Below are 288,358 nucleotides of genomic sequence, written 5' to 3'. Positions count from 1 at the left end.
CCCTGCAGAGTCCTGATATCTGTCCTCAGGTGTCCTCATGCTGCTTCCTCTGGTTACAAGGATCGGCCTGGCGCGCTGCCCTGCTAGGCTCCCAGCCTCTGCTCCCCTTGACTCTGCATCTGGACTTGCCCTTTCCACCACTGGTATCCAACTCCAACAGAAGTGGGGGCCACCAACACAGACATCGGCGTGCCCGTGGGCCACATATTAACTTCGTTCTAGAGAGCAGTATTATTGCTGTCACTGTATGTTTACTGATTTTGTCAAATATTTCCCAATTACATTTTAAATTGTTTCTGGGAGGCATATTTGACACCCATGATCTACACACGATCTGCCTGAATGATTTTTCCTAAATCAGAAAGTCTGACCACACCGCCCCACTGCTCCATAAATTCCAGCGGCTATAGATCCTTTCTATGTTTGTGTGTGGACATGTTGTTTACTTCATTAGAATGTAACCTCCCTGAGGGTAGGCATTTTTCTGTTTACATCTCCAACCCTTAGTGCAATGCCCAGTGGTATGTGGTTGGCCTTTAATAAAAGCTTGCTGATTGATGGATTGAATCACAGGATTCTAGCGCTGGAAAGAACCTTACCGATTACATCATCAGATATCACCATTTTTCAGGTGTCGCCAGGATTATGTTCAAATTTGTCTTAACTCATTCTGTCATATGTCTGGCACTCTCTTCTACCCATGTGTAATTAATAATAATGATAATCACAATAGTGAACCTACTACGAGCTAAGCACTTTACAACCTCATGATAACCCTGGGAATTAGGTGTTAATTATCCCCATTTTACAGATGAGGAAACAGAGGCAAACAGAGGGTCGCACAGCTGCTAAGTATCTGGGGATGGATTTGAACTTGGATCTTTCTGTTTCCAGGCCTAGCACTCCATCCACTATGCATCCTAGGGCCCCTAGGCACTGAGGGGCTTGTGCTTTGAGAGGGCAAAGGGTTGCCTCATTGGCCATTGTGTAGGAAGAGCAGAAGACCAAGGGGACGTTTAAAAGAGACTGTTCCCTCCCTCATGATTCACAGGATCACAGAATGTGAGAGTTGGGAGGGACCCATACGGCAAGCAATCCCCCAGTAACATATTTGACAAATTGTCATCGTCTCTGCTTTAAGACCTCCAGTGAAAGAGAACCCATCACCTCTAGAAGCAGCCTATTCCAGGGCTTCCGTAGCTCGGATTATTAGGAAGGTTTTCTTGACATCAAGCCCAAATCTTGCTCTTTTCCATTCTGTGGTTTTTTTTAAACTTTAAAACTAATTATAATCTTAGCAAGCACCAGTGAACAGGAGCATTTCCATGTACAAAGAAGAGCAGAAAGATATTTGTGCATGAAATGACAAATCTCCATTATAGGCAATTTGTACCCATTTTTCTTTTAAATTCAGTAGATTGATCTCACAGTTCTCTTGCTTGCCCGTGTTTCCTCCTGAACCTCTCATCTATGCATTTTAATGATTCAATGATGCTCTCTTAAAAATATAAACTCATATTAGTATAAAATAAATAGTATTATGTATTATTTTATTATAAATATTATTTAAATATATTATATAAATATATATTTTATCACCTCTTCCGAAGTTCCCTTTTTAAAAGTTTTATCAACATGTTTTGTTTTTACATTAAAAATCTTAACAAACTTACAAACTTCTCATTGAGAAGTCTCTTATAACAAGATAAAACAATTGAACATAACTAACAATACAGTTACCTCTTCTGAAAGTGCACGCGACATCCCACATCTGTAGCACCCCCTTAACCTTTCTCTCTCTCTTTTAATGAATAGAAATATATCTTCTTTCTCTCTTATCCTGCCCTCCAGAAAGAGAGAGAGAGAGAGAGAGAGAGAGAGAGAGAGAGAGAGAGAGAGAGAGAGGGAGGGAGAGGGAGGGAGAGAGGGAGAGGGAGAGGGAGAGGGAAAGGGAGAGGGAGATGGAGGGAGGGAGGGAGGGGGAGAGACATGGGGAGAGAGACACAGAGAGACAGAGAGAGAGAGACAGAGAGACAGACAGAGAGACAGAGAGAGAGAGAGAAGAAAACAAATTTCTGGTAACAGATATACGGTCAAGAAAAACAAATTCCCTCATTGGCTGTATATAAAAACATGTTTCTCAGCCTAAATTCATCACCTTTCTGTCATGGATAGTATGTTTTGTCCTTGTTCTCTGAAACCATAAATGTCATTGTATTGATCATAGTTTTTAGAGCTTTCAAAGTGGTTTTTATAACATTTTTGTTATTATATAAATTGTCCTCCTGATTCTGCTCATTTCATTCTTCATCAGTTTATAAAAGCACTCAAAATGATCCATTTTTTATAATATACTGATGTTAGAAATTGTTCTCCTGGTTCTGCTCGTTTCACCCTGCCCTGGCTCATATGAGTCTTTCCATGTCTTCTTGAAATCTTTCTCTCCATTTCTTATAGCACAATAGTAATCTATCACATTCATATACCATAACATATTCAACCATTTATCATTTGATAGGAATCCCTTTAGTTTCCAGGAGTTTTTTTGGTACCACAAAAGAGTTACTAAAAACATTTTTGTACATATAGGACTTTTCCCTTTTTAAAAATATCCTTTGGGTGTAGAACTAGCAAATTAGAGCTGGGTTAAATGGCATGCATTGTTTAGTCACTTTTTCTGTATAATTCCAAATTTGTTTCCATAATGGTTGCACCCATTTATAGGTCCACCATCATTTTACTTCTTTCCTACAGCCCTTCCATCTTTTACCATTTTCCTTTTTTTTTTTGCCATCTTTGCTACTCTGATGCATGTAAGGTGGAATCTCATTGCTCTACTCTGCATTTCTCTAATTAGAAGTGATTTGGAACTTTTTTTGGGGGGGCAGGGCTGCATGTCTATAAATAGTCTGGTTTTCTTCCTTAAGAACTGCCTGTTCATATACTTAGACCATTTATCGATTGGGAAATGGTTCTTTTTCTTACATATTTGAATCAGTTCCTTATATATCTTGGGAATGAGACCTTTTTCAGGGAAACTTTGTTGCCAAGATTCTCTGCCCCCCCCCCCCCAATTAATTGTTTCTCTTTTAATCTTAGCCATTCTGGATTTGTTTGTACAAATGCTTTTTAGTTTTATGTAATCAAAATTATCCACTTTATCTTATGTGATTCTCTATAGAGTCTGTATAGATCCTCTCTATACCTTTTTTGGTCATGAACTTTTCTCTTAATCCATACATCAGATAGGCAATCCCCTCTTCTTTATCTACCACTCCCCTTGCCATGTTTCTCTAATTTGTTTTTTATGTGACCTTTTATATCTAGGGTCACAGATCCATTTGGAACTTATCTTGGCATAAGGTACAAAGTTTTCAACTAAATATAATTTCTTCCATACTGCTATCTAATTTTCTGAGCAGTTTTTTTTTCAAGTAGTGAATAAATCCTTCTCCCAGTAGCTGGGATTGTTGTTTATTGGATACTAGGGTATTATATATGTATATGCAGGTATACGTAGATATATAATCACACACATACTGACATACACATATATGTATATATTATAAATATATGTACATATAGTGAATCCATATCTTACATTTAATCAGTTCCACTAATCAATCTCTATTTTTTTTAAACCAGTACCAGATTTGTTTTAAGAATTACTGCTTTGTAGTATAGTTTGAGATCTGGCACTGCCAGGTTCCCTTCATTTCAACTTCTTTTCATTATTTCCCTGGAGATTCTTGCCCTTTTCTTTTTGTCTCCATAAAAGTTTATTATTTTTTTCTAGTTCTATAAAGTAATACTTTGGTAGTTGACTGATGTAAATTAATTATTTTGACAAGTCCTACCCATGAGCAATTACCACCCTCCCCCAATTATTTAGGCCTGGCTTTATTTCTTTAAGAATTAGTCTGTGGTTATATTTCTATTCTTTTTTCAAAAACACCTTTAAAAACTTTTTAATATGTTATACATCCCTTTGTTGCCAATTATTTTATAAAATTTGGCATTGAGTAAACAAGATATTGAATATAGTTTACATCTTCCTCATGAAACCACACTTTTGTCACATTAGATATTAAGCATACCTTTGATGAACTGTATGTTTTTCCAAGTCTAACTTTGGGGAGAGCCCATAGATTTTTTTTAAAATAAATTTTTATTGATTATCTTTTGTTTTTATATTACTTAAATTTCCCCTTATATCCTTCCTGATTCCCACTCCCAGAGAGCTATCCTTTAGAATAAAGATTTTTTCTTTTAAAAAAGAAGAGAAAAATTCAGCAAGACTATTTCTATACTTCTTGTATGTACCTTGGTAGATAAACTTTCAAATATTTTATATTTTCTGTAGAAATTTTTTTTAAATGCAATTTATTTATTTAACATATTTGGTTTTCAGCATTGATTTTCACAACATTTTGAATTACAAATTTTCTCCCCATTTCTACCCTCCCCCCCACTCCAAGATGGCTTATATTCTGGTTGCCCTGTTCCCCAGTCAGCCCTCCCCTCTATCACCCCCCTCCCCTCTGATCCCCTTTTCCCTTCCTTTCTTGTAGGGCAAGATAAATTTCTATGCCCCATTGCCTGTGTATCTTATTTTTTAGTTGCATACAAAAACTTTTTTTGTTTTTGAACATCTGATTTTAAAACTTTGAGTTCCAAATTCTCTTCCCTCTTCCCTTCCCACCCACCCTCCCTAAGAAGTTGAGCAATTCAACCTAGGCCACACATGTATTATTATGTATAACCCTTCCACAATACTCATGTTGTGAAAGGCTAACTACATTTTGCTCCTTCCCAACCCATCCTCCCGCTTTATTGAATTTTCTCCCTTGACCCTGTCCCCTTTCCAAAGTGTTTGTTTTGATTACCTCCACCCCCATCTGCCCTCCCCTCCATCATCCCCCCGCCTTTTATTTTATTTTTTTATCTTCCTCCCTCTTCTTTCCTGTGGGGTAAGATACCCAACTGAGTATGTATGGTATTCCCCCTCAGGCCAAATCTGATGAGAGCAAGGTTCACTCATTCCCCCCTCACCTGCCCTCTCCCCTCCTCCCATAGAACTGCTTCCTCTTGCCACCTTTATGCGAGATAATCCACCCCATTCTATCTCTCCCTATCTCCCTCTCTCAGTATGTTACTCTCTCATCCCTTAATTTCATTTTATTTCTTTTAGATATCTTCCCTTCATCTTCAACTCACCCTGTGTCTGCTCTCTCTCTTTTACATATATATATATATAAACACACATATATATACACATACATACATATACACATAGATATATACATACATACACATTCACTTATATATATACATAAACATATATATACATATATATATATATGGATATTCCCTTCAACTACCCTAATACTGAGGTCTCATGAATCATACTCATCATCTTTCCATGTAGGAATGTAAACAAAACAGTTCAACTTTAGTAAGTCCCTTGCAATTTCCGTTTCTTGATTACCTTTTCATGCTTCTCTTGATTCTTGTGTTTGAAAGTCAAATTTTCTATTCAGTTCTGGTCTTTTCACTGAGGAAGCTTGAAAGTCCTCTATTTTATTGAAACTCCATATTTTGCCTTGGATCTGTAGAAATTTAAATGAAATTTTTCTTTCTAATTCTCTCTGCTGGGTTTTATTGGTATTATATAAAAATGTTGATGATTTGTTTAGATTTATTTTGCATCCTGTAAGTTTACTGAAGTTATTAATTGTCTAAACTCAATAGATAAGTTTAAAATTCCAACTTATCAAAAAGTATCCAAGCAAACTATCCAATTAATTGTATTACTTTTGCCAATAGAGTTCTCCTAGGTCGATTAATGAAGTGAATAGCTAAATTAATACACAGTGCAATTTAATTTTTTTCCCTCTGAAATTGAAGATTAGGTGCAGACTGTGAGATTTGATGTCATGTTTTTCAGCTACAACTCTGCTGTTGGCAGATTAAATCAAATCAAGAGTATGAAGCCACCTAAGTAATTAAACCAAATTATCTGTTTCAGAGGAAAAAATGGGAGTATGGCTGAGTGTTCTTATCAATTATGGGAGAGGAGAATGAAAGTAACATTTTCGCCTAATAGATTACTGAAATGGGCAAACACACCAATGATTTCTCTAATATTTGAGTCACAGGCCAATGGAGAGTACCTGAATCATTTTTTTGATAATAACTTATGACCCTTTATTTACAAATACCCCAAAGAAGAAGACTTTGAAATTTTAGAAGAGTAGATTTGATTTACAGCAAATCAATTTTAAATGGGTTTAAATCCATATCGTGATTGGAATCTCTAGTCAAAAATTCTGTGGGCCACATGGGCTCCCAGAGGACTCTTCTTGACATTGGCTGTGATACATGTTTTTCACAACTCAGAGGTCGACATGGCTTTCCTATTTAGAAGGTACGGACTGTACATTTTTCTGCAGTAAATTATTTTGATTTTTTTAGTTTAATTTTACAAGTATACCAGAAAACCGAATAACTTTTTTTTTCAAACCTAGCCCAGTAAATTGAGGCTGGCAAAGTCATCAGGAGATGAATCATCTCCAATTCTACCAGTTAATCGTGAACGGAGATGGGCTGTACTTGCTGCACTCTTTTGGAAGGACAAACACCACCCCACACAGCAAACGTGAAAATTATTGTATTTATCTAAATCAACAAGCCTTATGTATTCTCCATGTTTTATTCAAAGGCAAACGTGTAATTCTTTTAACAATGAGAGCACGCGTATTTTGACACTTTAACTTATTTTTTGCTATAAATGCTTGTTTTTCTAACCAAAAATAAAACAAAAACTAAATAGATGATTTCAGAACAACCAACAAGAGACATTCACTTGGGTGTTTCAATTTGTGCTGAATATGAGTGTGGTGAAGTAGAAAGAGCACTAGTTCTGAAGTCAGAGGACCGGAGTTCACATGTGACCTCTGAAGCTTGCCACCTGTGTGACCTTGGCCAAGTCACTTAACTTCTTGCTGGCTAGGGTGGCCTCATCAGATTTTCTAGGTCTCTTTTTCCATCTCAGGAGCTCCAGTTTCAGGGTTCTAGATGGAAACAGTCTGATAGCAATGTCTTAAACGTTGACTATTTATCACGAGTCACATTCTTTATTTGTACAATAGCCGTTCCCTGGATGTTTTGTGTAATCTTCTTCATGACATGGTTGGGGGAGGGAGACCCTGACTTCTAGCCGGCTGGGCCAGGGGCATACATGCTCCAGCTATTCCTAACAATAATAAGAACTTACATGTACAAAGGTTGGCAAAGTGTTAGGGCATGCACATGAGCCTCACAACAACCCTGCAAGGGAAGTGCAACAGGTGCTATTATTTCCATTTTACAAATTGGGAAACTGAGTCACATAGCTAGTAAATTTCAGAGGTGGAGAATTGAACCTCCATCCCCACCCCACAACACGTGCAGCTTCTCAAGCTGGAAAGACTTTGAGTATAGATCTTGTGTCCATCATCTAAGGACCAATCTAGCTGAGTTGGGAGAGACCTCATCACCAGATTGACCATAGTATGTGGAATAGTATTTTTTTGCTGATAATAAGTGGCTGCGATGCGGTCTATACATTGCTAATGCTCCAAGCTTTCCTTTAGCCTCTCATCTCATCCTTTGTATCAGGCTTAGGAGCACCTAGGTGGTTCAGTGGATAGAGTACTGGGCTGGGAATCAAGAAGATTTAACTTCGTAAGTTCAAATCCAGCCTCAGACATTTACTATCTGTGTGACCCTGGGCAAGTCACCTTACCTTGTTTGCCTCAGTTTCCTCATCTGTAAAATGAGCTGAAGAAAGAAATGACAAACCACTCCAGTATCTCTGCCAAGAAAACCCCCAATGGGGTCATGAAGAGTCAGACACAACTGAACATATTGGACTTTTCTATCTTATGTCTCTGTCCACTCAGCCCCCTGAGCCTCGTACCTCTTAGACTATAAACTCCTTCAGTTCAGAGATGGTATTATTTTTCATCTTTGTGCTCTCAATGCCTCTTGCGGTACCTGACCCAGAATAGGTACCTTAATAAACTTCTGTTGAATTCATCCTATGAGGACAAAAATAGAGTTGTAGGAAACGTGATGGGTGTTAGTTTGGGAACAGGAACACTTGGTTGGTTCCATTTTGATTTGGGATGGAGCCAAGCTGTTGTGTTGACTTCAGGACTTGTTGGTTAAAGCCTCCTAGGGCTCCTTTGGAGGAGGTTGGTGCTGCTAGGAAAGCGTCTGGACCATACTGGCCTCTGAGAGTTTGTAGGGAGAAGACAGTGGCAGCAAGCAGGCAGGGCCCTGGCTCCTGGGGGAAGAGCTTCGAAGGAAAGGAAGGCAAGGCAAGCCTGTTCAGAATCATTGTCCCAAACACCCTGTCCTGAGGGGCAAGCAGAAGACTGCTGGGATATGGCCACAGCTTTGGAGGGGGCTCTTTTTCTTTCCTTCTGCTGCCAATTAAGTTCAAAAACAAGGAAACGCCAGCTTCAGTTTCCTCATTTTCCACTGGAATGTGTTTTGGTGTAAAGATGTTTCAAGGATGCTACTAATTAATATTCCTTCCCTGTGCCAAAAAATAAAAACAAGTAAGCTTAAGTCCTCTAACTGGATCTGATCTGAGGGATAACATTGAAGCACGGGCAGAGGGTCAGAGCAAGCAGAGTCTTATAAAGAATCTCTTACCAATTTGATTCAATTCTGAAAACATGTATTAAGTGGCTAGTGTGTGCTAGGTATGGAGCTTCGTAGTGGGGATGTAAAGATCAAAAAAGCAAAACAGCATCTGCTCTCAGGGAGCTTATGTTCTGCTGGGGAAATATGAGTAAGTCAGTACAAGGTAATTTGTATGACCTTATATTTTATTGTATTTATATACAAAATGCAAAGTTAAACCTAAGAGGAAGAGATCGCTAATACCTGGAGGGTTTCAGGAAAGGCCTCACAAGGAGGTAGGACCGAAAGCAGGCTTTGAAGCAAGCTGGACATTCTCTCAGAGATGAGGAGGGAGGACGTTTCACATACGAGGGACAGTTTGTGGGGAGACAACTGTGGGAGACGGAATGTTTTGTAAGGGGAGTAGTTAGTAGACGGACCCTAATCATGTGGATCCAGGAGCTGCTCTTTCCCAGGCCCAGAACACCCTGAGTGCCCCTGGCTTGGGATGGCCTCCCTGGCACCACTGGGAAGTGTACCCAGGAAACATTACAAGTATACCTGCCCTGCTCCGCCATCTTCAGCTACCTGTTGGTCAGCAGTCTAGAGTCTTGTGAAGGCACTAGGTATACAGCTGATCCAGTTACCATCTCTATCCCAGACAACTGGCTATGCTGGTCAAGGGAAGAAGATGGATAAATTTAGTTGCTCTTTCCCTGTTCCCACTCCTTACTTCCCTTTCCTCTCCCCCGTCCTCCCCAACCCTCAGTCAGTTGACCTGTTAACTTATTGGTCACAGTCATTTGCCTTTCTTGTTTTCTAATACTCAAGTTATTTCCATTTAGACTGAATTAAACCAGTGGAAGAATGTTTTTTCCATACCAGCTGAAGGATATTCAAATATTCTGATGGATCGTTGCTATCATCCCACTATTAATATAGATCAGATTCTATCCGTGTCTGGTCATTCTGTGCAACACTTGTCCATGTCCTCCCATGATTTCTTTTACGGGGATCCTCCCCAAATCTTGGTAGCCTTCCTTGATCTCTCTTGACTTGGCAAAGATACCAATGGAGAACAGAGGTTGTCTATCAGTTATGGCTTGGTCTTATCTAACCAATCCATTTTTCTTTTCTCATAACATTTCACTGATGATGTCTTTACACCCCTTCTCCTATGTAGTTCCTTATTCATTATGGATTTCTGGTCTGCTCATGCTCACTGTGGACCTTACCATTGCCCTTTGGGCAATGCTCAATTTAAGTTCTGAGAAAGGAGTGGTCCACGACTCACAGCCTTACAACAAGACGGAAGAAGCTGTTGTTTATTCCATCAGTGGCCTCCTAGGAACACTGGTTCACTCTTTTGACTTCCTTTAGAACTCATCAGCAAACTCATCTTTCTTGAACAGTTCACCCTCAGCCTTGAACTCTGTTACAATCACCACTGTGGAGAGAGAATTGATGGGTATCCAGGGTACATATGTTTTCTTTCTCAGCTGAGGATTAATGCTGATACTGAGTTTTGAGAACATTAGCAACAAAAGTGGGGTGAAAACCGTGATGATGGCTGTCAGTGACCTAATTATAAGACATTAAAGCCCATGAATATATTTTCTCAAAGTCTGCTACTGTCCCTATTTCATGACATTTTTACTTCAGCATATAAAATTATTGTAATATAGTGTTTTGGTGGAGTTAAAAATAAATAAGATAATTTAGATCTTAAAAACCATTTATCCACCTTGCTCAAATCTGGAGATGTTAAATTAATACTTAAGTGAAAATTTTCTAAATTATTCATAGAACAGAGAAAATGAAGTAACTGAATATATACAGTGAAAATAGAGTAAGAGTCCTAAGTCTTTCTATAATTAATTTAAGTTGAAATTAACCTCAAAGACATTTGCTTTCCTTTTCTAGAATGATCAAATAACTGAAGTGCCTTCATGTGATAGGCTGGAGGGGCAGCTAGGTGGTGCAGTGGATAGAGTTCCAGGCCTGGAGTCAGGAAGACTCATCTTCTTGAGTTCAAATCTGTCCTCAGACATTTACTAGCTGTGTGACCCTGGTCAAGTCACTTAACCCTGTTTGTCTCAATTTCCTCATTTGTAAAATGAGTTAGAGAAGGAGATGGCAAACCACTCCAGTATCTTTGCCAAGAAAACCCCAAATGGGGTCACAACTGAAGAGTCAGATGCAGCTGAAAAATGACTGAACAACCACAATAAATAGTATATAATATCCTTGAGGGCAGGGACTATCTCGTTTTGTTTTTATATGTCTGGCATGGTACCTTGCACACATTAGGTGCTAATAAATGCATTTTAAATTGATTTGAATTTCTCTTGGATTGTGGTAATGAAGAAGATAAAAGAGAGCATGGAACAATGGATGGAAGACCAACCTTGGAGTCAGGAAGATCTAGGTTTTAGTTCTATCCCTGATACATATTGTTTTTTCAATGGTGGACAAACCATTTAACATTAAGATAACTCGGCAACTTTTCTGATGCTATAAATTATATAGTAGTTGCTTACTTATGCATGTGGAGAGACTTTTCATACTAGGAGTTCCCTATATCAATGAAATCACAATTCTAGACCAAAAAGGAAAAAAAAAAGAGTGGAGAAAAAGAAAATGTACAAATTTAAATCGCAGCTGAAATTCTGTATGTTGCCATGATATTTCAGGCCATATGTGCAGATTCTAAAAATATCCGCCAGCATACTAAAAGAGGGAAAAAAACTATTCTGCCACAAAGAAATTGAATTTAGCAATTTACTTTCCAAGTAAAACATTAGTTGCTTACCATTAATTCTGAGTTGTTGAGCTTTGGTTGGCTTTTTCAAACGCTCTCATTTTCCCAAATGAAAGTTTGATCATTGGAAAAGTTACAGGAACAGGAATAGTGGCCAGACCGACACATTTCCAATTTGCAATGAGGTTACCATACTTGGGAGCATTGTTCAGTCCGTCATCTGCAGGCACTTTTCTTCTTCTTGGAGAATTACTCCCCCTTACTTCTTTCTCTATGTCATATCATGCAGCTTACCGTAATGGTACAGTGTAAGATGAATGTCCCTTACTTTCAATTATCTGGCTAGGTTGGAAAATGGAGTATACTGGCTGGTCAAATAGATACTAAACCCAACAGTAGAGATATGTGGTTTGTCAATTTTTAAAATGTTAGGCCACAACAAGATACACTTAGCTTTGAAACAATATCAAACAAATAGAATTGTTCTTCAATCATGTAGGAAGGAGGTATTCCTTTTACATGTGGGAGAATGGCCTTTTATCATATACTTTTGTCAAATTCTTATAGACTTTAAATGTCAGATTTTTATCAGAAATATTTATTGAAAAAGATTTTTTTCCTCATCTACGTCTTTCCTTTTTTAACAGATGCATTCTTTTTCATTTTGCAAAAGTCTTTAAAAATCTATTTTCCACTGTATCCACAGTTGTAGAAAATATAACATTCCATTATCCTCTATTTTTGATGATTTAAAACAATATTTCAATCATGAACCCATTTGAAACTGATTATGATATATGATGTGGGTCTACTCCCATTTTTTGGTCAGATACCTGTTCCAATAATTTTCATTCCGATTATGCTATACTATTTTTAAAAAATAACTTTTTTTCCCTGGTGTTTAGTGATCATGGGTTTATCAGGCACTGTTCTACTGCATGCATTTGGTTCTTGGGATCTATTTTTCTTTTTTAAATCCAACACAAGACAATTTTTAATAATCAATATTGTATAGTGTCAACTGAAATCTACCACGGCAAGGTCTCCTTCTGCCTTCCCCCCTGCCCCTGTAGTTTTCCTTATTCTCTATAAGAATTTTTATTATTTTATCTGATTCCTTTTTTTTTTGAGAATGGGTCTCCCTATATCTTTTAGGTTGGAAGTGTGATGATTGCAGTCCAGATTCCTATACTGATTGGTACAGAGGCTTTCACCTAGCTCCATTTTTCTGACTTGGGCTGGTTCACGTAACGGCTTATTTCCCCATACATCCCTAGGCAACCTGGTGGCCTTCTTCTCCCAGATCTGGGCACTCAATTCATTATGGTTCTACTGCAGCTCAGAACTCCCAAATTCAAGTTATCTACCATCCTCAGGCTCTTCCAGTAGCAAGTATTAGAGGCCTGGGTCACAATGCCTGGCTTGTTTCATTAAAGCCTTAAATTAGTTTAGGTTATATTATCAACTTTTCTATATTAGTTCCATTTAACTTGTGTACATTAAATGTCTCTTCAATTATCTAGTTTCTCTTGTATTTTTGTAAAATAATTTATTCTCTATTTTTGTTTATAGAAGGTCCTTTGTATTTATTGACAGGTCAGTTCTGCCAAATTTAATACTTTTCACATTATTTCAAATCTCTTTCAAATTTTGGGGGGATTTTGGTCAGTAATATGTAGAAATTCTGAAGATTTATGAGTTTATCCTTTTATTGCACTTTTTAAAAAACTAAATTTATGTCTTTTTCCTACCTGAGTTCATTGGATTTTCTAAATAAACTGCCACAATCTCAAGTATATGTAGTTTGACCTCTTCTTGACCAATCTTACTTTGTTCCATCAATTTCTTTTGCTTGCCTGTGTCCATAATTTAAAAAATTAAAATAATAATGATGGAAGTGGATGTCCTTTCTTTCTCTTTCTTCTCAAAGGGAAAGTTTCTAGTATTTCTCCATTAAATATAACACTGGATTAAAAAAAAGATAAATTACTTTTATCACCTTGAGGAAGATCTTTCTATTCCCATGTGCTTAAACATAAATAGGTGTTACATTTTATTTAATTTTCTGTAATTTAATACAATTATATGATTTCAAGTTTGTTAGTTTTCATGTGATTTATTATGTTAATCAATTTCCTAATATCAAACCATCTTTGTATTATTGGTATAAAACTAACTCGGTAAAAATGAGTATTTAAATATAATACATAGCCTAATTCCCATATTTTATTTAATATATGGGCTTCATTATCCATTAAGGATGGAAGCAGGGATGGAAGTATTACATCTATGATGTAATGGATTAAGTACTGGATTTAGAATCAGGAAGACTTACCCAGGTAAATTAGATTTTATATGTGTGTGTCTTTTTCTACATATTTGCATATGTGCACACATATACACACAAAGTAATATGTATGTATATGCATACGTTCATATACATACATATTTTGCAAACTTTAAAGGACTTTATAAATATAATTTTAAATTATTTGTTGTATTCCTTGTCCTTTTTTGGTTGGAAAGTATGACTGTTTATCTCAGAAATAATTGGATAAGATGTCATATCTCTTTCTATTTAACTCCTCCCCTCCAACATTTTTATGGTATAAAAATTATTTATTTTTTAAATGTTCGATAAATTTCACTTGAAAATCCATATGGGTCCTTTTTACTTTTCCTTATGTGGCAGCTTATTCATTTTATAATTTCTTTTCCTGATAATTGATTTATGTAGGTTGCCTATTTTTCTTTTGTCAGTTTGAATATTTTACATTTTAGAACTATAATCCATTTCTTTTATATTCTCGGTGCTGTATTAGGGGAAAGGACAGTCTGTAAGACTGATGATTTATTTTATTTCTTATCCATTTGTTGTGAATTTCCCTTTCTTATTTTGATTTTGAAAATTTGGTTTTCCACTCTTTTCTTCCTAATGAAATTTTAAAATTATATACCCATTTTAAAATATATTTAAATGTATTTCTGTATTTAAAACATATTTAAAATATGTTTCTTTTATTTACCAATTCACATAAGGGTTTTCTGCTTCTAATTTTGTTAGTTTGTCATTTAATTCTTATAATGTCTTATTTTGGTTTATTAATTTGTAAAATTTCTAATTTCTTATCAGAAGCCTCAACTCACAATCTTCTCTTTTACTCTTTTCTTAACATAAGCATTCAAGGACATTAATTTGTGTCTGCTACTTGTTTCAGCTATGTCTCATTAATTCTGATATGTTGTATCAATGTCATTACCTTTAACATAATTTTTTATTGTTTCTGTCATTTCATCTTTAACTGAATCACATAGGTAATTTTTAATCTTCATTAGACCTATAGCTGTAGGTTGTATTCCCCTTTTTTTAATATTATGGTCTATAAAAATGTTATTTAAAATTTCTATCTTTCTGAATGTGTTTACCAATTCTATACCCTACAGCATGTTACATTTTTGCAAAAATTCCAAGTGTGTATGAATGAAAAGTCAATTCCCTACTCACTCTGTGTAATGGCTCTCATATACCTATCACATCTATTTTTCTTCCAGTGTCTTATTTACATCTATGTGCTCCTTCTCATTTTTCTTCGTTTTATTTGCCACATTCCATTAGTTGGGGGTGTGAAAGTCTGCTGCTATTATTATTTTTCTGTCTAAATCTCTCTGTGAGTGAGTTAATTTTTCGTTTAAAAGTGTGTTTGTTTCCCCAACAATAGCATATCTATTTTAATGTGATATTATTCTTCATTAATACCTTTTGTCATGATATTATTCCCACACTTTTCTCTTTTAACACTTTCTAATTTCAATTCAACCTTGTCCAAAATCATGTCTCCACCTTTTGCTTTTCAGTAGTCTGACAAAGTGTATAGTATCTTATACTGCCTTCTCATTTTAGATCTATATGTGTCTTGCTTTTCTCTTTTAGCAATTTTTAATTTCAATTCAACCTTGTCCAATATCACATCTCTACCTTCTACTTTTTAGGAATCAGAGAAAGTAAATACTATCTTATACTACCTTCTCATTTTAGATCTATATGTGTCTTGCTTTTCTCTTTTAACACTTTATAATTTCAATTTAACTTTGTCCAATATCATGACTCTCTGCTCTTTAGGAGTCAGACAAAGTAAATACTATCTTACACTACCTTTGCATTTTAGATCTATATGTGTCTCTCTGTCTTAAGTGTATTTCCTGTAGGCAACGTATTCTTGCTTTGTGGTCTTTTTATGAAAGGGAAGAAAAAACTAGGATGATACCTCAAGGGCACAGCAGGGTCAAGTGAATGTTTTTAAGGATGGGCCTGACCTGGGCATGCTTGCAGATAATAGGGAGAGCTCATAGATGGGGGGAAATGGAGGAGGAGGAAGAGACAGACAGACAGGCATAGGGACAGAGAAAAAGAGCCAGAAACAAACAGAGACAGACAGACAGAGAGACAGAGAAAGAGGCAGAGACAGACAGACGAAGAGAGACGAACAGACAGACAAATGAACAGAGACTGAGAGACACAGCGAGATGATGTTCAGTGTAGAAAGTTACTGGAAAAAATGGAAGATAATGTGATTAATGGCACGGAGATGGCTATGTCCTTGTCCGTGGCAAGGAGAAAGATGATTTCTTACTTAGGGATAGGGGTAAAAGATGAGAAAAGAGGGAAGATGTAGAGGGGTTTAAGGTGTAGATTACAGGAGATGAGGGAGCTTGTAATAATGACAGATAAATTTATGCGCGGCACTGTGCGAAGCACTTTACAATTTGATCATCACAACAACCCCAGAAGGGATGTGTTATCATTATCCCCATTTTACACGTAAGGAAACTGAGGCAAACAGAGCTTTAAGTGACACTCATACAGGCAATAAGTCCTCAGATATGTCCTTAGGGCAGATCTGGACTCAGGTCTTCCTGACTCCAGGCCCAGTGCTCTACTGGCTGCACCACCTAGCTGCCCTGTGATGGAGGCTTTGGTTTTCTCAGTGAAGCAGGATGTAAGGATTTCTGTTGAAGCAGGGGCAGAGGGAATGAATTGGAGCTTTGGGAAGAGAAGATTTAGAACAGCCCCTGAGGGGAGTAGGAGAGAAAGTCAGTCGAGGAAGGATGACAGTTTTGACAAGAAGCAGCGAGGGCCCAGTTAGTATTGTATGATGTAGACCCATCAGACTGAAGCGCAATCAGACAGCACGGCCCACAAGATAGACTTGGTAGAATGTAAGTTTCTCCAGGGCAAGGACTTTTATCAGTATGTCTTTATCCCAGAGTGCAGTGCAGGGCCTGGCACATTGTTGTCGTTCAGGCATTTCAGTCGTGTCCTACTCTTTGTGACCCCGTTTGGGGTTTTCTGGGCAAAGATGCTGAAGCAGTTTGCCATTTCCTTCTCCAGCTCATTTTACAGATGAGGAAACTGAGGCAAACAGGATTGAGTGACTTGCCCAGGGTCACACAGCTAGGAAATGTCCGAGGCTGTATTTGAACCCTGGTTGCTCTGTCCGCTGTGCTACCCAGCTGCCCTGCTACATTGTAGGCTTTAAAAAGTGCTTTTTTTTTTTTTATTGAGTGAGTAAATGAGTGAATAACACTAATTTTTAGTATTCTCAGTCAGCTATTCAGTAATTCAGAAGTACAGATAGAGGAGGCTGGTGGTGGAGGTGATCCAAGGGAACTGAAAGGCCGCCAAGAGGGGAGGCACAAGGCAGAAAGGAGTCAAAAGCAGAAGACGATCTATGGCTGAATGAGTTAACTATGGCGGGTCCCCAAAGCTTCAAACTGCACTGAGACTTTTGGGGCGCCCTGTAGGGTCAACACTGCAAAGGGAGCAGAGACGAAGACTTGGGAGGGTCCGAAGGCCATCCGATGTCCAGTCCACAAGAACTCATGAAGCATTTGCTGTACGCCAGGCACTATGCTAACCTCTGAAAATGCAGAGGGAGGCAAAGACGTGGGACCTCCCTTAAGGATCTCATACCAACAATTATGTGACCACTATGAATAGGAGGCCCAGGAGAAGTGAAGGGAGGGAGAGATGGAAGAACAGGGGGATTTCAAAGCTCAAAATCGTGGTGGTGTCAAAGTTATGGAGTGATGATGAGATCCAAGGTCTGGCCATCCCTATGGGAGACTGAGGTAAGCTGAAGGGGATTCCTGGTCATGGGAATCCAGGAGGTCAACTAGGGCGTCACCTCCTATAAGAGTATGAGGAGGCCAGGGAACATAGGTGATTATCAACATAAATATTGGGCAGCTAGGTAGCACACTGGTCCTGGAGTCAGGGAGACTCATCGTCCGGAGTTCAAATCTGACCTCAGACTCTAGCTGTGTGACCCTGGGTAAGTCACTAGATCTCTGTGTGACTGTATCTCCTTTCCTAACTCATACATGGGTTGCAGTCTGCATTGGGGGAAGGAATTCTAACACGGGGAGTCCCTCATGCTGATGCATCGACTCCTGCTTGTAAATAGTAGCCTTGTTTTAGTTTGATGACATTAAACATTTTCTTCATAGAAAGTAATGAATATTCATTGCTTCTTTCACAAGATGGTAGATCTAGAACTTAAAGGGCCTTGGTGGTCATCTAGTCCAGCCTTCTCATTTTACTCTTGAGGAAACTGAGGCCCAGAGACGTCTACTTAATTTCCTGAGGTCAGAACAGTAGTAAGTTGCAGAGGCAGGTTTTGAACCTAGGTCCTGTGGCTCTGCTCCACACACAGCAAGCTCTTTTACTTGGTTGCAGAGGGAGTTTTAAAACCCATTTGAAGTCTCTCTTCAGAGTTATTTCTAACATGTACATTCCTCTGGGTGTGCAAATGGATCAGCCAGAGTATACAGCTCGAAAGTGTGAAACAAAACAAGACTCATAACTCAACCAAACAAGGCGGAGGCTAGGCCAAAACAGACTCTTCTCCACACTTGGAACTGAAGCCACATCTTTTTAAAAAATGTATTATTTCTGAACTTGGGCATGAGTCAGAAGTGAAGAATGACTAATACTGTTAGCAGTTCAGGCTTCACCAGTGTATCCCTGCAAAAGGGGCACCATCTCGCTCTTCCGAGCAGCAGGGTCTCTGGCCTGCCATGTTTGTGGATCCCCAGCTGAAGTCCCCAGAGAAAATCAGAAAGATGGCCGGGACAGGGGCTGTAGCTGTGATTGTGGGCCCGTGCAAGAAAGTGACAGAGAAACAGTCTAACGCCACTGGAGGGAGGTGCCGTTGTTGTCAGAGGAAATAGTCTTTGGACCCTGGGGATCACGATAGCCTTGTAACATGCCCATGAAGGCAACTTTGGGGTTGGGTTTTATCAATGCCTTTTGTTGTTTTGTGAATTCTCATCTTTTTCTGATATATGCCTGCACCTAAGTAGCTCAAACCAACTGATATAACATGTATGTGATGTGTGTGTATGTGTGAGTGTGTCTGTGTGTGTCAGTGTATGTGAGTCTGTATTTGTGTGTTTGAAAGCATGCGTAGGTGTTGTGAAGAGTGTGTGTATAAGTCTATGTGAATATGTGTGTGTACAGATGAGTGAAAGGATATGTTTGGTGCATGTGTCAGTGTGTGTGGTATGTGAATGTGTTTGGTGTGTGTCAGTGTGTCTATGTGCAAATGAGAGTATGTGTATATTTAGGAGTGAGTGTGCATGTATGTGTGTGTATGTGTGTGTATGTTTGAATGTGCGTGTGTGTGTTCTGAGAGAGTTTATAAGAATACGTGTATGTGAGAGTGTATGTATAGATGAGTGAGTGTGAATGTGTCTATCTATGTGTGTGAGTGTATGTGAATGTATGTGATGTGACAGTATGTATGAGAATGTGTGTGTATGTATATGAAAGTGTGTACGTATGAGTGTGCATGCGTGTTTGTGTGTAAAAGTACATGCATATGCTTGTGTGTGCATATATGTGTAGATGTATGTGTATGTATGTGAGAGTGCATGTTTGTAGAAGCTAAAAAGGCACCCCAGTCTCAGGTGGCAATTACAGAAGTATGATTTCATGTTAAGGGAAGAACTCCTCTCATTGCCATCGCCAGGGCTGTGCGGGTAACACTGTGTGCGCTTCTCCACTCTGAGATGTATGTGGACAAACCAGCGTGCAGGCGCCAAAGAGGGTGGCTGAGCTGCCGAGGGCCCAGGAAATCCTATCCGATCCACATTTACCAAGCTCCTACGTGTTGGGCCCTGCGTGAGGCCCTGGAGACACAATGAATAAAAAGACCGTTTCTGCTCTCAAGGAGCTCACGATCTGATGGGGGTGGGGAGGACAGCCCACAAGAGGAGGCAGGAAGGGGTTGGGGGGGGGACACCTGGGGGCTTCTTGTTCCCTGGGGTTGAAACCAGGCGGGCGCAGATGCGGAGGGGAGGCGCTGGGAAACGGTCAATGTCCTGTGTAAAGGAAGGCATCAGGAGGAGGTTGGGTGTTTGGACGAGGAGCAGTGGAAAGACCTGACGGTGTTTGACCGGGGCAAGAGAGGGTGTAAGGACAAATATGTGTTTGGTGTGCACGGTGTGTGGTGTGCGTTTGTGTGTGTGTTGTTTCTCCCACTGGAATGTGAGCTCCTTGAGAACAGAGCTTGTCTTAATAGTCAGCAGTCTTAGCTAGTGTGCACATCGTGATTTAAGGTTTGCAAAGGGCTTTGCAAATACTAACTTATTTTTATCCACAAAACCACCCTGGGAGGTGGGGGGCTATTATCACTCGCATTTTACAGATGATGAAACCAAGGTAGACGGAGGTTAAGTGACTCACCCAGGGTCACACAGCTAGTATGTGTCTGAGGCTGGCTTTGAGCTCAGGACTTCCCAGTGCACCACCTCACTGCCTAACCTTTTTTCTTTTCTATCTGTATCCCCAGTGTTTAGCATAGTACTTTGTACACAGTGAGTGCTTAATAAATGCTTCCTTCATTCATTCCTTCAGAGTATAGGCCTAGGGCTGGTTAGTGCAAGTGCCACGGTGGCAGATTCCAGATTAATAAAAGGAAAAGCCTCTGAAAATAACTAAAAATGTCTGATAGAATAAGCAGCCGTACAAAGTAATAATTACTGATATTTATTTACTGCTTTTAAAGGTTACATACATCGTCATATTTGATTCTTATACTAACTGGGTGTTGTTGCAAGTGCTATTATTCTCCCTCTTTTACAGATAATGTAACTGAGGGTCAGAGTGTATGACTGACTTTTCCAGGTAACATCGCTAGAAAATGTCTGATAGGATTCGAACCCAGATCTTTGTGACTTCAAGTCCGGGGTCCTAACCACTATGTTACACCGCATGGAAGTATGGGAGATATTTAAGCAGGGGTTTGGGTGACTATCTTTTGGAGGTGTTAGGGAGGGGGACACTGTGGAGTTAGACCAGAAAACCTCTCTACATGTTCAATTTCATTCAATATGATTCAACAAGCATTTATCAAATGCCTTCTGTATGCCACCACTGGGCTTGGCACAGGGGATACAAAATAAAAACCCTGCCCTCAAGGAGCTTATATTCTACCATTAGTCACCTGGTAGACAAAGTCTCAGGAACCAAGTGAAGTAGGGCCAGCAGAGAATGGGAAAATCCACCTGAGATCGTGGGAACTGTGCGTGCAGACTGTCACGGTGGGACCAGCATGGGGGGATTGCTGCTGGGGATTGACCACCTTCCACACCGCCTCTGGGGTCCATGCATAGAGGCAACCTGATATGGTGGAAGAGTAGTGGGAACAGCCTTGGACTGGGGGGATAGGAAGAGGCACTGATTCAAATCCTGCCTCCCATACGTGCAATTGTGAGCCTGAACGAATCATTTAACTGCACTGAGCCTCGGGTATCTCATCTATAAAAGAGAGAAAGAGAGAGAGACAGAGAGAAAGAGAATGAGAGAGAGAGAGAGACAGAGAGAGAGAGAGAGAGAGAGAGAGAGAGAGAGAGAGAGAGAGAGAGAGAGAGAGAGACAGAGATACAGAGATATTTACTAGCTGTGTGACCCTGGGCAAGTCACCTAACTCTGTTTGTCTCAGTTTCCTCATCTGTAAAATGAGCTGGAGAAGGAAATGGCAAATCCCTCCAATATCTCTGCCAAGAAAATCCCAAATGGGGTCACAGAGAGTTGGACAAGACTGAGCAACCACAACAACAAATGGCATCTTCCCTACAAGGTCAGTGTGTGACTCAAATGATATAATCTATGTAAAATACCATATAAATGTCAGGGAGCCACTTTACTCTGTAAAATACAGGGCAGTGACTAGTTGGAAAACTTTTCCTGTTGACAGGAAGGTCTGATAGATAGTGTTTTCCTCAAGTTCATCCCAGGAGGCATTTCCATTTTATCGGTGTTTGATGTGCGTCCAATTTCCCTCAATGTAACGATCGGTCCTCACCCACCACCCTCCTCTATCTCCCCAAATCCCATTACGTCCTTCAACATCCTGGGTTGGCTGATGCAGGCTCATCTAGACTCAGAAGAAGAAAACACTGACCTTGGAGGTAGGAGATGATTTCTTTCTGGTGTACTGCACTTTCATCTTGATTTATCTCCTTTTGATTTCCTATATTCACACATTTTCTTACCTCTCTGCTCTCCACATTAAAATCCCAGGCTTCAAGAACTGAGAATCATTTCCCTAGCAAACCGATTATTTTTCTTGTTTGTCTCATCCTATTGACAATCTTCATATTTTTTAAAAGAAGCCATCGAATGTTGCATAATTTAAAGGTGGGAAAGAGAACGTTTGGGGCCATGGATATTGCTGCCAACCTGTAGCTAAAGTAGGAGATCTAAGGTCATTTGAAGGACTGCCTGCCACTAGCTCCCAATGATATTCTTGAATGATATTTTAAAAGGGCATCAGAATGACCTGGAGCAAGGCTGCCAATCATATTCTGGAGATCCAGCCTGGTTTATGTCTTGAAGTCTTGGTCCTTGGTGTCCTTGGTCAGCATCCTAGAGATCTGTGGGGTTTTGGGGTTTGTTTGGTTTTTGTTGTTGTTTTTGCCCTCAGAGATACCTTGAGACCCAAGGAGGGAGGGAGGCAACCTGGGAGATGCGGAATGGGGCCAAGACAGTGTGGTGGGGTTGGGGCTTGGGGATCACTTACCCATTGGTCAATACTGCCTTTAAAAGGTGCCCTATAGGATGATGACCTTATAGATGCATCCCTTATATTCCCTGCATGATAATACACAGTGCCTATGGAAGCAAGATATGTTCCTCCGGTACTCAGGAGTCAGAACATGCCTTTTAATTTGTATTCTGGAATATTGGACCATTAGAATACAAAACTAGCCATTATGAAGAGCTGCATTCACATCCCGTTTGGCCAGGGAATTATGTCCATTCCTGTTTCAAGGCAACGTTAGAACCATGGGCTAAGCCTGGACCTCACCTCTATTTATAACTGCAAAATGATCTCTTAACAAAAGCATTTCCCGCTAGCAGCATTTATTTCAATAGATGGCATCTATTTTTAAAGGTACCAGCAGCTGATTAAAGGTGCTAAGATTCTGTTCCTCGGGTCTTCCCTTCTCTGTCTTCCTCCTGCTTTGTGGGGATAGGCCTCCTTTCATAGCGCTGAAAGGACCCCATCCAACTTGGAGACTTGGAATTCTCTTGCTATTTTTCTTTAAAATTCTATTATCTTTAGTGTTATCTTAAATTACTTAGCTTTTCCATGCTTCAGGTTACTTTGCCTTGATTTCAAACTCACCCAAATAAGCATTTCAGACTCAAAAAGTTGCTTTTGAATTCTTATAGAATATAAACTCTTTGAGGTCAGGGGCTGTTGTGTGTATCTATGGGAATTTGAATTTGTTTTCTTTTTTGGTCTCTGTATCCCCAATACTTTGCACATCGTAGGACGTTAATAAATGCTTCTTGAATTGCATTGAATCCAAACATCAGGCTCAAGAAGACTTTAATTAATTTATCAAACATTTATTAAAGGCCAGCTGTATGCAGAGCATACTTCTTTCACCTCTGCTGGGTCATTTAAAATTAAGTTCCTCACCTCAAGGAAGGAAATACGAATTTATTAAGTACCTGCTGTGTGCCAGTTACTTCAACAACTCTTATCTCATTTTGTCCTCACAACAACCCCAGGAGATAGATTCTGTTATTCTTATCAGAAGTTAAGTGACTTACCCAGGGTTACACAGCTAGTAAGTGTCTGAAGCTGGATTTGAACTGAAGTCTTTCTGACTCTAGTCCTTCTGCTCTATCTACCGTTCCACTTGGCTATATCTGCTTACAATCTATTACGGGACATAAGCCCATATGAATAACTAATAAAAAATAAAATGCAATTGCATGAGATATTCCTTTTACTTACCGATCATTACCAACTGAGAAGATTTAAGAAACTTAATGTCATGAATATAAATATAAAATAATATGAATCATGAAAATCCAAATGATAGAATTAAGAAAAAATTAATTACTTTGACCACCCATTGTGAGAAATAGTCATCAGATCTCTATGTTGTGAATTCTCAAGGAGACTACTTGTCTCCTCTCAGAGACCGGTTTCCTTCCTGCCAACCTGAAAGGTTCAGGTTTGGCCCAAAGTCATCCTGGGGTATCTGTGGTCTGGAAAATTTCCAACGAGGCTAAGTCGTTCTCAGGATTAATTTAGCACTTTGGATCCGCTCTAGAGAAGATCTGATTTGCTATGAGACCCTGGGGTTCATTGAAACAGACGCATTCCCAGACCCAATCTTTGAGTTATTCTTTGCTATTAGATTAAATTAAGATAGAACATTTATTAATTGCATGCTATGTGTCAGGCACTCTGCTAAGTACTGGGATAAAAATATAAGCAAAAAGAAAGCTTTTATTCTCAGGGAGCTTAAATCTAGTGGGGGAAGAAAACACATAAAGTGGAAAAGTAGTCTGGGGAAGTGAGGGCTCAGATGGCTTACAAGTCAGCATGGTTAGCTGGGGTACTTCCTCAAATGGAGGTTTCAGGGAGGAGCTCACCTATCAGAGGAGGAGGCCACAGAAATAAAGATATTTTCAACATGAAAAAGCCACTGCGGGAGAGGTGGAAAAATAGCCCAGGGAGTTGGGGCTGAGCCTCGTTAGAAGTGAGCCTGGGTGTAACCATTCCAAGATTTGGTGGGCAACAGGACAGAGCGGTGAGTCAGGACCTATGTTCTGCTGGACTATGGAGGGACTTGTAGGTCCCAGAAGAAAGGAAGACAAAGGGTTCAAGTCCAGGAAGACAGAGACAGGTACCTTAGAGAACACAGGATCGTATCTTGGAGGCTGTCAAATTCTGCCTCATTCTTACGGATGAAGAAACTGAGGCTGTGAGTCTATGATATGCCCAGGATCATGTAGCTAATAAGTGTTTGAAGCAAGATTTGAGCTCACATCTTTCTGAGTCTAATTTTAGCATTCTAACCATTTTGCTACCTGAGTCAGGGACTCCCACAAAAAATTTAGCAACCAAGAGTCAGGAACTAGGCGAGGGATCCAGTTTATAAAGGGTGGGACTGATACTGCTTCAGTAAACTTCTGAACCAGGATTTCCTGAGACAGGGTATTGTTGTTTGTCCTTTGTTTTCAAAAAGGACCGAGGACATCACAGGTGAGGTCTTGACTTGTGCCTGAATTGGGTTTAAGTGAGGCAGAGTTGTATAAAATGGATTTAAGACCAATCTGGAAAGAAATAGTCATATTTGTCTAGAGTAGGAAATTGAAGGGCAGATAACTTTGGAATCAAATTGACTCATCAGAGGGTCATGGGGACCATGGATGACTCAGGACTGCTCCGGGCCAGAGTGGGACCCCTAGATCTTCCTTGGGGTGAGGCCAGAACCTGCCTCACAGCTATGGATTAGGAGATAAATTGAAGGGAAAGTGGACTTTCTAACTTATGTTGATGGGAAGTATCAAATTGACTCTTCCCTGGATCTTCTAATTCTTTCTGCTCCATCTCTCTACTGATTCTCTGAGAAAGTTAATGGCCCCACCACACCCAGCCATAAAAGGTGATCAGAGTTCTTCTGGATATTGACTGAGGTGTGTCAGGCTCTAAGGTGTAGGCTTTCCTCTTGATGAGTCCACAAACAGGTTGAAGGTTTAAGATTGTCATTTTCTTCTGTTGGATGCATCCGTGCTGACATTTGTTCTTTTATCTGTTTCCCTGTTTTTGAATAAAGGTTGATATCAGTGGGTCAGGTTGGAGCTATTTTAATTGCATACCATATCATTTCATTTTTAGTATTGTGTTTATTTTATATTTGTAACAAGTCAATGGAAATGCTGTAGAACAGAGATTTCTAAATTGGTCTGGATTCTAAACAGATATTCAGACTTTTAATCCAAGGTAGATTAGAGTTAGCACTGTTTCTAGAACAGTGGAACTCTCAATTCCTAGTCTTATCTCTGAGTAGGGGTTTCCATCTTATTCCCTCTGAATCCAGGCTGTGTTTCACTTCCTCTCGTATCTACCCCTTGACCTTTTGGCTCCTGTCCCGAACCCAACCCCTTGAGGAAGATTCTGCTTTCTAACTCAAGATTCTTCCCTTGGGTCTTCAGACCATCCTACTTTGGCAGGAATCCTTCAGCATTCCTGGAAGCTTCTATTGCTTCAGGCCCTTAGAGATGCTTAATTTACTTGTTCCTTATTGTTTACCAGCCAGTTGTTAAAGCTGGTTCTACCCTTCTAAATATGGGCTTTCCCCACTCTAATCAACCATCTCAGTTGCACAGGGCATCTTCATATTTCTGAATGGCATTTGCTTCCTTACCTAGCCCAAAACAGATGTCCCTTCCTTTTCCTGTTTCCAAACCCATACTCTTTTGGGGTGTGGGTGTGGGTGGCACTAAGTTCTCATTTCCAGTTTGAGGAATGCTTCCGGCCCCCAATTTCATGACTAAGCAGAGGCAATTGGCATACTCTGAGCTTGGTCAATGATCAAGTTCCCTCACTCAGGATACCAATTCTGCCCACACCACCAAGTTCTTTTTATTGACTGGTCATTACTGTTCCCAGGGGAAAGGATAGAACTTTTCCCAAATTCAAGAGCATTGTCTGATCGTAGATTTAAAGTTGGAAGGGACGTTAGAGGCATTGTAGTCCATGCCTTTCATTTTACAGATGGGGAAGAGAGGTTCATGGATCTAGAGATAGATGGGGCTTCAAAGAACTTCCTTCTAAACCAACTCTCATATTACAGATGAGGAAATTAAGGCGTCAGAAGTTAAGAAACTTATTATAGGCTCACCTTCCTGGAGCTGGAAGGAACCTCAGAAACCATCTGTCCAACCCTCTCATTTTATAGATGGTGGAACTGGAGTGCACGGCAATTAGGTAACTTAGCAGAAGTCACACAAGTAGGATTTGATTCACGATCCTTTGACTCCAGATGAACTCAGTTCTCCTCCTAGGTGGATTTCCTCACAGTCCTCCCCAACCATGCAACCTTCTCTGTGTCTTGTAGCAACCCCCATGGATCACCTGCCTCTCTTCTTGCCTTCCCAGGATCACTGTGTGATTGCGTTCTCCCTCCTGAGGTGGAGGAAGAACGAGGTTAATTGCCCAGTTAGATCTGGGTGACTGACCATATCAAATGAAACGGCATATGTCAAATGCTTTACAAACCTAAAAATGCTAGAAAAACAACTAGTCATTATTATATCTGTTATCCTGATGGCTTTCTGAAAGTACTTCTTTAAAGTACAATGTCAACATGGATTTATTTAGACATCTGCCTGTTTTTTTAAGTATAAAATTGACATTTCTATTGCTCATTAAAAGGTCAGACTTTGTCACAACGCAGCTGCCCTGGCTTCTCTCCTCCTATCTTCCTCTTCCCCCTCTAGCCCTCCTCCCCAAGTGAGCCCCCATAGGGCTCACTTGTTCCATAAAGCCTATCATTGATCTCCTTCCACCAAGGGCACCCCCTGGAAGAAAGGAAGTCAGATCATAGACCTCTGGAGAGGAATAACATCCTGTGGTTTCCCTGGTGCATTCTGCCCCTTCCTGTGTAGAATTAGTTTCTGAAAGCATCTGTCAGGCTTCCCTGTCTCCCATGGGACTTGGGACCTTTAATTAAATGATTAGCTTAAAATCAGAGACAGAGAGATGAATCCTCCCTTATCACCAGTTTTAAATGAGGAAGTTAGTGCTTGAACAATTTGGAGGCTTGCTGGAAAGCATGAAATTAAAAAGGGACGTATTTTATGTAGAACATTTTGATGCTTTTACTTGACTGTGAGGGTTTTACATCAGGCAAGCAGAATAAACATTTCAAGGACATATTGTATGTGGCTGGCTTAGTGCTTGGCACCTACAGAGCTTCTTGTGAAGGAGGAGGACAACTCTCAAAGGGATTGGTAAATTCATACTGGCACCCTGTTCCCATTTCCTAGGGGATGGGGCTGACTGAGGGAAAGGGAAGTCTGATATGATAACTCAATCAAAAGCACAGTCAGGAAGGCAGTAGAGGATCACTGAGTCTGGGAAAATTAATATCTAATCATAGATGATAGACCATAGACCATGAAAGGAGTACTGGCTAGTCATGAATTAGGATTTGTTTGTAACTATTGTATTTTTGGGGGGGTATTATTGGATTATTTTTTGGGAGGTAGCTAGGTGGTACAATGGACAGAGTGCTGGGCCTGCATTTATGAGGACCTGAGTTCAAATCCAGCCTCAGATACCTATTAGCTGTGTGACCTTGGGCAAGTCGTTTAACCCAGTTTGCCTCAGTTTCCTCATCTGTCAAATGAGCTGGAGGAGGAAATGGAAAACCATTACAGTATCTTTGCCAGGAAAACCCCAAATGGGGTCATGAAGAGTCAGACACAACTGAAAAATGACTGAACACATATTATTTACCCTTTTTATAAATTATTATTGTTGTCAACAGGACTAATCAAGTCCATGGAGTTCCATAGATAATTTTTGAATGACTGAATGGCCAGCAATGATTGTTTACATAGACCAGGATATTACATTTAAGTAAATTTACATTTTTCAGTCTTCACACTGTGTGGTCTTTTTCACACATATCTTGAAATTTTTCAGTGCACAGAAAGGACTAGCCTCACATTTAAAGTTAAATAAAGCAAACAAATAAAGCATTTAAACGATCTCTTTTGAGCACAAGGACATTTTCAAATCTGTTGCTGACAGCCTTTCAGAATTAACCCCAAACTTTGCCAGTATTGAAAGGACATAGAGTTAAGGTAGAAAGCAACATTTTCTCTAGATTTTCATTTAACTGTTGGAATTGAGAACCACACATGTGTGATGAACCTCCAAAACTCACATCCTGAATAGTCCTTTTTTGCTTGGGGCAGCAGCCGTGGATGACGTAGCCAGGGATTCCAAATAGATTTGAGGTTTGCACATTTATACGTGCCCAATTTCCATGCATAAATCTTAATTCTATTGATAATCATTTTGCCTGAACAAATTGAGTGGATTTCTACTGTGCCATATCATTCTTTTGAAAAAAAAAATTTTGTTTAAGAACCAAAGTTTTTTAGTAGTGAATATTTTATCTTTTTGTCGTTCAGTCATTTCCTTGTGTCTGACTCTTCATGACCCCATTTGGGGTTTTCTTAAAAGAGCTACTGGAGTGGTTTGCCATTTCCTTCTCCAGCTCATTTTACAGATGAGGAAACTGAGGCAAACAGGGTTAAGTGACTTGCCCAGGGTCACACAGCTAGTAAGTGTCTAAGGCTGGATTTGAACTCAGGAAGATGAATCTATCTGACTCTAGGACCCTCACTCTATCCACTGAGCCACCTATCTGCCCCTTGTAGTGCTTACTGGCAAATAGATGGTCAAATTTCACAGGCTGACAGGATCAAAGATTTTGAGCTGGAAGGGTCCTCGGAGGCCATCTAGTCCATACCTCCCCCACCCCCATTTTACAGATAAAGAAACTGAGGCCCAGAGAGGTTATGCCACTTGTAAAAGGTCACATTGGTAGTAGAAGGCAGAGATGGAACTAAACTCAGGTCCTCTGCCTTCAAGTCCAGCACTCACTTCAATTAGAAGCTGATATAAAAATATTTAGCTAATTATTAAAAGCCTGAATTCCTGCCCTCTCTGCCCGTTATATTTTTAGCATTTAGAGTGGTGGAAAGATGAAGAGTGTCATGTAGCTCATGCTCGGACTGCGGACTGATTGACATTCTCGCATTTACTCAGTGAGTCACCATCAGCCTCCTTGAAGAACATAAATGGGCCACAGTCAGACCAGTCTTGTGCCACTGTTTACTAAAGCCAAATCCTTAATAAGCCAAAACAGATGATATTTGTGATATGGAAGGGACCGTAGCCAAAGGGCCAAGTAGTCAAAGCATTGTCATATTTTAAAACTCAGATGACTCTGAGGTTAACGCATGATTATATTATAAGCCACTGGCTCACAGTAGTGTGTTCACAGCACAATATATACGATTAGTGGAATAGCCTTCCAGTGATACAGAAAATTTCTGGGAATAGTACAGTCAGATTTAATGCCAAAACAGAATAGAAACCTAGTTCTGGGAAGTGACCAGCTAGTGTTTGTGAAACCATTACTAGACAACTTCTTCCACCCTCCATGATATATGGGGTCTTTCTAGAACCATGACCTGTCATTTCACCATCATGGTGAAATGGGGGTTGCCACAACCAAAAGCTCCATCCCTCGGTGGATAATTTGGTGATGACTCTCTAAACTTAGTTTAGCCTGCTCCTAAGATGCCAGGCATATAGTCTGCACCTGGGCCTATCTATGAAGCCTTTCTGGCTCAGAGATTGTGTTCTGCAGACAGACATGGGCTAGGATGGCCCATGGTCATCTCCAGGCCACCATGAGGCACCGGAGGAGAATTTTAGTGAAGACAGGTCTCTAGCCTGACAATTCCAGACCTGTAATTTCACTGGTGTGGGTGGAACTTCCAGTGTGGATGTTCCCTCCACCAGTGTAGGAGCAACTCATCTGTGATCCAGAGTCATAGGATCCTGAGAGGTCAAGTGATGAGTCTAGGGTCACATAGCAAGTATGTGTCAGAAGTAGAACTTGAACCCAGATCTTTTTGACTCCAAAGCTGGCCCTTTATCCCCTATGCCATGGTGCCTAATGTAGATGCAGATACAGATTTACAAACAGCTAGAGACGGAGCTTTAGACACAATAGCAATGAAGAGACAATTAGCTTTTATTTCATCTTTAGTTTCCACTAAAGAAGTTAAAGTTAAGTTTATTTTGATTTAGTTTTAGTTATTTAACTTCTCAGCCAAAGCTGCATGTCTGCATGTCTGCATAGCAGCCCAAGTGATTTTCTTAAAGCATAGGTCTGACCTTGTCACCCTCTCCTCCAACTCAATGTCTGCCTCGTACTGCTAGAATATCATATCATGTCATATCATATCATATCATATTCAGATAGAACATAATAAAATATAATATTCAAAGCTCTTTCCAGCCTGAGCCCTTCCTGCCTTTCCAGGCTTCTTACACATTTCTCTCCTTCACACACTCTATGCATCACCGACACTGGAACCCTTGTTCTTCCTCATATACAGGGCTTCATTTCCTCTCTCCATGCTTTTTCACTGACTGTTCCCCAAGCCGGGAATACTCTCCCTCCTCACTGCCACCTCTGGAAATCCCTGGCTTCCTCCAGGACTGTGCTCCTGCCTTCAACTCTTAGGTCATCTTCCAAGTTTACCTTGGAGCGTATGGAGTCTTTCCAGATCTATGACCTGTCATTTCACCATCATGGTGAACCTACACTGGTGGAGGGAACCTCCACACTGGAATGTACTTCCATGTGTACTTTGTACATATCTTGCATGTATGTATATGTACCGATATAACACATGTACACATACACAGCATATGTGTATACACACGTGTTATAAAGCATTGTTATGCAAACTAATATTTATATACATGTGTAATACATCACACATGCACATGTATAATACTCATGTAAACATACACATGTACAAGCATATGTGTGTGTGTGTCATCTCCTCCATGAGAATGTAAACTCCTTGAGGGCAGGGACTATTTTTCCTTGTTCTTTGTATTCCCCAAAGCTTAACACAGTGACTGACAAATGGTAAATTCTTTAAAAAGTTTGTTGATTGATTTTGCGATGTTTCCACAGACAGCTATATTATCACTTTTATTAATTTTTATGTAAAGATTGGTTGTCTGATCAGAGCATGGTGTGTTGGAAAGAACATTGGATCAAGAGACAGGAGACTCCATTTCTAGCTCCAATCCTGTGATTAACTCAGTATGCAAAGTGGAGCAAGTCACTTCTCCAGGGGATTTAGTTGCCTCATCTACAAAGTAATCAGATTGGGCAGGGTCTCTGAACTCCCATGTTCCATCTTTTTTAAACCTCTATCTTAATAATCTTTTAGCTTTCTATTTTCTTGGTTTTCTACTTAAAGTATTGGGTGAAGCTATTTACTGAGTTATGAGGACTTATTTCTGGTCTTAATGATAAACTTAGCAACATATCTATGCCTACTTGTGTTAATGTAGCCCAGCCTTTGATGATGTATTACTCACATTAAAAAAAAAAGTCATGCTAAAGGAAAATGATGAGTACCAGGTACTGAAGAAGCATGATCACTAGGGGAAAAATAGAAAGGAAAAACAAACCCTGCAGCATCCTTCTCAATTGGTTTTGCCAATTAGATATGAAACATTGAATTTACCTTGATTTTTGTTGTTGTTGTTACAGTCTTTTTTAATTGGGTGAGGATGGATGTCATTTCACTATAATGGATTTTTTTTTGCCCTGAGAAGTAGAAATTGCAGATTTTCCCTTTGGAATATTTATCAAAAAATATGATAGAAAATAAAACATCAACAATTCTCCTTTACCTCTGCATTAGTGGATTAGAAGTAAAAAAAAAAAAACTCAATAAAAACTTTCATGAAAGGCTTAAAATCTCATTGCAATCTTCTTTACCAGTTCCTTTAACTTCATAAAACTGGCATTTCAAGTCAAACAGAATTATATTAAAATCGGATTTTGCTCCATGATAATTGAAAGCAAAAATTGCCTTTGAGTTCCACCAGGGCTCTAAATAAAACTAAAATCTGGGCATGGTTCCTACCTAATATATGCAAATTCTAAATAGAGAGTTGATAAAGATGAGAGGGGGGACTGGACCATTCTCAAAGGTGGGAGGTGGAGGGAAATCCAAAGAAAATTGATGTTTCATTGATTTGGGGGAAGCACGCAGCCATCCTCTTTCTTCTGAAGAAAGGCACATTCAATTCCAGAACTCAGAGCCACTCAGAGAGGCAAAAGGCATGACCTAGGTCAGATAAAATATACTTTGCAAACCTAAAATTCAAGTAATAAGTGCACACTAATATGCTTTTTAAAATTTGCATGCTGGTCAAAGAGTTCTTCTACATTTCTCTAAACTAAGAATAGTTGATATGAATCAGTATTGATGGAAAATGGGGAAAACCCCAAATTCTTACAACTAATCAAAAATGTAAGATTGCTAATAAGTTTTTCAAAATACCATTAGAAAATATTTTCTACAATTTGGAATTATGTAAATAAAGTGGCTAACATGCCTATACCCTTTGGCCCGGAGATTCCACTGTTAGATATTTACCCCAAGGAAGCCATTGATAAAAAGGCTCCATATACACCAAAATATTTATAGCAACAGTGTTTGTGGTAGCAAAGGACTAGAATCCACGTCAATACCCACCTATTGAGGAATGACTGAACAAATTGTGGTACATGAAGGTAATGGAATATTACTGTGCTTTAAGAAATGATAAAAATGATGTATAGAGAGAAACAAGAAAAGATGTACATGAACTGATACAGAGTGAAGTAGGCAGAAACCCAGCATACTTAAGACCAAGAAAACAACTTATACATTGGCTACCATAATGTAAATGGAAAACCACCCAACAATTGAAAACAAATGTGGCAAAATCACAGTGAACACGCATAACCCAAAGAAGAGGTATGAGAAGACGTCTCCCTCTTTTCCTTTGCAGAGTTACTGGGGGGGGGGGGCAATGGTTGCAGAAAACTGTGTGTAATGTCAGGACTTTTTCAGTGTATTGATCAGTTTTACTGAATTTTGTCTTCTCTTCTTTCTCTTTTTCTTTTTAAAAATAATTCTTTGTTCTAAGGGATGGCTCTCTGGGAGAGTGAAGAGGGGAAGGATACAGGGGGGAATGTAGATAATGTAAAAACAAAAGATAACAATAAAAATCTATTAGTTAAAATACGTCTTCCAAGAAATAAAACTAGTTAATATGGTTTGTTTTCTCTATTTCCAGAACCATGTGTGCACGTGCGTGTGTGTGTGTGTGTGCATACCCGCTAGATGCTGCTTACCATAGTCTACACTCTCATTCTCTAGTTATATAATTGGACTTTTGCTAGGGGACGCTGGTAGGTACTCAGTGTAGAATTGTTCAATTGAGTTGAACTGAGTCATAGCTCAATTAAGGGATTATTTTTGATGAACAATAGCGCTGTGTAATAATGAAAGACTGAATAGGAATTTGAGGAGAGCTTCATCTAAACAAAGCAGCTACAGACCCATAGAATTTTAGTACCAGAAACTTAGAATCACAGAGATAGTAAGATGTTTGAAGTGGAAGGTATCCAGCAGCAGGTCAATAAATGTATTGGAAAGGTGGAAAGAACACACTGGATTGGGAGTTGGAAGACCTAGGTTTGGAGCCTTGATTGACCAATCAAGTATTTGTTAAGGGAAGGGAATAAGAATTTATTAAGCACCTAATATTTGCCAGGTGGGGCAGCTGGGTGGCCCAGTGGATAAAGTGCAAGGCCTGGGTTCAGGAAGACCTAAGTTCAAATCTGGCCTTGGACACTTAGTACCTGTGTGACCCTGGGCAAGTCAATTCCTCATCTGTAAAATGAGCTGGAGAAGGAAATGACCAACCACCCCAGTGTCTTTGCTAAGAAAACCCCGAATGAGGTCATGAAGAGTTGTGTGCCAGGCACCTTGCTAATTGCTTTACAATTGTTATTTCATTTCATATTAGGAACCTACCAGGTCCCAGGCACTGGATCTGCCACTCTCTACCTTAGATAAGTCTCTCATTCCCCTTGAGCCTTGGTTTACCGATCTTTAAAATGAACTCGTTAGACTATATGTCCCCTGGGGGTACAAAGACAGAAACAAATGAATCCCTATTTTTGAGCATCTTACATTCTTCTGGATCTTTAAGACACCCAGTCCAGCCTCTTCATTTTACAGCCATGGAAATGAGGCCTAGAGAGAGGACCGATCTACCGTTAAGTTCAGTATACACGGATCAAACCTCAGCGTCCTCCCGGGTTGGTGCCCCCCTTGCTTTGGCACATCTCCGTCCCCAGGCAATAATCATAGTCATTTACATTTTCCATTTATAAAAGGAAATATTTATGATGCTGTCCATGCTTATAGCAAGGTCAAATAAACATGTTCCAGGGAAAATTTCAAAGAATCTTTGAAGGACACTGAAATCAGTCTCCAGGGTTGAAAGAGATAAATTTGGCTTAAAACCATCAAGAGTAGAGAAAGGTCACACCAGCTTCCTTTAGAGATGATAATGTGTCCCTGGCTCAAAAGAAACCAGGGCTGGCCAAGTAAAAATCAGTTGGTGGGCCAAACTAGTAATAACACCATATTTCCCCTCTTTTCTGCTCCCTTTATAACTTGGTTTTGCTGGGAATATATGTTGAGACAGAGAACTTTGGGTTTTGTTGTTGTATAGTTGTTTTCAGCTATGTCCCACTCTTCATAACCTCATTTGGGGTTTTCTTGTCAAAGATGCTGGAGTGGCCTAGGGCTATATCCCAAAGAGATCGCACAAGTGGGAAAGGGACCTGTATGTACAAAAATATTTATAGCAGCTCTTTTTGTGGTAGCAAAGAATTGGAAATCAAGGGGATGCCAATCAATTGGGGAATGGCTAAACAAGTTGTGGTATACGAAGGTAATGGAATACTATTGTGCTATAAGAAATGGGGAAGATACAGACTTCATAATAACCTGGAAAGACCAACATGATATGATGCTGAGCGAGGGGAGCAGAAACAGGAGGACATTGTACACAACCACAGACATATTGGTTCTCTGATGACTAACTTTGATAGACTTGGCTCTCCTCAGCAATACAAGGCTCAAAGACAGCTCCAAAGGACTCACGATGGAAAAAGTTAGCTACATCCAGGGAAAGAACTGTGGAGTATGAATGCAGATTGAGGCAAACTATTCACTCTCTTTTTTTCTCTTCTTGTTTGGTTTTGTTTCTTCTTTCTCGTGATTCCTTCCATTTGTCATAATTCTTCTTTGCAACTTGACTATTGTGTAAATAAGTATAATGCGAAGGTTTATATAGAATCTATATCAGACTGCTTACTGTCTTGAGTTGTGGAGGGAGGGGAGGGAAGGGAAGAAAATTTGAAACTCAAGAACATGTAGAACTAAGTGTTGTAAACTAAAAATAAAAAATCTAATAAAAAAGATACTGGAGTGGTTTGCTATTTCCTTCTCCAGCTCATTTTGCAGGTGAGGAAACTGAGGTAAGCAGGGTTAAATGACTTGCCGAGGGTCACACAGATAGTAAGTGTCAGAGGCTGGGTTTGAACTCAGAAAGAGGAGTCTTCCTGACTTCAGGCTGGGTGCATCTGTAACTTTGGTGATTCTGGTCAGATTCTAGCATTACAGATGCTAGAGGATGGGCCACATTCATTTGTTGAAATATAATTGAACCTTATGGGTTGGGGAATCTCAACAGAAATTTTGGCATTTGTCATGACCAGATATGACCTTTTTGGAAAGCAACAGAAGCCCCAGGTTCCTCATCTGTAAGATGATGGGGCTCCTATCCATCCACTGAGTTATGGAATCACAGAATCTCAGGCATTGGAACCAACCTCAAAGGTCTTGGAGAACCTCATCCATCCTACTTGAGGCAACTAGGTGACATGGGATGGATGCTGGACCTGGAGTCAGGAAGACCTGAGTTTGAATCTTGCCTCAGATATTGAGTAGTTGTGTGACCCTGGGCAAGTCACTCAACTTCTATGTGCCTCAGTTTCCTCACTTGTAAAATGAGGGAGTGCAGCCTGATGACCTCTGAAGTCCCTTCTAGATCCAAATTTATGCTCATACGTAAGTGGGGATTACCTCTACATCGCCCCCCCCCCCAGTATCAACATCCAGCCTTGGATCAAAACCCAGCTCTTAATGGTCAATGAGAGCCAATTATTAAGATTTCCTCGGGAGCACTTACACCTCACAAATGGCCACCAGTCAGGGCTTGGTTGTTTGTTGTGCTGATTGTCTAGAGTTAAGAAAGTGGTGGGGAAAATGTTAATAGTGCAGATTAAGCAGAAAAGTTTTTCATACCTGGAAGGTTTTCCTAAAATAAGTAAATTAATAACCATCTGTGTCTCCACACCTTCTCCCCACTGAGTCTGGTTCTGCCTTCTGCAGCCAAGTAGAACCAAGTCCAGTCCCTTATCTACCCGGCCGTCACTTCACACCCACGTTCCTCTTCACCTCTGAGCTTTCTCTTCTCTAGTGTAAGCAGCCTCGGCTCCTTCTGCTGATTCCCCTTCTGGCATGATCTGAAGGTGTGTCAGTTTCCCAGTCACCCACCTCTGGACCCAAATTATCACCCAATGCATCCTTCAAGATCCAAATGAAAACCCTTGCCTCCTCCCTTATCTGCCAATCGGTAAATTGCCTTCCTTCTTTGTGACTCGAATAGCGCTTTAATTTCTCCCATTCTTGTATGCTGACTCAGCATCCTATGGAGGGTAGACAGTTGACTGTGAAGCCGGGAAGATCTGGGTTCAAATCCTTCCTTTGATATTCACTGACCCCATGGCTCTAGGCAAGTTCTAGGTGCTATTTAAGACTCTCAACTTTAGAGTCTAAAACAATGAAATCACAAGCCTGATTCTATCCTTATACATGCATCATCTTCTGCTTTGTATTGTCTCCCTGCTGTGTATATGTCCTTTCTTTCCCAATAGTATGGATTCATCTTTGTCTGAGCTTCGGTCTAATAAGTGGTCTTCAACTTGTGGGGGGAGGGACTGTGAAAAGAGAGTGAGAACCTAAAGATGAAGGTATAAGCAGTGTTTAGAATAGGTCAGCTGAGCTTGGAAGGAGCTTGGGAGGAAAAGAGACCATCCAGTCCAAAGAATTAGGCACAGTTGGACAACAAGCATCGAGTCAGGTGCAGAAGGCTTCTGAGAGAAAGTCAAGCACAAAAAAGGACAGAATAATAGGGAAAAGGACCCAAGAAGGCAGGGGACAAAACATAGAAACAATGAATGGGGGAAGTGTGATATAGTCAGGCAGGGAAAATGGGGGAAAGCGTGGTAGATTTAGAATAAGAGGACCCGGGTGTAAAATTGTGGTTCTATTGTTGTGTGAAGCGTGTGTGTGTGTGTGTGTGTGTGTGTGTGTGTGTGTGTGTGTATGTGTGTGTGTGTTTGTTGCCCATGTAGGTCATGTATAGCCACATGGGTTATCTAAATGGGGCTCTCAGGGAGGTATTTATAGATACTTCTATAGTCTCCTCTGTCCACCTTTCTCCAAGAGAGACTTTGATGCCTGCCAGGAGGGGAGTGAGAGATTGGGGCCATGAGCTGGCCATTCTGCTCTCCTTAGAGAAGGGGCACCAGGAAAGAATGCTATCTTAAGTTTTGCTAATGTAGGGAAAATAATGTTGTTTCATGCCATGCTCCTGGTCACTATCCCTTTGATGGGGAAGGCATGTTTACACCCAAATGTCAGCTGCACAAGCATCATCACACAGAGTGAAAAGTCAATCTATTTATCCAAATTGATATCAGTTTTGTCATACAGATCACAATATAGCAGAATGAGCTCTTACACTGGGAGGGAGATGCCTCAGCTCGAACATAAGTGAGGACCTGCTGTCACCTAAGAGGAAAGTTCCCACAATCTGAATTGGGATATGATCAAAGCCCTGGATCCTCTACCTGTCAGCTTCTTTCTGGAGTCTTTCTTTCCTTCCAGGGACCTCTCTCTAAAGAGAGCCAGGAACCACACATGTCCTTTCTCAGAGCTGAACCCTATTAGGTTTTATTGGGCTCCTCTCCTAAGCCCTGCATGAAGTAATCATTCTTCATCAGTGAGGAGAGTCAAACGGGTATGAGCCCTGGGTTACACATGTTTGTTGAGAAGCATAGCTTCTTCAGACTTTGGTTCCCTCCTTTGGTAAAATGAAGTGCATTTTCACAGTCTGTCTTCCATGCCTGGAATGGCATATTCCCTCTGAGTCTCTGCCTCCTGGCCTCCTTCAGTTTTCAGTTTCTACATAAAGCCTTTTCCAGTCCACCTTAATGTTAGTTCCTTCTATCCAAGATTATTTCCAGTTTATCCTGTTTATATTTGTTTGTACATAGCTGTGCATCTTTTCTCCCCCATTAGACTTACAGCTTCATGAGAGGAAGGACTCTTTTTATCCCCAGTGCTTAACATAGTACTTGGTACATAGTAGGAACTTAATAAATGCTTGTTGACTGTCTAACTGAAGGGGATGAATTTGTTCATGGCTTTAAGAGTAAGAAGGGACTTTAGAAGGAATTTAGAAGGTTACTACTAAGTGACACATTTGGACTCCAAATTCAGTGTTCATTGTACTTGGTCGTGTCATGCCACAATGATCCCCAAAGTCCCTTTCAGCTCTGAATCATGTGATTCTGCATGAAACTAGGCATTGTTGGATATAAGACAACCAGGCAAGAGGAGAGGTTGTTTCTGGCCTCTTTCTGTCAAGATTTCCCAAAGCCCTGAGTAGGACTTGCCATGTAATGACAATTAATAAACATTTATTGAATTATTGAATGAACTTGAATGCAACGTGCAGCTCTGAAATTATTCCATGATGCTATGCAACGTAAATAGACAGTGGGTGTAGCCAATGCCAATGTCATGGGTCAGATAAGCTTTCTGATGGCCTAATGATTTTTGGAAGGCCCTTAAAAGCTTGAATGGCTACATTATTAATAATTAGCATCACTAGTGCACTTTCATTCATGAAAGTTTTATGTAATAATTTGCCCTACAATACCTGTAGGAGATTGGTCACCATTTGTAATCCCATGATAACAATGAGGAATCTGAAGCCCCCAAGTTGTTGAAGGATTTGTTCTGGGTAAAGTAGTAACATATCAGAGCTGGAATTCATGCTCATGGCTAATGCATTCCTAGTCTGGTACTTAGCTTACTAGAAATAAGCCTCCCAATGAGACATGGAATAGGATTTTTCCTACACACACATACACACAATGACAGTAGCAGGTGACTCGGGAGGTAGAAGGCTGATTCTGGAGTCATGAGGACCTGAGTTAAAATGCAGCTTAAGAAATTTACTAGCTTCGTGATCTTGAACAACTCCCCTCAGTTTCTTTGTCTGTCAAATGAGCTGGAGAAGGAAATGGCAAACCACTCCGCTATCTTTGCCAAGAAAACCCCAAATGGGATAACGAAATGTTAGATAAGACTGAACAACGACAACAAAACAACAATACAAAAGAAAGCTGAAAGGGGTGGGGGCAGTACCCCACTTCCTCCTGCCTGAAGGGTCAAGGTGGAGCAGTGCAGTGAGGTGAGAAATGAAATGTCTGAGATTAGCTCCCTCTTTCAGTGGAGCATAGTGCCATGGCTCAGGCATTGAGTAAATGCTTGCCGATTGATTGATTTACACACAGTGTAAATTATTAACAATTAAATATGTGTGAATATACTAATCATAAGAAAAGGGCATTCCTAGCTTTACAGTAGTAAGAATTAAGCTGACTGTTTAAAAGGAAAAACAAAACCTCATGGGATCATTTTTAATAGCTAGTGTGAATAAATACTGCATCACAAATTTAGAACAGGATTCTTAATGTGGGGTCTTAATGCGGCAGGGGAACCTGTTTTTAAAAATATTTTGATAGCCGTATTCACCATAATTGGTCTTCTTTGTGACCCAATGTGTTCAATGACATTATTCTGAAAAGGCGGATTCATAGTCTTTGCCAGATTCCCCAAGGCTCTATGACCCTTAAATCAGGGTTTAGAGTTTGGGTGCACCTGAAAGTTTCTCCCATACCCTCATTTTATATATAAAGAAGTGGGGGGGGGGCGGGAGGTGGGGAGCAGAGATAAGTGATTTGCCTCCTGATCACAGGGTCCATTAAATATCAGAGGAGAGACTTGAACTCCAGTCTTCTAATTCCCAATCACTGCTGTTTCTACCATCCTATACTGCCTCTTAGACAGTTGTTTTTTTATTTAAAGAAATAAGAAGGGGTGTGAATCCCTTGGAGTGAATCCCTTAGAAAGCATTTATATAGGCTGTAAGGGTCAATTAAAGAAAGTTGATGGTGAAACTCTCTAGTTAAAAATGTACCCATCCTAAGAACTGGAAGTGAAGAAAGATGATTAGCAAAATCCTTTAAATACACTAATTGTAAAATATTCTGCTCCCTTGGAGGCTTTAATTGCCCCTTCTGGGGCTTAATAAGTGGTTTTTTGACAGACTGACAAATTGAGCCAAATTAGCATCATCGAAGAAGTGACTGTTCTAGGTAAAGGGCAACTTTAAGAGTTTTGAAATACAGAACCTCCCCAGAGGGGGAAAACATCCTGGCATCTTTGACTCACTGGGAAAAGGAAGCTAATTTAGAATGTAAGGAGAATGGGCCAATTTTGGGGAGCTGCTGGAATTCAGAAGACTTGGAGTACATGTCGATAAAGGCATTCAATTTCAAGACAGGAAATGTTAAGGAATTAAGAAATCCAGTGAGAAATTCATGCATATGGAAGAAAGCTTGAGAGTCCCAAAACACACAGTAGCAAACAATTCCTCTCAAATCAAAGTCCTCTTTACGTTCTAATAGGACTTCTTAAAGAATTAAAAAAAAAAAAATCTGTGATTGATTACACTCCTAGAACCAGGAGGCCTGAATGGTCATTCATTCTAATCTTTTGCCTTTAGGCAGGGATTGTCCATGGCTTCTTGGTAGATAATTATCTATTCTATTCCTCAGGACTTCTAGGAAAGGAAATTCCACAATCTCCCTTGATAATACAGACAACCCAGTATGTCTTTACTACAGTAGTCAAGATGGCTTTTCCTCCCTTACAGCTAACCGAAATCCTCCTTATTGTAATTTGTAAGTTTTCTCCTTCTTTCTTTAGTGGCCTTAGAGATTAGATGGTCACCTTACTGCAGCTATGTCTTTACACCATCAAGGTCTCTGGTCTCCTCTCTTTTTGGATTAATAGCATAAGCATCATTTGCCCTGAAAACAGGAAAAAGCAGACTTTTGCTTCTACTTCTGCCTACAGTGTCTGTTGGCCTTTTCTTTAGCAATCCAAATTTGTTACTTCTTTTTTAAATTAAATTTTATTTTTAATTAAGTTTATTTTTTTAAATGGATATCTACCTACTACCCATTTCCTTCTCACCCAAGAGAGCAAGAAAAACAAAACCCTTGTTATATGTGTGTAAAGTCAAGTAAAACAAATTCCTGCAGTGTCCATGGTCCAAAATAAAATTATGCCTCAATTTGCACTGAGGCCATTACCTTTCTATCTGCCTGTTTCATAATGAGTCCTCTGGAATCATGGGTTATAATTGGAATAGCAGAATTCCTAAGCCTCTCAAAGTTGATTATTATTATATACATTGTTCTCCTGGTTCTCCTCACATTATTCTGCATCAGTTCACACAAGTCTTCCCAGGTTTCTCTGAAATCATCTCTTCCATCATTTCTTATAACACAGTAGCATTCTATCACGTTCATGTAGCATAACTTATTGAGCCATTCCCCAATTACTGAGCACCCTGTTCACTTTCCCAATCTCTGCCACCACAACCAGAGCTGCTAGAAATATTTTTGTACAGAGATGCAAAGTCAGCCTGAATGACTGACTCCATGTTTAAAAGCCTGTTTAAAACTTTGGTATGGGCACAGTTAGTCTACAAGACTAGCAGCCAGAAATTCCCTCGCACATGTATACTTAGACGTGAGGGAAAAAGTTGAAAAAGCAAAAAACCCATTTCTCTCCTGAAACATGTACCAATCAGCATACTTTTGCCCTTATGTGGAAGTTGTTTATTCTTGTCTATAAATGGAGTGATCAAGGCAGGCTGCATCCAACTACTTGCTGTCTTGGTGTGCTAATAAAATACTTTTATCTTTCTTTTCTTCAGTTTACCTCATTGACCAGGGCAAGGCCCAAACCAAATTTTTTTCTAAACACATATGTGTCCTTTACTTCTTTCTTTAACCTCTCTGGCATATAGACCTAGTAGTGGTATTGCTGATCAGAGGGTAGGCACAGTTGAATTGCTTTGGGGGATGGTTCCAAATTGTTTTCCAGAATGACCAGACCAGTTCCTGGTTCCCCCAACAAATTCATTGCATCTTTTAGGACCCAACTCAAGATTTATCTTGTTCCAGGAACTTAACTCATGCTGAATACTCTCTTCTAGGGTTGGTCCTGAGTCAATCTGAGAAACGGGCAGAATTTGTTTCAGTGCCCCCCCCCTTCCCCACTTGCTGCATGCCAGACTCATATTCCCAACTAAATTATGAGGTGGAATTTGACATCTCATTTTTTCTTGCATGTCCCATGGGAATAATATATAGCACTATATCTAGAGTATGAACTCAAGAAATGCTGGTTAAGTAAATTAAATTCATCAATTAATGTCTGAAAGGAGAAAAGAGAACCATACCTTACATTTGCCTAGTGACTTCATGTTGACAAGGGTTGTCATTTACACTATTATCTTATTAGATCCATGCCACAGAATAAACAGAATGAGGAAATCAGAACAAAGAGGACTTTTCACTGTGCAGACTTTCCAATTCTATATAAATGTCTCATTATTATTATTGTTAAAAATTCATTGGAGAAAGAAGTGGAGAAGACACTTTTGAGAAAACACTAATAACTCAATAGATGCATCAGAAGATAAAAATTACGAAATGGCAGGCACCTTTAAAAAATCTGTTCTTGGTGAACAGATGGAAGACAAGAGACCTGCAGAAATGGGAAATTCTGAAGACACTGGGTTTGGACAAAACTTACTTTGGAAACTGACAGAAAATCTAGGTGTTGCACATGAGGACCCTGTGAGGAGGGAAACAGTCCCCTGCTCTTTCTCTTATAAAAGGTGAGAAATGGAGGCCTTCCTTTGTGGTTGCCCCATGTTAAGGAAATGAATTAACACAGAGATAATGTTACACATTTGTCTTTACAAAGCACAAGAAGCCGGTGTTCTGTTTGTTTTGTTTTCATAAAAGGTAAATGTAACCTTGATGTCAGAGAAGACTTAAACATGAGACTAGTCGGCATTATGATGAAATAGTGGGAGAGACATGGGAAAGAAGAAGGAAGAATCTAGAAGTAACTAGCAACCACAGCAAACATCTGTGGTAGCATACTGATATAATTAGCAACTAGGTGGCTCCATAGTGCATAGATCGCTGGGCTGGGACAGGAAGACTCATCTTTGTGAGTTCAAATCCTGCCTCAAATGCTTAGTAGCTGTGTGACCCTGGGCAAGAAACTTCACCTTGTTTGCCTCAGTTTCTTCATCTATAAAATGAACTAGAGAAGAAAATGGCAAACCACCCCAGTATCATTGCCAAGAAAATTCCATATGGGGTCACAAAGAGTCAGATACAACTGAAAATGACTGAACAACAATACTGGTTTATAAAGAGGAAATCATATAACATTAGTATAATATCCTCTCCATCTGCTTTATCCTTCCCCTTTGTTACTTCATACCAATTTGTTGACTCGTTCTTTAAAATTAAGTTCAAATGTCCCCAGCTCTTCCAGGAAGCCTTTTTTTTTTTGTCTCCTTAACGTCATAAATGAACTTTCCCTTCTCTGTCCCTCCCTTAAGCCCTTCCCAGGATCGCACACAGCTTTTTGTTTCCACCCACCTTATGTATGTAATTATGCAATGACAAGTTCACTGGTGACTTTGGAGAGGTCAGCTTGAGGCAGCCAATATGGTGAAGTGGAGCCAGTTCTTTAGTTGGGAAGACCTGAGTTCCAATCCAGCTTTAGGAACTTCCTAACTCTGTGACCCTAGACAAATTACTTAACCTCTCTGCCTCAGTTTCCTCAATTGGGAATTGGGAATAATGATAATCCCGACCTCCCAGGATTGTTGTGAAGATTAAATGAGATAATGCTTAGCTCAGTGCCTGGCACACAGTTGTGGTTGCTCATTCTTTTCAGTCGTGTCTGACTCTATGACTGCATTTGGGGTTTTCTTGGCAAAGAGTCCTTGGCAGAGAGTGGTTTGCTGTTTCCTTCTCCAGGTCATGTTACAGATGAGAAAACTGAGGTAAACAGGGTGAAGTGACTTGCCCAGGGTCACACAGCTAGTGAGTGTCTGAGGCCAGATTTGAACTCAGAATGAGGAGTCTTCCTTATTGTAAGCTCAGTGCTCTATCCACTGTGCCACCTAGCTGCCCCCTGGCACACAGTAGGTGCCATAGAAACACTAGTTTTGTTATTGTTATCATCATCATCGTTTCATTATATCAGTTTCAGTAGAGTGGTAAGAATTACAAAGAGAGTTTAAGGGACCAGAGTATCATAGATCTAGAGCTGAAAGGTCCCCCAGGGTTGAAGAGTGAAGTGGGGGGTATATGGAGGTACAAGTGTGTGTAACTTTCTAGAACTTTAGCCACCAAGGAAAGAAGAGAGAAAGAATGGTTAACAGTGCTACCTAACTCAACATGGTGGTCCAGAAGCTGAAAAGAAGAAGTTGATATACCTCCCAAAGAACCTCATTTGTAATATATGGGTAAATATTAAGAGGTAAATAGAATAGGCAGCATGATGCAGTAAGATAGATCCCTGGATCTGGACTCTGAAAGAACTGGGTTCAAATCCCACCATTTACTAGCTAGGTGATGCTAGGCAAGTCATATATGTCTGGTCCTTTTTCTCATCTATAAAAATGAAAGATCTGGATTGGATGACCTTTAAGGTCGAGTCCAGCTATGATCCAGTTACGTATCATGGAGGAACCTCTCAGTCTCTGGTACACACTGCTGCCAAAGTAATTTTCCCCAAGTACACAGGTCTGATCACCTGACTCCCCTACTTAGCCTATTCAAGTGACTCCCTATTACCTCTAGGACCAACTACAAATTCATTTGTTTTGCTTGTAAAGCCCTACCCACCCTGCCCTCAACCTATCTTTCCGGCTTCCCTGGACATTTCTCCTCTTCCTTCACTCCATGATTCAGTCAAACTGATCTTCTCTCTGTTCCTCCCACAGGACATTCTATCCCCCATCCCTGTGACTTTGCATTGGCCATTCCCCAAGACTGTGATGCACTCCCTCCTTACCTCTGCTTCCTAGCAGCCCTATTTTCCTTTAAGAAGCAGCTCGGGTACCATCTTCTTCATGAAACCTTTCCTGGGCTCCTTAACTGCTAGTGCCCTTCTCAGACTACTTTGTATTGAACTATTTTGTACATTTGTATTTATTTACTTTATTTTTATTCTCTCTCTTTATTTATATAAGTTCTTACTTGTTGTCTCCTCCAATAGAATGTAAGCTCCTTACGTGCAGGGATTGTTTCATTCTTTGTACTTGTATCCACAAGGTCTAGCACAGCATCTGGCACATAGTAGGTGCTTAATAAATACTGTTGATTGATTGTTGGCTTTGTCATGCCTGGAGAAAGAATTAAAAATTTTAAAAAGACCTTCACCTAAAAGTGTTCTTTTACCTGACCTTCTGTAATGCTTAAATCAATCTTGGCCTTCCATGATACTCAAATAGATCTATAATCTTGTTAATTTGGATGTTTCCTCTTTAGCCATTCTTGGTCATATCCTCCTATGAGTTCACCACAGGGCAACCACCCAATGTTCTGGGAACCTTCTTCAATTTCCCTTGACGTTTTGTGGATACCAATGAAGCACACAATCTCTCCTTACGCCATCCTTAGACTCTGGCCCCATAATCAAGCCATGTTCTTTTTTGTTCATCCATTTTTTGAATAATATTCTTCACTCCAGTTCTTCTCTGGAGTTCCTTCCGTGTTACGTATTACAGCCTGCTCATCACACCCACCACTTGCCTCTCCTTTGCTCTCATTTTTAATTCTTCATGTACTATAGAACTCTATGACTTGCCGCCAGACAGGCTAGATTGGCTTTGGGAAATTACAAGGCTCCTTTAATAACTCCAAACTTTTCCCTGAAGTAAGACCCATCTTTCCAATGCCAATATTCTACTCTAATACAATACGAAACTGAAAACCACTGGCATATCTGTCTGCTGCCTAGGAAGGAAGCCAATGTCTAAATATTTTCCCAGCTGCTGGTGCCATTCCCTCTGAGATTACCTCCCACAACCTCAGTATGTATCTTGCATATATCTTCTTATTTACATGCTGTCTCCTGCTCTGAGATTCCCTCCCACCTCCCCTGTCTATATCTTGTATGTACAGAGCTATTGACATATTGTCTCCCCATTAGACTGTGAGCTCCTTGAGGGGAGGATATGTTTTTGCCTTTTTTTGTATCCCTAGAGTTTAGCACAGTGCCTCATAAATGCTTGTTGACTGATTGCTGAGGTTGATGGAATAATCGGAACAAACCATAGGAACCTCAAAGATGAAAAATCAACCGTAGATCCAGTGTGTAGCCAGGGAAGACTAGTGAGTTGATATAACTGGTCCCTATTCTGAAACCATCTGATCATCTGTTTTTTCACTCTAGCTAATCTTCCAAAAATGAAAAATAAAGCCCATTACAGCAACCCAACTCAAAGGCTTAAAGACAGAAATATGCCTTTAAGACAAATGAGAAATACGCAAAATAAGAATATAGCTGGAAAAATGAATATTATTATAACATACCAGAGGGGGGAAAATCTAAGACCCGAATGCTCAGTGAGTCAAAAAGACTGGGAAAGCCATAATGTTGGAACAGGCAGATACAGCCCTGGTAATGAATATGCAGAGTTGCAAGTGTCAGTAAACAGAGAACATGTTATTTTAGGGAGACGTGGAGAACGTCTGATTAAGGATCAGGGAGTGGAGATCGTCTTTTCACACGGCATCAATGATACTGTGCTTAGGTGCAGCATCTCATTAAATTCCCACCAAGAGAGAGGGTTTGGAGAATGATGTTTGAAATGATGGAGGACTTCAATTATGAGCAAAGGATAATTGGTCAGTTGATGACAATTTCTTAAGCACCTATCATGTGCCTGGCACTGTGCTATGGGCTGGGGATTAGAACAGAGGCAATAGACAGTTTAATCGGGGAACAGAATGCAAATAACTATATACAAACAGGCTATGTAGGGCTTTACAAGCAAAACAAATGAATTTGTAGTTGGAATAAGGAAAGGAAACCGTAGATTGTGTGGATAAACAGGAGTGAGACTCTACCAATATTTTAGAGATATTGTCCAAGAAATAAGAAAAAGGAATTATTCATCCCAATGTAACCAATAGAAGATATGAGTGAAATAAATAAACTTCATTAGGTGCCAGGAATATAGGGGATAAAGTGATAGGATTGGAGATAGAAAGTCTGAGATCCCCTGAGTGACTATGGGAAAGTAATTTAACTGGACCTCAGTTTCTTCATCTGTAAAATGAGTGTAACCATGCTTGGGGAATTTACCTTGAAGAATTGTTGTGAGGCTGAAAATTAGATCACGGGATCATAAGATCATAGATTTATCCCTGGAAAGGACCTTGGAGATCATCTAATTCAGCCCTATTTTACAGATGTGGAAACTGAGGTCCACAGGTACTAAGTGGCTGAATGTCAAGTTAAGTGGCAGAACCAGGATGTTAAGCCAGGTCCTCTAATGCCAAATCCAGTGTACATTGCATTGCGCCATGCTGTATGGGAAATGTATTGCAACAGCACACATGTCAATGAACATTTTTATTATTGTTGTGAATAATAATATAGTATCTCACTTCTCTTGCTGCCCTGAAAATTTCTCTGAACATTATTTTTAGATGTTCTGTTACAAGATAATCCTAGGCTTGGCAGAATAATGACTAGTATTTTGTGAATTTCTCCCCAAATTTAACTTCTATACAATTTTAAATGCCAAGAAAACACATTTTAGCAAGATATTTCTATAGTCAGTTACATTAAAACTTATTCAATAAAAGCATTTAATGAAGCAGAATAGGAAAGAATCACAGAAGAATCTGGGAGAAAAAAGTGCAGTAAAGAGGAAGAAATAATTACATATGTTGTCCTTTGCGATTAAGAATGTGAACTTAGATATTGAGACATCAATTGGGGGTGGTTCCCACGCCGAGTGTCTAGCTTTAGACGTGGAGGAATGAACATGCAGCTTCCTGGCCCCACATTCAGAGAAAGAGTATCTACAGTCTTTGCTGTTCATTTGATGAAAAAACATGCTTAAAACATCAGCAGGATTCTGACCAGGGAGATGTAGGAGACAAGCACTTATGGGGAATAATCAAAGGAATCTGGCACAGCCCTCTGGCTTCTGGCATCATTAGTTACAGGTCTGCCAAGATGCTTTGGGAAACATTTTAATTTAAATGCCAACTTTATTTCAACGAAGTCTCCCTTGATCTGTTCAGGGTAGATAGTAAGATAGATATTCATTTTTAGTGGAGAAATAGATGAGTGGAGTGTTGATCTTATGAAAAAAAAACCCCAAAGGGTTAAAATCTGTTCTTTTCTTTTCTTTTCTTTTCTTTTCTTTTCTTTTCTTGTCTTTTCACATTAGGAAACTTGTAGAAATAAAACAAAGCAGAATGTGATTCAACAAATGACACCACTAGCATTTGCCATTAGTTCTTTTACTAACGTGAGAGACTGAGTTCATTCTGAAGGGTGAGGCACACTTACACATTACTCTAAGACAAAGTCCACTTGGAAAGTTTATGACTGGCTTTTTATGTAGTCGGCCCAGAAATAGCAAAGGACAACTCAAAGGACCCTAAATCTCCTCCTGTCCCCTTTCTATCCACCTTGGCATCATCTGACTACATATGAATGAAGAAAGTATAGAAGAGAAGGCAGTAAAGAATCACAGAATTGGAGCAATGGGAGAGACCTCAGTAGCTATATAGTCCAACTTAAACACAACATACTCAAAAAGGGTCCATTCAGCTTGTGCTTAAAGTCATCCAAGTGGAGGGAAGTACTGCCTTTCCAAGGACCATTTCACTTTTGGATAAATCTATTTGTTGGGAAGCTTTTCCTGACATCAAGTCAAAATGTTCCTCTTTGTGACTTCAACCCATTCCATTGCTTCTGATTCTGCCTTATGGGGTTAAATAGAATGAATTTATTATCTCCTCCACCAGGTTAGCCTTTCAGATACTTGAAAACAGTCATTGTGTTCTTCATCACCTCCACATCACCTCTCCAGCCCTCTTTTCAAGTTCAGTTCCTCCAACTTATCTCATAGGATATGGACTCAAGACTCTCCTCCATCTTGGTTTCCCTCCTCTGAATGCTCCTCAGTCCTTCTGGTGTTCAGACCTGAACTCAGCACTCCGGGAGAGATCTGAGGAAGGCAGAGTATGGTGAGGCAGTCCTCTAGACATGAGTTCCTTGAGAGCTTGGACTGGTTTTTTGCCTTTGCATTTCTGGCCATTAGTAGCATAAATGCTCATTGACTTCACTTGACTTGACTCAACTACCTCTCTGTTCCTAGAAGCTGTGCCTCTCTCAGTGCAGTCTGAGATAAAATGAGCTTCCCTGGTTGATGACTCACACTAATGACTCCTATTGAACTTGCAACCCACTAAAACCCTCAGATCTTTTTCAGGACATGTAGTGTCCACTAGGCCTCCTCCATCTTATACTTGTGAATTTGTACCCACTGAAACCATACATTGTGTAGATAAAGAGGAATAAATGAATAAAGATGACTGAATGTCATCTTTAGCCCAATACTCTGAATTGTCAAGATTTTTTTTTTGCTCCCTGACTCTGTCTTTCATTGTATTTGGCTATCCATCCTAGCTGTGCCATCTGTAAATTTGTTGAGGATACTATCTATATCTTTATCCAAGTCATTAATAAAAATATCCGACCTCTCAAAGCACAGATCCCAGAAGTGCTCCACTCCTGACATATTGGCTTTAAACCATGACAAACTACTCTCAGTCTGACCATCCAACCAGTTCTGAATCCTTTGGATTATATTATCATATGACCCATTTTTCTCCATCTTCTCTACGAGAATAAAATGAGAAAAAATGAAAAAAAGCCCTTTGCAGGGAAAAAAACCCAACACCTCAGAATTAAGATATGAATTGAGTAGTTCTTTCTTCTTTTTGTTGTCAGGTATCATTTTCCCCTAGACCCGCCATTCCTGTCCAAGGTTCTATCTCTTCTTTGATCTTCTTCTTTCCCTAAGTATAGCTTTTGAAAAAAAAAACCTTTTTTTGTTGTCCTTAGTTTCCCTCACTAAGCATAGGTCAGTCATCGCCTGAGTTTTAGCATTCCTGACAGTATTCTTACAGGACGGTACCTTTCCCTTACATTCATCCTTGAAAATCTGTGTTGGTGGTGAGTTCCCTGTGCATCCGCATTGGTCACTTTAGTTACAACAGATCCCATCATAGGACTTGTTTCCCTTTATTTCTTCTGTTTTTCACTCTCCCATCCCTCCTGGGCTGCCTTTCCCTGAGGCATTTTGCTCCATGGGATCTTTCCTGTCTTCCTCCTGAACCTTTTGAAGTTTGCTTTACTGAAACCTAGGATGCTTGTCAGACTATGCCTAGATTACTTCTCTGTCACAAACATTAGCATGGAGTTGGCGTCACTGCCTTCCCAGGATTCCCATCATTTCCACCCCAGCAGCCAGTTCCTTCCTGTTGGTGAAGATTAGATCCAGAAAAAAACCAAATGTTTCCCTCGTTGGCTCCTCTGCCTTGGAAGGATGAAATGATCACTAAGGCAAGTCAAAAAGTTTTTAGATATTCTGCTTTTGGCAGAGAGAATGAGTTCCAAAAGATGTCTGAATAATAATAATAATAATAGCGCTTCCAAGGTGCTATTTACAATGGGTTAGGCACCGTGCTAAGTAGGTACTGTTATTATCCGCATTTTATGGATCAGGAAACTGACCCCAAACCAAGCTTAAGTCACCTGCCCAGAGTCGTCTAGCTAATGAGGCCAGCCCAGCACTCTATCCGCTGTGCCACCTTGCTACCTCACAATTGAAGCCTCCCATCTTTGCTCTACCATACCTCTGTGACAGGCTTATGATGGTTCACAACTCCTCCCCTATTTCCTCTTTCTGTCCAGGTGGTTTGTGACACTCCAATGGCAAAATCATTTGTTTCTCTCGCTTTTGACCTTTACTGAAATATTTTACATCATGCTTCTCCTTCCTCTGGTTCCCAGATGTCCCATGAATATACCTTCATGAGCCTGAGTCAGTGATAGCCAGGAGATGGTTTCACCAGGTTAACTCCCATGAACACTGAAACAAGGGGGGTGGGGGGCAGTTGGAAGAGAAGGATGAAAATAAACAGAACCACACAGATATGCTAAATTATAATCTGCCAAAGTTTTTTTTTTTTAAACATCGGAGTTGATAACAATCATTCCCAGGGCAAGAAGCTTTACACAGTGATGTAAGGACAGGGACAGGAACTGAGATTTCACTGATATAGGGAATTCCAGGTGGGGAAAATTCCTCCACTTAGGCAGGTGAGTGTCTTCTCTTCAATTTACAATCTTAGAGACTTAACTTAGAGCATGAATGCGTTGAATGATTTGGCCAGCATCCCAAAGCCAACATGCCAGAGGCCAGGCTTGAACCCAATTTTTTCAGGCTAGATCTTTATCTTCTTGCTTTGAGCTGCCTCTTGGGGGTTCTGTGGATCCTGCTCTGTCTGATGCTTCAGAGGCATGAGATGCACAGGAGGAAATACCTTTACTTATGTGCTTGTTTTCACCTAATTGCAAAGGTTCTAAATCTTGTGTCATAGTCCCTAGGGTAGTCTGGTGAAGCCTTTGGACCCCTCCCCAGAGTATCTTTAAGTGCATAAATAAAATACATAAGATTAAAAGGAAACTAATTCTATTGAACTAGTTCTCAGAATATTGCAAGTTCCAAGTTTATGGACCCCTGGTTAAGAAGCTCTGTGCATGGAACACCAAGGACGTTTTAACCGTCCACGTCTTGTTCTCCACTTTGCTAGGACAGTCTGCATTCAGCAGGAGGAATGATTAGCTTCTGTCCTGTGACTGTACCTGCATCCTGACAAACCTGATCTCAGAGGGTACTACTAGATTACAACGCTGATAGATCAATTCACAATTTTCACCAGTGAGAAAGTTTCCTTTTCTTTAATCCTGTTCTCTTAGGTATCAATTATTGGCCATAAGTGAACATGGCCCGGATGGGACCCAAAGGGCTTGGGGGTGGGGAGAGAAGCCACCTAAAGGACTTGGTTAACTGAGGAGGGGGCTAAGGATGAGAAGCTGCTCAAAGGCTCCCCCCTCCCCAAAATGACCAATTCACTTCTATGATGGGGAGGAGGGTGTCATAGGGAAGAGGAAGAAGATAGAAGCGGGAGTTTATTTGGGTGGGGGCTCTCAGTAGGGCAGTGGAGGGGGCGTGTGCGCTCCCCACACCTCTGCTCCATCCAACGTGCCTCCGGGATCTCGGGCTCCTCCGGGGACATTCTCCTAGCAACCAGCCCCGCTGGCTCCTCGAAAAGGTTCCGGGGGACCCGCGGCCCCAGGAGGGCGGGGCGGGAGGGGACGCCGGGGTGTGGGTCTCAGGGAGGGGGAGGGACGTGGGGAGGGAGGTCTGCGGGCGCAGTCGTTGCGCCACCCGGGCTGTTTGATTGGCAGCTGCAGCTGAGGGGGACGGGGGCGGGGAAGGGGAGGAGGGAGGAAGGAAGGGAGGGAGGGCCCGAGGCTGGGGGCAGGGAGCCCGAGGGCTGGGCGGACAGACGGCCGGCGGGCGGGCGCAGAGCGTCCCGGCTCAGGCAGGCGGGCGGGTGGGCTCGGGCCGCGGCGGCCGCTGCTGCTGCTCCTGGGCTGGGGCTGCCGCCGCCGCCTCTGCCGCCGGAGGGGCTGCCTCCTCCGCCCTGTGCGCCCGCCCCGGAGGGAGCCCGAGGAAGGAGGAGCAGCGGGGGGAAGCAGCAGCCGCGGGGGCCACCGCAGCCAGATGAACCGGGCTCTGTGCATCCGGCTTCGGGAGAGCAGCAGCAGCAGCCACGGCGGCGGCGGCCAGGAGGAAGAGGAGGGACGCTGGAGACCCCGACCGCCGGCGGGGACAGAGGGGGCGGCCCCTAGGTGGGTGCTGGCCGGGGAAGGGGCGGGGAGACGTCGGGGTCCGTGACTGCTGGGGGGAGCGCGAGCAGAGGGGCTGGGGGATGGAGGGAGGGCGGGGCCGGGGGCACGAGTGATTGATGGAGGGAGGGAGGGAGGAAGGGGAAAGGTGGATGTGTGGAGCCTGGGGATGGATGGAGGGAGGGAGGGAGAGGAGCAAGGGGGCAGGCCGGCTGCCAGGGGGTGGATGAATGGGAAGGGGTGCATAGGGACAGGCTGGAGGCAGGGGGATGGAGTGATTGGAACGAGAGTACGAGGGCAGGCGGGTGCAGGAGGAGGGAGGACCAAGCGGAGCAGATGGGGAGTGGGCTAGGAGCCAGGCAGGAGTGAGCAGGGTACTGAAGGCCCGGCGTAATTTGACGGGATAGCGGCTGGGACCCAGGGCAGCCAAGGGGGCCGGCTAGCGGCGAGTGGTGTGGAGTGGTACCCCCGTGGGCGAGATGCAGGGAGTTAACTATCGCGGCCCCGGACGCTGGGCTTTTGTGCTGAGTTTGGGTATGGGAATGTTTGGGAAGGCTGGAAGGGAAGGAACCCCCCCACGTCTTGGCTTTTGGGGCCCCTGGGCTCACCGGAGGAGGTGTTGACAATGGCGGAGCTGGGGGAGGGATGAGGAGCCACGGGACAAGAGGCACGCTGCTGCTGTCTGTCTGTCTGTCTGCCTGCCTGCCTGCCTGCCTGCCTGCCTGCCTGCCCCTGGGTTGGGACTGCGTAGTGGCTGCAGGGGGCAGCGAAGAGTCTATAGAGAGGCGTCTAGGAGAGCTCCAAGGGAGTGAGGACTGGCTGCGAGAGCAGGGCTGGGGAGCGGAGGGCAGCAGGGCTGGCACCCCCAGCCCCGACGCCCCCAGCCGAAATTCCCCCGGCGGCTCAGGGCCCCAACCTCGACCTTGTCCCTGTGCTTTCCGCTGGCTGTCTCAATGACACGGACACGACCGAAGCCTGGCGCCCTACAAATGTCACTGCGGTGAGCAAAGTCGCCGCCAGCCAGTCCCCGGGCGAGTCCTTCCCAGGCAGGGCAGTCCCTCCTCTGCTCCCCCTCTTCCAGCCCACCTCGGGACCGGGGGGAGACCCTGGATCCGGGGCTGGGAGATGGGAGGGGTGTGGGAAGGTCAAGGGATAGCCTCTTCTCTTCCAGCCCCAGCCGCCTCTCAAGGATGTGCTCCTTGTAAGTTTGTTTGTTTACCCTGAGCCTTGCGGTTGATGGGGAGACACCAGCCCCAGCAGCAGCCGCTGGGGTGTCTTTCTGCAGAAATGCCTGCCACAGGCTTGGGAGAGGGGGGCAGAGCATCTGAGGCGTGTGTGTGTGTGTGTGTGTGTGCGCGAGCTATTCTCTTGTGAGTGAAGGAGGAAGAAAGGAGGCGGCAGGGATTCCTTAGCCCCCCTTCTCCTCTCCTTCGTGGGGGTGGGGATGGGAGTGGAAAGTGTAGCATTTGGGATGGTGTTATTTTTGGAGCTGCAGCATGGAGAGGTGGTCAGCTTTTGATGTGTTGCCTGCGTGTCTCTGAGTGTGTGTAGGGACTGTTTTCTTCTCCCAGGTGCTGAAAGCCTGAGATTTGCTGCGAACAGCGATGAAGACATTTTCATTTCTTTTTCTTTTTTTCAGCCTCCAGGTCTGTAACTCCGCAGGAGGCAGACCCGAAAACACACACATTTTAAATCTAAATTGAATAGAAAAGCGGAAGAAGCAGTTGAAGCAGCAGTCAGAGGAGGAGGAGGGGCTGAGGCCACAGCAGCAGCAGCAGCAGCAGCAGCGGCAGCGGCAGAGGCAGCAGCAGCAGCGGCGGCAGCAGCCCCTCAGCAGCAGGAGGAGTGAGAGAAAAGGGCCTCCCTGTCCTGGGCTGCCGCTGCCAGAGGGGAACTGATGGCAGATTTTGACCGGGGGGCCGCTGGCAGCGGTGGGGGCCTGCCTACCTCCCCAGGACCTGTCCTTGGAAAGGTGGCCTTTAAAGCAGGAGATGGAGAAGGAGGAGGAGGAGGTGGTGGTGGAGGTGGTGACAGTGGCGTCAGCTCGGGGAGAGCACGCTATGACAGCAGCAGTGGGGTTTCCAACGGAGACTGCACCCTGGGGGTATTAGGGGAGGACCCCAGGATTGGGAAGCCCATCAGCCCTTCTCGAGGAAACCATCCTATCTTGGGGACCCCAGCAGTGGGGCGGGAGAACAAGCCGGGAGGCATTCCCCGAAGAAGTAGCATCATCAAGGTAAGTAGCACCATGACACTGACCTCAGCCTACCATAGAAAGGGGACATGGGGCCTCTTGGGTTTTCTCTTTTCTCAGAAAGGGACAGAGAGGAAAACTACCCTTGGTGGGTTGATGAAGGTAGCAAGCAGGACAGTGGCTTTTGGCCAGCCAAAGAACAGACTGGAGAATGAATGCTTTGATTGGATGAGGGTCCCTTAGTGCAGGGAGAGCCCAGAGGAAGGTGATGGGGAGTGTTTCCGTGGCCAGAGAGGCAACTGAGTCGACACTTTGTGAAGGCTGACTCTGGCTCAGCCAGGACCAGGGGGACCAGCCTTGGGGGCAGGTAGTGGCTCCAGTCACCCATGTTATCAGGAGTCATGGCCATACCTGCCAGTATATTACTTTCCCATGTGCTGCCTGAGATGCTAGTCTGGGCCAGGTGACAGAGACCCAGAAGGTTTTCCATTGCATTTTCAAGGCATGGGGATTATGTGAAGGCATGCCCCTGGAACCATTCTGGGTAGGGAGGAATGGGGAGAGAGGTTAGGGATCATTTGTTGTATTTACTAGTTGCTTCTAGGAAATGGATACATAGCCTGGGATAAGGTCTCTAATCGCTAAATCGAAGGAAGAGAAGAGTGGGTTTTCTGAATAGAACTCCTCATACGACTGTAAATTTCCTTTTCCTTAAATCCAAAAGACTACAGTTAGACATTTTTTCCCTAACCTGTCTAGATAGATTTGAGGCCTTCAGTTCTTTTCTCGGTTTTCTTTTTGCCTTTAATGTGGATTTTTGTAAAGGGAAGAGAGAAGCAAAGCAACACTGTTGTTTTGGTTGAGGAAGGTAGAGGGCAGAGATGTATTTTTTGCTTTTAAAAAAGTACTATTAACAGCTCTTCACTTTGTTATGGTTTCAGTTTAATTTTCCATTTTGGTCTGCAATGTAAAAATAAATGTTTCTAATGTTACAAAGCAAGGAAGGGTGGAAAAACCCAGTCGATGGACTGTGATGAGGGCAAGAGCTTTCCACAGTTGTATTGAAAAGATGAGGATTTCGATTTCTGGAAATCAAGGGGAATACAAGGACAGCCAGCAGTGAAATACAGTTAATAAGCATTGCACCCACCCTTCCAGGCACTGAAATGATGCTTATTGTTAGCTGCTGATAAAATGAGAGGGGTGGGAGGTCTGCTCGGGATTGGGGGTGGAAGTGGCCGGGAGAAAACAAACAACCCAACTCAGAGGGAGCTGAATTGAACCAAGTGTGAGATTCTCTATTTAGTTGGGCCTGCAAAACATCTTCCAAGTATTTCTGACCCAGTTATGGACTTCTACAAGGATCCAGGGAAACTGACCACAGTAGCAACTGTATATAACAGGCAGTTGTGAAACTGATTTTCGCTGTGTCATCTGTTTGAACTGTGTCTGGGCGAAGGGTAGAGAGGAGACCTTAGGCATTAACTATCTGAAGCATATACTTTGGAGTTGGAGGGAGACACCAAACTCTATTTTCAGTGGTTTGAAGAGCTTTACTCTGGCATTTTTACTCTTGGATGTTTCCATGGAAGTTGATTGGAGTGAAAGCTATTGCTTTCCTTCATGCATACAAATCAATAACATTGATTGAGTAATTTGAGTTACTTTTATTGGTTGTCAGATATTTGTGGTTGGGTTTTTTTTTGTCTGTGGTATTAGTGAAATTTGACTCGGAAATACAAACAAGTTGCTAGCCTACTTAATTGTTCGATTTTCCTTTGCACATTGTTTTGGGGTGCTGTCTGATATTGTTTGCAGGTGAGATTTTTTAAAAATTAAAAATTTGTGTCCTTTGGAACCTGCCCGTTACTGTAGGGTAGAATTCGTGCTATCCCAATTGGATTTTGGAACTGCATTTAATTTAATATCAGTGAATGGTACTTTTGCATTTATGGGAGATGATGAAAAGAATTCTCATATGATTTGGATTTGTGAAATGGGGACCCTGTCAGAGAAGGATGGTTTAATTTCCAAATAAGCACCCATTTTGGGACAAGGGCTCCGTTATATCTCTTAATCGTATTATTCTAAAAGTAATTTTGTAATTCATGCCTTTTACTTGTCGAATTGTGATCTAATTATCCTGCAATTCTTTTCCTTTTTCTTTTTGATGAAATTAGGTTAACTACCCCCCCAACACATACACACATACACACACACACATCCACATCCACACACATCCATACATCATGGATGTTGTTGCCTTGATGTATAACTCCTTAATACTGTTCTAGGAGGATAAATTTCACTTCTTTGAATTTATTAGACTCTAATGCCTTGTGTTTGTTATTATGATTTTTCTCCTCTATGTGATTGGATTGACCCTTTTTAGTTCATCATCCTTAGATCTCTATTCTTATATGTCAGTGGGGAAGGAGTCATTAAATATTATTAGAGCTTGGACAAACCAGGGCTCTGGCCTGGGTCTTTTCTTCAGTCTCTCCATTCTCTTGGTGATCTCAATAGTTCTAAGGGTTCAGTTGTTATCTCTATGCAGGTAATTGCCAGATCTAGTCTTAATCTCTCCTTAGCTCCAGCCCCAGATCACAAACTCCTTGATGGACATTTCTTAACTGCAACATGTCCCAAACAGGTCTCATCACCTCCCCCCCCAGCCCTTACCCTTCCCAAATCCCCCATTCCTATAAATGGCCCCACTACCCTTCCAGCATTGTGACCTTCTAGCCATCCTGACTCATCCTCCTCCCTCCTCCCCTATACCCTTATTAACAAATCTTGATTGTAATTCCATTATCATCTCAAGATACCCCCCCTTCCCTCCACTCACATTATAGCCACCCTCATCCAGTGCCTCATCGTCTCTTGTCTAGACTAATGCAATGGTTCTTTTGCCTCCAGTCTCTTCCCTTTCCAACCCATCCAATTACACACTTACCAAATTGATCATTATAAAACATAGGTCTGATGATGTCACTTCCCAACTCAGGAAGCTCCAGCGGCTTCCAGTTACCTCTAGGATAACATATAACCCCTGTGGCATTTAAAACCTGCCTTTTCAGGCTTAATGCACATCAGTCTCCTTCATGTACGCCATGTTTCAGTCAAAATGGCTTTACCTGACTCTGTTCTTGACATTCTGGCCTTTATCTATAGCTCACTCCCCATGCTCCATCTTCTTCTCTGCCATCTGCAATCACTCCTACCATCCTTCAAGATTCGACTCGAGTCACATCCTATTGGAGGCCTCACCTGATCCCCTGACTTGCTAGTCGCCTCCCTTCTCCTAGAAAGTATTCTGTATCTTCTTCATGTAGATTTTATTTCCTTCTCTTGGTTCATATTGCTTCCCCTTTGGTGGCATGTAAGCTCCTTGAGGGTAAGGACTGTTTCAGTTTTTTGTCTTTGCCTCTCTGGCACCTAGTACAGTGTCTAGTGGCAGGTAAGCATTTAACAAAAATGCTTGTTGAATGAATGAGTAAATAAGCCACTGGGCCTTGCCAAGGAGTTAATAACAAAGTAGCTGCCTATGGTTGAAAGGACTTACTTGCTGATTTCTTTGGTATGGTAGTCAAGATTGGGCTTGCAGGATTAGCATTTTAGGAAGTTACTTTCCTAAGAAAGAAATCTGGAAACACTTCATGGAAATGGAATGAAAAGTTAACATTTTTGAAATAAGATAGGCTTAAGTGAAAGTTCATCAAGAAAATATCCTAATACATCCCAATACAAAAGAAAGAAGCCGTCATCATATAGAAGCAGAGATGTAAAACTGGAAGAGATCCTTGAGATCATCTAATCTGACTCCTCATTTTACAGAAAAGGAAATTGAGGCCCAATTTGTCCAAGGTCACACAGGTGGAAGTTGACAAGTAAGAATGCAGGACTTGGGAAGGGGGTAGGGAGAACAAGCATTTATTTAGTTCCTAATATGTACCAGGCACTGTACCAAATAAACATTGTACAAATAGTATCTCATTGCATCCTCAGAATAATCCCGAGAGGTAGATGCCTTTCTTTTGCCCATTTTACAGTCCTGGAAATGGAGGCAAACAGAGGTTAAGTGACTTGCCCAGGGTCACACAGATAAGAAGTCTTTAAGGCAGGATTTGAACTTAGGTCCTCCTGACTCCAGGACCAGAACTTTCTCCACTTGGGAGTGCATTGGGGAGCAGAAGATGACTCAATAAGAAAAAGAAGTCAGCGTGGGCTTTTTTTGAAATCATGCTAATCATCCTTGCCTATCCTCAAAGCTTCCATTTTCTTGACTTCCTTGAAATATTAGAGAACTTTCTGAGAATTGGGGAGATGGGGTTGGAGAATGTGATAGGAAGAGTCCGTACTCAAGTAAAACACAGACTACAAGTTAAAAGAATTCATTTAAATCCAATTCAAACACATACTAAGTGTGTATACTTTTAGGCAGGATGTAGGACTTTGGTGCAAACATACAAAAACCAAACAGTGCTGGGACAGTCCCTCCCTTTAAGGAGTTTACTGATATACTGATATATGTAAGCAGATATAAGACAGTTGGAGGAGGGTAGGGCCTTCATGGAGAAATTACCCCCTGTGCAGACTTAGAAAAAGCTAAAGATTCTGGGAGGCAGCAGTGAGGTCCATTCTGGATATGAGGCACTGCCTGTAGGAAGACAGGAAGTAAGATATAGAATGTTCACTTCATCTGATGGCCAGTTGGTCAGTTGTGCTGTGAATGTAGTATGCGTGAATGGGGAGTAACATAAAATAGGACTGGAACCAAATTGGAAATTGACTTTGTATTTATTTCTTTGCATGTTGGCTTCACCATTGAATTGTAAGCTCCTTGAAGCCAGGGCAGTCTTTTCCCTCTTATTGCAACCCTAGGACTTAGGACAGTGCTTGACACATAGTAGGCGCTTAATAAATGTTTCTTGATTGATTGCTTGGTAGAAGACAGGGGAGATATCGTTAAGCAGCAAAAACATTTGACAAATGGTGATGATACTACAGATTGAACAGGAATACATTTGTCTTTAAAAATTGCTTCTCTGGAAGTAAATCCAGCTCTGTAGACAGCAAGGGGGAGGAGATTGTAGCACGGCTAGGTTATTTCCAGCAAAGAAACAAGCAGGTCTAGACCCATATAAGTGGCATCTTTCACTCACTCAGACACTTGCTATGGCTTTTTGTGTGAAGAATATATTATTAGGTGGAAGTGGGAGGGATACAGAATTTAGATAAGACAATGTGCCTGTCCTCGTGGAACTTACGGTCTGGTTTTTTAAAATCCAAGATATCAGCAGGTGAGCATGACCTTCCACCTTTGATCTTTCCATAACTGCAGAGAGCTAATCGCTGGTAATATCTGCCTTTTTCTTCAGTCCTTGGAAATTGTTTGAGGCCTCCACAGCATATTCAGATTTTAAATCACTGCCTTTTGCCTGGAGTTTTAGCAGCGCTGTTAGTGTGCCAGTTTCTGGAATCTATTAGGTGAAAACATTACTCTCCCCTTTCCCACAATTCACTTGATCAAAACACTCAGATGTGCTCCCATTTTTATTTTGAAGCAGATAATTTGGCTTAATTTTTCAGATGGTTTCTCATTCTTGATTCAGTTCTGTCTTTAAACATTTTAAAGAATTTAATGTTAAATGTGAAGTTAAATTCTATGGTATACATTTAGCCTCCAATTTCAGAAAAAGTTATATTTCAGTATATATTACATTAGTTATTCATTTCATAGAATCAGGAGATTTTTGCTAATAGAAGGAGTATAATTACTTGGATACTTTGCCTGGCAACTTTTTAAATAATAGGAATTTCATACCTGTGGATTAAATTCTTTGGGCTTCCAAAAGTGAATTGTATTTTGCATTATTTTTTTTAATATTGGCAAAAAAAATTGGCTTTACTCACTCTGGTCTTGCTTTTTCCGTTTACATCTTGGAGAAATTAAATGTTCCCTGCTAGGTATTCCAGCACATAGTAGGTACTATATAAATGCTTCTTTCTTTCCCCTTCTGCCATAGCTATAGCTTGAGTTCTCTCTCTAGCTAGAAATCTTGCTAGAAAGCTACAAATACAGACAGAGAGCTGGAAATTAGGTAGTGTTACTGTTTCTGGCAGCCAGTGGGTCCACTGGCAGAGGAATTCTAAAATTGGCATAACCAGCCAACTTTACAGGAATTGGCCACTGATGGTCAGTCAGGCTTCATGGTATATAGTTAGAGGCAGCTGGTACACAGGAATTCACATCGACTAAGGAGCCAGATGAACCTGGGTTCTGATCTCGGTCCTGCCACATACTACCTGGGTGATCTTGAGTCTTTTGGGGCCTTGGTTTCCTCATTTGTAAAATGAGATTATTAGACAGGATGACACCTCAAAAGCCCCCTTCAGCTCAAGAACCTCTGATTCTAAATTTAGGGACTGTTTAAGGAGGGAAGCAAGACTCTGCTTGAGGCTTTGAATGTGTTATTTTCCTTATCCGTACACCAACCTGTATGGCCACGGTGGGATCGTGGGCCCAGAAAGAGCTCAGGTGCATCTGAGCTAACTGGCAGCTTCCAATTTTAACAAATTCTTTTTCCCCCTTTAGATAAATTTATTTAATTTTAGTTTTCAATATTCACTTACATAAGCCTTTGAGTTTTAAATTTTCTCTGCCTCCCTTCTTTCTCCCCTCCCCAAGAGGGTGTGCAATCTGATTAAGGCCCTACATATACATCCTTATTAAAATATTTTCACATTAATCATTTAAGAAATTATTCTTGCCCTGGGCCACACAGCTCGTAAGTGCCAGAGGCCAGATTTGAACTCATGAAGATGAGTCTCCCTGACTTCAGACCCAGTGCTCTATCCATTGAGCCACCTGGCTGCAGATGGATTTTTTTTTATTGATCTAAAACTAGAAGAGGCCATCTAGTTCAATCCTCTCATTTTACAGTTGAAGAAACTGAAGGACAGAGAGATTAAATGACTGTCCCAAGTCATCCAGGTGGAATTTATACTGACATTCTCTGATTTCAGATCCAGTTGTCTTGTGGCCATAGCACGTTGCCTTTCATTTAGCCTGTGAAAATAGCCAGTCTGAATATTGTAGTTCAGAAAATATTACTGGGCAATCACTCATCTTCCCTTTACCTTTTGCTATGCAGTTTAGATCAGGCCAGAGGATCGTTGGAAAGACCAAGGAGAAAAGACCTGGTTTTTGTCCGTTGAAAGAATTTTGGTCAGAATTTGGCATTCGTCTCTCAAAAGAGTGTTGGAGGATGTTCATCTTAATACTGAAAAATTCCTTCTCACCTTTGCTTTTCCAAGCCCTTCCTTCCTTCAGCACTTCACCCTCCAGATAGGTGAATGTTTTGTTTGTCTCAATATTCATCGAGTCCACGACAACCAGTGACTTCCGGTTCTTTGCAGTTGGATATTGCTGCTCTCAGACATTGGAACGATTTTCTTAGAATATGCCCTCTTTGAATTTGTGAGCTTACTTTCTTATTTCAAAATACACTGCAGATGGTCTTAAGTAGCCCCTATTCTTTTTTTATACTTGAGTTACCCACAGCACTCACTGTAGCAAAATAAAGCAATATTACTAGCTGCAGATAGAGTTATTATAAAGCAGTAAGGGCTTTGTGAGTCTTCTCTTCTGTTTTGCTTTTGTGAATTTTAAGTTCGACCAATAGCTTCCCCCCACTAGCACTGTTTTGAAGAATTGTCAATACATTCAGCTAATAGATTTTGGGGTCAGTTTAATTGGGCTATTTTTTCTTCAATTGATTCAATTCAACAACAAGCATCGATTAAACCCCTATGTACAGTGTGTAGTGCTAGGAATACAGTGGGGGAAAAGCAGCCCCTGCCCTCAAGGAGCTTATGTTCTTTTGAACTTTTGAGCAGGGTTGAGGAATCTGAAGAAATTTAGGCTTTTCCTGATTTTTAAAAATCCTGTATTTGTGCAGAAACCTTTCATCTCTCTGGCCTCCACCTTGGCATGACTTTGGCACTGAGCTTGGCTTATGGTAGGCACTTAATAAAAGCTTCTTGATTGATTGATACTTAATCCTGTGGAATGACTTACTTCCTGCTGTAGCTATTCTAAAATTCTTAACCTTTGAAATATTCAGCATGTATTCTGGAGGGATTTCCCAAAGCACTTTTAGACGTATTATGGTGCTTTTGAATCTGTTACTTCCATCGATGAATCAATCCACAAGCATTTATTAAATAATTGTTAGGCTCTGGTGATATAAAGACGGAACTTAAACAGGCCTTGCCTTGCTCTCAAGTAGAGTGTGTGTGTGTGTGACATGTATGTGTGTGACATGTGTGTATGTATGTTTATGTATACGTACATGGCGAAACACTCCAATATCTCTGCCAAGAAAACCCCAAATGGGGTCATGAAGAGCTGGACATGACTGAAAAACAACAAAATATGTACACACACACTACTTGAGAGTATACCATGTATACACGAACATTTAAATATATACCATATATTTACACAATCTAACATATTCATATATGTACATGCACATACTTGTCAACATACAAACATGTATATATGCATACGTGTGGATTGGAGAAGAAAAAAGGCAAAGCACTCCATTATCTCTGCCAAGAAAACCCCAAATGGGGTCACAAAGAGTTGGACACAACTGAAAAATGCCTAAACAACAATAAAATGTGTATACATTCACTACTTGAAAGTGTACCATGTGCACACACATATTTACGTATATTCCATATATTTCAGCACTGCACGTATAACATATTCACATATGTACATATATACATGTTTGTAAATACACAGACAGGCACGTATGTATATGCATACATATTGATGGAGGGGGAAATGGCAAAGCAGTTTAATATCTCTGCCAAACAAAAACCCCCAAATGGGGTCACAAAGAGGTGGACATGACTGAAAAATGATGGCGCAGCAACGAAATATGTGTATACACACATGTTTACATATATACCATATAGTCACACAATATACACACACATATAACATTCATATACGCATGCTTGTACATACACAAACATATATGTGTGTATTTATGTATCTGCCTGTATGTATGTATGGCCTGCTTTTACTACCGAATAGTAATAATGTCCAATTGATCTCTAGTCCCTAGGGTTTTAGTCTTCAGAATAAAATCACAGAAGGCTATGACCAGGCTGTGCTCCCTTCACCCCAGCGATCCTCGTCGCTGTCCGTTCTTCTCACCCTGGAGATGCTTCCATCCTCTGGCTATCTTTTCCAATCAGTGAGTTCCTTCCCCAGACCACCATTTCATGAAATACTGGGATCATGATCACCTCCCATCTAGCTGGACCCCTTCTTCTCTGGACTTCTCCACCTTTTTGCCTCCTCTCCTTCCTCCTTCCCAGCTCCCTTTTGTGCGTCGCCTTCCCCATTAGAATGTAGCTCTTTGAGGGTAGCAACCTTTTTTTTTTAACTTCTTTTTGTATCCCTAACACTTAGCACAGTGACTGGTTTCTAATATCACTTAAAGATGTTCCCTGTCTTTCTCTCTCTTCTCCCCTCCTCCTCCATTTCATTTAGAATTTATTTCAGGAGCCCAGAGATCTTCTGAAGCATTGTTTTGATGGCTAAATTGGAGGCAGTGCTGGATGACCTTCTTTCAAAGTCTGACTTTGCTATTTGCAACCTGTGTGACAGGTGACAAACCTCTCTTTCCCCTTAGTTTCCCCATCTGCAAAAAGTAGAGATTAGAATAAATGGTCTCTCTCAATTCTAAAGCTTATGTGATAGAAAGGTTGGACTGTTTTCCAGTTTTTGAACCCAGTTTTTGTTTGGCCCAGCCTTCAATTGCTGTGGGTCACTGTTGGTTCTGGTTAACGGTGGGTGGTTATGTGACTGGCTGACCGACCTTAGGGAATTCTGTGTTACAAAGAAGAAAAGTTTCTTTCATCTGCAGTATTTTGGAAACAATCAAGAGGAAATAAATAAACTTTTTATTTTGGGTCAAAGCCAGAATCTTGTCTAGTTCCAATAACATTTGGATGGGAATGTTGGTTCGGTTTCTAAAAAGCTCTGGAAAGTGTTAACTGGCCATAACTATGCTCTTCCTTTGTACTATTGAAATGAGATCTCGGACCAGTGAGGCCACGTAGGACAATGGTTTGGTGGATTTTTAAATCAAGGTACAGGAGTATTACTCAATGTTTAAACTTTCTTCTGATCCTGTGGATTGTCCGAAAGGTTGCTGAATTTGGAGACAGAACACCTGAGTTCAGATCCTATCCCTGACACTCATTTAACTTTTCTGAGCCACAGTTTCTTCATCCATAAAGTGAGACAGTTGGATTCTCTGATCTCTAAGGTGCCGCTAGTCTCTAAATCTGTGATCCTCTGAACCGTGGTTTCTCCTGATCTTGAAATAGAAGACTAATTTTAACTTTGGAATTTTTACTTAGGATAGCCTTGTAGGTCATTCAATTGAAATTCATTTAGCCTATTGGCCTGTTACTCTTCTTAACCTGGGGTGTGTGGGCTGTGGAAAGATTTAAGAGGGATCTATAGACCTGAATGGGAAAACAGTTTAATGTTTTCATTTTCAATAACATTTGGTTTCTTTTGCAATCCTATGTATTTTATTTTATGAATTGAGAAGCATTATTTTGAGAAGGGTTCTGAAGGCTTCCCCTAGACTGCCAAAGAGGATCCATTGATACCCAAACAATTCAGAAACCCCTGGTCCAGTTTCTATATTAAGCCTTAGAGTTCCACCCCATCGCCCTCCCCCACCCCTGGCCACTGACCAGGTGCTGTTTTCACCTTTAGAAAAGAAACAATTTTCTTTTCTCTGTATAAAATACATTCATCATTAACCTGTGTGTGTGTGTGTGTGTGTGTGTGTGTGTGTGTGTGTGTGTGTGTTTGTATTGGGAGACAGGGGCAAAGGAGCTAAGTAAGAAATTGAACCACTAATGACTTTTTGAGTATCAGGAAAACTGTTGGCTTAAAACCTGTGACCTTCTCTCAATTTTTTCCCCCTAGTCTCGTCTTTTAGCCCATATCTGGTGGCAGCCATGGAGGCTGCTTATTTATACCATTGAACAACTCCCAATGGAGACTATACCCAGATTTCTCTTTGGGGCATATGTACATATGGCGATTTGGAAATGACAGCTAGATATTAGCATCATCACAGAAGTCTAGCAGCTTTGTTTAAAAAGGATTAATAATGGAATCGTAGGACTTCAGAGCTGGGAGAGATCGCATAAAACCCTTTTACAGTTAGGGAGGCACAAAACCATTCTGATCAGTACATTTAGCTGTGAGCCACGGCTGAGCACGTTTATTTGCATATTAGCACAACAGAATAGAAAAAATGTTATGTAATACTGCAGCATGGAGGTATTAATAGACAAAAAGCGAGGTCTTTTAGATATCTATTTTTGACAGTTTATTTTTGAGTGTAAGCACTCTGCATGTGTAGACATTGTATGCTAATGTGTACATACAGGATGAATTCTAAGGCCCCTACCTCTCCAGTGTCAGGATTCAGCAAGCAGAATCTGTGTAGCGGTGGCAGGCTAAGAACAGATGGAATTGTGGTTGGCTAACAGTTATCCTCACCTAGATTAGAAGGAGGTGCCTGCTTTCCAGACTGAGTGTGTCCAGGAAGGGGCTAGTTGTGTTTTTTAGGAAGATCATTGGTGATTCTGTTACTCTTGACCAATTTGTGGAACCACAGAGGGGTAGGGGACCTCTTCTTTCTGTTTGTACTTCAGGCTGTCTCAGAGCTGCCAGTACTATGGGAGTGCCTTACACTCTACTCCCCTTCCCCCTCCCTCTTCCAAATCACCCTTTTCCCAAGCCCTGATGCCCACTTCTGGAGCTGGGCAGATACCTTTTTGAAAGTGCCACTAAGGGTTAGTGTGGATCCTTTAAGTCAGTTGCTTTGTGAATTCTTAACTCCAATTACCGAGCCAACAGAATCCTCCAAATGTTTTGACATTGCATGTTTTGATATAATCCTGGACTTCTGAGAACAGAGCTTGTTGACTTTCAGAACTTTTGAAATTCAACTTTGGAAGATCATAACTCTCAAAACTATATTCAATTAAACAAATATTTATCGAGTGCGGGGGCATGCAGTTTATGGATGTTTCTAGAGTGATTTTCTCCACACACCCCCCCACCAAACCAGAAAGGTCCTCAATGTTTGCTTGCATCCATTTCTCCTTGGGGCCCTCTTTCCAACAAAAGCTCATCCTGAAATATTTCCGAAGCACCTGCTGTGGCCTGAGCATAGCCCCACATTAACTCTATTTGAGGACAAACAGTCCTGGCCAACATTGGTCCTAAAGACCTCCCCAGTGAGGGCTAAGCATGGAAAATACTGCACCCAGCTTTAGGGGCCCCTAGGCTTTTATCTTGTTCAATCTAAATATTCTCTTAAATAATAGAAGAAAACGGAAAGGGGAGAACCCCGAATCTAACATTGAGGGCGACTTTAGGAGCTGCTTGAAGGGAAAGTCTTCTGTTGGCAGCCACTAGTAGAAACTTCCCTTCCCCCACCCACAACCTCCCTTCCTAACTCCACAGTTGTCATGCCATGCCTCTTTAAGTGCTGAAGAGCCAGTAAGTCCCGCACACGGCAGGTGGGAGGCACAGGTGTTGGTGGGTCAGACTGGGTTAACCCTTTGTATAGCACACTCTCTTTTCTCTGTTTTTGAACTATGGGCCTCCTGAAGGGGCAGGAACTATCTTTGAAATGATGCAGACATCCTCCAGGCAGACAGATTTTATCTGTGAAAATGATGATTTTTGCTCTGTCTGGTGATTTTTTTCCTCTAGTGCTTCAAAGTCCAGGCAGAGACTTTCTGAAGGGATCGCACGGAGGCTGAGGATGCGGCACTCCTCTTCAGTCTTACTGGGTTCACTTGGTCATTGATGCTCTTTGACCGCTATCTCTTGACCCCAGCTAGGTGGCGCTGCAGTGGATAGTGTGCTTCTGTAGACAGGAAGACCTGAGTTCAAATTCAGTCTCAGACGCTTACTAAGCTGGGTGACCCTGGGCAAGTTCCTTCACCCTGTTTGCCTCAGTTTCCTCATCTGTAAAATAAGCTGGAGAAGGAAATGACAATGACTTTGCCAAGAAAACACCAAATGGGGTCATGAAGAGTCAGACATGACTGAAAAATGAATTAACAGCACCACTAAGTGGAGGGAAGGTATTTAATGCATAATTTTGTTCTATACACTTCCCGTGAATGTTGTAGAATAATCTTTCTAGGAGAAATGCTACCATCTTGTAGGAAGAGCTCAAATGATTAAGGCTAGGACCCAGTCTTCTTTTCCTATTCATTCCCACAGGTTAACTGACTAGACAGTTTTCAAACGTTGCTCACACTAGTGGTTGGAGAGAACTTTCATATATCTTGACCACAGGCACTGTTTTCATTTTGTGTTTTTGTTTGGGCAGTGCCTAGCCCATTGCCTGACACATAATAGTCACTTAATAAATACCTGTTGGTTGACTAATCAGACTGTTGGAGAATGGATTTAGAACTGGAAGGGAACCTAGAGGTCATCTAGTCCAATCCTTGAGAAAACTCAGGCATGGGGGGCGGGGAGTGACTTGCCCAAGGTCACCTGGTCAGAAAAAGCAGAGATTGAATTAGAATCCTGATCTTCTGGACTTTTTAATTGTATCTCACTGTCCCTCAGCATCTTACATTATCTTTTCATCTTGTCCTCTGATGGTGCAAAAATAGTCAAAGAAATGAAACCATCTTTCTTTATTAATGGTGTGTTATTGTGGTTGTTGTTGCTTTGCCAGAAGACTATCTACAAGGCTAGTTTAAATTGGGGGCAAAAGGGAATTATTTTATCAGTGTTACTTTCGCGGTGAAAATGCTTCCTCACTTTTTCCAGTGTTGAGTTGATAAAATTGTGTTGCCTTAGAATGAATACCTTGGTGCACCTGTGTTTCCTGAGTGTTCTGGCCCATCAATATTTTCCTTTTGCCACACAAACCTTTGTGATTGAGAGCAATGAATTTAGAGTCCAGCCCAGTCCACCAAACACTTAACAATCCCTTTCTATGTTCCAGACACTGTGCTTGGTGCTAGGGAGACAGAGGAAAAAAAAGGAGAAAAGAAACCCTCCGCTCGAGGAGCTGAGATAGCCTAAGGTGTCTTCATTTTTTGACTGCAAAATAGCTTCTTATTACTTGCTCTTTCTTTTTCCCAGACTTCCTTGTTTTACTTGGAGAGTGTCATGCTTGCTATATGTTTTCCTAGATCATTACCTTCCTTCTCTCACACCTCTTTCCTGTGAGAAACTTTGTCTTCTCACTCATTTTGGTTTGGAATTGAGGAGAAGGAGGAAGCTTGTATAAAAGTGTCTCCAGAAAGAGGGAAGTTAATATCTTTGTCTTGGGGACTAAAAGAGAAGTTGCAAGTGCTGGTCCCAAAGCCACCCTATTTTTTTTATTGGGAACTGTTTACCACATGTCTTTCAAAGGCCATTTTGTTTTCTTGCAGAAAATGCTTGAAAATCCTCTTGGGAAGAAAAGAGTTTGTGGCTCTCAGGAATCCTTAATATTTAGTTAGGAAGCTAATTCAGAAAGATCAGCTTTCCTCTAGGACTGGCCATTGCACTCTTAAGGAATTCCAGTGCTAGCGAAGAACACATGAAATCTTGAAAAAAAATCTTTTGAATTAGATGTTTAAACAAAAGGTTATGTAGCTATAGTGGTTGGTGTTTATATAGGTTTGCATGAGTTCAAATCTGGCCTCAGATACTTACTAGCTGTGTGACCCTGGGCAAGTCACTTAGCTCTGTTTGCCTCAATTTCCCCATCTGTAAAATGAGCTGGAGAAGGAAATGGCAAACCACTCCAGTATCTTTGCCAAGAAAGCTTCAAATGAGGTCGCAAAGAGTTGAAAATGACTGAAAAACAAACAACAACACCATCTATCATTTTATGGTCACAACAGCCCCCCTATTTACAGATGGGGAAACTGAGGCTAAGAGAGGTTAAATGACTTGCCCGAGCTCATTGTTTTCCTGACTTGAAGTCCAGCAATCAAGCTGCTTCTAAACTTACCCTGACCCAAACCTGGCTGACAGCATCAAAAGCATTCTCCTCCTTTCCCCCCGGAACTTTTTGGGAAACAGGGCCCAAAGACAAAGTAAGGAGAAGGTGGAATACTTCTAGACTAAAGGGAGTCTGAAGGCAAGGAGTTTAATCCTTCTTTACCCCAGTTTGTGTCTCCTGCTCTTTTCACAAGCAGCAGCTGGTCACACTGTCTGAGCACTATGGGGATGCCTAATGTGGTTTCGCTAGAGTTGATATGTACATTTAAATACTTGGTCCCAAGAAAAATTTTGCAACCCAGATTCATTCTGGGCCAGTATTCACAGAAATATCTTGGAGACTGGAAGGAACTTGACATTTTATAGATGAGGAGCCTAAGACTCAGATAAGTGAAGGTGCCTGCCTAAGGTCACAGAGGTACTTAGTAGAAGACTTGGAAATTCTAACTCAGCTCCTGTGACTCTTAAGTTCAGCAACCTTCCCAATATACAACATTACCTCTATTGCCTTACTGTGCATGCTGGGTCCTCCTCTTTTGGGTGAGCATTTCAGGGATTGGTTTCAGGGAATAATTATATAACATATAGACTTTGGGAGTTCTTATCTCAAGGTTGTCCAGAGATGGCTACTATTTCCTCTCTCAGGGTTCTAGGGTTACCTTGAGGGGTTGGGAGTATGTTTCTAATACTGTATAGCTCATGAGCCCCCACCAGTGTGCCCCTATGATAATCAGATATCATTTTGGTTCTTAAGTTGGCTAAAAACATGACCTATTTTGAATTGTTGATGTTTTTTTTTCTTTTCTTGTCTGATAATTCTATTTATGTTTTCTACATGTCTCTCTCTACTTTATTTGACTACCTTGCTTGGTGTTTTAATTTTGGTATTTGGCTTACTTTAATTTCACTTGGTTTTGTTGACCTCTGTATATAGACCCTTTCCCCAACCCCAGCTACATTCCTCCACAGTTTATAATTTTAAATGTGTTACTGGAGATGCTATATAGACTTGATTGCTTTGGGTGAGGATACCAGGAGAAAGGAACCACTGATATCTTGATCTTATACTTCAGAATAAACACTTTTGTTAGGAAGTGGCAATGACAATAGCTCTGAAGAAAGTAACCTTTTCGTTTTTCCTTGCTAAAGTCAGAATTCAAGTCAGCCTGACAATCCTGCTAGGGCAGCAGCAAGCGTAATTTGAACACACTGTTTTTCTGTATGTTCACTGTTGTCATTTGGGCCTGAGATGATGGCAGGAATGCACAAAATGAAAAGCTCATCTTCATCCTGTCTTATCTACTTGTTGAGAGAGGGAGGGGGTAGAAGGAGGGAGAGGGAAGGAGGAGAGAGAGGGAGGGGGGGGGAGAGAGAGAGAGAGAGAGAGAGAGAGAGAGAGAGAGACAGAGACAGAGAGAGACAGAGAGACAGAGAGAGAGAGAGAGAGAGACAGAGAGGGAGAGAGAGGGAGAGAGAGAGAGAGAGAGAGAGCGCTAGAAACAGAAGAACTGAACTGGTTTCATGTCCATTCTTTCTTTCTCCTTAGGAAGTCATTTAACTACTTTATGTGTCCAGTCCCCACCAGTAAGATGGAAATAGCACCACACGGCTGTGTACCTATTTCATTAGGTTAGCGTGAGTCTTCTTCATAAGGTTAGGCAAGAGCTTTGAAATTCCTGAAGCAATACATTATGAAAATAGAGTAGTTGTAATAACATTGCTTAAGAAAAGAGCGCAGAAAAATCGAGTCTGCTTAGTAGGAAGGCTTTCTCATTTTCAGAGGAAACACAGCACTAGAGAAGAATATGTATTTTTAGTTAAGGAAGCATATTGCTTCCAGCTCTTCATCCCCCTGCCTCCAATTTCTAAATCAAATTTGAAAAGAGGGGGAGTGACTTTGCAAAAAGGAATCTGAGCATATTGGGGGGTAGGGGGTGGGGAGGCGATATTTCACCATGACGTGCTGTGTGCATAAAGAGCTGACCTTGGACTGGAGTTCAAATTCAGCTTCTGACCCTGGCTGTAGGATCCTGGGCAAGTCAGCCAGGGTCTCAGTGTCTCAAGGCAACTCTCTAAGATTATACATTTTTAAGTTAAGAGAATCAGCTTTTCAGGTAGCTTGGTTACTACGCATTCTTCATTCATTTCCACCCTCAGCAGGCCTCCTTTCTATACTCTCATCAACTTCCTTAAAATGATGATGGAAAAACCCAGCAGGCTTTCTTTTCTGCACCTTTGGGAGCAGGCGAGCTTGTTGGAAGCTAGAGAGGCCAAGACAGAAAAAGGTTTTTTTTTTTCCTGTGGTGTCAAAAGGAGGCATTGTCGAAGGAATTGGGTCTCTCTGCCTGGGCTGTGTCTCGTCTCTCATTCCTAGTGTAATTCAAGGGAGACGTTCTGGTGCTGTCCTTCATACTTCGATAAGGCAAGGCATTTGTGTGTCCTTGGAATTTTCAATTTATATTTAGACACGACAAAATTAATTACAAAGTCCTCTGACCTATTTGTAGCTTCCAAGAAGGGAGAAAGTGCCTCGTGTCTCCATGCAAGAAGCCACCTGTTACTTTCAAGTGCAGATCTGTTACAGGGAGTGGGTTGCTCCCAGGTAAATAGAGACCCTTTGAAATATGTGGGTGTTGCTGAGCCAGCTGTGTCAATGCCGATCTTTTCACATGGTCACATTACAGCTGTTGGAGCACAATGCTAATGAGGCCAAGGTCATAGGTTTGTTCCGTTTTTGTGCTCATTAATTCTGTGAAGAAAATAAATAAAAAGCTTGGCCAAAGGGGCATCCGTAACTTTGGGCAGCCTTTTCACACATGGTTGATGTTGATTGAGAGCAGATCAAAGGGATCTGTTATGTGATCCTATATGAAAAACAACATTTTTTTGAGGGAGAAGGCAGGGCAATTGGGGTTAAGCGACTTGCCCAAGGTCACACAGCTAGTAAGTGTATCAAGTGTCTGAGGCCGGATTTGAACTCAGGTCCTCCTGACTCCAGGGCCGGTGCTCTACTCACTGAGCCACCTTGCTGCCCCAACATTTCTTTTAAGGGCAAGATTTAATTTATTGGATTTTTTAGAAGAATGGCCACATGCCATTAACAGCAGGAGAAGTTAGAGAAATGGGCTTTCAAATGAGATCTTGATATTTACTAATTGTTTGACCGTGGCAAAGCCACCTAGATTCTCTGAGCCTCAGTTTCCTTATCTGTAAAATGGGAATGGTAACAGCTCTTACCGTACATGGTCGCTATGAGAGTCAAATGAGACAGACATGTGATCCATCTTGCAAATCTTAAAGTCGGGGTTTTTACCCTGGGATGCAGGGATTCAGGGAATCTGTGAACTTGGATGAGAAAAAAATCACATCTTTCTTTTCATTAACCATTGGTTTTCTTTGTACTCCATATATTTTATTCCATGCACTTCAAACATTGTTTTGAGGAGAGGTCTATAGGCTTTCCCAGACTTGACCACAGAGATGCATGACACATGAAAGGTTAAAAACTTACTGCAGAGTGCTGGGTGGCAAATTTCATTATTTTTGTTGTTATTCTTATGTCGTTTTAGCCACAGATTTCATTTTGTGTGGTGTATAGCAGTATTATGAAAAAAAAAGGGAATCATTTTCATGAAGAAGCTTGGTTCACCCAACCTTATGGCAATTTTGTGAGATTTTATGCTAACTAGATAAATGAAGTAACACAAACTTTACGTAAAAGTAAAAACAGCAGATTCTGTTACACTAATAACATATATTATGTATTTAAAACAGAAAGCACGGAATAGTAGATCACGTCAATAGCGTGGAGTTAGGAAGACCTGATTTCAAACCCTGGTTCTGATACTTACTAGCTGTGTGACCCTGGGCAAATCACTTAGCCCCTTTCTGCTCCAGCAGCTCTAAATTACCTCTCTGCTAAATCACAGGTTGCAACAGGCTGGGGGGAGTATTCACACACGGGCTGAGTTCCCCCAGCCATTATTGTTTCTTCTCCACCCCGTAAGTAATTATCTTGTGTATGTTTCATTTATATACATATATGTACTTATTATCATTCCTGATAGAGTGCGAAGTTCTGGAGGGCAGGTCTATCTTATTTCTGGCCTTGCATCTCCAGAGCCTGGAACAATCAGTCTCCTTGATTGATTCGATAGCCAAGAGATTACTGTGCTAACAAATGCACAGATCTTTTAAACATTGCAGATATATTATCTAAAGATGTAGTTGTAAAACATCGTAGGATCTTCAGTTGCATTATTTTGTGCAAACTAATGTTCTGTTCTATTACCATCCAGATTTTAAAAAATATGATTTCTGTAATCTTTTCTGCTAGATGTGTTTGGTCCAGTAGTATTGAAGATCCTCACCTCTTTCTTGCTTTCCAGAGAAACACATTTTCATTTATTTGTTTTTTGAAAGTGTTAGCAGTTCACATGCAAAGCACTCTTAAAATGAGGCAAATATTTTATTTATACAGCTGCGAATATGGACTGATTAGACATTCCTTAACAGTTTTATTGATGTACTATGCCTCTTTCCCCCCTTTTTGTTCTGAAATGGTCAAGAGATCGAGTGAGGTAAGAATCTTAATGCTGACTGACTACCACCCTCAGCCATCTGCATTTCTCTTTTGGGTTTCTTCGAACCATTTGGGAAAGCTCAGTGATTCACCGAGAGTTACAGAGCAAACAGTGGCAAAGCTAATTAGTCTCTGGCTCCAATATTTGTCCCTTGTTCTAGTGCTTCCTCACTGCTCAAGAGGAAGAGGCTATTTTAAATAAGGTTCCATCTGTGTTTGCGATATATGGGGATCAGAAGGATGGGCACTGCCAGGGAGTCTGCAAGTATTTCAGAGGAGATGTTTACATGTAAGATTTTTGGGGGAGGCAGTGGTCAGAAGCAAAAGACTGGTGAAGACAGACAGGGTAAAAGGAGGGAGAGGGAGGGAGGGGGAGAGAGAGAGAAAGAGAGAGAGAGAGAGAGAGAGAGAGAGAGAGAGAGAGAGAGAGAGAGAGAGAGAAGAAAAGAAAGAAGAGAGAAAAAAGGAAGGAAGAAAGAAAATAGAAAAACAAAACAACAATAACAAAAAAAAGAAAAATGAGAAGTAGGATTCTAGGATATTGTTTTGAGGCTGGAAGGAACAGTCTTTTAGCCCATCCTGCCCCCGCCCCAACCTCCAGCTTCATAGGTGAAGAAATTAAGACCTGGGCCTGTTAAGTGATTTGTCCACAGTCACACTATTTGAACCCAGGTCCTCTGATTCCAAATCCAACCTTCTTTTCATTATCATTCTGGGGAAATTATGTTTGTGGACATATATGATGGCTATTAGTAGTAGCACGTCCAGATAAATATGATTTTTATCATCTCTTTGATAGCGTATAGGTGGCTTTCAGAGAAAAAACTAATCTGATTGTGAATTTAAATTTTGTAGAGATAAAAATTGTGGCATTAATTGGTTAATGACATATATTATTTCTAGTTGGGAAATATGAAATATTTTTGAACTTATTTTCATAATTTTACTCAAAATTGAGGGATTTTTGATGACCTATTTCCTTATAATAACCCATGATTATTAAAGGCCTCTTAAAGCAACAGTTTCAATATATACATCTACAATAGTGCAACACTGTATTGAGAAATCCTTTCCCTGAAGTGATACAAACTGAGTGAAGGAAACATGTTCAGCCTTTCTTCTAGTCTGCCATTTGTTTACTTAACGAACCTTGTTTCAAAGAATGTGTTATTGATCAAGAATGTTCCCTCTTTGGGTTCTGAGCTTCCCAGGGATCCATAAATTTAAATCAATTCCTAAGGATGCCCAGTGATATTTTGTAACTGGGCATGTTTTAGATCAACCAGCAAAAGCTTGCTTAAAAAAGGAAACTGTTTATTTACTCTCTGCCCCACCCAATCCAAAATACAGCCATGTGGTTGCAGGCTTGGAGAAAGCCGCTGTGTATTTGGAGGGTGTATTTTTCCAATGTGCATTGAGAAGGGAAGGGTTCATCCACACACCCTGTGAATCCTCAGTCCTTTCTTTGGAAGATCGGATGAATGATTTTTGGCAAGGTCATTGTCTGAGATGGGGTTGCTCCTGTTGGTGGATACCCGATCTGTCATTCTTCATACGTGTAATCCAAAGTCCCTTTTACTTAGTGAATTGGCAGCTCTGTCCTAGAGAAGACAGTTTTTTTTTTTGATTGCATTTTTGCTGGTGTCCTGAGAGCCCACAGTTAAAATTTGCTGGATATCCTATAAATCAAAGCTGGTAGCTTGAGGGGTGTTAACTAATGCCAACGTTTTGAGTTTAGTTCCTGGTATGGGTAAGTTAGCTTCTCACCTAGAAAAATCTCCTTTTCATGGCCTGAGTGTATCTTTACTGTCAACACAAATACAAATCACAATTTTGCCCTATTAGCCATTGTGATTCCAGGAGGAAGGACTGGTTTAGAGGGAAAAAAAAACAAACCACCAACCACTAACTTAAGTTTCTATTGATGGTGTGTTACTGGTGTCATTACTGTATACAAAGGGCAGCAGATTTTGTCATGTGACTTTTTGAGAGCCTCAATACTACATAGTTTCCTGTAAAAAAAATTAGTTGCTGTATTAACCTCGTAGCCGGATGTTAAAGGGTTTTCGGTACCATATATTAAAAATACAACTTCCTGTAATAGCTGCCATGGTACAATACAAATGATAGCAAAAACATTAATAGCTAGCGTTTATATAAGCATGTTAAGGTTTACAAAGTGCTTTATATGTGACCTCTTTTAATCTTCACAGCAACTCTGTGAGGGGGATGCTAGTGCTATTATTACCTCCCTTTCACAGATAAGAAAACTGAGGTTGAGAGGTTAAGTGACTTATTCAGTATGAGGCAGTATTTGAATTCAGGTCTTTCTGACATCAAGTCCAACAATCTATCTAAAATACCACTTAGCTGCCTCTCCAAAGTTCTGAACAATTAGCTTCTCTGCTCAGAAACCTCAGTGGCTCCCTGTTGCCTTCAGGACAAACTACAAATTCCCTAATCTTAGCATGTCTTATGGCATAGTCTTATAGCAAGTCATAGCATGAGAATACTCCATTCACTGAAACTATATTCTAACCAGGTTAGTCTGCTCCCTCTTTTCCATGTTCATCTCACCATCTCTCACCTTCATTTAGATTGTCCTTCATGCCTGGAGTACATTTCCTCCTCATCTCCACCTGTTGAAGTCCTTCTCTTCCTTCAAGGTCCAGCTCAGATCTCATCCTGCACACCTGCCCACCAGTATCCATCCAAGTGGACTTCCCTCTCTATACTGATTGCCTTAGTGTGCTTTGTTGAGACCCGTCCTTTGCCCTTATCACATTCTTCCTTGGATTTTTGTCTTTGTACCCCCAGCACTTAGTGCATAGCGGGCATTAATAAATGTATGTTGATTTGTATTTTAGCCAGTCTGTAAAATTATCCTGCAGCTAGGACACCATTAGAAAGGTCATGACTTTCATTTGAGTAGCTGGGTACTTGTATTCTCAGAGTTCAGTTTAAGCTGCTTGTTTTAACTGTCTTCTCATTTCTAGAGCCTCAATGAATGATATATGCTCTATACTGCCATCTCACACTGTTAGCTTTCCTCCTCTCCTAGATGCAGCCCTTCTTTCCTTTGGGAGGGTTATTAGGGCTGTTTCAGACAGGAACACTTTAAGGTGCCAAGTAAAGATGACAAAGCACTAATTTTATAGTTAGTAGGGTTTCTCCGGAGCAGAGACCAATCTTTTAAATACTAGTGATGTTCTATGATAGAGAGTCAAGAAGAGCTACAGTTTCCAAGGAATTGAAAATGAAGAGAGAGTGAGAGAGAGAGAGAGAGAGAGAGAGAGGTGCAATGGTAGGTGTGGTCAGGCCATAACTCATGGCAAACAAGGAATGATGAAGAAGCAGCGTCTTAAATGAAAGGATGTTTCCAGAGATATATGACTGAGAGAATAGCCAGGAAGAGCTAGGGATGAGCCCTCATACTCCAATGGTCCTCTTCCTATGTCCAAAGGACTCAAGGAAGGCTCCCAAGCATATTGAGTGGAGCTACTATGGCAAAGTGATGGGAAGACATGATCAGTCACAAAGAATGGACATGCATGGATGGTGTGTAGTCAGTCTCATTGGAGGGAAAATCCATATTGATGAGATCAGAATTCTTTGGAAGCATTGGTCATTTATCAGATAGAAGCACAGGTTTGACAGTGTACTGGAATTTATAAAGGTTAAATTTATGCCAGATGCTCAACAAATCTGTTCTTTTGTGGGGAAGAGGAACTTAGAGTCACTCTCTCATTGGTGTAGGGTTCTAACTCCTCTACCAGTGAGTATCAACAACTGCTCTGCTACTTGGAGTCTTAGAGGATTCTCTAGGGACCAAAAGGTTAAGTGACTAGGCCAGGATCACACTGCTAATATGCATCAGAAGGAGGACTTCAAGCCAGATCTCCGGACTCCAACATCAGCCTATTTTTAATTTATCTTAGTTTTCAATTAAATGTTTTATTAGAAACTTAGCATTAAAGGTCAATAGAAATAACTATACTAGATGCACGACTATTTAAATTAAATCAGTTCATTTCAGTGCATAAAGTTACATGACATCTTCTTAATTTTAAAAATCGAGGTATGAGCTTTTAAAACATTTGGGAAATACTTGACAGCCAGGTGGTACAGCCAATGGAGTGCTGGGCCTAGAGTGAGGACAACTCAAGTTCAAATCTGGTGGCAAACATTTATTAGCAGTGTGTCCCTGGGCTGGTCACTTAACCTCCTTCTGCTTCAATTTCCTCATCTGTAAGATGGTGATAAATGATAGCACCTACCTCCAGAAGTTGTTGTGGGGATTACATGAGATAATATTTGTAAAGCACTTTGTAAGACTTTAAGTGATAGATAAACGCTAGCTGTTATTTATTATTATTACTAAGTGTAGAATTCTTTGTTGTGCTTGTGCTTTAGAAATTGCTTGTCTGTTGAAATGGATGTGACGATGATTGCAAGTATTTGATCTTTTTCTGGTCCATGAATGAGATGCTCGATTCCATTGAAATAGACAACTGAGAATATTCTAAAGAAATTAACAAATTTTAACATGTGTATGTAGTTGTGTATACATCCGTCCATATATATCCTAATACATTTAGTTAGAAGAATGCCGTACCATGTGGGTAGCATCATGCCATGTACCATCCAAGTTGTCTAAATATTGGGAACACATGATATTTCAGCTTCTTTGCCTTCATCCTTTCATGACAGCAGCAACAATTGCTAAAGATGCCATCCCAGGGCGCAGACCACATGCTCCCAGCCAAGTCCCAGTGGTAGTGGAGAAGAGCCTGCTGTTTTGCACCTGCCACACTTGGGGAAGAGTCGAAACATTTTGCACACGCCAAGGCGATTGTTGGTTTTGTGTGTGTACGTATGTGTTTTCCTTTACAAAATTGCTTTCCGTGCTGATAATCTAAACACACCCTCAATGTTGTATTTTTAGTATATCCTCTTAAGATAAATTTTTGCTGCTTCTTTTTTTTTTGATAGAAGAGAATTCCTTTGTGCAGTCATGATTCTGTTCCCAGTTGTGTGCCGGCAGCTCTTTCATGTGCTGTCTCTGATGAGCATCAGTGGCACTGGGGAAAAGATGGCAGCCTGTTGTATGGCCCTTTCCCCTCCCATATTAATTCTCTCCTTGGGCAAAATGTAATGTGATATGCCAGAAAATGGAGTGCAGAAGAGAAATGGGAGCGTTTAAGTAGACCGAAGATCTTGTACAATTGGAAATCACCTAGGTATTAGCTAAAGGAAATGGTTTTCAAAAATTCACAAACTCCCTTGTTTCTCTAGAGATAGCTTTTACTTTTTTTAGAAAAAAAAGTTTTACTAAATCTTTTGCATTACATGGTTGACTCCTGGACCCTCAGGCTTCTCATCTATTTTTAATGAAGCCTTCTCTAATGCTTCCCAAAGCTTGGAGAATCATCTTGAGTGTATTTACTTTTTTGGTGTTTCTTGGGATATTGCTTTCGATTCTTTTAGTCTTAATCTGCCTGTTGACACAATGGGATTGTAGAGATGGGAAGCCCCTTCTAGATCATATGCTTCAGCTCTCTCATTTTACAGACGTGTGAACTGAGGCCTTAGAGAGGAAAGGTGACTGGGCCAAGGTCACACAAAGAATAAATAGCAGAGATGGGCTTTGACCACACGTCTCCAGGTTCAGCATTTTTTTCAACTAAATGATACTGCCTCTCTTTCTCTGTGCTGTACCATTGCTCCAAACCAATATATAAATGTAATAGTATATTATTGTGTGATCCCTAGCAAAGGATCATAGGATTTAGAACTGGGAGAGACCTTAGAGAGCATCTACCCAGGGGTGTCCTGGAGCCAATGTTTTTGTCCTCGTATCCCCAATGCTTAGCACATAGTGTGTCTAGCGCATAATAGGTGCTTCAGAAATACTTGTTGAGTAAATCCATTGGTCTTTCTGTTACATCATGCCACTTCTCTCCATTTGGATGAATTTGGCTAATGTAGATAATGATATGCCCATTTTTAGATGGTCTAAACTTTCTCCTTCTACTCACGTCCCCTCCACTGCTGTCTTCTTCACTGCTTATTATACGTCCATCTGAGAGTAGGCAGTGAGACTCAAGCTTGTCAGTTACGCTAACTATTCAAGAACAACTGGGACTAACTGATGGGACTGACTAACTGCCACCAGCTCATATCTCTCATTGCCCTAAGGGATACGGAAGGGAGAGAAATCTCACTCTCCCCTCTCTCCTGCCCCAGGACCCCCTTGCTGGAAGTCCAAAGAGACCTGGCCCAATCCTAAGCCTTCTGCTCGGGGAGAAGGGTGGAACCTTTCTATGGTTCTTATGATCTCCTCAGGGAGGAAGCTTCCTCCCAACTCTATGGCCAGTCATCTCTGATGGAACCCCACTCGAAGTGAGGGACCAAGAGACCGATCTAGGTTGTTTCCAGGTTGTTTATGTCCTTTAGCAAGGAGCTGGGGTGCATGGCCCCACATACAGAGGCCAAAACACTGGCCCAGCCCCATGGGAAGTATTCTTATCTATTCTTACTATATTTAAAATGATGTTTCTCTCCTTTCTGAGCACTTATGTTACCCCTATTATCTCTGTCCTCTTGTCATAGGCAAGAACTGGTTATATTTAATCCAATTCAGTGAACATTTATTATTAAGGGTCTGCTATATGACTTACACTTTATTAGGGAGAGCAGGTGCCTGGGTGAAACAAGGCACAATTTCTATCTCCAAGGATTTTCTAAACTAACAAGAGTGGGTGTGGGGCAGAGAGGGATAAGACAAAATACGTAATGACTATAAGAGAGGATGTAATAAAAGTATATTAGAGATGTTCCAACAGAGGAAGATGAAAGATTCATAAAGCGAAAGATCCCTTAAACCTGATGGAGAGATGAATGATGTCTTCATGTATCATAGGATTGTAACTCTAGAGCTCAGTGGTACCTCAGAAGCCATGGAGCTCAACCCTCTCGTTTTACAGATGAGGGCACTGAGGCCCAGGGAGGTAGAGAGACTTGTACAATGTAAATGGCACAAGAGGTGGTGCCTGAGCTTAGGGGAAGTGTCTCCTCCCTCCATTTGGTCTGTTGAAATCCTTTCCTTCCTTTAATACCTAGCTTAAATGCCACCTACTCCATGGCACCACTGTTGAAGGCATGGGCAATATCATGAGCAAAGATGGGACAGATTGGAAAAGGAGTGGAGTATACAGGAAGACTTTAAAGATAAGCTTAACTTGGTTGAACAAACATTGACTAAGTGGGTCCTATGTGCAAGGTACTGTATTAAATGCTGGAGATATAAAGATAAAAACAACATAGCCAGCACTTAAATGGTCAAAGGCCTTCTTAAGAAGGAATAATTTACAAAAGAATTGCAAACAGCTAACAACTACATGAGAGGATGCTCCAAATCGCTAACAATAAGGAATGTAAACCACAACAATTCTAAAATTTTACCCTACACCCAGCGAATTGGCAAAGATGACAAAATATGGGAATAATCAATGCCAGAGAGGTTGTGGAAAGGCAGGCACACTAGCAATGGTAGAGTTCTGAATTAATCCAGTCATTCTGCATGTCAGTTTAGAATGATATGGCGAGTGACTATTAGTCATTTACCCCAAGGAGGACAGTGATAAAGAAGGAAAGCTCCATATTCACCAGAATCTTTATAGTGGCAGGGGTGTGTGTGTGTGTGTGTGTGTGTGTGTGTGTGTGTGTGTGTGTTAGGAAAGAATAGAAACAAAGCAGATGCCCGTGGATCATGGAATGACCAAACATATTATGGCACTTGAATGTAATGGAATATTGTGGAACTGTAAGAAGTGATCCACATGATGAGTATGGAGAAGCATGAATGGATGCAAAGTGATGCAAGCAGAACCAGGAAAACAATATAGACACTGTCTACAATGTAAATGGAAGAAAAAAAATCAACAAAGTAGTTGAAAATTTCAATTCTTTCTGTATACTCCACTCCTTCACACATATTTTCAGCCAAATCAGACTGTTCCTCAATCATGTCTTGCCTTTTCCAGTCTGTCCTACCTTTGCTCATGATATTGCCCATGCCTTCAACGGTGGTGTCATGGAGTAGGTGGCATTTAAACTAAGCATTGAAGGAAGGGGAGGATTTCAATAGACCAAATGGTGGGAGGAGACATATTTTGCCAGGCAATGGAGGGAAGATATAGTGGATGGGCACCATTTAAAACCAGCTCAGAAACGTGTTCTTGTCAGTAAAGGTTTCTTGTCAAGATGTCTTGGATTGCGCTTTCACAAAGGAAAGGCAAATGAATGTTGATGAAACTGAAATGTTTAGTCATGGTATTGTGTGTGGTATAAGGGGATTTCTGTTTGTGATCTGTCTGTATTAAAAATACAGTTGCAAAATAAAGTTGAACAGAGAAAAAAAGAAAAAAAGAGAGTATCTATGATAATGGAGATGGTAGTCCTGCTCCGTCCTCAGTCAGTCAATAAGCATTTATTAAGTGCCTAGTATGTGCCAGACACTGTGCTAAGTGCTGTTCTGTGCTGGTCAGGCCACATCTGAAATGCTGGGTACAGTTATGGGCCCTGCATCTTAGGAAGGGTATTGATATGCTGAGTACTTATCAGAGGAGCTCAGCTGGAATAGTCAAGAGTCCGGGGGGTCATGCAATATGAGCGTCTATTGGGCAAACTAATCAACAAGCACTCCCTAAGGACCTACTATGTATCAGGCACCACGGACACAAGTACAAAGAATGGAGCAGTCTCTACTTGGCAGTAAGCTTACAATCTAATGGGGGAGGACAATCAGAAAGTGATGTTGATCCAGGAGAAGACATAAGGTGGAGGTGAACGTCTTCAGTCATTTGAAGAGCAGTCATGTGCAAAGGTGGTTAAGCATGTCCTGCTTGATGTGAAGAGAACCACATCAGGACCCACAGCTCACAGGCTGTAGAGTCATCGTTAGGCTTAACATAGGGAAACGATCTATCGATCAGAGCTGTCCAGAATTGGGATTGGATACCCCAGTGGCTTTCTCCTTAGTTGAGTTCTTCAAGCAGAGACCAGATGATCACTCTTTGGTGATAGGTAGAGAGGATTCTTGGTCAGGTGTGTCCTCAGGGGTCCCTTTCAGCTCTTGAGATTTTGTGATTTTGCAATCCATACAAAGTATACTAGGAAAATTTGAGGAAACAAAGAATACTTTGAACTGGGGGGCATGGGGCAGAAGAGGGGGGGGAAGACTCAAATTCTACTATTTGAGTTAGGTAATTCAGCAAATAAGAACATTAAGATTCCCCACTTTTCCTCAGCATCCATACTTATTTCTTTCAGAATTTATGGAGTACCTTATCTTTTATGTTGCTATACCATGATTGTTATGATTTCTCATTTAATATTAAAGAGAGTTAATATTAAATTAGCCTAATTGAATATTAACATAACACAACCTAGAGAAAAGGGAGGCAGATACAGGTCTGCAGAGGTCCTTTTAAATAATCTTATTTTATTGCTTTGCTTCTTGGTAGTTTAAAGCACAGCCACACAGATGAGTGTTTTACCTTTCCTTCTTTCTTTTTTTTTCTTTTTCTTTAATAGCTCTTCAAGGAAGGGGAGGCCAGAACATCCTTCCCATAACAGTGCTTAACAACTTAGGAGCATCATTTAAGTTATTTATAGGAACTGGGCGCCGAGATAAAATTAGTTCATGCAGTCTTAACTTGAATGGGGAAAAAGAAACCAGCAGGATCTGGGATAGTGGTTGCGAATTCTCCCTGACCGAATTACAGGTTGAATGAAGAAGCTCTTTATGAGAGTGGAGATAGTATGAGGAGAATTTACCTTATAGGTATAGGTCATTGGCGTGGTAGCTTTGACACCATCATAGACTATATTGCATTTCTGGAGGTGGGAATGGCTTAAGTGAATATTGTCCTCATTTAATGATCTTTCTAAAAGAACCACATGAGATGCTGCTGAGTTGTTTTGCAGATGTATTTAGGTTTTGCCCCTAAATTCTCTGGCAATAAAATTTCCATTAGGAAACTTGAATTTGTAAATAAGTTATATGGGTTAATCAGTTACAAACAATGAATAATCTCTTTTTTCTTTTCTTTTATGTAGTTATAGTCTAAGCCTTGACATTTATGAACTGGCAAACTAGAGGATAAAAAATTGACCAGAATGGATGAAAAAGAGCCCTCCCCCCAAAGGTGTTTTTATTCTTCGTATTATGTTTAGGAAATAATGAATATTCTCACTTTATGGCCCTTGTAGCCACTGGCCTCTCAGAGCAATTGACTGCTGTTAATTTTTGTGGTTTTACTCAGAATAACCCTTGTGGGCTGTCTTAGTTCGTTTAGTTGTTTTGTCACCCAAGGGAGCCAAGACTTCTGGGGGTGGTGCAAGGTTAGGGAGCAAAGCCCAAAATAGAATTGTGGATGCCTGACTGCTGAACCAGGTGCTCTCTTCACTGAATTATTCAGTCATCTGCTTCATTTACATTTGAAATATGCATATATGTATATATTTACACATACACTATTGAATTATGTTTACTATGAAGCAAACCGTGGTTAATTCGGGGTTATCTGTGACAACGGGATAGGACTAATGTTGTGATTAATTAGGAGATCTGATCACCAAGAAGTCTTTAGAATTTGATTGGGGGATGGGTTCATTCAGGCCACTTGAAATGATCAGTACTGTATATGACTAACCCTAGGGCAGCTTTCTGCTGACAACTAGCCTATACTGAGGCTACTTCCTCCTTTTTCCTAGTTGATGAGGGCTGAGGGAATGAGAATAAGCGCGGAGATTAGTCTAAGCAGATACTCATTCTGAAAGTAAACCTGCTCTCCCCAAGAGGCCTTGCCCTTCAGAGTTAACTATGGTGAGGCCTTTTGTACCGTAGGTGCTGAGGGATTAACTAGCCAGCTGTGTTCTCCCTGGCCCCAGTGAGTCCTTCACTCTCTCCCTGTTCCCACTGACAGCAGTCTAATGAGGTTTTTCATTACTTTACACCTGAACAATGAGCCAGTCTTTCTGCCCTCAGGGCTCAGAGTCATCTTGGTACAACACTCATCCATAATCTCCTCCTTTCCCTGCCTCACCTCTCCTGGACTCCCAATACCTTCAGTGGCTCTCCTTTTATTTTCACTGTTCTTTAACCTATAGGTATACTTTTATCCCATAGCTGGTTAGATGGAAAAATAAATGATATGATATTATTATAATTAGATCAGCTAGATAATCTCTGTAGGAAGAACTAAACGAATGGAAAATGCCTTTAATCAGACTTTGAAATGCGGTTGGATGACCTGTCCAATGAGTCAGACCACCAGCACTATATGAATATACATACACACACGTTTTCAAAGTTTTGTTTTTACATTACAAACACTTCTAGATCACCACCCCTCTGTGAGAGAACTCTCTTGTAATAAAGTAAAATCATAAAGTGACCTTATCCGAAAGTGCATGTGACATGCCACAGCTGTAGCTCCCCCCAAAAATTTTTGAAATGAACAGATTCTTGGTTTCTGTCCCTCTCATTCCCCAACCCTTAAAAAAAAAGAAAGAAAATTCCTTGTAACAAATAAATATAGTCAAGCAAAACAAATTCCCTCCTTGGCTGTGTACAAAAACATATGTCTCATTCTGCCCTAAATCCATCACCTCTGTGACAGGAGGTGACTAGTGTGTTTATCAGTACATAGGCATCACTTACAGGCACTGTCTGTGATCTGTGAGGTGGGCTCATCATTGAATGGGAGATTGTTATTTGTTGTTCCTCCTTTGTTCTTGAAGAGGACCAATGACATTATGAGGATGGTGTCATGACTTGCAAGTGAATTGGATTTAAGTGAAGCAGGGCTGTGCAAAATCATCAGCCTCATTCTTTCCTCCAGAGTCCAGTGGCAAGACAGGTCAAGATGACTGGCCATGGCCCTGGATACAGTGGGAGACCTCGGCCTTTTTAAGCTAACGTCTTTCCTAGGTCCCAGTTTGTCTGAGGCAACCCCTATTCGGTAACTAAAGGCTAGATAAGAATTGAGGCAAAAGATGGCCTGGTTCGCCTTCACAAAAGAATAAGTCTGGGAGTGCACTGAATAAAGGGAGCAAGCTAGATTGCATTGGAGAAATTGACCAGTGCTTTTAGAGATTCTAAGTTGGTCTCCAGTGCAAAGACCATCTTTTTGACACAAATATTGTTCTGAGAATGCTGTATTATTGTCAGTCTTGTAATATTCCTTATTCCAATCTTGGAATAAGGAAACAAAATTGCAGATGGCCCCAAGGTCATTACAGACACATACATGGTGGATTCAGGAAGACTGAAACCTATGACCTATCTGTGCCCAAGAAATCATGCAAGAGATCACTGAGGAAAGAGGTGATTGGGAAAGGTGAGCCAGTTACGTGGCAAAGCTGAGGGGTAATTAGTGACTAGCCTGCATACTTCAGTGATAACCACAAAATGAAAAAAAAAGAGGGCCAGAGTAGAGGAAGGCCTCCATTGCTTTGGATGAGTTCGCTGTAAAGGAAATATGTGAAAACATGGACATAGTCACACAGGATGGATGAGAAGCCAGGGATGAGTGGCGATCTGCCCTGATGGAGGGAATACCCCCTTTGACATTGATGAGAAAAGATCCATTGACATTTAATAATTAGGGTTAAATAATAATTAAGTATTGACGTATAATAATGAGAACTGGTAATTCTTTCAGATTCAGTGCTCATTTGTAGTCCTAGCAGGATGTTAACAAGCAGCGATGGCTTCTCAGTCATTCAAATATTTCTTATGTTTATACTTGAATATATTCCTTTGGGGGAAGGAAACATTCTAAGTGAAGTCTGCTAAGAAACTCCAGTTTGGTTTCTTACCTTCTCTGCACTAAGTGAAGCAGGAATGTCAAACGGGATCATCTTAATGAGAAGTCTTGTGCTATTACATAAATAGTGGTTATGAGCTCCATTATTTCTCTCCTGTGGTCCCACTCCTCTCCAGTCTCATAGCAATTGGCCTAATTCAGGATGTCTTTACCTCTGTCCTGGATTATTGCATTGTCTTTGATTTGGTCTCCTTGCCTCAAGCCTCTCCCATCTCCTAATTGTCTTTTACAGAGCTGACAAAGCATAGGTCTGACCAAGTCAAATCCCTGCCCCCACCACCCTCAATAAATTGCATACCTCATTGCCTCTAAGGAGCATATAGAAACTCTTCAGTTTGATGTTTAAATCTCTTCCTGACCTTGCTCTTTTCTCCCTTTCCAGTCATTCCCCTCTTCACATGACCCGTCGATATTGGCCCATTCATATTGGCCAATTTACTGTTTTCCACTCGATCCCCTTGTCTTTGTGCTGACTCTTCCCCCTTTTGGAAATGCTTTCACTCTCTACCTTTGCCTCTTAGAATCTCTGGTTTCCTTTAAGACTCAGTTTCAACCACTTCCTACTGTATCAGGCATTCTTAACCTTTTTGGGTGGTTATGGATGCCTTTGGCAGTCTTGCAAAGCTTACGGACCCTTTCTCAAAATACTATTTTTCAATGTGGCAAATAAAATACATAGGATTACAAAGGAAACCAATTACATTTGAATGTAGTTATTAGAATTTTTAAAGAAAATAAAATTCATGGACCCTAGCTTAAGCACCCCCCAAACTTTTTGAGTCCCCACAACTGTCAGTGTACCCCACTTCCAAAACTACCTTACATTTTTATACACTTATGTGTGGACATGTGTTCTCCCCTTTAGAATGTAAGCTTCTTGAGGGCAGTTTCTGGTTCAGTTTTGTCTTTCGTCCTCAGTGCTTGGCATGGTTCTCAAACACATAGCTTAATAAATGATTGTTGATTGATAGATTATGAAATGGTAAATTGGTGTTTTCCACCATATTCCACTGCTGTTCTCTCCCAGTCTTTGGTGCTATTAGAGCTCAATGGAATTGTGGATCCTGACTTCCAGCTAATTCCATTTTTATGATCCTTCTCTAGCAAGTGGCACCCGTAAGACTTTGCAGTCACAACTGGTTTCTTTGTCACGGCAGCATCTTGGAAAAATCTTTATGTTTAAACATCCAGTTGAGTAGCATGTTATGCCAGCCTACTAATTCTTTCAGTGGACGGATTGGTAGTTTTTATATTCTGCGTCCAGGAAGGAATCCCCATTTGGAAACTTTTCCTCCACTATGGTCCTATCAGCTTTATCATTGGTAAATCTACTGATTGCCTAGTGTAAGTGGAATGGTGGTTCAGTTGTAGCTTAATTAGTAGTTCCTTTTAATTCAATTACATTTGTTAATCACCTTCTTGTGCAAAGCGTTGGGATTACCAAGACAAAATGAAATAGCTCTTGTTCTTAAGGGGCTTTCTTTCTACTGAGGCAGTGGAGGTGGAAAGATGTAATTTGTAACCAAATAACAATAAACAAGATAAAGCATCTGGGTAACCTAGTGGATAGAATGCTAAACATGTAGCTGGGAGGACCCGAGCTGCATTCTGACCTTAGCCATTTATTCGTTGTGTGGCCCTGGACTTGAGTACTTAACTACTTTCTGCTTCAGTTTTCTCATCAATTAAAAGGAAGCAATAGCAATACTTACCTCTCCGGGCTGACAGGAGGATAAAATGAGATGATATTTGTAAAGTCCTTTAAAACATAATCGTTAAGGAGCTGTATACATGTTAGCTAGCTGTGCTGAGGAGAGCAGGGAAATCTTTCAGTAGCATAGATTTAGAACTTATCACATATCATGGGACCTTAGGCCACCCCTTCATTTTACAGATGGCCCAAAGGGTTACAGTGAATTTCTACTAAGTGACAGAGCCAGCATTCGAACCAAGATTCTTGCACTCCCAATCAAATAGTCATTTTACCCTACGGCACTCAACTGTACTTTGAAGAAATCCAGGAATTTTAAGAGGGTAGGTTGAGGAAAGGAATTTGTTTCAGGAATAGGAGCAGCCTATGCAAAAGCATGAGGTGGAATGTTGAGTTGGGGGACCAGTTTAGCTGGAACTAGAGTATTTAAAGAAGAATAACAGAAGAACTGATTCAACCATTCTGAAGAGCAATTTGGAACTATGCCCAAAGGCTATAAAACTTTGCATACCCTTTGATCTGGCGACACCACTACTAGGTGTGTATCCCAAAGAGATCATAAAAAAAGGGAAAAGGACTCACACATACAAAAATATTTATAGCAGCTCTTTTTGTGGTGGCTAACAATTGGAAATTGAGGGGATGCCCATCAATTGGGGAATGGATAAACAAGTTGTGGTATATGAATGTAATGGAATACTATTATTCTATAAGACATGATGAGCAGGCAGATTTCAGAAAAACCTGGAAAGACTTACATGAACTGATGCTGAATGAAATGAGCAGAACCAGGAGAACAGCAACATTGTGAGATGACCAACTATGATTGACTTATCCCTTCTCATCAGTACAATGATCCAAGACAATTCCAATATATTCATGGATGGAAAATGCTAACCACATCCAGAGAAAGAACTATAGAATCTGAGTGCAGATGGAAGCATACTATTTTCGCCTTTTTTTTGGTTTTTTCTTTCTTGTGGTTTTTCCTTTTTGTTCTGATTCTTCTTTCACAATATGACTAATGTGGAAATGTGTTTAACATGATTGTACATGTATAACCTGTATCAAATTGCTTGCTGTCTTGGGGAGGGAGAAGAATTTGGAACTCAAAATCTTACAAAAATGAATGTTGAAAACTATCTTTACATGTAATTGGAAAAAAATACTATTAAGAAAAAAAGGATAACATAAAATATGCCCAGAAAGGTAAACTACGATCAGATTACAGTTAGTGGCACCAGAAGATCATTGCTGATTCTTCCTAAGGTCAATATAGAAAAAACATCTACCTTGTAATAGTTGAGTACTTTCTGTGCTTCAAGGAATTAGTGTGCACCTTTCTTTTGGTTTTGGTGAACAATACTGTTCAAGAGTTTGGGGAGAAAGAAGGTGGATTTTGTTTTTCAAGAGATATGATCTACTAGCTGCTTGGGAGGTCACACATAATTAAGATACCATGAAAGAATTGATTCTCTTCCTATGTTGCCATGAAAAAGGTAATGGTCTACAAAATTCAGAAAGTTTTTTAGTATTTAAAACTCAAGTAGGATGGATTTAGAAGCTTCTGAATGTGTAGTTAGAAGAAAAATTTCCCCTACATTTTTGCATTTCATAAAAAGACACTTAAAATTTTATAAAGAAGGCATATTTTAGGTGACTAAAATTTGAAACTTGATAAAGATGTTCATATCAAAATGCCGCATCCAAAGGATTTTCCCTGTGAACAGTTCTTCTTTCTTTTCCTTGGATGGTGACACTTGCTCCCTTGACATCTGGTACCTTTCTCAGCATTGGTACAACTCATTGCCAAAGTAGGTTTGAGTCTGGTGGTTGTGGCAGAATAATATTTCCCAGAATTCATTTATTCATTCATGATCTGTTCCATTTTCTTGTTGTGAGGCTATTCTTTGGGAGTATATGAAGATTTGTTAGGGAAGTTATGTTAGGCACGGGAGTGGTAGGAGGGAGTGGAGAAGACAGAGAGGAAATCCATGGGAAGGATAGCTGTGAAGATGCTAGCATCATCACCTTACAAAGCCTCGAAAGATGTTGTGAGAATAGCATAGCAGAACCTCAATGTGAATTACCCAAAAGACAGCTTTGGGGATCATTCTGTAAGAGTAGTATAATGGGTTCTCTTACACATCTGCTAATTAATTTGGATCAGCCATAACAGAGGAAAGGAAAAAGGGATTAAAAAATGATCATTCATGCCTACCAGTGACTGTCTAGAGACTGTGTTATAGGCACTTTGTTTCTACCTTTCCAGAAAAATCATAAAAGGAAAAGCATTTAGCAATGAAGAGTGAGAATGAGGGAAAAATCACATATTCATTCAGCCTAGAAATTATATTGGGTGATATGTCTGAAATGCCAGATTTTTTTATAGTGGTCAAATAGTGCTTTTCAAATATCATCTTTCATAAATTAATGTGCCATTGATTTCACCAGAGTGGGTAACATCCCCCACCCCCCAACAATGCCAATAAGCATGAACCAAGGCATGCTTTCCCACCTAAAGAATTCTTGTCCATATCTTTATGGGAGTCCTTCTTGGAGGATTCCCCCCCACCAATGCCCTGGAGGCCTCCTTCTGGATCTTTCCCTATTTAGGTTGTAGCAGTGCATCATTCAGACTCACCATCTGTTACCCCATCACTCTTATTCCATGATGAACTCATGTCTTCAGTGATATCTCTGAAGCTGCTTCACGTGTACAAGTCCTAGTTGGGAATGTGCTGGACCTTGCTTCTCCCCATGGTCCATGAGCAGGATCCTTCCAAGGCAGTGGGCTTGGGCCTTCTCCATTTTGTCACTGCCGCCCTGTGGGTGGGTGTGTTTCCCTCTCTGCTTTTCAACCTTGTGGCTTTTTATTCCTTTTATTTCTATGGAGGTTTTTTTTGGTCTGTCATTAGAAAATTACTTCTTATTGATTGATACTGTCTGTTGGCTATTTCTGTTAAATGTTCGAACTCTGGGAACATTTGGCCCCTTTCCTTAGTTTGTCTTCTTCACCTTTAGTGCTTGACTTGAGGTGGGGCAAATATGGAATTAGAATATTTTTTCCCAGCACCCTGACCATGTCTACCTACCCATTTATCACCCTCTAGCTTTGAAGAAAAGGTTGAATAAGTAGGAAAAGAGGAGAAAAGAGAGGAGGGATACTGCACTTGATTTGCCACTGAAAGGATTGATTACCAAGGACTACTTCCCAGGACCTTATGTACTATTTTATGGACAACTAAAATGGCCCTCGAATATTTCCATGATTCTTAATTACATAAATAGAAGCATATTCTTTTGAGGGTTTGTTACTGTGGAAATCATTTTTCATTGTGTCCTAGAATCATTGCATTCTTTAGAGTTGGGAGGGACCTTTGAGAGCTTTGAGTCCAGCCTGATTGTGTTAGTACAGAGGGTTGTGCCCAAGGCCACGCAGTTGGTGAATATCAGAGGCAGAATTTGAACCCAGGTCCTGACACCAGAGTCCGTATTATCTATCATACTGTATCACACGTTGTCAGCACATTAAAATCTTTATGAGAATGACTACATGCATACATTGAGGAGATCCTTGATGAAAATTTGAAAAGTGAAACCAGGCATGCTTTTACTGTTTCCAATGTAGAAACTCCTTCTACCAAGATAAATTAGTATGGAAGATAAAATGAGTTAGAGAAGGAAATGGCAAACCACTCCAGTATATTTGCCAAGAAAACCCCAAATGGGGTAATGGAGTGCCAAACATGACTGAAACAGATCAAAGACAACAATCATAGGAGGATAGGCTGAGAAAGCAGATTCATCTTCCAGGGTTCCTGGCCTCTGTTACTTACCAATTGTGTGAAGTTGGCCACAACCAGCTGTGGGAACCTGGCCAAGTTATTTAACTCTGTTTGCCTCAGTTTCCTCATCTGTAAAATGAGCTAGAGAAGGAAATGGCAAGCCACTCCAGTATTCTTGCCAAGAAAATTCCAAACGGGGTCGTGAAGAGTCAGACATGACTGAAATGACTGAATAACAACAACACGGAAGACATAAACGTTTAATACTTAAAATTAGTCCATAGTGATTTTTGTAGCAAATTAGTTGTTTTTCACTTGAGCGAAAAGGATTTTTAGTGGGAGTGGGGTTGAAGAGGGGATTGCGAAGGGACCAGTGAACTCCTGGTATGGAAACTCCCTTCATGAGCCCTGAGTTGCCTGTGACTCTGAGAATAACCAGCCTTTGTTCACATAGCATAAGGCCCCATCAGAAGCAGGATTTACTCTTGTTCTTCCTGTCCCCGTGGCTGGCTTTCCAATCCTCAGAAGTGCATTGCCTCTTACGGAGCAAGCATGTATGCAATATCCTAATATCTTGAATGTAAGTAAACATGGTATGAAGTTTGTAGAAATGGATTTCTGTGGCTAACTAATATTATGCTGGTCATTCTAAAGAAATTTTCTCCTGGGGTATGCAGAGAAGTGTGTCCCAACCTTTTGTGCAGTGTTGAAATAGGCTAATGAGAAAGCTGGCCTGCTGGGTTGAGATGTGGCCAGATGGGAAGGTTGCCACTGAGTGAACTGTTTTTGATGGAAAAAATTTGTTCTTGAGCTTGGCATTTGAGTCCGTAGCTGCCAAAGGCACCCAGGAATAACCAGTACTCAAAATTCATTAGCAAAACTGGGAACAAAATTAATACTGCCCATGAAAAGGGTCACTGCCATGGTGATATTTACTGAATGCAGCTCACATGATCAGACTGGCTTTCTAGCTTGGTTAGTGAGAAAATCTCAAATTGTCACAAAGACTTTTGCATTATTTTCACATTGGGCAATGATTAGTTACAGGAATTTGAACTCCAAGCACGGGGAAGATGAGATTTTGATAGATGTAGTACTTAATGTATGCATGGCGCTGTGTCAGACAATTCAGCAACATTTATTAAGTACTTAATGTATGCACGGCGCTGTGTCAGACAATTCAGCAACATTTATTAAGTACTTAATGTATGCACGGCGCTGTGTCAGACACTGGACACCCAAACATTAAAACCAAACAGGCCCAGACTTCTAGGAGCTTACATTCTGCTGGGAAGGATTCAACGGATGTTACAAGTCAGTAAATTCAAGGTAATTTGGGGAGAAACCGAGCACTAAAAATGAAGATAAGTAGAGAAAGTTTCATGGAGGAAGTAATACCCAAGCTGTGTCTTGAAGGAAACCAAGATTTCCTCAGAGAGGAGGCTCAGGAGTGAGTCCATTCCAGTCATGGGCAAAGGCATGGAGTTGGGAAAGGCAGCTTTAAGTTCAGGGAAAAGCAAGTAGTCTAATGAGTTTATACAGTATATGTGGAGGAGAGTAATTTACTACAGAGTTGGGGAAATGGATGGAAGTCAAGTTGAAGGACTCAGATGTTGAGGAGTTTGAACTTTTGCTGAAGATCGTTGAAGTTCAGACACACATTGGGGGAGGGGGAAGGGATAAGCATTTGTGTAGCACCTACTGTGTGCTAAGGCACACAGTAGGTGCTACACACTTTACAAATATTGTCTCATTGAAGCATTTGACACGCCTTAGAACGATTCGTGAGGCTGTTGTATGTGGAGCATAGATTGGACCAAAGCTAGAGACTGGAAGGCGAGAGAGCCATTGGAGACTATTAGCCCTGTCCCTTAATAAGTGATTGTTGCATTAAATTGGACCAGATCGAATACTCTCAATAGTGGTAGTTAATAGGAACTGTTTCAATAATTGTGTTTTTCTCTCGTTGGTGTCTCTCCCCATCTCTGTGGGCTTTCTTCTTCTCTTTGTGTCCAGAAGACTGGAAGGTGTTTGCAAAGAGCCTCCCTGGGCATCGAGGGGATGTGTTCATTCAGTCTCCCTCCCATCTCCCACTCCTGCCCTCTCTCCCATTCATGATCTGAATGCTTTGAGTCCCTTTAAGGGACTGGTATCTTTTCCTCTGAGAAATAGCTGGGAAATTGTTTACCAGTGAATGAGATAATTGTCCTCTCTGTGCTGTGAATGATCTTCCCTTTCCCTTAGGGGTCAAGCTGCCTAAACTCTCTGGGCATCTGCTTCCTTATCAATAAAATGAAGGTTCATTTTAAAGGCTCTTCCCAGCTCTGAAATATTTCTATGACTTTGGGAGCCTAGCACTTATGGCTTTAAGACCTCTTTCTATGCTCAGTGCTAGAGATGTAGCGTACTGTAATGATTCATGACCTTACAGGTAGTGGAAGGAAAACTGTCTTTTGCCTTTATTTGTATCTCTAGTGCTTGGAACAGTGCCAAGCACATAGTTGGTGCTCAGTCTTTATTGACTGACTGGCTTGGGTTCAAATCTTCCCTTATATACTTTATTGCTACATGATGGTATGCAAGTCTTTTAATGACAATTTCCTTGATTGTAAAATTAGAATGTAAATAGCCCCTGCCTCACAGAGTTGTTTGGAAGACCAAATGAAATAACATCCTTAATCCCTCATAGCTATTCTATGTGTATCATGTGGCACTGTGTAGGGGTCTTCATCTCGTGAGTGGCAGGAGGGTAAGAACATTTGTCACCATTCTAGGTCTCAAGAGTATTTCTAATACTCATTTTATGTCCCCATCTGGCAGCCTGGCTCTGCACTAAATAATGGGAAAGAATTAGTCTCATTCCATGGCTGCAGGGTAATAGATGCCCACGAACATGGCAGAATCTTAGTTTTAGGCTATCTCTGCTGGATGCCAAAACATTAAATCACTTGGCCAAGGTTTTGTATGTTTTAGAATCAGAAACCTTGGAGTTTGCAAATATTTGAAAGTTTAGCTTCAGTTTATGAAGAAAGAACATTCTTGTAGAAGCCTGGATTTCATTTTTTCATACAGGTGTTTAGGGATCAAGTAGTCACAATTTTTGTTTATGTTTGGGAGTTTTTCTAAAAAGTTTTATTGGTGCTCTTTAAAAATGTGTGTGTAGGGGGCAGCCAGGTGGCGCAAGGAGTAGAGCACCGGCCCTGGAGTCAGGAGGACCTGAGTTCAAATGCGGCCTCAGACACTTGATGCATGTACTAGCTGTGTGACCTTGGGCAAGTCAGTTAACCCCAATTGCCCTGCCCCCAAAAAATGTGTGTGTGTGTGTGTGTGTGTGTGTGTGTGTGTGTATGTGTGTGTTCCCAGTGACTCCACTTCTTACTATAGAACCCTTCCTTGTGATAAAGAAATGCCATCAAACAAAACAAACCAACCTATTGACCAGGTCTGATGATGGGTTATTCCATACCTAGAGTCCATCAGCTCTTCTGAGGAAAGGAGAGGGGCAGGAGTCAGGAAAACCTGACTTCAGATCTGGCCTCTGACACTTCCTAGCTTTGTGACCCTGGGAAAGTCACTTAATTCTGTTTGCCTCCGTTTTCTTACCTGTGAAATTGGAATAATAACAGCAGCTGCCTCTTAGGGTTGTTGCGAGGATCATGTGCAATGATACTTGTAGGGTGCGTAGCGTAGTGCCTAGCACATAGTAGGTGTTATGTAAGTGTTAGTGATGATGATGGTGTCTTTCTATGTGCTGGGTTGAAGGGAAAAAGCCAAACTAATAATATAAATGACTTGTGCCAGTCACTTGACTCACTTTCCTCCCATGTAGCAGTTGGTCCAGATCATCTCTGAGAGCTCATCCAGCTTGATGATGCCATAGTACATGCTCCCCTTTGCCCACAAGAACAGACAGCTGTGGAGCAGCAGAAGGTTAATATTTAGTGCAGTAGTTCAAGGGCCACTTGGTTGGGTGTAGAGAGTTCTCACCTGTTATAGACCATGTGATGGAGACTGCATTTATAGACTCAAAGAAACCAAGACTGAAACATAAAGAAGGTGTTTCAGAAATAGTCTGAAGAAGCTTTTGAAAGAGGCCAGTGACCAGAGTGTAGAATGTTCAAGATTCAAATCCTGTCATCTTTTAGATGAATTATTTCAACTCTGATCTTTTCTCCTCAAATTTTCTTTGGCTGTTTGATAATAACAACTCACATTTGTTCTGCCCTTTGAGTTTTGCAGAGTGGTTCGCTCACATTAGCTCATTTGGCACCTGCAGCAGCCCTATAGGACAAGTGCTGCAGATGGTCCTTACCCCCTCCGTATAGGTGAGGAAATGGAGGCTCAGAGAGGTTAGGGATTTGTCTGAGGTCACACAGCCCAGAAGTGTTGGAGGCCAGATTTGAACCAGTTCTTGATATGTCCAGGTCCAGCACTCTGCCCACCATACCAGGGATCTGAAGGAGCCTCCTCGCCTGGCTGCATCCATCAGTTTTCAGTAGGAGCATTTGTACTCTCAGAAATGGCCAAATGCTACAGATTAGGGCTTGACTTATTGCTCTGTTGATTGTCCTAGACTTAAGAAAGTGATGGAGAAAATGTTAATAATGAAGATTTCACTTAAAAACCAGGACATTTTCCCCAGAAGGTCTCTTGTTAAATATTTACCAGCATACCACTGGCGACATCATTTGAAAGGAAAGGGGGGTGGGAAACTAAATTAACTCATTTGAAACAATTTTCCAAAGAAGAAAATAATTGAGTGGCAGGGGTAGCAGGCTAGCTTAGATTCTGAGGGTTTTAACTTTGAAAGATATTAGACATCTTATCAATGCAATGATAAACAACAGTTCCAGAGTACTCACTGCCCACCTCCTGGCAGGGAGAAAATGGGCTTAAGATGCAGAATGAGGCAGGTATTTTTGTTGTGGCCAGCAGGGGTATTAGCTTCATTTGCCTATGCAGGTTTACTACAACCACGCCCCCCCCTTCTTCTCCCTCTCCCCCTTCACTCCCTCCCTGTCTCTTTCTTTCTTCCTATCTCTCTTTTTTCCTTTCTCAATGTGAAATTATATGTAGAAGATATATTGGATTCCATGCTATCTTGGGGAGGGAGGGTGGGGGGGGGAAGAAAATCTGGAACTCAAAATTATGTGGAACTGAGTGTTGTAAACTAAAAATAAAAAAATCTTAATTATAAAAAAAATTATGTTCATGGACCCCAGGTTAAGAACTCATACTATAGATTGTGGATATTGAGGCCCTTTCCAGATAGCTCTAAATTTATCATTCTGTGATTTAGTATCTATGGTTAATAAATGAATAGAAAACGGTATTTCCTATAGTTATCTTGGTATCAAATGTGAAAGAACCTTAAATCATGTTGCATCTGCTAGAGTTAGGAATGCCATTATTTTTAGTAATGACTGGAGAATGAGAATCATGGTTCCTTGAAGAGGATCTTCGTTACTGAACCGTAGAGTAAATGTTATGGGCTCAACTACTTGTGGTAGTTGATTGCCAGGGATTCTGCATTGGAGAGCCTGGTATTTGGAAGGAAGTAACCTCTTGTGGGAATGGACTTTGAGGGAGCATTTTCTGGAAGCTGTGAGGTCATAGCAGATAGATCTGTCAGCATACAAACGTAATGACCCTGTCATACACCATCCATAAAGAAACCATTTAAGACACAATCAACGGTATTGATGCCTCGTAGTCAGCCCCATTTATTTCAGACTGACTGCTCTGAATCTGAGGTGCTTGATAGTTAATAAGAATTCTGGGATGCTTAAGAAGTTCGCATGCTTTTGAGAAGATTAAAAATTATTTTTCCCAGAGTGGTTTATTAACATGCTGTCTGCAGCAGACACTGTTTATTGTCAAGTGGGAGAACCTATCACGGGGTAGACCATCCATGTGACCCCAGTTGTTCCCTTGGCTTTGTTTACTCCATTCCTCATGCATTGAATAGGAAACAAGGGAGCTCTCCACCAGGAGAATGGAAGTCAGAAATAAGGGTTCTTAGAGGAAATCTGGTAGAATAGGAAGACTCGGTGTCAGAAGAGATCCTGTCTCTGGCAGTTGCTCAGCCATCCACAGTCTCCTTAACTTCCCTGGATCTCATTTTTCTCATCTATTAAATGACCGTAATAATGCCGGTAGTATTTCTCTCCGGAGAGGTAGCCCAAAGTTGTAGCTTGAGAGCCGGTCTTGGAGCCTGGAAGACGTGCTTCTGACCCACCTGTGTGACCTTGGGTAGCTCTCTGAAGATTCCACACAGATTATTTGCTGATCTCTATCAGTAGAGGAAGCTTTCTTACTGGGAGCGCCCTCCTCCAATGAGATCACAGATCAGGACCAAAGAAGCCCATTACCCTCATAAGGATTAGTGTAAAGGTTACATAAGGTGATATGTAAACTGTTGTATCAATGCCAAAGATTATTATTTTAATTCTTTGTAACTGAGTGAATAATTTGTTGTCTTCAGTTCCCCAGTTTCATTGGTAACAAAAGATGTTAATAATCTCTGCCTTTCACACAGAAAGTATCATGTGAAATAATAAAAAAATATTTCTAGAATATTTTGAATTCCTAAGAGAGAAAATTTCCAAATACGTTGAAATACTGCTTTAAGATTTACAAACAGTTTCCTCATTGCAGCCCTCTGAGCTAGATAGGGCGAGGGTTATTATGTCTACTTTGTCAGCAGATCAGAGGTTCAGCATTAGAAGTGACCGTAGAGGCTATTTAGGACAAGCCTTTTCCTTTACAGAAGAGGAAGCTGGGACCCAGAGATATTAGGTGACTTGCCCGGGGTCACGTAGCCAGTATGTGTCCAGGTCTGGATTTGAACCCAGGTTTTCATGATTCCTCTCCCCCCTGCTTGCTGCCACTCCATATATTAAACATAAGGTATTATGTAAATAATGTAGACCAGAGATGTCAAACGTGTTGCCCACAGATCACAGTACTGCTAAGTGCAGGTTAAATTATCAAAATAAATAAAAATAGAATAAAACACAGACAGTATTAACGTATGGTTTTCTAAGGGATTTCCATAAGGGGCCAGCAGAGATCCTTATATACATTTAGAAGCCCCTGTTTCTATCTGAGCTTGACACTCCTGGTGTAGAGTGCTGTTTATCCAGACTCCAGAAGGCTGTTTGGTGCAGTAGAAAAAATGCTGGGTTTAGGGTCAGGTGACCCCGTTTCATACTTGGGTTCTTCTACTTCCTGTGTGACCTTAGGTCAATTACTTGACGTTGTTGGATCTTAGGTTCCTCCTTAGTGAAAAGAGGGGGCTGAGCTAGATACTAGCTCTTAAATCTATGGTCCTATGAAATAGAAGGCTCAATTAAAAAAAAGAGGTCCATCTAATGGATAGCTTAGAGAGGGCTCATCCCTGACTGACTTCGTCAGAAGGGGTTTCCCAGAGAAGAGCCAGTTCAAACCAACTCTGACAGTTGAATTTTCAGTGTGAGCATTTACACTTTGGAAATTGGCAAGTTCTACAAACCCAGGCTAGATTTATTATTGTATTGATTGTCCAGCATTAAGAAAATAATGTAGAAAATGTCAGTAATGGCAGATTAAACTTAAAAGTGAGTCACATATACATTTTTCCCTCCAGAGAGCCAGGTGTTAAGCATGTATGAGTACATAGCTGATCTTGACCTTGGTTTTGAAACCTGGATAGATGGGGATGGGACGTAGCTCCATGTCAAGAAAGCAGCATAAAGACATAGAGATGATTGGGAGAGGGACACCATGAGGAGATGGTGGTGTCTGTGGGGCCTGGATGTGTGGAGTTTTGTCTCAGATTTAGCCATGACTTCCGTATTAAAGAAGACTTAATTCCTTAATTATTCTGAGTAAACACATAGGTTTGGGGGCTTTTAAAAAATTATTGAGACTTTTGATTTCATCATCTTGCTAGAAGCTTAGTAACAATCCCATGAGAACTGTGATGAAAATTTCATAAGTCATAAGACTAGTTAAAGCTAGAGGCAAGCTACAAGATCAAAGACCAGTTTGATTCTAGTATGACTCCCTTATTTTTGCAGATGAGGAAGTGGGAGCCCAGAGAGCCAAGATGATGCCCAAGGTGAGAGAGCTGGGATTCATGCCCAGTGCATCAGCCTTCAAATCCTGGGCTCATCCCATGACCCCGATCCATGCTTCTGTAAAAATCATTTCTGAACTGAATTTTGTTAATCTCATTTCTCTTTTCCTTCCTCCCTTCTGATTTATAGAATTTGGTGTCTTACAAAGCGTCAGTAAATTTGTTTCTTGAGCTTGCCAAGAATGTCACTCAAATAACTACTTCAAGGATGAAGACCACAGAAAAGGTGCTCAATTATTTTGTCCATCTTCGAATATTAACAATTTTTTTCTATAGTTTGTGTATCTGGAAGTTACTCTAAGCAGCTTTGTCCTATCTTCCCACATTTTCTGCTGTCAGACCCAGGGCTCCGAAGATGGTAGGTCCTCAGCAAAGGCTCATCAGCTGATTTTGTCAATTATCCAGAAATGGACCCTTATGGAATGAAATCATCTCTGGAGGAAGGACATCGTTTGAATAATTGCAATGTCAAATGGAGCTTGTTTATTTTAAAAGCACGTTCATCTGAACAGCACGCTACCTAAAGGAGGGCTTTCATAATCATGGCATTCTGGATGGAGTGCTGAACATGGAGTCAGAATGAATCAGGTTTGATTCATGGCTCAGGCACTTCCTTGCTTTTTAACCCTGGGAAAGCCACTTAAATTCCCCCAGCCTCAGTTTACTTATCTGTAAAAGGGTAAAGTTTCTGTTGCACTTTCCTTACAATGTAGTCATAAACATCGAATGAGAAATTAGAGGTGAAGTGTTTTAAAGTTCTCTGTGTGTGTGTGTGGGGGGGGGAGTTGGAGAGAAAGGAGAGAGAGAGAGAGGAGAGAGAGAGAGACAGACAGGCAGACTTATTACTATTTCAGTTGCCATTGGTATCAGGGGAAGGAAGGATTGCACGTGTTGCTCCCGTTTATCAGAAATAGAGAAATCACTGTCTTGCTTCTATCTTTGGTAAACCCAGAATGAATGAATGAATGAATGAATGAATGAATGAATGAATGTGCATTTATTAAGTGCTTACTATGTACAAAACACAAGAAATACAAATAGAAAAGCAGATATGGTCTCTGCTCTCAAAGAGTTTCCATTCTTATAGGAGGAAATGACCCACTCTTTTTGGCAATTGGGCAGCAGTTGGTGGTGGTGGTGGTGGTGGGCATATTGGGCCCTTTGCCATGAAAATTGCTTCTCCCGAAGATGGCTGCATGGGCCAAGCTGTTATCTCTAAGAAAGAATAAGCTAAATATAACCTACTGGGGGTGAGGCAACTTAGTTTCTGCAAGGCAAGGGTTCTCAACCTGGAGTCCCTGAACTTGTTTTCAAAAATATTTTGATAACCAAATTTCAGGATAATTGGTTTCCTTTGTAACCCTATTTATTCTGAGGCAGCTAGGTAGCGCAGTAGATAAAGCCTGGACTTGGTGTAAGGAAGACCTGAGTTCAGATCCATCTTAAGACAGTTACTAGCTGTGTGACCCTGGGCAAGTCACTTAACCTCTGCCTGGCTCACTTTCCCCCTCTCTAAGATGGGGAATGATAATAGCACTTACCTCCAAGGATTGTTGAGTGAAAAACGAGATAATATTTATAAAGCATTTTGCAAACCTCAGAGAACTTTATAAATGTTTACTCTTTCTCTAGCTTCTTCTCCTCTTCCTCCTCCTCCTCTGAAAATGAGGAAAAGAAAAAAAAAATAGGCCAGTTCTCTAGCTCCTCTGAATCCCCAGAACACCTATATTCAGATGTAAATGGAAAACAATTATAAAGCCGTAGAAAAGTGGTTTTTATATTATCTGCCACTTTGTGTTATCCACCCACTACTTCTTTCTATTAGTGAGAATAATTGAGTTGACTATAATAGGCCAAATGAGAAAGAAGAACTGTTGAAGTGATGTGCATGGTTAGTGTCATGAAAGACTGACAGAAAGAAGCTCCTCCAAGAAATCTCTTCTTTGAGGGGAGCGGGGATGGGGACAAGAAGTGAAGGTGCTTTGGTTTCAGCCATTTTGGAGAGATACAAATATTTTTTAATGTGGGAAAAGATTCTAAACTTTTCACACTAGTGCTCTGGAAAGGATGTGATGCAATGAAATCTATTTTAAACTCATGCTAGGGTGAGAGGTAGGAGGAGGATTTACATTTTTTTTAACAGTTATGAACTTTTTCAATTAGTTGTTGCAGAGAGAAAATTGTTATTGCCAGAAAGCTTTAGCACCACAGTTTGAATTATGTTAAATTTATTCCAGCAGAATTTTAGTATTCAGAATCAAAGTTGGAGATTCAGAGTTTGTAATAGAAATGCCAACTAGAAGCCTATTTTAAGCATCACTGACTCTTGAGAGCATGTCTGAAGTTTCATAAAGTTCTAATAATGGAAACTTCAAAGAATTGGGACCTTCTTGTGCTTTTCATACTGAATGGAACTTTTCTGGATGTTGAGTCAGGGCCCTTCATATGGATGGCTCTCCTTGTCCCAAGAAATCCCTGCTAGGGTTCCACAGTGCTACCAAATATGCCTCTGCTAGAGTTTTCTTCCGTTTGGGGTGGGGGTGGGGTTTAGCCTAATGCATTTTTATTGGAATGTTTCAAACAGAAGCATAGAAATGGACCAAAATTGCTGGTGGGGAGAAGATAAAAGGTATTATAGAATTTTCTTTCTTTTCTTTTCTCTTTTTTTCTTTCTCTCTCTTTCCCTTTCTTTTTCTTTTTCTTCCTTTCTTCATTCCTTTCTTTCTTTCTCTTCCTTTCTTTTTTTCTTTCTTCCTTCCTTCCTTCCTTCCTTCCTTCCTTCCTTCCTTCCTCTTTCTTTCTTTCTTTCTTTCTTTCTTTCTTTCTTTTTTCTTTCTTTCTTTCTTTCTTTCTTTCTTTCTTTCGTTCTTCCTTCCTTCCTTCCTTCCTTCCTTCCTTCCTTCCTTCCTTCCTTCCTTTCTTTCTTTCTTTCTTTCTTTCTTTCTTTCCTTCCTTCCTTCCTTCCTTCCTATGTATCTATCTATCTCTGTATCTATCCTAACCAATTATCCTTTTATAATCTATTCATCTCTCTGTGTGTGTCTCTCCCTCTCTCTCTCTTCCATTAACCATCTGTCTGTCCTATTGATCTATATTTCTATCTAATCATTCTTTATCTCCCTTCATCTAGATAACATTCTTTGTAAGATCTACCTTAAACCTCTATATAACCTATTCTTTAGAAATCTATAGGTCTCAAATATACATGTGTATTTATATATATATGTATTTATCAATCTCTATGAACTATACATATATAATACTTTCCACATTAAAATTTATTTTATATATGACTTTTGAGTGTGAGAGAGAAATAATCTTCCTCAAATAGGGATCAATCTCACTATAAGAATGAAGAAAAGGGGGGGCTTTTGGCCAATATGCTTCCATAAATACCCCCAATATATGGATTTAGGGGTAAGGGTTCAGACCTGGGATTTGTAAAGCTAGGGAATTCAAATACCGAATGCAGATCAGCAATTGTTCTGTAAATCTGAATTTTAGCGAGTTACTTGGCACACTAAGAGATTAAGCATCTTGTCCACAGTCACCCAGACGGTACAGTCAGAGAGAGGGAAGACTTGAACCCAGGGGCTTCTTGACATGCAATCTGCCATGCCCTTTGCTATTCCTTAGGATGGATGTATGTTTCTAAAAAAACTAGGTAAAAAGCTAAATTCCATCTGCTGGACCTTCTTCACTACTAGCCTCCATCATTTAATTGGGAACAAAGTTTCTCCGATGTTTTATGTCTTGTTCCTCCCAAGTCATAGAACTCTGAGAGCATATAAAGGTTCCGAATGATGCGCCTTGACAGAAAAGAGCCCTTTTAGCATCTCCTTTATGTGACACAGAATATTCTTGTGCTTCATTTGGAAACAAATAGGAGAGCAGTTTCCCCATGATCTTCTTCTTGGTCTGGAGAAGAGTCCAGTTGCTTCAGGGGCTCAGCTTTCTAAAAATTTGTCTGGGTCTTAAATGAATAAAGAGCTTATTGTATAACTAATGGCCCCTTCCCCGACTTCAGAATGGAGGAAGAGTCATTTACCTGTGGTATTTATAGAGAAGACCTATTTTGCTCTAATTACTTTGGACTTTCAAACACGGTTTACCAGTTCAGTTGCTTCCAAAATGTTTTCTCCTTACAAGTAAAAATGATATGCAATCACAGGAAAATTTACTGGGTCAGTGGATGGAATATTCTGGTCTCTTTTTGTGGCAAACTTAGAGCTTACCAAAGACCACAGTTCTTTGGAAGGTGACCTTTTAATTGCTTCCAGCTGGACCTGTCAGGACCAAACTGACTTGAAATTTAAGCCAACTACAAAGTGCTGTTGGGTTAGAGAATATCCAGAATCGCAAGATTGAATTCTAAGCGAAAAGTTCAGAATTTGAATGGGTCAAACTTGGGACATAACACGTAAGCCCGTGATACATCATATCCAGAAGGGTCACTTGTTGATTTTTTTTTTTGGTGGAACATAGGGATAAAATGATGACAAACTATGGATTTTTTTTTGCCCAGCTGGGCCAGGGCTTTTGCCCGTTCTCTGGCAACTGAAAAGTTTAGTTTAAGAATTGAGATTATGGCTTTGACCCATTTGAATGGCACAGAAGTGCTGTTAATTGTTGGTCAATAATTGGAAATAAACTATAATATAGTCTGAAATAAACAAAGATGGACAACACTGGGATGAGCTTAATACCAGGGTCAGAGGCTTCGTGGTATAGGATGTTTGAGCTGGAAGAGACTTTGGAAGTCTTTTAAACCCTCATCTTATGGATTTAATTCAAGCTTTGCTTAAAGGACAACTAGAAGGTAAAACTTTATTTGAAATGTGGTGTAACCTGTGTGTAATTCAAAATTCATTCTATAAGTATTAAATGATTCCACTGTGTTAGGTGCTAGGAAGACAGAGACAAAAGCCATCCTGACCTCAAAGAGTAAAATCTACATGTATTTTTAGAAATACAGAATACAAAGTAATTTCAATGAGTGAGGACCCTGGCAATTGGAAGTATCAGGTAAGGACTCATGTAGAAGATGAACGTTGAGCTTAGCTTTGTAGGAAGCTAGAGAATGCTAAGACATTGAGGTGTGGAAAGAAGTGTGTCTCGGGAATGGAGGACAACATCTGGGGAATGGCATGGAGATGGCAGTTGGACAGGGGGTCATATGACAGCGAGATGCCTTGTTGACATGTATATTTCTCTTTGCAAACTGACATTACATTTCAATTACTTGTATCTTTTTATTGAATTTAAAAGTGACGTACTTTTGCACATTTTGCTAATTTCCTCCATTGCAACTGGGTAATTTACTTTTGAGGTGATTATGGATAGTAAGCTGTTAGTAGCCAGGGACTAGGTTTCATTTTTATATTTTTGGCCTCTTTCAGGAATACAGTAGTAGCAAGTGCTTCGTAAATATTTGTTGAATTGTTTCAACAGGATATGAAGCGGATAGGGATATAGGGATATCAGGCTATGGGTCAAAGGTCTTGAGTTCAAATGTCACCTTTGACACAACTGTGTGACCTTGGGCAAGTCACTCAGGCCTCAGTTTCCTCATCTGTACAATGAGGGCATTGGACCAGGCGACTTCTGAGATCCCTTCAGGATCTAAATCGACCATCCTATAAAACCCCATGAAGAATAATCTACTGATTCGTACCTTCTGTATACTATATGTTTCAGAAATGGTGGTGTGGGGTAGGTGGCTGTCTATGGATGCTGGGGACACATTGTTGACCCCAGTTTTGTCCTGAGGCAGCTAGGTGGCACAGTAGATGGAGTGCTGAGCCCAGACTTATGTTCAAATGCGGCCTTAGTCACTTACCAACTGTGTGACCCTAGGAAAGCATCTTCACCTCTGTCTGACTCAGTTTCCTCGACTGTAAAATGACGACCTCACATAGCTGTTGTGAGGATCAAATGAACCGTCTGTAAAAGTGCTTAGCACAGTGTCTGGCACATAGTAGGTGCTTACTAAGCACTTCTCTCCCCTACCCTCCTCTACCTTCTCCTTCCCCATCTGGCTGCAGTTATCACTATGTCCTTTGCTTTTGAATGTTCTTCCCATGCTCAGTAGGAAGAAAATGTCTTATTAGTGATAATAAATGGAAATGCCAATTCTGATTGGCTAGTTTGAAATATAAAACCAATCCGACATTGTCTATAGCTTCTGGTAGTTTAAGGAATAAACCCTCATTCCTCCCTGGGGTCCCTGCCAATAAGATAATAAATCTACGCAGTGTGATAATTTGGTTACCTTTCCACAGTGCGCAAAACTGGTTAAGCTGAGTAGAAAGCCATTGAATAGAAAGCAGTCTTCCCTATGTAGGAAATTGGGATAACCGTGCTTCTGATGGCATTTTCATTGGCTATGTCCAATTCCTGGGATACTCTCCCTACATTTCCCCCTACTTCAAGTCTCAGCTAAAATCCCACCTTCTGCGAGAAGCTTTTTATTATGCCCCTTAACACCTTCCCTCTGTTCATTCTCTCTAGTTTAGGCTGTATCTATCTTATTCACACATAGCTAGATGGCTCAGTGGATAGAATGCTGGGGGCCTAGAGTCAGGAAGATTTGGGTTCAAATTTGACCTCAGACTCTTACTATCTATGTGACCCAGGGCAAGTCACTTAACCCTGTTTGCCTTAATCTACTGGAGAAGGAGATGGCAAACCATTTAGAGGAGGAAGTGTCTTTGTCAAGAACATCCCATGAACGGTACACTCCATGGGGTCACAAAGAGTCAGACATGATTCAACACCACCACCACCACCACCACCACCAAAATTGCATGTTGTATTTCCTCCCCCCCCCCCCCGCCATTAGACTGTGAACTTTTAAGAGCAGGGACAATTTTTTTGTCTTTCTTTTTTCCCTAGTACTTAGCGCGGTGCCTGGCACATAGTTGGCATTTAAGCAATGTTTGTGGACTGACTAACATACTATGTACAACATTTTGAGCTCCTGGAAGACGTTCAATCCAATAAACATTTTAAAAAAAATTTATTTTTTAAAATTCTGCTTAAAAATTTTTAACATTCATTTTTAAAAATCCCGAGTTCCACATTCTTTCTCCCCCACCCTCCCTTCCCCATTCCTTGAGAAAACAAGCAATTTGACATGGGTATACATGTAAAACATATTTCCATATTAGTCATCCAACAAGCATTTATTAAGCACCCATGGTATGCCTGGCACTGTGTCAGGTGTTGGCGATGCAAAGATCAAAATGAAAATTGTCATGCCCTCCAGGAACTTTTGTTCTACCTGGGAGTGTGCGTGTGTTTGTGTGTGTGTGTGTGTGTGTGTGTGTGAGTGACTATGGTTGAACACGTGATAGAATGGTGTCACTGTAGTTTATTATGTATGGAAATTATTATTATTGTCGTTATCATTACTTTGATGGAGAAGAACACATAAATTAGGATTGTTGGGGGGCAGTGAAGTTGTCTATAATTTTGCCTTTAACATTTATGAGACTGAGGAGGGCTTTTAAAATTCTTTCTCATTTTCCTGAAACAAATGGCATTTGGACACTGAGATGTTTTTTCAGCCACCGTGGAAAGCTAACCAGAATGATAATCCCCTCTAGCAATGCTTTACAAGGGACTCTTAGAGGAGGAAGGTTTAGAACATGTTTGCAAAAGATCGGATTGCACAACCAGGGTGTCAACAGCCATATTTCCTTTATCGCTTACCTCCATTTTTATGGCAAGTGAGTGACTAAACCCAGCGAATTGTTGTTTTGAGTAACTGTTACCCAATTACATGCTGCTGCTCATGAAATCAAAACAAAGCCCGGCTCACAAAATATTAACATTTAGGAAAAAAGAAGCCCAAATTGGGAATGTATGAGAAGCAGAAGTAATGAAATCTCTGTGGAGGCAGGCTTAGTTAATCCCAAGCTATGACCGCTTATTTGGTTAAAAAAGGTGCCAGTCAAGGTCTCCTTCTATTGCCCTTTGTGGCTTTCTGTTGCCCCAAAAGATAAAATAGAAGGCATTTAAGGCTGCCCTGCCCCACCCCACCCTGTCTTTCCTGCCTTATCTTACCCTGTTCCTTTTACATACTTTAGCCAGACTGGTCTGTTCTCTGATATTGATTCGGCCCCTGCCCATTATGAAGGCAGTTTCCCAAGTTGGTATTATACCGTTGGCTCATCTCAGCTTAAAAATGGTTCTCTTCCTTTAGGGCAGGGGTTCTTAGCTTTTTGTGTGGCTTGGACCCCATTTAACAGTCTGAGGAGCCGTCCAATCCAATCTCCTCATTTTACAAGTGCAGAAAGCAGGGTAGAGAGAGGTCATAGCATCATAAAGCTAGACAAGAAAGGGATCTCAGAGGTCATTTTACAGATGAAGAAGCTGAAGCTCAGAGAGGGGCTATCACTTGGGATTCAAACTTGGGTCCTCTGACTGCATATTTACGACCCTCATGCTGCTGCTTCTCAGTACCCCCTCCATAGTTAACTGTTCAGTGCTGCCATTTAGTCTTAAAAAACAGATATTTGCTTGAATAAGTATATGGTTTTGATTATTTCTCCTTTGAGTGGCAGGGAAGTAAAGCAATCTCCTGGGCCCCAACTTTTATTTCCCTCTTTTTTAAAGACAGAAGAGTTTTCATGAGGCCACAGAAGAACACCCAGATACGAAGGACTGCTCCTATGGCATCCATAGTTGTGGCCTAGCGAAAACAATAAGATTGTCTTTGCTGTGTTGGGGCAGAGCCAGTATTGGTAACAGCTGTGTTGGAAAGCCTCCTAATCCGTTCCAAAATTGTTATTTCTTCAATCTGTAGATCTGTAGCCAGACGACCTATGAAATCAGCCCTTTGCTGATCCTGTGTGGTTGAACTGACCTGCTGTAAGTAAAAGCCAGAGGGTCTTTAGTGACTGAGGCTCTGACCAAAAGTCAGCCTGTTCTTTGGTGTACAACTATGTTTGACCGGCGGGTTCTTTTCTAAGAAATATAACTTGGAATAATAAAAGGGTGATCCTTCCATGCTATATCTTCCCACCCTGCCCTGCTTCCATCCACCCCCATCACCCCAAAAGGGGCATCTTCTCCATACTGAGTAGACACAGATTTTAGAACATCAGGTAGAATGATAAAAGGATCATAGCTTTAGAGCTGAACGCCGCCTGAAACCAACCCTAGCATTCACAGAAGAGAAAACTCCTCCCTAGACACGAGCAGTAAGTGCTAGTGCTGGGATTCGAACCCAGGTCCACCAGCTCTCCCATGTACACAAAGAAAGTGGTTGCCATGTGGTACTTATAACACAGCTAGATCCCAGCTAGGGTGAACAACGAATCCTGAAGTGGTAGAATGGACTTGAATTCACACTATTTAACATTGTAATTCTGTCAAATACGATGATTGGTTCCAGCCCAATGGAAATTAGCAGTGAAAATTCACACTGATTGGGACCTGCCTATATTTCCTTGGAACTGGCAAAATTTCTCCAACTTCATTCCTACTTTTTTTTTAACCCCTTTCACCATTTTCATATAAAACACTTTAGTGCATAGAATTTTTGCTTCTGCAAAAATAACTCAGTCATTGGATAAACTTTCTGAATCAGCACATAGAGTAACTTGGGTTTTTTTCCCCCATACTCAGTTTGGGCATTTGTTCCTGTAATGTATTATGGAGCCAGTGATAGTAGAGGAAAGGAGGTCTCATGGAAGATATTTGTCTGTATGATAAAGAAGCTGACCTGTTAAAATCACTGAGACAGCGACTGGAAGACCTGACTAAGAAGATGTCAAATACAAGGGAATTTCATCATAGTGTGTTCTGGGGGACTGGCTTTCCAATATTGTGATGGTTCTAAGGTAGTGGCATTGTTTTTCAGGCATAGGTTTGGGGATGATATTTCTTCTAATAGTCGTACACAAGTAAGAGGCGTGCATGGACTTCAACCTGTACCTTTAGAGGGTATGCATACATTGTTGAGATCATAGCTCTATTGAAGTATCTGAGAAATTCTCAGATTTGAGTATTGCTTTGAACCGGTGGCCCAGTGGATAGAGCGCCAGGCCTGAAGTCAGGAAGATTCATCTTCCTGAGTTCAAATCTGGCCTCAGACATAGCTGGTGTGACCCTGGGCAAGTCACTTAACCCTGCGTGCCTCAGTTTCCTTATCTGTAAAATGACCTGGAGAAGGAAATGGCAAACTACTCCAGTATCTTTGCCAGGAAAACCCCAGTTGGGGTCATGGAGAGTCAGACTGACTGTATGACGACAATTGCATAGCTTCCTGAGATAATTGGTCTGGTAATGTAGAAAGACACAGGACTCAGAGCCACAAGACTTCAGACCATTTATTTACCTTTAGTAAGTCACTGAATCTCACTTTCTTCACCTGTCACAGGGCATAATCCTTACACAGCTTACTTCACAGAGTGGTGGAAGGAAAGCAAATTTTAAAACTTTAGGTGCTACATGCATGTGAGTTATTATTACAAATTGTTTCCTTATGATTCAATACGATTTCTTTCTTACTCCTCCCCCCACCCCCACCCCTACCCCTCCGCCCTGCCCCAGACATTTACTGGGGAAAAAACACAAGCAGTTAGCAATCACAGTTAGTATTTCAAGTTTACAAGCTTTGGTTTGGAACTAAATATTTCAACATTTGAATTTTTATTCCCTGTTAGGACAGATTGGTTGTCTTCATGGTCATTATTCTTTTCCTTCAGAATTTTCTCTGATCCATTGAAATTCTGCTTCTTTCTTCATAGAATCCTAGATTTAGAGCTTGAGGAAATTAAGGCCCAGCAATGAAAATTACTAATCCAAGGTCACACAAGGAGGCAGTCTCAGAAATAGGCTTCAGACCCAGGTCCTCTCATTCCAAACCCAGTATGCTTTCCTCAAAGTGGCTCATTCACCAGCACTGGGATTTAGATAGTTGAGCCATGATTGATGGCAGGCTGCAGGAATTTCTGTCATCGTAACATACTACCAGGTTGTGGAGCTGTAAATTGTAGGGGAAAGCCAACGGTGTCAATGGATAATGGTGTTAATGGTGGTGTTAATGATCATTCCAGGTGTGTGTAGAGCGTGAACCCATGTTCATGTTTTCCCAAGGTGTGCCAACATACCAGGCCTAACTTCTCTGCCCACCTGTGATGGCCATTGAGTGATGGCCATCAGATATAGCTGGGGGCTGTCAGAAGTAAGATGAGTCCGTTATCTTTCCGGGTAAATGTGTTTGTGTCAAGTCACAGGTAAAGGCGAAGTCTGTTATACCTCCAGCATAAGAGATTTTTTTTTTCCATAGGGAAGCAGACATCATAAGCAGTGGTTCTAGAATCATAGGCTCTGGGTTCAAATCGTATCTATGATACTTATTTCACATGCCCCCTTGGGCAAGTCACTTTAAATATTCTGAGCCTCAGTTCCCTCATTGATAAATCAATGATTGGGACCTGCCTATATTTCCTTGGAATTGGCAAAATTTCTCCACCTTCATTCCTACTTTTTTTTTAACCCCTTTCACCCTTTTCATATAAAACATTTTAGTGCAGTAAATCGGGGATTAAATTCTGTGGACTCTGGGGTCTCTTCTGGCTCTGAGTCTGTGATCCCAGTATCTTTTCCAGCTTAGGAAAGCCACAACGACAGCTTGGCATGGAGGAAAAGAAGGGGACAGGTTTGGAATCAGGACTCGGGTTTGACTCTTGGCTCTGGTGCTTTTTACCTGTATGGCCTTGGGCCAGTCACTGGCTTCTTCCAGGCCTCACTTTCCTTATCTCCAAACGAAGGGCTTCAATTTCCTTATCTCTAAAAATGAGGGGGTTGGACGTGATGGTCTCCGAGGTCCCTCCTGGCTCTAGTTCTGTGAACTTATGATATATCATATATACCCGATTGTATTTTATGTTACACAATATTATGTTACACTGCACTGTTTTGCTGTTCAGTCACTTCAGTCATTGACTCTTCGTGATCCCCATTTGGGGTTTTCTTGGCAAAGATACTAGAGTGATTTGCCATTTTCTTCTCCAGTTCATTTGATGGATGAGGAAACTGAGGCAAACAGGCTTAAGTGACTTGCCCAGGGTCACACAGCTAGTAAGCGTCTGAGGCTGGATTTGAACTCAGGAAGAGGAGTCTTTCTGACTCAAGTCCTGGCGCTCTCAGCACTATGGCGCCCCCTAGCTGTCCTATACTGTACCATGTTATTATATTAATTATATCATCTCTATAGCCCCATATTATACTGTGCTGTACTGTATTATATGATATATTATGTGTTGTTATGTCCTAATATAATATATTATACTCTGCTGTACTTTCCATGTAATATTGTGTTATGTTATACGGTACTATACTGTACCACACTGTATTATGTTCTGTTATGTGGTGTTATGTTGTCCCATGTTGTCCTATGTTATATCTACCCCTTCTCGAAGGCAAATTCTTATAATGACACTAGGAATTAGAATACAATTGACCTCTGACCTCTCAGATGCCGATGGGCACGACAGACGTTTCCTAAACATGCCAAAGTGGTTTAGACTTCTGAGCGCTGGCCCCTGCTGGCGCGGGCACAGGGTGTGACTCCTCCTCCTGCTGTCCAGAGATTCCTCAGATTCATCCAGAGTCTTGGGTTTTCTAGCGGTGGGGATTTGACCACGTGCCAGCCTCGAGGATGTTCATGGGAGCCGGTGCCCCTGGACCGTGAGTGAATCATGGATTCCCAAGACTTGTTGCTTTGAGTGGAGGAGTCCAATGTCGGGGCTCGGGGGTTTCTGAGGCATCTGGAGTGCCAAGTGTACTCCTCTGATAAATATTGTGGTTTATTGACTTCACTTGTTTGCCGGTAAATTGTTGCTAGTTTCCAAAGCCATGTAGGATACACCCAACGTTTACTTTTTCCTGTGAATTTATGGGAAATCTGACTGCTTTAAAATACGATGGCTTTGTGGCTAAAACGTATGCATGCACACACAGATTACGCCCTAAGGAGCTCTGGGTATTGTTTTTATAGGTTTTGTAACGTGACTCAAGTTGGATACTTAGTGTGATAAGTCCATTTGTGTCTGTCAGGAGGAGGCTGGTGGAGAGTGAAGGCGGCTTGTTCTTGTATCCACAGAACCCTGAATCTAGTAGGTGCCTCATAATAATTACAATAATAGTCACCATTTAAATGGCATTTTAAGGTTGGCAAAATGCCAGCCTGTTATCCCAGGGGATCCTCATCACAACCTTGGGAGGGAGGTGCTATTAAAACCGAGGCTGAAAGAGTTTAAGTCACATGGCTAGTTAGTATCTAAGGTAGGATTCAAATCCAGCACTGTACCCATGGCTGGATCAATACCTGTTGGTTTGGGTTGGATTGTAGTTTAAAGCCATAGCTGCCAGTCACGGATTAGGTCTACCTCCATTAAGAAAGAAATACTCCGAGGGGTTCTTACGTATCAGAGGTCAGTGCAAAAAAATTGTTTACATAGTCACCTTCTCTCCTTTCAAACAGAACACAGTTTTAAGAGTCTCTTAGATCTTTTGGGTACTGGTAATTTTGTTCTAGCCTTTCACTTAATGCCAAAGAACAGTTTAGCCTAAAGAGTAGGATTCTTTATGGGCTTCTCTAACATTCATTGATCTATTCAATTTATTTGGAGACTTGGACTTGGGTTTCACAGTTCCTGGCACATAGTAGGTGCTTAATAAGTGCTTGGTGATTGACTTAGTGACTTGTGATTTCATCAATGTGACACCTTAGGAAAGGAGCCTTCCCTGACCTCCCCCACCTTGGTGAAGACCTCTTCTTTTTTAACCTGTTGCTTTGTCTGACACCTCTATGGAACACTTAGTTTGGAAAATTGTGTATTATAAATTGTTACCTTTTTTTTTGGCTTGAGACCCGTGATTTCATTGGTTCAGATAAGTGGTGTTAAACTCATCTAAACCATACATAAAGAAGTCTGCATTTGCATCTGCTTAGTGGCTTAGAAAATGCCATATCGACATTATCTATTACATTTTTTATTTATTTTGCTAAATATTTCCCAGTTAGATTTTAATCTGGTTTAGGCTGCTTTGTGTTTGAAAGCTCCAGCATAGGAAATTCCCTGCATCGATAATTGTTCTTCAATTAATAGTCTCAGAGCAGGGATTCTTAACCTGAGATCTGTGAACTTTAAAAAAAAAAGGATAATTATTTCACATAATTGATTTTCTTTGTAATCATATATTTTATTTTGTGCATTTGAAAATATTTTGAGAAGGCATCCATCCATCCATAGGTTCTACTAGAATGATAGAAAGGATACACACACAAAAGGCTCCTTTGTTTAGAGTAGCCTTGTGCACTGAGGGGTTAAATATCTTGCCTGGGGTCACATACTGACATATGTCTGAGACAGGATTTGAACCTAGTTCTTCCTGACTGCCCATTAACCTCTTCCTGGACTGCAAACTTCCGGAAGGCAAGGACTGTATCTTCTCTGTTCTTTATCCCTCTCTGGGAGCCTACAAGAGTACTCTGCAAGCAGTAGGTGTTTAATAAATGTCTGTTAAACGACAACAGATGAGAAGCTGAAGGTTGTATCAGAGCTAGATATCCTGAGACAGTTCCCAGTCTGTTCTAAGCCAAGGGTGGGAACCTAATGGCCTTCCTGGAGAGACTCGGATGGGGGGCCTGCGGTGCTTCCCTGGAGGTTTCTCGTTCCTAAAATATCCTTGGCTTTCTAGGGTACGGAAGGTTTGTCAGCTCTGGCCTTCAGCAGAGGGCTGACCTGTTCAGAAGCAACACCCGCCTGCTGTGGGATGTCTGAACATCAGTGTCGACAAATACTCCCTGACATGCCAGTTAGGACATTTGAGGTCTAGGTTTGATCAGACCTTAGGGACCCGGTAGATTAGACTCAGAGAGGGAAGGGCTGGGTGTGCTCAGCTTTTTGCAGCCTTGTGTGGCCTTGGACACGTCATCTCTGGGCCTCAGTTTCTCTGTAATGCATCTTTGGGCCTCAGTTTCCTCATCTGTCAAATGTAGGAATTGGACTAGACTCCTCTAAGGTCCTTTCCATCTCTAAATCTATGACTCTAGGACCCTGAAAAGGGTACAATGGAGCTGTATTTAGCAAATGTGGAACCTTGGGTAGGTCCCCAAGGGAGGGTGAGGTGTGAGTGGAGGAGGGGCAGTTGGCCTCTAGGTGTGGGATGGCTACCTGACTGAGGAAGTACCTCCCCTGATGTCAGTCTGAAGTAAAGCCCTGGCAACTCTACCTTGGTTCTGGCTCTGGGCTAAAACACCTCATTTTAAAAATCCTGGATTTCCTTAGAACCCAGAGTGTAGAGCAAGATCGGGACAAACAACAAAGCCCATCCATCCACAGCTTTGTTACACTTCCTTTTTCTTTAGGGGAATCATTTTGGGGAACAGGTTTAGTTATACATTTCTAGATATGGGCTTGGGTTGAAGTGGGGAGGTCAGTGTAGAATATGATGTTGCAAATGAGATCTGACCTGTCTTGTACCCACTTTTACGGTTTTGTTCAGTTGGGTCTGACTCCCTGCAACCCCACTTAAGGCTTTCTTGGCAAAGATACTGCAGTGGTTTGCCATTTCCTTCTCCAATTCATTTTACATAAGGAAATGGAGGCAAATAGTGACTTGCCCAGGATCACCCAGCTAGTGTCTGAGGTCAGATTTGAACTCAGGAAGAGGAGTCTTCCTGCCTCCAGGCCTGGCACCCAATCCATTGCATAACCCATTTTTTTGTAGCTGATGTTAAATGCAACTGTCTGGATAATACGGCTCTGTTAATTCATTGCTAATGTGTTTCTACTAATTACTTGGCTAAAGTGAATTGTAAATCACCTGCCAAAGGCATTGTTATACTTACATACCATTGGCAGCTAACCATGTTTGGAGCTGTTTAAAATAAAGTTTTGCTACTGTTTTTGTAGCTTTCTGATAATCAGATTAAAATGAATTACAAGGTGTAGTAGGTACAGATTCTGGAAGGCAGATACAAAACTGCTCTCAAAGCAGGAGGACCTGAGTTCTAGTTTCATATCTGAGCCATTCTGGGGATGTGACCTTGGGAAAATCAATTAATTTCTTAGGGCTCTAGGCATCGCTCTCCATGTTGCAGAGAAGGTGCCAAACCTGCATGGATTGTAGGAGTTTCCTCATCAATGAAATCCCAAGTTCAGTACCTAGCCTATCTTCTACAAAAGGCAATAAATAAACCCTTAATTAACTACAATATAAAGGAAAATGAAATAATTATCAGAGAGGCAACATGGCACACTGGGCAGGGGCCGGCTTTAGAGTCAGGACAACTTCGGGTTAGGGTCTGCCTTTGATCCACACATTTTGGCTCTGTGCCCATGAGGCAAGACACCCAATCCCTGGCATCTCTCTGAGACCATAAAGGACAAACCAGTAACTGAACTGCATGAAGGGAGGGAGTTTTCACACTGGGAGCTACCTAAACTGATGACATCACAGCACTCCCTCCCTTCCCCCAACAAATTAGACATTGGAATTCTAGTGCAGCTAGCTCTCAAGTATGTTTACTAGTAGAGAGAAGAGAGACATTGCTGATTTTAAAAATAGGGGGTAAAAGTTTCTAACCTGTGTTCTCACTCTTACCCTTTGCCCAGCCCTCCCAGTTCAGCTACACCCTTGGTATCCTAGCACCTGACTATGAAAGTCCACATCTTGAAGACAGCAATGAAGTTATAATTTAAAAAAAAAGAAAAGAAAAGAGAAACAGAAAGAGAAACCTAACAATTATTTTTTTCGCAGTACATTTGTACTGGTCCCGGTCTCCAAACAGCAGCAACAACAAAAAATTCTACTCTCTATACCAAGACATTTTCATGGATAAAAATGTCAAGGTTGATGAATAGAAAACACATGGAAAGTACACATGGATCCATCAGCTTGGTGTGGGGAAAAGAGGACTGACTTTGGAGTTTGGGTTCTGGGTTTCTCTGCCTATGTGAACTTGGGCAAGTCACAACCTCCCTGGGCTTCAGCTGTCTCATCTGGAAAACAAAGGGGTTGAAACTGATGGCCTCTGAGAGGCGTTATGGCTCTAGATCTCTGATCTTAATCAGCTCTAGATCTTAATCACTTATTCAGTAGGTGCTAGGTGCTGGGCATAGAGTGACAAAGAATGAACCAATCTCTACCCTCAAAGAATTTAATTTCTTTTTAGTTAGTCAGTAAGGGAAAGGGGCAAAGGAACAGACATTTATACACAGCCTAGTGGGTTCTGGCTATGTGCTTTCAATATTACCTCATGGCACCTTCACAACCAGCCCGAGGGGTAGATGGTATTATTATTTCCATTTTCCAGATGAAGAAGTTGAGGTTAAGACTTGCCCAGGTTCACACAGCTAAGTGTCTGAGATTTGATCTCAGGTCTTCCTGATTCTAGGACCAGCCAGTGTATCACCTAGCTGCCTCTGTGTCAATATACATTTATTATGCACCTACTGTATGCCAGTTGCTGTGCTAAGCCCTGGGGATATAAAGAAAGACAAAGAACAGCCTTTGTTCTCAAGGAGCTAATAGTCCAATAAGGGAGATAATATGAAAAAAAAATAGGTACTGGATAAATTAGAGATAATTTTAAGAGGTTTCATCCATTGAGTGATGGAAAAAAGAGAGGGAGATAAGAAGCCTGGCCTCCCCTTTGGTAGGACCTTGGATAAGTCTTTCAGCACCTGGTAGCCAGGCTCCTTGATGAAAAGGCTCCTTTTGTCTCAGCTTGGCTGTATGAGTTCCTTAGCCCTGAGTAATGGGCGCCATTGTGTGATGAATTTCTACCATCATTTCTCACTTCCAGGTTCGTGCCTCTTCCTGGGCTGATGTCATCCGGCAGGGTGTGCTGCAACCAGATTAGAACCAAAGAATCCAGAGACACAATGCAGGCCTATAGATGGGGTTTATCTGAGGAAGGATATGGCTTCTGTTTTTAGCTGCTTCACCAAGTGGCTTCATCAAACCTGTAAACAAATGGAGAGGATCCTTGGGTCATTTGACCTTGTTTTCTGTTTAAATATAGACATTCCTGGGAGTACTAGGTATCCATTCTTTACATTCTGGCCTGCCTGGAGCAAGCCAAGGGGTTAGGAGGCCTGGCTTGTCTATGCACTGCCAGTAGCATTCACAGCTCACACTCTAGAGAGGAGACCTGGCAAGGAGCATGGGGAGTCACACGCGTCTTCTTGACATGTTTTCTTTCTGGGAAGAGTTTAACAGCTGTTGCAATTTGGAGAGGCTCCAAATAAGTGTTTAGTCTTGCAACCATTTCCAGTTTCCATTAATTTCAGAACAAGGAGAAGGCTTCAGCTTGTGGACTTTGGTCCTCAAAGGTTCATTCAGATAACAGCTTATTTTAACCAAAGTCTGTTACCAACAACTCAGCTGATTAGAATATGGTGCTAATGAGGCCAAGGCCAGGCTGTTTGATCTCCTGCAGCTGGGTCCTCCTGGACACACAATGTAGTTCTAGAGGAAGGCACCCAGTGTGAGCAAGAGAGAAGGCAAGTTGATTCCCACTACGAGAAAAAGAAAAAGAGCTCTAAACTCTTGCCCCAGGTGAGCTGACATTGAAGTGTGGGTCTTCTGAAATGTGAAAAACTTGTGTACCTTGATCCAATGGACTGGATGCACAAGTTTTGCATGTCATCCCCTGGGGCTGTCTTTGAAAAAACTCAGATTTTCCTGATTGCATGCCGGTGCCCTCTCTACCACACCGCACTGCTTCGACATAAGTCCTCTGCCATCCAGGGCTCTTTCTCTGATAGCGCATTGGTTGTCACTATCCAAAGTTCAAGATAAAATTTGAATCAATGAGCACGTTAGTAGGTGCTTAATAACCTTTTGTTGATTCCAATTCATGAACTACCCAGGTAGAAATGCCCTGTGGGCACCTGGTGATTTGGGGTCTGAGACTCAGGAGTGAGGTCAGGGCAGGATGTAGAAATGTTCGAAGTCATCTGCTGAGAGGAGATCATCGTAGTGAAATACAAAGGGACATTGGAGAGGGAAGGGAGAAAGAGGCTGGCCTAGACTTTGTAGAACATTAGAAAAAATTATTAAGAAATAAATGTAGTGTTGATATTTGTTTATTTAGTATAACAGATTTGTGAGCACTATAACAAATACAATTTTTACAAATTAAAAAAAACGGAATACTTCTTTACTGCTGGAAGGGGAAGGGAAAATTAGATAGTGGGAGGTCTGAATTCTTGGGATGGAATTTCACCAACATATGCAAAGTTCTTTTGGTTTTCAAAGAGCTCAGGTCTAAGAGCTCAGGTGCCACCTGAGCACCAAGGCTTGTCCCTCTGGAGCAATGTAATCCTCCTTTTGAACATCGAAGAGATAATTTGTTAAAAAAGAAGTGGATAGATTCTTCCCAGTCCAATGCAATAGACAAACTGTCCTGGCAGTTATCTCGGAAGGAGATCTTGTCCTTTAAAGATACCAGGCTGTGTGAGGTAGTTTTCATACGGCCAGCAGAGGAAAGAAAGGAAAGGGTGGGGATCTTTTTCTTCTTGTCAGGCCAAGAAACAAGCTCCCAAGGAAGAAAAAGGCATCCTTCCCTCCATTTAGTTTACTGAAGTTTATTCTCAGAACTGAATTCAGAGTGTTTGTGGATTGGAATGTGGGATGGCCCCCCAGTCTCACCCCAATAACTAGCCCTGGTTTGCATCTCTTTCCTAAAGAATGCTTGTGCATCTTGGGTTTCTCAATGAGAAGAAAAGTCTCAAATATCTTGACTATCCAGATTCTTACACTTCCACCCCTCCCCCAACCCTTTCTACCACTGGATCTCTTGTTTCTTTGGTTCTAGTTGGTGCCATGCTCTCTTTTCTGTTCTCACAGTTCCCTCCCTTTCTTTCCTCACCCCTCCCTCTCTGTCATTTTCGCATCCTCCTTTGCCACCCTTTTCCAAGAAACAAATGTTAAAAGGCTGTAAAAAATGGAAAGAACCATTTTCTGTTTCCGCTAGAAGATAAACCCATTGAAGGCAGGTATCTTGGCATTTAGTATGATGAAGTGGTACCTAAAAACAGCTTAAGGAATCTGGTCAGTAAGATGCTGCTCTCTGTCAGGCAGGCTGGCCACAGTGTTTCTATAATCCGATCTCTCATGGCCCTTTGCCTTCCAAAAGCTCAGAGCCTGTGCCACATTTTTAAAACCCTGCCCCTAGGCTCTAGCTGAAAAACACCCCCCAAATCTTTGTCACCTGCCATCTGCAATAGCCAGTTGTTTGCTGGGCAACCACACTTTTGCCACTCAGTCTCCGATTCATCTAAGCATCCTGGGGTCCACAGGGCTGGGCAGGGAGCTGCCTGACTTAATAATCTCTTCTTCCTTCCTCTTAGAGGCAGAGCAGAGCTCACATACTCTCTCTTGTTTCCTTTTGCCTTGTACTATTCATAACAAAGTTGTTTCTACCATAGGCCATTGATTTATTGCACACATCCTTTCTCTCTTTCTCTGCCTTTCTTCCACTTTTAAATCAAAAATTCAACCCTGACCAACATAAAAGCAGGTTCCCTGTCAAATAGAAAGAAAGCCTTCAGTTTAAAAGTTAAATTAGACCTACTAACAGACCCATGCCACTGGTGAAGGCATGACTGCCCTGGACTTGGTCAGGAAGACCTGGCTTTTGAGCTGCCTACTTACTGGCTGTGTGATTCTGAACAAGGCATTGAGCCTTTTTAGGCCTCAGTTTCCTTTCCTGTAAAATGAGAAGATTTGACTCAATTCTATGCCTGAGCTCCCTTTCAAATCTAAATCAGTGATCCTGCGAGAGCCTGCTCTGTACAAGATATGTTAGCACTGCGGGGTGTTGCTTCCCAACTGTTTTGAGTCTGAGGACCCCTTGCCCAGGTTGGAATTCTTTTAGCTTCCATCGTTTGAGAAAATATATTATTTTTTAAAAAAAAACTACCACGAATATAATGAACACTTTGACAACTTAGTGACCACATTTACAATGAATACCTTTACATGGTTGTGTATTTTATCAATTGTGACAGCATATACATAATCACACATGCCAACTGATCTGTCCCTCCATTAACACAATGTGGATCATAGACAATCCATGCCTTCCTATCCCAGCCTGTGCAGCTCTTGTCCATGCTTCCCCTAAGTTTGCCAAAGGGCATCTCTTGGTGGAGAACCCGGCTGTCCATCATTTATAGCAGGGATTTTTCAGACAGAATAAAAACATTCATTAAGTGCCTCCTGGATGCCAAGCCCTGGAGGCAAAAGAGAGTCCCTGCCTTCAAGGAGTTTAGAATCAAATGGATGCCTTTGGCAGTCAGTCTAGGGAAGCTATGGGTCCCCACTCAAATAAAATGTGGGAGATTACTAAGGAAACCAATTATACTGAAATTTAATTATTGAAATATTAAAAAAAGAAAGAAGCCAAGTTTATGGCCCCCAGTTAAGAACCTCTTATAATATCTCTTTTTCAATCATACCTTTTTGGATAATGTCATACTCAAATTCTCTGTACTTCCTTCTGTGCGTGCTATATTTTGCAATCAGTTTGCCTCTACTGTCCTCTCAATGGTACATATCTGTAGTCCTTTTGGAGGCAGTAGTATCCTATGCTGCCTGTATAACAGCCAACACAAATTCAGCATGTGATACAGCTGCCATAAAACACAGAATAAAATGCTAGTATTAAAAAATTGGAGCTTTCTTTCAGGGAGATTTTAGGGGTCATTAAAGCAATCTTATGTAGGCATTTGGGTCAGACTTGTCATTTCATTGCATCTGGGAGTTTCAGGAGTGGAAACTCCCTTTACCAATCTATATGTGCAATGGTTCTGGGGCCAGAATTGCCTGGGGTAATGAGAGGTTAAGTGTAGGGGTCGGTAAAGTCAGTGCTCTATCCATTAAGCCTCACTCCACTTGTATCCATATGCCCCATATTGATGCATGTTATTTGTTCAGTGTAAAAAAGACATGAATTATTATTTATTCTTTTAATTCTCTATTAATATTCTCTAATTCTCTATTAATTCTCAATTATTAGTGAATTTTCAGACACTTTCTGATAGCTCTGGACGTCACTCTTAGGAATCCTCAGCCTTCCAGTTGGGAAACATTCCTGGAAGAGATCCAAAGAAGGATATGACCCTGGGCTAGTCCCTTCTGTCTGCCTTGGTTTCCTCTTCTCTAAAATGTGGGTAATGATAGCACCCTACTTTCGAGGGTTGTTGTCAGCACCAAATGAGATAATGATTAAAAAGCACCTAGCGCAATGCCTGGCACGTAGTAGGCTCTTTATAAATGTTAGCTATTATTATTATGAATCTCAGCCCAGAGAGGGGGCAAATACATAGAAAAAGTAAACAAAATAAGGTGTATCTGGAGCAATCATTTATCAGAGGCATCCTGGGTCTGTGTTAATAGACCTGGGGGAGGATACAAAGATGGATTGGACCGGAATCCCAGCCTCAGGGAGCATACTTGAGGTCAGGCCAACAATAGAAGGGCTGTCAGTCCCAAGGTGCTGTATTATTAATTACTAAAGGAAGGATGTAGGTAGAGGCCTAATTTAGAGAAGGAAGAGGGGCTGGCGTGGTCTAGGAGGGTTTTATGGAAGAGGCGGAGTTTTGGTCTGATTTTTGACAGATGGAAGGCCTCCGTGGGCAGAGAGAAAATAGAAGTGATATGTCAGTGCACTTTCACGTTGCTCTTTATAGTTTGCAAAACACTTGACACACGTTGTCTGTCTCATTTAATACTCACAACACCCCTGTTAAGGGAGGTACTGGTTTTAACCCCCATTGCTCAGATGAAGATACTGAGGCTGGGAGGCAGCTTCTGTGGTTAGTAGGTGTATGAGGCAGGATTTGAACTCAGGTCTTGATGATTCTGAATCCTGTGTTCTAACCACTAGAGCTACCTCTGTACCTCAGAAGTGCATTCCAGGGTTTGTGGGTGTGGAGGGGAGCAAGGGCATGTAGGGAAACAGCTTCAAAAGCCTTTGATGGTGTCCAGAACTCCTCTTGAGAACCTCCTCACAGTAGCCACGGACTTCTCTCTCCCCCTCCTATTTAGACTTCTATTTCCTAAAAATAAACAGCAAACAATTCCTTATTCAATATTTGTAATTTTCCTATTTTGCATAATTACTGGTATCGCAGCTGCATTGTTTCCCACCATCCTTCATTGTACATATACATTTTTCAGCTATATTAAGGGTTCGGTAGGCTTTTGTGGGCTAACTAGGGAAGTGAGAATATTGTTTAGTTGGGAAAAAAGATTCGGAGTCCAACTGACTGTAAACATTTTGGACCACAACCCAGTCTGGCGCACAGCAAGGAGTGCTCTTTGGGAGCCAGGGAACCTGAGTTCACATATTCTTGCTGTCCCTTACCAGGTGTATGGCCTTGGGTGAGTCACTTTACCTCCTCAGGGCCTCTGTTTCCTCATCTGTACAATGAGAGGATTGGCTGACAACTTCTAAGCTTCCTTCCAGCTCCAGGTCTACATTCCTAGGATCCCTTTAGAGACTGCCTTCTTGGACTCTGCCTCTAAAGAAGCTTCTGCTTGCCCAGGGTCATTGTGTCTCTCATGTTCATATTTCAGTAACTCGTGGTAGGATTCCAGTCTGGCACCAACACCCACCACTCAAAAGACCTCGATTCCATATCTGTTCTATATAGCCAACCAAAAAATTCACTGTGGTCAAATATCTGGTGAGTTTTAAGAAAATCAAGAGGCCAACTGTCATGTCATGAGCTATTTTAGGTCATATTTTTTGGACATGTGCTTTGCATTTTAGAGTAAATGATATTTTTAATTGGCTGATGGTTCTCTGTAGTAAGCATGTTTTTTTTTTAAAGATCTTTGTAGTGTTTTTTATCTGACTAAAACCCCAGATTTTGTTTCTATCAGTGCAGTAAAAAAAAAAAAAAAAAACAAACAATATGAGTACAAAAAAGAGAGAAAATGTCTCTGTATTCATTTGGTTTCCATTATATTTTAAATGGAGAGGCACAATTTCTCAAGGAGCACATAATTATGATTATTCACTTTTCCCCCTAAAACTTTAGATTTACAAAGTAATTTCCTCAAAGCAAATCTGTAAGATGGGGAATATAAGAAATGTACTATTTCCCCCCTGCTCTCCCTCTAAAATAATAATGAAAGGCATAGTAGCCTTTGACTTTGGAGTTGGGAAGACTTGGGTTAGTGTCCCCCGTCTGACACTATGTGACCCTGGGCAAGTCCCTCTCAATGCTCCAGTTGGTTCTCTAAAACTGAAGGGAGTTTCCACCCTGGGAATCCATTGCCAAATCAGACTTCCCCACCAAAAGAAACAAACAAACAAAATCCCCACAGCAATGACCAGTGTAAGGAAGAGTTGATCATGAGATCATGGTCATGAAAGGCAATGGATAAACATTGGAAGGAGTGATGAATTTGGAGTCAGAGGACTTGGGTTCAAATCCCACTTCTGACATTTACCATTCTTGTGATTTTGAGTGAGTTGCTTAATTGCCTGGATCTTCCATTTCTTTCACCTATAAACTGAAAGATTTGGACAAGTGCGACCCCTTCTTTCTTTAACTCTGTCATGCTGTTGTGGATTACTTTGACTACATCTTTCAACTGTGTGCACTTTGTTCTGAAGACAATTGATAGATCTTCATGGGGTTCCAATGACCGGGGCTGCCCCCCACAAGTGCTCCAGAGAACATACTGTAGAAACTTAATATGATTAGTTTGGGCATTTTCTTTAGCATTTGATAGGACTGAAAATTCACCCACGAATGGAGTCTTGTCTTGTTTTCTCTTTGGAATGCACCAGACAGGATCACTGTAATCATTCATTACCTTTTGGTTGTAGTTGTCATGAGGGGCTTCCCAGGTACCATGGACAGAGGGAAGACCTTGGAGTCGCAGGACATAATAAAGCAAAGAAAGTTCCATAATAATAGCTAGCATCTATACAGGGCTTTAAGGTTCGTCAGATACTTTGCAAATAGTTCATTTTGTCCTTGTGAACGATCCTAAGAATTAAGTGCTAATTTTATCCTCATTCTACAGGTGAGGAAACTGAGGCAGTCATCCTGCTTACAGCAGCTGTACAAGTTAGGGGGCCTTACTCTCCTCAGTTCACAGATAATAATAATAATTATAATTATATTAATATTGTATTATACATATGTACACGTATGTGTGTATGTACACATACACACATTTCTAGGAGAACATTGGGAGCTCTGTTTCCTTCACGGGCAGGGGAAGGTATTCTAGATTAGGGGAACAAAATGGCCTAAAACCTAGAGGCGTGCCCAGTCCATGTCGATATGTGCCAAGCAAGCACTCTGCTTAAGGGCTGGTGATAGGGAGACAGAAGTGAAATTGTGCCTGCCCTCAAGAATCTTACATTCTCTTGGGGAACATAGCATGTTCTTCTAGATAAATACAAATGGAAGACAAAGTCACTTTGGAGGGAAAGGCTCTGGGTGGGGAGGGGAGGCTGTAGAGAGGGACAATGGCCAAGAAAGGTAGGGAGTACTTGGTTTGAGTCTTGAGGTTAACTGGAGATTTCAGAAAGCAAAGGTGTCAAGAGAGCCCTCCAGGCTTAGGAGAAAGAGGGCTCCAGGGTGCGGAGATGGAAGTTGGAGGCAGTTGTTCATTTTCCTTCTGTGAGAAAGAGCCTTTAGGTCAGTATGGTTCAACTGTAGAAAGGGTGGAGCAGCATCCTCTGGGTGTGTGTGTGTGTGGGGCGCGCGCGTGCGCATATGTGCATGTGTGTGCAAGTACACTGGAAAACTAGGAAGGGGCCGGGGTGTGAAGAATTTTAAATGTCACATGGAGGAGTTTGTATATTTGATCCTAGAGGTTATAGGGACATGGTGGAATTGATCAATTAAGGGGGAGGCATGATCAGATCACTTTAGGAAAATCACTTCAGCAGCTCTGTGGAGCTTGGATTGGAGTGGGGAGAGGCAGAGAGCCCATGGAGGAGGCTCATTGGAAGAATCCAGGTGAGAGTGTTGAGGACCTGAACTGGGGCCATAGCTGTTTGAGTGAAGAGATGAAGGGCACATTTTGGAGATAGAAATGGCAAGATTTGGTAGGAAATTGGATATGTGGGATGAGTGAGAGTGAGAAGTTGAGGATGATGTCAAAGTTACAAATCTGGGTGACAAGAGAGATGGTGGTACCCTCAATACTAATGAGGAAGGTTGGAAGAGAGGAATATTTGGGCAAAAAGATACTAAGTTATATTTTCAGCATGCTGAGTTTGAGATGCCTGTAGGACATCCAGTTTGAAGTGTCTGGTGGGCAGTTCAAGATACTGGACTAGAGCTGAAGAAAGTAAGGTTGGCTATATAGATCTAGGACCCATCTGCAAGGAGGTGATAACTGTACCTATGGGAGCTGATGAGGTCACTAAGGGAAAGAATATTGAGAGAAAAGAGAAGAGGGCCCAAGAAAGAGACCTGGGTATACCCACAGGTAGAGGGCATTACATGAATGATGGAGCAACACAGACTGAGAAGGAGTAATCTGACAGGGAAGAAGAAAACCAACAGAGCACAGTGCCACAAAAACCCAAGGAGAGAGTGCTCAGTAGGGCCAAATGATAGATTTGTCAAGAAAAGGAGACTGATCTAAAATCCCAGAAGACTCATTAATTAAGAGATCATTGGTGACTTTGGAGAGAGTAGCAGTACCCACTCCTGGGTCTGGTGCTGATAAAGCAAAACTTCTTCACCTTTTTCATGGATGGAGCCTATGGACTCCTCAGAAATTTTTTTCCTAGGTTAATAAAACAATATACATAGGATTACAAAGGAAACCAATTACAATGAAATATTTTTAAATCCTTGTGGTAGAAAATTTCATGGATCCTATGTTATAAAGCCAAATACTAGGAGGGAGTAGGTTGCACTTCACCCTCATTCCATTTCTTCTGGTATAAAGGCAGGATGACCCCTTGTCAGAAATGCTGCAGACAGAATTCCTATTCAGGCATCTGTTGGCTGTGATGGTCTCTGAGGTACTCAGAGATCATCTGGTCCAACCCCCTTAATTTAGAGATGAGGAGTCTGAGGTGGAGAGGAGGGTAGAGACTTATCTCAAGGTCACATAGATAGTAAATTAACAAACAACTCTGTGGTTCAAGCCCAGGGTTTCCCATTCCATATCCAGTCTTAATCCCTTAGGTCATTTTTCTAGTCCTTTCATTACCAAAACCATTGAATTGAAAGGAATTGAATGTAATAAAACTGAATCAATCAAACAAAATCGTCATCTTGCTCTCCCCATCGCTAAATCTTTGAACAGCTGGGACAAACAGCAGTTTGCCTTGTTTTTTCATTCCCTTCTGTTGGGGATCAGACCCAACCTGTCCAGAAAGGACTGTGCTGAAATAAAACACCAGAAACAGAAAAAGTCCTAGGAAAATTCTTCTTATTTATAAGCTGTTGTATAAAAAAAAGGGGGTCTGAGTCAGCTATGTGGCACAGTGGGTAGAAGGTTGGACCTAGAATAAGGAAGACCAGTTTAAATTCTTCACGAAGCCCTTCCTAGCTGTGTGACCCTGATCAAGTCACTTAGGTTCTCTTTTCCTCGGTTTCTTTATCTGTAAAGTGGAGCTAATAGTAGCACCCACCTCCCAGGGCTGTTGTGAAGATCAAATGAGAAAACACATAATCGCGTGAAATAGTAAGTGCTTTACAGAAAAGCCCCAAATAAATGATAGCTATTATTATTAGCTATTGGAGTTAAAGCACCAGAGACAGAGAATAATAATGGATTTACCCGGTGCGGGGATGGGAATATTCTCTCCTTCAAAAAAGTTCATTGAATTCTACACGCAAAGGAATGGAAGGTTGAGGCTTTGTAGCCACGTGTCAGAATTTGCCCATGGAATGAGCATACCATAGATGGCTGTAGATGCCTAACGTTTGTCTCAAGAACTCAGGCCATGGCCTGAAATCTTGGCTGCTCAGGTGGAAAGGAGGATTTTGCTTTGACCACAAAGAACCTTTTTTTTTTTCTTGAGCAGTGAAAGTTGAAATTTGAACAAATGAGGTCCGAGTTGGGGAGCATGTGAGCTAGGGCAACTCAACGAGCCACTGGCCTAAACAAAACTTCAGCCGCTGATTTCAAAGGCAGAGGCACATTCCTAGTCTGTAAGTCCTGCCAAAGTCTGACCACAGAGGAGGTGGGTGGGTGGACAAGATGCTACTTGTTACAATGAATAAAAAAGAGTTGATTCTTGGGCAATTCTAACTGACTTTCTTTGTCTGCCATCCCTCTTCCAATAAATCTCAAGAGCAAGGCGCAGACAGGGAAAGTATGTAAGATCACAGCAAGAGACACCAGGGAGATCCAAGTAGCCTTAGGAGACCTGCCTGCCGACTTTGTTTCATTTATTTTACATAAGGAAAGGACAGATATTCAGATTTGAGAAAAAAATCGGAACCGGGTCCAGAGCTAATGTCCAGCTTAGGAACCTCGGGACTGTTAGTGTATAGGAAAAGCCATTCTTGTCCACAGGCATTCTCCCTTTGTTTGAAAATGGAGAAATCATTAAGGGCTCTCCGGTTCCACAGTGAAAATGAAAGCCACCTGGGCTGTTGAGAGTCCCAAATTCCAAAGGGCATGGACTGCATTGGGAAGGATGCTCATAAGCTAGAGAATGTCAAGAAGAAGGGAGGGCAGTCAGAATGGTGGACAGCTTGGAGAGCATACCATATGAGGGTCAATTGAAGGAGCTGGGGAGGCACAGAGTGGAGAACAGAAGACTAATCAAATAGCCACCTTAAAATATTTGAAGAGCACTCACGTGAAAGAATAAATCAACTTGTTTTACTTGGATCGTTTTTGCCTTTACTTGTATTCCCTTCCCTACCCCCTATTACCCCCACTTATTGGCTGGCTGACTAATTTGGGCCTAGAAGGCAAAAGGAGCAATGGGGGAAACTGCAAAGAGGCAAATTTTGTCTTCGTGTAAGTATACCAAAGCCACTGGACTGATTAAGAAGAGATTTAGGTGGAGCAGATTAAAAATAAAACGAAACAGATTCTATTCATAATCTTAGTGTTAGAGGCTGGCAAAGATTATAGACCTATTTGTAAAGCTGTGATGTATTATAATGGATCAAGCAGACTGATTCAATAAGTTTTTGTTAGGGTGTTACAGTAGATACAGTACCTGGCCTGGAGTCAGGAAGAACTGAGTTCAAATTTGGCCTCAGATACTTACTAGTGGAGTGACCCTGGGCAAGTCACTTAATTCTCTTTGCCTCAGTTCTCTCATTTATAAAATGAGCTGGAGAAGGAATGGCAAAACACTCCAGTATCTCTGCCAAGAAAAACCCAAATAGGGTCAGGAAGAGTGGGACCTGGCTGAGCAAGAACAGCTAATATTTGCAAGCTCTTGTACCAGGTGCTGGGGATAAAAAGACAAAAGCAATCCTGCCCTCAAAGAGCTTACAGTTTTACTAGAAGATACAACTTGTGAACAGATGAAGTGCAAGATAATTTGAGGAGGGGGTGAGCACTAACAACTGGGATGGGAGGAGGGGTGGTGTTTCCCATAGGAAAGTAGAGCCTGAGCTTGGCATTGGAGGGAATCCAAGAGGGGGAAGTGAAGAGAGAGGGCATCTGGGGTTTGGGTGGCAGCCTTTGCCAAGGTATAGAGATAGGAGGTAGAGTGTTCCTGTAAGAGCAAAGTGGCCAGATTGGCTGGACCAGAATGGGCATGAAGGGAAGAAGTGTGAAATAAATATTGAAGGGTAGGATGGAACCTAATTATGAAGCCAATCATTCAACAAGCATTTATTAAGTGCCTACTATGTATCAGGCTCTGTATTTAATGCCAGGGATACAAAGAAAGGCAAAAACCCATTCCTGCCCTCCAGGAGTTCACAGTCTGTGGAGGGAAACAGCATCAAACAACTAGATATGAACAAGATAGATACAGGATAAACTGGAGCTAATTAACAGAGAGAATGCTAACACTAACATTGAGGGGGATTGAGAAAGGTATCAGGGTTTCAGTGGAGAGGTGAAGGGAGCTGGGAAAACGAAGAGGCAGAGATGAAGTTCTAAATACCAGTCTGACTTGGACAAAGACCCTAGTGCATTCCTATAAAGATCACGTCCAAGTAGAAGTCAAGGTCATCTGCCAGAAGTGGAAGTTAGGCAAAGGAGGAGGAGGTGGAGGTTGGTCACTTGAGAATAGAGAGGTCTGTTGTGGTCGGCGTGAGTTATTTCCTAGGGAGTCAATCACAAAAGACTAAAAGAATTGTTTGGCAGGGATGAGAGTGCTCTTGAAGCTGGACAGCACAAATTTGAAGGGTGCCAGGTCTTCACCATTCTGATCTCCCTCGGCAGTCAACTCAGCCTGGGCGTTAGAACCAGGAGAGCTGAGTTGGAGCCATCCAACGTTTGAGGCCAGCGTGGTGGGCAGGCAGGGGACAAGGAGCCCGGGGGAGGGAGTGTGGTAGGGACAACATTGACTGTGTAGGCTAGGTCAGCTGGAGGTCTTGTAGGGTGTGATAGTTGGGTGTGGTCTATATAGAATTAATCTAATTTAGGAGTAGAAATGGAGGGAGAGATAATTTGCAGAAGGTGTGGCTATTTACTTTAGGCTTGGACTAGGCAGTTAAACTCAGAGATAGCTCTACAGATAAAACCTTTGCTGGTGCAAGTATTTGAGAACTTGTGAGTTACATTTTATTTATGTGCCAACCACAAGACATAACAAATATTATGCTTGTGGAGCTCCCTTTTTTTCTGATCCCTTTCAAGGTTTCTTTTTTGTTGTCCTTTCAGGTCCTTAGTGTTAATTATTCCGGCTTTCTTGTTTTTCAGCAAACTGATGATAGATAATTAGTGAAAAGAATTGAAAAGGTACAGGCGGCACTGTATCCCTATTACCCTGCTCCCTGTCTATATTAAGGATAAAATTGGATTTCATAGAAACATAAATGTAATGAAGATTAAATGTAGGGGCAAGGGAGGATGATTATGATCACTTTTATTTTAAAAGCAGAATTTAAAAAGTTAATGCAATCAAGGAATTGATTTAAGCCAATTTTAGGCTACCATGTTGCTATAGGAGGAATCTTCAGAGCCACATGATCCAACTCCTTCATTTTACAGATGAGAAAAGTGAGGTCCCAAGAGTTTGTGACCTGCGCAAGGTCACAGATGTAGTAAGTGGCAGATTCAAACACACATCTTCCTACACCAAATCAAATGCTTTGGTCAAACATTCGGCCGCCTTCTACACTGTTATGTTACTGCCAAAATGGCAGCATTACAACTTTGAATTTTCTCTTGATTCTTGAAGAAAGTCAGAACAACAGATATAGCTCTATACTTTAATAGCTGCATACTTTTGCTATACATTATCGATCTAAGTACACATGGGGTCCCAAAAGTCTTAGTGCAGTTTTAAACTATCAAAGCTTACTTTATTATTATTTATTATAGCTTATTTATTAAAGCTTATCTTTTAATAGTTTAAAACTACACTGAGACTTTTGCAACACCATGTAAAGTAGGGATATATATGCTGGCATGTGTTTAACAACTGGCTCTCAGGAAAAAAATAATGTATGCAAAATACACTTTTAAGTTTAACCTGCATTATTAATATTTTCTCCATCACTTTTTTAAGTCCAGACAATCAACCAAAGAATAAATCAAGTCCTGATTTATAGTGTTTGCTGATTCCAGAGGTGTAAATGCTCACACTAAAAATTTAATACTCAGCTCATATGAGCTGATTTCGGCTCACCCCTGTTACATTATAGATCTATCTGTGTGTATAATTGAGTCATTGTATCTGATAAACCTTTGAGATTAAAAAATTGTGCATGTTACCTGAATGCTAAAAAAAATAAATAAATAAATAAATAAATGAAAATAAAAAGCAATATCTGGTTTTGAAAGAGAATAAAACACGGTAGCTATAGCAACAGCTCACATTAACGTAGTGTTTTATAGTCAACGAAAGGTTTCCCTTGCAATGGCTCTATGAGGAAGACTAATAGTCCAAGTGCTATGGTTCCCGTTTTGTAGATGTAAAAGAAGGTGTTCAAAGAAGTGACTCATAGACAGTCACTAAGAAGTGTCAATGATCTTCCGACCTTTTGGTACCATATTCAGGGCTCTTTCTATTATATTTCAAAAAGAGAAAAAGGAAAAAAAAACAAAAGTAAATTTTTACGCATGCATATTTGAAAGATCTAAGTAATTTTGTCATTGTACCTGGTCAATTTCAATTTCATCCTTTGCAGTGTATTGGAGGGTTAATTACATAATTGGGGTTCAGTCATTCAGTCATGTCCCACTTTTTGTGACCCTGTGGACAATAAGGGTTTTCTTGGCAAAGAACCACTGGAATGGTTTGCCATTTCCTCCTCTAGTGGATTAAGGCAAACAGAGGTTAACAAAGGGTCACCCAGCTAGCAAGTGTCTGACACTGGATTTGAACTCAGGTCTTCCTGACTTAAAGCCCAGAGCTCTGTCCAGTGAGCCACCTAGCTGCCTCCAATTACACACTAGTCTGTTATATTTCAAACAGGCCTATTAGAAGTCATCACATGCAAGTCATTGGTTTCTAGTAAACTGAATATTGTCCTGAAGGACTTCGCAATATATAATAGCTATTTAAATGAAAACATTATTGGGTCTGGTAAAAATTTAAATAAACAAAAAGAAATAGGATTTTTAAAAAATACTGGGTCTTTTTTAGTGGTTGTCTAACAGCATGGAAGCTTTGACTTGCTATGTTTCTTGGACCTGGGGTGGTTTGCCACTGTTTAGGCAGCCTGTTGGCACTCTCTACTTCCAAAGGCTCGCCATATTGGTGCCAGAATGAGTGTGGATACCTGAGTGGCCCGAGCTCTACCACAGCTCAGAATTCCTGAGTTCAAAGTGATCCACAACCCCACCCTCTCTCAGTAGTAGGGACTATAAGGATGAACCACTATACACAATGAAATAGGAGAATTAAGTCAATTCTTGATGATTGGGGCTCATTATTCAGTTTCTGGATCATTTAGCTCTTTGCTTTTAGAAAGCAGTTGGAGGTAATGATGATAGCTCCCATCTCAATAGCAATTCAAGGTTTTAAAAGTACCTTCTTCATAGTAACCCCTTGGGGGAGAAGTAGTAGAAGTATTATTATCCTGATTTTACAGATGAAGAAACTGAGGCAGGGAGCTGTTAAGTGACTCGCTCAGGGTCACACAGCTACTAAATGTCTGAGGCCACACTTGAACTCAAGTCTTCTTGACCACAGATCCAGCATTGTAACCCATTGTGCCACTTAGCTGGCCTATAACTAACTACTAGTAGTAACTGTACTTACCATATTATCTGAGAGTAGTAGTAGCTGCCCTCTGGGAACCCAGCCTGCCAGTTTGAACAGAAGTTGGGAAATGCCACTTCTCTCTCTCTCTCTCTCCCTCCGTCCCTCTCTCCCTCTCTCCCTTCCTTTCTCTCTCTCTTTCTCTCTTTCTTCCTTCCTTTCTCTTTTTCTCTCTTTCTTTCTCTCTCTCTCTTTCTTTTTTCTCTTTCTCTCCTTTCTTTCTTTCTTTCTCTCTTTCTTTCTTTCTTTCTTTCTTTCTTTCTTTCTTTCTTTCTTTCTTTCTTTCTTTCTTTCTTTCTTTCTTTTGTTTGCCTACCTGCCTCTTCTTCTTCCTCCTTCTCCTCCAAATGAGTGTAAATAGCAGTCGTTTTCTGTTCTGGCCAAAAAGCCTAAGAGTCCCCCCCTCCCAGACTGATGTATTCGGGATGGTAAATTGGGTCATCTTTTGTCTCAATTCTTACCTTAGTTGTTGAATGGCATGACCTTAGACAAACTGAGACCTGGGAAAGACCTTAGTTTAGAAAGGCCAGGGTCACCCACTGCATCCTGGGCCATTGCCAGTCATCTTGACTTTTGTCTTGTCCCTGGACTCATATGGCTGCAGGAGAGAGTGAGGCCTATGACTCTGCCCACCTGTGCCCAGCTCAAATCCAATTCACAGGCAGGTCAAGCTATCGCGTCATTGGTCCTCTCTGAGAATGAACAACAACAACAAACTAGCAGTGGTAATAGTAGTGCCTTAAAAAGTTTTGATGAGAAGCAGATTTCAAATCTTTAGTTACAATGAAGTTCGTAGATTGTTTGTTACTTCTGTTTCCTACATCTTCGTTTTCCATTATCATAACTAATCTAGAATTGTGAGAAACCAGTCTGTGCCTAGCTTACTCTGTGCTAAGTACTCTGCTATGTGTCGGTGATACAAAGAAAGATGGTTCTTTCCCTCTAGAATGTAAGCAAACCAGGTGCATACAAGCTAAATAAAGTATAAATGGGAGGTCCACAGTGCTTTGTGAGACCATAGAAATGTAGCATGTTATGGTTCTGATTTTCCCCTTTCTATTAGTAACCTCCTATGAGTTCTTATTTAGTGAAGGGGTTGTGAGGCTCTTGGTAAGTACCCACTATTTTGAAGGTATTGTGTTTGGGAGAGGAGGGAGTAACAAATGTGATGAAAAAAGGAGGCAGGAAATCCAAAGGAGAAGCAGCCATTTTAACTGAATTTCCTCTGGACTCCACTGAATTTGGATCACCCTTCAAATGTTATTTTGAGAACTTCATTTCTCCACTGAAAGGGGACATAAATATGCTAATGTTTGCTAAATATTGGCAGCCTTGGTTTTTTTGATTTGTGTTCTTGGGACCATAATGGTGTAACAATCTTCTTATAAACTCATTATTCGACCCAGTTGAGAGACATTAGAAGGCATGTTTGCCAAGGCACACTGTGTCCATGCAACAAAACCAGTACCGTGGCAGTCATATCAGATTTTGAGGCCTTATTAGAAAATTACTCTGTGTGTTGGGAAATATCACTGGCTCCCCCTAAGAAACCCCAAATCTCAAAATATTTTGCTCTTTGCCAAAGCATAGGAAAAAAATACAGAATTCATTCTTTCTCTTGGATGGCCCTTTTGGCTTTTTAATAAAATACACAAATGTTTGCAAAGGTAAAAAATAGTGATGGGAAAGAGAAATTCAAGACTTCTTCGGGTTGTCTTTGGAGGTAAGGCTCTTTGTTTCGTAGCATGATTCGCTTGGGTGTTTTGTCTGCTGCACAGGTTTCCTTCTGGGTCTCAGTAGGTAAGAAAGGGCTTTTGAAGCAAATCCATCATCAGGTTGGAATATGCCAAGCACATAGCATAGGGCCTGACCCATAGCAAGTGCTTCTTAAATATTCGTTGATCCATTAATTGAATACTTAAGGAGGCAGGCTAGCCCAGAGGACAGAATACAGTATTGATCTGGAGTCAAAGGACCTGGTTCCAAACTCTGGCTCTGCCTCTGCTTGTGAATGTGACTTTGGACAAATCCTTCCACCTCTTTGAAAGTTTCCTCACTTGTCTAGTCTGTCCATCAACAAGCATTTATTAAGTGTTCACTATGTGCCAGGCACATTGATAAGTGCTGAGAATACCAAGAAAGGCAACAAGCAAACAGACCAACCCCAAAACAACCAATCCCTGTCTTCAAGGAATATAGGAATATATATATATATATATATATATATATATATATATATATATATATATATATATATATATATATTTATGTTCTAATGGGGGCTACAACAATTAAGCACATACAAGCTAGCTGTTGTTTTGGCCTTTGTTTTCAAAGGCCACCAATGACATCATGAATGTGCACAGCTGTCAGCCTCACTCACTCTTCCAGAGTCATTGAAGTCCATTGGTGAGACAAAGTCAGGATGAGTGGCAATGGCCTGGGACCCAGCTATACTGTCAGTGGAAGGCAATCTCAGAGGAAAGGGCACTACTAGGGGGTACACCTGGGAAAGGCTTCTGGCAGAAAGTGGGATTTGAACTGAGTCTTGAAAGGGGGAGGTGGGAATGAAGAGGTAGAAGTGAGAAGGGAAAGCATTCCAGGCATGGTGGAGAGCCAGTGCAAAGTCACTGAGAGGGGAAGGAAGGGGAAGACCAAGTAGGCCAGTGTAAAATGTAAGAAGACTAGAAGAGTAGAGGGGACCAGGTTGTAAAGAGTTTTCATCGCCAAACATGAGTCTTTAGATAATTGGGAGCACCTTTGTTTATAGAGTAGGGGGCGATGTAAGCAGACCTGTGCTTTGGGAAAATCACTTTAGCAGTTGAGTGGAAGATCGATTAGAGTAGAGAGACCCTTGAGGCAGAGAGAAAAAGCAGAAGGTCTTTGCAATAATCTAGGCAAGAGGTGGTGAGGGATAAGATCCAGGGTAGTGGATGTGAGTGGAGAGGAGAGAGATGTTGTAAAGTGAAGAGATTGGACTGGGTGAACCATGCAGTTCCTACCAGCTCAAGCCTATGATCTGAGGAATACTTCAAGGTCTTTAATTTCACTGATGTGGGTGCCACCCCCTACCCCCAGAGATGCAGTTTGTAAACACCCTTTCCCCTCACACCTTAGTAGAGGGGCTTTGAGAGTTGAAAAATCCATCACCTTGTAGTCAGCTTGGTGATGGGTCTCTAAGAATGTAGCCCAGATGGTCAACAGAGAGACTTTTCTAGACACTCACCATCGCATTGTATCCATTCTGTATCTATCTGTATGTATACATTGCCTCCTCCATTAGAATGTAAGCTTATTGAGGACAGGGGTGGGTGGTGGGGGGGTGGTGGTGGTGGTGGTAGTGATTATTTTTGTCTTTGTATCTCCAGCTCCTATATCGACATATACTAACCCCTAAGCTGACCTTCTATTGACAATATACTATACTGTCTCTCTATGATTTAATAATAGCTAATAATAAGAGTTAATATTACTTACTGTGTGCCGGGCACCCTGTTAACCACTTTACTATTATCATCTCATTTGATTCTCAACAACCCTAGGAGGTAGGTGCTATTATTATCCCCATGAGGAAACTGAGGCAAAGAGAGGTTAAGTGACTTTCCGAGGTCACACAGCTAGTGCCTGCAGACATATTTGAACACAGGTTTTCCTGACTCCAAGGCCAGCCCTCTATCTGCTGCCCTAGCATTTAAGTGACTTTCCCAAGGTCACACAGCTACTAAATATCTGCGGCTGGATTTGGACTCTGCTGCATGGCCCTGGCTTTCCAAAGAACATCCCAAGTGAGCTGGCGACTGAAGTCTTAAAGCCCGTTCCAGACCTCCTCACCATTAGAAGTGGCTCATTTTACCATAACTCAGTGTCACAGGGAGCATTATTAGGAGCTGAAAAATAAAGTGGGAGCCCTCCAGTAACCTTGGCTGCCTTACTTCATTATTATTTCTCTAGCATAGAAGCTTTCATCCACACGAATGTTTTAAGGACACACATTTTATATCTCATCACCCACAGCTCAGGGTAATGCTGCCAGAGACTGCAGGAGAAAATTAAACAGAGTATTGATTCCCAGCCTTAAGCTGGCCTGTTTTCTAAGAAGAAGTGAAGATACTGTCCGTTAATTCAGCTACAAGGAAGAGTTTGTCTCCGCAAACCAATCAGTCTGCTTTCTTCTGTAGACAATGAAAACTATGTAACCTGATGCATTTCCCTTCTTGCTTTTGCTGCCAAGAAACAGAGTCAAATTTGGTGTCCAGCTGTAATAACCAGCTCCTCCAAGGTGCTGGCGAACAGTCTATGATATTTGATGGCAGAGACTTCTTCAAATACTTTTGAGAGTGGGCAGGATATAGACTCTAAACAAATGAATAAATAACACAATAATTACATATTTATGAAGTGTTTTTAGGGTTGTCAGAAGCAGCCTAGAATAATGGTGAGAGGACCGGGCTTGGAAGGGGCAAGATCTCAGTTCAAATCCCACCACTGAGATTTAGAAGCTCTGAAACTCTGAGCGAATCACTGAATGTTTCTGAGCCTCTGACAACTTCCTGTCTACTAAGTTATAAAAGGGTTGGATCATCCAGGATGAAGGGGATTCTCTGGACTGGTGAAATCACATAAAGTTTACGAACTGTTTTCCTCATAGCAAAATGATGTGGTAGGTAGTGTATTATCGTCCTCATTTTAAAAGCGAGGATGACTGAAGCTCAGAAAAGGTGAAGTCCCCATGTTCAGAGAGGGACAAAACCATACAGGAACCTCCCGGCCAGCTGTAGCCCTCTGCACCTTTGTCTCCAATTAACAGTCAGCTTCCTCAAACAGTTCTGACAAATTCCGTGTACACTTTGACATTTCTGCAGGAAATTCTCAAAGTGATTTTAAACTTTCTGTGTCTGATGAGGAAGCCTGCCCCATATGTCATCTAACTGGTAGATGTGGACCACATGGTGGAAAGCTAAAGTATAGAAGATGATGTGGCTGTGAAGACGGAGAGAACCATCCGTGGTGAAGCTGTTTCATTTTCTCCCTTCTTTGGAACTAGTAAAGGAAGTCGTGCAGCGAGAGAATGAAGTAATATCTAGGGTGAAGAACGAATTTCTCTTGCTGTTAAAATAAAAAACGAGAGGGGGACATTACTGCCAATGATGAGCATTGAATGGATTTCTAGAATGGAAAGGCCTAGCCTTCGTGTGTGAGAATTTTTCTTCCTGAGCCTCCTTGCTAGCTGGTGATCTTGTCCATGGCCTTGAGAATTTGCAGATCTTGCTGTTCAATCCTTTTCCTTTTTCATGACTCCTGGGCTTTGGGGGTGATGGTAGAGCAGGAGGGCATGTTACTTCTCATATACGAGGTTAGCAGAGCTGAATAACTCTAACACAGCAAGGTTTTTTGGTGGTTTTTTTTTTTTTGTCTTTTCATAGGTCTGGTGAAGTGGTGACTCATGAGGTCTGTGCTTTCCTAGGAGCTTCATACAAGCAGCATTTGGGGGGAATTAGAAAAGCATATCTTATCCCATTACCACATCACAGGAAGGTGGCCAGAAGTGAAGTTATAAACACATGGTTTTGAGTTTTAGGAAGCTATTAGCCAGTTGGGGTGGAGAAGGAAGTATATGGGCAGAGGACTTTCTCCCTTATTCAGCCTCGATTCAATTAACTTCCAACTCTAGAGAGAAAATTTGATGTGAGATATCAATACCTTCTTCCTAGACCTACTTTATAGCACCATTGGAGAGCTTGGAAGGAACTGATCATGCCACCCTACTTTATTTAATGATTATTTGAACTACATTTTCCATTGACAACTAGAAATATGGAAAAGGATCTGCTGTCATCAATTCAATTAGATTCTTCTCTGTTCAGTGAAAAGAAGAAATTGATTATATGCTGCATGGTCTCAGCTCACGAGACACCATGATCTCTGAAGAATCAAAATTGTCATTGACCAGGAAGGGCAATGGAAATGAATCAATAGATAAGCGTTTTTTAAGGCTTACTGTTTCAGGCATCGTGGAGTACCAAGGAAAGAGTCAAACAGTCCTTATATTTTAATATTCCATTAGAGGAGACAACCTGTATGTAAATAGGTATAGACAAGACAGTTATAGAGTAGATACAAGGTAAACCTTAGAATGCACTTAGTGGACTGCCAGCCTGGAACATGTTACCAACATTGACTGACGTTCAAGAGGTGCTTTAAATTAGTGCGGTCAAATTCAGATAAAAAGCGATCCTTGTTGACTGCATGTTGACTTAGAAAACCACAAATTAGCATTGTCTCTATTGTATTATATTTTTATTTATTTTATTAAACATTTCCCTATTCCATTTTAATGTGGTACCGGTGCTAGAGTTTGACACCTCTGCTTTAAATGATATCATGTGATAAATGTGTGATTAGAAAAGTCAGGAGATATAGCAAGAAGGAAGTCTAGCTCCTTCCTGTTCTGCTTAAATGTGCTTTGGTGCCGATGAAGGGTCAAGAGACTGAGTCAATATACCTTTAAGTACATTGGATGGATCCTTTACAATGGACTTTTCTTCATGGACATGAAACCTGGGGGTGAGAAAGTGTAGATGGGTGTCGAAGGTGTAGATTTGCCTCTGTGGAGCCAGTACCCATACTGATGCTTCTCATGGAGCCGTTGACTTCCTGAAATACCACTTGACGCTTTCATTGCCTTTTATGAGCAAAGTTTCTAATGTAACAGTTTAATTACTCAATGTAGGTCAGCGACATACCACATTTCTCTGGAAATTGTGAAGGCACTCAGCTGTAATATGAAAGTTATTTATTTTCAGCCATTTAGGTAAATTATTATTTACAATCAGGGCACAAAATGGGATAATTCTATGGTTTCCTGCCGAAGCCTAGTTATTATGCCTCTTACTTCTTGAAAGCGTTTAGAGAATTTCTACTTCAAAAACTTCTGAAAAGGCTAAAGCCCTGAATAATAAGACCCCACTGATAGCATTTCTTCTGAAAAACAAGAATCAACACCTATCTTACTTGACAAATAATCAAAGAAGAAAAACCCCAGAAGGACTATTTATTATGTGCAGGGAAATAACTCGCCATTAGCCTTTCTCTGTGGTACAGCGTCTCTGCTTAGCTGTTTATTTGGTACTGTAAGCTTGTAACTCACTTTGAAAAAAAATTAAATGTATTATTAGGATTGTAATATCAAACATCAATACAAACAACAAAACATGGTAACTGGTTACTAATTTAATTTAGTTAACTAACTTAAATTAGTTAATTGCAATGCTTAAAGTGGCAAGACCATGTTAGCTCCCTCTCTGGAATAGCCATGTCAATGCTATATCATAGGTCCATTGATATGTTAGTGGATATATCCCATTCTTAAAGTACCAGTCAGGATTCTTTGCCCATTAATTCTCATCTACTTACCCTCATACGATCATAGTTTGCGTGTATTTCATTCCCCTGATTGGACTTTTTTTTGCGGGGGGGAGGTAGGGGGCTTGACATTTTTTTAATAAAAGTCTTTCCAGATTTCTTTGTATTCTTCACATTTGTCAGTCTTAATTGTATTATAACATTTATTCTACAGGGTGTTCCTAAAGTCTGGACACATAGGCAAAAATGCATATTTTCAACGAATGAAATGAATGAAATTTTTATTTGATTGGAATATTAACAAATAACATCTTCAATATGATTTCCATCATTTGTGATGAAAAGGTTGATACGCTTTGCAAGATTCACGTGAACTTGATGCAATAACTCCACGTTGCTATGAATTGCCTATGGGTCCAGACTTTAGGAACGCCCTGTATTACACCAACGTGCTACAATTTACTCACCCATTCACCTTTGGTTGGACATTTCAGTTGCTTGCTTCCCCCTGCCCCCAATTTGAAAAACATTGCTGTAAAAGCTTTTGAACAGATGGCTTTTTTTAGGTGGGGATTGTTTTTGCTAATGCTTTGGGATATAGGCTTGTGACTTCTTCTGGAGAACTAAATTTTGAGAGTATGGGTTCCATTAAATAATTAACAATTTGCCTAAATCTTCTATTCTGATCCCACAGAATAAAATACTGTTTAGGGAAGAACACTTTCATTTATTGTTCTTTGGGCAGGTGGCAGGGAGTGAATTCTGCTGTCCGAATTGAAACTAATGGAAGACTTTCCTCCAAAAGTTTATACTATTTGATTTCAAATCCCTAGAGGTCAGAAACCCAGCTAAATGACATTTAAATAAAGACAATGAGAGACCCTGACACTGAATGACACTAAGAAGGAGATTGGTTGTAGAGAGGTGTTTTCATGGAGAAGAAAAGACCAAAACCCAATTTTAAAGGTTGATAGGTAAGAATCTCTGGATTATTTCAAGCAATGAGTGATTCTGGATCCCTCAGAGACAAAGAGTTCTTTAAAAGAAACTTAGATTAGAATCTTTAGTGGCCTTTTTTAAAATAAAGAACAAAATAGAGGGAGAGTCAGGCATTCTTAATACTTATAGTGGAGGGTTTCATCATTTGTAAAGAAACCTTCTCCTTCCACTCTCCCCTGCCCTTGAAATCTTTGAAATAGCCCTCTTCAGTAAAGACAGTTCTGTAACTTGAACTCTGTGTGTTTCTAGCTGTTTGGTGTTAAGGTAGAAACAGAAAACTTTGCTAAATACTTGCGGACTACTCAGAAGTACCTGCATGAGTCAGTTCAGTTCAGCCATTTTTTCAGTCATGTCTGACTTTTCATGACCCTATTTGGGGTTTTCTTGGCAAAGATACTAGAGTGGTTCGTCATTTCCTTCTCCAGCTCATTTTGCAGCTGAGGAATTGCAGCAAACAGAATTAAGTGACTTGCCCAGGGTCACACACTAAGTGTCTGAGGCCAGATTTGAACTTCAGGAAGATGAGTCTTCCTGACTCCAGGCCCAGCACTCTATCTACTGCGCCACCTTAGCTGCTCATGTATCATGAATACTTTCTTCAAGAGAAAGATACAGAAGCTCTGGACTGCTAAGTACCAGGCAGCGTTACAAAAAATGAAAACCGACTCTGTTTTTAAAAGGTCAGAAAGGAGGGACTGATTACAGGCAAAGCAGTTATTTCAAATTCAGCTCCCTGCATGCAGTGTGTCTGATCACTGGATAGCTGGAGAAAGCATGAAATAGACAGCAAATTACAATAATGCATAAAGATGAGAAGAGGAAGGCACAGAGTATGATTATAGGTGCCCCATTCTGAACTGTTTAAACAAATTGTCAATGGAAAAAGGCAGATAAGGTGAAAAGTCAAGCTAATGCTTCTATTTCTGTTTTGTAGAGAAGATCAATTAATGCAAACATTACCACAAGGAGGAGGCCAGAACCCCCTTCACCACCCTTAGCCAGCAAACCATCTTCTTGCCAAGTGCAGAGCTATGACAACTGGAAGTAGAACTGAATTAGTGTATGAGTTCATCCATTGAACTCATATGAGTATGGATACCTTGAGAACAGGGACTGGTTTTTTGTTGTTGTCGTTTTTTGCCTCTCTTTGTATCGTCATAACTTAGCCTAGTGCCAGGAACATAGTAAGCTTAATAAATGCATGTTGGTTGACTGAATAGGCAAAGAATTGGAAATCAAAGGGATGCCCATCAATTGGGAAATGGCTAAACAAATTATGGTATATGAATGTAACAGAATACTATTGTGCTGTAAGAAATGAGGAGCAGATGGACTTCATTATAACCTGGAAAGACTTAGATGAACTGATGCTGAGTAAGGGGAACAGAACCAGGAGATCATTATACACAATTACAGATCCATGGTATCTGTAAGGACTAACTTTGATAGATTTGGCTCCTCTCATCAATGAAAGGTTCAAAGACAGCTCCAAAAGACTCATGATGGAAAAAGCTAAGCACATCCAGAGAAAGAATTATGGAGTCTGAATGCAGATTGAGGCAAACTATTCACTCTCTCTTTTTTTTCCTTCTTTTTTGGTTTTGTTTCTTCTTTCTCATGATTCATTCCATTAGTTATAATTCTTCTTTACAACTGGACTATTGTGTAAATAAGTTTAATGTGAAGGTATATGTAGAACCTACATTGGATTACATGCCATATTGGGAGTGGGAGGGAGAAAAAATTTGGAACCCAACAACTTGTGGAACTGAGTGTTATAAACTAAAAATAAAAAATTCATAATTAAAAAAAACTAGTGTAATGACAGGAGTGGGACTTACTCGAGTCTTCTTGGCTTTGAGAAGCCTCTCTGTCCATTATACCTCACTGTCTTTATCTATAACATTCAAAGAAAAAATAAGGGTGCAGAGACCTTGGCATGAGATTTAATGAAACCAGATATCCTGAGAGCATTTGTAGTTAAAACCAGAAGGAGGATGACACAAAGATTCAGTGTAACAGATCTGCCCACATTTTCTTAGTGACCTGTTCTCATTGGCCACAGTGATGGAACTGCCACTTTTATGATTATTGTCCTGTGGATAGGCTCCCTGAGGGACGGGAAGGGGAAGAGGAAGGGTCTAGAGCTGTGATTTCATGAGTAGAGGTTACTATGAAAATACATGGAAATGGTACAAAAGAAGATAGGATTGAACAGAGCAGCAAATAGACTTAACCAAGTTCTTATAGTAGACATCCATGCAAGAGACAGATCATGGATCAGTTCGCAAATTATCTCAAAAGAGGCATGTTTCCAAAAGAATGAAGAAGATGATAGATAATGTTAGGGTGGAAAAAAGCAACTGAGAAGGCATTAGCAATCACCGAATCACATGCTCGCTTTGTCTTTTCTTGGAAATCATGAGAGTTCTCTATGCATACGTCAGATTTTCACAGAGATATATTTCTATGAAAATACGGAAAGTAGCAGGTAGGCTTTCAGAAAGAATTTTCTACAATGGACCATATTTTTGTGGTCACACAACTAAGTTGTGAGTTGTAGAGAAGATAAGACTTCCTGGTGTTTATTGCTGGTGTTTATTGATTTCAACATAGCATTTAATGTGGGAGAACAAAATGACGGCCTTGAAGGGTACTTAGACAAGATGTCTCTTGTGCCTACATCAAAGTTATATGGACCATCACAGCATGCTGATCTACAAAGATAACTTGGTTTGGAAAATTGACATCGAAAGCATTAAACTGGAGAGTGTATCATGGCCAGCGTCATGGAAGGTGACTTACAGCGAAGCTGAGCAGATTGGACTTGAACGTGGCTTGACCGGGTCCACTACCTATCCATGCTGTCTCAGCAGATCCTTATTCCACTTCCTGAGACAGCTTTTCAAAGCCTCCTCTGAAGCCAGTTCTGTTCTGACTACGCCATTTCCTACTTTATAGACAAGACTTGTAGCTCCCTGGGGCAGGGTTTGTTTTGCTCATGACTTTGCACTCCCAGGCAGTTATCAAGTGATTATTGAATTGCGTTGGGTGATAAGTCTATTCCTTAGTTTCCCTTTGCTGTATCCTGAGCCATCCTCGATTGATTTACAAGCATATATTAGGCACCAGTCCCAGGAATGGTGCTTTATTAAGCACCGGGTCTCAGCCCTCAAGTAGCTTACTTTATGTTGACGTAAATGGTGCGCATACATACAAGTAAAAGTCAAAGGACAAATTTGGGGGTGGGGGGGACCAGATCCATGATTTCTTTGATGTAGTGAAGTCCCAGTGAAGAAAATACCTTCTACCAATGCAGATTGCCATTCTTCTCTGTGACTTGTAGTCTTAGGAACTCACCTGGGGTACTGGGATCTTTACTGATTTGCCCAGGGTCATGCAGCCAGTATGTCCAAAGTAGGGCTCAAAGCCGGGTCTTTCTAATTCTATCTGCCATGTGAGGGCTACTGCAAGGAACAAATATAAAACAGATAAGTACCAAGTAATTTTGGGGAGTGCACTAGCAACGGGGATCCGAGAAAGCCTCGTGGAGAGGGGTCCCTTGAGCGGAACTACTCCTTCCCTTTGGTCTTTTCTCTAAAAAAAGGCCATTGTTAGTGACATTGGAAAGTGATTTCGATAGAGTGGTGGGCATGGAGAAGTTGAACAAGTCTTGGGGTATAGAAGATGGGAAATGGGGGAGTTGAAAATGGAAGGTATAGCACTTACAATACTATTTCCTGCTTTAAAAAAATCAAAACAATACTTGAGTGGTTCCCCACAGCCTCCCAAATCTAGGTCAGGCCACTCCAGACCCCAGTCTGATTCCCATCTACTTTTCTAGCCTGATCTCCCAATATTCCACCAGAGATGTCCTATGCTCCATCCAAATTGGATCCCCCAAGACCAATTAAATTATTCTGCCTCCAAGTCTTCACTATGGGGCTTCTACTTGTTGACAATCATGCTTCAAAGCATGGTTCAGATGCTGCGTTCACCATGAAGCTGATTTTGGTCTGTCCGTCTGGGATATCTTCCTCCCTTGAGCTCCCGTACTCTCTGTGTAGAACTCTACTCCTTTTCTGGCTTGGACTCTGGACAGCTGTAAAAATGTCACATCTCTGCTGTGGGCTGGAATGCTCCTCAGAGTGGAGGGCTGGAAGGCTTCATGATATGATGGGCAGAGCACTGGACTAGAGGGGGCCAGGTGGTAGGAATGCCTGTCTTGACTCTGCCAATGACTCCTTGATCTTCTTGGGCTCATTCGTGGCCCTAGGGCTTTTCCATGATAATTCACTCACAAAGTAATTCCCTCCGTTGAAAGAGAGAAGTGTAGTAGTGATAGTGGTGGTGGCATTGTGCTAAATGCTGAGGATTGGGAAAAATAAAAAAAAAGCAAAAACAATTCCTGCTTGGAAAGAACTTCCTTTCTAATGGGAGAGACAACGCATGCCTCAACTGAAACCTTCCAGATTTATACAGAATAGGTGGAAAATAACGTATCTATCATTTCCCTACAGAAGGTAGGGTTTGAGCAGAATCTTGAAAGAAACCCGGGAAGCCAGCAGAAAGTGATGGGGAGGGAGACAATTCCAGTTGTGAGGGAAATCTAGGAAAGGTAGGAGATCAGAGCTTGCATGCCCCTTGAGGGCTGAGAGACTGTTTTGTTTTTCTTCTTTTTTATCCTCAGATACTAATACAGAGTCTGCCACACAGTAGGCCTATAATCAGTGTTTATTGAAATAATGACACCCAACCACATTGCTCACTCTCTGGACTGCCAACCCATAATAGACGTAAGGAAAAGGCAGGGCAGGGTCTTTTAATAGAACCTTGGTTGGTTGGTTGCTGTTCTTTGTTCTCAAAGAGGGCCAAACGACCTCACTATGCTGGAGTCAAGGGACAGTGTCTTCAATTGTGACTGATCAGACCAATACAAGCTTGGAAAGCTCTACCACAGGTCGGGCACGAATAGTCCACATGAACATCTGGAGTCTAAATTTGCACATCTCACTTTTTTTAGGATGACCATAAAATTATCTCAGATTGCCATCATAGATGATTATAAGAGATTGTCAGATGCTGTCAGTCTGTCTTTCTATCCATCCATCCATCTATCTACCTGCCTACCTACCTACCTATCTTTTTCTCTACACACACACACACACACACACACACACACACACAAAACACATGCCCTCTTATGCATTTCATCATGTAAGTAGCTATAGAGAATGCTGAGATACAAAAAGATAGAAACCTGGAAAAGAATTAAAATTCAATTTTGTTACCAGGTAATTTATGAAGATGACAAGTGACTACTTTCCCCCCCTTCACATTACTGAAATGATGGGCTGCAGGTTTTAGAAATGAAATAAATTCAAGTCACATTTAACTTTCATCGGGCAAAATGCAAATCAGCTTGCTCAGTCAGGTAAATCACTTTAAAATAATTTGTTGTGCCCTCAAGGGTACAGCACTATCCAATTTGCTCAACTCCAGAACTGCAGAGCAAAATGAAAGGACTAGGCATCTGGGTGACTTATTAATGCCAATTATGAATGTCAAATCATCTTTGATATCAGACTCCAACCTTGACCAAAGAGAAGTTTAAATGTGTGAAGCTACGTTAGCACTGAGATCATAGGATGACAGATTTCTGGCAGTGAAGAACCTCGGGAGTCATGTAGTTGAACCCTCTGATTTTGTAGATAAGAAAATTGAGGCCTAAGGAAGTTAAGTGATTTGTCCAAAGTCACACAGATTGTAACCAGCAAAACTGGGATTTGAACCCAGGTCTTCTGAGGCCACACCTGCAAGCCTTCTTTCCATTATGGTCTCTGTGCTAGGGGATCCCAGAGCTAAGCATAGGGTGCCCCAGGAGGCACCCCAGACCTTCTAGCTCCTGGAGGCACAAGATCTAATCCCTATTCCCTCATGTACCCTTGGCATAATGCAATCCTTTAGCATGGGACCCTTGCCTGGAAGGGAAATCTCAGAAAAGGAATAGTTTTAGTTACTGTAGTGAGTGTTGTAAGGAAAGAACTTTGTAAACTGTAAAATGCTATGGAAATGTGAGTCGTTACTACTACTAGCTATGTGACCACAGCAAATTACTTAACTTCTCAGTTAGCCTCAGTTTCCTCATATTGCCTACCCCAAAGGGTTCTTCTGAGCCTCAAATTAAATAGTGGGCACAAAATACTTTGTAAGCTTTGAAAGTTTATAAGATTGCTTGTATTCATTCTGATTACATGGGACCAGTTTAAGAAAGGCAGCTTTCAGTGGTTGAATGGTATTAAATAGGAAACAGTCCAACCTCCTAACACATAATCTGATTTCCTTTATCTGGCTAATTTCCTTCAGGCTACAAGTGCATGGCTCTCCTTAGTAATATTTACAGCTGTATGACCGTGTTGATAAAAGTGGCTCCCAAATTCTTGATTTTTTTTCCATCAATGAAATATCTACATCTACATATGAACATATTTATGAACATATACATATATGTATACATACATATCTTTGCTAATATTAAGCTGTTTGTTTTTTGGAGGGGGGACGGCAGGGCAGTTGGGGTTAAGTGACTTGCCCTGAGGTCATATTTGAACTCATGTCCTCCTGCCTCCAGGGGAGGTGCTCTAATCACTGTGCCACCTAGCTACCCCTAAGCTTTTTTATTGTATAGGTCACTGAAATTTGTAATACATTTAACCTGAATAAAAAGAATGGCTTCTAAATCTCTAACCATAGGAAATTAAAACAACTCAGAGGTTTTACCTTATACTCTTTAAATTGGGAAAGATGATAAAAGATGGGAATAGTCAGTATTGGAGAGGCTGTGGGAAAACAGGCACACTAATCCACTGTTAGAAGAAGCCATGAATTGATCCAACAGTTAGGGAAAATAATTTAAAATAATAGGAGCGGAGTTACAAAACTATTTATTGCCATTGATCCAGCAATCCCACAATAGAGTTTATACCTTAAGGATGTCAGTGACAGAAAGGTCCCACACACACACAAATATTCATCGTACCATTATTTGTAGTAGGCAAACATTGAGCCATAAGGAAAAATGATTATGAAAAATTCAGAGAAACATGGGAAGACTTGTAAGATGATGCAAAATGAAGAATGAAGAACCAGGAGAAAAATAGAACAATATGTATACTGTAGCCAGTGTTGTCCCCAGATGATTGAGGTTAAAAAACATTTCCTTCTTTTCTGTTAAGACATCATGAACTGTAAGAGCAAAAGTTATATTGCTGAATTGTAGTCACTATATTAGATGGTTATGGGGGAGTTGTTTACTGGATAGCATCCATTTTTTTCTTAAATGGAATCCTTTATCCTCCCATGTTGAGGATCATCCACAACGTAATTACCAACCAACAAGTACTCTGCTGAAGCAGTGTAAAGGGTATCATCAGAAAGATGGATGGTGAGAGCAAACAATGGTCTGGTCATGAGCGAGAAGAAGGATGAGTAATGGCTGCCATGTGCTTTGTTGATGGCCACTCAATGTCAAGCAACTTAGAGGAAAAGCTCTAGCGTGCTGAGGGGGCCCTTCCACAGAGGATTTACAAAAGGACAAGGACATAGAAAGGAGTTGTGTAGGATAAATCGCAATCTGTGTATAGATAAAGATAACAGATCCATTGAAGCTTCCTTTATCTTCTTAACCAGTGAGATACAAGTAGTTGTCATGATTTTCCTGTTTTCTTTTTTCTACAATCGACTTCTGCTTCCCCCCGCCTTGTCTTTTTGAATTTTTTTATAAATATATTTATTTTTCGTTTTCAACATTCACTTCCATTAAGTTTCATTGAGTTTTTTTTTAAAGGGGAGGGATAGTGGTAGGGGAACCTGAAAAAGGAGTAATTTTCTTTTTTTTTCTTACATTGAATTTTTTCTCAGTTACATGCAAACAAAAGCTTTTAACATTTAAAAAAAAATTTGAGTTCCATATTCTTTCCCTCCCTCCCTCCCTTCCCCCCTTCTTGAGGAGGCAAGCAATTCAAAATAGATTATACACGTACAATCATGTAAAACATTTCCATATTAGACATGTTGCAAAAGAAAATGCAGGCAAAAAATGAGAATAATGAACTCTAAAAAGTATACTTCAATCTGCATTCAGACTAAGGGAGTAATTTTCTTCTGAATTCAGTTTCATATCAGTTTTTAAAAAGATTTCTTGCTGAAGACTGAGAACATATCATTGAAGTGTGAGCTGCCCAGATGAGTGGCCCTCAACAGCTGTTTGTATTAATACAGTTCATGGATTTTGTAGATTACAACAGTGACACTGATGTACATTTTGGTGCTACCCTAATCTCTCATTCCCTGAAATTTTTACCTTGGTTCTCTGAATTAATGCTATAATCCATTCCCTTCCCTCTGGCCCTGCTGCCCCATTTATATCCCTGTACGCAGCACCTCCCTGGAACTACCCTCCTGATATTCATCATCACTGATCTCAATTTATGTTAGAAAAACCTCCTTTATTTGAAAAGACATCATATTTCATTTAATACAGATGCTAATTTTAAAAACCTGAAAGGAATTCCCCTGGAAGTTGTGTATGTTTTTCCCATGTATCTAGGCCATGTGTCACTCATGTTTACTAGGAGTTCCAGAACAGACCATTTGGATCATTTCACTTTCTGCTCCCTTACGTAACTGCAGCAGCTGAGGCAAGTGAGTCTTGACTTCCAATATAATGGAATCCCTTTGTCCCCAGACCCCACACCCCGCCAGGAATCTGAGAGCCTAGCAGGATATTGAGGATGGTAACAGTGACACCTAGTTTGGCCTATTACATTAGAAATGTTTTTGGCAAAGAGTTTACAAATTGTTTTCCTCACAAAAGTCCTATGAGGTAGAGAGTGCCTGTATTATTATTAATAATTATTATTATTATTGGTATTATTACAAATTGGGGGTAGATCTGCAATGGTAGATGGAGCCTTCTCATCCCGAATTCTTCAGACTGATGAAATTACAGGTTTGGTCCAATAAAATATGCCGAGAAGAACCAACTAAATGTCACAGTAGACAGAATGAAGGGCCTGGAGTCAGAAAGAGCCGAGTTCGAATCCAACCCCACACATTTACTAGCTTGTGTGACCCTGGCCAAGTCACTTAACCAATGTTTACTCCACTGTCTCAACTGCAAGGCGAACGTAATAATAGCACCTCACCTACTTCCCCGGGTTGTTGTGAGAATCAAATGAGATGATCTTTGTAAAACATTAAATAGCTATATAAATAGCAAACGTTAAATGCTATATACATAATTTCATTCAAGTCTTTCTCTGAGAGTGCTCAGCTGTTAATAATAGTACAACATAATATGACATAAGAGAGCATTATATGATATAACATAACATGATATAACCACACAGGAAAATTGTCCCTCAGAGAAGTGAATAAATGGAGTGAATGAATGAATGAAACTAAACGTATATATTAATCTCTTACTATGTGCCAAGCACTGTGCTAGGAAAAGGTCTCTCCTAGCTGCAAGGCTGGCTCTCTTTTCATTATTGATTCATTGGTTAGTCAGTCAATAATCATTTATTAAGTGTTATTGTATGTCAGGCTCTGCCCCCCACCAAAAAAAGCATTTATTAAGTCCCTACTGTGTTCCAGATATTGTGCTAGCACTAGGGATTCCAAGAAAAGAAAAATAATGATTTTTGCTCTCAAGGATCTTGCCTTTTTCCAAAGATCTGTGTTATGTCCTAGTTAATGGTGGAAACCATTTTCTTGAGCCATCGTTCCTACTCCCTACTGTCTCTTCTAGGAGCTTGCTCTTTCCCCTGCCATCTTCATCCTCATTTTTTTTCTCCTTTGCTGTTTTCCTCTTCCTGTCCTCTCCCATTGGCTTCCATTGCACTGGGCTCTTGCGCTCTCTCTCTCTCTCCCTCCCTCCTCTCTCTCTCTCTCTCTCTCTCTCTCTCTCTGTCTCTCTCTCCCCTTCCCTCCCTCTCCCTCTCCCTCCCTTTCCCTCTCCCCCTCCCTTTCTCCCTTTCCATTTCTCTCTCCATCTCTCTCTCTCTCTATTTCTCTCTCTCTCCATCTCTCTCTTTCCCTCTCTCTTTCTTTCTCTCTCTCTCCATCTCTCTATTGCTCTCTCTCCATCTCTCTTTCTTTCTCTCTCCTCTCTCTCCATCTCTGTCTCTCTCCATCTCTCTCACTCTCTCTCTCTTTCTCCATCTCTCTCTTTCTCTTACTCATTCACTCTCTTCCTTCCTTCTTCCTCTCCCTTCCTTCTTTACCCCTCTCCCTTTCTCCTCCTTGCTTCCTGTCTGATCACTCTTTCCACCATCCTTCACTGCTTCACCTTCATCCTTCCCACCACCCAGACTGGGTGTTCCACAAGGTTCCCTCTCTGTCTTTCCCTTCCTCTTTTCTTTCCATGCTCTCCTTTGGAGATCTTATTCCCTCCTGTGGCTTCATTTATCATTTCTGGGCAGATGACACAGATCTCTAGAAAGTGACAGCAAATACCATACTTGCATTTTGTTTATTAGCAGGAAATCACTTGTTTGAAGTACTTTTTCCCCGTAAATCTCCACAGGCTGCTTGTTAATTTTCAATATTTTGTTCTTTCCCTTGGGCTGTGTCTACAGGACATCAGGCATCCAAATGAAAGCTGAAAAAATACAGTCACTCATCCAGATGTTTCTGCACATTTGGGTATTTGTCATTTTGTAGACAAAGCATCTGCATAATCACCTGAATTTTTAATTTTTCATCTGATAGAGTAGTAGAAGACCCAAAAGGGAAGACTCAGCTCCATCCTTGTCCAAAGGTGGTTTCCAGCTCTGTAAAATGAGGATTATATTTGCTTCTAGTGTTTAGCAAACCACTTGGCACATAGTAGGCACTTAGTAAATGTTTCTTGATCAATCGTTTGGAGCACCCACACTATTGAAGTTAGCTCCATTGGTGTCGTGTAGAAATGGATTAACTATTTGGCATGGTGGAGGGGCACTTGATAGAGCAGTGGAATGGGCAGCTCAGTGGCACAGTGGATAGAGTGCAGGGCCTGGAGTCAGGCAGGAAGACCTGAGTTCAAGTCTGCCCTCAGACACTTACTAGCTATGTGACCCTGGGCAAATCACTTTACCCTCTTTGCCTCAGTTTCCTCATCTGTCCAATGAGCTGGAGAAGAAAATGGCGAACTGTTCCACTATCTTTGTCAAAAAAAAAACCAAAAAACTCCAAATGGGGTCATGAAGAGTCAGACATGACTAAAAACAGCTGAACGACAACAAAATTCTTTGTATCTGCTTCAATCCTCTTGTCCTCTCAAGCCCACAGGAATGTCTTTTGGAATGAATCTCAGTTTTCCTCCTTTTGTCACTCAAGATACCGCAGAGAAATACTTAAGACAAAAGGCAGAAAAGCTTAGGTAAGACATATGGGGTGTCCCAAAAGTCCATTAATAACTTACAGACTATTTAAGCTATTAAAGCTTAATGCTGCACCAAGGCTTTTGGAAATTCTATATAGGTATATAAAAATGGAAATTTTAAAATTTTTGAATTATGCTGAAAAGCCACGTATAAATGTATATTTGTATGTAGACATACACAAATACAAATATATGTATTTATCCATCCGGAAGAAACACACATACACACACACATATATACACATACACACATATTTCCATTAAGGAAACATCTGACTGAAAAGTTAACAATTCATATCCTGATCTCATCTCTTGATTCATATAAGTAAGTATTTACTCTTCTACCCATTCTTTCCAAATCTCCATCTTCCTATTTGAGGGTTAAATTAAGTTTATTTTATATTTTAATTTTAAGAGACTTTCAGCCTGTGGCCTACTCCACTGTCTTAAATCAGTCAGGTCCCTGTCCAAGCTGTACTTAATGGCTGTATTTTGGGCCCTCCTGGCTTAGAGTGAATGTCAATGGGAACTGTTTCTCTTTGGAATACCCTTTGGACCACCTTTGGAAGACTCTGAGGGTCTTCCCCTCCCAGCTTGATTTTTTTTTTCTTTTTTCTAATTAAAGGGGCCATCCCTTGACTCACGTCTTAAAGAGGCCTATTCATTGAATGGGCTTTCCGTCACTCTAAGTGAGTACATGAAAAGGCCTTAGCCTAAAAAGGCCAGGGTCTCCCAATGCATCCTGGGTCATCTCCAGTCATCCTGATGAATATCTGGTCACTGGACCCAGATGGCTCTGGACGAAAAAGTGAGGCTGGTGACCTTGCACAGCACTCCCTCACGCAAATCAAAGTCAACTGCAAGTCATGTCATCATCTCCCTGATGTCATGGTCCTCTTCGAGAACGAAGGACAAACACACAAATCAGTCAGTTGGGATGTAAACAGGGAGGGGGGGTGGACAGCTCCTCTGGGCCTGGCAGTGATGTCTAGCATATCAAGCAAAGACTAGAAGGTTGCATCACTCATCTTCAAGGCTGGCGACCCTCTGACAGAGAGGACTGGCTTCGTTAACATTTCCGTATTCCTGTTTGGATAACCTCCAAGGGTCAACAGCTTGTAAAGCTCTTAGCCCTCCGAATATCTGTTGTCTTGCTTAATCCAGAGCTTTTCTGTGTAGCAGTTTCTTTTTTTTTTTAAAGCACAGCCAAATTTTTTCCTTTCGAAGTTTCATATGGTAAGCCATGTCTGTCAGGTGTTTGTTCATATCCTTGAATTGCATAGTTCGGTTTCTAAAGGATGGTTATCAGTTTTAACATAAATGCTGCTCTTCCCAGAGAAGAGAATGTACATTTCTGTGTTGGCATTATCATTTCTGGGAAGTCTCTGGGATTTTTGCTTCCCAGTTTCATTGAAAAGAATTCATACTTTTATACGGAGAATTGGATAAGATTGTGATACAGCCATTCAGAGTAATTGAATTGTTGAAAGTTAAAATTTGTGCAAATTCTATTTTTCTGATGTTCTTCTCAAGTCCCATGTGGCATGCTGTTCTTTATTAATCTTAGAAAAGATTCCTAGAATCAAGGTATCTTTTGGCTTATGACTCTAGTTTTGATCAATTACACGGTAGGCAAAGAAAGTTGACCTCAGATTCGGGCATATCTGGGTTCAAGTCTTACTTCTCTCATACTATGGGACCGCTGACAAGTCACTTAAATACCCTAGGCCACTCTGGGGCTATAAAGTCACAGAAAAGGTGCTGACCTGCTTTGGTGGGGGTGCGGTGAATCACAGGATTGGTAAAAGTTGAAAGGAAATATAATATGCTGGCATCTTGTTGAGATGCGGGCAGTCAGAAAAAATCAACAAGAGCCGTAAGAACCCTGCCATACTGGTTTCTGCTGTCAATATATGGCAGCTGCAGCTCACACGGCTCTTAGGACGGTGCCTTGCGCACAGTAGGTACTTAATAAATGCTTAGTGACTGACACATCACTATTTGGGGATGCAATTTGACCTCTCTGAAGGTGCAATATAATGAGGTTACATGCTATGACCCTGAGGTGGAACATGGCAAGGGGTTGTTGATCTTCTGCCAATGAGACTGCCCAAGATAGTTGACATTTGCTGGGCCTGGTATGCGTAGAGAGTTGACACTGTGCATAGCTGTTATACTAAACTTCTGAAATGTTCCACTTTCCTCTTTTGACTTCCATTTGCCATTTTTGTGCTTTGTTTGGCCTTTCCCTTATGTTTACCCTCAGCTCAAAGCCTGAATGAGAGGAATGAGTGGGAAAAACAGAAACGTGTATTGTCATGTAGATTTCCCCCTGTGTTGTTGGAAGGGCGTATCACGGGAGTGCTAGGGACCATGGGTACCCACTTTTGGTTGGTTCTTTACTAACCAAGTCCAGATCGACCTGGTGTGTGTTATTCTTATCCTCGTTTTACAGATGGAGAAGCTGGAGTGAAAGGGGATCATAGGGCTCGATGTTTCTGCCTATATTTTGGGAATATCCGCCTCTGCAGAGCATCAGTTCCTTCTTTCTGTCCTAGTAGTAAATTCTTCTTGGTTTCAGTGTTGATATTAGCTCATGTCTCATGTTAGATGGAATTGGCTTACCAGAGATGCCATTCCTAGCCCTCCACAATCTGTTGCTCCAGCCTTGGCCATGTCACACGGCACCCTGGGCCTAAACAAGGACTTCTTATTCTCTTAGTTCAGTTATCTCGCGTCACCCTCAACCCATTGGCCACCGTTCAGAGATGCTTGTTTTGCCCACCCCACCACCCCACCTTCCATTTAGAAATGGCTCTTATCTCTGTGGGCTCTAAAGCTACTTCCATCTCATCCCGTTGGCTTCAGACCTTGGCACCTTCCTCATCATACCGTCTTGAAGGTCTTCATACTCTGGTCCCATTAGAAGCTATTCATCTCCATACCTCACCTCTTGCTCACTTCCAGAGAATCCCCAGAACCACCTTGTGAAGCCAGTAATATAAACCATCCCTCTGGGCCAATTCAGCCTTGATGGACTAGTCAGTTATCTCTTTCACCCGTTTCATGTGGATCTTGGGCCATTAATCTTAAAATTTTGGGTCCTGTTCTTATGAAACCTCAACTTAGTGCTGCTCCCCACACACTGATTTGCTCTCTTCTGACTTTGTGCTCCCAGATGGACCAAGCCCTAGCTCCCTGCTATGGAGTGAGCCAAAGTGACCCATGAAGGGTCAGTTGAGATAGGCTGTCCTTCTCTAGTCTTGGCGAGGCATCCAACCACTTCTGCCTCCTGGTATCATGGGGTACCATGTCGCCAGTTTTCCTTGGGACATTCCCATATAGGGGCTGGGGTAGGTATTATAATAATTGCAAAAACAAAAACTATATGGACATGTGTAATAAACTAACTCGCTTGGCTCCTCTTAATAATTGGGTCAAACCATGCCCTGTAGTACTTCTGTCTATTTCTGTGTGGGTATACTTCATTTCTCCCTTTTAGCTGAGCAACTATAATCTGTAAGTGGCCTGTGGTTTACAAATGTGGTCTGTATGAGTGAAAGTCAAGCAGCTTGATACCCATCCGTGCACACAAGTGTTTTGGGGTGTGTGTGTGTGATGCTAATGTAATCACCACTATACTTCACCCTAGAGTGTCTCTGCTGCCCAGCCCTTCACCTGGAGCTATGAGAGGAATCCACTTGTTGCCTGAGTGGATGGTTTGACTTCTGGGAGAGGTGCATGCCCTCCTCCTCTCCTTGCCCCTGAGGCTCCCCTTTGTCTGGTGTCCGGCCTCGATTTTTAACGGCTCTGCCCATCTCTGCAGCTCTTCCTCTTTGTCACAGAGAGCCCAGCTGACCGCCGGTTCTCTTTCCTGGAGTGCACAACACCCCCGTCCCCAACGTAAACACCCTGACACACCCTTTGGGCACTTCCCTGATGGCAGTCCTGCTTGGGGGCTACCACAGCTTCCTCCTTCTCTACTTGTTTATGCTGTCTTCGTGCTCTCAGAAGAAGGCATTGGACTTAGTGGGTGTGGTGGAAAGAACATTGGATGTAGAAATTCAAGTCCCTGCTTACTGCTTACTACCTACATGACTTTGAGAAAGTCACTTAAACCCTCATCTTAAATCCTTAAATCCCCATCTGTAAAATGAGGAGCTTGGATAAGATGATTTCTAATGTCCGTTCCCTGGTGTCTAAAGCCATAACCACTGGCAGTACCAAAAGTGATGCCGTGTCAGCACAGACCTGAGCACGTCACTCCTCTACTCAGGAACCTCCTGTGGCTCCCCGTTACCTCCAGGATCAAACATAAAATCTTCTGTTTGCCTTTTAAAGCCCTGAACAACCTGGCCCTTTTCAGTGTTTACTTCACTCCTCTCTAGGAACTCCATGGTTCAACAGGATCTGTCCATTTACTGCTTCTCCACCATGATGTTCAGTCTGTATCCTTGGTCCTCCTGCCTGGAATGTTCTCTGTCTTTGCTGTCACCTCTTGGCAACCCTGGCTTCTTTCAGGACTCGGCTCAAATCTCACTTTCTTCAAGAGACCTTCCTAGTTACACGCAGTGTGGCTTCATTCTGGGTTTACCTCCCACTTCCTGCATGTTATACATCCATAGGTATTTACATGTCGTCTTCCCACTTACACGCAATGTGGCTTCATTCTGCGTTTACCTCCCACTTCCTGCATGTCATACATTCATAGATATTTAATGTTGTCTTCCCAGTTAGAATTTGAGTTCCCTCAAAAATTTGAATAAAAGAAGAGGGGGAAATTGTAAGAAATGGGAGGAGGAGTTTTGTTTCCACAGAACTAAAGGTGTGCTTCCCTGCCCTCCCCCATCCCAGCTTTAGCAGAGACCAGGCCTCAAGGTCAGTCAGGTGAGAGGTCAGAGGCTTGTACGCATGTGCATACTTTTTGAGAAGGCAGTCTGGGGAATTAGAGAGGCCAAACCCACTTGAACCTGTTCAAGCTTATCTAGGGTCTGGTCTTGGTCAAGAATCCAGGCCTACTGATTTGCATCATTTGCATATGTTAAAGAGGGAAAGTAGGGGAAGTAAAAGAATATAGTTTAATCCTAAACTAAGACAAGGAAAATCTAATTAACTTCACTTTTGCTTCTGTATCCTTATTATCCTATTTATATAAACTATATAACCTAGGAAAACTATGTAAAAAACAAAGATTGTAAACTAACCGTGACTTTAGCAGGAGTGGAGGGAATGGTTACCCCTGCTCCTGCAGCTGTATCAGTGTGAGTGTTCCTGCGAGCACTACACCTGCTCTCCCGGGGAGCGTAATAAAATGCCTTCCTCTGCCCAAAAAAAAAAAAAAAAAAAAAAGAATTTGAGTTCCCTGAGGGGCAGGGACTGTGTTTTTGCTTTTCTTTGTATTCCCGGCACTTAGCACAGTGCTCAGTATACAGTAAGTGCTTAATAAATATGTACCAATTGATTGATAATCCTATGATCATGGATCACACTGGTTTATGAAAGATTCTAGAAGATAATGAACTGACTGGCTGGAATATTGTGCCAATTGGGCCAAATTTAATAAGATGAAATCTAATAATAAATGTAAATTTGGTTAAAAAATCAGCTTGACAAGTACAAGGTGGGAGTGGGGGTGGGGAGAGACCTGGCCAGATAGTGGCTCCTCTGAAACAGATCTGGGCCATCAGTGCACTCTGACTGTTAATCTTAGGCTCTATTTAAGAGAGAGAGGGCTAGTGACCCAGACTGGGGAGTCCTGTTGTGTTGTTTTCTGTCCTGATTAGCCAACATCTGGAGCAGCAGTCCTGGGTGGGTGCCATATTTTGGGAACGCCATTGATAAGATGGAGAGTGTTCAAGAGGAGAGCCACTGAAAATGGTGACAGTCCTCAAACTGGGACATGATAGCTGAAGGGTCATCCTAGGGAAGAAGAAAGGAAAGGACTAGGAGTCATGGGTGGATATTATAGGAGGCTAGGTTTAAACTGAATAATAATGAGGGAGGAATGGTCTGTCTCTAGAGGCAGTGGTGAGTCCCCCTTTCCTTGGGGTCCAGGTGACTACCTGTCAGGTATGTTGTCAAGGGAATCCTTGTTCAGGTTTGGGTTTAGAGCATACAGGGTGTTCTAAAAGCTAATAATGCTTAAAACTGGAACAAGACTTCTGGGATGAGTTGGCTTGTGAGCTTCTGTGAGTGGTGACTGGATGGGCCACCGTTGATGTGGACCCGAAGGAAAGCCCCCTTTGTCATTCACATCAGACATGGTAAAATCTAGCTCTGAGCAGGAGTGTGTTGAGGGGCAGCTGGTTGTCAGAATGATTGGTTCAGATGAAGATGGCTCTTAACTACCACGAACTGAACGTGATGCAATATGGCCAAACATGCCATTTTGAAATAACATTGGACCTTCATTTGAAAAATCTTGGTAATTACCTTATGAGTAATGGTGGTGGCATCATCCTGATGAGGATTCTTTTTTCCCAGATCTATAATTTCATCAGGATAGAGAACTCCCAATGAGGAAACTCCTTCTGCCAATGCCAATCGCTGATTGTTTTGCAACTTATAGCCACATGCTTGGGGACATGCGGAGATTGTCAGAGGAAGACCATGAACTTGGGGGCCCTTGACTCCAAGGCCAATCCCCTCTCCACAGCAGTTCCTGGTGCCTCTGACAAGGATTAACAGAAACCATTTTGTGCCTTAAATTGGATGGTTTCGGTCCAGTGTTCTTTTTATTTTTCCTAATGGCTTCTTAAGTTTCCCTAAGCATCCCAGCTCCATGTGCTTTGTACTGTTGAAAAAGCATGCCAGCCTCAAAAAAGACATATTTAGAATTAATTATGTGGCTTTTGCTGTATTTGGCGCTTTGTCTCACTTCTGTTAATTAACTATTTCACTATGAGCAAGTCATGTAACTTCTCTGAGCCTCAGTTCCCCTATCTGTACTTCACATCTGTGCAGCTTAACATGTTACATATCCATCATTCAATAGGCATTTATTAAGCACCTATTATACACAGGTATTTTGCTAGGCACTGGGCATAAAAAAACAAAAATAGAAACAGTCTGCGCCTTTCAGAAACTTCCATTGCCATTTACCCAGGTGGCCAAGTGGTACAGTGAATAGAATGGCAGGCCTGGAGTCAGGAAGACTCATCCTTGTGAGTTTAAAATCTGGCCTCAGACACTTACTAGCTGTATGACCCTGGGCAAGTTACTTCACCCTGTTTGCCTCAGTTTCCTCATCTGTCAAATGAGCTGGAAAAGGAAATGGCAAAATACTCCAGTATCTGTGCCAAGAAAACCCCAAATGAGGTCATAAAGAGTAGGCCATGACTGAAACATCCGAACCACCACCACCACCACCACCACCATTTACATAAATAAGTATAAACAGAATATCTAATGGTAGCGGGCATTTATATAGTGCTTTAAGATTCACAAAGTGCTCTGCACATGTTACCTTATTTTACTCTCACAACTGCTCTGAGGAAAGTGGTATTATCCCCATTTTACAGTTAAGAAAACAAAGGCTGAGTGACTTGCCCAGGGTCACTTAGCCATCGGAATTTGAACTCAGGTCTTCCCGACTCCAAATCCCATGCTCCACCCCCTGTGCCACCTAGCTGCCTTATTATTTAACCTCTCTAAGACCCAGTTTCCTCATTCAAAATTGGGATAATAGTAGCTATAGCACCTTATAAGACTCAAATAAGGTACACCAACCAGATGGGCCTTAAAACGATATATATAAAATTGACTATTATTGGTCTCCCTGAGCATCATTAAAGTGAAGGGCTTGGGCTAAGTCATCTTCTCCCTCTGTGGATCCGTGATGTTTTTAGTACAATGAGCGGTGGAAACAGCGGCTTCAGTCACGTGATATTTAAAAAGTGCTAATGATGAGATTTGCCAATTTCAAAGGCGGCTTTTCATTTTCATTTGATTGGAAGATGCTTGTGGTTTTGAGAAGCTTAGGATGGTTATGAAATGTGGGAGAACTGGGCATCCTGAAGGCTCGATTGGCCTGGCTCGGACTCTAGAGTAATTTCTAGAGTCTCCTGGAGTCCTGCCACGGAGAAGTAGATGGTGTTATTGATTTCTCAACATAATTGTAGCTTTTAATTAAGAAAAAAAGTGGGGTTTCTTGTTTAGCATGACAGGTACCGGTGACCGTGTTCAAAGTTAGCTAAACGGAGAGACTGGGAGCTCAAGTTTTGAACAAGATTATAAATGCCTCAACAACACGAGTTAACCTTGATATGACACTTGGTGGTCACAAAGCACTTGCAGATGTTGCATCATCAATCTTTACAGCGACCCCGTGGAGGAGGTGCCAGCATTGGCCACATTTTGCAGATCAGTAAACTGAGATCCTAAGCAATGGCATCCTACTTCTTATCAAGAAACAGAGCTGGGGCTCCAACCCAAATTATGGGATCATAGATCCAGAGATGGAAGAGACCTAGAAGGTCAGCCAGTCTAAGGCCCTCATCTTCCGTATGAACATAGTGAGGCTCAGAATACTTCAGTGACTTGTTCAAGGTCACACAGTTAGCAAGCATCAGAGGTGGGATTTGAACTCAGGTCTTCTGATTCCAGGTCCAGTGATCTTCCCACTGTATTCATCTTTTGAGTTTTCTCTCAAGGCCACCTAAATGGTTGCTGAATTGAATTAGATTGAACTCAGTTGTCCAATTCAGGAGAAAAAAAGGATTTGTTAGAAAATGTGAGTTTTTGTTGTTGTCACTTGGTGGCTTACTAAGTCACTTGAATTTTAGTCCTAATTGAATTATCCTTACCTCTTAAAGTTCGAATATTTATATAGATTTCCAGTGCCCCCCGCTCTTGAGTTTTCTTAGGATTTCATTTCCCTTTCATCAGCTCATCTTCTGACACTGACTCCAAATCGAGAAAAGTTCAGGAGTGAAATAGAATGGCCGTCTATCAGTTTCATGGTATCAGTCAAGCCCCTGCACATTCTTTCTTCAGAAGCTCAGACAGGAAGCTGTGCCCCATCATTTTGGTCACTCCCCATGGATGCTTCCTGAGTCCAGTGATTGCTGATTCATTCATTCCTTCAGCCAACTCTGAACACCTACAATGTACAAGGCTCCCTCCATGAGACTATAAATTCCTTGGAGGCAAGGGATGGTTTAAGATCTCCTTTGGCTTTGTACCGTGCCTGATACATAGTGAACTTAGTGTTGATGGACTGCTTGGTAGGTATTAAGAGGTAATAAAGGAAAAAAGATCATTCCTGCCCAATGAAGGAACACCTTTCCCTCTTTTCAACTCTTAGAGTACTTTGCCCCTTTACACTTAACTTATATGTGTCTCTGATTTCTTCCTTTATAGATGGTAAACTCCTTGAGGGCAGGGTCTGCTTCATTCTTCTCTCTGTATTCCCAGAGCAGAAGCACAGTGCCTGTTATCTAGCATTTGTTGATCGATTTATTATCTTAAGACAGACTGGTGTAGTGATTTCAAATCAGGAGACTCGGTCTGATGACCAGTTTTGTGACCCTGGGCGAATTTCACCTCTCTGTAAAATGAGATGGAGGAGAATCCATGAACCCCGAGGACCCTTCTAATTCTAGATATTCTGATCATATGATCCCTCTAAGACTATAAGCTCTAGGAGGGTAGGCATTGTGTCTCCTTTATTTTTACGTTCCCATTAGTACCTAAATACTCAATAAGTGTTTGATGAATTAAGTGAATGAATGAAACAATGAGTCTCATAGGGAAGATAAGTCATAATCTCTCAAGTACTCAAGATCCTGAGTCTGCATCAAGCCCCTGATACAGGATTTCATAGAACCTTCAGAATAATATATCTGATTCAGTATAACAAATACTTACTAATTGCCTACTGATTGCAAGGACCTTTGCTAGGTGCTGGGGACACACAGGCGAAAACAAAGCTCTCCCTCCTTCTGGGAGCTTCTGTCTCTTGGCAGGACACAACATGACCTCAGATAACTACAATGCAGCTACACTTCTTTTCTTAGATGTCTTATAACTGTGCTTTCATCCAAGAACATGTCCCTATAGCTGAGGAATTGAAATGACAAGTGAGATAGGCCAGCTCAGGTCCATGGTCCCAGAATATAGTGGAAGACCTACTAGCTTAAGGGAAGGTGGAGGGCCAATTTTTTTCTGTTTTTGCCCTTGTGGGTTGTGGTGACAGTCTAAGGATTGATGACTATTTATCTGGAAACTGGGGCAACTGTTTGGGAGAGATTAAAAATGTCGAAAAGAAAATAAGAAAGCATTTTATGACTAAGAGAGAAAAGGAAATTGGAATAATCTCATGACTTAATGTGGATGTAAATGACCTGGCAATGCCTCACTATTTGCAGTAGGGGTTCTCCAAATATTTTAGGAGAGGCCATGAAGAGCCTCAGTGGATGATGGTTATGGAGCTGGAAGGGACCTCAGAGGCCATCTAGCTCAACCCCCTCATTTTACAAATGAAAATGAAACCTGTGGAGGTTAAAAGTTTGTGATTACATGGGGTTTTCTTGATAAAGATACTGGAGCAGCTTACCATTTCCTTCTCCAGTGGACACCTCCCCCCCCCATTTTACAGATGAGGAACTGAGGCAAAAAGGTTTGAGTAGTTTCCCTAGGGTCACACTGCTAATAAGGTCCAATTTGAACTCAGATCTTCCTGATTGCAAACCAAGTGTTCTATGCACTGTACCGCCTAAGTGCTAGGGCTTTAATTACTCCTTTGTTAAAGGAGAGGATTTCTGACATCCCTTCCATTTATAAGTCTGTGGTCCTATGATCCATGTGACTTCTGGAGGTTCCGTGAGTCTGTTCATTTCATACCTTTTCTAGTCTTAAGAAAATAAATTGAACAATGGACTAGAATCTATTTAAAAATTTCAGATATTTATATACATTGCTAATTGCCTGTGTGTTGAAGGACAGGATTAGAATTCAAAAGGCATAAGGCAAATTGAAGGAATGACCTGAGTTAATTGGAATGAGTGACTTGAATTTGTTGACAATAATTATTGTAGTAGTATGTACATTAATGAACTTCATTTATCTTCATAGCTCTGTCCTTTTCCCCCTCCCCCATGCCTAGCATGGTGCCATCCTTAATAAATGTTTCTTGAATATTGTTTAATTAATACGAAATTGGAGAGGGTTAGCTGGTAAGAATTACCAGATGACCTTCAGATCCATTTAAATCCTAATTTTCTAGGATTACTTGAGGTTAAGGCAGTGTGACAGGATAGAATGAGTGAGTGTGAGGATGGGGTGGGGGTGGGAGCCAGTTAAATGCCAGTTAAATATTCAGAGGAGAAATGGTAAATATAAAGAATGAGCTAGCCTAAGAGCTTTGACAGGAATTGTATTCTTTCTTGTGAAATCCCAGATAACTGAGTGGTTATGAAAGAAATTTAACTGAATAAATAGGACAGAATCCTAGAACATGAGCCCCATGCCCAATTTTCCCATCTGTCTCAACTGGGGCCACCTGGGTATTAGAGGCAGACTAGGCTGTCCAAAAACTCCCTCGCTCACTCACCCCCACTTCCTGCAGTCAGCCTCTCCATTATCATAGCATACCCTGAACCACTGGATAATTCCAGATAAGCACCCAGGTTCCAGCTGAAGAGCCTTGCATATAACTTAAGAAATATGTGCTGAACTGAAGTGGATTAAAACATGTCTTTTTTCATGAAGCTGGCCCTGTGTTTAACACCCACCTTCCTCCGAACTCTCCTAGCAATATGTTTCTATGCAATTCATTTGGCAGCAAATGTCCTGGATAGTGACATCTCTTCTGTAGCTGCCATGAGCCGTTATTTAAACCTCTCATTTAATAGTCCAGTTATCTCGACAGTGAATGAGCTTAATATCCAGTACTAGGGATCTGAGAATTCTACCATATGCTACCCCGACCAGACCACCCCTGACTGAAGCACTGTGTTCGGTTCTGGCCTCTATGTTTTAGGAGGATATAGATAACCTGGAGACCATCCAGGGTGGTGAACGACCTTGACATTGTGCCACAGGAATATCTGTGGTAGGAACTGAATATGGTTAGCCCAGGGAAGGGAAAACAAAGACCAAAAAGGCATCGATACAACTTTAAACCATTTACTAACCAGAGTTGGGGTGAGCATGACATATTCAGAAGACAGTGATGCATCTGACCTGACAAGACTAGAAGGTGCATTTGGAGGAAGAGTAGAAAGTTAGGGTGGAGAGTGGGTTGGAAACACCTTACTTTAAAGTGTTTGGACCTGATGGGATTTAAAGCGACAGATTACCGGAAATCATTGGAGGTTCCTGAGCAAGGGGTAATGGTAAAGGACCATTTGGATTCAGAAGGTTTGAGTCTCAGCCCTCTCACTTACTGGCCTTGGGTCATTTCATATGCCTTCTCTGCCATTTGCTGGCATTGGGACCTTAAGAAAACCCCTAGTCCTCAGTTTCCTTATTTGTAAAATGGGAATAATCATGTCTGCCTGTTTCTTCACCGAGTGGCTATGAAGATCAGATGAAATCATGTATGCGAGAATGCTTTGTAAATGGTAAAATAGAAAATAAATGTAAAGTATTACACTGCCGTGAACACAGTAGTCAGTTTGAGGAGGACTAATTGGGATGTCTCCATAGGATATGTTGAAAGGAAGAAGAGACTGGAGGCAGAGAGGCCAGGTCTGAGACAGGGGCTGTAATTAAGGTAACTAACTGCCTGGAAGGGAATGGCCCAGCTGGGAATGGTCTGATGTCCCCAGCTGCCCCTATTCCTACTGCATGAGCCTGTCTCCTAGGGTGGTGACAGTTATAATGGAGCAGAATCTATGAGTTATTTCAAAGGAAGAAATGAGAAAGTCTGCTGAAAGGATTGAATATCAGTAATGAAAGGAATGGAAACATCAAAGATATCTCTAAGGTCAGGAGTTCTTCATCTGGGCATGCATGAACTTGAGGTTTTTTTTTATTTTGATAACTGTATTTAATTATAATGATGATCAACTGTGAAAGACTTAGCTACTCTGATCAATACAGTGATCCAAGACAATTCCAAAGGATCCATGATGAAAATGCCATTGACCTCCAGAGAAAGGGAACCGATGAACTGAGCGCGGATCAAAGCATCCTCTTTTCACTTTCTTTATTTTTCTTGTTTTTTTTTTTTTGGTGGGGGGGGGGCAGGGAGCGTATTTTCTTTTGCGACATGGCTAATATGGAAATATATTTTGCATGACTTTTAAAAAAACTGTATTTGGATATCACTGGTATCCTCTGTAATGCTGTTTTTTATTTTGCATATTTAAAAGCATTCTTTTACTGATACTGAGTGAACCGAGCAGAACCAGAACATTGTACACAGTGACAGCAACATTGTGCCATGACTGACCTTGATAGACTTGGCTCTTCTCAGCAATGCAATTCCAAAAGGCTTATGATGGAAAATGCTGTCCACATCCAGAGAAATAACTATGGAGTCTGAATGCAGATTGAAGCAGGCTATGTTCTCTTTTTTTGTTCTCTCTTTCTCATGGTTTTCCCCTTTTGTTCTGATTCTTCTTTCAAAACATGACTAATGTGGAAATAAAAAAAAATAAAAGTGTTCTTTTAAGAAACAGTCTATAGGCTTCCTCAGAGTGTCAGAGGGTTCCAAGACACACACACAAAAAAGATTAAGAATTCCTACTTTAATGCTTCTGAGCTGGTTAAATTTTAAGAACACTAGGATTACTTATGGAAATGGGATCATTACTAAAAATAAAAAAAAACTTAATAAAAAAAGAAAGAAAAAGGAAAAAAAAATTCCAGCCATTCTGGAGAGCAATTTGGAACTATGCCCAAAGGGCTATAAAAATGTGCATACCCTTTGACCCAGCAATACCACTTCTAGGGCTGTAGTCCAAAGAGATCACGCAAGTGGGAAAAGGAACCATATGTACAAAAATATTTATAGCAGTTCTTTTTGTGGTGGCAAAGAATTGGAAATCAAGGGGATGCCCATCAATTGGGGAATGACTGAACAAGTTGTGGTATATGAATGTAATGGAATACTATTGTGCTATAAGAAATGGGGAAGATACGGACTTCATAATAACCTGAAAAGACCTATGTAATATAATGCCAAGTGAGGGGAGCAGAACCAGGAGAACATTATACACAACCACAGATATATTGATTCTGTGATGACTAACTTTGATAGACTTGGCTCCTCTCAGCAATACAAGGTTCAAAGACAAGTCCAAAGGACTCATGATGGAAAGAGCTATGCACATCCAGAGAAAGAACTACAGAGTCTGAATGCAGTTTGAAGCAGACTATTTGCTCTCTCTTTTTTGGTTTTGTTTCTTCTTTCTCATGATTCATTCTATTAGTCATAATTCTTCTTTACAACTTGACTGTTGTGTAAATAAGTTTAATGCGAAGCTATACATAGAAGATATATCAGATTCCATGCCGTATTGGGCAGGGGGGTGGGGGGGAAGGTGAGAGGGGAAGAAGGGGAAGAGAAAATGGAATTCAAAAACATGCAAAACTGAGTGTTGTAAACTAAAAGTAAAAAATCTTAATAAAAAAAAGAAAAAAAGCGATGGGGTCATTGATCTCTCTTAAAACTCTGAATCCTTTGCTGGGTAGGCAATATATGTATAGCATGGAAGGTAGTACCTTAATACAACTATTACTAGGGAGAGAGTTCTTAACCAAAGGAAAGGGGTAATCATAAAAGACAAAACAGACAATTTTATTAACTAAAAATTTAAAAAATCTTTTTAATGAAGTTAATCAATGTAACTAGAATGGGAAGAGAAGCTGTTGACTCTGGGGGGTGGGGAGGGGAAACCTTTATAGCAAAAATCTCTATGAGATTTTCCATCAAAGCTTTATGAAGAATTGGTACAAATATGGAAGAACAAGAGCCAATTTCCAATAGATAAGTTGGCTAAAAAATATGAACATGCAGTTTTTAAAAAAAGGAAATTCAAACTAAAACAATATATCCTCCAAATCACCAGTAAGAGAAATGCAAATTAAAAATCTCTGAGGTTTCACCTTCTATCCAACAGTTTACCAAAGATGACAAAAAGAGGAAAAGCCATTCTGGAAAAGAACACAGACTTATACTAGAAAAATCACTGAACTGCTCATACCTTTTGATCTAGTATTACAACCCAAGGAAGTCCAAGAAGAAGAAAAAAGTCTCATATAAACAAAAATACTGATAGTGGGACCTTTTTTGTGGTGGTACTAGGTACCCAATGGCTGAAAAATTGTGACGTATGAATGTAATGGAATATTATTGTGCCATAACAAACAACGAACATAAGGAATTCAGAGAAATCCTAGGCTTCTTGGGACTTATTCTGAGGGAACCAGGAGACACTATACAGTAACCACATTGCACTGAAGCCAAAGCATGCACTCCCCTCAGAGAAGGAATGAAGAGGGCTATGTGGCTGGACATGCCCCATATGTTGGCTCGTTAGATTTTGTTGTTCAGTCATTTCAGTCATGTTTGACTCTTTGTGACCCTATTTGGGGTTTTCTTGGCAGAGACACTGTAGTGATTTGCCATTTCCTTCTCCAGCTTGTTTTACAGATGAGCAAACTGAGGCAAACAGAGTTAAGTGACATGCCGAGGGTCACACAGTTAATAAGTGTCTGAGGCTGGATTTAAACTCAGGACGATGAGTCAGACTATGCACTCTATCCACTGTGCCACATTGCTGCCCCTTTGTTAGGTTTAGCTATATGTTATTAGAGTTATCCCTTCCGTATCATGACTTTCCCCATTATAGTTTTGATATATTGTGGGTCGGTGAAAGAAATTACTGTAAATGGGAATTTTGGGGGAGCTTTGCAGAAGCTGCAGATGATGCATGAAAGCCAGCAGATGACACAGAAAAAGTTTAGAAACTCAGAAATGCAGAAAATATGCCTATGACCAGATATTTAACCCAAATTTTACAATAAAGTACTGTAAATACCCCATAAAAGAAAAAGAAAAAATTCATACTTCTTCTCTGATATGAAGGGAAGGCTAAAAAGTTTTGCACAAATTTTTTAGATCCCTTTGCAGATCAAGGAGGTGCCGCACCTCTAACCTTTGTGATGTGGAAGGGATAACTGGATAAGGAAGAGTTCTTTTGTACATAGAGGAAGAGAAGGAGGGAGGGTCTGTGGGAAGCAATGGTGATGTTAAGGAGAAAAAAGGGGTTAATAAAGCATTTATTTGAAATGAAAAAAATATTAAGTGTAACATAAACAGAATTTGGAACAGGCTAAAAAAATACCTGCTAATAGTGAGGTAGTAGTGTGTTCCAGGTTGAGAAAGTTAAAAAAAGAAATGCATCTTTTTTTTTCTTTACATAAGTAACAGATTAAAAACAGACACACCCTAGAAAAACTACTTGAGATGTTCAGAGGTAGACATGTCACCACCTGTGTGACCATGGGCAAGTCCCTTTGTCTATCTCTGCCACAGTGTGGCCATTTTTTTAGTGCAGGGGTCGGACTGGGTGATTTCCAAAGTCCCTCCAAACTCTATATCCTATGATAACCTCTTCATTGGGTTGTCATCTACCTACTATGGAGATATGGACCTCGTTGCTATCAGCGATTACAGTTGAGTCGAGAAAATGAAACTAACCTACACAAAACAATTAGAGAACAGTGCTGCCTTGCATGTAATATTATGTGGTTCAGGGTGAGATCAGTGAGAGCCAGAGTAGTCAACGAAGGCTGCGTAGAGAAGGTGGGACCTAAAAGGAGATTCTCTGGAGGGTAACATTTCTCACATTTCCTGAGTGTAACACAAAACCCAACTTTCCCCCCCCCCCCCCACCTCTGACTCATTGAGTTAAAAAAAGCAGAAGGGAAGTACCTTAATTTTTTTCAGGAGTAAATAACAATAACCAGCTCCCCCACGTCCCCCTCCCAAAGAGATGGCATGCTAAACTGTTAATAGGACATTTCCTTTCAAAAGGAAAATTTAAACAATATTATGTAAATAAATGATTCATTGAGCTAATCACCTGTGGGGGACGAAGGGGGAGGGAGAAGGATGGGACAGCTTTGCTGTAGGATGGCTGACCACTCATTCCTTCATCTCCTTCCAGCCAGAAACCAAGGCATATGTCTTCCCCCCTTCCATCTGTCAAGGTACTTGGTGGCTGCCTCCTACCTATTTAAAAACCCTCAGAACCCTCTTCTAGCCAAGCAGAGAGTTGGTTTAAGGGAAGAATTACTCTTGAGGTAGGGAGATAGCTCGTTCTGCTCTCCTGCTTTTGTGTGGGTGAGGCACTTAACCAAAGGAGGTAGGTGGTTGGGCAAAATGGCGGCTGAGATCCCTTTTCTCTCTCGACATCTATGACCCTAGAAGTATGTTCTAGAAAGGTAAACAGCTAGCACTGGCAAGCAGGTGCTAAAAATTCCTATGGCTAGAAAGTTGCTTTGAGATCCAAATATCAAATTTAGATCTAACACATCTGCACAATATAATTGTACCTTGGATTATTGTTGTTATTTTTTAGACTCAGAAAGGCCCAGAAGATGGTTTAAAAAATTGAAGGCAGGTAACCATGTCCTACAATACGTCCTTAGTATTGTTGGAGTGGTTGGAATGGGTTAGAGTACTATATTACTTTACGTGCAATTGAGAAGCAGTGACAATTTTCACACTAAAGTGAGCCACTTAAGTGCCATTATAAGTCATAAATTAAAGTTCATTAGCATCAATATTTTCATTGGAATGTAAAGTGTCACCAGTGTCATTTATATGGGCTCCCTGCTAACCATTAAGTTTTCCATGACTGGAGAAAGATGATGAATTTTATTATAGTTTACATTGGATACAAACATACCTTTTTTTGTAAATTATCTTCAAATTAATATTTCAGTAGCCTGAAAGACTTGAGTGTTGTCAGGAAAACAGGTTTATATTTCATTCCTGTGTCATTCTGTGATCCCAAAACACATCCTTTTACCCAGAACTGTGAGTTGGTCCATAATGCCTCAACTTGGAATAAGGTTATTTCTCATTTTATAGAAATTAGTGGTTTATTTCCCTAATATTAGCCAGAATACAGAGGAGGACAGCCAGGATAGTGAAGTCTTGAATTCATATCATATGAAGATTGTTTGAAGGAACCCACAGATGGTTAGCCTTGAGAAGAGAAGATGTAAGGAAGTAGGAAAAGGATTAGGAGAGCTATCTTCAAGTTTTTGAATGGCTGTAGTGTAGAAGGATCAGACTTAGGGGTTTTTTGGCCCTAATAGGCTGAACTAGAAACAATGGGTAGCAGTTGAAAAGGGTCATACTTAGGCTTGATGTCAGGGAAAACTTACTAACAATTAGAGCTATACAAAAGTGGAGTGGACTGTCTTTGGGGGTGGTAGGTTCCTACTCACTGAAAGTCCCCAAAAAGAGACTGGGTGATCATTTGTGTGGTATATTATAATAGAGATTCCTTTCAAGTATGGACTTGGCCAGATGGCTGCTGAGATCCTTCCCTGCTCTCAAATTCTGATTATGTTTCATTTAACAATAGATGACTTGATTTGAATGTCATATTTTTGTCTAAACATGCAAAGTGAAATAGAAATACTTAACTGAATAATTGAAGCCAGAACTGCTTTGGCTCAAATTATCAGTATTTTCTGTTCAAGCAAAAGTTTTACTTCTATCTGAATTACTTGAAGAATTGTTTTGATTACGTACCTTTTGGACGTGAAGATACAGTTTAAGTTAAAACTGAGCTGTATGGTTTTTAAGATCATATCCATAGTACAGCTAGCAAATGGTTTTTTTCAATAAATTAATTTTTAGGTTTTTTTTTTCAGAAAGATTAGGATGAAAGATTCCAAAACTCCATTGTGATTGGGGTATCTACTGATTTGGGATGCTTTCCTAACAGCCTTTATCTTTGTTGTTTTTTGAGCATCTCCATGTGCACTTACTGATGACTAGAAGACTAGTTCAAGCAGTAGCGCATAGTTGCACCACCTAAATGGAGTCCAGAAGGGGTAAAATTTTTGTTCTCTTTCTTAGGGCTTGGTACTAAGTACACAAAAGGTGTTTTTTTAAACCCACTTAATAGTATTTTTTCGATTACATGTAAAGATAGTTTTTAATATTCACTTTTATAAGATTTTGAGTTCCAAATTTTTTTCTCCCTCCCCAAGACAGCATGTAATCTGATATAGGTTATATGTGTACAATCATATTAAACATGTTTCCACATTAATCATGTTGTGAAAGAAGAATCAGAACAAAAGGGGAAAATCACGAGAAGGAAAAAAGAAAGTAAAAATAGTATGCTTCGATCTGCATTCAGACTCCATAGTTCTTTCTCTGAATGTGGTTAGCATTTTCCATCCCAAATCTTTGGAATTGTCTTAGGTCATTGTATTGCCGAGAAGAGCTAAGTCTATCAAAGTTGGTCTTTTCATAATGTTGCTGTTACTGGGTAGTGTTTTCTTGGTTCTGCTCACTTCACTCAGTATCAGTTCCTTGGAGTCTTTCCTTTTTCTGAAATCTGCCTGCTCATCATTTCTTATAGTAGGATAGCACTCCATTACATTCATATACCACAACTTGTTCAGCTATTCCCCAACTGATGGGCATAGCCTCAATTTCCAGCTCTTGGCTGTCACAAAAAGAGCTGCTATAAATATTTTTGTACATGTAGGTCCTTTTACATTTTTTGCGATCTCTTTGGGGTACAGACCTAGTAGTGGTATTGCTGGATCAAAGGGTGTACAGTTTTGTAGCCCTTTGGGCAAAGCATCAAATTGCTCTCCAAAATGGTTAAATCAGTTCACAACTCCCCTCGCAATGCATTGGTGTTCCTATTTTCCCACATCTCCAATGTTTATCTATCGTATCAGCCAATTGGATAGGTGTGATGTGGTGCCTCAGAGTTGTTTTAATTTGTATTTCTCTAATCAATAGATTAGATTTAGAACATTTTTTCCTGTGACTATAGATAGGTTTAATTTCTTTGTCTGCAAACTGCCTGTTCATGTCCTTTGACCACTTGTCAATTGAGGAATGATTTGTTATTTTTATAAATTTGACTCAGTTCTCTATATATTTTAGAAATGAGGCCTTTATCAGAAATACTGGCTGTAAAAATTGTTTCTTAGTTTTCTGCTTTCCCTCTAATCTTGGTTGTATTGGTTTTGTTTGTTCAAAACCTTTTTTAATTTAATGTAATCAAAATTATCCATCTTGCATTTCATAATATTCTCTATCTTATTTGGTCATAGATTCTTCTTTTCTCCATAGATCTGACAGGTAAACCATTGCTTGCTCTCCTAATTTGCTTACAGTATCACCCTTTATGTCTAAAGCATGTACCCATTTCAACCTTATCTCGGCATAAGGTGTGAGATGTTGGTTTATGCCCGGTTTCTGCCATATTATTTTCCAGTTTTCTCAACAGTTTTTTTTCAAATAGTGAGTTCTTATCCCAGAAGCTGACCACCACCTCCCTCAATGTGCCCTCCCTCCTATCAGCCTCCCTCCCTTTTCTTTCCCCTTTCCCATCCTACTTCCTTATAGGGTAAGATGAATTTATATATCCAACTGAGTGTGTATGTTATTCCTTATTTGAGCCAAATCTAATGAGAGTAAGGTTCAAACAACGCTCCTCTCTCTCCTGCTTTCCCTCTACTGTAGTAGGTCTTTTTGGGCCTCTTCATGTGTTATAATTTGCCCTGTTCTACCTCCCCCTTTCTTCTTCTCCCAGTACAATCCTTTTTTCACCCTTTATTTTTTTTTAAATATCATCACATTGAAGTATTTTATTTAAAGATCAGATTTTCTTTTCAGCTCTGGCCTTTTCATCAGGAAAGTTTGAAAGTCCCTATTTCATTGAATTTCTATCTTTTCCCCTGAATGATTATGTGCAGTTTTGCTGGGTAGTTGGTTCTCGGATGTAATCCAAGCTCCTTTGCCTTCTGGAATCTCATATTCCAAGCCCTCTGATCTTGTAATGTAGAAGCTGCTAAATCCTGTGTAATGACTGCGGCTCCTTGCTATTTGGATTGTTTCTTTCTGGCTGCTTGCAGTATTTTCTCCTTGACCTGATAATTCTGCAATTTGGCTACAATATTCCTTGGAGTTTTCATTTTGGGATCTCTTTCAGGAAGTGATCCGTGGATTCTTCCAATTTCTATTTTACCCTCTGGTTCTAGGATATCAGGGCAGTTTTCCTTGATAATTTTTTGAAAGATACTATCTAAACTCTTTTTCCAATCGTGGCTTTTTTTTAGTCCAATAATTCTTAAATTATCTCTCCTGGATCTATTTCCCACATAAACTGTTTTTCCAATTAGGCATTTTACATCTTCTATTTTTTCATTCTTTTGATTTTATTTGACTGATTCTTGATGTCTCATAGAGTCGTTAGCTTCCATTTGCCCAATTCTAATTTTTAAGGAAATTTTTTTCAGTTAGCTTTTGTATCTCCTTTCCCATTTGGCCAATTCTATTTTAAGGAGTTGTTTTCTTTTATTTCCTTTCTTTGAAAACTTATCTTCTCCTCCCCACCCCACCCCAGGTAGTCAGGATTAAATGACTTACCCAGGGCCACACAGCTAGTAAGTGTCAAGTATCTGAGGCTGGATTTGAACTCAGGTCCTCCCGACTCCAGGGCTCAGTTATGGGTTATGGGTTCAATTTCTGATGTTGGATTATTCATGAGATGGGATATTCACAAGCTATTGGGTTGGTTAGTTTTGCCAAGATTCATAAAGATGTATTGTTCAAGGTCTGCATGAATACAGGTCCCTGCTGTAAATTTGGATTTTTTTAAAGGGAAAAACTTCATTTTCATTTTTCCCCCCAAGGCTCCTTTTGAAGACTTAATTCTTTATAATCTGTCATTCTGATTTTAAAGAGCAATGAAAATCTTTCTCCCTGATCTTCTGCCCTTTGAATTTCCACTCAGGCTGATTGACATTTCTCAAGAAGTCCCTGGAACCTTTGCCAAAAGATCTCTTTAGAAGGCCTGGGGAATTTAGAGGTGTATAATTCTTAAAGGGACAGTACCTCTTCCAGAGAAATCATTTATGGTCCTTCAAGGACCTACAATTTTGTCAGTAGGAGAACTCCCCCTTGATTACTTAATAGCTGGCTTTGTGGGTCAATATGGCTGAAAAATTTATCACTTCTTTGGTGGAAGGGCACTTGAAGAGATAGGTAAATGGAAATGGTGAAGCATGTGAAGGAAGGGTGCCTTATTGTGCAGAAAACCATGGCAGATCTTTCACATTTTGTATTATTTCCAGCAAAGGCCGCTACCTTGAGGACAGATAACCAGTAGTTGACTATTTCTGTTTTTCTTTAAGGCCTAATGTGCTCATCCTTCTAAAGCACCTTCAAAAGGGCCACCTCCATCCTGGGGTCTGTTTCTGGTGTTCTTGGGAGGCATGTCAAGGCTTGGAAGCTGTCTGGAAAATCCTTCAAGGGATCTCCAATGCAGCCTGAATTAGTCATTCTTTCATTCCAAGTTAGCGTGATTGAATGGAAGAACAGGCCAGCCTACAGTTTCTGTGTGTGTGTTAAAGGACAGGCATTCCTTTCTCTAGCCCCCCGCTGTTTGCACCAATGACTCAAATCAGGTTGGAAGATGGAACATTTTGCTAAAGGGATTATTTTGGAAACAGTTTGGCTGCTCATAGGACACTGATCCTGATCAAATCACTAACATAATCAACCAACAAGCATTTACCGAATACCTCCCTACTCCATGCTGGTCACTGTGCTAGGCGCAGGGTAAAGCACTTGGCTACCCTTAAAGCCCATATAAATGCTACTTCTCTTATTTCTTCTCCTGCTTTGGGGAGATATCATGAACACATAAAGGGTGGTCCAAAAGTCTTTGTGCAGTTTTAAGCTTTAGTAGTTGGTACGTGCAGTGGTAGTAGTATATATAGAGTAAATTAAGTAATAGTAGTATATATGGAATAACTACAAAGTAAATACAAGGTAGTTGGGGAGGGAGGGCACCAGCAGTTGGGGGATCAGAAAATGTCCCTAGGGAAGGTGGCACTTGAGCAGCATTTCAATTCTGATTGCAATCAGAGGGATTGGTCTTAAATGACAAAGTCCAAGCAAATCAGTTATGATTTGTTATGTTGCCCAGGTTATGACGTACCCAACTGGGAAACAGCAGAAAATAACTGTCTTCTAAGGTACCCAGGAGTTTGGAAGCCTAGGATTGGCATTTTCACTAAAACTATCATTTGCTGACTCAGGTCATTGGCTTTTATTCCTTCTTCTGTTGACAAATCATGTTAACTTAGAGGAAAGGAATTAGTGGGCCAGATGTATTTTCCACGGACTGTCATCACCCATCACCTTTTGATGATGAGCGGTTACACATGAGATGAAATGCAGCCCTCTAACATAGCAGAAGCCAACTTCTCAGGATTCAGTTCAATGATGCATTGGGGGGAGAGAGGGAGGGGGGGGAGAGAGGGCAAGGGAGGGGAAGAGGGAGGGGGAGAGAGGGAGAGAGAGGGAGAGGGAGGGGGGAGAGAGGGAGGAATTTAATTATGCATCATTCAACTATTTCAAAGACCAACACAAGAAAACCTAAGACCTAGAGAAGTTGTGATCATTTAAATCATTCTCTAAGACAGTCTCTTCATATTTTTCTGTCATGGAAGCCTTTGGCAGCTTGGTGAAGCCTATCAACCTCTTCTCAGAAGAAGGATTTTAAATAATTAAAGGAAATGTCAACATTCATTTTTCTTTCCCATCCAAGTTTACAAACCCCATGAAATCCATTCACAGAAACTCAAGTTAAGAATCTCAGCGCTAAGAGAAGCATGGCCATCATGTTCGATCTTTGTATCTCCATTATCATAATACTCTGCATATCGTGGGTACTTTGTAAAAGTCTCTGGTATCGTGGAATGTCAGAATTGGGAGAGACCCCAGAAGTCACCTTATCCAACAGACGAGATAGATAAATGGAGAGATGAATGGTAGATAGATATCTGGATTGGTAGATGGATGTACAGGTAGATAACAGATGGATGGATGGATAGAGAGGGACTGGTAGATAAATATAGATAGGTGGATGGATAAATCGTGTTAATATATATTTTGGTTTACTTTTATTAAGCAGCTCTTATCTTTATATTTGCACTTTACTGAATTAACCTCTTGTTTTACTTAACAAATGGTTTTTCATTATATGTTTTTCATTGTTATAGGACTTGGTTGGCAAAGTGAGAGGAGGTTCCATTTTTACTCACTATATTCATCTATTTTAATAATAAGTAGGATCCTGTCGGGCCTCAGAAGGATGTTGTGAAGGTCAGATACAGCAATAGATGGGAGAGGACTCTGTGGAGTTAAAATAGATAAAGAAAGGAAAGAATATTACTCTAGCATGAATCACAGCTTTATGGACTTCTTTAGCAGCACTATTGAGTCACATTCTGTAACTCGAGAGATAACAATTTGAAAATAATGATGATATTAATAATAGCTAACATTTATGTAGAGCTTACAATGTACCAGGCACTGTGCTAAGCATTTCACAAGGGTTCTCTTGTTGGGTTCTCTCAACAGCTGTGGGAGGTAGGGGCTATTACTATCCCTGTTTTGTTGTCATTCAATCATTTTTCATTCATGTCCAACTCTTTGCATTTGGTGTTTTCTTGGCAAAGATACTAGAATGGCTTTCCATTTCATTCTCCAGCTCCAGATGAGGAAACTGAGGTAAACAGAGTTAAGTGACTTGCCCAGAGTCACACTGCTAGTTAATGTTTGAGACTGGATTTGAACTCAGGAAGAGGAGTCTTCCTGACTCCAGGCTTTGTACTCTATCTACTGCACCATCTAGCTGCCTCAAATACATATGAGTACAAATTCGCATGTATGAGGGTAATATTTTTGGTTAGATTACAGTATATGGGTTGGTCTGGTCACTAAGTGACATTTATGTTCTAAGAATTTATTGAGAGCCATGCTATACCCTACCTACCTCAAAGATTGTCATGAGGCTCAAATTAGTTAATGTTCATGGATGCTATAAACCTTGTAAAATAAACCCTATAACACTGTGTACTCCAGTGGATTCATAGAGTTCCCGAAGTCCTGGAGGGATTGAGGAAGGCTTTATGGAGGACATAGAATTTGAGCTCGGATATGAAAGGTCACATCACTCAAATAAGCAGTTATAGAGAAGGGAGGTCCTGTAATTATTGGGCTACACATCAAATAGAGACAAGTGTTATCTAATGAAAAGTCATATAGTAGGTAGGTTGGATAAGGTGGCTTCTGGGATCTCTCCCAACTCTGAGAGTCTGTGATAGCAGAGACGTTTATGAGGTACCCATCATATGTAGGGTATTATGATAAGCAATGGAGATACAAAGATCGAACATGATAGCCACCCTCATTTGTGGACCCCAGTTCTCTTAGCACTGAGCTTCTTAATTTGAGTTTCTGTGAATGGATTTCATAAACTTGGATGGGAAAGAAAAATCACATCTTTTTTTTCCACTAACCTCTAACTGAATGCTAGCATTTTCTTTAATTATTAAAAATCCTTCTGAGAAAAGGTTAATAGGCTTCACCAAGCTGTCAAAGGTTTCCATGACAGAAAAAGATGAAAAGCTTGTCTTAGAGAATAATTTAAATGATCATGACTTCTCCAGGTCTTAGGTTTTTATATGTTGGTCTTTGAAAGAGTTGAATGATGCACAATTTAAAAACATACCAATTTTTAGTGTAGACAGGGGTTTGTCGAAGCAACTCATATTCTGGCTTGGGAGGGGATTGTTGAATTTTCAGTGTGAGAAGTTATATCTCTGAAATCTGCAGACACTGCAAATCAGGGCTTGATTTACTGTTTTTGCTGATTGTCTAGACTTAAATGATGGAGAAAACCTTAGCAGTGCAGAATAAACTTAAAAGTGTGTTGTGTGTACATTTATTTTTCCAGAGTGCCAGTCGTTAAACATTTACCAGCATATTCTGGAGTGTAGAATAAGACATTTATAAAAATTCAGGGATACCTTCTGGATGTAGATCATGGAATTGTGATAAGATGGAAATTTCTCCTTATTATGCCCAGCATATAGTTAGAGGGAATAAGCAAATGCCACTTCACAATGATTGTCTTTTTTGATCCTCACAACAACCCCGAGCAGTGGGTACTGTTATTATATCTCCATTTTACAGAAGAGGAAACTAAGGCAGAGAGAGATGTTTAGTGACTTGCCCAGGGTCATACAGCTAGTAAGTGTCAAAGGACAGATTTGAACTCAGGTTCTCCTGACTTCAAGCCTAGTGCTCTACTCACTTACCTGCATCATTAAAATACATATAATTAAATGTGCGTATGTGTGTATTTAAGTTAGAAGAATATGTTTGTAGCAGATTAGAAGACTCTGGCTGTTGCCAGTCCCACCAATCTATGTACTATCTTATGACGTTATCTTAGGTTAGGTACCACTTATGGAGTCTGAACGCATCCTTTATCTGTTGTAAGTGAAGGGAACATGTTTCTCCTCCCTATTAAGTTGACTCCAGAAGGATTCATTAAGTACCTACTATGTGCCAGGCAGGAGCTGTGCTAAGCACTAGGGGTACAAAGAAAGGGAAAAACATGGTCTCCCTTCTCAAGTTGCTCAGAGTCTATGGGGGCAACATGTCAAGCACTATGTTCAAACAAGACACTTACAAGGTAGTCTAGAGATGTCAACAAAGGGAAGGTTTACGTTTACGTTTAAAAGACTCACGTTTAATGGTGGTTGGGAAAGACCTTGCAAAAGATGAGACTCCAGGGAAGCCAGGAGGCAGAGGGGGAGGGGGCAGAATTCCAGATATGGGAGACAGCCAGTGAAAATGTCCCGGATCAGGAGGGAGAATGTCATGTTCAAGAAATGTCAGGGAGGTCGTTGCCGCTGGATCACCAAGGAGGTGAAGGGGAAGAAACTGCAAGAAAACAAAAGATAGGCCAGATATCGGTCAGTCAACAAATATTTCTTGAATGCCCACTTTGTGCCTGGCACAAAGCACATATAACTTGCTCTCTTACAAAATATGTTGATGTGTTGAATATATTTCCCAGTAAGGAAAAAGATCTTTTCATGTGGAATGTTCTATTGGCCATACTTCTTTTGGGGGGGGGGGTATTTTTGAGAGATAATGTGTCTGGTTGATCAGAGGGCAGATCTTGGTGAGAAGGAACACCTGGAATCAAGTTCAGCACATACACTTGCTGTGTGACCAAGAGGAAGTTGTTTAATCCCCCAGTGCCCCCTGGCAACTCCAGAAGACTGTAAATTACAGGTGAATTATCAGTCTGTACCAAGAGAAAAGGTTTCTACATTGGGACTTCTCTAAATTAATGAAGTCATGAGTCCACCCCACCCCATCTCAGTAAGTAACCAATTAACCAGTAAACATTTATTGAGTACCTACTATACTTAAAAGGCTCAAATGAGGGCTCATAATGAACTCTGTTTAGACTAGTTAATCCCCAGGCTGGCTGAAAGATGATTTATTTTCAAGTTGTAGCAGATTTCCAGCGTGAGTCCTCACAGGGGGCTCGATGATTTCATCAGTAGAGGGAAGACCCTGACCAAAAAAGCCTTGGGTCTTTGCAATGGTATATCTAAAAGGCTAGAGTACAGAAATTATAATACTATGGCAAAAAGCTTATGGCTAGTAAAGACTTGAAGATTTATTTTCCTAACTGATTTCTCATCTTATTGTGACTCCTTTTTCATTATTCCCAATGCCCGTATTTTCAGTTTTTTATAGGAAACCATAATGCACGGAGACGTTCTCATGCCTATTATGGCATTGTCTCATTTCTGAGCTTCCCCTTGAATTCATCTTGCTTTTTAATAAAGTCACTCTGTTCTAGAAAATGTGAATTTCCATGTTCAGGAGTTTCATGCCCTCACTTAGGGCTGATTACAGATTTAATTTCATGCAAACCTGATTGAACATTTAAAACACCGTGCACGCTTCAGGGATCTGGAGCCATTTTAATAAAATGTGTTTTTGTGGCCAGAGTGACCCTTGTTTTTTTTGCTTTTCTTGTCTCTGAAGACAGAGTTGTTGTTTTTTAAAGTACTTTTACCGCTGGCTTTTATGCCTTATGTCTTAGTATCCAAATCACAGATACCTCTATTGCTCATTGTGAAACTTTGAGGGAAATGATACTCATAAGAGTCAGTTGGAATTTAATTACCTGATGCAATTTGCTTATGAAATTGTATATATTCAAAAAGTAAGAGCAGTTCTGAATTTCAGCCATAGAGGGGAGAATAATAGCTTTTCAAAATATAGATGAAAGAGATTTTCCTCTAAACTGGTTATATCCAGACTAGGACAATTAGAGTGATCTTAGTATAATATTTGACTGCATGTGCTTTTTCCCCCTCTGGGCCCATGATACTTTCCTTTAGTATGACTTTGTAACTCCAGATTTTATCCCCCACTCCTGCCCATGCCTTACACTCTGAATGTGAAAGCAGTGAGAAAAAAATGGAATTCAGTTCTGTGATTGAAAACTTGTCACAGATTTCATGTTTAAACTAAAAGGTAATAGCTTTTGTAAGTTAATTTTTTTTAAATGTTTGAAATCATCCATCCATCTTTAGCTTAAAAGAATGTTCTTTATGGTAAAGATGATTTCTGCCTACTAATAAATCAACATTTGGAGACAGGAAAATGTGTATACGAGTTTGGGGGAAGGGAACCATGTGATTTGCCTTTGGAACTAAACAAGACACCATAATTTGGAAGGACTTTAGAAATCTCTGTAGTCCCCAGTTTCTCTTTGGGTAATTTTAATGACCCGATAATACTGGATTGCTTCCAATGGTGACTTATGGCTACTCACAATGCAATTCAATGTTTCTAAAGAAAAGACGCCGAGGGTGACCTCAGTGGGCAGTGGGGGGTTCTGTGGTGGCTTTGAGTAAGCTGTAGTGCGTTACCCAGGGATGTGGGGCAAAGGATGTCATCAGAGAAGCAACCAGCGAGTATTTATTAAACACTTAACTTACTATGTGTCGAGTATTGGGCTGGGTGTTGGGGATTCAAATACAGTGACTGAAACGATCCTTACTCACAAGGAGTTTTCATTCTAACTGGGGAGACAGCAAGGACAGTAAGTATAGGCAGAATCAATATAAAGGAAATAAATACAAAGTAGCTAACCACAAGTGGGCCCCTAGGTGGCCCAGTAGATAGACCATTGGCCCTGGAGTCAGGAGGACCTGAGTTCAAATGTGGCCTTACTATCTGTGTGACCTTTGGCAAATCATTTAACGCTGTTTGCGATAGTTTCCTCATCTGTAAAATGAGCTGGAGAAGGAAATGGCAAACCATTGTAGTATCTTTGCCAAGAAATCCCAAATGGGGTCACAGTCAACTCGACCGAAACACCTCAACAACAACAATGAAAGTTAAGTATAAGATTCTTTGAGAGGGAGAGCAATAAGAGTTGGGGAAAAGGTTATTAGGAGAGAGTTCATGTGGGAGGTGGCGCATCTTGAAGGCAAATTCTGTGAGGTGGAGGCGTAGGGGAAGTGTGCCAGGCCCATGGAAACGCCCGTAGAAAGGCATGGGGACAAGAGACAGTGTCCTGTGTGAGGAACAGAGAGTAGGCTGGCTTGGCTGGATTGCGGTGGTGGAAGGAGAGTGAGATCAATGAACCTGGACAAATAAGTTGAGGCCAGGTTGGGAGGAGCTTTAAAATCCAAAGAGATAACAGGGATCCACTGTGGTTTGTTAAGGAGAAGAGGGATGTGGCCAGATGTGTACTTAAGGGAAATCGCTGGCTAGGTGTGTTTTAGGATGGACGTGAGTCAGGAAAGACTTGAAGCAGGCAAAGCAACAAACATTTATTTAGTGCTTACTGTGTGCTAAGCACCAAGGACACAAATACAAACACAAGATAGTCCCTGCCCTCAAGGAGCTTATATTCTAATGGGAGAAAATACCTCACAAAATGTAGCGGAAAAGAGGGTAAGGCAGGGAACTCACATGAATGACGGGGTATCAAAGACATCTAGGGGAACAGATCCAGGAAGGGAATTGCCTGCTCTGGGTCCCCAGTGGGAACAGGAGAGAGAAGTTCTAGAGGAAGAAGACCACAGAGGCAAATGGATGTTCCAAAGTGAGGAGGACCCAGGTACCAAGGGAAGTTCCAGGGTAAAGTCGAGAAAGTTGGAAGCAGAACCAGGAGGGGTACCAGTTAGGATGCAGTTGTAATGAGAGGTGAGAGGTGATGAGGACCTGAACTAAGTTGGTAACTCTGTGAGTGGAGGGGAGGGGTTGGATTCAAGAAAGGCTGAGAAGGGAGAAATGGCCAGGTATGGCAAAGGACTGGATATGTGGAGGGAGGAGAGTGAAGAGTCTAGCCGGAGAATTGTATGTCTGTAAAGCGATACTCCAGTCATGTAGCAAGAATGAGGGAGAACTGACCGACAGCTTGTGTGCTATACCCTATCCATGAAATGTCTAAAGAATGGGCAGAAGGCCCCTAGCACTTTGGGTGGGCCCCTGGGGTGAATTTATGGAAGGACATGGAAGAGGGTAACACAGGTTACGCAGGGGGAGTTGCATTATTCACATTAATGAGACCACAGATCTCATTAATTAGAGTATTATTATTAGGAGTATTACAGGAATACTGGAAGTGCCATGATTCCATGGGCCTTCTGTAAATGCAGAATACTCTTTGCTGAAGTCAAGCAGTAGAATTTGAATGCTGGGAAGGACTTCCAGAAGAAATCTATGTCTCTGTCTGTCTGTATCTCTCTGCCTCTTGGTCTCTATTTCTTCTTTCTGTCTCTCAGTGTCTCTTTCTGTCTCTGTCTCCCTTTCTCCCTCCCTGTGACCTGTCTCTCTCTCTCTCTCTCTCCCACTCTCCCTCCCACTCTCCCTCCATCCTCCTCCTCTATTTCCCTCTGCCTCCTCCTCTTTTCCATTTCTTTCTCATTCTTCTTCTTTCTCCCTCCTCATCCTTCTCTCCCTCTTCTTTTCCTTCTTACTCTTTTTCTCTCTTCTTCTTCTTGTCTTCTCCATCTCCCCCGTCTCCATTTCCTTTCCTTCCTCCTCTTTCCCTCTTCTTTTTCTTTCTTTTCCTTTCCCTCTCTTACTCAGTCTCCCTTTTCTCTCTCCCTTCTTATTCTTTCTTCCTCTCCCTCTTTTTCCTCTCTTTTCCTCCTTCCTCCTCCTTTCTCTCTTCCTTTCATTCTTCCTCTCTCTTTCCCCTTTCTGAAGTAGAATCTCATATATCCAAATAACTCATGGAACCATGAATGATCCAGATATGTGGAAATCTGGAGAGTCTGGGATTTCTCCTAGAGAACTTCTGGCTCCTGGTACTCCCTCCTTTCATTTTGCTCCTGGCTTGACATGATACCCTTTGATATGGGTTTCTCTCTAGCCTCCAGAACAACCCTTGGATACCGTGTATGGATCAGGAGTAGCCACAAAAGATTTCCCTGCAGCTACAGCTAAGCTTGGGCTATCTGACACATCCCATTGAGCATCAATTTAAGAGTGAATTCATACCTGTCAGTGATGTATACCCTTCTTGCGTTGCTTTTATAATCATTAGAAGTTAATGAATATCTCAGTTTACTGCCCAAGGCATAGCGGGTCTAATGAGTGAAAGGCGATTTTATTTTTTAGGAAAGAAAATATCTTAGCATTTTATTCCCAGCCTAGAGCAGAGAAAACAAATGCATCTATTATCCAAATATACTAAAATGGATTATTTTTTCCCTCTCTTCCCCCAGGATGGCACCAAACAGAAAAGAGAACGGAAAAAGACAGTGTCATTTAGCAGCATGCCCACAGAGAAGAAGATCAGCAGTGCTAGTGACTGCATCAATTCAATGGTTGAAGGCTCAGAACTCAAGAAAGTTCGCTCCAACTCTAGAATTTACCACCGATATTTTCTCTTAGATGCTGATATGCAGTCTCTGAGATGGGAACCATCCAAGAAGGACTCAGAGAAAGCCAAGATTGACATTAAGTCAATCAAGGAAGTGAGAACAGGAAAAAATACAGATATTTTCCGCAGCAATGGTATTTCCGACCAGATCTCTGAAGACTGTGCGTTTTCTGTGATCTATGGAGAGAATTATGAGTCACTCGACTTGGTTGCCAACTCTGCTGATGTGGCCAACATCTGGGTCACGGGGCTGCGATACCTCATCTCTTATGGAAAGCATACGCTTGACATGATAGAGAGCAGCCAAGACAACATGAGGACTTCTTGGGTTTCGCAATTGTTTAGTGAAGTTGATGTAGATAATTTTGGACACATGTCTCTATGTAGTGCTGTGCAGTGCATCAAAAACCTTAACCCTGGCTTAAAAACAAGCAAAATTGAGCTGAAGTTCAAAGAACTGCATAAGTCTAAGGACAAAACGGGCACCGAAGTGACGAAGGAAGAATTTGCTGAGGTTTTCCACGAGCTCTGTACCCGGCCTGAAATTTATTTCCTTTTAGTTCAGTTTTCGAGCAATAAAGAATTCCTTGATACTAAGGACCTTATGATGTTTTTAGAGGCAGAGCAAGGTGTGGCCCACATCGATGAAGAAGTCAGCCTTGAGATTATTCACAAATATGAGCCGTCCAAAGAGGGTCAAGAACGGGGCTGGCTCTCCATAGATGGCTTCACTAATTACCTTATGTCCCCCGACTGTTACATTTTTGATCCGGAGCACAAGAAGGTCTGTCAGGACATGAAGCAGCCTTTGTCCCATTACTTTATAAATTCATCTCATAATACCTACCTGATAGAAGACCAGTTCCGAGGCCCATCGGATATCACGGGGTATATTCGAGCTCTTAAAATGGGCTGTCGGAGTGTTGAATTAGATGTGTGGGACGGGCCAGATAATGAACCTGTAATTTATACAGGCCATACCATGACCTCGCAGATAGTCTTCCGAAGCGTGATTGATATCATTAACAAGTATGCGTTCTTTGCTTCAGAGTACCCTCTTATTCTGTGTCTAGAAAACCACTGTTCGATTAAACAGCAAAAGGTAATGGTCCAACACATGAAGAAAATTTTGGGAGACAAACTCTATACAACATCACCCAACACGGAAGAATCATATCTGCCATCTCCTGACGTCCTAAAAGGGAAAATACTCATTAAGGCAAAAAAACTGTCCACCAATTGCCCTGGGTTAGAGGGAGATGTTACCGATGAAGATGAAGGAGCAGAGATGTCTCAAAGAATAGGGAAAGAAAATGTGGAGCAGACTAACGTGGTGCCTGTGAAACGATTTCAGCTTTGCAAAGACCTCTCTGAGTTGGTGAGCATCTGCAAATCAGTTCAGTTTAAAGAGTTCCAAGTGTCCTTTCAGGCTCAGAAGTACTGGGAGGTTTGTTCCTTTAATGAAGTGCTCGCTAGCAAATATGCCAATGAAAATCCAGGCGATTTTGTCAATTACAACAAACGTTTTCTTGCCAGAGTCTTCCCCAGTCCCATGAGGATTGATTCCAGCAACATGAACCCTCAGGACTTTTGGAAGTGCGGCTGTCAAATCGTCGCCATGAACTTTCAGACTCCCGGTTTGATGATGGACCTGAACATCGGCTGGTTTCGACAGAACGGGAACTGCGGCTATGTGCTGCGGCCCGCCATCATGAGGGAGGAGGTATCCTTCTTTAGTGCAAACACAAAAGATTCTGTCCCTGGAGTGTCACCGCAGCTCCTCCATATCAAAATCATCAGCGGGCAGAACTTCCCCAAGCCCAAAGGCTCAGGTGCCAAAGGGGATGTGGTGGATCCTTACGTCTACGTGGAGATCCACGGAATCCCCGCGGACTGTGCCGAACAGAGGACAAAAACTGTGAATCAGAATGGAGACACCCCCATTTTTGACGAAAGTTTTGAATTTCAGATCAACCTCCCAGAACTGGCCATGGTGCGCTTTGTAGTATTGGATGATGACTATATTGGGGATGAGTTTATTGGGCAGTACACAATTCCCTTTGAGTGTTTACAGACTGGCTACCGCCATGTTCCACTGCAGTCTTTAACTGGGGAGGTTCTGCCTCATGCATCTTTATTTGTTCATGTGGCTATTACTAACAGGAGGGGAGGAGGGAAACCTCACAAGAGGGGACTTTCTGTAAGGAAAGGGAAAAAATCCAGGGAATATGCCTCTTTGAGGACCTTATGGATTAAAACAGTAGATGAAGTATTCAAGAATGCCCAGCCACCTATACGGGATGCCACAGATTTGAGAGAGAACATGCAGGTACATTTCTTGTTTCTTAAAAATCGAACCTTTGGTGTTTCCACAGAGCTCTCAGGTGTATATTGTTTACATAATTACTATGCATATTCTAGACCCAAATGATTTGTAAATGTCAATTGCATTCAAAATATTTTGCATTAATCACATACTATCCCCCATCAATCAGATTTTTAAAACTGCAATTGAATATTCTTGTGCTGAAAATGCATGATATGTTAGAATAATTAACTCTTGGTACAAGTGTTTGTCTTGTCTTTTATCACAAAAGCTTGCTAATAGAGCTTTTTTCCTCCCCTATGAAGATATAAATGAGAAACAGAGATGTTGTTTCTGCCTTGATGTCTGTAAATGTTCCTTAATGTGAACACAGCCGATTCAGGAAATGCAACAGGGCCTGTGATGTTCCTGTGCCTTCTATAATGGATTCCATGCTGGATGGGTACAGAGTAGGAGTTCAGGAAATAATTGTTGGTTGATGGATTCATTTGGTTTGTTAAGATTGTTTTAGAAGACTCTCTAAATATCTAAAAATAGACACTCATTTGTTTAAATAAAGACTATAAGGTATCTATGTTTATAGTAGGAGATAAGGACTGCCTATGTGGAGAATATAATGGTGTCTAAAAAGCAATCAAGCAACAAATTATTTACTAAGCAACTACCATATGGCCGGTGGATGGATGCTCAACTTGGCCTGAGTTCAGTACTTCCTGTGAGGCTTACTAAATGTGTGGCCCTGATGAGACTTGTAGATTGAACGATACCTCAGACAGAACATGGATTCAGGTTTTGGTCTTATGCTTATTCCCTGGGTGGTCTTGGACAAAAATTCACTTCTCTGAACCTCAGTTCCTCATCTGTCAAATGAGGCCTAATGACACCTAGCTCGAAATCTATGGTCCTGTGGTCAAGTGACTCAGTCTCTCAGAATTTCAATGTCTCCATCTTTAACGTGGGGATAAGAACATCTGTAGAACCTTCCTCGTTGAGTAACTGGTGGCTCTAATCAGGCATGTAGAGTATTTGGCAAACATCAAAGTGCCATTTAAATGTCATTTATAATTAGTAAGTACCGGGGGTTATGGAGGATAAAAAAAGTCCAAAGATCTGGGCACTGGCCAATCGTATTCTCTGAAAGGTTAGGTACCTTAAAATAATAGACACAACGAAACGACCACAATGGGAAGAATTCTACAGGCTAGTAAAATCTGCTCTGTGGGTTCCACATGTTTTCCTTAATTGTTTATACCCCTTGCTAGCCTTGAGACTGTGCTTCTTGTACCCTTTGTGACCTTAGGTTAATTCTTCAATCAAGTAGTATTTATTAAGTGTCTACTGTGTACCAGGCACCTGGGCTAAGCAGTGACTTCTTTAAGCCTCAGTTTCTCTGTTGGTAAAATGTGTGGAAAGAAACAGATGATCCCTAAGGTCCCTTGTAGCTCTGGAGGGCTATGGTTCCATGGAACTGCCAAATCAACCATCAGTCTTAGTCCTCATTGGTGGCCGTGCACACTCTCATGTAGTTGGAGAATGTTATCTTATTTGACCTCCCTTAGAGGGAAAATATAACATGAGGCTGTGTGGTATAATGGATGGCGAACCAAGCCAGGGATCAGGAAGACCTAGGTTTAGGTGTCTCTTTTGACACAAGTTGGCCATGTAACTCTCAATGCCCCCAGGCAATTCTGTATGCCTCTTAAACTGCAACTCTGCATTGGTAGAGGGAATCGTCTCACGGGGAATTCTCTAACCCAGTGAAATTGAAGGGTTGATCCAAAAAAAAAGGGGGGGGAGGGAACGTGCAATAAAAGCACACCCACCTTTTCTTGGAGCATGATGTCTTGATCTAGCATTAGCCATAAATGACCACAGGATGCAGTGTGCCATTCCCTGATGCAATGATGTGTCCGTTCGGGATGCTGACCTCCTTGAACACTATCTCTGTAGCTTTTCCAGGGATCCAAGTAGCAGGAAGTTGTCCAGAAACAGACAAATGGGGAAAATCCTGGTTCACTCAATTGATGGGAGTTTATTAGTTTTCACAGGATTAAGTTGGGAGCATGGAGGACAGTCAAGAATTCCTGGACAGGTAAACTGGGCAGAGATTTAATTTTGCAAAAAAAGTAAATCTTTCCTCTACCCACATAACTTGCTGCTCCTTTTTCACACAGTAGACAGGCTTAGAGAGTAATTGTGGCTGAAAATTTTATCATTTTGTGGGCGACTTGGTAATGAGCATCTCGTAACTCAGGCTGGGCCTTAGATGATGTATGGCGGAGGTGGCAGAAAGATTCAGGCATCAGTTTGATGCTTATATTAAATGTGACAATAAGAATCGGTGAAAAATAATTCAGAAAGATTACTTAGTCACCCCCTCCCTAAAACAAGGGTAATTGGCAAAAGTCACAATGATTACTCACTTCTGTGGGCTGTTGTTAAATGTGTTTTTCTTTCTTGTACCCTCGCTTGTAGCTGCCAACTCCTGCTCAGATTGACACCCCTATGTGTACATTCATTCATAATTACCTCTCCTGGCTCAGAGTCATAGGGCCATAGATTTTCAACTCGGAGGCCATCCAGTCCATATTATAGATGTGGAAACTGAGGCCCGGGGAATTAAGTGACTTCCCCACTGATGTTGGCCCCCCAGCACCACTTTAAATACAAGGAGTTTATTATGATGATGCTTCATTTTACAGATGGGAAAATTAGGCCCAGAGAGGTTAGATAATTTCCCTGTTGATGGCAGTCTGTGACTATAACTTTAAATACTAAGAATTTGTTATGATGATGCTTAGTGGTGATATTGGGGGAAGATGTCCCGTACTTGTGTAATGAATTTCTAGTATGGAAAGGCCCTTCACTGATGCAGATGGGCAACCTATCTGTCACTTAGAGTCTTAGTTGCCTGGAGCCTGAAGAGGTTTATCAGGTTATCTGTGGTCCTATATGGGCAATTATGTATGTCAGAAATAGGACTGAACTCGGGTGGTCTGGAATCCAAGTCGGGCCCTTTATCCACTATCCCATGGTGCCTCATAATATTATTCTGGTGTCCCAAAAGTCTTAGGACAGTTTTAAGTATTTTAGGTATTGGGGATACCTAGTATAAAAGTGATTACAACAATAGCTCACATTTGTATAGACCTCTACCACTGTCAAAGCCCTTTCCTCGCTATACTTCGATGGGAGGTCATGTAAGTTGTATCATCTCCATTTTGTTGATAAGAAAGCTGAGAGCTGACTTGCTCAATGTCTTCTGGCTACGTTTCTGAGCCAAGACTCTTCCTCGGGTCTGGCATGCTTTCTACTGTCCCATGCTCTGTCTCTCATCGTCTCATTACAAGTATGCTTGAGTTTTCTTTAACAGAGATGTTTGGGATATGCCTGGAGTGGTCTAAAGGAGAACCCAAAGACCTTTGGGAACAAAAATGATAGTGTCCAGAGGACTAGAAGGAAGCTCAGTTAGCTCAGAAAGCCAAGGCTATGCCTCTCTGGGCTGTATGCCCATGATGGGGTCACCGGCTAACCACCTGCTCAAAGAGCATTTGGAATTGGAGCCAACGCTGGCCCAAGTATTTATCTGTTTATTGCAGGAAATAACCAGGTGAGATTCAGATTTCTATGACACTAATTTCACCTTCCCCTGTGGCATATTTGGCACTTCAAACAGGGACTGACTTCTTTTAATACACTTTTTCCCCCCTTGAAGGTAGATAGGAGCTAGTTTTTGTGTGTTCACAGTTGTATGTCAATATTAGCATTGCTGTGAACTTTAGTCTGGAGAGGTCATGCTCTCCGGAAGAATTTTGCCTCTCTGCCTTTTTCTGTGCTTTGGATAAGTTCCGGTTACAAACATCCATAACCACATTTACTTTGGAAAATAGCCATTTAATTTTTTTTCTTTTCTGGATAAAATGATTGTTGTCCAGTTCGCTCATGGCTCTGTTAATGACCATTATGCCAGGCCATTCGAGCATGGCATGAAGTGGCCTGAAGGAGGAATGGGAAATCATTGCTCATTGTAAAGTAATTCCTTTCTTTCTCTTCAACAGAATGCAGTAGTTTCATTCAAAGAATTATGCGGACTCTCTTCTGTAGCAAACCTCATGCAGTGCATTCTGGCTGTATCGACACGCTTACTTGGACCTGACAACACGCCCCTGGTGGTACTGAATCTCAATGATCAGTACCCCACAATGGAGTTGCAAGGGATAGTGCCGGAGGTTTTAAAAAAGATCGTCACTACGTATGACATGGTGAGTAGTTCTTTGGAGTTGTGTGGAGGCCGAATGAGAAAGGCATCTTTACATGGTATGCCAGACATGTGGAAGAAGCTTGTATTGAGAAGCATTTCCTGTTTCATGCTTTAATTCCCGTATTAGAAATGTTGCTTCCCTGGATATGAGGTATTTGTTTTGTTTTGGTCTCCCAATCTCAGCAGCCACTCATGGGTCCATTCCTACTCTTTACCGGTATGGGAGCTTTGAGCTGCTCAGTCTCCAACTTGAGTGGGTTCACCGCTCCCTAAGTAGCTTATTGGCCCCCTGATCCTAGGGGCTCACCATAATGGTGTCAGGCTTAGTGTGGGACCTGAGAGGTCAAGCTCATTGCAGCCCTGAACACCCAGCCTCAAGGGATCTGCCGTTGTCCCCTCCTCTGTTAGGGGACCTGCCATGAGGTCTTAGACAGGTTTGATTTACAAGTAAGATACTGACCTCTTGTGTGGCAAACACTGTTCTAGAAAAGGACTCTGGGTGAAGCTTAATTCCCCTTCCTAGCTGGTCACTCTTGGGATCTCTTCCTTTGCCCAATCAAGGGTTAGATTGGTGTGGCTCTCAGAAAGACTTGCACAGTTTTCCTCAACAGACAGGAGTACTGAATGAGGATCATCATGGGTTGAGAGCTGAAAGAGACCCCAGAGGCCATTGAGTTGGACTTCTTTTTACAGATAAGGAAAAAGATACTGTATAGAAGGTCCTTTGCCCAGGGTCCATAGCTAGTGTGTATCTGATGTGGGGTTTGAACCCCAAGGCCCCCTTCCACAAATACAAGGTGCCTCTCAAGCAGCTTATACTAGCAAGTACAAGGGATTTCAGGGAAAGGTCCAATTGGTTACCTGGACCCTGTCAGACTTCACTGACGCAAAGCAGCATCAAACAGGAAGCATAAGGATGGCATGAAAGGGCGGAAAAGAGGTGTGGTGAGAGTATTAATGAGAGAGAGAAAGAGAGAGAAAGCAAAAGCGATAAAAAGTGAAAGAGAGAGACAAAAAGTGAGAGAGAGAGAAAAAGAGAGACAGCAAAAGAGAGAAAAAGTGAAAGAGAAAAAAGAAAGAGAAAAAGAGAGACAACAAAAGAGAAAGAGAGAAAGCAAAAGAGAAAGTGAGAGAAAAAGTGAAAGAGAAAAAGACAGTGAAAGAGAGAGAAAAAGTGAGAGAGAGAAAAAGAGAGACAGCAAAAGAGAAAAAGAAAACGAAAGAGAGAAAAAGTGAAAAAGAGAGAAAGTGAGAGAAAAAGTTAGAGAGAAAGTGAAAGAGAGAGAAAAAGTGAGAGAAAGAGAAAAAGAGACGGAGAAAGAGAGAAAAAGTGAAAGAGAAAAAGAGAGAAAGTGAGAGAAAAAGAGAAAGTGAAAGTGAAGAGAAGGTGAAAGAGAAAAGGAGAGAGACAGACAAAGTAAAGTGAAAAGAGACAACAAAAGAGAGAAAGCGAAGAGAGAAAATGAAAGAGAAAAAGAGAGTGAGAGAAAAAGTGAAAGAGAAAAAGAGAAAGTGAAAGAGAGAAAAGTGAAAGAGAGAAAAAGAAAGTGAAAGAGAAAAAGAGAGCGAAAGAGAGAAAAGGTAAAAGAGAAAAAGTGAAAGAAAAAGAGAGAACGTGAAAGAGAAAAAGAGAGAAGAGAAAGGTCAAGAGAGAGAAGTGAGGGAGAGAATGGAGAAGGAGAGATAGAGAAAAAATGGAGGGATGAAGGGTGCAGAGAGACAGAGGCAGAGAGAAACAGAGACAGAGTTAGATTATACTAGATGACGCCTTCACAGAGAGAGATGGAAGGTGAAATGATGCGTTGCTGTAGCAACTCCTCAGGATGGAAGGAGGCCTGTGTGTGGACGGGGCATCCTGGGCCTGCCTCGCTCCCCATCTGTTCCCAGAGAAGGGTGAGAAAAGAGAGGAGGCCTCCTGGCCAGGCACCCAGGAGTGAAGGGAGATTCAGCCTGTTCCTCCTACCTCCTGGCAGGCAGGGAGATATGAGGAGGTGACCTGGGCTCTTCCCGCCACGTCTCCTCTAATGCGCTCCAGGGTAAGGAAGTCTGACCGTAATGATCTTCCTTCCCCCAGAAGGCTACTCCTCATTTCTCTCGCAGAACCAGAGGTCAGACTGCCCTAACCACCCCCCCGACACACACACACACACACACTCTCATGATCTGGTTGGTGCCCACAGAGTGCCGCTGGCAGCATTCTTGAGTTACTGTTGGAATAAACCAGCTCTCTGCTGGGGTACTGAGCTCCCTTTTGGAGGTTGTCCATTGGCTCCAAGCTAGAGCTGGAGGAGACCTCAGAGGCCGTCAGGTGCAAGCTCCTCATTTTTTTACAGATGAGGAAACAGGCTTAGGGAAATTAAGGTCCCACGGTCAGTGAGTGACCAACCTGGACTCTGAACCCAGGTCCTCTGACTCCCCATCCAATGTTTTTTACAACTGCGCCTCACTGCCCCCCATCATGCGGTGCTTGGAGGAATGGGCATTTTCCTATTGCCTTGAGATTTACATAGATTAATAGACTGCTCCTCATAACAACTTTGTGATGTAAGTGCTGAGGTTATCATCCCCATTTTCCATTCTATAGATGGAGAAACTGAGCCTGGGAGAAGCCAAACAACTTGCAGGGGCTAATCACTACTGATGCAGTTATGTTTTGAACCTAGTCTCCTTCCTGACTCAAAGTCTGACATTCCAGATTTACTATCTACCACTATCTACCAAATGAGCAAGAGAGTGACTCAATAGCCTATGAGGTCTCTTGCAGCTCTCAAGGTTAAGTGACTTGCCCAGGATCACACAGCTGGTCAGTGTCTAAAGTTGGATTTGAACTCAGGTCTTCCTGACTCCAGGGCCAGCACTCTGTGTACCATGGTGCTACCTAGCTGCTCCCACGGGGGTTCTTATAATGCCAGGCTACCAGGAAAGACTTCAGTAGGCACCATGCTTCTTCCTTCATATTAGAAAGGTTCCAGAAAGATGAAGCCATCAGACTCATGCCCTACTTTATCTTGCTAGGCCAGACTCGATAAGCTGAACAGATACAGAACAAGGAGAGGCCACAGCCAGACATCAGACTATCTGGACCATCTCAGAGTTTTAGTGGATAGCAAGACCAGAGTGAGTCATCAGTGTGTCATGGCAGCCAATGACCTTTACTTGACATCAAGCTATAATAAAAGAAGCTTGGGGTCCAGTGCAAGGGGTGAAAGATCTCTACTGTGCTTTCTTGGTTGGACCCTTTTCTAGAGTTGTGTTCAGGTGCAAGGCCCACATTTTAGGAAGGACAATGGACAGCGTAGAGCACATTCCGATGAGGGCGCCCAGGATGGTGAGTGGGCTGGAGACAATGCCATATGAGCACTGGTTGGAAGAACTGCAGTGGTGGGGGGGATTTCTTACCTCAGGAAACATTTACCAGGGTCCTGATTATTGTCTTTGGGTATTTGAAGGCCTATATTGGCTTGCTCTGCTTAATTGAACTGTTTCATTATTTGTGCTTATAACCTAGTGCCTAGCACATAGTAGGCACTTAATGGTTGATACCTGCTGATTGGGCCCAGAAGAAAGAACTGGGAGCAATAGGTAGAAATTGCAAAGAGACAGATTTCAAGAAAACTTGCCAATAGTAAGAGTTGTCCAGAAGTGGAGTCTTGGGAACTTGTCCGTTCCTCAGAGTCTGGCCGACCACTTGTCATAGAAGGTTTGTTTGTTTAGGCCTGGCCTGGGCTTGGTAGGTTCCATCCAACAAAGAGATTCTATGAAGAGGAAAAAAAAAACAAAACACCAAAAACCACTTGCTTCCGCAAATGCACTAAGGCATCCTTTGGATGAACAAAGCCTGGAAAATGCAAGTTTAGAGTTTATAAATATATGTCAGCAAACACTGTCCTTGTTCCCTTGGCTTTTTCCCTCTGAACAACATGTTTCTGTCCTCAATTCCTACTTGGGCTGAAAGCCGATGATGATATTACAGTTGTAAAGAATTTGCACCTGGTTTGACTCCATGTACCAAATTGCTTCACTGGCGACACCTGGATACAGTAGATAATCTGGGACGAGAGAAACAACAGAATAAAAGATTGGGGAGAATAAATAAACAACAGCCCATCACCTGGAGAGCCCTTCGCTTGGGTAACTATTGGGGGAGATTGAATTATGACTTTAAAATATGTAAAAGACATTTAAAAAAGGAAGGGCTTTTTACTCTTTTATTTCTGCTGTGATTTAGTCTATCCTGGTGAGTTTTGTGACTGCCTGATGCTGTGTCTTATGGGAAATTCAATTCCAGTAGCACTTTTGAAGGGCCTGCTACTGTGTGCATGTGGCAATGGGCTAGGAAGGAAGGAGAGAGGAAATGCCAGTGATGATTTAAATGATTTGCAAACTTAATCCACAAATAAAAACAGGGCTCAGTGTTTTGCATTCATAGACATCCTCTTTTCGCTGACCCAAATCAGACTGACTTTAACCCCTTTAGAACTACTGACGTTGGTTTCTAGGGTCATTGTGTGATGAATGTTTTTAATAATTTTAACCATTTTTTTTAAAACTGCATCTGTGATTTCATTGGATTAGAGAGCTCCAGATGAGGAAGCCTCCTCCCATCAGCCTCTTCTGTGCAATTCGCAGTCCCAGAGAGTTACCTGAGAAGCCAGATGACTGGACCAAGGTCACAAAGCCAGCACATGTCAGCAGTGGGAGTCTAACTCATGGCCCATACCATGTTGCCTCCCAGTGAGTTGGGTAATTGACCCTGCCTTAATTCTTTTAGAGGCAGCATAGTACAATAGAAAGACTCTAAGTTTTGAGGCCAGAGGATACGAGTTAAAATCCTGCCTTGGTCATTTACCCCTTGTATGATGGGGAAATGATTTTGATTTTCTGGGCTTAGGTGTCTTCGTTTGTAAATTAAGTGAATGCAAATGGAAGCTAGGTGGCTTACTGGGCATCATCAAGACCTGAGTTCAAATCAGACCTTAGATACTTACTAGTGGTGTGACCCTGGGCAAGTCACTTAACCCAGTTTGCCTCATTTTCCTCATCTGTAAAATGAGCTGGAAAAGGAAATGGCAAACCACCCTGCACGGGGTCACAGAGAGTCAGACATTCCTGAATGACAGAACAACAACAAGAAGGACCAGATGACCTCTGAGGTCCTTTTTAGTTCCAAATCTGTGATTACATGAATGCCTTTTCCATGAGGATCTGTGACAGGGGCTTCATGAGGGTCAGTGGCAGGCCTTTTATCCCATTAGGCACAGCCTCGGCTTCCCAAGATGTCGCTGCTGTGCGCTAGGGTTGCTGGGTGTTTGGGTGAAGGCCTCTGATCAAAGATAAGGCCGTACCCGAGACTGGAGTAGGTACATAGCTGTGCTGGGATTGGCCCTCCTCACTTTGAAAGTCTGTGCTGATGGGCATTGTGGAGTCTATGTAGAAAATTCCAGTTTCTATACTGTCTGGCTGATAACCCGTGGATCGTAACATCTGCTGTGTTCATCTTGCTTTATTTTTGTGTTACACAATGATAAGGGAAAATATTCTGACTTAATTAAAAATTAAAGATGAGGAAGTTTGTGCTCTCTAATTTAGAACTCCAATAGCTCTGATGTCTTGCGCCTCTGGCTTTGTCTATTTCCTTCTCTCATTAATTCTGTCTGTTAAAATAAGTAATGAAAAGAGTCGAGATTAAATTGAAATCATTGCCACAGCCATAGTAGAAAAAAATGTCTTCTAATATTTTGTGGTCACTTTTCATTGGAATTTCTGTATTCATTTTTCAGAAAAAAAAATATTTCATAGTTTTCCTAGTTTCATAGTTCACCATGCAAAAGGAGAGTTAGAGTGAGGTATTGGAGAACTGGCTAAAAGAATAGAATAAGTAGTCAAGGGCCCCTTCTTACTCCTAATAGCCTCTGGTTTCGTAAAATATTGCTAGAGAACCTAGAGAAGGCCTGAGACAACCTATATAGCCTTTAATACTCAGAATAGTAATACTGGGCATTTATATAGCATTTTAAGGTTTCCAAAGCACTTACAAATATTGTCTAATTTTATCCTCATAACAACCCTGGGAGAAGGAAGTCCTTTTTTATCCTTATTTTACATGTGAGTAAACTGAGGCAGACAGAGGTAAAGTGGCTTACCCAGGGTCCCACAGCTAGTAAGTGTCTGAGACTGAATTTGAACTCAGAGCTTCCTGACTCCAGACCCAGTGCTCTATCCATGACAGCACCCAGCTGCCTAGGGGTCTTTAAATTGTTTTTTTTTTTATTCTTGAGTAATTCTATGGCTCTTGATCAAAAGTTCACCTTAGAAACATTATCTCTCGCTTTTGACATCTTACTTTTGGAGTGAGACATTAGAAGTCTTCCCTGAACTCCCCTTTGTAATCTGAGGACAAAAAAAATGAAAAATCACCTACATTCATGTAACACTGTAATGTTTGCTGCTTCTTTCCTCCCTACAACCTTGTGAAGTAGGTATTTCAAATATCACCCCCATTTTACAGATAAGGAAACTGAGAGGTCAAGTGATATGCACAGCGACCAGATATGCGACCAGAAAATATCAGTGCTTGGACTGGAGCCCAGGCCTCCTAAATCTTCAGTCCCGCCTTGTTTTTCACACCTCTCTTCTGCCTCTTGCTGAAAGAATATCATGCTATAACAAGAAAAGACTGTGATTGATAATGAACTCGAATGCTAAGAACCCACTTGAATACTCCTGGGATCTGGGATTCTGTTGGTGTGAAGACTTCTGCCAGTGGTGGATATCATAACCCTTGTCCTGTTACTGCCACTAAAAAAGGGATGAGCCCCCCCTCTGAACCTGACTGGACCCATCCTCAAACAAGAGAGGGTTCAGGCCATCCCTGGGCTCATACTCAAAACCTTTTCATCTTGATAGGCCCTGCCAAATGGAACACACTCTACTGTCATAGCCTATAAGAACCCAGGGTACCTTCTATACCACGATGCAGCATCAGGAGGCTTTATCAAGCTGCAGTAACCATTCACCTTATTTTTACAAACATGATGAAAGCCATAATCCAGCCATTTGGCTCTTTTTAGGATTTTCTGCGACAGTTTAAAGATACTATGTATGTTCTTGTTCCTGAATGAGTCTTACTAAAGTATGGAGATCACATGTGGAGAGGAAAACTGGGGAAATTAGGAAGCTTCATGAGATACATAACATAAAGCTCTCTAAAGAAGAAATTATTTCTGTTTATTTTGCTTTCCCCCCATGAAAATGGAGAATATGCTTCCGATTCTTTAACATTAAAGGGAAAGTGAGGAATCAGAAGATGAGAAAGAACATAGGTGGTGTCATGAGTATCGTTAGTGGGATGCTCCCAGAATGGTGAACTTGCTTCACCCCACCCAAAACCAACTTGTGTGTGAATGATGTTTCCCTAGAGATCAGGGTCTTAATGGATACAAATCTAAATATTTTTACCAGTATTTTCCCTTTGTTCTTTATTTTTTCCCCCAAATGAATCCATTCCATAGTTTCCTTTTCAATTTCACTTCCAATTTATTGGTGGTGACGTCCTCTAGTTTGGACCAAGAAATGATGGGAGGGTCAGTTCGTTTGGTTGGTAAGGTTCATTCATTTTATGTGTATTAAACAATTTGTGTCTTGTAAGATATTATTTGTCCACCACTCGGCACAATGACTGGTGCATAGTAGGTGCTTAATAAATGATAGTTTATTACTGATTGAGAATGTTCCATACAATTCTGGTTCTCTCAATCTTCTCTGTTAACCTGTGATTTGAGTTGTTCAGTTAGTAAAAATCTCTTTATTTTCCTAAAGTGTAAACTGTTTCTAAAATTAAGTACAGGAGATGACTCTTCCCCCTTAGTTATTAGCTTTGATCAGGATTTTCCCATAAAAAGAAAGTAGCAATGTTGGGTATGCTCAGCCACATTTTGTATAGTGTTGATTTGGCTTTATTTATTTTTTCTTAGCCCTTTTTTAATGTGCTGAAGAGATGAATTACGTTTCATAAGAAATGGATTCTGACCATCTGGGCCAAACCAGAGATGATCTGTAATAAGGTTACTATTGATTTCTGCCTCCTTTGTGGGTGTTTTTATCACTGGACCACCACAGAAGTCAACATTAAAAAGCTTCTTTTAATTGGAGGTGTCAATTTTGCCAGCCACTGCAGTGGGAATACAAAGGCTATGGAGGCCACTCTGCTGGAAGACAAGAGTGAACTACAAATCGCTCATGTGAGAAATGAAGTCTTTCAGTAAGGAAGGGGTGGGAGGGGTGGGGTCCTCAAAAGGAAGAGTCAGAAACCCACAAACTCTAGTTTCAGATCTTGTGGCTGGGTATGGGGTGACTGTCAATACAAAGAGATTTTGAAATACAATCACTCTATCACTATCAAAGTCCCACATGCTATACGGTTATCCCTTCCACATCATGAGGATTAGGGGTGTGGTGCCCCCTTTCCCCCTCCGTGCGGTCTGGAAAATCTATGTAAAATTTTTGACCCTGTCTTCCTACCAGAAAAGCAGTCTGAATTTTTTCTTTGTCTTTTATGGGGTGTTTACTGTATTAAAAGATAAAATATATTGAGATTAAACAATACTGTACATATATTTTATGCATGGCCAAATTTCTAGACTTTTTTCTGTGTCATCTGCTGGCTTTCATGTGTCATCTATAGCTTCTGCACAATTCCCATTTAATTTCTTATGCCACCCCACAATATGGGGAAAGTCTCGATGTGGAAGGGATATCTGTAGTTTAGTTTTGCTGAGGGGGCTAAAGCTGGTTGTGCAAAGCCAGCTACTTGGCCAGTCCAAGGGGAGAAGCTGTGGTTTGAAGTCAATGAATCAATCAGTCGACAAGTGCACTTACTGTGCACCAGGTACTGTGTTAAGCGCTAGGGATATACAGAAAGTAAATGACGTCGTCCCTGCTCATCAGGGGCTCACCTCCTAAAGGGGCAGACAACAAATTCCCCTATAAATATCAGAGCACATCATTCACATCACATTGGCCCTTGAGCAAGCCTTCTTTGAGCTCCTCGTGTCTGTGAGCAAAGTGAAGAGCTGGGTTGTTATCCAATAAAAATGGAACCATCAGTCAATCAGGAAGCATAATTAAGTGCCTACTGCGTGCCTGGCATTGGAGCTCAGAGACAAACATGAAATGGTCTCTGCCCTTGGTGAGCTTACATTCTCTCAGGCACCTTTGTCTATACAATCAGGATAATTCAAGAAATGATTCTCTACCCTCTCTGGCTGCATTGACATGTCCTTTGGGTGACATCAATTGCCCATTCTTCATTTTCCAGGACCTTCTCTCATTCCACCCTGTGAGGATTCTGGACAGAAGACATCAAAAGTCCAAATAAATAGAGAGAGCGTCCTTCTGAGCCTAAGCTGTGTAGAGAAAAACAGCACTTGATTTGAGATCAAATGTGAAATTGAGATCTGTGAAAGTTTATGGCCTGTCATTATTTTTTTCTCTCATAAGACTCTACGGGTAGTATGTGGCAGAGCCAGATTTGGACTCAAGTCTCTTGGCACCTGAGTCAGCTGCACTGTATATGTACATGCACACAGAGTCTTCAGTTATTTGCTGTGGTTTCACATGTGTCAGTATTTTCTGTCTCAGTAACTCATAAGCTCATTGGGAGATAAGACTAAGTTTGTTACCTCTCTGTCCCCTTAGGGCCGAGGATAGAGCATGGTGGTCCTCAATTCATATTTGTGAATTAACAGCCTCAGATCACATTATCCACCTTAATTGAACTTGATTTCATTCAGTCCAACAAGCATTTCGTGTCTGTAGCATGCCTGGCCCTGTGTTGGAGGTTTGAGGATACAGTCGTAAACCAGGTGGTCTTTGCCCTTGAAGAACTTATATTCGTCTGACGTTCTCCTGAAAAATGACCAAGACACTCATCTTCTCATTGGACACATCTTTTTCAGTGCTCACCATTTATGCCTGTATAACCTTGACTACTTCTTTTGGGTGAATCTTTTGCTCTTTTGAGTGTTTGAGGAAAGTGACGTAGCCCTTGGTGCGTTCAGCTTTGGGAGTGAGGAATAATGATGAATGTCCACCCTAGTCATTGCTAAGAGATAACCAGGAAAAAGAAAATGGCATGACCAGTGACATACAGTTTGTGAAAAGAAATGGCCTCCTAGAGCTGGGCTTTTTTAAAAGAAAAATATGAATTTAATTTTTTTCCTTTATTGAAATTTGCCCTGAAATATTGAACCAGCCTGCCAGGATCTAGTTTTCTTCTTTGTTTAGGTTTTTACAGATTCCAGACTCTGTCTGAGAGTTGGTTTGAGATTGATTTCTGTTTTGTTTTGTTTTCGCAACGTTCTTGGAATAATTTCTTCATTACATTCAAATTCTGTTTTCCTTGGCCCAAAAAAGAGACAGGAGCACATCAGTGGTGTTGGCTTTGGGCCCCTCCTTTTTAAACAGAAAATGGTGATCAAATTTACCAAGAACAGTCTTTGGTACTTAGGAATTAACCCATGGGAGTCACTGCTTCCAGATTCTTTCACCTGTAGAATGAGGGAGGTCAATTGACCTAGAACCTGGATTCTTGAGTTCTAACACCTGCAGCTTGATTCTCCTCACTTTGGGTTTGGGAGGTTACTACTGACCATTCTGGTCTCAGAAAAGAAACCAGTCTCCCTGCTGTAACCCTCCTTTTCACACAGAATGAAAGCTCTTTGAGGGCAGGGACTGGTAGTTGTTTTATCCTTATATCTCCAGCACCTGTCATGAGTCCTTGCTCATAAGTGATCAAGAAATACCTGTAAATGATTGAATGAATGAGTCTTCCAGATCCTTAGTTGAAAACTGTGCTTCTTGATTGAATGTGAGTGTCTAGTCTCTATATCTGTGTGTTCGCTTCTATGAAAGAATCTATCTACCTGTCTATCCATCCATCCATCCGTCTATCCATCTATCCATCTATCTCTCTATCCATCCATCTATCTATTTTTCTATCTATCCACCTATCTATTTATCCATCTATCCATCCATCCATCTATCCACACATACATTTACATACATATACACACATATGTATACATATGTCTACTATGTACAGATGAGACAATTGCAAAGTGTCTAGCACAATGCCTAGCATATAGTAAGTGCTATGCAGATGTTAGCTCTTACTGTTATGTGTACATACACACACATACGTTTACACTCTCACTGAAATACCGATTAGAAGTGTGATACGTTCCTCATAACATTTGTTGGCCCTGCCTAGAAATAATCCTAGCTTTGTCTGTATGTAGCTAAAATGTATGTCTTGTCCATGTTAGGTAGTGTAATGGATAAACAATTGGACTTCAAATCAGGAATTCCTGAGTTCAAATCCTCTCTTAGACACTCACCGGCCGTGTGACCCTAGGCAGATCCCTTAACCTCTCATCCTGGCTTCCTCTTCTGTTGCTAGGGATGGTGATAGCACTTATCCCCCAGGGCTGATGTGGGGATAATATGAGACAGCATTTGTAAAGAACTTCATAAACCTTAAGGCGCTGCATGAATGATGGCTGTTATTATCATTAGTGGTTTGAGGTTTGCAAAGCACTTTACACGTAGACATTATTCCTGTGCCCGTTTTATGGAAGAGGAAGCTGAGGTTGAGAATCATAGTCTCCGAGTTGTAATAGACTTCAGAGACCCTTTAGTGACTTGAGGTTTTTAACCTTGGGTGGGAGCGGGGAGGTCTCTAAACTTCTTATTTTTATATTTGGCTAATTGTATTTAAGGTAATGAGTTGGCTTCCTTTATAGTCCTATCTATTTTATTTTATGCATTTAAAAACATTATTCTGAGGAGTTTATAGGCCTCACAAGACTGTTCAAAGGGTTGTCTCACACACACACACACACACACACGCACACACACACATGAATCCAACCTGACCAAAGTCCCCTTTGACATTCCCAACAAGTGGGGATCTAGCCTTTTTGCTTGATCTCCAGGGAGGGAGCCTACCGCCTCTCACAGCAGTCCATTCTACTAAGGGTTAATTGATAGATATTTTTTTCCCTTTCATGGAGGGTAAAGTCGCCTCTTTCTTCCTTCTGCCCAGATTTGTCAGTCGCTCTGTATTCACTGTTGCCCTCTGTTCTAGCCAAATGTAATCTTTTTCACTTTGGATTTTGTCCCATAGTATATTAGTATGTTAATTATCTACCTCAGTTTCATGCATGCTAGGATTTGCTAAGTATGCCATATATACTTTCATTCAAATCATTGACCAAAAGAAAGAAAAAATGATGACTAGGCCTGAATCACAGGAAGTCCCCGGATATCCGGCCAGGAACTTCCTTCTAGGTCAACATGAACCCATTAATTTGGTCACCAGACTGGGTGATGATCTAGTCTGCAGTTCTGCATTGTGTCATCGAGAATGTCATGTGAGACTTTGTCAGATGCCTCGGGGAAGTCCACATATGCTATGGCTCTGGGATCCCCTGATCTTCAGCTGTCTTCCTTAGTTCATACTGGCTCACCATGATCCTTTCAGTCATTACAAACCCTCCCTTTCATAAGGAATTCTAGAATTTTCCACCCTTGCCTTCTTCCCATGGCTTCTTAAAGGTGACCATGAGGTCTCAAGGGCAATGCCATTTGAGTCCACACTCTGGCAGATCCCACCTGCCTAGAAAGGCTTTCAATATAGAAAGACCTAGTGAGGGAGGGATTGTATGCCAGCTATCCCAGCAACAACTCTCAGAGAGGCTTGTCCACAAGTTGGCCTTAGGGGGTGAATTTTTTTAGCCTTGATACCTCTGGGAAAATGTCTCCTAAAGTTGAAAAGGGTTTGTAACCTGTGCTGGTAGACAGAGTGAACAAATGGTTTCTTATAGAGTCTCAAGATGAGTGGTCTCTAGTAATGGCTAGCATCTCTATCTAGCATCTTCCAAGTTTACAAAGAACTTTAGAGACACAGTGTGTCATGAAACTTTTAGTGTGGCTTTGTGCAACTAAAATTTAGAACACCTGAATTGAAGATCATCGCCCAAGCTGCACCAGCTGATCAGAGGATAAACATTTTTATTTCAAAATAATTATTTGTATTTAAGGTGCATTTGTACAGACAGGAGAAAGAGAATGTTTCTTTTCAATTTGTTTCATTGTCGATTGATGCACTGGTCCTTCTGCTGTTCCTTTTGGAACACCCTGTGTTGTCTCACTTGATTCTCATAATAACCCTACAGGATAGGTGTTACTATGATTTCCACTGGATGAGGAAAGAGACTGGCAGAGGGTAAGTGTCTCGCCCAGGATCATACAGATAGTAAGTGTCTGGGGCCAAATTTGGACCCTGGTCTTCCTGACTCCAGGCCCAGGGCTCTATCCACTGAGCCACCAGCTGCCTCCAAAGCAGAGGTTAAGTGACTTGCCCAAGGTCACACAGCTAGTAAGTATCTGAGACCAGATTTTGAATGGCCAGCCTTAGGCAGTAGAAAATCAAAGGTTTCTTTTATAATTCATCCTTCCCCACAATGAAAGATAGATAATCTGATTACCTAATCTTCTTTAATAGGTTAATAGAGTTTTCTTTCTCCTTGTTACTCCAGACAGTTTTTCTTTAGTTGTTTCCCTTAGTTGGCTAACTTGGAAGAGTTAGTAAGAAATTTGGTGGATTGAGGCAGTAACTGGGTGGAAGAGACACTTGGGGCCACTTTTTACTTGGATGACCTCTCAATGGGTCAGCTTTCTCATCTGTCAAATGAAGGGGTTAAGCTTCTCTGGCCCATAAAGTCTTACCTAGTTTTCAATCTATGACTCTATGATTTGTTTTTGTTTTTTGGGTGGGGGGAGGGAAGTGGTGATAAGCACTGAGAACTGGGAACTAATGGATTTTGGAAGAGGTTCCTGGCCAAACCTTTTTTTTTTTGTTGTTGTTCAAGCACTTTGAGTCATGTCCCACTCTTTGTGAGTCCATTTGGGGCTTTCTTGGCAGAGTTACTGCCATTTCCTTCTCCAGCTCATTTTACAGATGAGGAAACTGAGGCAAACAGAGTTAAGTGACTTGCCCAGGGTCGCACAACTGGTAAGATTTGAATTGAGGAAGACTCATCTTCCTGACTCCCGACCCGGCACTCCATCCACTGAGCCAAACCTTGCAGGGAGCAAAATTCCGTACTTATTTCAAATCTATGCCCAAAATTAAACTGGGATGGGGAGGGGGGTAATTTGTAGATGCATCTGCTCGACACGACATTTGGAAATCTCTTTCTTTTGTTGGGATCTCAAAGATACTGATAAAGCCTGGACAAAACAGACAATCCTTCGGCTGTTACTTATTATCCCAGTGGTTTCAATATTTAAATTAGACATGCTTTAAAGCTGGATGGTTTGCAATTATCCCATCACATGCTCTTTGTTGGAATTTCTGACTATGAGATTTATTGAGCAGGAATAACCTTAACTCAAGCTATCACTGCCAGTTCTTAATGCCACTGATAGCAGTATGGGTTTTTTCAAAGGAGAGACTGGACAGTGTTGAATGTGACCTTGGAGTTGACTAGGGTCATTTGGAAAATAGCCCAGGGAATTAGAACAGCTAGGGAACTCCAGACTCACTCATTCTGTACGCCGCCTAACTTTGCCAAGCTTTCTGATTTATTCTTGTGTATAAAACCTCTCTGGATATGAAATTCCAATTTAAAATAGAAATTTTCAATAAGTAGGATAATCTTCTTTGAGGTAATGTATGTAAAATGCTTCAAAAAGCTTAAGGTCCTATATAAATGCCAGTTATTATTATAATGATTATAATCATTATAATGCCTTGCAGAGAGTAGGCCCTTAACAAATGACTGAATAGAATTGAATATGGACAAAAGGTAAGTAAGGAGAACATTAAAAAAGTCTAGTTCCGAGGTACTAGGAATTATTCTAAAACCAATTCACATGAGAAGAACTTGTATTTTATACTTCCCCCCTTAACTATAGATGTAAAAAGTTCTATTCATCTCCATTTTTTTTAAATCACAAATCCATCCAAGCACCAAAATATTTTTCCAAAGACTTTTTGATAATGAAGCCACTGTTTTTTCTTAGATAGAAATATGGCGGCAAGGAACATTTTAATATTAACAGTCTACGGGTTCCATGTTCTTGACTGACCTTGCCTTAACTCTAGGATGAAAAATAGAACAGGCCATGTCTATTCATCCTATAAAATTTCACCCCTCCCTCCTCAGTTCTCACCTACGTAAAGGTTGAATAAGGGCTAAGAATACTTTGTGTCTCCACTGATAGCCAGTGGTAGTTACTCATGAAATCAGTTAATATGTGTTCTGGCTACCCAGTCTCATTTTTATTTTCAGTGGACAGCCTCACTAAATTGGGCATCATCTACTGCGTTGTGTCAGACTCAAATAGAATTGGATCCCTGCTGGCTGCATACTGACTTAGAAAACTATAAATTCACATTATCTATGTTGTATTATATTTTTATCTATTATGTTAAATATTTCCCAATGACGTTTTAATCTGGTACGAGCCCACTCTGGAGTTTTGCGGGCTGTATGTGAGTTCCACACATCTGCTTTATTGTTTCTTCATTGGGAGTCACCGTTCTTTCTGATGCTTCATTTGAACAGTTTCCATTTCTTGTTCTTCAAACCTGCATCCAGTCCCTAGAATTGCTTCGAAACAGTTAAGGCCACCTGCCTCCCCCAGAGACCATTTTTAATTTAATGAAAAAGGCTGATTTTACTATCACATGAATTTGCTAGGAATAAAAATAGTATTTAATAATGGATTCCAAGTCTTCTTAAACTTAATTAGAGCATTTAAAATTCTGAACCGTGAGAAAATTACTTGAGCAGTAAACTCAGTGGGTGGACAATATGATGTGTTAAGAGTTAAGTTTGACTCTACAAGCTTAATTACCAATTAGTTTTCAAAGAACATGGTAAGCAGTTTCAAATGTTCTTCTGCCATAGTTAGTATAAGCTAAATGGTATGGAGCATGAAGCACTTTTATTTCTTTCCATCGTCAGTCCGGTAAATAGAAGGGTTTTCAGCTAAATGGTTATCGACTTGTCTAGTTTTCCTTATAATTGCACCCTCTTGAAGGGCAGAGACTGCTTCATTTAAAAACATTTTGGTATCCTCAAAACCTAGCATGGCCCCTGGCACAAAGTGGGTATTTGCTAAATGTTTGTTGAATCGAGTAAAATTGAATTGCAATTAACACAATAAACCAGATCATGCTGGAGCAAGAGATGCTTAGTGACACCACCCTTGTTATTATTCATAATCACTTAGCATAGTGCCTGGCACACAGTAGGCACTTAATAAATGGTAGATGGTTGATTAAGGATGTCACATCCTCTAATACCAAACAGTAATGAGCTAGTGTTCTCTTTGTGGATAGAATCAAAGAGTCTGTTAGGTAATTATAATTGGAATGAGTTACCACATCAAATGTGATTGGAATAACATTTACTGCCTTGGAGCTGAGATTCTAAAAGCCCCATGCTTGGTCGGAATGTATAGGAGGCTTTCACAAAAGTCAGATTTACATCCTTGTTGATATCAAAAATGTCTTTTATGGACTTACTAAAACAATTATTGATATTCTCTCTCTCTCCCCTCCCCCTACTCTTCCCTCCTCTTTCTCTCTTCTCCTTTCCCTCCTTCCTTTCTCTCTCTGTCTCTGTCTTTCTCCTCTCCCGCACTGTCTTCCCCCTCCTTCTCCTCCATCATCTCCCCTTTCTCTTCCCTCCTCTTTCCCTCTTCTCCTTTTCCTCCTTCCTTTTTCTCTCTGTCTCTGTCTTTCTCTTCTCCTGCACTGTCTTCCCCCTCCCTCTCCTCCATCATCTCTCCCTTTCTCTTTCTCTTTTCATCTTTGTCTCTCTCTTTCCCTCTGTTTGTCTGTTTTTGCCTTTCTCTCACACTTTGTATGCATTTAATGACTCAGTTACCTTTCATTCATTCTATCGATAGTCTATTTTAATATTACCATGTTGTAAAGGGGGCACCAGGTATACCAAACTATCCATAACAGCTCTTATTATGGTAGGACACCCCCACCCCCAAACTGCAAACCTAGTGGATCTCCCACCATTTATGTACTGGAATAATCTTATATCCTAAGAAACAACAACCAAAGGACATTCAGAGAAACAAGGGTGGACTTGTGTAGACTAACCCAGAGCAAAGGGGGCAGTACCAGTGGACAGGGCACAATTGATTAATTACAATAACGTAAATGAGAAGAGCCCTGACCAGCCCGAGCTCAGATTCATCCCAACGACCACTTTTGGTGCTAGGGAATGGATGCAATACACTCCCCTTTTTCCTGAAAGTGAGGTGGGGAGCATTGGGACCAGAATGTTGTGTATTCTACCTGGTGCGGTCCTGTCCATTGGTTGGTTGGTTTTGCTTTGCTACAAAGGAGAACTTGAGGAGCAGGAGTAGAAGAATATGTCGGGAAGTGATCCTGGAATAAAAATCAAAAGTCATCGAGAAACTTTGACAAATATATATGAATAGGATATCTTAAGGAATGCTGAATTGTGATTCATATTTATCATTATGGGAATAGTCCGTAGATCTGTGATTTCGTTAGTATTTGGAACCTTTTCCAGCAAATTACAACTTGCCTGGCACATAATAGGCACAAAAATGCTTATTGACTGACTAAATGTGACTTAGCATAAAAGTCTTAGGGAATTGCCAATAATTTGCCCAAGATCACATGGCTAGCAGGTATCTGAGGAAGGATCTGAACCCGGATGTCCCTGATTAGCATAGCTCACTATATACTAAGCATCCTGCCTCTTCTTTATTGTAGTTAAACAGAACATTTGTCCAGGCTGTAGTTCTCTGCTTCTCATTGGGATGCACCCTAACGTTTTGGAGGGACATTGTGTCCTCGGTGCCCTCTACCAGGGTCCTTGGGTCCTACGTGCCCTTCTTGCCTGTTTCTACCCTGAAAGCATAGGTGATGGTAACCATTTTTCCCCTTGTATTTTGAACAGGCGACCCAGTGAGGTGGATGACAGGCCATGAAGGCCGAGCATGTGTGAATGGAGTCTCATGTCAGAGTAATTAAGTAAAATTTGTAACCAGGAGAACCTCACACATAAATATGTATAATCATTATTGTGCTGCCTGGTAATTAGGGCTAATTGGTTAGCAATTCACCTAAGTGACTGTAATTAGTGCTACTTTTACTCAGTCAATCCCAGCATTTCTGGGGGTAGCTGGGAGAGTAGGGGTCTCCTTGTCAGTCACTTTGCTAGGTTTGGAGAGCAAGCTGGTGCTGATTCACGCTGACTGGTAATGAGGGAGCCATGTGATGGGACTCAGCGAGGGCTGACTTTGCAGAGTTAGAACCCTGGCTGTGTGACATTGGGCAAACCTTTTCATTTCCTCGGGGCTCAGTTTCTTATCTGTAGAAATAGGGAGCAATACCAAATGATTTCCCAGATCTCTTTGGGTTCCTAGAGGTGGGAGACAAGGCACGATTCTGGAGCCTAGGGTAGACTGAAGCAGGTAATAATAAAAGTTACTGGTAAGACTTTGGGTAACCAAGAGCCGTTGACAACTGATTGATGGAAAAGTGAAGAGGCCAAGAGCCCAACAGAGCTCTCCTGTGACTGACCAATCTCCCTTATCTTGCCTGCATTTTCTTCTGATGGGGCAGAGGGCCGAGATGGTTTCTTGAACCCTCCCCATTCCAGAGTCAGTCTTTGGCTTCCCACCCTCTGAATACAACAATAAGATGTTCTTTGGTGTGTTACAACTTCCTGGGTCTCCATTTCTTTCCATTGCTCTGGTCAAATTACAGCTGGAACATCATATCCTTTTCAGAGTACACCATTTTAAAAAGGAATCCCAACAACCTAGGATGAGCCCAAAGGAAGTAAATGAAAGGTATGCTACAATTAGAAACATATAAAGGAGCCTGGGATCTTTAGCATGGAGAAGAGAAGAGGGGGATATGGACAAGAAATGGAGCCGTCTGCAAGTATTTGGAAAGTTGAATGTGGAAAAGGGTATGACTTGTTTTGTTTGGTGCTAGATCAGAGAACTTGGCATTTAAGTTGCCTTACCCGTAAGATGGGGGTTCACCTGAGAGCTTATTGAGGTTACAGAATCGTAGCATTTCAGTGGGGAAAGGGCCGGCTGGTTCAAGCCAAGCTTGACAGGCATCCGTTCCATAATGTATCCAACAAATGGCTGTCCAGCCTTTGCTTGAAGATTCAAGGTCCAGCAGTCCATGATCCTTTGAGACCAATGGATAGAAATTGCATGGAGGCAGATCTCCTACAATATAATAAAGAACCTCCTAAAATTTAGAACTGTCCGAAAATAGAATGGGCTGCTTTGAGTAAGAGTGAGTTCTCTGTCATTAGAAATCTTCAGTCATCTACTCAGTGACTTCTAGTCAGGTAAACTAGGTGATATAGTGGCTGGAACAATAGCCTCAAGAATCAGGAAGACCTGAGTTTGAATCCTGCCTCAGACAGCTGTGTGACCCTGGGCTGGTCACTTAACTCCTGACAGCCTCAGTTTCCTCATATGTAAATTGGGGATAATATTAGCACCTATCTCACAGTGTTGTTGTGAGGATCCAGTGAGATTATGTATATATGTATGTGTGTGTCCTTATGTATATATACACACATATACATATATACATAAGTACACACACACATATATATATCACTTTGCAAACCTTAACACCCTATAGTATAAATATTAGCTATATTCATGAAGGATGGGTTCAGCATCTGTGTGTTGATTGGAAGTTTACCAGGTGATAAATATCTGAAGTCCCAAGTCTATTCTGTGTCTCTCTGATCATTCTATGACCTTGGAGTGGCCCCGTATACAGGCACGAGCTGCCTCCTTGGTGAAATTTAAGCTCCTGTGCTTAAGGTTCATTTGAGTGTACCCAACATGTGTGCCCAGGTTCTTGTTTATATTCTGTGTGAATTACCTTAGTGGGGATTCTAATGCATTTAGGGAGGTGGCTAAGGGGTGTGGGCAGAGATGTGCCAGGAGGATGAGTCTGGGGGGTGGACCTGGGTCATACTCATGCATGTGCACCCAGTGGTCTGGAGGTTTGACTACCAGAAGGAACCCCACTAGTATTCTGTAGACTTTAGGAGGTTGGGCAGTAGCTCCTGTCTCATTCCTGTACATTACAACGTCAGCATAAACTTAAGGTGATCTCATTTCAACCAGCACAATTTCCCGTGCTGCCCTTGGCTCTGTGGGGGCCTCCCACCTCAGCTTCATAAAGGCAAATGATTAATTTGTCCTCAGGGAAGTAGAAAAGGAGAAGTTAAGGTTTCATGCCACCTTGTTGTCCCTCTGGGGGGAGATTATGAAACATGAATTGTGAGACAAGTGCCCCAAACAGTCCCTGAATGGATGCAGATGAGAGATGTTCAGAATGAGCAGTGGGATGATGTAGGATCCCTTGGTTAAAGGCCGAGCCTTCTGGATGGTCTGTGCACATCCGAGCCCCCCTCCCTCTCCCCAGGATGCTCCATCACTGCTGAGCCGTCGCTAAGAGCCGCTGAAGGTAAACTCCAATCTCTTCTGTATTTCTCAGCCCCCACTTAGAGGGAGATATCATACCCTGAAAGTAAGGCTGTCACGCAATTGGAGGATGATTAAACTACTCTCTGTTAATTAGGAGTTTGTAAATCACTTTGAACTCCTGAGAGGGAAGGCTCCTTCTAAGTACATAGTAATAAAAGTAGTAGCATGCTTCATTTACATTTAGCCTCTGAATTTTTTAATTAATTTAGGAATAGTGGTTTGAAAGGGCTGTCAAGGTCCTAACTGATCCTTGGGGACTTGAAAGGTTCATGGAGTAGCCAGAAGTTCATCATGTGCTCTCAGGGAGCCACTTTCAGGCTGGAATAATCAGGGTGGATTCAAGAGCTCTTTTGCTAGTACAAGAAGGAATCAGGCCAATGTAGGAGCCGCACAGTTTGGGGGACTTCGTGTGAGCGGCTTCTGAACAATGTCCTAGAGTGGGGGGGGGGGGTGGGAGAGGTTGGGGCAGGTGTCTCTTGCTGGGCCTTTTCTTCCCCCTTGCCAAGAATGTACAGTATTTTAGCACAGAGAGACAGAGAAGCAGAGAGAGACACAGAGAGAGACACAGTGGGAGGGCAGAGAGAAGGGGGAAGGTAATAGATTCATATAATATAAGCTAGGACTAAGGAATGAGACCTCTGATTTTGTTGTTATAAGGGACTTCCTTTACCGGTGCAGGTCAGCACCAGTTTTACAACTTAGGATATCAGCCCTGTGTTCAGAGCTTTACAAATACTACCCCACTTGATCCTTATGACAAACCTGCCAGGGAGGTACGTGTTGTTATTATCCCCATTTTGCAGTCAAGAAAACTGAGGCAAGCAGAGTGACTTGCCCAGGGTCACACAGCTGGTAAGGGTCTGAAGCTGAATTTGAACTTATTAATTAACTAATAATTACAAAGTATATATAATAAATAATTACAAAGTATATACAAAAAATAACTAATAATTACACTGTACAAAATAATTAGAAAGTAATATATACAAAGTATACAAAGTACAAAATAAATTACAAAGAACTTATTAAATAATAATTACTAAGTATAAAATAATTACAAAGTGTTAGAGAGCTAGCTAGATCTTTGAGAGGTTAAGTGATGGGCCCAGGGCCCCTGGCCAGGATGTACCTTGACAGATTTAAACAGACCGCCCCCCCCCAGGTCTTCCTAGCTTTGAGGCCGGCCTCTGTCCTCTAAAAGTACAATACAAGCTCATCTTGTCAGCTCCTTCAAGTTTTTCCTGATTCCCACACTTGTTAGTGCTTCTCCCTTCTCTGTCCATCATTTCATATTTATTTTTAAGATATCTGGTATTTACTTAGATGTAAACATATTGTAAACCTCCCCCCCCCATAGAATATAAGTTCTTTGAGGGCAGGGCCTGACTCATTTTTGTATTTATATCCCTGGTAGGCAACATAAAACCTGGTACATAATAGGCATTTAATAAATACTCATCAATTCAATTAATTAATGAGCCAAATAACTGTGTTGATTATCAGTTGTTTGATATGGTGATGGTTTGAGATCACACCTTCTAGATGGGCAATCAAAGATGACCACATGGCAGATATGATGTTTCCCTAGTGAAGCAGTGTGATCACACCTCTGTACCAGGCTGGTGGTGTGTCTACAATGGATTTGGGACTGGGGGTCCACTGAGAGAGCAGGGTCAGTAGAACGGTAGGGACAAAAGCTGATTCTAAATTGAGAAGTGAGTGGGGTGGTGAGACAGAGAGTAGAGAGGGCTTTGGGGGCAGTCGAGCAAGGAACAGAAGAAAGACTTAGCGTGGCATCTCAAAGAGTTAAGAGGGTCAAGGGAATGGTTTTTTTTAAAGGATACAGGGGGTGTGAACTTTTTTCACACCTAACATACCATTAAGGAGGGAGCATACCGGTCCAATGCCCAGGTTGCAGAAGCCGCTCTCTTGCTCATTGGCACACTCTCCATGCTCCCAGTCCTGTCTCAAGGGGCCAGAGTTTTGCATCAAGCGTATCCTTGGAGACAGGAAAGCATCCTTCAAGCGATGTAACTACATATACACCAAGCATGGAGAGAGATGCCCTGATGCTGCCCCCAAGCCTGAGAAAAAAGATGGCACGTCGATCTGTGTGGAACACACCTGAAGGTCTGCCCTGGCATGTGGGGAAGTAGCTAGAGGATGGGGAAGGATTAAATATGGAAGAAAGATTGATTACTTAACTGTGCAGCGGGTACTGAAAGCTGGGAAAAAATCCTCCCTTCCAACTTATTGGAAACCATATCCTCTACCTCCTAACCTCTTCAGTGAACATGGGCTCAGCAGGGTCCCAAACTGCCCGGTAAGGAGGAGAACATAAGCGCCTACTATGTGCCGGGCCCAGTGCTGAGAGATCTACAAATATCATCTCATTTGATCCCCACGACAATTGTCCCCGTTTTACAGTTGAGGAAACTAAGGCAAACAGTGGTTAAGTGACTTGCCCAAGGTCACACAACTCGTGAGTGTCTGAGGCCAGATTTGAACTTATAAATATCAATTAATTAATAATTATACTGTTCACATTTAAATCATGTTTTAGGGTTTTACAAGGTATATTCTTCCCAACCTCCCTATGAATAGTTTAAAAGACCAGGAGCTCGTGAAGATACTCAATAGATACATATTTTACTTTATAAGAAATGGTAGAAGAAAGTGTTTTAAAATGTCACATGAGAGAGGAAGCTTGGCCAGTTTCATGAAGCGATCGGGTTTCTGTATGTGACCTTTAGGTCATCTTACTTTGAAATCTGGACTCACAAACACGGACCAGGATGCACAAGAGTGTTTTGCAAAAGGCCGATGGGGAGAGATCAGGAAGCAAAAAGACATTAACATTCCCTACCCACCAAGCCCTGGGTCATTTCCGTGATTGATCTGGATGAAAGGAAGCTTTGCTTTATGCAGAAGTTTTAGTGAAAGGGTGACATGAAGGATTTCTATGATTAAAAAAGAATGGGGGTGGAGGTGGGGCGTCATGTAGTAAGAAGGTGTTGTAAGAAGGCTGGATAGCTAGGGAGCTTCACTGAGAAACCTTGGATCCGGAGGCAGAGGACCTGGGCTTGGTTCTTGGATCCTCTGTTTCCTACTCTGGGCAAATCAGAGCAACGCCCTGACGCTCAGGCTTTTTTCCTCTGTAGAACGAGGGTGTCAGCTTACATGTCCTCTAAGGGCCTCCAGATTTTGGACTTGTTCTTTCATTCGGAAGAGTCTGGATAGCAAAGGTTCATTGGCCCCTCTGCCATTTAAATGTACAGGAAAAAAAAAAGGTGCTTCTGGTCAAGACATTCAGAGATGTTCAGGCCCGTCTGAATCGGGACAATCCTCCAGTTATACCAGAAAGGGACCATACAGGTGATCCAGTCTGTCTCCTTCATCTTATAGAGGAAGAAATTGTAGCCCACTTCTGGGTATATGTTACATTTTTTTTAAAGTTATATAATCTTTTGTAGAACCAGAAGGTCTCCAGACCCTGGATGGAGGGCTAATGAAACTGAATGGATGAGAATGACATAGAAGGAGAAGGAGCAGAGGGATTACAATATTCACTGGTGAGGGGCAACACCAGGAAAATCAGATCCATGAAAGGCCAAAATATACATTCAGTACCATTCAACAGAAATATACTATGGGTGAGATTTATAAAGGGGGTGGTAGAACTTGAACCAATTGGTCAACTAGTGTTTATTAAGCAACTGTTGTGGCCTTGTGGATAGATGGCGGGCCCTGGAGCCACAATGATCTGAGTTCAAGTATATATACTAGTTGTATCATCCTGACAGATCAATCAATAAAACATTTATTAAGTACCTACTGTGTGCCAGTCATTGCACTAAGCTCTGAGGATACAAAAAGAGGCAAAAGACGGCCCCTGCCCTCAAGGGAGAAAACATGCAAACAAATATATACAAAGTCGGCTGTATACAGGATATAGGAAATAATTAAGGGCTAACCCCTTGGTGCTCTGCTGACCTTCACTGGCAGAAAGAATTTTCTCACTGCGGAGTTCTTGTTGTAACAATCAAATTACAGTTCCAGTCCCTCTCTCTGTCTTATTCGATGTCAGGAACCGTGTTAGGCACTAGGGATTCAAATACAAACAAACAAAAAAAGATACAGTCCCTGCCCTTGGGGAGCTTACACTCTACAGGGAGAATATAAAGAGTTACATTCAACACATACCTGAATAAGTATATGCTAAATATACACATGTGTATATATACATAATACATATTGTATGTATATGTACATAATATATAATATACATAATATATATGTGTATAATATATACATACAAATATAAATTAAAATGTAAAGGAAGAATAAGATCCTTAGGATTTAAGTTCGTTTCCATTTATGATGTTTTTTGCTGAACAGTTATAGGCGCCTACTTTAGTGCTGCAGACTTCCAAGACCACCTGGTCCAACCCCTTCGTTCTACAAATTAAAAAAACCAAAGCCCAGCCAAGTTAAGCAATTTGCCCAAGGTCACACGGGGAGTGAGCGGTGGAGCCAGGATCTGAACCCACGTCTTCTAAAAGCAGCCCGTGGCACTCGTGGTATGAGGAGCTGTCTCCTCAGGCTTAGTTTGGGTTCAGTTTTCTACCTGACTTTATAAAAGTTTGTTGTTTCTGTATGAGAAATGCAGTGCACCCAACCGCAAACCCTCTAAGATCAAAGCCTTAAACAGTTACCATTTTTAAACTGTTTGAAATTCTGTTCATTTCCTGAATAGTCCAAAACCTGCCCTTCATCAAAGTTGCCATGGAGGGCTGGGGAAAAATATTTGTAAAATTCTACATATTTCAAGTTTGTCTGTTTTTTATTAGATTTTTACAATAGGCATAGACATTTAAAATTTACAATTACTCTTAATTATGTCATATTAAACATGTTAAGGAGCCAGGAATATCTGTGGTTTATTTAGATTTGTGCTTTCATCCAGAATAGTCTGGATAGCAACGGCTCATCAGCCCCTCTACCATTTACATGCGTAGAAGAAAAGTCTCTTCTGGTGCAGACGTTCAGAGATGTTTAGGCCCATCAGAATCAGGATGATCCTAGAGTTAGAGCTGAAAGGGACCTTAGCGGTGATCTAGGCTATGTACTTCATTTTATAGAGGAAGATACTATTGCCCACTTCTCTGTGTAGGTTACATTTTTTAAAATCTGTTATCTTATGGAAATGTTTTACATGATTGCGTATGTATAAAGAATTTGCAACTCAAAACTTAAAAACCAATGTAAAAAATTGTTTTAACACATAATTGGGGGGAAAACAAAATATACTAAACTGGGCAGGGGTAGAGAAAGTCTGTTATCTTCCATAGTTTATTTAGTTCTCTGCTACACTTCCTCAGTCCTACTGCCTGATAGGAGATTTTTTTCTTGTTGGACCAGCTGGAAATCCTGCTCCTTTTAGGATTAATTCCTCCTAATCTGTCACTGATTGAATTTCACATATCTTTTGCCCCATGTGATATTGCTTATCTTATTTTCTTATTCACTGTGTTCCTTGGTTGGTTTCCCACCCTACAGAATGTTGTTTTTCTTTTGTTTTCATTCTCACCCCTTCATCTCTTTTCACCTCCCTCCTTTCTCTCTCACATCTGAACTCCTGTGTATTACTAAGGACTTCTAGTGGCTAACTCTGGGAAGTGCTTCTGGGAAATTCCTAAAAGCATAAACAGGCTGTCTAGAGGATGCCAAAACAGCCCATCAAAAGTGAAAAATTAAGTCAGGGAATTGGCTGCTTTGACAGCGTGGGTGCTAGCCACATTTTCATGGATTTTCCCCCTAGAATTGATTGGATTTAATGGTGGTTTGGGTGCTGGGTTAGAAGCAGCCCAGATCTTCTCATCGATAACAAATCTGGCAATGTGATATGGCGTTGCCAAAGTGTTTCTGAAACAAAGCACATAAATTATTATTTATCTCTGAGGTACAGCTTCTTCTAAGGGTGAAGATATGTATGTATGTATGTATGTGTGTGTGTGTATATAGTGTGTGTATATGTATCTATATACACAGATACATACATACTTAGATAAAGCCATTTAGCATATACATATACACATATATCATATACATACATACACATTTTTATATATACATATACACATATATATGTTGCTGTTCAGTCATTTTCAGTCATGTCTGACTCTTTGCAACCCCATTTGGAGTTTTCTTGGCAAAGACACTGGAGTGGTTTGCCATTTCCTTCTCTAGTTCTGTCTACAGAGGAGCCTTTTATTTATGCATATGTATATCAAACACATATATGTACATATATGCACACACATTATGTATGTAGAATAATAGATCTAAAGCTAGAAGGGACCCCAGAGGTCATGGAATCCAACCTTTTCATTTTACAAATGAGGAAACTGAGGCACAGGGGAGTTAAGGGACTTTTGTCAAGGTCATACATATAGGAATTGACCTCTGGTCCTCTGACTCCAGAGACATTGTTCATTCCACTATGCCACATTGCCTTTCTGATTCAGTGTGTGGACTAACAACAGACATGTGATAAATAATAAAAAATAATTTAAAATAACATTTAAAAATACATAGATATAGATATATGTGTGCATATACGGACAAGTGGACAGATGGACAGGCAGGTGGATGGGTGGATGGATAAACAGATGGACAGAGACTGGATTTTGTTGGCGTAAAGACAATAACCTCCCAGCTAAGCAACCTCCTATCACTTTAGGTTAGCACCTTCTCAGCAATTTATAATCTTGAAGAATTGCATTAGAGCCCTCTGAGGTTAAGGGCCCAGAGTCGCATGACTAGGATGGGTCAGATGTGGGACCGACGTCCTGGATATTGGACTTCAAGGCTGTGTGTGTGCGTGCGCGCGCGCGTGTGTGTGTGTGTGTGTGTGTGTGTGTGTGTGTATTCACAGTACAAAAAACTGTCCAGATGGTATGAAACCAGACTCTTTGTTAGTCACGTCTAAAAATTCCTGCCCCGGTCAATCACAATGGTTCGGTGAGATAAAAGTTGAGTGACGTCCAATCCATATATCACTGCTTGAGCACAATCTTGAGGCCTGAGATGAACTTTTGAAAAAGTCTCAAGCCTGATGGAAAGTTACAGATTTCTTGGTTCCCTGCAGATGGATACTTAGGCCACTTCAAACGCCTAACAAAGTGAAACCTTTCATGATGCGTTCTAGATAAAGCATTCTGTGTCTTTGATGCAGCAAGGCCGCTAGGTGACGCCATAGCGCACAGAGCACTAGGCCTGGAGGCGGGAAGACCAGAGTTCAAATTTAACCTCACTGTACTTGCTAGCTGTGTGACCCTGAGAAGTTACTTAATTTCCGTTTGCCTCAGTTTCCTCATCTATAAATGGGGATTCTAATAGCACCCACTTCCCAGGGTCATTGTGAGGACCACGTCAGATAATACATTGTAAAGTGCTTATTAGCACAACGCCTGGCACACGGTAAGCGCTATATAAATATTAGCTATTTTTATTTTCTTCTTCTCTGGAAAGAAGTGATCATCAAAAGATGTTATTATTTGTCCAAGTACAGAATTGAGGCAGTTTTATACAAAAGCAAAGTCTTTCAATAACTCCTTGTATTCATGAATAAAGTTGTTCTATAATATGATATGATATAACATATGACTAATATAATTTATATAATCATATGATATATAATAAAGTTGTAATATGTAATGTTATGTATAATCATGTTGTAATTAATTGTAATGGACTTTTTATAAAATGTCTTTGGAGCATTTTTAAGCCTTATCTTTCCTTAAAAAAAAAATTCTAGACCTATGATTTCATTGGTATAGGATGTTCCCAGGCAGAAAACTCCCTCTACCTTCTACCTATGTAAAGAAATACCTGCTCTATAATTTTTGGCTGTTAGAGAGTTTCAGGTAGAGGGGGCACACTGAGAAATTCAGTGACTGGACCAAACCTTTGCTAGACAGTTTGCTAGTTCAGACTCCGATTAGGCGATTAGTTAAATCCAATTCACTTGCAAGTCAGGACATCCCCTTCCTGTTATCACTGGTCCTTTTTGAGAACAAAGGACAAATAACATCTTTTCCTGCCATCAGGTGGCTTAGGAGATAGAGTGCTGGGTTTGGAGTCAGGAAGACTCGAGTTCAAATCCGGCCTTAGGTACTCTCTAGCTGTGTGACCTTGGGCAAGCCACTTAACTTTTATTCACCTTAATCCACTGGAAAAGGAAATGGCAAACCACTGTAGTATCCTTGCCACGAAAACCCCATGTGGGGTCATGAAAAGTCAGACACGACTGAACGACACCATCAACAAAAGTCCCCTTTCCTACCTAGCTCTGGACTGCCTTTCTAACCTTGTTGTACCTGGTTCCCCTTCCTGCACTTAGGGTCCAGCCAAGCTGGCTTTCTTGCCGTTTCTCACATGTAATATTCCATTTCTATCATCTGTGCTTTTTTCAAGCTGTGTTGTATGCCGAAATTCACTCCCTCCTCGCCACAGCATCGTAGAATCCCTGGATTCCTTTAAAACTCAGCTCAGTGAAGCCCTTCTGGGTGATATCTCTCCTGATCCCTCCCACTGCTAGGGCCTTTCTGCAAAAGAATTATCATCCATTTATTTTGCATATGTTCTATATCTATGTATGCATGTACGCATTTCCCTTGATAGAACATTAGCTCCTTGATAGCAGATTTGGGGGTGGGGGGGACAGTCTGTATCCCTAGGGCCTGGTACACAATAGATATGTAATAAACGTTTGTTGATTAGTAGATCGATTGGATTGATTGGCTTGCCCAGGGTCAATGACAGCCCGTAAATGACAGAGGCAGGCTATTTTGATGCTAAGGCTGGTGCTTAATCCTCTATGTTGTCACGCCACCTTTCTTGTCATCCGCTTCTCTCTTGAACTGTCTGTTTCTGTACTCTCAGAACTGGAGGGGACTTTAGGAGTCAATGAGAATTGTAGATTTAGAGTTCAAATGAGACCTTGAGATCATTTAGTCACAGCCCAACACCCTCCTATCTGAAATGAGAAGGAAGGCCAGTGACTTGACCAAGGCCACGTAGTAGGTTGATGATAGATCCAGGACCCCTAACCTCCCAATGTCCTTTCTTTGTCTTCCTTCTCCTTGACCCTTTGGTAACAGCCTTTGACGCTGGAAGACCTCCTTCTTCAAAGTCACTTCCCGTGACTTACAGAAAACCTCCCCTGCCCACCGACTGCTCCTTCATCAGTCTCCTGCCTGTTCCTTAACACGTGAGTTTTGTCTGAGATCCATTTCTTGGGTCTTTGACATTTACGTTGCTACCTTCTCTCTCTTTCTCAGAAGCCTCGTTCCCTCTCATGGCTTTAATTAGGAAATCTGTGTGGATGACTCAAATCTCTCTCCAGAGATCCAGTTCCAAATCTCTACCGATTTGTTGTAAATTTCCTCTTGGATGCCCTGCTGTCCCCTCCAACTGAACATTTCTCAGACAACTTGTCTCACTCCTGTGTTCCACCTCTTTCTACCCCATAACCTGAATTGTCTTCCTCACTCCCTATTTTTGTGAATGGAACCAATGTTTCTCTACCCACCCATTCTTTAACCCAGCAGACTCTTGACTGGTCGCCTTTTGTCGAATCTCTTCCCAATCCATCGTATATGCTGTTACCAGATTAATTTTGTTAAAGTGCCATTCTGATTTATATCCCTCCCCTGCTCAAAAAACACCAGTAACTTCCTACTGCTCCATAGCCTGGCATTCAAGGCCCTCTACAATTTGGCCCCAATCTCCCCAATAATAATTTGTTGATTTGATTTGAAAATATTAGTAGTATTTTTTCCTAACAAATCAGAGGGTTGTAGTTGCATCACCTTGGAGGTCATTCAGTTCAGTACCCCTCATTTTCCAGATGAAGCAAATAATGCTTAGTTAACTGACTTCTCCCAAGGTTATGTTAGGACATTTCTGAAAATACATTATTTGTCCATTTTCTCATTATTTGCATAGTAAAACTGTGAAGGCAAGGTTGAAATTTCATGAAGAAACTAGGATAGTGTTCCTCTGGAAATGACTACTTTATAAGTGCTGAGAGTTAGGGAGGGAGAGGGGGAAAGACCATGAATAGAACTATTGATGGTGCTCTTAAGGAATAACTCCACCACATTGAAACTTATAATTTGGGACCCCCCAATCCTTGGACCTCCCCTCCCTTCTGAAGCCCTTGCTTAGCAGGAAGGCTGGCAGCCATCCCTAATCTAAAGTGGGGGAGAAGGTGTCTCACAGCAACACACAGCTGGGTTCTTTTCATGAAGTTGCCCACACCTGTGGGGAATTCTGCCTCCACATAATGAAATGGCATTTGTTGGCTCTTCTACATTTTCACTGTCTTAAGGGGCTTAACTGTTCTCTGAGATCTGCTCGCTGCCTGAAGTCTGTTTTCTGGACCCTCATTCAGAGACACACTATCCCTTAGTTATCGTGTAAGAGACTTCACCACCAGAGTAAGAGGCATTGTGAGCGGCCCAGAAAAGGATTCTTTCATTCAAGAATAACCCCAGTGAAAGCATCAATGTTTGGATATTCCCAAGGGACTTTCTTTCTTTTCTGCCCCAGGACTGGCATTTGGAAATTGATTTACTGTGTAGAGCTACACATCACACAATGTAGAATGGAGGGCTCACAATCTCCCAGGGAATTTGAGCAGTACAGATAGTGCTTCTTTCTATCATTGGACAAAGCGAAGCTTAGGACCACACCAGATTTATTTCACTACTTTCTTCTGAGGATCTTAAACTCCTTTTATGTGGGCACTTAAATTTATCTGCTCAGAGTCCAGCAAAGTTGGTCCTGGCTTAAGCAGACTCTCCTGGGATCCTCCCCCAGTCAACTGGGGTCTTGAAATAAACATGGAAATCCTCTGATCCATAGAAACTGCATCCAAAAGGGTTCTTCATCTGTAAACATCGGTGTCACCTAAAAGGCTCTGAAATTGGATAAGTGGTTCATGGATACAGGCTAGAAGGGTCTTCTAATTTTTAAATGCTTTTGTCATTCCCACCAGTCCTGGCCTACTGGCCCAAGGGTTAGGCCAACTGGCTGTACACTACACTAGGAAGTTCCAGTGCCCCCTTGGAAGACAATTATTGTCACAACTTGAGGAGCTCTGCCCACTAAAAGAGAGCAAATGACAGCGGTCCGTGTCCCAAGTCTTTGGGAGCTATTAGGGGCACATAGAGTTTAAGTGACTTGCTTGGGTTTACAAAGCTACTAAGTGTCAGGATAGGAGATTCAAACTCAGTCCTTTGACTCCAAATCTGGCCCTCTTTCCATTATCCAACAGGGATAGTTAATAGGATTTGAAGAAGGCGAAGGACTGAAAAAGACAAAGGAAAAACTGTACAGGCTGTCTCTAAAGTCTGGACACATAGGCAAAATGCATATTTTGAAATATTTGGAATATTAACAGACCTTAGCCCCCTTGACTTCTTTTTCTGGGGTATGCTAAAGGAGGAGGTGTACTCAATGAAAATCACAGATGCAACACGCTTGATTGAAAGCATAAGGAGTGAATGTGCCAAAACTGATGGCAATGTGGAGTTATTGCATCGAGTTCACGTGAATCTTGCAAAGCGCATCAACCTTCGCATCACAAATGATGGAAATCATATTGAAGATGTTATTTGTGAGTATTCCAAACAAATAAAATGTTGTTGAAAATTTCATTCATTTCATTTCTTGAAAATATGCATTTTGCCTATGTGTCCAGACTTTAGGAGCACCCTGTACATCTAGAGATGGGGTTGCAGGAAAAACGTTTGAGGGAGGCATTCTTATTATTACTCTCTGTATGAGAGTACAGAGAGATCTGGTGAGGCTTTTTTTTTTTGGTTTAAAAAAAAGAACTAAGAACTTTCTGAAGTGTAATTGCTTCTACTCTTTGTCTTCATGACCTCAAACATCCTGATGAAAATGGAAGAAATGTAGATGTTTCCAAACATCCAGATGTTTGCCACTGTGTGATTGCTACCATCCTCTAGCAACTGTTACTACTGATTTTGCTAAACATGCCGTTTGCCTACCTAAAATAATATTCCACATGTTCCTGGTCCTCTGGGTGTTGAAGCTTGACTCAGAACAGAAGGACCCATAAAGTGAATACATAGCCTGCCCTTTCTTCCAAACAAGAAGCATCTCACTCAGTGTCAGATGTTTGGCTGTGAAAGGGTGATGGATGACAACTGACTTCATCTGTTTTCTCAAATTTGATCATGTTCTATGTTAAAACAAACAAATATCAACATAGGAAAGGAAGAATGAATTTGTCTCTCGGATCCAAAGATCGATAAGGAGTTAACCTATAGGGTTTTGCGCTTTTTACATGAAACATCCAGGGTTTATGAGCTTGAATGAACCATCATAGAAGGGAATAGAGTGCTGCAGTTGGAGTTAGGAAGAGCAGGGTTTAAATCCTGCCTCTGAGGCTTATTAACTCAACAAGTTACTTACCCAATAAACATCAGGAAACTCCCTAGGATTTGTCTACTAAATAACAGAAAGTTCGAGATGAGTTGGGACCACCAATGGTGCAGGCAATTTCCACAGCCTTAGAATCTCAAATTTTTGAAATATTGAAGAGTAGCCAAATCAGTTCCTAGTGTCATTAGCAAACTTTCTCTTCTCAAAGCTGTCTTTTCTTACTTAGAACAACTTTGCTTTAATGCTCCTTAGAGCTGGATAATAAATAAAACAAACAATATGTGATAAGGTGGGAAGTCCCCTAGATTTGGAGCTGGAAGCCCTGGAGCCACATTCCAGCTCCACCACTCCAGATTTCTGTGTTGGTCAACACATTTCCTCATTGGGCCTCTGTTTCCCAATCTGTAAAAAGAAAGAAGCTGCGCTACCTCAGTCAATCCAGTGTTATTAAGCTCCCATTCTGTAGCTTCCATCGGCTGGGTGTAACTGACAAAAGTGAAACTGACCCTGCCCTGGAGGAACCATATTGGAAAGGTCTGGTCATTGAGAAGCAAATGGGGGTGAGGTGAGTAGAGGACCCAGAAATTCACTCACACCCAGTCCAGTCCTTCATTCATTGGGCGTTCACATTCTGAAGAAAAAGGCCAAATGGAAATCTACAGAAATATAATCATTCTGTTTTCCTTGATCATCTAATTTATAAAAATGGAGGTTTGACTTCTTGTTATATCAAAGTCCAGGGCTGTTTCGGACAACGCAATCTGTTGATCAGTGCAAGATACTTTTTTTTTTTCCTGCAAGTTCAAATAAAACTGAAACAGAAGTTTTGTATTTGTGTGTCTGCCCTGCTCTTGTGGCTTCTCATTTCTCTGAGCTCAGTGTTCCAACCAATGATGATCACAAATTGACATTCTAGTTTATGTTAATTCTCTAATTAATTTTTTGTTGTTGTTTTTAACATAGTTCCAGGAATTGAAATGTACCTGTCCTCCACACTAATGCATAGTCCATTAGAGGAGATGCTAGGCAAAGGCTTGGAGCATTAAGGCAACCATCTCTATGGCATCTTTGTGTGAATTGGGCTGGCACCAAGAAAAGCTCTTGGCAGAGCCTTTGTATCCGGAAGCACTGGTGCCCATCCTGTTAGAGGGGATGCATGCTTGAGTTTGGGAAACTCCCCTCTGCTTATAAAGACATGCTGCTCTTGAGGGGTTTTCATATTTGCTATGAAAATAGCAAAAGAAACAGCAAGATTATGCAAGAATGTCTGTTTTCCTTTGCTTATTTATCTCTCTAGATGTTCTCTTTGGCCTAATACCTTGGACTAATTTACTAAATGAAGAGCACCATCATTGCCAGAGGGAGAATACTATTGAAACCTAAGTAACTACAAGCTCTGAAATTTAAAGAGTTTGAAGCAGTAACCACTTTCTTTTTACTTAAAAATGAGATTCTAAGCAACTTTTTTTAAAAGCAAAACCGGCTGATAGAAAATGAGATATTTTGACTCTTCACCTGGGCTTCATAAAATCCCTACCTTTCGTCAAAGCCCAGCTCAGGTGCCAGCTTCTACGTGATCTCTCCTGTAATTGGCACACCCTCTCTTTTGAAATTGGGGCAGCTAGGTGGCCCAGTGGATAGAATGCCTGCATTGGAGTCAAGAGGACCTGAGTTCAAATCCAGCCTCAGCCACTTACTAGCTGGGTGACCCAGGACAAGTCACTTCACCCTCTTTGCCTCAGTTTCCTCATCTGCAAAATAAGCTGGAGAAGGAAATGGCAAACTGCCAAGAAAATCCCAAATGGGGTCACAAGGAGTCAGACACAAGTGAATAACAACTCTTTTGAAATCATTTTATGCTTACTTTTTTATAGACTTTGCCTTACTTGCATACAGGCTTTCTGTACCCTCTCTCTAGAATATAAGCTCTATGAGGTCAGGGGCTTTTGTGTTTTTTTTCTTGGTACCTAGTGCCTAACATCATGTTGTACATAATAGATTATTTAATAAGCATTTTAAAGAATTTGATTGAATTAACTAAAGCAATTGATTCTCTGCTATGGTAACTATTAAATTCCTGCTTAACTCAACCACAGAGAATAGAATCATAGAATCATAGCTCTAACATTAAAAGGGACCTCAGAGGCCGTTGAATCCATTGGCCTCAGCAGCGCTTTGGGAAATCAGATTTACATAACAACAACAACAGTAATAAAAATCTGCTTAGCTCTGTTTCCTCTGGGGAGGAAGGCGATGGGGATGAAGGATGATTTTCTGCCATAGGGCTTAGATTAGCACACACAGGGAGGATTGCTCACCGGCAGGTAAGCCAATATTTGGTCACCAAAGACAAAGACCCATTTCCAAGCCTGCAGTGTGTTTCAAATGGCAGGAGTCAAAAAGTCTAGATGCTTTTCAGCCAATGCCCTGAATTGGGAGATGTATCGTGGTTCCAATCAGAGTCATCTGTTCAGGCCCTTATCCCAGAAGGCTTTTCTAAATAAAACCAAAATCAGTAGAGGGAAGGTTAAGAACAGTCGATACCTCTTGCTAGATGATGTGTCTTATCTCTTGGAGGGTGTAAAGGGTTGAATTGAACTAAGGGAGCAAAAAAAAATTCCAGACCCCTTTGAAAAGGGGAACAGAACAAACATTTGTTAAGCCCTTACTGTATGCCAAGTGCTGAGCTAGGTTCTTTACAAATATTATCTTATTTGGACCGGGACTTGGCAGCTCTCCAGGATGTGGCCATCTTGCCCAACACACCTCTCTTAGGTCTCTGTTCAAAGATGAACACAACGCCTTACACCCGGAGGGTGTTTAATAATTCAGTTCGATAAGTATTTTTAAAATTCATTTATTTTTAGTTTTTAACCTTCAGCTCCATAAGCTTTTGAGTTTTAAATTTTCTCCCCTTCTCTCCCTTCCCCCCTCCCCAAGACATCATGCAATCTGATATAGGCACTACATATACATTCATATTAAACCTATTTTCATGTTAGTCGTGTTGTAAAGAAGAATTAGAACCAACGGGAGGAACCACGAGAGAGGAGAAACAAAACAAAACAAAAAAGAGAAAGCAAATAGTCTGCCTCAATGTGCATTCAGCCTCCGTAGTTCTTTCTCTGCACGTGGACAGCCCTTTCCATTATGAGTCTTTTGGAGCTGTCTCTGATCCTTGCATTGCTGGGAAGAGCCGAGTCTATCAAAGTTAATCATCGCACAGTGTGGCTGTTACTGTGTACTGTGTTCTCCTGGTTCTGCTCCCCTCGTCAGTTTCATCATCAGTTTCAATAAGTATTTATTAAATCCCTATTACAAGCACTAGTCACTGTAGATATAAGATGTACTCTCAGAGAGGCTGTTGGTGGGCCAACGTGTCCATAGATAAGTAAACATGAAAAGTAACTTCAAGAAGGAGAGAGTTTTAAGAGGGAGAAAACAGTAACCCCTGAGAAAGGCTGTGGGTCAGCTACCACGACTGTTGTCGTCGTCGTTATGAGGAGCACCTGGGCTGAGCTTTGGGGAGGGAGTGCCTGGTGGCAGCCTCTGCGGCAGCACGCATAGGGGTGACCCACTGAGTTCAGGAAACAGTTATTAGGCCAGTTTGACTGGACCATACATTTCCCTCAGGGAGAAAGATGGCCAAAGCCTGAGAAGGTAAATGAGAACCGGATTATAGAGGGTTTTAAATGCCAGGCTGTGGGGAGTTTGGATTCTAGCCTTGAGGTGATAGGGAACCAAGGAGTGATTCTGTGACTCTGGGAGTTCTTTGCGTCCTCCAGGGCGATGACAGATGGAGCCTGCTAGACTAGATGGAGCGTGGGCTGTGGTGCCCGTCCCGGCCAGCTCCACACGGCCCGATTGGAACCCAGGCGAGCTTTCAAAGGCTGATGTTGATTTGGGGGTGTGATCACGACTTAATGAGGGCGGCGTCACAGTCATTCTACAAGATGTCATTTCTATTCTCCTCATTTCTATCCTGTCAATGCCTCTCTGATATGCCAGGCCACAGATTAATACGCTTTAATTCCGCAGGAAATTAATCAGAATCTAAAATGCCCGTTTGAAAACATGAAATTCAAAAGATTGAAATCTCTTCCTTGGGATTCCGACTATAAAATGCCTTTCACAGCCTCCTACGGTGTTCTGAACATGGTGAGCACCTAGTCAATGCTGATAACAGACTAACTGGCAAAGGACAGTGGCTTGAACATTGGATAGAGTGTTGGATTCAAGATGGCCTGAGTTCAAATCCTGCTCTGGACGCTTATATGCTGTGTGCTCCTGGGCCAGTCACTTAACTTTTTTCAATCTGTTTCTGCATCTGTAAAATGGGGATGATAATAACACAAGGCTAGATATTATGAGGCCCAAATGAGTTAATACACATAAAATGCTTCGCAGACATTAAAATGCTACATAAGTGCTAGATAGTATTATTATACCCTGAGGATCTAATGTCTTTTTGAAAGGGTACAATTCAGTCCAACAAGCACTTATTAAGTGTCTACTGTGTACGTAGCCTGGCGCTGGTCTAGGGAGTAGACATACAAGGACAAAAATGAAACAGCCCTGTCCTCAGAGTTCACATTCTTCTGGAGGATTTAACATGTGACAAGATCACAATAAACAGGAAGGGGCAGCTAGGTGATAGAGCCCTGGCCCTGGAGGTAGAAGGACCTGAATTCAAATCCAGCCTCAGACATTTACTAGCTGTATGACCTTGGGCAAGTCACTTCACCTTGTTTGCCTCAGTTTCCTCATCTGTCAAATGAGCTGGAGAAGGAAATGGCAAACCACTCCAGTATCTTCACCAAGAAAACCCCAAATGGGGGTCACCAAGAGTCAGATACAACAGAAATGATTGAACACCAACCACAAAGATAATGTGGGCTCTTCTGTAGACCATGATGTATGACAGACAAACGTTTCCAGTCATTTGGTTGTTTGAATTTCATCAGATAAAATAATCGGCAGCTTTGTGTGGGACAGGCAGGTAATAGCTGAGGGTGCTAGTTAAAGTGCATTTTGCTTGTGATTTCAGAGCCAGGAAGACAGCTAGTCTTAACACTAGTCTTCATGAGGACTTTTTTTTTCTTCCAGTGAATAAAATAACACGTTGCATTGTCGTGGTCCAGATCAGCTCAGTCTGGTTCCTTCCTCCTCATCCAACTTCTTGTTAAAATAAGCGAGTGAGCACCCTTTGGAACAAGTCACATCTTTCTATTTCCAGACTCTTTTAAAAATAATTTTTCTATTTTATTTTTCCCAATTACGAATAAAAATAAGGTTTAACCTTCATTTCTTAGAATTTTGAGTTCCATCAAGATGCATTTGGATCAAATTAAAAGGAAAAAACAACAACCCAGTACTATTAATGACAGCCTTAAATGCATGAGATTTTTCATCTTTGTTTTAAGTCATAAATAGAGCACGATCAGATTTTCAATAAAGGCCATTTGGCTGAGTTGTGTGAAATGCGTAGGTGTCGGGACTAAACACTGACAGGGTTGTTACCGCGAATGATTTAAAAGGACGCTTTCTTTCCATCTCCAGTCACCAGCCATGCAAGCTTATTTGTAGCTTTGCCATCTGAGACACTAAACTCAGTCCTCCTTTACTGACTCAGGGTTCAAGTTCAAGGTTATGTTGCCCGTATTGTAGCTGAGGACATTAGAAGCACCTGTAACCACAGGAAAACAGTGGGCACCTCTCCGCTCTCCACTGGGTCTTATACCCAATCAACTCTCACAAAGGAGACCACAAACCTTAAACTCGGACCGACATTTCAGATCAAAAGCCTCAGACAATATTTGTGCAAGTGGAAATGTGTCAGGGGCTTATAATCTAGAACGCTAGACAGTTATCAGAGTTAATCATTACGTCTGGATATTCCCCATACAGATGATTCAGACCATCAAGACTTTAATTGAAAATGCCGATTCTGTCTACGAGAAGATCGTACAGTGTCAGAAGGCGGGTAAGTGCCAATTTGCTTCTCTTTCTTAAAAATTATAATAAGAATAACAAATAATGTTATGACCACTGTCCTGTGCATTGTCCAGAATACTGCACTTTCCTGTTTTTAATTCCACCAAGAAATTTCAGATGAAAAAAAATATATGTATTTTGCAGCTACTTGACATTGGCCAATCTTGAACTAATGATCCAGGATTTCCCAGTACGTATTAAAGAAGGTAGGCCTCTGACAGCTTGGCAATGAATGGCCAAGATGTGATAGCATATTTAGAGTTCAGCAGCATTTGGACTCACTCACTGCAACCTTTACTAACGTCTTACCAAGGTTTCAAGGTTTTGAATACTGTCGCGTCTTCAAATGCTGATGCGACTGTTTTAATGTTCAGACTTTGCAGTCTCATTCTCTATTCCAGATGTGGAACAGATGTGTAGGGGGTTTTGAACAATGATAAATAAATCTCACTTCACTCTCCTATACCACAAATATGCCCTACCCAATTTCCATATTATAAAAATTGGGGGGAGGGGTGGGGTTGAGGAATCCAGGAAAAGCAAGAAGGCTTTTCTTTACCTATTAGGATTTTCTTTGCATTTTAAATTTTGCTTCAGGTGTCAGCTTTTAAAAGATTCATTCTAAGCAAAGGGTCAGTCAGGTAGTATGTATTAAACTTGTACTGTGAGCTGAGCCCTGACCAGGGCGGTAAAATCTCTAGTGCTTGTGTGGCTTCATTGCTGTTCTATGTCTGGATTCTGCTGCCTTTGAGGAGAAGTCTGACTGGCTGCTGGGAGCACACACCTTGAATCCCTGACGCTCCAGGAAGCCAACGCTTGGCGGATCGCTTGAGTCCAGGAGTTCCGAGCTGTAGGAAAGCCAAAGCTGATCCGGCATCCTCACTAAGCCTGGCACCGTTGTGGGGAGCCCTCCAGGAGTAGCGGCCGCTTAAGGAGGGCAAATCAGCCCAAGTGGGAAAAACAGGACAGGTTAAAGAGTCTGCAACAGTCGTTACTGGGACTGGCTTGTGAGTGGCTCTGTAGGTGCAGTCTGGATACGGTAGGAACATCCCGTCTCAAAATAAGAACAAAAATTAATCCTGAAACAAGCTTTTGTTACAAGTCAGTATTATGTCAAACGAGATCATTTTGTAAAGCACTTATCACAGCACTCTGTAATCGTTAGCTGTTATTAGCTATAATTATTGTTATTAACTGAGGATTTAGAGCTCTGAGGGGGACGTGTGCTGGTCAGTCATCGAGTCGTGTCTGACTCTTTGGGAACTCTTGGATTTACTCGTCCGTTGGGTCTTCTTGGTAGAGATACTGGCATGGCCTGCCATTCCCTTCTCCAGTGTGTCCCCATTTTGCAGATGAACTGAGGCAAATAGGGGTTACGTGACTTGCCCAGGGTCACACGGATAGTGAGTGTCTGAGGCTGGATTTGAACTCAGATCTTCATGATGCCAAGCCCCACATAGCTGTCCCATAAGGGACTTTTTTGTTGCTGTTGCCGTTGAGTCTTTTTAGTCCTGTTTGATTCTCTGCGGCTGCATTTGGGGTTTCCTTGGCAAAAATACTGGACGGGTTTGCCATTTTCTTCTCTGGCTCATTTTACAGATGAGGAAACTGAGGCAAATAGGGTGAAGTGACTTGTCCAGAGTCACATAGTTTAGGAAGTGTCTGAGGTTGGATTTGAACTCAGGACTTCCTGACTCCAGGCCCAGAGCTCTATCCATTGCCCCACCTAGCTGCCCATCTCTTAAGTGAACAGAGGCAGAAAGATTGTAAACTGGGCAGAAGGCAGCATGGGGAGAGAGAGGAAGAGATGGCAGCACCTAATTTAATCTGCTCACTTCCTTCCTTAGCATTTGCTCATCACTGCCTCTGTCTTATCTTTTACCTTTTTCAGCACTTCTTTAAATATTTTTTTCCAATTACATGTAAATCAATTTTTAACATTTTTTTTAAAAAATTGAGTTCTCAGTTCTCTCCCTTCCTTCCCTCCCTCTGCCTTATCCTTTTTAAAAATATATATTTTAAAAATTTATATATTTAAATATATATATATATATATATTTGACAAATACCAACAAACATGAATATTTCTATATAAAGAAGAGTAGAAAACCACAAAACAGCAGTCCTCTATACCCTGAAGCTTGGGATTTCGGTTTTGTTTTGTCTTGGTTTTTAAGTATACAGTAAATTCAGAGGCAGCTGTGTGTGACCTGGAGGGTGGAACACTGGTGTCAGAGCCACAGAGATTTGTGTTCAAATCCTGCCTCTGATACCTACTGGCTCGTTAACCTGGGGTTACACTCAAGGCAACTCTTGAAAACAAAATGGTGGTGAAGGCCCCCAGCTGCATTGCTAGAGGTGGTGTTCTCATCCTGAGGTTCCCAGTAAAAGCATGGGTCTGGTCTCTATCTTAATGAGTTCAATACATGCTTGGCCCTGAAAACAGAAAATCAGATGGGTTATGAGTGTTGTTGTTCAGTCGTGTCCAACTCCATGACTCCATGGACCATAGCACGCCAATACTGTCTATGGGGGTTTGTTGGCAGAGATACTGGACCGGTTTGCCGTTTCCTTCTCCAGCTTATTTTACAGATGAGGAAACTGAGGCAAACAGGGTGAAGTGACTTGCCCAGGGTCACAAAGATAGTAAGTGTCTGAGGCTGGATTTGAACTCATGTCCCAGTGCCCTATCTACTGAGTCATCTTTCTGTGTCCTGGGATATGATAGCTGTCTTCAAATATTCGAAAGGCTGTCACTTAGAAGTGAGATTGTATTCATTCTGTTTGTCCCCAGAGGGCCTAACTAGAATAATGTATGAGGACACAGAGAGGGATCACAGGCAGCTAGATGACACAGTGAATAATCAATCAATCAGTAAACATTTATTAAGCCCCTACTATGTGCTAGGCACAGTGCTAAGTGCTAGGTCTAAGGTCAGAAAGATCTGAATTCAAATTCGGCCTCAGGTACTTACTTGCTTTGTGTCCTGGGGCAAGTATCTTAATCTCTATTTGCCTCAGTTTCCTCACCTGTAAAATGAAGATAATAGCACCTACCTCCCAGAATTATTGTGAGGATGGAATGAGATCATATTTGTAATTATTACTGTTGAACTTCCAAACAGTCCCAGAGAGGAATGGGGCTCCGCTGGAGGTTGGGCACTCCTCCCTCCTTGGAGATTTTTAAGTAAAGATCCAATGACCATAAGCCAATACCTTGGTCGGACCAGGTTACCGCCCCAAAGTCCATTCCGGCTCTGAAATTCAATAGCTCTGTGATTTCACGATATTCGTCTGTCTTCCTTCATCATGGGTCATGCGTCATGGGTATTTGGGGAGGCCCCTAAAGAGGCCTTCTGTCACAGGTGTTGTAGGTTACCGGCAGCGCCAGAATTCACGGGGCTCACTGGATGACTGGGGGGTGGGGGGAGATCAGAAACAATCTTTGGGTTTCACAGTCCATGTTGTGGGCCTGTCCACCTACACAACACTTCTGTTATCCTGAGCATTTATTTTAAAGTCTCCTGATCTTTTGTTTCTTGTGTTTATAGTTACCGGCAAGGACAGATAGTCATTAGTCATATCAAGAAATGCTAATTTGTGTCAGAAAAAAAGAGCTGGTTCAAAAGGGATTTGCACCAGATTCTTATTTTGATAGGTAACTGTAATTCTATCAGCAAAGCTTTAATCTGGAAATTACAATGACGGAAATGCAAAGCGCCCTACGGGAGAGGATTATTTTTAGGTTCCTTTTTAACTTTGAAAAGCCAATTCATCTGCAGCTCACACAGAGGTAAGAGACTGAGCTCCTTGGCCATGCAGGACCCCAAACTCACATGTAGCTTAAGGCTAAAGTCCGACTGGAGCAAGAGTAACAGGGATGTAATTGGTCTTTAGAAATGATGATATTAATGCCATTAGACAACAAGCTTCTTGAGAGCAAAGACTGGGGGGTTCCCCCTCCCCCCATCTTTATATCATTATTGCTTAGCACAATGCCTGGCATATAGTGGGCACTTAATAAATGCATGTTGACATGACTGGTATAAAAAAGAGAGCACTGGAGATGAATCACTACCCGTTTAGACCATGGACACATCACTTTAAGCTTTTGGGCCTCAGTTTCTCATCTCTAAAACAAGAGGGTTGGACTCCATGGCCTTTAAGGACCCTTCTACCTCTAAATCATTGGCACTGTGCTTAAGTAAGGTTGCTCCTGGACAGGGGTGTGCTGATAAATGTTGAACAGCTAGCTGTCAGTGGGTGTGGGTGTGTGGGTGGGGGGGGTGGGGGGTGATGCACGTATGACACCTTTGAAGTTTAATCTGCCTTACTAATATTTTCTCCATTGCTTTCTTAAATCAAAACCATCAATAAAACAATAAATCAAGCTCCGATTTGCAGCATTTGCCAATTTCCAAGGTGGAAATGCTCACACATAAAATAGAACAATTGATTCCTGCCAGCCTATTGAAATTGGCTCCCATAGACTCCTGCTCCTGGGCATGTAGAAACCCAAGCCAGGAGACTGGAGATTCCAGATGGTGACTCTGAGGGAAGAAAGGAAGAAGGTTGGGTTGAGTCGTGATGGAAGTTAGGATTTTTTCTAAAAATGTGTGTGCAGAAATGCTATGGGCATCACATCAGGTCATCATTTGATAAATATCGAGGAAATGATTGACTCAAGGGTCAACTGCCTCTGAGGAGAGAGGTTTTAATCTGATACTGTTAGAGGGAAAAGTTAAATTGGCATCCAGAAAAGGACCTAACTTCTTTGGTGATGACGGGAGTTAAGAAATATAGAGAAGAAAGTCCACTCTGTTATTGTTATTAACCCTGCAGTGCCTAGCACTGTGTCTCATGTCTGGGTTGGGAGTAAGGGTAGATTTGGAAAGGGAGCTAGAAACAGTAGTAAATTCCTGTGTGACCGTGAGCCAAACCAAATGAAATGACTACAAGTCTTTGACTCACCACTTACCTAATTGGTATCTAGTTTGTACCCCCAAAATCAAATCAATCAATTAAGTACCTATCATGTGCCAAACACTGTGCTAATCCAGATCATTGTAAGAAAGTAGTTTGTGCGTTCGAGATGACCGGGCTAACTGAGGCTGCCCTGCTTCCCGTGGCATCACACTCCCTGATAGAAGAGGCTATGGAAATCACCCATTCTGAGATACGTCAGAGGGCCTGGCTCCTGCCCCCTGGTAGAGGTGCCATTCCATGGTAAGTCAGCTTGACTGTTGAAAAAAAAATTCAAAGTGTCAGAAAGGCAGGCATCTCGCTCAGGAGTCTACAGGATTCACTTAGTTTGCCTGGAGTCAGGATCGAAAATGAGCTTTGGCCCGAAGATGTGAGTTCAGGTTTAGGTGTGCACAATGGGTAGTACCAATGGGACATTTGAGTTGACCTGTTGAGTAGACAACTGAAGATTATAGGGCTGGACCTAGAAAACTCAGGCCTAGGAATATGGGTTAATTGTATAGAGATAATGTCACACCCCCCCCTTTTAGATTATAAGCTCCTTGAGGGCAGGGACTATTTTCCTTTTTATTAATTGTATCCACAGCACTTGAAATGTTTATTGAACTGGATAAACATAATAGCTTACACCTACATAGCACTTTAAGGTTTCCTAGATACTTTAAAAATGTTATCTTTTTTGGTCCTTACAACATTCCTAGAGTCAGAAAGACCTAAGTTCAAATCTGGCCTCAGGTATTAGCTGTGTGACCCTGGGCAAGTCACTTAACTCCCCTTTTCTTCAGTTTTCTCATCTGTCGAATGAGCTGGAGAAGGAAATAGCCAACCATTCCAGTATCTTTGCCAAGAAAAACCCAAAAGAGATCACAGAGTCAGACATGACTGAAGCAACAAGGTACTATTTATTTCCGTCATTTTATAGGTTAAGGACTTGCCCACAATCACACAACTATTAAGGGCCTGAGTCAGCATTTGAACTCAGGTCTTCCTGACTCCAGGTCCAGTACTCTGTGCACAGACCACCTAGCTGCCTCTTTGGTAATGGGGGAGATCATCTTTGGGAGAGGGCGAGACCTGAAGACTGAAGAAATGAGAGAAGCAGAGGAGGAGCAGTTACAGATAGAAGAGATCCAGGGTTCTTCTGTGTCCTAGAGGAAAAGAATTAGAGTTTTGAGAAGGCACGGGTTCCATCAGATGCTGCAGAGAAGTCACGGAGAATTGATATTAATAACAAGAAGGAGAGAATCTCAAAGATGGAAAGGACCACAGAGATCAGCATCTCCAACAAGTTCTCTGCTCCTCTCCCTAGCTGAAGCCTTCCAGGGTGAGGAACTGGCTACCTTCAGAGGCACAGCATTCCATTTGGGGACGGCTCAAATCCCTGGGGCCCTGTTTCATACACGGAGCAGAAAGCCACCTCCCTACAGCTCCTGCCCTTTGCTCCTAGTCCTGTACTCTGGTCATTTGATTTAATGACAAGGAGATCATGCTTTGAGAATGCCATTCCGGTAGGGTGGTGAGAATAAAAGCCCAGTTACAGAGAGCTGTGGAGGGGAGAGGATGAAGGGGAAATTGAGGTAGTGAGTACAGACCATCCATTGAAGGCTTGTCACTGAAAGACTGAAAATAGGACATGTGAAGATTAAACTCTGCTCAATTTTTATTCCTTTTTTAATATGCTAGATGACACCCTTTATTCCCATAATCCCCCTTTCTTACCTGTTTACTTTTGAACTAAGTGGAATTAGAGATAGGGACCAGATCTGTAATTTATTTGGTATAGGGAACTCCTAATGAGGATACTCCTTCACCAAGGCAGATTCTCTGCAACTTGGAGGCTGAGAGAGTTGCCCAGAGCCCTGAGGGGGCATGTGATTTGCCCAGGGTCACACAGTCAGACTGAGCTGACACTTGGGTCTTGCCGATGTCATGCTCTCTGCTAGCTGAAGCTGCCTCTCTCTTCTTTGGGAATTGGGCCAAAAGAATACTCAGTCACATTTGAAGATAGGAAGTTTGACCCAAGGCAGGGAGAGGGTGAGAAAATAAACCGACGTGGGAATTGGAGGCTGAGTGCTGTCCACTAATCGGACCCAGGCTCGACGGTGTCTTTATCCCAGCCCTATTCACGCACATCTAACTTTCATGCACCTAATAGCCCGTTTTTTTTCATCTCCTTTCATTGAGTTTTTTCAGCAGCTCAATGAAATTCCATGTCATCTGAGCTTGTTGAAGAAAACATTTGATTTCTGCTGTTACTGAAAAAGTGTTGTGCTTTATTCCACACTTTTTTTTTTTGAAAATCTATTTAGAAAACCAATCAGAAGTGATTTTTTACTTGCCTTTTACACAACTAGGTACACAGGTAGTTTTATAAAAAGAAATGAAATCCATTTTGGGGAGGAGCCCAATTATCTTTCATTTTCCTAATGAGCCTTCTGACTTTCAGGACTTGCACACCAAGCAAGTACCTTCCGCACCACACCCTTGTTCAGCTTCCTTTGTTTAGTGGGTTAGAATATAAGCCCTTTGAAGGCAGGAACTGTCTTTCTTTTTGCTTGTATTTGTAGTCCCAGCACTTACAGCAGTGCCTGGCATACAGTAGACGCTTAATAAATGCTTGTCCTTTTGCCTTGCAACATGCTTATTACTATGTTGTCAGTATGAATGGACATTTATTCATGAATGATTTAATATTTTCAAAGCGGGCTGTTGGACTTTACATTCCTTCTGGCTACATGAACCTGTAATCCTGAAGTGCCTTTTTTCCACTAGGAAAAAAGATCTGGATCAGTGGTTTGAAAGAAGGAATCTTATCCTCATGTCAAAACACGGTAGGGAAGAAATAAATCCAGGAAAGGAGCAGAGTCCAAACAAGATGTATCAGGCCCTCTGAGATTGTTTCATTTTCCTGATACGGTTGGCAGGTACATATAGGTAAAGGGCCCCTTTCATTCCTCCGACTGACATTCATATTTGGACCCTGTTTTCATTATTTCTGACCCCTGTTATGTGAATTGACCTCTGATGTCTCTTCCTACTCTAAATCTGTGATCCTACTATCTTGGGTCTGTTTTGTTAAAGAAAGTGTTGAGTGTCTAGAAAGGCTGCAGACTCACACAGATCACATGGAAAATGGTCTAGAAGGAAGACCCACTTACTGTCAATCCGTCAGAACCGGCGCTACAGAATTGGTTAATTTCTGGACTCTGCCTCAGCTGTCCAGGTTCAACTGATTTGTTTAAGAGATCTGGATTAGTTATTCGGTTGCATGTAAAGCAGGATTTAACAGCTCAAAACCAATCTTAAAATAATCTAGCCTTTGTTGATGCCAAAATTGCTTTGGAAGCCAGCCAAGAAAGAGACTGGAGCTACAAGAAAAAAAAAATAATTAGGCGCTTTCCTATTTTCTTTGGAATTGTGGTAGTAAGCCCTACACAATAGCCCACCCAAACTCTAAACCATTTGATCATCTTGGCAAATTATGTGGGACTCAAAGGTGGCATATTCTAATAGATGTTACATGGGCATCTGTTCTGTAGCAGAGCGTGCTCCTGTAGAGACATCCATATAGTTGTTTTTGTTTTTAAATTTGGAGTAGGGTCAAATTTTCATATATTCAGCATTTTCTCCAAGATGTGTTCATATTCACCATTTTCAAGGTTTTCCAGTTTATATTTTGTGTCTATTTTTGCACCTATGAAATGTGTGACAAGTGAGATTTTTAGAAAGGCAAAGGAAAAATTTCATTGGGAAAAAAAATGACTTCACATGTATCAAAGTGTGAGGCCAATATGTTTCCTTCCTGAGATATATTAGTAACTCAGTTCCTAATAGAAACATTTTTGGAAGTTTCTGTGTGTGTATATATATATATATATATGGATGAATCTATCTATCTATATGTGTGTATGTATAGATAAACCTCTCTCTCTCTCTCTCTCTCTCTCTCCATATGTATATATATATATATATGTGTGTGTGTGTGTTTGTGTGTGTTACAGTATTTAGACTTGATAGAACAAATCCCAATGAGAATGTTTGAAAGGTCATTTTTGCTCTGTGTTTGGCAAAACTAAACAATTTTAGTTTAAAGACAGAAAGAGGAGTAAAATGCAGCTCTGATTGGTCTTGTTCCCTTTGGGAGCAAAGGTCTTTTCCTCCTGCCTTTGCCAAGTACAATAGGTGACATTTTAATACGCTCTGTGGCTTTTGATGCCCAGCGACAGCCTCTGGTCCCTCATGGGAAGCAGAGCATCTCAGGGCAATGAAAGTATCAGCCATCAGGATTCTGAGTACTGCTCGTTACGTTCCCTTACAGCTGGTCTCCATTGTAAATAGACTTCAAGTATACTCAGTGGCAGCTAATGTGCCTCGTTAATTTAATTATGTCACTTTGAAAAATTTGCAGCTACTCAGCGATGATCAATTTTCATAAAACTTAATATTTCATTTATAAGCTCACAAACAGACTTGAATTAATGTCATTAATTTCAAACCCTCACCCAACTCACCTCCCCAAAAAAGAAAACCCTTAAGGTATTGTTTAAAGTACACACTATTTCTCAATAATTTAAAAAATATATAATAAAAGCCTACATCTACAAAAAAGACCCTAGTGGTTTAGACTCTCAGACACGTAACGGGAAGATGTCACCTTCCCAAATCAAGTTTAGTGATTCTGAAAATTTTTGGCGAAGTGCTTTCATTTGAACAAACCTGGTTTAGAAATTTAAAATAGGAAAGTTAAATAATCTGTCTGGCATTTCTCTCAGACTCTTGACTTTAGCTTTAAGGGGATGGGTGATAAGTTTTTTTGGGACAAGTCTGAACTTCTTGAGAAGAGATCTCTAAAGCTAGAATGGACCCTCATGCCGTCAAGTCCAACCACCTTCATTCTGCATACTAAAGTAAAGCCCTGGGATGGTAGTGACTTGTCTAAGACCACACAACTATTAAGGGTCAAAGCTGGGATCTGAACTCATCTCATTTGACTCATAAGTCCAGCATATTTGCCACTGCCTCTGTCCATTTTTCTGTTTTTGAACTCCCTATCACCTGTTCTGCTGCTGTCTGAATGGTTGTCATAATGGGAATAATGGATAAGGCATAGGATCTGGAGCCAAAAAGATGATCATGAACATGTCACAATCTCCATCTGAAAAATGAGGACAATCCTAACTCTAGTCAATCAGCTAGCATTTCTGAAGCACCTACTAAGCATCAGGCACAGTGCTGAGCACTGAAGATACAAAGAAAAACAAAAAAGTGCCTGCAGTCGGGGAGCTTACAGTCTAATGGAACTGTGAAGAGGATCCAAAGGGATTCTAACTGCTTGGCTAACTTCCAAGCATTTGGAGCTGAGGATTTGAACATCAGATGTTCTTTTTCTCCTCTGTTCTGCCATGCAGGGCAGGGTAGGCCCAAGGTCATGTGGCCAGAGCTGGGATTCAAACCCAGGTCACACTGACTGAGTCTTGTGCTTCCTCTCAGGCTGCCTGCCAATGGGATAAGAAAATGTGTAATTATTTTCTTTAAATAATTAACTTCAAGGCAACCAATTATCAGTGTCTGTAACACTTTAGAAAAAATACACACATGTGGAGGGAAATCATTGCTGTGATATTTAGACGATATTAATATAGAAACAAACACTGCAATATTTCAGTGGGATGGGGGAGGGAGAGCCATTGGGGAGAACACACGTTCCCGTCTCAGCCTTTGCCAGGTTTCTATTATTGAACTAGAGGCTTTTGGAGCCTCTGGCCGCCATCTTTAAGCAGCAACAAGAAAAATGTTTAGCATGTTGCACCCCCCTTCCATTCCTTTCTGTACCCCCCAAATAAGAGTTTTCAGGTCAAGTCTGGGCAGGAGACATTTATACTGCCTGTACCATGCTAAGTGCTTGGGATACGAATATAAACAAAAAGAGAAGACAAGACGATTGCTGCTCTCAGGGAGCTTGTGGGAGTTCCTTCCATCTCTAGTACTGTGACCCTGGATCCCATGTTGACTTCTTGCTTGGGCTGAAGCTGTGCCTCTTTGCTTCCTTTCTCTTCCTTTCTCTACTCCAGCCCATCCGATGCTCCATTGACAGCTTGTAGAGTCAGAAGCCCTGGGTTCAAATGCCCCCTCCAATTCTAAGTACCTGGGGTAGATTTGCACAAGGCACTTAACCTCCTTCAGTTTGCACAGTTGGGTTAGATTAGTCAGCCTCTGAGGTCCCTTCTGGGTCTGGGTCTACAATCGTATGATCTCCTGTGTATTCGGCTAAAATCAACTACTTAATTTCCTGCCTCCATGCCTTGGTCCATGGCATTCCTTCTACCTAACACACCTTCCTCTTATACCCTACCTGTAAAAAGTATATTCATCCTTTAAGGGCCGGCTCAAATGCCCCATCCTCCATAAATCCTTCTCTAGTCACTCCCTTAACCAGTTCCTACCACGATCATTAACTTTCCTACTGTTGGATGTATTTTATTCAGAGGGAGCCGCTGAAGAATTTTGTGCAAGGGAATAACTTGGCAACTTATTTCTCTCCTAATCCTCCATGCAGAATTCTACTGAAGCCATTTCTATGGAGTTCTCTTAGGTGCCTTGCAGAGGGAAGCCTCCTACTCAGGTGCAGGGAATGGAAAAGGGCTCCCTGCTATTCCATTCCTGTGTCTTCGTTTCTTAGTTACCCAAAGCTTCCTTTGCCTTTGGTAGGCAATGGGCCAGTGGCCTTTTGTTGCTTGGGGTGGGGTGTGGTATAACTATCTAATAGCCTTGGTGTAAATCTCCAGTGGGATTTCACATGTTTTCAGGAATTTTAGCTCGATAGCTTATACTCACTTTATCCAGTAAGACTTTTTTTCTGGTTAGTTAGCCCTGTGAGGTTTTAACACCATTTTCTATCCATCGGAATCTACCCACGAGATCTTCCCCATATAGGATCTGTTTCATATAACCATAGGACCATAGAGGAACTCTAGAGGCCATCACGGCCAACCTCTTCGTTTTACAGAGGAAGAAACTGAGGCACAGGAAGGCTAAGTGACATAGATCGTACAACCTTGAAAGCAGGATTTGAACCCAAGACCTCCTGACTCTGAGACACTCTAATACATAAAACTTCTGACCCCCGGCGACTTCTCCCTTCTCTCACCCCAGGCAACTTATATATCTTTTATATGTAGTATGTTTGTATATACACATGTGTACATACATACATTTTTTCCTACGACAATAGAACACAAGTTCCATGAGGGCATAGACTACATTAGTTGTTTCTGTATCTCGGTGTCTGGCCCCGCAGTATATGCTTAATAAATCATTGTTGGTTGGTTGAATTATTCTCCCTGCAGAGGTGACTTTGGAATTGCATTCTAAAATGGCATCATAGTTTAGATGCTTTCTCATATTATTATTTTAACAGCATGGAAGTTCTGGTTATGTGTCATTGAAATTAATTCCAAATTATTCAGCAAATGGCTATTTAGCATGGCCCATGTGCAAAGCTTTGTGCTTGGTAGACAAAGTCTCTGCCTTCATAGAATTTCTTTTCTGGTAAGTAAGTGTGTGTGTGTGTGTGTGTGTGTGTGTGTGTGTGTGTGTGTGTGTGATGGAGCCATCAGCTAAAAATACAGTGTATTATAAAAGAATCGCTCATAAGCTACAGAAGGTCTGAGGGAGGAATGGAAGGATCAGAGAAGGCTTGATGGATGAGGTGTCATGGCAGGTGAGCTTCAGAAGATGGAGAGGAATCCAGTAATCCAAGAAGTGGAAAGGAAGGTATTCCAGGCATAGGGAACAGTGTGCACAAAGATATGGAGGTCAGAAAATTGTATGTTGTGTCTGGAGGACGTAGTCATGTTCCACTAGAGAAGAGCGTATGTGGAGGCAAGTGATGAGCGATAAGGCTGGAAACATCGTGGGGTACCTCGTTCTAGAAGTTTTTCTGACCTCACTTAGTGGGCTTAGGGAGCCTTTACAGGGTTCAGAGGGATCACGTGACCTATGAAACATTGGTCTGACAGCCTGAAGACTGCACTGGTAGTGAAGTGAAAGGAGAAACAGGAATGCTTCTTGTTGTTCAGTTGTTCAGCCATGTCTGACTCCTTGTAACCCCATGAACTACGGCAGGCCAGGCCCTTCTGTCCTCCCCTATCTCTCGAAGTCTTTCCAAGTTCTTATTCATTGTTCCCATGAACCATCTCCTCCTCTGTCACGCTCTTTTCCTTCTGCCTTCAGTCTTTCGCAGCAGCAGGGTCTTTTCCAATGAGTCCCATCTTCTCACGATTTAGCCAAAGTATTAAAGCTTCAGCATTTGACCTCCCAGTGAATAAGTAAGGACTTCTTGGGGTGAGACAATTGTAATAGTTCATGCTGGTAGGAATGAAGGTGTGTAATGACAGTGAGCAGAGGCACAGGAGAGGTGGAAATGGATGTCGGGAATATTGGGCATATAAAATCAATTGGCCTTGTAAACTCATTGGCTGTGGAAGGAGAGGGAGGGCAGATTGTCCCGCTGAAAGAAACAGTTCCTCCTTAAGAAAAGCCAATGAATTCTTAAAGAAAACACTACACGTTTCTTTCCCAAAGGGAATATCGGTTGAATTGTTTTGTAAACCTTGAAGTCAGAAACAATTGTTTTGCCAGCCCTGGTTTTTAATTTACCAAATCTCCAAGTCCACATTTACAGAACTTGAGGGGGGCTACTCTTCTGCATGCTGGGATCTGAATACTCCCCACAATGCTTAGCACAAAAATCTGGGCATAAGGAGTGCCAAACCAATGGTACTGACCTACTGATTAGTGGTGTCAGGTGCCAAGTGATACATTCATTTATCTAAAATTGCATTAATTTCCCTCTATAAAGCTATAGATGCTAATTCTGGAAGCAAAGTACTATTCAGTGAAACTCACATGAGAAGTAAAATCTTAGGTAATATTTAAGTCACGTGATAGACATTGGGGGAATAACCAGGACTTACGAGTTGCATTTCTGACTCATCCGCTAATTAGCCATGTGACCTTGGGCAAGTCAATCCCATCTCTAGGTTTTAGTTCCCTGTAAATAGTTTATCTATAAAATAAGTTAGTTGGACTAAATGATTTTTAAAGGTCCCTCATAAACCTGCAATTCTTTGGATCTAAATTCCACTTTTGAAATCGATCTTCCCAATCAGATTTCCTGCTTGAGCCTTTGTTAATAAAAATGAAACAAGCAAAGTAGAACAAACATGGTAAAGTGAGTAAAATGGACAGTAAACAGGCATCTCTGTAAAGTCCACCTTCTTAAATACTTGATGTGATCTGTGATTTCATCCATGTGGGTATTTCCTCTGGTACAAATTCATCTTCTCCGTGTGAGTCTTGAGAAGTTGAGGTGGCCAAAAACCCATGGCCGGATGATGATCCACTTTCTCTGTCTATCGGGGGAAACGAAGGCAGGTAACGGATGAGCAGTATGGAAAGCATGGCGGACAAAGTCATGTGTGAGACAGACCAAAGGTCAAGAGGCTACTGCCTCTTGGGGGCAAGGAATGCTAATGAGAACAAAAAGAATGGGGTTTTTAAAGCTAAATTGAGGAAAAGAGGAGGCTTGAGGAAGGGTCAGGAGCACTTCTTGGGACGGGGAGGGGATGATGATAATGAATGGGCATCAAAGAAAAGAGAGCACTTCTCAAATCTTATTTAGCTTCTCAGCTTCTAGGATACTTACCTGATTTTTTTTACATGGAGTGTTATCAGCCAGATCCTCATAGATACTAATGTGAAAAAGCACATGGGCAGCAGCATGCCGATGTGGTAGATAGATGTGAACCAGAGTTACTTAATCGCTCACAGCCTCATCTTCTTCGTCCGTAAAATGGGGATCATAATAGATTAACCCTTACCGGCTTGTGAGGATCAAATGAGGGGCACTTTGCAAACCTTAACAGTTCTGTATAAAGGAGTTACACACATACACCCTTTATACACACACGAGCACTTCTATATAAAGTATATATGTGTGTGTGTGTATGCATATGTATATATCTCTCTATGTCTATATTTCCTATATATAAACACACACACACACGCACAACTTTATACGTGACTGGAGGTATTTCTAGGCAGGTTCAACAAATATACTATTATGAAGAGTGTCTCACAATGCTTTGCATCTTTATGAGAATATGAATAAAGACATGTGTGTCTGTTCATATACACACATGTAAATGTCCTTTGCATATACAATGTAATCTGTATGTTATGTGTGATATATATACACCCATCACATATATGTATTGTAGATATACATCTATAGAATCATGTGTATGTTGTCTTCTTTCATCACAGCCAGCACAGATGGGAATAGACACCAGTTTCACTCGCCCACAACTAAGCCTAGCCCTGGAGGCCACTTGTTTCAGAACTGGCTCCAAAGAGTGGTCATTGTTCATTGCATGTCGACCTGGAATGACAAGCTTTGTGGGGGCCTCAGGGAACTGTGCTCAGTCTTGCGCTTCCTAACCTTTTTTTAAGTGGAGAATTAGATTTGCAGTTATGTACCCTGCACCTGGCACCGCCCCCCGCACATTAATTAATAAAAAATCCTTGTTGGTTGGTTGAATTAATGATAGCCAAGGCCCAAAAGACCTGACACTCTATAGGACATTGGGAAGGATTAAATGAGATGAAATTAGGGTTAAATGTAAAATCTTCCTTAGGTTCAAAAAACAGTCTCCCAAGTTCTAGCTAGAGGAGGCGGGGCTGGGCAGCATTTGGGAGGTGCGAGCTAAGCATTAGTCAGTGATAAAACAATAATAGAGTGTCTGGGAAACAAACAAACAAACAAACCAAACCAATGTCAGAGTGAATTAAGAGAGACGGGAATGTCCCGAGGAAGGGAAGTATGATCCCACTGTGTGTGATGAGGCCACATCTGAAGCATTTTCCATTTCTGGTGCCACATTTTTGGAAGGACATTAATAAGGTAGAGATCTCCTCTGAAGGAGTGTCCTTCTTCCCTTTCAAGGCTAAGCCTTTGCCACTCTTCCCCGGAAACAACACCATGAATCGTCTCTTTTCTTTCTTATATATTTGGTTTCCCTCTCCATCTTCTCCAGTGGGTTTGGCCCGTCTGCCGGTAAGCACACCCATATCTTCCCCCAACCTGAAAAAACAGACTTCATCATGCTGCCACCCTTCTGCTACTACTATATCTCTGTTCCTCTTTTCACTGGGAAATAACATCTGAATTACAATTATTGTCAAAGCATGACTTGGAAAATGAAAGATCATTTTTTAAAGCATGATTGCATAGAGTAAGCTGTAAGTTAATAGAATATTATAGAAAATGATAGGGAAATTACATCAGACTAAGCTAGGGTATGTAATTTTTAAAAATTGTGTACAGAAGAGCAAGCCCTAAATAGATGGATATTGTGGCGTGATGGAAATTGCCCTGCATGTGGAGCCAGAGAGCAGGGGTTCACTCTGTGACTTTGGGCAAATCATTTAATCCATCCCCTGATGGATTCTCATCTCTAAAGTAAACAGGGTTGGATGAAATGATCTACAAATCCTATGGTTCAATAAATAAAACTGAGACATACATGTTGTCAGTTTTGTAAATTATGAATTTCCTTTTATTGGTGGCATTTTGGGAGTCCTTCTCTTTTCCTGTTTTGCACAGGTCTCTGTTAGTGGTACCTATTACAATTTCTTATTAACTTTATCGAAGTGCCTGGTACCTGGTAGATATTTGATAAATGCTTGATTTGATGTTTCAAATAAAGAAGGGTGAGGGGAAAAATAGGTCAATCTTGCTTTTTCCCCTGGTGTTCCTTTCAAGGAAGCAAGGAAGACATCAATCATAACTCTACTTCCATATTTCAGAGAGCCTGATATCTCAGGGAAGTAGATACTCCCTCCACCAGCACAAATCACAACATGTCTTGCTTCCTCATGCTGCATAAATCCTGTCCAGGCTCCCCTATAAGCCCTCCACAAGGAGTGAATTCACTGCTCTGGGCACCTTCTTCCACTCCTCTTCACGTTACATGGGCACCAGAGCAGCACTTTCAGGACCAACCAAATTGCTTGATTTTTTTCACCTGGGAATCTGTATAACTGTGCAATAATGTGTCTAGTCTCTATCCAGTCCCCACATACAGCTTGAATTTGGGGTTGATTTTTTTAAAATATGGTTGTTACATGGTTGTTATGGTACAAACATAGATCTTAAAGATTCCTTTTTTTGCTTCTGGCACCCAGTCCAACAAGTATGTTTCACAAGCCTTAGCTCAAGGGAGGACAGCAAGGGAGACAGGACTTCAGAAATTAATAGAAAATAAAATATAGGTTTCTCCTGGTTCTATCATTCATTTTCAGGTGAATCAACAGAAATGGGTAGGGGTCAATGGGTTTAATGAGTCTCTGTCACATTGTAAACACATGAACACTCCTGATTAACCAAGTTAGATATCATCACCCACCATTTAGATTCCTCTTCTAGGGTTGGTAGCAAGTGTCCTTGAACTTGGCATTGACTGAGATTCCTTGTTATTGTTTGGCAGAGCATGGGATGATGCTATTTCAGAAGGTCTGGATTTATTTTACCTTCTATGGGAAGATATTCGTATTCTCCCCCTTTCTCTCTTTCTCTTCTGTGTCTAGCACTGATTGTCCCCCATCTTCTTGGAATCTTTTTCTGGTATCCTCCCTGGATTAGTTGTCTCTCGCTGCACAAGAATCTTTTGTCCTCTCTAATAAGCTATAGGATAGAAAATGTTCCTCAGGCAAGGCAACTTTTACTCTCATGTAGCAGGAAGACCTCCTTGTCCTAAGATTATCTGTCAGAGTGTGTGTGTGTGTGTGTGTGTGTGTGTGTGTGTGTGTGTATGTATATGTATATAAATATACATACATACATACATACATACATACATACATATGTATATATGAGACAAACAGAACACGAACCCTGCTTGGACAAGATTTATCGTAGACTTACTTCCTAGGTCTGAAGTTGAATGTTCCTGCTTTCTGGTTCTCCTTAAAGACTGTCTACAGGTCTGACACAGCACAGTGTTGATTTTTCCTCACGTCTGTTCACTTGGGGGTTCCTGGGAGTGCTGATTTTAAGTCATCTTCTGCCTCACTGTTAACATTCCTGGTCTCCTAGGTGCTCATAATTCACCTTGATTTTTATAGTCTGCCTATCTCCTTTTTAGAAGAGCTGTGGTCCGTGCCAGAAATTAGGATCACAGGTGCTTATGCACCGTCGGAGCTGGATTCTAGCTCAGTGACCATCTACTCCAGTCACTGAGTTTTTGTCGATGAGAAAACTGAAGCTCAGAGAGAGAGATTCAGTTGCCAGGGTCACTGAACTAGTTATGGATAACCAAATTCTCAATTTAAAACTTTGATTGGGGTGTTGCTGCTTATTGTTGGTGTTTTCAACTTTCCAAGCTAATGGAAGGAAGGAAGAGTGGAAGTAAAGGAGTGAGTTCACTAAAAAGTAAACAAACGTCTTTTTTTTTTAAGCTGGTAGGTTTATACCTCCTTCTCTCCAACTCATGTTTCTGGTATGAATCCCCAAGGCTGACTCAGTATCCATCCAGGGTGTGGCAATTGCAGGGAGAAGGGATGGGATGGCTCAGGGAAATCCATGGCCCTGATGATCCAGGGCACCCAGAGCTTTCTCCTGGGCCTCTCTGCATTTTGTGGGGGTTGCGATGAAATGAAATGATGATAAGCAGTCAGTTTGTTAATTTCCCAGACAATCTAATCAATTTTATTAATTGTTGCCCTGTGTTGAAACCAAGAGGCCCCTTGTGCCCTATTAGCCTGGCAGGAATACAGACAAGACAGATTTCCCATGAGGCAGCATAGCAAGATGGAATTGGCCGCTCATCCACTGCATTGTACATGCGTCAGCTTTCACTTCACACTTAAATGACACCAAAGAAATAAGATCCCTGTCAATCACAACAGAAACAGCAGGCTATTTACACTTGCTCTGAACAGAAAAAGGCAACTTGAAGTCAAAGGCTCTAAATGAATGCCAACCATCTATGAAGAAAGAGCACGGAAACGTTGCAGCAATGCTGACGAAAGACTTTCTCCTTCTCTGTACCATCTGGCAGGCTTGTCCATCTCCATCTTCTCAGGTGGCTTCTGCCAGAGTCTCTCAAAGCCTCTGAAATAGCAACTTGAACTAGGTCTTCCTGACTCAGAAACCAGCTATTCTTCGTAGGGCTTCTTAAGCATTTTCCACTCACAACCTCTTGAGCACTTCTTAAACAGAAGCACTGCAGGCTGTGCCATGGAAAAGGATGTTATTGCCTAAGGGATGGCTTTTTGGTTTAGGGGGCAGTTTGGTATTACTGAAAGTGCTGTACATTTGCCTTTAACAAATGTATCTCAGAGTACGTAAATGTACTACGCAGCTAGTGAATAGAGTGCGAGGCCTGGAGTCAGGAAGACTCCTTCATGAGTTCAAATCTGGCCTCAGACACTTACTATCTGTGAGACCCTGGGCAAGTCACTTAACCCCGTTTGCCTCAGTTTCCTCATCTGTAAAATGAGCTGGAAAAGGAAATAGCAAACCACTCCAGTATCTTTGCCAGGAAAGCCCCAAATGGGGTCACGAAGAGTCAGATATCACTGAAATGACTCAACAACTTGAATATAGGACAGAGATTTGCTTTTATAATCCTTATGTCAATTATTTTAGAGAACAAAGTTAAGGAGAGAGAATTGTTCTGACACAAGTAGGCAGCTAGGTGTCACAATGGATAGAGCATTTGACCAGGAGGCAGAAAGACCTGAGTTCAAATCAAGCCTTAGCTACTTATTAGCTGTGTGACCCTGGACAAGTCACTTAACCTCTGACTGCCTCAGTATCCTCCACTCTAAAATGGGGATAATAGTAACACCCAGGGTGGTTGTGGGGATAAAATGAGATCATATTTTTAAAGTACTTGGCAAATATCAAAGGACTGTGTAAATGCTAGCAGTCGCTATCACGTCATCATCATTCTTGTTATTAGAAGGAGGCTGACAAGCTGCTGCATAAGATGATGTCCTGGTCTCCCAGCAGACCAGGGCCCCAGCCTGCTATACTTTCGACTCAAGCACTATTCCCTCGATTTTATCAAAGGCTTATCTTTTAATAAGTCAGAATGCTTCATACAGAGTGTATTAGGGAAAAGAGGCAAATTGGTAAGTGTCTGAGCCCTGCTGCCCACTTCTCTGAGACTTAACTATGTACATGTCCCAGCTTTTTCTGGTTTATTCCCAAATGGAGATGCTTAAGAGGAGGAAGAGGAGGAGGAGAAGAGAATGAGGAGGAGGAAGGAAAAGGAGAGGAAGAAGAAGAAACAATAAGAAGTACCTGCATTTAAAACTGAATGCCTTGTCCCCAGTTAGAAAGAACATGACCTTGGCAGGTCCCTATTAGAAATCTAATGAATCCCCTGAAATAGACACTATCTATTTCCGTTGGGTTGGAACCAATTATTATATTTTGCATGGTTACACCTTTGAATAGTGTGAATTTAATATATGCCACCACTTCAGGGGATTCATTAGTTCCACTAACAGGGACCTTGCTGTGTAGCAACAGATAGTATAGTGTTGTGGATAAATGGCCAGATTTGATCTCAGGAAGTCCTGCATTTGCTAGCTGTATGACTGTTGGCTGACTATGGTTTCTTCGTCTGTGAAGTGGGCATATTAATACCCCCAGTTGCTCTCTTACAGAGTTGTGGTATAATTCAGACGAGACAGTACGTGTGAGTACTTTGTCCTTTCTATGTGTCACTTTTGTTTGGTTGGCAGATTTTTGAGCTGACTCGTGATTTTGTCTAGACTAGGGTACTTCTGGTAAGGGATGTCACCTTCCAGTGCAGATTGATACTTGCTCTGCAGCCCAGGGTCTGAAAGAGTTTGAAGTTAAACGACTTTCCCAAGGTCACACAGGCAGTATGTGTCAGAGATGGTACTTGAACTCAAGTCCTCTTGGCTCCAAGGTCAGCCCTCTGGCCATGTACCCTATGCTCCCTCACCTGTCAGTTTTGATAAGTATTATGTTCTTAGGATTTGTACTTTAAGTGTTAAAGCTAAAAAAAACCTGTTTTATCATTTTTCTTTCTAGGATCTTAACACAGTTGATTCTGCCATAAATCCTTTAGTTGAGCCCTAAATAGCTAAGTTACACAGGAACTAATTTTACCATATGGTGGGACAGATGCATTGAAATTGCAAAACACTTCAAAACAGGAAGGGTGGTAGGGGTTTTTGTTTGTTTGTTTGTTCTCCTTTTTCACTCCAGCATAACACAATCGAGGCAAATGAGTGACCTGCCAGGGCTCCTGGCTTTAAAAATAAAAAAATGTCTTTTTTTTAGCAGTGAAAGGCAGAAGTGAGGTGACAAGCACCTCAAAAAACTTCAACTAACTAAGGGTGACTTACCAGCTTAGGTCAGACTAGGACATCAGCTGTATCTAAAGAACATTCCCCAAATAGGCATTAAGTCCACCTGTAACGAACCTAGTACTTTTTCAGGACCTTGGAGAGTACAAAACTATTCAAAGAGCTTTGAATCTATTTAAGAGAAAATGCAAAATGCATTTATGAACCAGCAAGAGAACATTTCTAAGTGATACAGACTAGACACTGATGTGCTAAAGGTGTTTGGAGCAAGAGAATGGGCATCGGGGAATGGCTGAGAGGAGATCACTCTGAAGCTAGCCTTTAAAGAAAGCATGGGATGTATTGAATTGGGATGGGAGGAGCTGGGTCTGAGTCTTGAAATATGACTGTTGATAGGCATCAAATGAACCAAAGGGCTGCCAGTCCTCCCTTGAAGGCAGAGTCTATTTTTGTGTTTTGTTTTTGTATCCCCTGTGCCTAGCACTGTGTTTTGCACACATTAGGTACCTAATAAGTGATTGTTGAATTCCTATCACAGAATTTCAGACTTGAAAGGTACTTCAATGGCTGCTTAGTTCAACCCATAACCAATGAGAGTCCCCATTGTACATATAACAACAGCAACAGGTAGCATTTGGATAGGGCTTTCAGGTTTGCAAAGCACTTTAGAAACATTGTCTCATTTGCTGCTCACTACAACCCTGAGAGGCAGGTGTGTATTATTATCCCCATTTTGCAGGTCAGGTGACTGAGGCTGAGAAAGGTTAAGTGACTTGCTCAGGGTCACACAACTAATACATTTCTGAGGCAGACCTGAGTCTAACCACTGCTACACCCAGCTGACAAGTAGTGATCCAACCTCTGATGAGGACCCACCTTCAAGGAGGTCCATTTTACTTTTGGACATTTCTAATTATTAAAAAGTTTAATTAAATCTCCTTATTTTGTTCTATGAAGAAAACAGCGAATAAATTCAAAGAATAAGGAAAAATAATAATCTTTAAGATATTTAAATGGTAAGAACATGTGATCTAGATTTGGAAGGAACCTTAATGAACTAGTCCAACCTCCTTATTTTATAGATAAGGAGACAGAGGCCCAGAGAGGTAAAGGGACTTGCTTAAGAAGAACCAGATTTAGGAATACTTTGAAGGGCTGTAACAAGAATGGCCTTTGTTTTCTTTGAGTGACTCAATTTATCTCAGTGAGCTTTACTAGGTGCTAAACCCTGGGCCCAAACCCCATTAGGTGTTAATGTAATCCATGTGGATGTGAACCTCCCAAGGTCCTAAGGGGAGGGACCAACTCAAGAACCAATCACCAGAGCCTGAGCTCTGGTAATTCAGGTGATGTTTGATGTCTGAAGCCCTATAAGAAGGGAGGACAGAGCCATTTGTGCAGGGCTCTGGAGATGGTGTTGATGAGGAGACTCCAGGCAGCTGTAGCTAAGGGGCCCTCCAGCTTGTAAACCCGGATGTTGAAACTTTGTTGAACTGTGGTAACTACGGGTTGGGATTGAATCAGACAAAGTCTGTTGATGTTTGAAATTTGTTTGCATTTTGTTTTGAAGTTCAGGGTGCTGGCTTTTTCCCCTGAACCAACTGAATAATATTTGAATGCTGAATTAAAAGTAAGCTTGTCAACCCCTTCACCTTGCTTCTCTTGCTTAAGCAGATCAGAAGAACCTGTGCTGTTGGCAGCTTTCTGGGTGCTGGCTGTGGGTGAATCTTATACCCCCACAGAAGCTGCTAGCGAGATTGTTGAAACAAGGGCCAAGTGTGTTTTGTATCAATTGATGCATCGGGTCCTTCTAGTGTTACGATCACAGAGCTGTTAAGTTAGAAGAGACAAGATTCCAACCCAGGTCCTCTGATCTGTAACTAGGATACAATGGAAACAACCTTAAATTTGACATCAGAGGACCTGGACTCTCCACTTAATAAGAATGTGAGTAAATCATTTCATCTCTCTGGGCCTCAGTTTACTCACATGAAACATGAGTCAGTGGACTGGATCCAAGGTGTCCATGCAGCCAGGGAATGGGGGTGATGCAGGACAATAAGATTAAATGTATTTTCCAATATGTAATATAATATATTCCAATTGTAAGATTCCAATAGAATATATAATTCCAATATAATATATTCCAATGATATATTAGAAACAAACAGAAATGGATGCCTCTAAACCATACATAAGGATCCCTGTGGGCCACATATTGACTGAGAAAACCACAAATTAACATCATCTATTCTTTATCATATTTTTGTTAGAGTTTGACACCAATGGACTAGATGACCTCTATGGTCCTTTCTGTTTACAATCTATGGTGCTGTGACCTTATATGTAGCGATGTTTTTAGTATTTGTCTTTGTTGTTCAGTTGTTTCAGTTGTGTCCAAGTCTTCCAGACTCCATTTGGGGTTTTCTTGGCAAAGAGATTGCTTTCCCTCCTCATCTCTACTTCCTTCCCGCCCTGGCTTTCTTCAGGTCTCAACTGAAATCCCACCTTGTACAAGATTCTTTTTCCAGTCTTTCTTTATCTTAGCACCTTCCATCTGAGACTATCGCCAGTTCATCCCGTGCACAGCTTGATTGTACACAGGGGTTTGCATATTAGACTGTGAGCTCCTTCAGGGCAGGGGTTGTTTTTCCCTTCTCTTCATCTCCAATGCTTCTCACAGGGCCTGCCACATAGTAAGCACTTAATAAATGCTTTGTTGATGTGAGGCCATTATTTATTTAGACCAGGTGATGTTCAGAAAGGTTCTTAAGAGGCAGTATGGCGTGACAGCTAGCTCTGAACTTGGAATCAGGAAGCCTTGGATTCGGATCCTACGTCTGATATTTACCAGCCGGGTGACCTCAGACGAGTCACGTGACCTCTCATTCTGTGTTTTCTCATCTGTAAAATGAGGATATTAACACCTGCAAATGTAGTGGGATAACTTTGTGGTGCAAATGACAGTGCATGTATCCAGTTCTTTGCAGACCTTAAAAGCATTATCCGGAGGTTAATTATTGGTATTATCTCAGCAAGTGTATCCAAGGCCAGGGCTCAGGGCAGCTGATAGAGGTGAGGCCAGTGGCAGCCTTTGGCCTTGAGTCCTTGTCTGTTTCCTAAAACTAGGGATACATTCTAGGACAGAATGCAACTAGGATTAGAGAACACGATGGAGAACCAGGGAACTCCAGAATCAAACAGCATGTTCTTTCCTGAAAGCCCATTAACTGATACTTCAGCACATCCATTTACACATGGCATTTCTTAGCTATTTTTATCAATTCCATTAGATTTGTTTTTTGCAGTTTTCTCTCATGAAAAAAATGTCGTTAGTTAAAGTATGTAAGCTAAATGTAAATGTTTTGCCATACTGATAAGTATATTGTAGCATTAGAGTAATAAGCTCTTTGATGATATATGTATTTATTCAGATTGCTGATGGACTGTCTTTTAGCAAGATAGCTGAGCGAAAGGTTGTGTCTGAGCCCAGCTCTTCTCCCTGCCACCTGAAAATAGTCAGAAAAGCAACACTTGAAGTAAAAAAAAATTTAAAAACAAGGGAAGACATTTATTTGCCGCTTTGTAATTCTCACAGAAAGAAACAAAACACTAGATGACTAGATTCCCACTTTATGGTCCCTCTCAGTGCCCTATGCTCTTTACTCTGGCTCCTAGTTCTGAACTGGGAGAGGCTGCAGCAGCCTCAGTCTTTACTTCTTACCTCAAAAGTCCAGAAAGTAGATTCAGCAGTAGAATCAGGTTCATCAATTGCACATGGTCTTGACAATGAGCAATCTTGGATGAGAAAGGGAGTGAAGCAGTACTGCCCTGCTCTAATACTATCTGAAGCAGAAGGGAAAATTTTCAGGTGAGAGGATCAAGTGAAAGGTTAGTTTCCTTATAGCAGAGCCAAGTAACTGGGAGGATACCAAATAAAAGATGGGGTGGGGGAGATCTAAAAGAGAGTAAAAGACAGAAGTCCACTTTAGGAAGCCACTATAGGAAAAAAAAACCCAATAAGATCCGAACAATCGAAATCATGGGGAAAGGAGTTTTCAAAGAAAAGTTCCTAAACATTGAAAAATGCCATGGAGTAAGAGAATCCAAGGATAAAGCAAGAAGAGAGAATAACTACAAATGGAATGTCTAGAAAGAGAATGAAAGGGCCACAAGGATTCCAAGCATGGCTGGAAGACCTAAGAGAACCAAACAAAAAAATTCAGACAGAGTACTGATGGCTTAGGATGAAGTGTGAAAAATTTGGAAAAGCAGCAGATACCCTGAAAAAATAATTGGGAGAAATGGAACTCAAAAATTCAATGATACAATAAAAAATATATAAGAGGGAAATCACAAGATAAACCTAGAAGATAATACATGAGATAACTACTGTTAAAAAATAACTGTCTTACAAAGTCAGGTCCAGTGAGAAAACCTAAAATTATCAGAAACCCAGAAGAACATGATGAAACACACACAAAAAAAAAACAAAAACTGAGAACTACATTTCAGGAAACCATAAAAAAAATTGACAGTAAGTTGTGGAGCCAGAGTTTAGGGTGCAATTAGAATGAATCCATAGGTCACTATCAGGGAGAATTCTCCATTTTAATTTATCCAGAAAGATGATTTTCAAGCTTGAGATGTTCCAAATCAAAGAGAAAATAACACAAGCAGTTAGGGGGATGCTAGAGCCAGTTGTTAAATTCTCAGTGTGAACATTTATGTCTTGGAAATTGGCACAAATCCACAAATAAGGATTTGATTTATTGTTTTGATGTTTGTCTAGATTCAAGAAAGTGATAGAAAAATGTTAATAACTCAGATTAAGCTTAAAAGCATATTGTGTATACATTTTTCCAGACAGCTAGTCATTAAATACTTACCAGTACACCCCTGCAAGAAGCCAAGAAGAAACAGACCATATACCAAGACACTGCAACCAGAATTATTCAAAGCTATCCATCAGCAATGATAAAGGAAAAAAATAATGTAATATGAAACAAGCAAAGATTTTAAAAGGTTATAGTCATAGAAATTACAAAGTAAACAAGGGACTAGAATAAGAATGAGGAGGGTACATATGGAGGGGGTAGTGGAATCTGGGAGGGAATTGTCTGAAATAAAACCACTTTCAACTGTAGAAAAGTGATTCTGAAAGAAAAGGGAAAGACCCAGCATTTCAGAGTTTGGCTAAGAAAGGCAGAAGTAAAGGAGGTCTGGAATTTAATTGTTCAGTGTGATAGAAATTGCATATATGTAATTCTGATTTCATTCTCCCTCCCTCCCCCGGTAAAAGAAGGAAAGGAGAAAAAAATAAGAAATATTGTCTCAGGATTTGTTGAAGGGAAAAGCCAAGCTTAACAATCATAACTTTGAATGTGAATTGCATGAACTCACCCATAAAACAGGAAATGGTAAAATAATGAAATAGAAAATAAAAATTAAAAAATTTAATAATGAAAATAAGGAAACAGAAAATAAAATTTAACAAATTGGCACATGTAAGAAATGTAATGAAAACACAGAGCCATACATAGTTAAAATGGTGTATTAGAGATTTTTTTAACTGAATCCAATAAAAGAGGACAATTATGATGTCAGAGAAGGCAATATTAAGTATATTCAAAAGATAAAAATAGCATAGCATATAAGTACTTAAAGGAAAATCTAGTTGAATTACTAGAGATATACATAGTAAGAAATTCTAGGACACCTCAATTTTCTACTTTTAAACTTAGAAAAGTCAAACAGAAAAATAAAAAAGAATCTGAACAGAATATTGAAAAGACTAGATAGGCGGGACCTCATGTTTACTAAGTGAAAATAGGTAGACTTTTTTTTTAGCATCGTTCTATACCTTTGTAAAAAATTAATCATATACTAGAACATAAAGAACTTAAAAATTCAGAAAGAAATATTAAGCACAATACAATACAAAATTATAATCAATTAGATAAATATGAATAGAGGATCCAGATTTAAATGGAGACTAATGTTATCCTAAAGAATGAAATCAAATGAGAAAATAAATCATTATATTAAAGAAAACTATGGCATTGAAATAAATACCCTAAATCTGTGGGATGCTATTAAATAGTTGTTAGGACAAAACACATGAGCGAACACATTTTAAGTGAATAGAGGAGATCAAAGAATTGACAAATATGAATAAGTAAAAATACTGATAAATAAAAATAAAATAAATAAAAAGAATTCAATAAAGTTATAGTCTCCAAAAAGCCCCAAAAAGTGAGATTCTGAAAGTTAGAGTTAAAAATGGAAAAAAGGGATTGCCTAAAAAATGATAAAACTAAGTATTGATTAAAAAACCTAATAGTATAAATTAATGATTTGCTAATTTAGTGTATAGAGGAAATCCATATTACCAAAATAAAAATTGAGAGGAGGAAGGTCATAGCAAATAAAAAAGCAGATATTGAAAATTATTAGAACTACTATACCAGCTTATAAGCCAACAGAATGAAATGAAAGAATATTTATGAAAATATTTAATCCCTAAATTAACAAAACAAAAAGTCTAATCCAAACTCAGAAAGAAAAATTGAAGAAACTCTTGAGAAAATCAGTCCATTTTGTTATTGATTCTATTCTGTATCACCTCTCATATGTAGTAAAAAAAAAATTGTCCTTTCTGAGCTAAGTAGTCCCATAAATCACCTTAATTCAAAGAAATATATTATCTCCACACGTCTTACTGCCCATGAACGATTACGAGATATCTGTTATCTTGTTAACAAGCCTTTCAAGATGCAGGTGAGCTCCAGAAAGCCTGTTATCTCTGCAATGGGGGCTGTCCTTTAAGACATTTTGGCCTGTTATTGCTGTGACTATAACTAACCATGCAGGTGGACACCACCAGTGAGTTTTCCATAACAACAAGATGGAAAAGAGGGGTTGTTGCTACTCCAACATTCCCATCATCTATGATGCTTCAGACTTTGTAACTAATTCATATTGTTTTATGCTCCCTGTTCTTTGTTCTCTTGTCCTTCCCAAAACTATATGAAGGTTAGTAAGCCCCACCCTGTCGTCTTTTGACTGGCTGAGGAGTCAAGGGACCCCTTTTGTTGGTAATTGCTAGCCTTATCAATAAATTGAATATACTTGGAACTTTGTGCCTCAGTGTACTTTAATTTCAATCACAATACTATTAATGAAGTCCCAAAGAAGGAGGTCCATATAAATGTTCATGGTAAATTACACTGAACACTTAAAAATAACTCTTATGCTACATAAAGTATTCTCAAAAATAGAAAAAGATAGAATCTTACTATTAAACTCCACTTATGAATCAGGCATAGTCTTAATAACCAAACCAGGGAAAGAGAAATCAGAATATAACTACAAACCAATATCACAAATGAAAATTTGTGTAAAAATGCTAGATAAAATTTTAGAAAAGTGGCTATAAGCATTATAATCCAAAATTTTGTTTATTAGGACCAGGTGGGTTTATATAAGGAATGCAAGGACAGTTCAAAATTAGGAAAACCACAATTAACCATGTTAATGAAAATTAAAGACACAGCTATATCAATAAATTCATGAAAATCATTCTACAATAGGCAGCATTTATCTATGTGGAAAATACCTTTTAATATCACACATATATGAACACTCTCAAGAATATTTTTCCTCAAATCACCATTTTTCCTGCCAGTTAAATTTTTACCTGTTTTTGTTTTCTTCTCTTTGAGCAAAAGTTCCAGATATCTCCCTTCCACCTCCCTTTTTTGTGTTGTCTTTCCTCATTAGAATATAAGTTCCTTGAGAGCAGGGATTGTCTTCCTTGCCTGTCTTTGTATCCTCAGCCCTTACGTGCCTTTTAGTAAGTACTTAATAAATGTTCTATCAATCTATCTCATCATCAATAACTTAGCAAGATATTGTGAAAAATCAGTTACATTCTGTTTTCCATTATAAGAATCTCCTCCATCTGCTTGATGATATAGACTGCCTTCATTAAAAAAAAAATTCCAATACCTCTTCAGCTATAACTTAAAATGTTTTTAAGAAGATAGAATTTTTTCTCAATTATATGTAAAAACAATATTTAGCCTTTTTAAAAATAATTTTGAGCCCCAAATTCCCTTCCTCCCTCCCCCTCAGAAGGTAAGCACTTTGATATAAATTATACACGTACAGTCATGCAAAACATATTTCTATACTAGCCATGTTTCAGCTATAATTTTTTTAAAATGATTGTGTACCATGGATAATTTAAGGGATTTTCAAGGATTATTTTGATGTATATAAAAGCTAACCTCCACAGAAGATGGAGCAACCATATTTGACCTAAGTGCTATAGATACAAGGTATAGCAATTAAATCAGAAAAATAAATTGAAGGAATGAGTGTAGGTAAAAGGGAGGTAAAAATGATCTCTATTCACAAACAATATAATGATGTACATTGAAAACTTCATATAGTTAGTGAAAAAATTAATCAGAACAATAGCTTTAGTAGAGGAGGGTACTACAAAATAAATCCGCAAAAGTCATCAACCTTTCTGCATATTAAAAACAAAACCCTGGAGAAAGATAGGAATAAAAATTCCATTTAATATAACCACAATGCACTATATACCTGGAAATTAATTTATCAAGACACGTCCAGGACTTAAGTAAATAAAACTATAAAACAATTTCCCCAGAAATAAAAGAAGACACAAGTAATTAGATGAATCTAATTTGTATATAAGTATTTGCATGTCGTTCCCCCCATTAAACTGTGTGCTTGCCTGCAGACTGGCTGGGACACTTTCTGCCTTTCTTTGTAGCCACAATGCTTGGCACAGTGCCTGGCACATAGTGGGTGCTCAAGCAACTTATGGTCGTTGATTTTACTCGATTTGACCAAATAGTCAACAGATATGCCATCCTAACATGGTAAAAATGATAATGTTATCCAAATTGTTTTACAGATTTAGAACTATACCAAACAAAATAAGAAGAAAATTCATTTGGAAGAATAAAAAGTCAAGAACATAAAGGGATATCTGGGTCAGGGAAAAGGGGGGGAAGTAATGAAATGTTACAATATGAAAATAAATGAGGAGTATGGAAATTCAGAGAAGGATAGGAAGAGCTGAATGAAGAGTGAAGAAAGCAGGACCAGAAATATGACTTGAACGGCGATGACTACAGTGTATATAAAGTAACATAGAAAAAGCAGCAGGATTCTGTTTAATAAAATGATGATCAGCATTAGTACCATAATGTTAAGATTAAAGTCTACATGCCTCCTTGTAGTTAATAATGAAGAATTTTACCATTTTTTTCAGGGAATGGATTTTTTAAAAGAGGGTCTTTGGGTATCTACTAAGAAATATTTGTTGTATCAAAACAAAATGTATCAATAATTTTTAAAAAATTGTCAGTGAAGGAAAATTGCATCTTTTCTCTCTTCTTCAACTGTCCTGAAAAATATAAAAAAGAAATCTAAATTTTTAGAAATAGAAATTGGATTTCTAACTATTTAAAAGTAAAGAGGTGGCTACAGATAGTATCAGACTTGGAGGCAGGAAGATCTGAGTTTGAATCCTCCTCAGGATTTGCCTCTGTGATTCTAGGCAAATCAGTTAATTTCTGTCTACCACATTTTCCTGATTTATAAAATGTGTATTCATGATCACACCTACAGCCTAGGGTTGTAGTAAGGATAAAAGGGAAATAATATTTGTAAAGCACTTTACAAACTTTAAAAGTGCTGTGTAAGTAATGATCGTACTAGCCATTGTTGGTGGTGGCGGCGTTGTTGATAGTTGGCACACCCTCCATTGGTTCATATAAAATGTGCGAGTAATGTGTCAAAATGAAATTGAGCTTTCTACTCATTTGAGAGCATCTAAGGATAGGATATGCTTCCTTTGTGGCATTCCCTTATAGGCATTGAACCCTTAGAGGGAGATCCCCAGACTAACGCAAAAGGCAACTGGAAAAAAAGAGATCCTGACCAATGAAGGTACGGAGTTCCTTAGAGTACAAGTTCCCATGAGCATTGGCAATGGGATCACCTCTTAGCACAATTGATCAGCCAGTCAGATCTTTGGCATTGGATAGCTCCTCAATGCTGGTCAATATGGCCGCACATTAACAACTTCTGCCATGGGGCAGCAGCTGACGAGAAACAGTATTCTCACTGTAGGACTTCCTTACATTTGTCTCTTCATCCACCTTTGATTTCCTTGGTCATGCATATTGTGCCAGGTCAGCTCTGTTGTACATCTCTAATGAGTGAGCATGGCCCAAGGTCTAGTGTTAAGAGTTAGGCAATATGTTCCTGACAACGTCTTCCTCTTGGTATTTGTGAGAAATTCAGTGGCAGTGTTGTTGACATGGAGTAACTAGGTGGCTGTCTTAAAATAGTTATGATTCTCTGCCAAAATAATTGAAAATTTAGGAGAAAATGCATAATTACTTAAAGAAATTAAACAAGAGGAATATCAAAGCTAAAGACCACAAATTATTCAAGAATTTTAAGATTTGTAGGCTTCTTTTTATCTGTGGCATAATTTCTAACATCAATAATAATCCCCTATCATTCTCAAGGTAATTAAACTTTTGTGTCAGAAATTAATTTTGTGCATGGTAATGAGAGTTAATCAGATAATGTAGTTACTAAAGGAACCTCACTTGGATCTTTGCAAAAGAATTATTTTCAACATTTCTGGTGCAAACGTGATACATGGAGATATGGCTATTAATGAGTGCTGTTGACATTAACAAGGAGCCAACAGATTCAGCGGTGCCCACCTTCACAATTGTCGCCTCGCAATACTAGATACTCATTCCAACCCAACTGCCCTTTTCCAAAACCCTTTTGGAGTTAACTTTAGAGCCTTTGGATTTACAGGTTCTAGTATTGAATATTTAGAGTGGAGATCTGCATGGTGCTCTGCGTCCATCACTTCATTTGTTCATCACAATGACCATTGTAGGTTGCAGATGTTATCAGGTAGTTGGTGTCAAAGCCCATAGATCATGGGCCTAGAGTTAGGAAGACCTGAGTTCAAATTTGACCTCAGACACTCAGCAACTTGAGGGAGGGATTGTTAATAGTTTGGCTTTTTCTTCCATTTCTGGCCCTTAGATCTACTAAGTGCTTAATTAGTGCAGATTGATTAAATTACCTAAGGCATATACTTTAAGGGATAAATAGAATATAAACTCATTGAAGGCAGGGAGCCCTTTGTCTCCTTCTATCCTTGGCCCCAGACACAATCAGTGCCTAATAGATGCAAACTGATTTGGACTGCAAGGGTTCAAGGCTATATTTGAACTCCTGTCTTTCCTCACTCTGAGCCCAGAGAGAGAGTCACTGGGCAGCCCTGTCTTCATGTCTGAGGTGTTGTTATAAAAACCACTATTGTGCTTGGGAAAGCCTCAATGAAATCCGGAAATCATGCATTCCTTCTCTTCATTTCAGCCATGGAGTTCCATGAACACTTGCACACCATTGGGGCGAGGGAAGGCTTGAAGGAGAGGAAACTTCAGAAGGCAGTGGAGAGCTTTACCTGGAACATCACCATCCTCAAGGTAACCTTGGGTTTTCTCTCTTCCTGTGTGCAGTTGTTCCTGCTGGTTTGCTGGGTACCGGTAATCTCAACATTGAGCATCACTGGCCACTGGAGCCTATACCCCCGTCAAATAAAGAACCCTCCTCCCTGCAGGTTATAAGGCTTCATGGGCTATCAGGGTAGACAGAGTGGACCCACTAGTTGGTGCGGTGTAGATTTCACAGCCACCACCCTGCCATCTTTATTTCAGGATATTTTGATGTTAACAGGTCTCTGTGGTTTGGGTATGAAGTGGTTCTTATTGATTAGAGAATAATGATTACCACTGCCCCGAGAAACAATCTGTACTTGCTCAGATATAATCAAACAGTTTAAAAGAGAAGCAGTTGCCCTTAATGTTCTTCCCATTGGAGGGAAATGAGGAAAGGGGTCCTTGGTACCACTTCACAGCAATACAAATCCTCCACGTATCAGGATCACAGCATCTCAGAGTTGGAGAGGACCAGAGGCTCTCTAATCCAACCTGGACCAGATCAGACATCCCCCTATCAGAATCTCCAGTAAATCTGAGCACCAGAACAGGGGTTCTTACCTTTCTGTGTGCAGGACCTACTATGTGCCAGGCGCTCTGCTAAGTGCTTTATAAATATTATCTCATTTGATCCATACAACTACCCTGGGAGGTAGGTGCTGTTATTTTCCCTATTTTATAGTTGGGGAAACTGAAGCAAACAGGTAAAGTGACTTGGCCAAGGTCACTCAACCAGTAAGTGTCTAAAAGCCATATTTGAACTCGGGTCTGCCTGATTCCACAGCACTCTATCCATCAGGCCACCTAGCTGCCTAGCTGCTGTCTGGTGTCTAGGGACCCCTTGTCAAAAGAAAGTGTTTAAATGCATAAAATAAAATACATAGGATTGCAAAGAAAACCATTTACACTGAAATACAATTATCAAAATATTTTTTTAAAAAAACAAGCTCATGGATTCCAAGTTAAGAAGCCCCAACCTAGGTGGGATGTGGTATGGTGGAAGGTATATATGATGGCCTTTGAGTCAGAGGGCCTGCTCACACCGGTTCAAATCCCAATTCTGCCTCTTTCCAGCTGAGTCACGCTAAAGAAGTCCCTTACCTTCACTGATTCTCAGTGCCCTCATCCGTAAAACTGAAAGGGCTGTACCTCATGGTCTCTCCCGCCTTTCAGCTATAAATCCACTACCCAATGGCCTCCCAAATCTCTAATTTAGAGGATGTGTTTGCTTTCATAAAGCCTAAATCAGCCTCTGTTTAACTGTTGAAGTCAAGGCCTCTTCCTCCAAAGCATTCACGTTCTGTAAGGATGTGTAAGGTCTGCAACGGTGCTTAGACCTCTGTGATCATGTTGACATTTTGGAGGAATGCGGCGGTGTGTGAGCTGAAGCTTTTCTCTTGTTTTGTCTCCGAGGTTTGTACTTGCAGCTCGATGCCTTATGAACCTGAATGATACACCAGGGTGGTTTTCGTTCAGGACCTGGGCCAATTAAAATGCCCGACTCCTGTCAACCATTTCATCTCTGTGGCCTTCTGCTCTGCTGAGTTCTAACCTGTGAAGACATTATCACAGCTGCCTCTTAGAATTCCCTCTCCCCACCCCTTACATTCAGTCTCCTTTCCCTGTGACGCAGAATCATTTTCTTATTTGATTTCATACAAAGTCCCTCTTCCCAGTGAAGCTTAATTCTCTGTTCCCATATCAAACCCCTTTCACTTAATGAAATCACTTTCCACATTTCTTCTGACACCTTACCCCTTTCTTCCTTCTATTCTGTTCCTTCTATCTCTAAATCTTCTGTCTCACTACCAATGAGTTAGAGCTCAGTGAACAGCAACCCCAAAAATTCACAATGAAAATGAATTTTGGTTTCATTGTTGACTGACTCGCTAACTAGCCTGGTCCTACTGCTTAAGACCTAGGGGAGTGTACTGCATACCTCCATGCCTTCTGCTTTCCCATCTCTCAGAAGGAGAGGTATCCCTTTATTCTTTCCAAGGCTACCTCCTTCTTCCTGGGCCCTTGATTCTATCCTTTGTGGCCTCTTAATAATTTCCTCTTTCTCTTTTTTTTTTGCAGGGGGAGGGCCAGGCAATTGGGGCTAAGTGACTTGCCCAAGGTCTCCTCTTTCTCTTACATCTTCAATTTTGTCTCTCCCCTGACTCCAGGGCCAGTGCTTTGTCCACTGTGTCACCTAGCTGCCCCTAAGAATAATAGATTCTTTATGCTGAAAGAGGCCTGAGGATTCATCTGGATCAATCTCCCACCTATTGTAAGAATCCTTTCCAAAGCATCCTTGACATATGGTCATTCAGCATCTGGCTGCATGACTCCACTAATGAGGAAGTCACTACCTCAAGAGGAAGCCTTGGCTATCATTCTGTCCCTAGTTAGAAGGGTCTGAACTTAGGTTGAGCTGAAATCTGTCTTCTTAATATTTCTCTCCATTGGCCCTATTCTGGACATCCTGTGGCAAACTTATGGTAGGATTTGAACAAAGGTCCTCCAGGATGGACAGGAATAGATGGGTGATGGTCTGCCCAGTTGGAAGGGACATCCAAATTCGTTGGGTGATCACAGAACTAGGTTCTGGTCTTGGTCTCTGGAACTATACAGCATGAGGCTACCATGCTTTCCATGGAATAGCCCTTCAGCTATTTGAAGAAACTGTTAAATCTACCTTAATCATCTCTTCTCCAAGATAAACATCAAGAGTTCCTTTTTCTATTTTTTAGACCATAATAGGAATATAGGTTTAGAGCTGGAAGGGACCTAGATGTAATCTAGTTGATCTTCCCCCATTTTAAAGGTGGAGAAGCTGAGGCCCAGGGAGGCTAAGGACTTGTCCAAAGTAAGGGTTCAGCCTTCTCTAAATAGTCACTTTTTGTCAATATATTTCTTAAAATGTGACATACCCAGAATTAAGCACCCACATATGGTCTGCCCAGTGCGAAGTTCACTGACACTATTATCCCATGAAGCGGTTATCATATTTCTATGAATATAGCCTGAACTGAAATTAGTTTTTCAACAGCCACACGATACAGTTAATTCAATTCAGTTCAACAAATATTGATCAATGGCCCACTAGACACAAGGCTTAAGGATATATTAAAATATAAGGTCTTCAGTCATCTAAAGCACCAGATCTTTTTTCCAAATGAACAACTTCCAAGCCAGCATCAATCTTTGTAAAGTTAGTGGCCATTTTCCACCCTGAAAATTGGTCTGCTCATTACCCTTTTCTCTTTATTCCAAATTCCATTTTTAAACACTTAAGAGCCTACTACCCACTTGTCTTACAGTCATGTTACACTTGCCATTTTTATCAAAATTCTTTCTTGTCCATAGTCTGGAATACAGTAGGTGCTTGACAAATGATACTTGACTGACTTCTCTTTTGGATTCTAATTTATTTGGCTGGCTTAATTGTGGGTGTCTGGGGGAACTGAAATGTAGAGGGATAGTTTTATTTAAATGGGGTAGGGAATGATAAGGCAAGAACAATCCCACCCACGTAGGAGAACGATTTTGTACCTATTTTTCACTTTTGGTTGATGTTTTGGAGGAAATGTGAGCTGACCTGTGTCAAATCCAAATTCTTGCAGTGATAAGCCAAGTGGTAATGAAACTCGGCATATGTTCTATAAAGTTTAGCCTTAAAAAGCGGTCATTTCTGAGCCTGCCGTGCCTCCTCTAGCCATTTGTGAACTCCATTCCCTTCTTTACAGTAGATTTATTCTGTAATTAAATGATTAGAATCATAAACCTTTAGAGCAAGAAAGGCTGCTAGAAATGATCTAGTCCAATCCTGTCATGTCGCAGATAAGAAAACTGAGTCTCCCAGAGGTTGAATGATTTGTCCAAGGTCACACAGCTTAGTTAGGAGCAGAGCTGGAACTAATGCCTTCGCCTCCTGGCTTGTGTCCTTGTCAGACTCTTTCTGTTATGCCGAGTAGCATTATTTACAGATCAGAGCCCAAGATTAGAACTCAGGAATATTTCTCCTCCTCACTTTCTCTTCTGACTCACCATGATTTATATTTAACTTATTTTTACGTCAGTTTCCACATCTTTAAATCTCTGGCTGTACTACTATTTTTTGGAGCAATTTGAAAAATCTTTCTGTGTTAAGAAAATAAAAGGAAAGAAGGGTATAAAATATATGAGTAACCCCCATTTACAGACGTACCTTCTGCAGGCTCACGAAGAGCATTGGGCACCTCCGTTGAGAGAGTCCATTTGGGGCAGGGAGTGAGGTGGTCTGCTTGTTGGTTCTGTGTGTTGAGGGTATGATGGCCCTGGTGATTTCTAGTTCATGATTGAAGGAGCATCTATGCAGCCCAGTCCCCCCACATCTTTCTCTTTTTCCCCCCTTTCCACCAAATAAAAGACAATGATTTGCCTGGGACAGAAGGACAGAGAAAATGAACTGTCTGAAAATAATTTAAAGGCCAGTAAAAAAAGATGTTTATCACCATTTAATTAGCTCTGACTCTTAGTGGATCTTGTATGCCATAACAATTCATAAAGACTATCTGCTGGCTGAGAAAGTATACACACCAAGGGAATTATGGATCTTCTCTATAGGTCAAAGAGCTCTTTAGGTTTGGAGTTAGAAGGCCTCTGTTCCAAACCTTGCTTTGTGGCTTCTTAGAGGACCATTGTGAGGAAAGCTCATTGTAAACTTTAAAAGTGCTATAGAAACAGGAGCCATTGATTGGTTTCAAATTAATAGTGAGCTGTAGGAATTGGAGCAACATCTTCTAAGGGCTAAGCCTTAGCTTAGGCCTGCTTGACATAGGGAAGAAGGAATGGTCACTAAGGGCTGTATTCTTTGCCAATCTTGAAAAGAAACTTACCTCAAAATGGTTGGTTTTAAATTTTTTTATTTTTTTTGGTTCTAAATTAATAGCAGAACTAAATTTGGCACCCAATTTTGTTCATCCCCAAAGACAAATCCTTCCTGCATGACACCCGACTCCTAATCCTGTGTCATGCTGCTTTGTTTCATTAGTGACAAAGCAAAATGACCCAAAGTGGGATAAAAATGTAGGAAGAGGGACAGCTGATCTTTTGTTGTGAGGGAGGTTAGGGCTAATCTGTCATTTCATTGGTAGAGGGAATTCCCAGCATAGAAAAATCTTCAACAATGCAAGTAATCAACTCATCTGTAATTTGTAGTCCTGAGGAGTTGGCTGATGTCACTAAGACTGGCTCATTGTCACGTAATCAATATGTATCAGAAGCAAGATTTGAACCCAGATCTTAGTGACAAAAAAGAAAAAAAATGATCTATACTTGCTACTGCGAATTATTAATTACCCCTTAGTCAACAAGCAGAGAAAGAAAGGCAAAAGACAATCCCTGCCGTGGAGGAGCTCAGTCTAATAAAGATGAAAAGATGTAAAAATAACTATGTGTAAAAGTACATTTGTTGTTCACTTGTTTCAATCGTGTATGACCCTTTATGACCCCATTTGGGTTTTCCTTGGCAAAGATACTAGAATGGTTTGCCATTTCCTTTTCCAGTGGATCCATTTTGTCAGGCAATCAGAGGTTGAATGACTTGCCCAGGGACATACAGCTAGAAAGTTTCTGAGGCTGGAGTTGAACTCGGGTCCTCCTGACTCCAGGCCCAGTGCTCTATGCACTGAGCCACCAGCTGCCTTTACAAAAGTACCTAACTATATACAAAAATATGACTTTCCTTATATATGACTTCTACCCCCCAGTCTACTGAGAATGAGTGAAAGTTCTCAGTGTGGCTCGGTAGCTTCATTGTCAGTGAACTCTCTGTAGTATCTGACAGTTGATCTTTTCCTTTCTTTATTCCACCTTCCACCTCTGGCCTCAGCACCTTTTCTGTCAGCTGGTTCTCCTATCATCTCTCAGTCCTCAGTTTACTCTGCCATGTTTCCTCTCTCAGATGAGTCAGTAATGTGGCTGGACCAGAAATGGCCACTAGCATTTAGGCAACATGAATAGGTCAAGACGGATATCCCTAGTGTACTGGGTAATAAATACCCTCTCAGTGTGGGTATTTACAGGCCAAGAGAGGCAAACAAATGGGACCAGAAGCAGAAAGCACTGATTCTGGGCTCCTCCCAGAAAGTTACCTTGAGCTTACCTCTGGAAGTCAATTGGGGTAAGGGCCTGGGGTCAAGTCTCCCCTTCCTCCTGGGTGCTCTACCCCCAGCCCTCACACCCAAGCCATTTTAGGGCCTGAGGGACAGAGAAAGGCCTTAGTAGAATTAGTTCAGGGGTAGGGGAAAGTGATTGAATAAAGAGTTGAATGAAGGGGAATTGAGCTGAGCTTGGTTTCAGGGAGGCCTTAGAGGGATTAGCCAGAAGGTGATTAGATAAAGCAGAGTTAAGTAGAACACTTCCCCTGCCCCTCTCTGCTCTCCTGGGGTTTCTACCCAAGAGGAGAAGAATTAGGGCAGAACTCTGGGGAGCTGAAGCAGGCCAGGAGGGAGGGAGGGGTTGTGGTAATTCTGTCGTGGTCCCAGATACGCTTAGTAAAATAAAAGGTCTTATGGCGCTGTGAATAGCCTGCTGAAGCTGGAGTTCAAACAAGACCTCAGACACTTACTAGTTGTGTGACCCTGGGGAAGTCACTTTACTTCTGCCAGCCTCGGTTTCCTCGTCTGTAAAATGAGAAGTGATAGCAATGATAGCATGTACCTCCCAGGGTTGTTTTGAGGAGCCAATGGGATGATATTTGTAAAGTGCTTTGCCAACCTTAAAGAAGGATATAAACTGATAGCTACTACTGTTATTATTTTAAGGAACATCCTCCGGCTCAATGACTGCATGAGGATCTAGAGGTTCCTTGGTCTCCCTGTTAACATGGTTTAACGGGAAGGTCTACACTCAGAGCAAAAGACCGGTGCATGACCTCCGGTGAGCCGTCTGCCTTTCTGATCCTCAGCTTCCTCATCTGCGAAATTAGACTGGCAAAACTCAGACTGTTGCGAGATTGTGGTGAGCAAAGCGCTTTGGGAAACAACAGAGCAGGTTATACGTGTGAGCTGCTATGTTCGTAGCCTCGTATCATTGGCTTCGTTTATAGAACGCCGTAAGGTTTGCAAAGCGCTTTACAAATGTCATTTGATATTCTGGGACAAATGAAGGACAAATAACCCTGGCAGGTAGGGGCCGTTATTAGCTCCATTTTGCAGAGGAGAAGACTGAGGCAGACGGGTGGCATGACTTGCTGTTTCTGTGGGGGTGTGAGATCCACCAACCAGCACCCAGAAAGCTGCCAACACGCTGCAAAAGCACAGGTTCTTTTGATCTGCTTTGGTAAGGAAAGCAACATTAAGGGGTTGGCAAGCTTACTTTAATTCAGCATACAAATATCATTCACTTAGTTCAGGGATAAAAACTACCACCCTGAACTTCAGAGCAAAATACAAAGTACAAACATGGACAGACAGACCTTGTCTGATTCAAATCCCAGTACATAGTTACCAGAGTTTAACAAAGTCCCAGCATCTGGGTTTACAAGCTGGAGGGCTCTTAGCTACAGCTGCCCAGAGTCTCTGCGAGCCACCAAAAGTGAGAGCCCTAAACAAATTACAAACATCGACAGACAGACCGAATACAGATTCATAGTTACCAACATCGAGGTTCAGCCCGGGAGCTCATAATGAGGGCTGGCCCAGAGTCACTCACACCACCGCTGCTGTGGGTAAGAGCTCCAAAGAAGAGAAAGCCAACCCCTGGTTTTATATCTTTTTCAGGGTCACGGGTGAGTCACACATGCGACTTACCCGTGTGACCTAGAATCGTCACAAAGAAGTGACTTGAACCTACGTGGTCTAAAAGCCTCTGCTGTCCCAGACATGTCACTCAAACTCATGTGTAATCTAGGCCTTCCCCTGAGTTAGCCCCACCTTGGGCCCCACCTTAGTTACCAATCCACACCCACATAGGTTTTACACCTAACAGGGGTTTGGGCCTGGGGCTTAGCACCTAGTAAGACTCAATGAAATACACTGAATTACCCAAAGGAAACAAAAGCCAAACTCTTCAAGGGCACTTGGTTGAACTAAGCGCTAAGAGCCCATTTTGCTTACCAACACAGTTGCCCAGGGTTATACAGCTAGTAAGCGTTTGAAGGGGGATTTGAACTCATGTCTTTCTGATTCCAGCTCCAGTGTTCTATTCATTGAGCTCTTAGCTGCCTCATGGCAGCCAACATGGGGCCTACTCCCCAAACAGATGGCCCTAAAGGCCTATTAAACTTGGAAAACTCAATAGTAACTGGGTCCCAGGAGCGCATTTAGAGCTGGAAAGGACCTTCAAGGTCAGGGAGTCCAACCACCCCATTTTACAGATAAGGAAATTGAAGTCCAGAGAAGGGAAGTAACTAGCCCGGGTCACACAGCCAGTAAGTGATGAAGGTGAGATTTGAACCCGTGCCTCCGGATTCCAAATCCAATGTTCTTTTCCATTTTACCACACTGTCCTAAGGACATTTTCAACCTGAGCTCATGAATCAATATTCTCTATGCAAGGTCTTGTGTCAGGTATAAATGGCTAAATAAGGAATTTAGGTACCGGGACTTAAATGGGCATCATCGCATTAAAAATACATATTCACATAACAGCCGCAGTTCCAGCGACTTCAGGCTGTGCTCACTTTGCGTATGGGTGACTGCCGTTTCTAATTCTGACATTCAGTCGACGGCAGCTTCATTTGAAAGAGCTGGAAGGATCTCATTTGCAGGCGTCATCCTCCGGACTTTGAGGGAACAGAACAAGCAGTCGCCCATTTCTTTCCTGATGTAAGACAAACCATCTTTATTCCCGGCGCGTTGCATTCTGAGGGTTCCGATGACATGGAGCCCGTGCGGCCACTTGTTGTTATTGTTTTCAGATATCGTTTCGTTCTTTTCTCATCACACTCGCTGCCGGCTCATCCATATTCAGTAAATGCCCTTTTCAGTGTCATCTTGGCAAGAATGTTATTGAATATTACCAGTTTCCGACTGCAGCACACTCACCCGGGTCCTGATTTTGTGCCTCATCTCGGCTAATTTCCATAATGTTCCTGTTGATCTCAAACATCAGCATTAAAATAGGAACATTGTAGACATGATTCAAGTCTCCCATTTCGAGTTATCTCTCGTCTTAATGTTTGGCACTGAACTCGTTTCAGCTTTAAAAAAAAAATAAACAATTTCATTTGAATCTGATGCCTTCAAGGATGAAATGTCCCATTTGTTCTCCCCTCCTACTCTCCTTTTGTTATCAACTGCAGGTGCCTTCCAGTTAACCAAGCAATTAATCAGGAAGCATTGTCTTTATTAAGTGCCTACGATGGGAGGGTGCTATGAGAGGCTTACAAATGAAAAAAGAAACGTTCCTTCCCTTCAGGGAGCTTACGGTCTGTCGAGGGAGGTCGCATCTATATGGAAGTATAGTACCGGCTCCCGGGCTGCTTTCCCCAGTAGAGCCAGAGGCCCCACAGGATCACTGACTTTTCCTCTCATATTTTTAGGGGAAACCCTGAGAAGCTAGGGTGTTGTGAGTGCTGTTCATGAGTCCCTATTAGACATGCTATTAACTGTTAATTAAATCAATTAACTACTTACCAGCTCCTCAGTGTCAATTAACTAATTCATTGGGAGGGGTTATTTTTACTTTTAAAGATTTTATTGATGTTTTGTTTTTATTTTAAAAACATTTACAGATTATCCCCTAATCCACGAGAGAGTTTTTGTAACACAGTAAAATGATTGAGCAAAACTAACAACCCAGTGACCGCATCAGAAAGAGCATGCCGTGTTCCCAATGTATAGTTCCTTCCCTCTTCTAATTTTTTTTAATTAACAGAAAACTTTTTTCTTTCCCTTCTACTCCATTAGAAAAAAAAAGAAAAAACAAATTCCTGGTAGCAGATATTCATAGTCAAGCAAAACAAATTCCCTCATTCCCTGTATGCAAAGAGATATGTCTCATTCTGTACCCTAAGGCATCATTTCTCTGACCAAGAGGAGAATAGCCTGTTTTATTCTTGGTCTTCTGGAATCATGGACAGTCATTGTACTGATGGTCATTTGCTTTCAAATTCATTTGTCATTGTAGTGTTGTTGGTGGTGTACAAACTGCTCTTCTGGTTGTACTCATTTCCTTTTTTATCAGTTTATAAAAACTTTCAAAATTGTTCATTTTTGTAATCCTTCTGATTCTTCTGATCACTTCATTCAGCAATAATCCATACAAGTCCTCCCATGATTCTTTGAAATCATCTCTTTCCCCCTTTCTTATAGCACAGTAGCATTCCACCGCTTTCTGACTGACTACATTCATATACTATAACTTACTCAGTCGTTCCTCCGCTGATAGCCATCCCTTCGGTGTCTCACTTTTTACTACCCCAAAAAGAGCTGCTATCAATATGTTTGTATATATAAGAACTGTTGTTATTTCTTTGATCTCTTGGGTATAGACTCTGCAGTGGTAGAGCTGGGTCAAAGGGCATGAACTGTTTAATAACATTTTGTATATAATTTTAAATTGTTTCCCAGAATAGCTGTACCTATTCATAAGACTACCAACAGTGCATCAATGTGCCTGTTTTCCCACAGCCCCTTCAACATTTATTATTTTCCTTTTTGGTCATCTTTGCTAGACTAATAGATGGGAGATAGAATCTCAGAATTGTTTTAATGCGTATTTCTCTAATTAGTAGTAATTTGTAGCATTTTTTTCCATATGGCTATAGATAGCTTGGATTTTTTCCCTTGAGAACTGCACAATTGTATCCTTAGACCATTTATCAGTTGGGAAATGGCTCTTATTCTTATAAATTTGAATTAGTTCTTTGTCCACTTTAGAAATGAGGCTTTTATCAGAGAAACTTATTTGCAAAGATTTTTCCCCCAATTAATTGTTTCTCATTTAGCTTTACTGGATTTGTTTGTGTAAAACCTTTTTAATTTTATGTAATCACAATTATCAACTTTGTATTCTATGATCCTCTCTCTACCTTTTTTGGTCATAAACTTTTCTTTTTTCTGTAAAGATAATAGGTAGTTTTTCCATATTTCTCTAATTTGTTAAGGCAGATGGCCTTTTATATCTAGGTCACACACGCATTTAGGATTTATCTTGACACAAGTTGTGAGGTATTAGCTTAAATCTTATTTTTTCCCATGCTGCTGTCCAATTTTCCTAGCAGCTTTTATCAAATAGTGAATCCTTATCCCAGTAGCTGAGGCCTTTATATATATCAAATACTTATGTACTAGATATATTTGCTTCTATGTATTGTGTATCCAGTCTGTTTCATTGATAAATCTCTATTTTTTTTTAGCTAATACTGAGCTGTTTTGAGAATCCCTGTTTTGTGGAATAGTGTGGATAATGATACTGATGCTGCTATTCCCCCCACTTCTATTTCTACTTTTCATTATTTCCATTGAGATTCTTAACCTGTTTGCCTCTGTATGAATTTCGTTATTTTATTTTAGTTTTACAATGTAATTCTTTGGTAGTTTGATTAGTGTGGCATTGAATAAGTAAATAATTTAGTCAATATTGTCATTTTATTATCTTGACTCTTCCTACCCATGAACAAATAATATTCTTCTAATTATTTAGGTCTTTCTCTATTTCTTTAAACAGTGGTTTGTAGTTGTATTTATATAGTTCTCATGTGTATCTTTGTAGATAGACTCCCAAGCATTTTATACATTCTGTAGTTATTTTAAATGGAATTTGTCATTCTGCTGGCTTTTATTGGTATTATGTAGTCATGCTGATGATTTGTGTAGATTTCTTTTGTATCTTTCAAATTTGCTGAAGTTATTGTTTCATTTTATTTTTAGTTGACTCTTTTGGTTCTTAAATACACCATCATATTATCATCTGGGCAAATCTAATTGAATAAGTTAACATATAAAAAGTGCTATCAAAGTGCTATGTAAATGCTAGCTATTACCTATAAAAATTATTAATTTTGCTATTTCTTTACCCATTGTTATTCCATGAGTTTCTGTTTCTTCTCTTATTGCTATATAGTCAGCATTTCCAGTACTGTGCCAAATAGAAGTGGTGACAGTGGACATCATAGTTTTGCCCCTGATTTTTTAAGGATTCTAGTTTATCTGCCATACATATAATGAATGGGAGTGCTTGTTTTAGTGATATCTGTTTATCATTTTGAGCAAAGGTCCATTTATTCCTATGCTTCCTAGTGTTGTTTTTTTTTAACAGAAAGGGAAGTTGCATTTCGTTAATAAGCCTTTCTGCATCTATTGATATAATCATATGATTTTTATTTTATTAATATAGTTAATTAAGCTTATCATTTTCCTAATATTGTACAAGCCCAGCATTCCTAGTATAGAACCAAGACAGAGGCTGTGTAAGTAAAAAGAAGTGATCATCATCAAATCATCTTGTCCCCACCCTACCTTGACCTCAATTGATAGTTGTTGGTAGTTAGAAGTAACGCGTTATATTGGGAAAAAGCTCAGGGTTTTTTTTAGATATTAAAAATGTGTTATATTATTAATGTTGAAGAAAAATGTAAAACTGTCCCCAAATTGAGCATCCATTCAATGAAATCTTTAGATATTTTAGATTGGTTTTGAGATGTGAATAAAGTTTTTAAATTAACATGTTCAATGAATAGCAAAATTAAAAAAAAAAGAAAACGAATAAAAGAAAAGCAGTATCCAATCAAACTTAAGCCAGAGAACTGAGGTCTTTTTATAGTCACTAATTAAAGGACTCATATATGACAGGAAAATCAGACATGGCAAGTGGTAAATAGCCCACCACTCTGTTCATTCAACTCTCCCAGCAGCTTAAAATGGCCCTGCAATTTGTCTCCCCAGGAGCTAAAACTCAATTCTCCTGCAGCTGGCTTCCAGTGAAGGGGAACTGCTGATTGTATAATCGTTACCTGTCCCTGCCCTTTGCAGCTGGCCCTGTGCATTGGACATCAGGTCTATAGAAGGATTTTGCATGAGGAAGGACCACCCAAAGCAACTCCAGTGTGAAAAATCTCTGGCTCTTACAGGAATTACATTTAGGGGTAAACTGCAAAGTTTGAAGAGAAAAGGAAGGGATTGTTCCAAGAAAGGAAAAGGAAGGGGGTGGGGGTTATGAAGAGCATCAAAGAGCAAGGAGGAAGGAAGGATAATGTAGCCACTAGGAGAGGAAGGTGAGGCAACAAGGGAAGCAAGGGAAGGAGGAAAAGAACAAAGAAGAGAGAAACAGGCAGTGTGAGAGGAGTCAGCCCAACATTAGGTTTTCCATTTACTAATATGACCATTTACTGACTAATGTCCATTAATGAATATAAATAGCAACTAGAAAGAGCCTAAATTGGTGACTATAAATAGAAACTATAAATGAACATCTTCTAGGACATAAATGACTAGAGAGGGAGAGGGACCAGTAATGTAGCAAGAGTGAGACATAATTGATGGCAGCCCCATCCTTCTACTGGTGTGAAGGAAGCATTAAGAGGGTTGGCAAAACTAGGTGTAATAGCACATGCCTAATGCATGCTTCCCAGGGAGGCCAAGTCTGGCCAAACTCTTGAGCTCAGGAGTCCTAAGGTGCCGTGGGCTATGTAGATTGAGAATCTGCACTAGTTTCAGCACCACTGTGGTGAGTCCCCACTAGTGGGGAGCCATTAGACTGTCTACAAGAAGGTAAAACAGCCCAGGGTTGGAAATGGAGCGGGTCAAGCCTCCTCTCCTGATCAATAGCATGGTGGGGCCTGTGAGTAGCCCTCTGTCCTTCCACCAAGGAAGAGATGGGGAAACTGAGTTTTTGTTTGTTTTTTTAAAAGAATTAGAGAATAGTTTCCAACCCATTAGGTTGATCCTACAGAAAGAATGTATGGAAGCACATGGAGGAGAATCTTAGTGTGGTTGAGATGTGGACAGACTGTCATCTCGATAGGCAGCATGGCACAGTAGGTGAACATATTGAACCTGAGTAAGGAAGAGGTGAGTTTAGATCCTTCTTCAGATGCCTGTTAGCTCTGTGACACCAGGAAAGTCATTTAACTTCTCTGTGGCTCAGTGTCCTCACCTATAGAAAGGATATAAGTACCTCCTCCATCGAGTGGTGTTGAAGATCAAAGGAGATGATGTATTTAGTAAGGTGCTTTGCAAGCCTTAAGCGTTGATCATCTTTATTATTATTGTGTTATTATCAGTAAAATGAGTATCAACACTGGTGAGATGACAGATACATTCAAGCAGGGACTGTTAACCTTTTTTTCATCATAGACACCTTTGGCAATCTAGTAAAATCTATGGGCAGGTCCCTTCTGAGTATTATGTTTTACATAAAATATGTAGAATGACGAAGGAAGCCAATTATATTGAAATACAATTGTCAAAATATTTTTAGGATCCTCTATTAAAGTACAAATTGACACAAGTTCTCAGCTTAGTTTGACCAAATAGTCTTTTCTCTAATTTACTAAATTTCTAATTTCTCTGATTTCCTCAAAATTCACTGAACATATTTGCCAGCATCGTCCCCATACCAAAAGTAGGAATTTCTGTGCTTCAGTGAGTCTCAGAGATGAGCAAAGAGAAGATCCAGCCCTGACATCCTGCCATCCTCACTAAGTCTTGTCCTCAGGGAGCCTTACTGTCCCATTGGGTCATAAAAGGCCTAAATATTTGGTTATGAAATATTTCCCAGGGCACAAAATGATGAGTAACAGCTCTTAACCTTTGTGGGAAAGCTGTTATTGGCTTCAAAAAGTAAATTTTAGAAGAAAGAAAAGTTGGGGGAAGGATGAGAAATAACACAAGAAAGAAAAGTAAGAGTGTGAAAGGTCACAGAAATGATGTACATGGGGAGAGTTTTCTTCCCAGATGGATTACTTATTTCCCAGACTCCCTCAGAAATGCTATGGACAACAGTTTGGGAAAAAACCAGACTCCTGTTTTCTGGAAGTCAATCCAACCATTTGGATGCAATGCCAGGGAGAAAGAAATATGGTATCTATCTCCCTACCTCAAAATATTTTGGTGTTACGGTGGACAAGCTGCCTCCTTTCCAGGCTGCTGTTGTAGAAACACCCATAACTAATATCTTTGTGTTTGTTCTTCCAGGGGCAAGCTGATCTTCTGAAATATGCTAAAAACGAGACGTTGGAGAACCTGAAACAAATACATTATGCTGCTGTCTCCTGTGGACTGAATAAACCAGGCACTCAGAATTCAGACTCGGTACCCAAGACGAGGAGGAGCCTGGAGGTCATCCCGGAAAAAGCCAACGATGAAAATGGAGAATGATGGAGCTCTCGCCTAGCCGTTATGGAGTTTATAACTCTAGGACCAACTGTAGGCGCACGGGACAGACGCTGGCTTTGCACTCACTGATGAAAATTATATTTGGAATCTTAAAGCACAACTGTGAATGTACGTAGCGATTCTGCGTGTGAAGGCGAATAAATTGTTTCAAAAGAAATTATGTTACTGGCCAAAATATGCTATATTTGTGTAACAGATGTCATAATTCAGTAACAGTGTGAAGAGCAGATCATTCATCATAGTTCCATTGAGAAACAAGCTCGTTTTTCTCGAACAAAAGCAATTACAGTTGGCGTGGCTTGACAAATGGTGTTGGGGGTGGGGTGGGGTGGGGGTGGGGTGGTTGGAGCTGACACATTTTTCTGGATGTGTGATTTTCTGCTGATCCGAGGTATTAGGGTGACACACGATTGGGGGGGTATGCTTGCTGAGCCATAATTAAAAAGGAGAATGTCATTGGACAGTGCTCGCTGAAGTCTCAGGGCACTCTGGGAGACCCCACGGGGTACAAGGAAGACGAGTGATCCGTTCTCAGGCCTCCGTCTCAAGATACGTGTGATTTCTGCCAGAGCGTTTCTGCAAATTTGTCTGTCGAATGTACAAGCGACCAAACTGCAAGCAACACATTGTAAATAGTTTTTCATTGTGTGAAGTGATGTGTTCACATTAAAAAAAAAAGTTTTATGATATTTCTCCCATACCAGTAAAAGCTTTTAACTAAATTTTAACTTTTTTATTTATTTTCTAGTTATAAAAAAAGATGACTTTGAAGAGAGTTGTTTAGAGCAGGGGGTGACATGGTGAGACATGCACTTAAAGAAGATCACTTTGGTGGCTGCCTGGAGGATGGATTGGAGTGGGGGAGAGCCTTGAGGAGAGCAGAGCCACTGGCAGCTATTGCAGTAATCCAGGTGTAAGGTGATGAGGGCCTGCACCAGAGAGGTGGCAGTGTCAGAGGAGAGAAGGCGACAGATTTAAGAGATGTTGGAAAGGGGAAATCAACAGGACTTGGCAACAGACTGGATATGATGGGGGGTGGGGTGAGAGATAGTAAGGAATCTAGAATGACTTCTAGATTGTGACCCTGAGGGGCTGGATAATGATGATGCCCTCCACAGTAAGAGGGAAGGTGGAGAAGGGGAGGATATGGGGAAAAGAAAATGAGTTCAGTTTGGACATGTTGAATTTAAGATGTCAGCTGATCATCCAGCTTGAGATGTCTGAAAGGCAGTTGGAGACGGGAGATTGGAGGTTGGCAGAAAGATTGGGGCAGGATGGGTAGATTTGAGAACCACCAGCATAGAGATAAAATAGTATAGAAGGAGAAGAAAAGAGGGCCCAGGACAGAATCCTGAAAGAGCTGTAGTTAGAAGGTGTGATCTTGAAGAGGATCCGGCAGAGGAGACAGAGAAAGAGCAGGCAGAAATGTAGGAGAAGAACCAGGAGAAAGTGATGTCCCCAAAACCTACAGAGTATCAAGGAGAGAGTCAACAGTGTCAGAGGCTGCACAGAGGTCAAGGAGAAGGAGGACTGAGAAAATGCAGATGGATTTGGCATCTAAGAGATCCTTAGTAACTACGGACAGGACAGTTTCAGAAGAATGATAAGGTCAGAAGCTGGATGATGATGGGTGAAGAAGAGAGTGAGCGGAGAGAATGTGGAAACATCTATTGTAGATGGCCTTTTCAAAAAGTTTGGCCATGAAGAGCACAAAAGATAAAGGATGATAGGAGTGATGGAAGGATCAAGAGACTGTTTTGTCCCGTCAATGATATGCAGTTGAATGGACAGCCTATAGAGCTCACAAGATAGATGATAGATAGATGTGTGTATGTACACATTATATCTATATATGTGTGTATATATGTATGCATGTGTGTATCTTTGACAAATGCAGCAAATGAACAATAAATTGAGCCCAGAATTGAACAAGAGGAGGAAGGAAGGCTGACTTGCTTTGGGAAAGTACAATGCTCTTTTAATGACCCTGAGCTTCCCACTCAAACAAAGACCTCTCTTTTTAATATGTTCTCCCAATGTTGTTGTATGGCTGTAAGTCATGAAATCAAACCATCCCTGGAGAACTGAAATTGAGGATCACCCAAAAGGCAATGGAGAGACGGGCCATAGGCAGGAGTAGGCTGCAGCCCATTGCAAACAAGAGATTACAAAGAAGTTGTGGAAATGATGGCATCAAAGAAATGTATTGGGGGAAAAAAAGATCAGGTGGTCACACAGCAAGAGCAAAGGATAGCTGATGAATGAGCCCACGCTCCATGGGTATTTTCTCAATGTCAAGAAAACATGAGGCAGGCCTTTGGCATGCTAAGAAAGGCCCCTGTCGACCTACATATGAGAGGACCCGAGTAAGAGTCTCACAGGATGGGCAAGCATAGATGGGTCATAATCATCATCATTGAGGGGAATACCCACATGGATGAAATCATGGATCTATTTAAGGACTGGATATCTGTCATATAAGTACAAGAATATTCACTAGGCAGGAGGCCAGGCTTAGGATAATAGTATCAACAACTAGGAAATGCTAGAAACAGCAATAAGAATGGAGGTTGTGAAAATATAAATCTAGTGACCAGAATTATACACCAGAAGCTCATTATCCTTCACAAACTAATAAATCCTCGTACAGAACTCGAACTATCCTGGAGAGCATTATCACAGACAAAACTGTTGGCCACATATTTTTAATAGATAGTGTGGTACTGAATATTCATAATCTCCAAATTGTGCGAAATGAGAAAAAAAAGTCAAAATACAGAGACCTAGCAGAAGGAATCAAAACCACGTAGTAACAGAATGTGGCACATCCCATCATCCTCTCTGCTACTGGTGTTCTCACACACTAAGTCTAAAGAAGGTGGGTTTGCAAATCAACACTTTATTCAATTACAAAAATCAAGACTATGTCCACCTGTGCAACAATCTTTAGAACATTAGATATAAAAAAGAATATTAAGATAGTGATTTCTGAGACCATTTCTATCTGTACTCTATTCAAAATGAGAATTATAAGATGATAAAGATAGTCACACCTGACATTTACATGATGCATTAAAGTTTACAAAATATATTACATACATTTTCTCCTACTCTTCATGGTTTCTGTCCATGATTATGGATGAGTGTTCCTCTGCTCACACCTAACTGGCCTGTAATCCTGTGGTATGCTCATTAGCTTCACCTAATCAAATGAAGAATGGCAATACAAAGTCATTGGCGTCTCTAAATTTTAGTATTCTCTGTGAGAGTATAATGGCCTGTCTCTATATCTCTAAATACTACTTCTTTGATTCTTTGGTGAATCCATGATCTTTCTGGATTCTTTATTCCCTTCACTAGTACAGATTACAGCACTTCTCAGCCTGTACAACTCTTGTCCATCTCTTTCCATATATAACCCTCTTGAGAGGATCTGCCTAACGTACTAGAAGGCTTCATCCTCTTGGGTTAAGATTTTCTGCCATCGCTGTAGGAGGTGGACCATCCATGCTGACTGTATGACTGGCTTATCTCCTTTTTCAGTTACATCTATCTCTGACAATGTCTTTTATGCAACTTTGCCCTCACAAGTGATCTTTGATAAAATGCTGTGCTGGATTTTATCTCACCACATCCCTTTCCATTGTATTTCTATTAGAATCATCTGCAATTATGATTCTGAGGTTTTATTATTCCATAATTCACAGCTACATAGAGATAGCTCACTGGAAGAGTAATTCAATACTTCAAGGCTCAATGATTTCATCAGCGTGTGTTCTCCTTACTCCTACACGGATTGGGGCCTTTCTATAATTTGTTAAATGGTCTTTAAGAGTTACTTTGTTCAAAGTATTTGTCATCTAGCAGCTTACCTGTAACCTCTAAAACTTGACTCATCTGGTCCAGCACATGTCGTTTCTCATCAGATCATTATTCAGAGCCTTTCTGGCTTAGTAAGATTCGCCAAAGCTGGCATTCCAATGGCATAGCCTTCAGAAACCCAGGGATACTTTTACACCATAATGAGATATCATCGTTGGACTTCAATGAAGTAAACACCATCAGTAAAATACGAGCGTCAGAAAGATAGGGAGCGAATGAACATTTAAGCACTTGCCGTGTATCAGGCACCGGGCTAAGCACTTTACAGATATTATCTTGTTTGGTTCCCACAACAACCCTGTGAGATGGGGCCTATTAGTAAGCCCACCTTGCAGTTCAGGAAACTGAAGCAGATAGAGATTAAGTGACCTGCCCAGGGTCACACAGCTGGCAAGTATCTATGGCTGGATTTGAACTCAACAATAAGTGGACTGGCATCAGTGAAATCACTTAAGGCATTCTAGCCTAATTTATCATATTCAATTCAGTATCAAACCTATTATCTGTGATACAGCATCTGGGTGTGTATGTGTGTGTGTGTGTGGGTGTGTACACATACAAACACATACACATACACAATGCACACATATATCTATACTCATGAAACAGATGGTGTGTGAATATACATACATGTATGTATGCTTGCGTATCTATATGTGTATAGACCATCTGTTGAAGATAGATAGCTTTTATACGGATGGGGTATACATACTGTGTCTATCCATATATAGTGAAATAACTCGATAGGCTGCCTCTCTAAGTATATGTTAGAATCTGGGCAGTATGCATTCTCCATCTACTTTGTTTTTCCAGTATGGATTGCTAGGATATGCTCTTGAATGACCTTAGAGGTCCCTAAGAAGCCCCTGTAGCATTCTCAAGCTTAGCAAAATCCTTACAGTATCATTCACAAATAGGAACATTCTAAGATCCTTCCCGGCCATTGTTATTGGATCCCTCTTCCATTTGGACTTTGCACAGGACATCGTCCATAACAATAGAAAGCACCTTAAGGTTGTATATCTCCTTGTTTTTGCCTTCTTGATGTCAATACCCAGTAGATCATTGAACAAAGTCACCTGGGGTCATGTTTGTATATCAGTATGGTTTTTAGATCTTATAAGGTGTGTAGACTTTATTTTCAGCTTGAATTTATCATCCCAAATGCTTAATACATTATTTGTAAGCTTTGGCACTACCTGTTTTCTGTTACCAGGATGCAGCTTTCAGCCCAACAGGTGGAAGAGGCCTATTCACTGAATGGGTGTTACCTCACTCTAAGTGAGTACATGAAAAGGCCTGAGCCTAAAAGGGCCAGGGTCTCCCATTGTATCCTGGGCCATCTCCAGTAGCTCTGATGAGTATCAGGCCGCTGGTCCCAGATGGCCCTGGAGGAGACAGTGAGGCAGGTGACCTTGCACAGCCCTCCCTCACTCAAATCAAAGTCAACTGCAAGTCACGTCGTCATTTCCCTGATGTCATGGTCCTCTTCAAAAACGAAGGACAAACACGGGGTGGGAAGACCTCTTAAACCAAAATCTTTCATTATCTTGCCTCAACCAAGAAATTCATGAACTGGAAATATAACTAAGACAAGGAGAAATTGTAGCTCTTCCTGGGCTGGTTCTTTGCATTAGTCTAAGAAGAGCTTCAGTCCTTAACCGTTATGGACTGGGCCACATCAATAGCATGAACAAGGGGAAAGATGGAGAAATTTTTCCAGCTCCCACACCTTTGTATTAAGCCTTTTCAGTGGGAAAAACTGAATTCTATCCATGTTCAAGGGCAAAAATAGATCACCAAAATTATTTTAATTTTAGTTGTACCCCAGTGTACCCCTTTGTACCCAATTGATATGGAAAATTGAACTGATGATAGGTAGATAGATTTTATATGTGTATACATACCCATAATAATAATAGGATTTGCTTAGATTTATTTGGCAGGGGGGGTGGGGTGGGGATAATTTAACAGTAATTTTAAAATATTGAAATATATATTGCAGCTAATATTGAATAATTAGTTAATATTGAATATGATAATGTTCAAACTTACGCATTAATTCTTAATCTTCAGTGTAAAGCAAAATGTCTCATTTTCTGGGGTGATTGTAGAAAACCTGTTCTTTCTGTTTACAAGGTACCCTCCACAGGGTTGGCAATTCACAATTTATTCTTCATTCCACTGAACGTTGCACTCCTTCCCCTCTTCCTTGTCTCTCTAAAATTAATGTTAAGTATTCATCTTAAAATTTAAATACATTAGTGTTCACTAAAAGAAAATAATTTCCCCATATTATTTTCCATTTGATTTAAGAATAAATCCAATAATTCAATAAACATTTATTAAGCACCCCCTGTACCCAAGGTGCTGTGTTGGTATTGAGTACAAAATGACAGAGATGACAATATTCCAACATTCTTTTAAGTCCTTTATGTGTGGCTTACTCGATAAACTGACTAATGTGATTTAGACTGTCCTTCAGTCAGGTGGATGTTGTCCTGGTTAGCAAATCAAAGGCAACCTTGAAGAATATGCATAGTAGAATTTCACAAAGATGAGTCTTGAGGCTAATACTCTAGTCTATCTATTCATGGACAAATGAGAGATACGTTTTTGGAGTATACTTCGCCACCTTCTCTCCCATGCTTGGCTACCACAGGTAGGACTGAGCTGGGAGGAAGCCAGATCTAGGAACAAAGGAGCTGAGTGTGTGCATGTCAGAATTCGTGTATGTATGCAAATGTGTGTCTGATTCTGTCTTAACTACCTTCCCAAGCCAAATATAAATTATTTTTGACTATCTGTTGCATTAAATTATCTTTGCCTCTCTTTCCTTCACCAAGCATGGATCATCTGAGTTCACCGTGTTCTAGTCATATTTTTTTAATGACTTAGATGAATCACGGAATCTTCAAGGCAGAAGGGACATAAATATAAAATGAGCTATGACTAGATTTGTACACGTTTAACAGATGAGGTTGGGGAGCTCAGAGTGGTAAACTAAATATGAGTCCCTTGGACTAAATATTCATGATGAAGATACAAAAGGAAATGTAGTAAGCACAGTGTTCCATAAAGTGTGTCACCAAAGGAGATTCTCTCCTTGATAAAATAAAGGTTTGGCTGGATGACTTCTAAGGTCCCTTCCGGCTCTGATGAGCTAAGAGTTAATAAGCTATGGATTCCCTGTGGTTACATACATGGAAACAAGGCTAGATACCAGTTTTCCTAGGATGTTATCATTACAATCTAGTTTGTAGGCAGGGGAATGGATTTGACA

General features: G+C 41.1%; 1 protein-coding gene across 3 annotated transcripts; it reads left to right on the top strand.

Annotated features, from left to right (window-relative positions):
• The first annotated feature begins 53,592 nt into the window (after positions 1 to 53,592).
• On the top strand, positions 53,593 to 281,353 carry PLCL2 (phospholipase C like 2). 3 transcript variants are annotated; one of them, XM_036761542.1, is made up of 7 exons: positions 53,593 to 53,759; positions 55,396 to 55,992; positions 187,100 to 189,586; positions 193,642 to 193,845; positions 232,830 to 232,905; positions 265,764 to 265,873; positions 280,993 to 281,353. In XM_036761542.1, exons 2-7 carry the CDS (start codon positions 55,654 to 55,656, stop codon positions 281,173 to 281,175), a joined length of 3,399 nt encoding a protein of 1,132 aa, XP_036617437.1. In that variant the 5' UTR covers positions 53,593 to 53,759; positions 55,396 to 55,653; the 3' UTR covers positions 281,176 to 281,353. The 3 variants fall into 3 exon arrangements, with proteins under 3 accessions (XP_036617437.1, XP_036617438.1, XP_036617439.1); XM_036761543.1 differs by lacking the exon at positions 53,593 to 53,759 and adding an exon at positions 54,724 to 54,756; XM_036761544.1 differs by lacking the exon at positions 53,593 to 53,759 and adding an exon at positions 54,916 to 54,957.
• The last annotated feature ends 7,005 nt before the right edge of the window (positions 281,354 to 288,358 follow it).

The sequence above is a fragment of the Trichosurus vulpecula genome, chromosome 5 (assembly GCF_011100635.1).
Source record: "Trichosurus vulpecula isolate mTriVul1 chromosome 5, mTriVul1.pri, whole genome shotgun sequence".
Taxonomy (NCBI): Eukaryota; Metazoa; Chordata; class Mammalia; order Diprotodontia; family Phalangeridae; genus Trichosurus; species Trichosurus vulpecula.
The sequence above is the reverse complement of the archived record's forward strand: the minus strand, read 5'-3'. Positions and strand labels throughout refer to the sequence as shown.

Excerpts from the sequence above, each read along its gene's own strand:
- PLCL2 (XM_036761542.1), top strand. The coding sequence starts at position 55,654 with ATGGCAGATTTTGACCGGGGGGCCGCTGGCAGCGGTGGGGGCCTGCCT. Across the intron at positions 55,993-187,099 it reads GAAGAAGTAGCATCATCAAG|GATGGCACCAAACAGAAAAG; the intron begins GTAAGTAGCACC and ends CTCTTCCCCCAG. Across the intron at positions 265,874-280,992 it reads GGAACATCACCATCCTCAAG|GGGCAAGCTGATCTTCTGAA; the intron begins GTAACCTTGGGT and ends TTGTTCTTCCAG.